The sequence below is a fragment of the Phaethon aethereus genome, assembly GCF_964289735.1.
Source record: "Phaethon aethereus genome assembly, chromosome: 11".
NCBI lineage: Eukaryota > Metazoa > Chordata > Aves > Phaethontiformes > Phaethontidae > Phaethon > Phaethon aethereus.
In genome coordinates this window covers 7464588-7752945 of record NC_138587.1, presented here as the reverse complement: position 1 = coordinate 7752945, position 288358 = coordinate 7464588, and the positions used below count along the sequence as shown (strand labels likewise).

Here is a 288358-nt window from a genome sequence, read left to right as displayed (position 1 = left end):
GAGCAGGGCGAAGCTCAGCTGCCCGCCGGGCCCGCGGGTGAGCGAGCACTGCCGCACCCGGCTGGCCCAGTGGTTCTTCTTCTGGACGACGCGCGACATGGTGCTGCGCGGCCCTCCGCGCCCGCGGAAGCGCGGTAAGCAGGTGCGCAGGGAGCGCCGACCCGCTCCTCATAGACCACGCCGCCGCCGGCCCCTCAAGCCATCGCCGCCGGCGCCGCGCGCGGCCCGCATGGCTCCGCGCCCGCGGAGGACGCGCGCCTGCCCCCCGCCGTCCACTCTCCCCTGTTATTAAAAAAAAAAAAAAAGAAAAAGAAGAAAAATTTTTTAAATTTTTAAAAGCGCTGAAAAAGCAAATCCGGCTCTTCTTCGCCCTCCCGCGCTGCTGTTGTGCCTCGCCGCCCCTCCCCGCGGAGCGCCGCGCGGGGCGCGGAGGTCGGCGCGCGGCGCCTTTAAGGCGATACAAAGACCCGTTTGTTTCCTGACGCCCCGGCCCGTCCCGCTCCGCCGCGCTCCGCTCCGCGCGCCCCGCGCAGGCGCCCTCGCACTCCCCGCCCCGCCCCGCCCGCTCCCCGCCCCCGGCGCGGCCCCCCCCCCCCCCCCGCGCTCCCCACGGGCGAGCCCCGGTCCCGCGTGTCTCCCCCCTCCGCCCGGCGGGCCCCGCTCCCACGGACAACTTTTGTTCCCCGGAGGGGGGAGTCGGTGCCCGCGTAGCGCGGGGGGACGCTGGGGCGAGAGCCTTTCGCGGAGGGAACGCGGCTCCGGGAAGGGGCTGGGGAGCGCGGGCGGCCCCGGGAGAAGTTCGGCCCCGGGCGATGCTCGTGTTTCGCGGGAAGAGGGCCGGTAATCCCGCGCTTTCCCGGGAGGATCTCCAGGACTGTCCAAGCCGCAGACCGCTGGAAGCGCGGCTCACCTGCGCTCCCGCGCTGCCTCCTTACGGGAGAGGATGCGGCGGGGTCCCCGGGAGAAACTTGCACAAGCTGCTGTTAAAATGGTATCAAGGCTGAGTTAAAAAATCCGTGCTCGTACCCTTAGCTCTCCATTTTTTGACTGAGTGCTCGAATCATGCTCTCTCATTTTATTTTCCCTGTGTAATTGTTCTGGAGCGGGACAGACCTACAGCGAGGTCTCTGCAGGGGAAAGGGACCCACTTCCGTGCGTTTGCCCTTGGCCACAACTTTTCAAAGTTATCCAGAAACTTGGAGCGCAAAACTCAAAAGGGGAAAATAAGTAAGCGTGCATGCACCAGCTGTCCCTTCCAGGTCATGCTCCACGCTTCCAAACCTGAAAGCCAGGCCTCATTTTGAGCAGTCTTATGCATGACCGAACCCCTTCCAGCAAGGAATTCGGTTGTCAGATGCGTGCGTGCCCTATTTTGCTGCTGATCGGGACTGAGAAGTGACACAGGGAGACAAAGAGCCCGGTCTCGCTCCCTGCACAGCGCTAACGCTCTGCCGTACAGCCCGCAGACTTGTGCCGCTGTCCACGTCGCTCTCGCATCACACATCTTTCAAGCCATGCGTGTACCGAAATGATCTGCGACAGGCGAGCCGGCGGGCTCAGGGAGCCCATGTGTGCCATAGCTGGGGATGGAGCTCAGCCTAATGGCCTCCGGTGCTGGCTGAGCTGATCAGCCAGGCTTAGCTCACAGACCTCAGAAGAGGGGTGAGAGGGGTACCTTCCCTGCCCGTAGACCTGTCCTAGGCGAAGTAGAGAAACCCGTCCTTCCCCACACGCTGCATCCCCATCACTCCTTTCCCCCAGCCGAGATCTCTCATACGGCTACGTCGTAACATCCCCATCGCTGCAGGCGCTGCTCTGCAGCCGCAGAAGCCGCGGTCGCTGGCCCGAGTGGCACGGCCACCTCCAGGCAAGGGAATGGAACGCTTTGTCCACTGTCACGTAGCACAGCAGCGAGCCAGCTCCATCCCCGGCGCCTCAGGCACCTCTGCCCAGGTCTCCACAGGAAGCAGATGGGATTGCCAGTGCTTGGAAAGTTGGAGTAAGTACTTGAGCCCCTTCCAAGGCGCGGGGCAGAGCCGGCCTTCCTGGGAATGAGGGGCAAATGCAGAAGTGGACTCATGAAATTCAAATTACCTGCTGTGTCTAGCCCTTGTTTTCTTCCACCTCTCTAAGAGGGTTCTTTCCATTTGGAACTTTAATACTTAATTTTCACGCTTAAAGCTGTGCTGATCCCCTATGTTTGAGCAGCAGTAACTGCCTCACGCCTGCTCTCGCTGGCTCTGTGACCGGCTACCCAATTTGTCACTTTTAGGATCACAGCACACTTTTTACTGTACCTTGACCAGTAAAAACTGGATCAGTGATGAGACTAAATCCTCCAAGGAATAAATGCTCCGGAGGCCCACAAAGCCTGAGGAGCGGCAGCATGGCTAGAGGGGAAGGGTTTCTATCTCATCTGCATGCCAGCTGATAGTGGTGTCGCACGTGTGAGCGCACAGCGCAAGGATACTCTTGTTCACAGCTGAGAGCTGGGTGTGACGTATTTTCATCACCATCATTTTGCGGGACGTGTTATGTGACAGCCCTGCTAAGCTAAAATTCATCTGGGATCCATGTGAGTATCACATGAGCTGTGGCTGCCCTGAATAGATCTTACAGAGCTACTCACGCCTCATGGAAAAAAAGTTTGAAAAACACTATTTAGAAAAACAATTTTGCTGGTAAGATTTATGAGACGACAGATTTCCAAGGGCCATTTTCTGTTTACTTACAAACGCTGCAACACTAATGCAAGTGTGAGCTGTTCCCATCGTAATCCTAACGCCCTACTCGTGTCTGGGCCACTGTGTTCCCAAAATTGTTCTCGCTTGTAATTAACAAAACCTGCAAACCTCACCCAGAACTTTCACTTGATTTTAAGACTTTCCTTTGAGTTTTCCTCCATGACCAACTACCTACCATTTTATCTCCTAGTCGCATCCAGTAAGGGCCAGTTGGTCAAGCCATTAGTCAGGATAGCCCTAGATCCTGGAAGCTGGCATCAGTTGTGACAGCTCAGATATAGCCCAAGATTTTTAGTTGCCCTCATTCCCAACCCTGAGACTGCCCAGCATCTTACTGCTGCCACAAGATGATTTCAGAACGTAGTTGCTCCAGCCAGCTCTAGTAAGGAAGCCCTTGGTTAGCCATTAACAGCGCTGAGCCCGTGACCTGTGGCAGGCCTGCCCCTGCCCAGAAGAGTCCCCGACACCAGCCCGATAGATCACCAGGTCATTACACCGAACAAAAACCTGTCTCTGCATTTCAGGTGCTCAGTGTGGCCTCTCTCCCAGGAGATGGTGGTCCTGCCTTTGCAGGGAACGGATGTAATGATTAACAGACTGTCTTCATCTTGAACAACTACAGTCCTAATAATAACACCCTCCTTTTTGCAAGGGTCTCTAAGTGCATTATAAACGTTAATTAATGAAGTTTCACAAGGCACCTGGGGAACAGCTGAACATTAACAAGGGGCAGGGAGAAGCTCGGGCACATCTCTCGTCGGAGTAAGGCTCGCTGCAGCCATCCTATCTCACCTGCCGCGGTGGGTCCAGCATCATCTCACGCAGGACAGCACGCTCTTACCAGCTCACGGCGCTATAAAACCTGATTCGGGCTGGCTCAGAGCTTTAAGCAGAGCCCAATTCCCTTGCTCTTTTGTCTACAGTTGCTGTGGTTTGGTGGCCCATCTGTTGGGATGAGCAGGCTGGTGCTTTCTCCCTCCTTCAGAAGGTGCTCCGCGTGCTTTGGGCCCCACTGCAAACACACAACAGCAGCTAAAATGGTTCTTTCAAATAGGCTATCGACCCGCAGTCTTGGTCTCATAAGCATCTCTGAAATTTCATGCTGTGTCCTGGATTGTAAAACGGGTGAAATCTCCCCCAAGCATCAAATCATTCTCTCAGATTTCTAAAACTAGGGAAAACCAGAGTTTTACTTGTTTTGGGATGAAAAGCCATGTCTAGTCACTGAGAATGTTGTGGGTTTATGAGAGTGCAGAGCCATCCGCTCCCACCAGAGAGCATAAAAAAAAGATGACAATGATTAAGGCTATGAACAAAAATACAGATTATTTAATAGAGCAGAATTTATTCTTAATTTCCAGACGAGCTCCCAAACCCTCAATATTTTGACATCACAGGCCTCGAGGCTTTGAAAGGCTGAGTATGTGGATCTTGGGAGTAAAAACAAGAGACTTCAAACAAGGTCCAGCCTTTCAGACATCGAGGTTTCCTGTTGGTACACCCACACTACCAGCATCTGCCAGTGGGAAAGCCATGTATTGCTGTATTTGCCAAACAGGAGTTGTTGTTCATAGTAATCCCACCTAAATTTTATCAGAGAAAAAGTGTCTGTGTGGTGTCCAGAGTTTCTGGGCAAGCTGAGGCTGCTCTCTGGTAAGAAGGGGGAGCCAGGCTGACACTGCTTTGAGTTGTGGCTCTCGCAAATATTCCAGCAGATGACCCAACTCCAGATACCAGTTGAACCCTGTAGTTGTAAAAACGCCTCGCAAGTGTCGGGACATGAGAAGTTCTGGTTAGAGCCACAGACCAGCCAGCATGGACAGAAAGTAATCTGCAGAGCTGGGCCAGCAAGCTCCATCCCCAAAAGGCAGGACCTTGTGTGGGACATCTCCAGCCTCCCACCGCAGGGTGGCTGGATCCCCATCCCACGGCTCGCTCCACAGAGTGAATCCGTGACCACGGGATCCTAAGAAGAAAAAGGCAACTCACCCCTTACTGGGATCCCCTGCGTCACCTTCCTCTACAATTTATTTCAATAATATCACACACAGTGGAATATAAAGCTGAAGATCAATCTCATAACCATATTAAGACACTCCAGGGTGTATTTTATAGGCCTATTAATATACTTCTTGGGTGGTTAAAGTCACCCACAGCATAAATTAATGGCCCCATAAAACATGCTCTGTCATATCCTATGGCTTAAATAACACGCAACAGGCTGGGTATATTGGGATGTTGTTGAGCTTATTGGATGAAACAAGGGCAGAGTGATGGCCTGGCAGCAGGTACACCCTCCGGGGGATGCCAGCCTCAGGATGTCCTACAGATAGCGTGAAACCAACAGTCATTTTAAAAAGCAAGGTTCTAAAAAAAAATTTTAAAACCCAAAAACCAAACCTATACAATTAAAAATTGTAGATCTCATTAACATTCATTAGCATTTGTGCTCCTGAGTTTATTAGTCTTTTTTCAGGCATGTCTTGCAGAAGCCATTGCTGTTCCAGGATATGATGGCTGTGGGTGCGGCTTTTTGGCAAGGAGGGAGTCAGGCTGCTCCCAGCCTTGGAAAGCTCCCGAGAAGTCCAGAGCAGAGGGGAGAGGGCACGGGCTGTTGGTTAGAGCCAGGATCAGATTGGCTTTGTAAGGGAAGCTGAGCCTCCCACATGTTTAAACTTTCTAAAAGAAACCTGACATGTGAATACCACAAGATCCATTTCAGGCAGATTTCATTGGAGTGGAGGTCTCTGGTACACACAGGAGCATTTCCAACTACAATTTCCAAAATGAAAAGAAAAAAAAAAAAGTCTTTCCTTACTTTTCTTAGTCCTTCTTGACTATGAGCTAGTTACAGAAGGAGCAAGTTCCTCCCCCTAGTCTGCTAGATATTAAGTCTTACTAAGTCACATTCTTCCCTAGGAATTTTTCTTTTGCTATTTTAATGGCTCCACATGAGTTACCAGAGACTTTTCAGTAGACAATAGCTCTGCCCTGCTAAGACAAGCTATCCCAATTCATCTGTCTCGGCTGATAAACCTCACCATTTCTGCTTCTGCTGCTCAAAAAGGAGGAGGGCTCACCTCTGCTTTGTGGTGCAAGAGCTCAACGCAAGTGCCCAAGGCACCAACACTCGCCCAAACTACCTTCAGACGCCGAGACTCTCATTCTCTCCTCCTCCATTACCCTTCTTCTTCCCTCTGCAGGTACACGGAGAGCCGCGTCACGACCTTGAACTCCACCACCAGCTCTGCTGAGGCTAATGGAGATGCCATCCCCCGCTTCCTACACAGTACCCCTTCTCCATCCCATGCTCTGTATCTCCTCTTTATTTTCCTCTGTGTATCTTCAACGCATAAAGCTTCCTATTCATTCCTCCTAAAAATCGTGAAAACTAGCAGGAGACAACTAAATCAGGAAAGACTTCTGCTATAAGTCTTTATGATGCCATAAAGAAGAGGCAAAGTCTGAACCCTTCAAAGATGCTGCATGTTAAGTTGTTAGTCCCTTGTGATGGATGTGTATTTGAGTCCAACCGCTTAAATGTGGGAAAAAAAGCAGGAAGAAAAAGCTCAGAATAACCCACCACTCCCCATAGCACAGCCTGGTTCAAACAGCTTGCGTGGAGCTAATTAAAGGTGTCAATCTCATGATTTGGTTTGAAAATAAAACTAGCCACAGAGGCTCAGCTTCCCAAAACTGGCACATGGGATTGAGAATCAGTGCAGTATCTTGACCACCAGTTCCACTGTGCTGGGTTTTTTCCTCAAAAAGTGAAGAATCGAAGCACAGAATATTAATAGCAATTCTGTATACAGAATAAACCACAGAAATCCCTTTTCCCTCATAGAAACTCTGAATGGGGAAAGGATTTATGTAATAGAGAATTGATTTCATCCTTACAAAAAGTCTGCCCAAGTACCCTCGGCAGGGTTAGAAAAAATTAAGTAAAAAAGTAGCAATAAGGCATGACAATGGGACAAGCTGTGGGTTGGGGAGGGAGTTCCTCCAGAGCAGTATCGATGTGCTCTCCCTTCAACAGTGAGGAGTAGCTGGGAGGTCCTTCTCTGGGTCATAATTACAATTCTGGCAAAAGCCACGACAGACAAGGCAGCAACACACAACATGGCCCTGATCCTGCAGCCATCTGGGGACTGGCTTTACTTTGCTCATGAGAGTAATTTACAGGCATCAGACAAGCCACATGTGTAAGGCTGAGCACACACATAAACGTTCTCAGAAGCAGAGCCAATTAACACACCACAAGATATCACTCAGTGATTTGGAAGATATACAAACCCTGTCTTGCTTTTTGAAGCACTGAAGCAGAAGAATTCATGGTGGCGTCTGATGCAGTATCTTCACAGAAACATCCCCCATCAGCTTACCGCTTGCTGGTCCCGCAAGAGCAGCTTTATGCTAAAGCAGCATCTCCTGCACATACGAGCTTGGTCCAACAAAAGCAGCATCTCGGATACGAGGCGCTACCCCTGCAATGCCATACCCCCTATGGAAAGATTATGATCAGTGTTACTATTTATGTATAGTAACAGCCAGAAGCCTTGGCTGGGATAAACAGCTCCCAGGGCTAACTTGGCCAAACATGAAGAGAGATGCTCCTTTTCTCCAAGCGGCTCCAAAGAGGGATTCTGGGGCCTGGGAGCAGGTCAGTGGCAGTCGGGATTAGGATTCCTGACTCCCTGCCTGGCGTCCTAATATTAGCTCGCATTGTCTCCCAGACCGTCGCGTCATTCTTTCGCATGAACCGCAGGCCCGAATTAGCATGTCTCGCTGCGTAATCTGCCAGCCCGTCCTGTGTGCTAAATTAGTCGGGGACTGAGCAAACATCATGGGAACAGCTCTTGTATAGCTTATGTGGGCTAAGTTATTCCTACTGCGTTGTTTGCCCTATATCTTCCTAGCATCATCACAAAAGTATGACGGGCCAGATCCTGGAGCTGCCGGCGATACGCTCCTTCCCACTCCAGCCTGGCGTTGCTCCCCAGCGCGGCGCGGAGACGAAAGCCGGCTCAGCGGTGGCTCTGCTGGGAGCCAGCGTTGGGAAGAAGTGTTAACAAATAAACTCCAGTTGGGTGGCAGATGAGCAGATCAAGAAGCGAGCGGCAGCGCTGGGGCTTGTACGACCGCCAGCCCGTCCTCTCGGCACACGCCGGCCTCCTTGGTGTGGTATTTACAAGCTTCCGTCCTCGTTTTGCGTTCAGCGGCGCGATGGGCTGATCGGTTTTCGTCTGCCACGCGGGCTTCTTATCTCGTCGTGCCCTCCAGCTGCGCGCTCGGGGCTGTCCGTAAAGAGACAGGGCACCCAGCACAACGGGCTGTGGGCCGGCGGCGTTTCGAGCCAGTGCCCACAGCGGGTTTCACTTGGCTTCGAGTCAGGCTCCTCCTGCTAACAGGGGCCGATGGCTTTAATCTTAACCGGGCTCGTTAGCCTCTCGTGCAGCAACCCCACCTCTGTGGGGCGAGGCTTTAATCAGAAGCAGAGAGATGCGGGGGAAGCACGACAAATCCTGTCTCGACTCCGGATCGCTCGGCAAATAGCCACCACCTCCTCCCAGGTAAGGCACGGCTTGCAGGGCGCGAGGGCGAAGCAGAGCAGTGGGGAAAATGGGGAGGGCACGGGAGAGCCCGGGCCCCCAGGCAACCAGCCGGCCGAGTCACAGGACTGGCTTTGTAAGGTGCGTGCAGGGTCTTGGACAGCAGCAACCGAAAGACAAGCGACTCGGTGAACATTATCCCTTTCTGGCAGAAAGATCAGTGCAGTCAATTAGCTGTGAAATCTGAATCATGTTGCTGGCAGGCAAGCTTGAAGAGGAAGCGGCTCCACCTTCCTGCTCTGCCCAGCGGAGGTCGGGGCGTCCACTGCACGGTCCTGCCGACAGCAGCTTGCCAGACCCGTCATGGGCAGCCACCACGGCAGGGATAAATCAGAGTATTGCTCCCATCACCCAGCAGGGACAGCTCAACTCAGCATGAGGTCATGGAGGCTTTCCGCAATCCAGTCTCAGCAAAACCCTGTGCAAGAAATCCATCCATACAGCATGACATATGGATGGACATCATATCTCCCACACATCCCTCAACACCATTTTACTGCTAGGCTCATTTCTTTTATTGCTGTAGAATTAAGTCTTAGCACTCCTGACTTGCATCAAACGAGCTCTTAGTTGAAGATCCAGATCCACGGAAACAGAATTGCGTCGTACAACAACAGACACAGCCCACTGCCCAGCAGTGGAACAAAACTGGGAGAAAGGAGCCCATCAGAGGATAACCTGCAGGGAATTACTTGTGCCTGCTCTTGCTCCCTGACGACCTTTTGGAGACAACATCTGAAGCAACCGAGTTGTCTTCGCATTTCAAATACGTTGGCTTAATGCTGCTCCTGGCATATATGTTCCCAGTTTCCATCTCCTGTGTGTCACTAGGCCCTACGTCCAGCCTTAGCGATGGAGATGAATCGTCTTCATCCTCCACAACACAACCGGGATTAGACTCAAGGCATATTAGTAAAGTAGGCGGCTTGCTTTGGACAAGGGCCAATTTCAGCGTGTCGATAATTTATAAAAACACATTGCTCTCCAGCCAGGCAAGTTTCAGTTCCTAGATGATTCAGCAGCAGCGCTACAAGGAAATATGGATGTGAAAAGTACCCGTAGGAATTCCCGTAAAATTCCACATTAAAATAAAATGCCTTGAGCCCAGTAGTGGGATGGAAATTGGAAATTAAGGATCATTCCCTCTGTGTCTTCAGGGGCTCCTAAAAGCTGGGAAATTTTTAGTTTCACGGTAGGAGGGGGAGAAAGAGCGAAAGCAGAAACTGGGGAGGGGGAAGACCCTGGGGCAGAGAAGGAAGGGAAATACAGCTCCAGGTTTTGTTTTGGCCACTTTGTAAGGGCTGCAACTCTGTTGTCACTAGAAACATGAAAATCCTCTGTGCAGGTAAGGGAAAAATTGGAGCAAGAAACCTGTAAAAACACATTTTCAGAGAGCAGCCTGGGAAATGTGAAGTATAAAGACCCAAGGACGGCTCCAAAGCCCATCTGAGCACTTTGGGTTTTGGATGTGATCCGTGTCTATTTTCAAAAAGGATGAGAACAGGAAATATAAAGGGAAAAGTACCACGCAACTGCCCAATGCCAATTAATTTCTGAAAGGGCATGGCAAGCCAAAGATGAAATATTCATCTCTTCTGACCTCTTCCAATTCATTATCCTAATGTGAGCTTCAGAACCGCAGTTAGCTTTTGCCTGCATGCAAAGTCAGCAGAGACGGACAGCACTTGCACAAGGTGTAACAGCTCTTCTGAACAGATTTCAACAGGAGATGGAGTTAAGGGGACTAAGAGCTATAAAACCACTGCAATAGCATTACATTACTTCAAATGTAGTTACTGGGCAAATTCCTGTTTGCTCAGGAACACTTTCCAAGAGGGAGCACGTTCCCCCACTCCCCCCTTTCATCGTTTGACTCTAACACCCACCTGCCCTGCGATGCCCAGGAGCACTTTGCAAGGTCAACTGGCCGCTTCTGAGCGACGCGACGCTGGACTCGCGCCTCATGGCGCGGATCAGCCCCTTCCCTTCAAGTGACATTTTCCAGCCCGTGTCTGGCAGACACTCACCCGCACGCGTCTTGGCAGCCACCCCACAGTTCAGAGGTGCTCAGCACCCTGCAGCACGCAGCCCTTGCACGAACCCAACCCTGCCTGCCTGCCCCCCAACCTGCTGCGTGCCTGCCTTTGCCGCCATCAGTTCTCTAGTCAAGCAGCAATTTCATCCTTCTTTTCACAAGGAAAGTCCATTCACATTTTCCTGTGCAGCACAGACCTGATCCTCTATCCTTACGTCCACGGGAATCCCACCATGGGCTCCCTGGCAGCCAGGGCTGGCTGTTGTACTCAGCCTATTGAAATTCCCTGTGTTTTGAGTCATCCTGGTTTTAATTGTTGCTCAGCACTGACATTTCAAAAGGATGCTTCTCTGCTCCTTCTTCTGTGTAGAGCCTGTTTGTGTTTTTTGCTCACTGCCGTCTCTTCCCTGGAGCCCTTGCTAATGAATGCAGCATGCTGATGACCTCTCCATTATAAATAGTTTAATATTTTTAAATAAATATGGGATGGTGCCACGATTGTGTGGGTATTTCATCTAGCCTGCAGCACAAGGAGCTGGAGCTGACAGAGGCAACCACAGCTTTATTTGTCATTCTGTTGCTTGTTTGTCATAGAAAGCAAGGGAAGGGGCCAGGACCTTGTACTGCAACGTACAGCAGCAGATGTGTTATTCTAAGGGTATCCCAAGGAGCTGCTCCTCATCCTAGTGCAGCAGATGGATGCAATAAAGAGAAAACTTTTGGGTTGTTACTCAGTTACTTGAAATCTGCAGGGCTGCAGAACTATTAGCTGAGCCACAGAGTGAATCGGACGAAGGTACATGGGGGGGGGGGGCAGTTCTGCAATATGATTTTTCTGCTGCATTGCAAGAGAATTAATACAATAGCCTGACATTTAGCCAATATAATTTATTCCTAATTTGGGAGCAAAATTCATCCTGAGCAGTAATGTTAAAAGAATCAACACTCAAAGCAATAATGACAAAAGAGAGGATAAAGGGAAAGAGCCTGATTTCAGGTCAGATTTTGCAACATGTTAATTAAGTTTTCAGCCCATCAACTTCTGGTGTCCTAATTTCCTTTCTTGCCTTCTAGGTGTATCTGTATTTTTGCTAAACGTGGATCATGTGGGCTAGATCCAAATTCACCTGTCCCTCACAACCAGCTTCTCATGCAGTAAAAAGCTCCTAGAAAGTTCACCCAAGTGGTACCCAAGGATTGCCTTCACACAGGCAACTCCCAGGTGGCATAAAGCCAGGACTGATGCTCCACCATCCTCCATTCCCAGCCCACGATTTTACTGAGGCATGGGGTGTGAACAGGGACCGCTGCCAAGGCAGTAATTTACAGCAATGCAATCCATCCCCACGGACAAGGAGGAGCAGCAATAGCCGATACCAGCTGTTCCCCAAATGTTTCCACTGAGAAGTCTGCTTCTGGGCTTAAAAACCCAGCTTCCAGATTTAAGAAACCCACTTTTGTGGTTGCAAGCTTCCTCCTGCAGCTGAGCATCCATCAGGCTCGTGCTGCCGCCTGCTCGCTGGGCACCTCTCCCTTACACCCTCTTTCCTCAAGCAAGACAGCGTGCACAGCTGGCCCCAAGGATGTGCCCTCCTGCCTTTTGCAAGCCACCCAACTCAGATAAGTGCCTTTTCCCACTCCAAGTAGTCATCTGAATTCCAAAGTGCCAAGCCTAAGCCCCATGAGCCTTTCTCCCTTTGAGCCTGGCTCGCTGGAGGACCACTCAGCCCATGCACGCTGTGGTCCTTTTCCATGGAACAGCAACAATTAAACAGCCTCACACAAATGGATGGGGAACGAAGGTCACAGTTATTTTTAAGTGACTTTGCTCCAAGACTAATGAGGAAGCAGTCTGAAGCTATACACAGCCTCTTGGTTGCTATTTCTGACCTCTTCGCAGCTTCCTTCGATGGTGTTTGGGGAAAGGAAGGGTGCCTCTTCACACGCACCAAGCCTCACCACCACACGTGCATTTACCCCCGAGATGGGCTGTGCTGTGCATTGAAACTCCGTGCTTGCGCGACATGGGCTGCAGCGGTCGATATTAGGCACGGCAGAGTGAATGGGTGCCCTCAGGAGAAGATGGCTAGCGGCTCTCCTGGCCCTGGCCTCAGGGCCAAGAAGCAAAACCACGTGGTGGAAGAGACCCTTTCGAAAAAAGAGCTTTGCGAGATCAATGCCACACCTGCCTCAGCCCGAGAGCTTGGAGTGTGACCTGAACTCAGGAGCACAGAGAGGTACAATTACATAATTGCCTCTAAATAGTGTCATTTATTAAGTGTTTTGCACAGTGCCGTGGCCTTGGGAGGGGACGGTTCCCCAGGGTCTGTGGCCCCTGCACCGCCTGCCTTCACCCTCTCCTCCGCTCCCAGTCAGCCAAACACCCGCATTAGTTCTGGTTCACTAACCGCCTGAATGAATACATATATATAAAAAAATAATCAGTAGATTCAAACTTCCCCTGTGAGACAGGGTAGGCATAAGCACTACGTTATTAACCACTGGAAAAAAAAAAACACCCGAGAGCATTGATTAAGAAAGTGGGGAGGTGGGAAATAATTTTTTCCCATAGTTTCTGAACTGCAGTTCACAAAACATTAAATTTCTAATTATAAGCCCAGGAAGTTTTAATGTAAAAAGTGACTTGTGAGACAAAGTATAGGTTTTTCTGCTCATTAAAATATCCCCCGAGTATAATTTTCTTGCCCTTAATCCTGAACCTTAAGGTTTTCACAGGTAAGATGGCAATTAACACAACTCTCTCTATTACAGAGCTCGTGCGGCGTTGCAGGCCTGGCTGTACGGCAGCTGGATGCTGAGCTCTCCCAGACCTCTTTGGGTAACGGGGTCCGGGTACCCTGCGGTGTCCCTGGGTCCCAGACCGCAGCACGCTGGGAAGCTGCATCCTTGCTCAGCTACGTTCAAGGAAGGATTTCTAACCAAAATACGTGGGCAAACCTTGAGGGTGATAGAGGGAATCAGAGAGCCAAATCTTTGAGGACATCTCTTCCCCAGTGAGAAACAGCAGCATTTGCACTGCTGCAGATCTGCCCTACACATTACTCTTCCCCCAAGCAGCCAAGCGATACCAACTCCTCTGCATCCTCACGGATACCAGTGCCATGCGGTGGAAAGCCTTCCTGGCAGGCTGGGGTAATGGGAAGTACACAGCTCTGTTGGCTCGAAGCAATTCTCCACTCTGCGGCGCATGTCAGGGCTGGGTTTTGTGAAGCCAGCTACATGGTGGGCAGGATTGAGGCTGTCGAGCTGGTTTAGATCTGTGGGGAAAACAAGTACGCATGCTGCCGGGCCCCAGGTGAAGCGTCTTTGCTTCTGCAATGCAGGGTTCAGACTGGACCCTCTCAAGCTCTGGGAATCTCAATCCTGGAAATAAGTCAGCCAACCTTCAAGTAGCCTCAGGAGAGCAGACATAGGTCCATTACATCAACGTAAGTCCTATTTATAGCACCTTGCACTCAGAGGTGCTGCTCAAGACATGTTTCATTTAAAGAGTAAAGACTTTCTGTGAGTTATTTCCAATATAAGTGAGAAGGAACAGAGTTATTTGCCCAGATTTATACACCTGCCCAAGGCCAAGCAAGACTTAATACTTGGATCATCTGCCTTCCAGCCCTGCTTGGCTGACTGACATCCTCCTTTCCCTCTGTTTGAAATGTGAATACATTAAGTCCAGGGTTTTCTTCATTTATCACAACAGATGCAGTCATATGTGCAATCTCAAGTAGTGCAAGGCTGGAAGTAGCTTTCCTCTTCATGTGGAAAGCAAATTTCTCATGAACGCCCTACAGCTTCTGACCCTCAGGCTCAGAAACCAGCGCACCAGGAGCAGGAAGCATGGCAGGTGAAATCCTTCTGCAGCCCTAACACCAAGACCAAAGCCACAGCTTCAGAGGAGCTGAGCCCTTCTCTCCAGCACCCAAGGATGAGACAAGCATCCCCTTGCAAAGCCAGCCTTCTTCTCTGCCAACCAGTCCGTGACACAGTCCAACGGTGGGACCTTCTTGCAGCAAGGGAGAGCCCCACGTCCCACAGGGCAGCAAGGGCTGCAGCACCCACGGCCACGCACCGCCACTGCCTGCCCCAGTGGCGAGGGACCCCGGCGCGTCTCTCCCACCACAGAGGCTGCTCACATGCAGGGTCTCCCTTCTCACTCCAGGCCAGAGCGGGGCACTTTTCTCAGGGGGCTTCATGGTGTTTTCTCCAGCCCACCTCAAGTGGAGGTAAGCAGCCGGTCCCGAGGAAGCTCCATCATGCCAAGCTGCGCGTGAGCAATCATGGAGTACGTAAGAGCAGCTTTCCTGCACGTCACTGCCAGTAACTAACTCATTTCCCTCTGAAGTTGAGGATGAAAAATAAGACGTAAAACCAAATTATACTCTGTTTACGTACCTAATTCCCTGGGCATCTGGATAAGAGCATGCCCGTGACCTATATTATGCTGCATCTGACTCATTAGGTGCTCGTGATTCCTTCTTGATAGGGTTTTATTGCTCTCCGTGACACAGAGCTATAGCCGGGCTGTTTAGTCTCTGTGACTGCCCTGGCGTGGCCATCGACTGCCCTGGCCGCCACAACCCGCTCTGAGCCGCTCCATGCCGCCGGTTCTCCAAGGGCAACCTTGTTGGCTGATACCTGCAAATAAAGCCAAAGTGAATTTTGTAAATTGGCTGCTGGGGCTTTATTTACAGTAGCTGGGGCTGGAGCACAGGACAAACAGAAGGCAGAGCCCCCAGGCAACGCAACAGCGGAGCAACCCTCCTTTGCCCCGGCCGAGGCTCTGGATCCAGTCAGTAGCTGGAGATTTCTTTAAGAGTTAAACTTTATATGATTATGAATATGTTGTTTGACTCTGTGGGCAGCTTCCCAAGACAAGATATTTTGCACATATATTTTCCTTTCTGTGAATTACACCAGTCCCCGCTCTCCTACACATTATAGCCTCACCTATATACAAAAGCGTGTTACAGCATGTTGCCGGGTAAGGAGACACAAAGGGAATTTGGCTGATTGGGCCTTAAACCTCATCTTAAACAATTTTAATATTTTGTTCTTCAGGATCTTGATCTGACAACAAAAAAAAATGTTCTAGGATGTGCAAAGAAGCAGAGCAAGTTCTTTCCTATATTCATTGGCACCTCCAGTTGAGGGAACCATTATCAGATATAGCCCTTGATGCATATCAGAAACATCTACGTAGATGGTATTCCTGCTTGTAAAATGCAGATTTACCTTGCAGTAAAAATCCTTGCGGTAATCTGCAAGAGAAAGATGTAATATACTTACAGATTTCTTCTGCTGGCAAAGGAACAGGAGAGCTACAGATTTACCCTAAAACTGAACTTATTTAATCTCTCTTCAGAGAGTGGCAGAGATATTCTCATACAGAATCAAAACCTTAACCTGCCACTGTTAAAAAAACAACCAAATACACAGGCTTAAGTAGATAAGACAAACCCAAAACCAACAGGTTTTGATGCACAACTGAGATATTTTAGCAGCCTTGATGTTCTGGTAGTTTCTAAGTAACCAGCCCTTGCAAACAAAGGAGTAGGTAAAAAAAAAAAAAAAAAAAAAAAAAAGATAGTTTCTTGTCACCTTCATGGTTTGTGGAAGCAAAAAGGCTCTTCAGGATCACCACTGCACCTACCAGACCCCACAGACTCACTGGGGATGCAGCAAATTCTTGGAAGATCAGCTGGGCTGAGCAGCTTACTGCTCAGGAGCCACTTACATGAGGTGCTGCTCCTCACCCTCTTCCCTGGCTCCATCCCAGTGCCAAGAGGTTCTGGAACCCCAGGCTGCCTTTATAGCCCTTATGTGCAACCAGCCCAGCACCCAGTGGTCAGCATTAATCCCATTAAATTTATAAAGCAACTAGAACTGGGTGAACAATGCCAAAAATTCTCACTGAAAGCCCTCTCAGCTTTTTAAACAAATTCATTCCAGCTGGGTTCATGCTCCCAGTGCATCAGCTTCCCACACGGGTGCCAGCATGGGAGGTCAGAGACAAAAAATGGTTTTGGAAGGGGTGAATTTTAAGTGAGAATTGGAAGCTGTATGCAAATCCTGAGCTTAAGTGAGGGTCTGTGCAAACAGGAAACACTCACAGGCCACGTGAGTTAAATGGCTAATTAAATCAGCACAAGCATTGGGTCTATGAATGAGCTATGGGTCAGGGATTATGGGAAAAAAGCATTCATGGAACTGATTAATTGAAGGGAGTTGTGATTAGTCTACAAATAATTTAATTGAGCAATTAGAACTGGGCAAGGAAATGTTTTTGTACTTGGAAGATTTTGAAATATTTCTCTGCTTTAACTCGAGACAAAAGAAATGATGACTAGATGACCTTTAAAGGTCCCTTCCAACCCAAACTATTCTATGATGATTCTACGATTCTATGAAGTGCAAACTGAAAAGGGAAAGAAAATTCAGACAAGTTCCATCCTGAATCTGTTTAGATTAGTTTGAAATGTGTCATTTTCTCTTTGGCCTTATAATTTTGGTTTATAATAATTTTACGTTTGAATATGAAGACGATGGTTCAGACTGGATATCTGCAAAGCAAATTAACTTTAAACATTGAAAGCATTTGAAAGTATTAAAAAAGCTTTATTGAAATGTATCTTTTCAAGGTGAAAAAGACATTTTCAACAAGTCAGCATTATTTTTTGGGGGAAAAAAATCTTCCAGTTAAAAACCCATGACCCTCTCAGTCCTTTATCCTTTGCATATTACTGAGCTCTAAGGGCAAAGCCTCAGAGGGGTCAAGTTTTCTTAGTTACCTTGAATGAGACAACCCATCAAACAGCACCTATTAATTATCCAGACGTTGGAAACAGAATCTGACCAAGGGAAGTGGGACAGGAGGGTCACAGTCCACATCTCCAGCATCTCCTCAATCCACTGCTTTTCTTCTTTTAATTATCTTAGTTCTCTTAAATGAGATAACAGTCAAAACCCTAGCCTTTCTCCAAGGGGAAGACTGGGGAGATAAGATTTCAGCTGACTCTCAAAATCATGATGGGGTGACTCAGTCTCCCCTGACAAAGGGCTGTAACATGAGCAGGGCACAAAGGCAATAAGGTTTCCCAGTCTCTGAAGACTAAAAGTGAGTTAGTGTGCAGTTGGCCCTGGAGGAAATGCCATGTGAGTAAGGACCTGGTCTGACCCCAAAGCTCCGTTTAAAGTCCCCCGAGGGAGGGCCTTAAAGGGTCTCTTTTATGTGTAAGCATAAAGTAGGCATTGATTAGGGTTTATTAAGATTTAAGATAACTTTGGCATACAAAGGCAAGAAGAGTGAATTGTTCAATTTTGATAATTTTGAAAGTTTCTCTGCCACATTGGAATGATATTTAATCAAAACTTCCATTTGATGGTGGGAAATGTTTGATTTGGTTGATTGAGTCTGGAGATATAAACTTTATCTGAATAACAATGGTGTGCAGCAGTGCCGTTGGTAACAGCAGCCTGTTCAAGTGGCAGAGTATGAGACACCCTGTTAATTATCTGGGCATTGGGAGGAAAAAAGACCGTAGGAAGAGGGACATGAGGGTTGCAGTCCAGGTCTCCCACATCTCCTCGGTCCAGCACTTTTATTCTTTTTGAACAAATGTTATTTGCTTCCTGACTGTGTACATGATTGCCACATATTTCACCCTGACATAAGTGCTTTCATAAAGGTGATTAGCAATTTTTGATTGCTTCTTTGATTAAGGTGAGTGAGAGAAAGCTTCAACCAACATTGCCAAAGCCTGAGAAAGGATGACTCATCCTTCGCTTCTGGTTGCTAAAATTAGTCTAACACGAAAGGTTGTCGGAGCAAAAGATCCCTACTTTTTAATAAATGATTGCTCTTAAAAGGCCTCCCACCCCAGGATCTCAAATCAATTTAATTAGAAATTGTAAACTTAATTAGACCTCGGAACAACCCCGCCACTGAGGCAAATCTCTGATTAATGGATAAGTGTCTATCAGGGGCCAAATTCAGTCCTGGACAGGCTGGCAAAGGCATCAGAAAGGCAAGAAAAACAGCTGAAAAAAGGCTGAAGCAGAAACCCTCCTGAAAAAACACTGGATAGACACAACCTCCACCACTGATCAAAGTGTTTTGGAAAGCATTCCTTGGAGGAAGAAGCCCAAAGTGGCGCCTTGGACACCCCGTGCTGCTGCCGGGCTTCCTGGGTTGCTTGTGGCAGGATGAGATGGAGCCTGGAGCGTTCCTGGGTCTAGGAGGAGCGGAACAAGCAAACCAAGGTGTTCTCAAGCCCAAGGGCTTCTTCACATCCCCTGCAGAGAAAAGCAGTCTCACACACTCTAAACGTGTTCATCCTTGGTCTGGTCCCAGCAGCATCACTTGGGCAAAGGAAATAACATTGCAGATAACACTGAAATAGCAACACGTCTCAATAGTTGGCAAACTGTTGGAAAGGTGATTTTATTTTGCTCTATGCCCAGGGACAAAGGACTGGCAATTTAATGACAGACAACTGTTTGATTCCTGACTGGCAATAGAAAAACTGGCAGAAGCACCACCTGGCTTTTTGCAGCAAAGAAACAAGGTCAAGGACTTAGCTCATCCCATCTGTGATATTTTTACACTGCAATTTATATTACAGTGGGAACAAGACGCCTTGTCAGAAATCAAGACCCCCATCGTCCAGGAAGATCACAAGGGGAGAGGCGCAGATCTCAAAGCCTCAAAGCTCCAGCTCCAGCTCCCCTGAGTCCTCTTCAGGAAGGGTCACTCAGTCGGTGGGATGCCGGGGGACGGTGGACCTTGGTGGACCTGCAAAGTCCTCACGGCTCTGCTGAGGAACCGCCGGCGTGGCTGGAGCTCACCAGACAAGGGCTGGGGGAGAAGGGGGATGCAGACGCCTCTGATGGGAGAAGGGGGTCCAGCCCGCAGGGGAGGAAATGAGATCCAGCTCTGCCCCGGCTCACTGTGCCGGTATTTTACAGGAGTTTACTCCTTTTTCCCTAGGCACCTTTGTACTTCGCTGACAGTATCGTAACGCTAGCCTAGAGCCTTTTGGATGCTGTAAGCATCCTCCTGCATGAATTATGCCCTCAGTAAAAAACCAATTTGCACTCCCAGTTACATCAATATAAGTCCTCAAGCAATGAGTTCAGCTTTGCATCAGTGCTTTTGACAGACACGGGCCCCTGGGGTCCGGCTTGGCGGCGGCTCACACATTTTCCATGGAGCTGCACTGGGAACATGGATTTCCTCCCATCCTTCGGTGTCCTAAAACCTCAGCTTTGGGGAAAGTTGGTGTTGAAGACGCAAAGAGTGGGGTTTGCAGCAGGAGCAGTGCCCTGCGGCATCCCCCTCGGGGAGGGGGCTGGGGAGCCGGGGCGTGGGGCTGGCATCCCCGCGAGGGAGGGACAGGCTTGGAGGGGGAACGGAGCACATTTTGTGCTGAAACCTCATGCCAGCTCTCCATAACTCTGTTGGTCCCCTTCATTCGCCCTCCTGCTTAGGCCACTGTCCTTCAAAAAGGTCTATCCCTCCCCCAAAATTAGTTTGCCCACAACCACTGCACTGCAACGAAGACCTACTCAAATTTGAAAATAAATCATTAACCAGAAAACACTCAGTGGGAAAGCACTTCTTGCCCAGTATAAGAGGTTTCACAGCCATCACGGCTCTAGCCTGCCATTTGTCCATTGATTTTCAAATGAGGGATTATGAGCACTGACAGTGTGACAAGGAAGGACTCTCCTGCTCTAAGGAGGCATTTCCTGCAGTGGAGACCCAGATATTTTCCCTGGATATAGCATTTATGCTCCTTAAATTGCATCCTGAAGAGAAGGAAAAAAAAAAAGTTGGGGAGGTAAAGGCAAAGATGTCAACTACAAGCAGAATGAAGGAAGATTTTGGCTTATGATTTTCCCAGGCTGGTTTATGAAGCCTGGTCACTCTGAGATGGATCGTGAGAGATGTGTGTTACTAATGAGATATTTGATGTAGTGAGTTTAGTAACACCAGACTTCCTCTGAAATGAAAGGGAGTTTTGCCTGGGCAACAAGGGTGTTCAATTGGCCACGGAAACTCAGAATATTTGTGATGGATAGTTAAAAATAAAAAAGGAAAAAAAAAGAAAACGGAAAACCCCCTCTGGATTTAATGTATAGTCGTTAACAAAGTTTCCCGCAGGTAGAACACGATTTATTGAAAACTAAAGAGACTGTCCTGGTTTTGCTAGAATGGAGGTTTTTGTTCTACTCGGGGCACTTTATATGAAACAGATGCACAGTCGATAAATTAGGCTGTCCTGCAGGAAGGACAGACTGCATTTTCTGTATAAATTATCATTTTTTTTTGTAGGTAAATGCTATGGATAAAAACAGGGGTATACTTGCTTCTTAAAAAAAAATCGATTATTACTGTTGGAGCAAAGATATTCTTTGGCCTGTAGGATGTAGCAGTGGAGAGAACAGCCAAGGCAAAACTCCCTACCAAAATCACTTCCAGAGTAAGAATTTGATTAAAAGTTGAGACAATGGGAATACTTGAAATCTGTGATCGGCAGGACGTTCTGCTTTCTCAAGTTTCCTCTGGATTTTTTTAAATGGCTGCCCCCCAAAAGCAAACACGTTCAAATACTTCTTCGAGCTGACAGGAGCAGCAAATCCATTCGCAAACCCTTTTTGTTTCGGCAAGGACATTAAGCAGGGCTCGGGCAGCCTGCAACGCGCCATGAGCTTTCCAGTGATGCTGTGAGGAGACGCAGCAGAGACAGCAGCAGGACCCAGCAGTCGAAGGGGGAACAGTCTTTGTTTGAGAACTGCTAAAATATGTATATAAAAAGCCGTAATGTGGGTGGCTTTTAGACAGAATTTAGAATGCAAAAGGATATTATGTTTTTTCAGTAAGACTGGTGAGGAGTGATGCCATGGGAGAGGATTTCCTGGAGTTTGGTGCTTATGAATGACAAATATGTAAGGCACAAAGCAGACATTCACCAACTGCCATTCCTATGCGGCTGCATTTTTAAATGCAACGTTGCCTTGCCTTGTTCTCACAGAATCATTAATGTTGGAAAAGACCTTCAAGATCATCACGTCCAACCGTTAACCTAACGCCACCATGTCCCCTAAACCATGTCCTGAAGCGCCACATCCACACGTTTTTTGAACACGTCCAGAGATGGCGACTCCACCACCTCCCTGGGCAGCTTGTTCCAATGCCTGACCACCCTCTCAGTGAAGAAATTTTTCCTCATATCCAATCTAAACCTCCTCTGGTGCAACTTGAGGCCATTTCCTCTCGTCCTATCGCTGGTTACTTGGGAGAAGAGACCAACACCCACCTCACCACAACCCCCTTTCAGGTAGTTGTAGAGAGCGATAAGGTCTCCCCTCAGCCTCCTCTTCTCCAAACTGAACACCCCCAGTTCCCTCAGGCGCTCCTCATCAGACTTGTGCTCCAGACCCCTCACCAGCTCTGTTGCCCTTCTCTGGACACGCTCCAGCACCTCAACGTCCTTCTTGTAGTGAGGGGCCCAAAACTGAACACAGGATTCGAGGTGCGGCCTCACCAGTGCCGAGTACAGGGGCACGATCCCTGTCCTGCTCCTGCTGGCCACACCGTTGCTGATACAGGCCAGGACGCTCTCCACTGCATTAAATGGTTTGCTGAAAATAGGTGTTGTTTTATTGAAAATGTCAACCACCTAAGCCGAGGCTTAGGCGAAGGCAGCGTTTTCCTGCGTGGAGGCATTGAGGAATTCTCTGAATGGAGCAGAGCCGAGGATGCATCCCCCCCGCCCTGGCTCCGTCCCGGCTCTTTCCTTTCTTTTCTTCATTTAAACTGCATAAGCTGCAGATGAAAAAAATATAAATAGTAATTCTATATATAGTCCCAGGATAAAACTGCAGTTCATTTATGACAGCTGACAAATCTAAAACGGGCAATGTAAGTGCATTACAAAATGATTAAACCTTAAGTTCTCTCCCCCCCGGCTACAAGGCCGCATTAACATTACATTACCCACTGAATAATGCAATCTGCTGCAGTTTTCTGCCAATTCAAAAATATAGCCAAAATAGCCCTTTCCCTTCTATTTACAGATTGTGTCTCAAAAGCCATCTTCCTTGTGGCAGTTACAGCTTCCGCTCACTCGCGTTTGCTCAGAGTCAATAAAATACGAATCCTACAGAGTTAAAGTTGGTTAGAGACATATTCTTGGGTTTAAGCCATGCAAATGGCATGTGCGCCAGGCTTAGGCCCCTGCTCACTGGCTTTCAGAGGTATCAGACTACATATCCCTGGGGTTGAGACTGAAATCAATGCCGGGTACTTGTGAGAGATGTTATGGATTCAATCTGACCAAAACTTAAATTACATTTTTCATTATGATACTGATTTTTCTATCTCTGGATCTCCTTGCCCTTAGAAAGAGTATTTCAGAGCATTACATTAGGAGTTGTTGAATATTCCCAGCGATTCGTCTCTCGTTGAGGAAACAGTTCCCTTGCAGCAGGCAGGTCACAGGCAGACCAAGCGGGTGGAAATCGAGTGTCTCGAGTGGCCACTGTGTCCAACCACCCACCCTTTCCAAACTGCAGGTTGCAGAGGTGACACAGCCATGCTGCCTTCATGATTTACCATCGTAATGTGATTTCAGGACTCATTGACAGCAGCTCTTTCCTCGATGCGTCTCATTGTGGCATGACATGAATGGCAGGATGTGAAAAAAAAAAGTATGATGAAGAAAAAAGAGCCTGGCAGAGAAATTTAGGGTTGTCAGTTTGTTTTCTCCCAGCATAAAGAATTTCCTCTGTCCAGGGGACAGTAACCTGGTATTTAGGAAGCAGATTTTGAGAGCCCGGGAAGGGAAAATGGTCCCTTTGGTCCTGCCGTTGCACTCGTGAAGGGCTGCTTCATCCCCTTGCAGGTCAAATTCTGCTTTATGGCACAGACACCACTTAATACCCCACGGTCCCCTTCAGCTCAAGAGGATGGGTAATGAGAACCACATTAAAAACGCAACAACTTTCATCCTTCCTCGCCTGGGACCCTCAGGGTTTAGCCAGGACCTGCCCAGGGCACATGTTTCATCCAGCCTCCCCGAGAAGGCACCTGAGCAGTGACTCCAAGGGGAACCCCCCTAAAATGGTGTCTGCTCAGATCCTATAACTAATACCTATTTTTCCAGAAAACTCAAAGGCGTGAGCGTAATGAAGCCAGCTATCAGCTTTCTTTTTAAGCAGCCTTAGTTCAGAAGGAAAAGAAACAGCATCATCCCATTACACACGGAGTCTATTTTCTCTGGGGAGAAAAAAAAATTGCTTTTCTTTCAAAAAGTACCATTCTGTCAATACTGCTCCTGTTCTCAAAGAGGAACTGTCAGATAATTCAAGCTAAAACTGGCATTGTACTAAAATCTCAGTGTCAGGACTTGAATGAAACCGAGCTGGAAGCACTCACAGTATTACACTTTCGCCCAAACTTTTCCAGCTGCTGGTTTGATCTGCACGGCATCGATCCTCGCTCCTTCCGAGAGGCTTGATGACTTTTTCTACTGCAGCAGCACGCATAGAAATGAAGAGCAAATGAAGAGCAGGGGGGTTTCTGGGCTCCCCGAGTCTCCCTCCCCAGGCAGTCGCCCAAAGTTGGTGCCTGCAGGGGAACCGGCACACGTCTCGGCGTGCGCTGGGACTCAGCCCCTCTGCAAAGCATCTCCACCCATTAGCACCCCGCGGAGAGGGAACGGAGATGCCCAAATTCCCTAAATGAAGCAGCTGCTCTGGGAGAGAAGGATTCAGGAGGGGAACTTCCCTTCTGTTTGGGGTTACCTGACTTCGTGGAGGAATTGAAATTTTTTCCATATTGGGCCTTAATTATAAAGCTCCAATGAAAACTGCGTATTTGTGCTGCCTTTGTAGGGTGCTGTCAGCAGCAGACTACATTTAGGGGATAGCGTGTACCCCAAACTCCTGCGGAACCAATGTCTCCCATTTTGCTCCTTGCTGCCCGCGACCAGGGGCCGGTTCCTCGGGAGCTGCACACACTGCACAACGTTTGCCCACAGGGATGCTGACCCCAGTGTAATTCTTCCTGTGTGATCAAACCGGGAGCGAAATGTAACCCGCCTCTGCCCCTGCCACACTCAGACTGCTCCAGGATGCTCCTCTCTTCCCTCTGCTGTCTCCGGGATCTCCCCGTAGGTTGCCACTCTCCTTCCACGCTGCCACCGCCGTGGGTCTCCTCGCTTCCCCCCATCCCGCTGCGGTCCCTCGTGCGTGGTGGGATGCGCAGCCACACAAAATCTACCATCACCATTAGCACCCTGCGGCCCTCTCAGGGACACGTGGGTTTTTTCACGTCTGCTCTGTCTTGGGTTCACAAAACTCAGCTGCTGCATTGTGGCAAAGCTAAGTAAGCTGTGACCCCTGCTCCCCAGATCCCTCGTTACCCACCCTTTGCAACACCTAATTTGCTTGCTAGCAGCTTGGGATGTTACTGCTATCTTTAACACCGTTCACTGGTACGTAAAAGCAACTGTTTATTTATCAAATACAAGTAACAGCTTTAGGACTGAAAAAAATCCTGGGATTTTCTCTAATCCGGCCAGGCTGTGTGCTGCGGGAACGCCCCGCTTTGCGTAGATCAGGGCTGGGCTGCGAATGCGTTGTCACACATCGATGCTATTCCTTTTCCATGAGGTTTGAGGATTGCTTGTTGCTGCTCTTTTGTACTTGCAAATAGAAAGGAAGCAATACAGCCACTGAGGGAGCTTTAAAAGATAGAGGGAGCAGGATTTGATAGCCCCATTCAAATAATTCCCCCATCAAAATCCTGTTTTCTGCCTCAGACATAGTCAACGTCCAGCCCATCAGATGCAGGTGAATATGCCGGGGGTTGAGGACGGCTGTGTAATAGAGTGTGCGTTGGAAAGGGGGGAAAATTCCTCCCAGAAGTGTGCCGACACTGGTTATACCCAGAGCACCACGTTTGAGTAGCCTATGTTTTTGTACTGGTTGCAGATCTAGATATGTGCAAAGACACGCCACCAGTCTCCTTCTAATTATGACTTTTGGAAAAGATTTACAGTAAATCTATCAGGATAAAATAAGCAGTGATAGTTATGTCAGGTCTTTAATCCAGCTATAGTAACCAACTCAAGAAACCCCCCCTTAAATACCACTGCCTCGCTGCAGGCAGCTGGTGTGATGCACAGCTCTGACGGGGAGAGCAGGACAGCCAGACCAGGCACAGCAAACTGGTGCAGTGCTGGTGTTAATGCAATTTAAAGTGAATAAACACAAAAAATAGGTGCATGGATGGGTGAGAAAGAGTAAATCACCAGGATTCAAAGCACGTTTAAAGAACAGAATTTGTAAACATCTTCTCCTGTCTGAAGGATTGCATTTAAGTGTGTGCTAAGCCATCTAATAAAGCTCACAATAGCAGAGATCGTTTACTAGACCATTGCAGGAAAGGAGACTGGGAGAAACGAGTCAAACCTAAATTCCCCTTCACCTTCCCTCAAAGAATAAATATTAAAAACCAGCCAATTTGCTCTGTTATTACCAATAACCCAGTGCTCTGTCCCTTCTGCGTGCTGCGACGGTAGGAACGCGCGCTGCAGGTGGGCACCCCTTACAGACTCGCCCCTCCCAGGCTGCCGTTGCGCTAATTACCCAGAGCAGTTCCGCGCCGCAGAGCCTCGACCCCCGGGGGGGCTGCACCATGCAGCGTGGGAGCACCTGAGAGCATCTTCGGACTCGTGGAGGACCTTAGATACTCAGTTCTGCTCCATGGCTTACTGCAGTACCAGACTGTACCGGAACATTAATATGCCCGTGCGTGTGCCCAACTAGGAGTCTCTTAATGGAAACTTCTTGCCTTTAGCATGATAATGATGTTAAGTATAATTTATAATAGTATAAATCCTGTAAGACGTAGAGCTGCAGGAAAGGTGTCCGAGAAAGCTCAGATGCGCAAGTGCTGGGGAAAAAAACCCTAAAATACCTTCAATATGGTACTGACTGCCTGACTGGTGATTTTTATATCTAAGGGCAGTGGTGTATTTGCTGTACCATATTCTAAGAAATCGCATCTCTCCTGAGCTCCTGTTCAGCGTAAGGAGCCTGTCTGCTCTCCCACTGCCTTTTATTATATTTGTATTGACTATAACAACAGGACCTTGTAGGCAACTTCACTGTGCTGAACTTTGCGAGAGGTTCTCTGAGGATAAGAAGAATGGCTGGTAATAGATACAGGACTTGCTCAAACCCAGACAACCACTGAAACAGCACTGTAAAGCTAATCAATTTAGTGGAAAGCAGAAATCTGTCAATGCAAGCGCTGCCCAGACAGCCCAGCGTGGATTAAGGGCTCAATTCCCCACCGCCTCGCATCGAGGGGGTTGGTAGTGTTTTGTACCTCACCGCCTTTGAACTTCACTCTCACACAAATAACTACACGAGGGGTCTGGCAGTGAAGCATCTATCTTCGTATTGACCAAGGATTTTGGCTTTTGGGCCGCAATCTGTTTTCTTCCCCTGCAAAGGCAGGCATGCAGCCTCGGTGCCGGAATGTTGGGGGTGGAAAGGAGAAGAAAAAGAGGTTGGAAAAGCGTTTAATTGTGTTTAAACGCTCCGACAAGCGTTAGTAGGCGTGTGGCGACGGATGCTGCGTGCGACCCTGAACACGCCTGCGCCAGCGGTGAGGGCACGAGCTGCCTCTTTATCTGCGGGGTTGTGCTGCTTAGCAAAATGTATTACCTGTAATAATGTGTCTCGTATATACAGCTGCCTTTCTGGATATATTTTGAAATGTTTAATGATGTGTGGCTGAAATGTAATGATATCTTCCTAATGGAATGCAATAGAAGGAGAGCTCACGCACATTAAGACATCTTATCTGTATTGGCAATTAATAACCTAGGAATTAAAACAAAGTATAAAACCAAAGAGTTTTAGCTAAAGCCACGGGATACAAGCCTGCAATTGCAATCCAGTCAGGTTTCCACACCGCTCCGCTGTAGTGAAATCCAGATGTCCGGGGAACTCCACCTATTAGCTATTCATTTCTTGTAGACTGTGGGGCTTCTCGGTGTTTCTTGTGTCCCTCAGCTGTCTTGAAGTTCATATATTCATATAATTATATTGCTATAGATTTTTCTCTCAAGTCTGTGGTCCTGTTTTAAATTAAAATAGTCAAGGGCCAACTGCTTGAGTTACCAAATGTTACGATGAAGGCTAGCCTGGACACACCGCAAACGCTTGTTCCAGGACCCTAGCCTCAGCAGTTCACCTACATTGTGACTCAAATCTTCATGGAGCCTCTAAATCAAATTCACTAACGCTTATAATCAATTTGACAGTCAATGAATGAGTTAAACCACTGTCACCATGCTTTTCCATAAAGAAATCCATTGCTTTAGGTGACAAGTGACAAAAGACTGAACATTTTCCAAAAGTCTAAACCTAACTTGTCTGGCTATGATAAATTTGTTTGAGCAAAAGAAATCAGCAGAAAATCTGGATTGGATTAGATTATCCAACCTGCCAGACATGAAGAATACTGAAAATGCTGCGCTCTGATTTCACAAAATTATTTTAGTGGATTCCCCTCACTGTAGAAACCCCCCCTCCCAACAACAGAGGCCAAAAGTAATTTAGTCTCATCAGTTCCTTTTTAAACATAGAGATCTTCTCCTGATAACCCTTGGCATATTGCTCTTACATGATCATTCTAAGTGAAAAGAGAGACTTCCATCTTCCAGCAAAGTTAAACTTCTTCCACTGCTCTTGAATACAATGATAAATCACTTTTCAGTAAGAAGTTCGCAGCATGCCTTCACTAGGCAGAAATATTATTTGCATTCTTCCATAAAGAACTTTAAATTAAAATCATTAGCCACCTTACATAATTCAAGACACAAAGAAACCGATATATGATTAAAAGTAGGTCGCAGGAAAGTGACTATGAAATTGAAATATAAATGCGTGATTTCAGACTATCTTCATCTCACCATGCCTTGCGGTATGTATTTCACCCTCCCTAAAGTTTTAATAAAATTATTACACTGTCAGCACTTAGTAAATATTAAAATAATAATATATGCCATAATTACTTTCCAGACATTACTAACGTGTTCCGATCTGCATAGAGCTTGACTCTCAAATTACACCAAAACTTTCAAGAGAAGGGAAACGGTTTCCTGTTCGTACACCATTTACAGGAGGGGCCAGGTTAGAGAAAAGTTTCATACCGACGTGGGTCTTTGTCCCCATCCTGGGAGGCAGAGACCTGAACGCAGCGCACGCTTCGCTTCAGCTGGTTTCTGCTTCCCGGGCCTGGCGGGCATCCCACCCCAGCCCATAACGAGCAGCTACACCTATAGATCTATGGGGGGGTGGTTTGCTTAGGCACAAAAATGCGCGTTATAGCGTGAGAACGGCCCATCGTCTCAGCAGAGGAACCTCTGGAGAGAAGTGAAGGCTGTGTCCTTGAGCCGGTGGCCGCAGTGCCGCGGGGAGAGCTGTGCCGCGCCGGGGAGGAGAGGGGCTGAGCCACCGGAGAGGGGGTCTGGGAGGAGATAGGCTGTCAGAAGGGGAAGGGGTGGTGGCCCCGCCGTTTATCAGCGCCCATCACCACAGGCACATGGACCAGTGATTAACTGGTCAGCTGGGGCGTATCAGGCGGTTTCCTGATTTCACATTTGTGTCCTGTTACACGCAGAAGCTTTTGGAGAAGGAAACTAAAGGTAATGGAAGAGACGACGAGGCCCTTCGTCAACAGGAAAAGGTTCCAGTGTTGTGGCTGCTGTGGACTCCCGGGTCAGCATCCTCTGGGTGAGCGCGTGCCGCGCTGCCGCACGCACCCGCGACAACGGTGCGGCTGTGTTCAGCCGAGCCCGCAGCCGCTTCGCCTCTGATGAATCCCAAGCCCCTGGTATACACTTGGGGAATGACACCAAAAAGCCCTTCCTGTGCAACTTCTGCAGGAAAGCGCTAGCGGAATAATGTTCTGTAATACCCAAGAGGTCAAGAAAAGTATTTCTTCTGCTTTCTTTTTTAAGCTACATATTATTTCCACACCATTGCCTTGGACATTTGCGATAGAAATTGAAGCACACTTAGATTTAGGATTTTAGTCTAAGAACAGAGGTAAGTGAAAAGATTCTCCTTACACAGCTCAGTTCCCCTGCACGCCTGCAGACGGGGCCGCCGCGTCCACCGAGGCCGGGTGGGCAAGGGAAGGGGAGGGAGGTGTTTCCCGGCCCCACCGAGCAGCACGTCGGGCGGTGGGAGACAGAAACCAAGCTGGAACACTAATGCAAACTCACCCAAGGATGAGAAGGCACCAAAAAGGCCTTTTTGCCTGTGGGACAGCATAAAACGGTGAGCACTGATATCCCTTTGCAACCAGGATCCTTGACTGGAGACAGCGAGCTCTCACCGCGATGAGCTCGCGGGACTGGCCTGCAGACTCCCACGCTAGACAGCTTTGTGCTAATTACGGATTTGCACCCTGGTGACGGTCTGGGGCGGGCTGAGGAGAGGGGACAGTGTACGGGACAGTTGGAGCTGTCTCTCCGAGGCAGAATTACCCCTCCGGGTAGTCCCAGAAGTACGGAGGTGTTATTCTTCGGTGCGTCACTCTTGCTTGTGTCTGGGACGTGCACTTACACAGCCACAGGAAGGAATTGCTCGCCTTTGCAAAACTGTCTCAGCAGTCTGCTCTTTAATTTTGCTAACTTTAGCTTATGTTTGGTACCGAGTGTAGGATGGTTTCGTTTTTAAAAAGATTTTTTTTTAAAAGTGTGTGCGTGTGTGTATGGCAATTGTAATAAAACAATCACAGAACCACAGAATCACTAAGGGTGGAAAGGACCTTCAAGATCATCAAGTCCAACCATTAACCCAACGCCACTGTGTCCCCTAAACCATGTCCTGAAGCGCCACATCCACATGTTTTTTGAATACTTCCAGAGATGGCGACTCCACCACCTCCCTGGGCAGCCTGTTCCAATGCCTGACCACCCTCTCAGTGAAGAAATTTTTCCTAATATCCAATCTAAACCTCTCCTGGTGCAACTTGAGGCCATTTCCTCTCATCCTATCACTAGTTACTTGGGAGAAGAGACCAACACCCACCTCACTACAACCCCCTTTCAGGTAGTTGTAGAGAGCGATAAGGTCTCCCCTCAGCCTCCTCTTCTCCAAACTGAACACCCCCAGTTCCCTCAGGCGCTCCTCATAAGACTTGTGCTCCAGACCCATCACCAGCTTCGTTGCCCTTCTCTGGACACGCTCCAGCACCTCAACATCCTTCTTGTAGTGAGGGGCCCAAAACTGAACACAGTATTCGAGGTGCGGCCTCACCAGTGCCGAGTACAGGGGCATGATCACTTCCCTACTCCTGCTGGCCACACCATTGCTGATACAGGCCAGGACGCTGTTGGCCTTCTTGGCCACCTGGGCACACTGCCGGCTCATGTTCAGCCGGCTGTCAACCAGCACCCCCAGGTCCCTTTCCGCCGGGCAGCTCTCCAGCCACTCCTCCCCAAGCCTGTAGCGTTGCATGGGGTTGTTGTGGCCGAAGTGCAGGACCCGGCACTTGGCCTTATTAAACCTCATACGGTTGATCTCAGCCCACTGATCCAGCCTGTCCAGATCCCTCTGCAGAGCCCTCCTACCCTCCAGCAGATCAACACTCCCACCCAGCTTGGTGTCATCTGCAAACTTACTGAGGGAGCACTCAATTCCCTCATCCAGGTCATCAATAAAGATGTTGAACAAGACCGGCCCCAGAACCGAGCCCTGGGGAACACCGCTTGTGACCGGCCGCCAGCCGGATTTAACGCCGTTCACCACAACTCTCTGGGCTCGGCCATCCAGCCAGTTCCTCACCCAGCGAAGAGTAAACCTGTCTAAGCCACGAGCCGCCAGTTTCTCCAGGAGAATGCTGTGGGAGACGCTGTCAAAGGCTTTACTAAAGTCCAGGTAGACAACATCCACAGCCTTTCCCTCATCCACTAGGCGGGTCACCTGGTCGTAGAAGGAGATCAGGTTGGTCAAGCAGGACCTGCCTTTCATGAACCCATGCTGACTGGGCCTGATCCCTTGGTTGTCCTGCACATGCCCTGTGAGCACTCTCAAGATGAGATGATCTTCGCCAGGATGGAGGTCAGGCTGACAGGCCTGTAGTTCCCAGGATCCTCTTTCCGGCCTTTCTTGTAGATGGGCATCACATTGGCAAGCCTCCAGTCTTCTGGCACCTCCTCTGTTAACCAGGACTGCTGATAAATGATGGAGAGTGGCTTGGCAAGCTCCTCCGCCAGCTTCCTCAGTACTCTCAGGTGGATCCTATCAGGCCCCATAGACTTGTGGGTGTCCACGTGGTTTAACAGGTCCTTAACTGTTTCATCCTGGATTATGGAGGGGTTATTGTGCTCTCCATCCCCATCTTCCAGCTCAGGGAGCTGAATACCCTGCGGATACCTGGACTGGCTATTAAAGACTGAGGCAAAGAAGGCATTAAGTACCTCAACCTTGTCCTCGTCCTTGGAGACAATGTTCCCCGCCATATCCAGTAGGGGATGGAGATTCTCCTTGCCTCTCTTTTTGTTGTTAATATATTTGTAAAAACATTTTTTATTATCCTTTACAACTGTGGCCAGACTGAGCTCTATCTGGGCTTTTGCCTTTCTAATTTTGTCCCTGCTTGACCTAACGAGATCCTTGTACTCTTCTTGAGTTGCCTGCCCCTTCTTCCAGAGGTGATAAACTCTCCTCTTTTCCCTGAGTCCCAGCAAAATCTCCCTGTTCAGCCAGGCTGGTCGCCTTCCCCGCCAGCTCTTCTTATGGTACATGGGGACCGCCTGCTCCTGCGCCTTTAAGATTTCCTTCTTGAAGGCTGTCCAGCCTTCCTGGACCCCTCTGTCCTTCAGGACTGTCTCCCAAGGGACTCTCTCAACCAGTGACCTGAACAGGCCAAAGTCTGCCCTCCGGAAGTCCATGATAGCAGTTTTGCTGACCCCTCTCCTTACTTCACTGACAACTGAGAATTCTATCATGTCATGGTCGCTAAGCCCGAGATGGGCTCTGACCACCACATCTCCCACCAGTCCTTCTCTGGTTGTAAACAGCAGGTCCAGCAAGGCACCTCCCTTGGTGGGCTCACTCACCAGCTGTGTCAGGAAGTTATCCTCCACACACTCCAGGAACCTCCCAGATTCTTTCCTCTCTGCCGTGTTATACTTCCAGCAGATGTCCGGTAGACTGAAGTCCCCCACAAGAACAAGGGCCAGAGAATGTGAGACTACTGCCAGTCGCTTATAGAATGTCTCATCTGTCTCTTCGTCCTGGTTGAGTGGTCTGTAACAGACTCCCAGCAAGATATCTGCCTTCCCCCTCATCCTTACCCATAAGCACTCTACTTGGTCTTCACAATCATTGATTTCTATACAATCAAAACACTCCCTAACATACAGAGCCACCCCGCCACCTCTCCTTCCCTGCCTATCCCTTTGGAAGAGCTTATAGCCATCCATTGCAGCACTCCAGTCATGAGAAGCATCCCACCATGTTTCTGTGATGGCAACTACATCATAGCTGTCCCTCTGCACAATGGCTTCCAGCTCCTCCTGTTGGCTGCCCATGCTGCGTGCATTGGTGTAGAGGCACTTGCGCTGGGCTATTGATTTCAACTCCAGCATGCCACCCCTAGGCTCATCTCTAGTGAGCCCGGTTTGATTCCCTTCCCCCTTCAAATCTAGTTTAAAGCCCTCTCGATGAGCCCTGTCAGCTCATAAGCAAGAATCCTTTTGCCCCTTGGAGACAGTACTCCATCTGCTGCGAGGAGGCCCGGTGCCGTGTAAACCGCCCCGTGGTCAAAAACCCCAAAATTCTGACGATGGCACCAGCCCCTGAAACATGTGTTGATCAGGTGTGCTTTGCTGTTCCTTTCAGCGTTCTTCCCTGTCACTGAAGGGATTGATGAAAACACTACGCTCCATCGACCAGTCGCCCCAGTGCTCTCAAGTCCTTTTTAAATGCCTTTGGGCTTCTTAGTGCAACCTCATCGTTGCCAACCTGAGCTGGCATAATAGTTCTAATGGGAAGAAAAGCCGACACATTTGCCATTTCCTTTCCCATAACATGCAGTAATTCAGCAATCCCATCATGAGATAAGAGTTACTTTGAGAATAATTTTCTTTTAATAGCTCTGTCTAAAATGGAGCAAATTACTTCCCTAGTCCAGCTTGTGGCCTGCAGTAAATGGCTGGAGACTGAGTAAGAATTGAAAGGCAGCAGCCTTCCATCAGCCACACAAACAATGCACACCATGAGCATTGCTTCAGCAGATTTTAAAAAGCATTTCACATCCTTGGCTGTGACGTTACTCATCCACTACCTGTTTAAATGAGGGCATTAAAAGACTAGGAAGCATTAGTGCACTCAGAGAATCATTAATTAATTTTGCTGATTTATGCGTTACACTGAGCATGGGAGCATGGGGTTGGAGCAAATGATACTCATTTTATAGTGATAACAAAACCATTTACTTGCAGGAGGCACAGACAAAAGATAACACATATGGCCAATAGAGCTAAGGATTTATGACTGCAGCACCAGAAGGGTGAAACTGGGTATCTGGTGTGACATCTGATGCATATCTTAATGTGAATTAATGCTGGAAAAGCAGCGTGGACAATCCCACCCAAAGCCAATCCCATGTTAATATTTGGGGCTGCAATGATGAATCTCTGCTGATGGTAGGAACCTGTTGAATCACCCAGCGAGGCTCTGAGCAGCAACTCGTTGCTTGAAGTGTGGATCCTGAATGAGATGCGTGATTTCACTAGCTTTGTTTGACCTTAGGGCTTCCAGCAGCAGCTTCTTCAGCTTCGAGTTTCTGTACGTGTCACACCTAACATAAGCTTTCATTCTTTAAGTGTCTTACAGCTCCTTAGCCCTTTTCAGTGCACGAGATTGCTTTGGAAATGCTTATCAAGCTGCTGGGTGAGAAGTTTGGCTCAGCAGCTTTTCCAAAATCCAGGAGTTATTTAGTCCTTATCCACACGGCTAGCTGGGACCATCGTTGTCCTTGGGCACGACCCAGCCAGCCACGCACGCCGTGGCTCTCTGTCCTCCCCGTGGCCACCCAGCCAGTCTCCACGAGTTTCGAACTGCGTCCTTGGCACAGGATGTCCACCACCACAGAGCTGCCCGTTCCTGATTCCCCTCTCCCAGCACACCCCAATGAATGTAAATCACATGCAAAGCATGACAACCAGGCGGTGTACCTGTACATCTCTTAAGGTCCCTGGCAGCCAAAGCACATTCAATCCAAACGAGTCTAGAAGTGTTCTAGCTCCACGGAATACGATGCATGGATTTTGCAGTCCTGGTTCTGAAAAGAAAAGGCTGCAAAATCGAGCTGAGTGCCAAAGTTCACTATGTTATCCCACAGCTCTGTGACCACGCACAGATCTTAATGCACACCCAGGTATGGAGTTGGTTAAAGTGGCATTTTACACATGCAGTTAATCGTACTTAATGTTTAGCAGAAACAGCACAGCGGTCTCAGCAGACATCTTATCCAATTGTTGCTTATCAAGTTCCTCTCTTTCTTCTGCTCCTCAGTGAAAATTGGTTTCATTACATCTTCTAAATGTGATGGATATTTTTAGGTTAATAATTTATCATATGGAGTTAATGAGGCCACTTTTACTCTACTCAATACGACAGAAGAACAAGAGCATCAAACTTTCCCAGACACCACGGGGACAGCAGGCAAGACCACAGGACTCCTTCCCTATGGAAATGCCTAATTTTAAATCAGTTCTTTTTGCTTAGTACAAAGATTTACAGCTTTTACTTTGGCATTCAACAGACTTTCATAATCCAGTTTTCAGCCATGATCTCCAAATAAACTAGATTACAGCCTGAAACTGTTTCTCCCATTTGAAGACAGAAGGAGCGCCATCCTTCTGCGTTAAGTACTTTTGATCCTAATCTTTGAAAACATCAAGCAAAAAATACCATCTTATCATCCTAGCCAAGGCATAGTAAATATTTACAACAGCAAAAATAATGTAAATAGGCTTGCCAATGTGACGCTCATCTACAAGAAAGGCCAGAAGGAGGATCCTGGGAACTACAGGCCTGTCAGCCTGACCTCTGTACCAGGGAAGATTATGGAGCGGTTGGTCTTGAGAGTGCTCACAGGGCACCTGCAGGACAACCAAGGGATCAGGCCCAGCCAGCATGTGTTCATGAAAGGCAGGTCCTGCTTGACCAACCTGATCTCCTTCTATGACCAGGTGACCCGCCTAGTGGATGAGGGAAAGACTGTGGATGTTGTCTACCTGGACTTTAGTAAAGCCTTTGACAGCGTCTCCCACAGCATTCTCCTGGAGAAACTGGCGGCTCGTGGCTTAGACAGGTTTACTCTTCACTGGATGAGGAACTGGCTGGATGGCCGAGCCCAAAGAGTTGTGGTGAACGGCGTTAAATCCGGCTGGTGGCCGGTCACAAGCGGTGTTCCCCAGGGCTCGGTTCTGGGGCCGGTCTTGTTCAACATCTTTACTGATGATCTGGATGAGGGAATCGAGTGCTCCCTCAGTAAGTTTGCAGATGACACCAAGTTGGGTGGGAGTGTTGATCTGCTGGAGCGTAGAAGGGCTCCGCAGAGGGATCTGGACAGGCTGGATCGATGGGCCGAGGTCAACTGTATGAGGTTTAATAAGGCCAAGTGCCGGGTCCTGCACTTCGGCCACAACAACCCCATGCAACGCTACAGGCTTGGGGAGGAGTGGCTGGAGAGCTGCCCGGCGGAAAGGGACCTGGGGGTGCTGGTTGACAGCCGGCTGAACATGAGCCGGCAGTGTGCCCAGGTGGCCAAGAAGGCCAACAGCGTCCTGGCCTGTATCAGGAATAGTGTGGCCAGCAGGAGCAGGGCAGGGATCATGCCCCTGTACTCGGCACTGGTGAGGCCGCACCTCGAATACTGTGTTCAGTTTTGGGCCCCTCACTACAAGAAGGATGTTGAGGTGCTGGAGCGTGTCCAGAGAAGGGCAACAAAGCTGGTGATGGGTCTGGAGCACAAGTCTTATGAGGAGCGCCTGAGGGAACTGGGGGTGTTCAGTTTGGAGAAGAGGAGGCTGAGGGGAGACCTTATCGCTCTCTACAACTACCTGAAAGAGGGTTGTAGTGAGGTGGGTGTTGGTCTCTTCTCCCAAGTAACTAGTGATAGGATGAGAGGAAATGGCCTCAAGTTGCGCCAGGGGAGGTTTAGATTGGATATTAGGAAAAATTTCTTCACTGAGAGGGTGGTCAGGCATTGGAACAGGCTGCCCAGGGAGGTGGTGGAGTCGCCATCTCTGGAAGTGTTCAAAAAACATTCAAAAAGCTTCAGGACATGGTTTAGGGGACATGGTGGTGCTGGATTAATGGTTGGACTTGATGATCTTGAAGGTCCTTTCCAACCTAGTGATTCTGTGATTCTGTGATTCTGTGAAATAAGCAATATATCTTGATCTAAGACTACCTGACTTCCTTAGTGCTTGTGATAAAAGGAAAAAAAGTGAGAGCACATAAAATTCTCTCTAATTTAGGAGCCCAGGCCAGCTCCAGCTCTGCGGGACGCCAGTCTCCAGGAGACACAGGTGTAACCAGCCTTTTTTCAGGGCATTGGGTTTGGAAGCAAGGTGCCTGACTGCACAGCCCGTATGATGGTTTCTTTTCTCAGAGTGTTAAAGCAGATTATCATGTCTTCTGTGGTCTAATAAGGAAGAACAAAAGTGGCATTTTCAAAGTAAAGCTGATGCCCATGCTGGCAGAAAGCAGTTTATTACCCATGAGCAGCCTTTAGAAGCAAAAATCCTTACAGAAGACAAAATATCTGCAACATTTGAAGTTTGGCTGAGGCCCAGAAAATAAAAGGAGCTCTCAAGAAAGGCTCAGCTTTTTTGGAGGGAGCATAATGCCTTTCCAATGCCTAACATCTCACTCCAGACCAGTCCAAACCAGAACCCAGACCATAGTGTATCAAACCTAGGAGTTGCATCTCATCCAAAACGCGTCCCAGCTCTGCAACCTCTCCTGAACTGGACCAAAGGCTTACAAATGGGACAAAAATGTCTCTGACCCGGGTGGGAGGGCAGGGAACAAGACCTGAAAGGAGAAATATGCACCTTGGGCTCCCCTAGCTGAGCCAGGGCTCTCACCCACACCCAGCCCGGGGCTCCCACAGCTTCCCTGGCTGCATCTTAGCTGGGGAGCAGGGATTGCCACCCCAGCACCGTCGCTGAGGCTGCTGGCAGCCCCCCAAAGCCCTAGCAGCCTCCAAGACCCCCTGATGTCTCCCCAGAGCTCAGACTAAGGCTGAGCCAAAAGGAGAAGCGCCGAGAGGGTGACCTAAAACCAGTTTAACCACTCTGCTCTCAGAGTTGTGCTAAGAGCAGCGAGGTTAGACCAGAGAACTTGACCCGTCATGTTTAACCGTGCAATCCAACATGGGATGAGAAAGCAGCTAGCTCCGTTCCCACCTGCAGGAGAGAGAAAAGAGGACACAGCTTAACCCCTTGAAGACGTAACTCCTTATCACCCACCTGCTGTGAAAAACCAGCCTGACAAACACAGAGCTGCTTGACATGGCAGAGGAAGGCAGGCACATGGCAAGGACACGCTATGGGAGAGGAGAAACAAGAAAATCCTGAAGTTCAGAAAGAGGAGCCATGCTCAGCTAAGCCTGTCATGGGCTGAGCGGTGACAGAATGGCATATGTTAAGATGCAAGGTGGCTGTTCTCATGGTGGCAAGTGGCCGATGGCATCTGTTTGTCTCCTCCGCATCCCTGAGCTTGTTCCACTGGGAAGTGCTCATTGTTCACAGCCAAAGCAAAGCAATCCATTAAAAAATAAAAGCAGGCCAAACACTGTACAAAATTTAATAGCCATGGTAGCCCCAAGATACTCTTGGGCATGGACTTCATTGATCCAAGAATTTAAGGATCAATGGATTAATTTACTAATGAGTCAATAAAATGAATTCATACGATATTTCCGAAAAGAGAAGAACCTCTTCATTTAAATTAGGCATATTCATTTTCTGAGGACCATGGGAAGGGTGTTTTAGAAGTGCGGAACACCCACAACATCTGTTATCTCTAACTAGGACTGCGGTTACTCAGTGGTCCTACAAACCAGAGTATACATTTCTTTCTCGCTTTAATTGCTGTTTAGTTTCTGCGTTATAAATGACCAACATAAAGTGTCCAAATATGCCTCCAGAAAAAATACCACCTTTAGCTGAAGAACCGAGAAGTTCATGTGAGCAATGATTTACGTCTGCTGAGTAATGTGCTAGATTAGCAGCTTCAATAACAAGGTGTTCAACCTGCCCATTCAGAAAAGTGTTTGTAACGTTAAAAGGGTACCACTGATTATTATCTTAGTTGAAATAAATACACATTTTTATGGCTAAACTTGAATCGACATCCTGGTCTATTAAAACTTCCTGACAATCGATAGCAATTAGCAGAATTGCAGCTGTCACAACTGATACAGTACAAATTCTCTCTTGATCTGCTAACCACCCCCGCTTGCCCGAACGGCTTTCTCGCGGCGCAGCGTGCAGCGCGATGCGCACCGTTTGGTGACTCGGCATGACCTAAGCGATCCATCAGCTTTGCTAACAGTAAATGACCATGCCCTCTTCACCACAGGAGCGCCCCAGCTCTGGATTCACGGTGCTGACACGGGGGCTCGGGGGGCCCATTGCGGTGCCGCAGCAGGTCTCTGCCAGGATCGCGTCCCGGAGCTCCTCCTGCTCCCACGCTTCTGGCCTGCCCGGCTCCAGCCCCCACAGGGGCTGCTGCAGCTCTCCAAAGCCATGTGCAGTAAATCACTTTGCGGGGCATTATCCACGAATATAAGCAGGGCCATTACTTTTCGATCCCAATTTCTTTTGAAAACCTTCATCTCCGGTTCTGGCCAATGCAGTAAATAACCCCAAGCACACTAAATTAAAGATCCAACCTGTTTTCTGGCTAATACTCCGGATACATCTTTCAAAGAAATCGATAAGCACACCGCTCGCTTGGTTCAGTGGCCAAGAGCTGGAGGAGGACATGGGGGCATTGCAGGCACTCAGCTCTTTGCTGAAAGGGCTTTTGCTTTCTCGAGGAGAACAAAGGCCCTGCGGAGGCAAGCTGCAAGCTCTCCCGCGGGTTCTGGCGGGTATTTCATGCGATATCTGAAGGATATCTAATAAAATGACCAAACTGTAAAACAATGCAAACAAACATCAGCCGCAAATTGATCAGAAACCTCTGCGCGTTCTCTGATCCGTTACTGACACAAACCTTCTTTCTAAAGCAGGGAAGAAGAAATGGAGGTTATTAATTTGCTTCTGACAGAAAGCAGAACCCAACTTCTTAAAGATCACTTGATTGTGGGAAAAAATAAATACAGCAAAATGCTTCCTAGACGCAAGATTTGGATTATTCTATGCTCGCTAATTGGTTTTCATATCTAGCACATACTTTCAATTTTAGAGGAGTGCTGTCAGAGATATATATAATGGGGAGAAAACTTTGCAAACTCTTTTTGGTTTCAGTGGGCCCCTCTTGTTTACCCAAAGGCTCTAATTCAGCCAGTGGATTACTGCTTTTCTTCCTTTCATGTTCACAGAACTTGGTTTCTAAAGAGAAATAGAGAGTCATGTGCACCGATACATCCATACACATGCACATAAAGTTATGCTATTTTACATTGTCTTATGCTGTACAACATAAATGGCTGATCCCACACTGCAGTGATTTTCACGACATTCACAGTGGAAGGGTCTGTGCTACACGTTAGACTGAGGTTTGTGGGAAGCTTCCTCGAAATTGGTGGCATGGCAAACTACCCTAACTCAAGATAAATATAAGAGTATTTAGCTCCTTATGGAGCTGGAACAGGAACCAGTGCCCAGATGTTACACATGAGGCAAGAAGGCAGCTGTGTGAGCAGAGGACATCTGGCAGGTATTGCTTGTCTGCATGAGAGAGCACACAGGTAATGTCTCAGTGGGGAGAAAATGAAGAGAAGGAGGGTTTGGGCAGTATCTTTACTAGGAAGAGGCTTACGACTACTAGCAGGCAGTGTTTTCTGATGTTTGAAACATGTGGGAGTTAAGGGAGGCGTAAGTTTGCATTAGTTCTTTTTTTTTTTTAATATAAGCAGGATATTTTGGCATCTACAGGGAGAGAGACACAGTTTCTTCCTCATCCAGACAGCCTAACGCCTGCAGCCTCTGTAGAGCCATGATCTCAAGAGCAGATCTGCACAGGACCCTTTGGCCATGAGCCCCCTTCATCTCACTGCTCCCACTTGGAAGCGAGGGGGCAGAGGAAAGGCAGCTTTTGGGGAGGGCTTTGTGAAATCATCGCTCAGTCCTTGGACCTGAGGGAGAGAAGTGCCCTACTTGGCCTGCAGTGGTAATGGAAACAAGGAGTCAAGTCTGTCTAATGAGAAGAAAAACACCACACAGTTTATTAATTTAGGCTTCTGGAAGTTACTTTGCTGAACATACTTAAGGTCTAAATACAGGTGTTAAGCCCAGTCATTCCCACACTAAATTACATGCTCTCACTTACATGCATAACCACTGTCTATTTAAGGTTTTCCCATACTGCCTGCTATTATGGTATCTAGGCAATGATTCCCATACTAGTAACTTGATACCTATTTTTACAGTACTGCTAAAGAACTAAGTAGTACTGCTGCAGTCTTTCCTAAAATCAATTCCTAATGTTACTGTAGGAGCAAATGTAAAACTTGATGTATTTTTCCCCAAAGGTTAATATCATATGTTTCTGATTGAGCAAGAAAAAAAAAATTGTTTCCTTGCAGGATGGATTTTGTTATGTCTCCTGTACAGGCATGGAGGAGGGGAAGACCCTCAGGGGATCAGTAACAGGACTGAGAGCCCATATTACTGCGTCAAACCCAACCTAGAGGAGTTGTTTCAGAAAGCTGCTCAAGAAACTGAGACAATGTGGTCTCTTCTGGCCATTCTCCAGGGTGCAGGTGTCCACATTGCAGATGACAGCATGGCCAGCACCAGGAAAGAAGTCAGGACCTGAGATGACAACAGAGACCAGATCGTCCAGAGGGACAGAATACCCCTTGGTGACCACCAAAGTGTGTGGTTGAAGCTTTCTCTTACTTTTTTTCCTTCTGCTTGGACAGAAGAGAGATTTTCAGTCTACATGGAGATAGGTAGATACATCCAGCAGGGACACTCTTCCAGCTTTGCAACCAAAGTGCATCCAAGTCCATCCAGCATCCAGGATATTTCACTGCGAACAAGCAGGCAAATGTGCTGCAATATTGTTACATGAATCAGCTGGTGCTTCTTTTCAGTATGCTCTAAATTGCGTGATTGAGCATGGATCTTAATAGCTAAGTGATGATTCATTTATGATGGCACCAGGTCAATCCAAGTGAGTTTTTACCTTTTATCCTAAATGTAGCGCACTCCATCTATTACAATTTCAGCAAGATCTGAGCAAATTCAATAATCAGGCCAGTATTCAGCACTCTTTATGCACAGATCTAAAACCAACTGCTACTAAAAGTTTAACGAGACCAGCCTTTTGCATTACCTTATAACGAGAAACACAAGGCTGCCTCATTTCTGTGGGTGTTTTCTCTCTACTGGACGCAAAGGGCTTTAGTCGTAGGTTATGGAGCACCGCATAATTCAGCGTGCTTTAAGAGCTGCAAGAGGAGATGAAGAGATTCAGGGGGTCTCCAGTTGTGGCTGGCAAAGCCACTGCCAGCAGCGCGCTGGAGACCAGCGAAGCTGCAACGCCCTTCTCGTCTCCAGCGGCTCAGCCCCATTAAAACAAAACTCTGATGCATTAAGTACATTCCTGACACTGCTTTTCTGTGTCAGAAAACACAGGCGGGGAGAGAGGTTATGTGATGGGGAGTGGGACGCAGGGCAATCTTTTAGCAAAGATGTTGTCTGTGATACGAAAAGAGTTAGGGAATGATTGAGTTATACAAACATTCCTGAAATAACAGGAAAACTTTAGCAGATGTTTCCTCTGTCTAATTTTCCCTCCTTCTCCTCTTTTTGTGTGTGGCTTTGCAGATCTCTCTGTTTTCTAAAACTCCTTTTGTATGAAGGGCCCGCAGTAAAATGTGAGGTTTTATTTTTCCAAAAGACAACTGCCAGAAATGAAAACCCTAAATGCTTGTTTCATAGCCAGGCAAGAATCTCTCGGGAACCACTGGGAATCCCACCCCTATTTCTGATTAGATTTTTGTCAGCAGCATAGCAGCCAAATTCTCGGTTGCCCAAAGGCTTTTCATCTCAATGAGAATCAGACTTGGAGGAGCTCTAAGGTATCAAATCGTATTTACTGTCTCTGTTAGTTATTGGCAAGACGTCTGGAAATACCTTGGGGTTAATGTTTTGATTAGAATTTGATCATAACTTTATAAAACACAGATAGAAATGATCTCATTTTTGAGCCAAGAACTCAGTAGATTTGAGGAAGGAATAACTTTTAGCAACAGTTTATAGAAAGAGCTTTGTAAAGGATCAAAATCCTCTGCTGTGCAGAGCAAGGTGATCCCTGACAATTTAGGATTAGGAAAAGCTTTTGTAAACTAATTAATCAGGATGTTCCTAGCACAATTTGCTTGAGCATCCTCTAATGCTCTTGGTCATATCTGGAGCTGGCATGCTGAGGTGGATGAATTGTAGTCCAATTTCCACACTTTTATGGCAAGTGCGTTGTCATTTGCTCCTGCTGATCTTCATGGTGGCAGTGGGTCAGCCCGGTCCTAAAAAGTTTCACCTTGAAAACTCCCCTTTCAGTGAGCAGACACAGCGATCGTGAGCTATTCATGTACAGAAGTATATTGATGGTGATTGGGGTGGGAGGATAAGCAATAAAGAGCCATAAAATGAGGGGTATTGTAAGGTGGCAGAATATGCAGCCTTCCAGTACTTAAAGGGGGCTTACAAGAAAGAAGGAGACAAACTTTTTACCAGGGCCTGCTGCAATAGGACAAAGGGTAATGGTTTTAAACTAAAAGAGGGTAGATTTAGACTAGATATAAGGAAGAAATTTTTCACAATGAGGAAGATGAAACACTGGAACAGGTTGCCCGGAGAGGTGATAGATGCCCCATCAAGGTCAGGTTGGATTGACCTCTGAGCAACCTGCTCTACTTGAAGATGTCTCTGCTTATTGCAGGGGTGTTGGACTAGATGACCTTCAAAGGTCCCTTCCAACCCAAACTATTCTATGATTCTATGGCAGAGGGGCTGAAACATACTGTTTCTCCTTGGGTGGACCTTTGGCCATGCTCTTCCCCATGCTTCTTCCCTTTACCTGCTCTACTCACAGATCATGCTCTTTCCAGCAAAAGCCATCTGTTTGCTGCTCTCACAGCAGAAAGGGTCCTTAATCTCACACTTTATGAAATGCAACACAGGGAGAAAAAGCTAATAAATGACAGATGATGAAAACACCCTGCCCAGTTACCAAGAATGCTGGCTCATCCCATCTACAAAAAGGGCCTGTTTTCCAAACATGCATTTTCCATGCACCATTCTTGGGGTCTGGGGATGTTTCATCCTGTTTTTAAGGGAAATGGCGGTGTGGAGGTAGGAAGGGGCTCCCAGACAGCCCAGGCTGCCAGCCGGTGGCTTTGCCCTCTGCTGGATAAAGCCAGACCTGCCGAAATTTTTCTGATTATGGATATTCAGAAGCCAGTGGATAAATTTGCCCAGAGGAACATTGCATTTAGAAAACAGTTCCAGCCAAACAAACATTTTTCAAGCCTACCATCTTACTCTGTCAGGTAGCTGCGAATTTGCATTCAAGATCTGAATACGCTGGGAGGGAGGGGAGCTAGTAGCACTGATGGAAGCTAAAGGTCTGGGAGATACAAACACTGCATTGCACAGTAAAAAAAGGGAAGAGAAAAGTGGTAGGTAGGTTGTGTCTGACGTCCTTCATTGTGACCGTCCTTGCTTCTTTGCAACCTAATATACTCACACCAATTTCAAGTGAGCATATCAAGATGGCAAATCCAAACTACATTTGAGAGTTATTGATTTAAATAAAGCAAATCAAATACATCTTACTTTGAAACCCATTTGCAGTAACAGGATATGCCATCTGCTTCTTGCAAGGGTAAAGGCCAGAGACTTCAGTTCCAGAGACATATAGAAAATGTGAGGTTTTTACCCATTTCTCTTGCCTGTGAAGCTTCAGAAGCAGAGACCACTGCCTTCAAAATCCCACAGAGGATGAGATGCTGGGAGCTCCTGTGTGACAGTCCTCATGGACTGGCTCCGGCCGGGCACTGGATAGTCAGTCCTGCCAGGGATGGGCATGGAGGAAAGGGTGCTGGGGTGGTCTGAAACTGCCCAGCAGTTTGGCACGGGAGCGGGAGACCACATGCAAGGGCAATGGCTGCTCGTGCTTCTGCTGGTGTTTTTTGGGGAATCTTTAGAAGACTGGGACCAGCGTTGGGGGTTTAATGTGAAGTTTTGCCTGGAAAAGGAGAAGAGCAGCTCTCCAGAGACAGAAGCATTCTCCTTCCTCTCTAATGCATCAATCAAGCCCAGCATGTGCTTTTGGCTGAATTCAGAGAGGAGGGCTGGTGCCCCTGGTCACAGCAAGCACCCCTGTGTCCTCCTCTCACACAGAGGCTCAAGTTGGCCAATCTCACTCTCAACCATGGTGCCGCTGGAGGAAAGCAAAATGCATTGACTCACTGCCTGGCAGTTTCCAGCCCATCAAAAGACCAGGTTTCTGCTTCAAATAACGTCAAGGACTAATTGCAATATATCCATAAACAATTTTTTCCCCATTTCATTTATAGTTTAAAAGCCCTTCCTTAATTTTGGGTTCAATCCAACAAGTTCCTGAAAGGTAAACAAAGTCCTAAGAGGGTAAATAATTTATCTAAGTTCACCCATAGTGGCACTCATAGAGTGAGAGATGAAACAAGGCGGCTCAGACCACCCATTTACCCCCACTGAAAGAAAACTGCAGTAACTGTTTTTTCTTACCATTCATCAGCTCAAAAAGATATAAGCACAAATGCATCTAGGGTATCATCTCCTTTTGACTGATTCCAGCCCAGTGCCATTTCAGATAGCTGCAGTGTGAAATCCAGTTATTTCATATTGGCTATGCTGCACTTGGGAAGACAATAACATTAATTTTTGTTGTAACAAACAGCCTTAATTAAACTTGCAAAATAAATACATGGTCATGCAGCCTTTTTTTTGTGTTGGAGCTTAGCATCAATCTTTATTATTGTTATTAAGTGTTAGGAGATGAGAACATTTTGATGAATAATAACAGTGCATACCCGATCAATGCATATTTAAAATACATGTTTACAAAAGGCAGTGGCATGAACATATGACTTGTGAGCTCTGAAGCTGTTATGGCCAGATAGATTAATGCCAGTAATTCATCATGTGCCATGAGGATTAGAGAGATGAATAAGAGTACTTCTCATGGCTCCCTGGCAAGCAGGCAGCAGTGATGTGCCTGGTTCATGTCCCAACCTCACTGATCTCACACTTCATCCTCAGAGTCCTGAGGTGAAGTTCAAAGATAAGTAAGCCCAAAACTTTGCCGTCTGCTTATGGTCACTTACAATAATTGTTTCGCAGGGAATAAAACCCGGAATAAATTCTACATTCTTTTGCCTCGTTCTCAAAATAGATAAAGTCTTAGAGAGTTTCATCTTTCTTTCCTTTTTCAGTGATTTACAACTGGAAAAATGGGAGTTTATATCCATTTAGTTCAAATTACTGTCAGCAACAGCCTTGAACTGAAGTAAAAGATCTTTAAAAGGGAAGTTCAGACAGCCCATGGTTGGGGTCTTGCTCAGGGCTCAGAAGGTCCCCCAGGTTCATACATCTGGAAGCTGTGAGGTACCATCACTGTCACTTAGCTCAAGCTCTTGCCTAGCAAAGACCTCCACAATGTACCCAGCACTTCCCAGCTTTAACCCAGGGATTTGTGGATGATGCAGACATGTCTAAGAGAAAGAAATCCAACCTTAACTCAGAGATTACAACGAACACACAGTTTACCACATCCCTTCATAAGATGTTACAGAGCTTAATAAACTGTTAATTTACCACATCTGTTGAAAATTGTTTGGATGATTGGCGAAATTTGTTGTAAAAAATGAGACTATTTTAGGCTAAGCTCAGTTGAACAATCTTGCTGTCCTTAAGATATGATTTCAGTCCCCAGCTCTGCCACAGACCTCCTCCGAACCTCCAGTCCCATCTGCCCCGACAATGCATCCTTTGTCCATCTTGTCTAGTTTGATTACGACCCTCTTCCAGCTAGGGATTTTCCTGCAGATACGCAGCACTAGCATGCTAGCTATCTGCTATCAACTGTGGCTTCTAGTTGCTATACAAATATTTAATAACAATTAAAATGCTGGACTTGATGCTGAACTTAATCTCCTCAATAGACTGGATGAAATCCACCCAGCTGTGAGATAATTCAAATCTGATATGTTAGTTCAGACTCACTTCTTTATCTTTTACAAATAAAAAAAATATATCAATTACAATATAGTTGCATTCAAAATTATTCTCATTTCAGTTAACCAATTCAAGAGTCAGCCCTCTGAGTTTTATTGCACACCATTTGAAAGGGCTAGGAGATGGTTGTATGCCCTATTAGCTCTACAAAAATATTCACTGGCACTTCCCCAGCAGGCAATGGTAAGAGCAGGAGTCGTATAAGGACTTTAACTATGCAAGCCCAGCACTTCTAAATTTCCATGCCCACAGCTTACACCAAATTTACACAACCACAGCATGAGAAAGTAAATATGCAGCCTCTCAGTGTATTTTATGTATATACACTTGCCAGCACCCAGGACCCTGACGAGGGCTTCACCTGCCCTGGCACTGCTGGTGGCACATTGCAGCTGGGCTCTCACACAACTCCAATTTCAAAGCACCGGCAGGAAGCACCTGTGATGAGTGGTGGCACGGAGAGTAGGTGTCCTGCAGGCCTGTCCAAACGAGACACCCATTGCACAGCTGCTTCTGTGTGTGCGGAGAATTTCCCTTAATTTTACGGGGATTGCTTGGAGGTCAGTGCACGTGTGACTCAGCTGGAGGTGAAGAGCAAGTACAGGCTGCAGAGATGTCCTCATGCCGCCCTTCTGAACCCTCATGCACAACTGCAGCATGCTGGCTGATGAGAGCATCTCTTTTTTTAGGCTCTCTGCCCTTCCTGCTCAGCAGTGAACTTTCCACACATGTGTAGCTCTATTTAAGGTACAAATAGGATGTTATCCTCTCTCCTCTCTTCCCTCTATCATAGCCTATTTGGCGTTGCAGTATCGTCATTCAAAGACTCGTACAGTTGGGTCAAGCTATGAGCGTGCTTATACACATGAACCCAAGAAACCCCCCTGCAGCTGCAGCATATGGTAGTCATACCATTGCCTGCCCTTTTGAAAAGGGACTAAATCCCCTCATACAAAGGATAGCTTGACCTGGCCAACATTTTCCTAAAAAAAAGGATAAATGCACTCCTAATGCAGGACACATCTCTCAGCGAGAAGCCCTACTGCCTGAAAACAGTGATTCACAGTCAAGTTAAAGTCACTGTGCATTTTATCCTCCCTCATACCAGTTAATATGAAGCGGTTACACTGATGAATTTCACAAAGAGTCTCCTAGCCGTGATATAAATCAGCGTAGCTCCACTGAAGTGATGGAACTGCACATATTTATATCAGCTGTGGAGCCAGCCCTATATATTTTCCGGAAAAATGGCAGGACTTAAGACAACGAAGTGGGATCTAAATGACTGAACCAGAATCAAACCCCAAAATGTAGGGGATGCAGAAAGCGTGAACCAAAAAAATGCAGGTGGTTCTGATACCTGATCATGTCTTTTGACATGGACAGGTCATTTCCACTAATTTATAACAACGACACTCTACACTCACTGATATGTACAGGAATTTTGCCACAGACATCACTGTGGTCAACCCAGTATGATTGAGTCTCAGTAGGAAATAAGAAAACCAACTAAATTACACCTACAATTTTCTTATGGGATCTATGTATGTATTTTACCCACCACAGGCATCCTCCCCCAGAAATACACAGTTTACATTTTTTTCATGGTTCATTACTCAAGGTAATTTATGACAAGTTTATGCTGCTACAGTACATCATTTTGTGATTTTCTGCAATAAAAGCATTGCACTGACTAGTCCTGGTTCTTTATTACATTTGAGGTCACTTGAAAGGGTAATTTCATCTACTGAACATTAAATCCTGCAATAATTCAATATTTTCAAGATATTTGAAAGCAGTATTCTCCTTCTTTTCTGCAGGATCATGTGGCTAGCACTGAGCATAGCCATGGCCAGGTATGACACATAGTTTTGCCTAGAAGAAACTACTATCACGGTTGTAAAACACACCTTAGTGGCCATCTCTGAAATGCTAAAGATGGTTAAGTAGCTTGTATGGATAAGTTGAATGCCTGATCTTTTATTAACAGACATAGATGCACAAGGCCACCACAGTGGACAGACTCACATTTATAGAAGGGCCGTTGGGACTGTGGGCCAATCTCAATGGAATTTCCGTCCCAACTTTGGTGGGAGTTAACCAAGCTGTTAAGTATTTTCTCCATCACTGTTTGCACAGCCAAACCATTGGGATCCCTCAAGATTCTCTAAACTTGATGAATTTACCACTAAAGTGCTCAAGGAAGTGTAGCTGCACAGGAACTGGTTAAGTAATAACACTAAAATAGCTTTAATATAGCACCATATCCTAGAGCTTTACCTCAGACCTCCAAGGACTCCAAGTTTTGCCCAAACTAGTGAAGAGCAACACTTTGCATTCAGGGTGGTCAGCATGGAGTAACAACTGTTGTGGTGAAGAAAGTGATCCTGAAGATCAGGATACCAATATTTTTTCTCTACAGAAGCCAGAAGCAAGTCCTCCCATCGCTGCCAAGAGATCAGAGCCTTCAATGCCATTTTTAAATTGTGTCACCATAAACCTTTAAAAACAACGCTTAAATCATCCCTCGCCTTGGGAGAACTTGAGAGAGAATGGGGAAAAAAAATCAATAACCTCTGAGAGGTCTGAGCTACAGACAAGTCAAGCAGGAAAAGGGGTCTCCTGAGCAACCCAGTGCCAAGGGCAGCGATGCTGTTTGCTGGAGCCACTGTTGAGTGATGTCCGATGTCCCACTGAAGCAAGGCCATGAAAGCCACCGCTGCCAAACACACCACTAATGTAACACCTACCTTGGGCATCAGGGCTGCTCGGGAACTGGCACTGCTGCAAGGACTGCCATGCTCTGGGTGCTAAAAACACTTGCCGTGAGCAGGTGACGGATCAGAGCTGGCCATCAGTAGATATGGAGGCTGAAATTCTTCCCAGAGAGAAAGCGGCTGCAGCCACAACTGCAAGAGTGAACAAGGCAGGGACAGGCAGGGGCTGCCTGATCCAGGGTGGCTGATGAGGCGCAGGAAAATATGAACTACCCAGCTGAAATATGCAGACTGCCAGATTATATCTCTCTCTCCTTCTAAGGCAAAATATAAGTTGTAAGACTTGGCTACCTGTCCATCTTCTTCAAAGGGGTCCCTGTCAATGAGACCCTGCACTAACAGCCCAGCTCCGCACTGCCTTCCTACAGCCGTTGCTCTTCGGGGACCTTCTAGGATACAGGGCTCTTCCTACGTCTTCAGCTGTCACCTGTCCCACCCAGACCTCTCCTATTCTCTTCCACATCACGTAGGTGGTACATGGAAACGTACCCTGAGGACAAGGTGGTTCAGTGCTACTGCTGACAGAGTAATCTTTGCTTATATGTGCATTTGTGCAGTGCTGCTACAGCTGAGAGGGGACTAGAAAGAAGGAAAAACTCTTCTGTCCCTCTACTTTGCAGGTGTACTGCTTCATCAAGCCCCTCTGGATAGGAAAACTTCCTTTTCCCCCCCACTGTCTTGAACAAATGCAGTAAAAACTGGCATCAGCCTTGTTTAAAGTGAAGTGAGCCTGGTCCAGTTATTACAGTAAATGCCTTCCTTACTGACAGCCTTTATTTTGGGGGTGCTTAACGGCAGCAAGGCATGGAACAGCGGTGAGGAAATCACTGTCAGATCCTTTTTCGTTAAAGGAGTGAAAGAGCTGTAGCTGTCCCACTTCTTTTCTGGCTGGATAAAAATTCTTTAGCAGTCACTGCAAGGACAGGTCACCTTCACAGGACCTCCTAAAATCAGTGGGGCCATGCCTGGCCTGAGGTGGATGGTGGAAGCAGTGCTGCAGGCTGGCATGCAGCTGGAAAGAGGAGGAGGCTCCAGCAGAGAGTCCCTATCCTTGACTGTGCACATCCTAAACAAAAGCCCGTGAGAGATTTCTGCCTACCTCTACCTGTTGGCATGATTTCTCAACGCTCTGTGCTGAGAAGCCCAAGCTACCTTATTTCAGAGTTCAGCCACCTCCAGTTCAGAGAGGAAAATGATAATGAGCAGAAAGTTGGAACATCTCCAGTGACTTGAAGAAGATGCTGTAATACACAGAAATGTGCTGATCACACGGGTTGATGTCTGGGACATGCTGAGACTGGAAGCTGTGTGCCTCTGCCTTATTAAGGAGGTATTTTTCCCTGGTTATGCCCCAGAAGCAGTCTCTCCTCATGTCCTCCTCTTGTGCCCTCTAGGATTTTCCACTACCTGCACTTCTCATCACTGCTCCTCTTCTTTCTCTGCAGTTAACTCTTTTGTTTTCTTACTAACACCTGTATTGCGCTCTTGCCTCTTCTCCAGCCTTTCTTTAGCACAGAAGGGGAGAAGAGAGGGTACAGGTTGTTCGCAGGGAACATTTTTGTAGTTCACCTTTGCCATCTGGGGTAGGGGTAATTGCAGGAGTATTTGGACAGCAAAGGGGTTGGAATAAACAGATGACTTGCATGCTCTGGAGAAATGACAGGCATGACCTCAGCTCTGTGGTTTTACCATCCCAGTGCTTTGCTCTTTCACCCCTGCACTTGCCCTTACTGTAAGCCTGTGGCTGAAGAAATTGTGAGTGCTTGCACAGGAGAACTTGGATGCGAGATTTCATGGGGGATCTTCACTTCTCACTTACAGCTCCTCACTTAAGGGGGGCGGGGAAATAGCCTGAACATGGACTTTTGATTCATGAAAGAAAGAATCCAAACACACTCTACTTGTTTCAGTTAGCCATCAAAATAATTTGTGCTCAGTCTCCTTGTGATTCTCAGCTTTTGCTGTAAAAGCCTGCATTGCTGTTTCCTTCTGAATTTCAATCAGGTGTCATTACTGTGCACTGCCCACCTTTTGCTCAGGATAGATGCTTCTCATAACATACTGGAATTGCTCAATGCAGTGAACTTATTCTCTTTAAGAACCTGAATCACACTAAGTGGCTTTACTTACCATCTGCTTTTTTGATTTGCTTACTCTTCTGCTTCTACTGTCTGCAAGAGCCATTTGTTTCCTTGCCTATAAATTAGTGGTCCAGAAGAAACTGCCATGTTGTCAACAGATTACTGAAATACAGTTCTGAGAATGGACCTACAAAGGAGGTTGGAAGCAAAACTTAGCACAGAGCCAGACTATCTGTAATTGGATTTTAAGACCAAAACATTATAATGAAGAGAGCGAAAGAAATAAACGGGATCATTTATTTTATTTGATCATTAACAAAACTCCTTGGTTACATATGATAATTACTGGCAAAGATTTACATGCAGAAAGTGTGCCTGAAAATGTTTAAACCAATTTCTTTAGAACAGATCCACTACCAGCATACCAAATACATGACATAAAATGCATCGAGCTTGGAGAAATCCCACAAGGCTTTCAACAGCATAACCTGCTAGCCTTTCCCTGCTCTGTGCTTGGGATTGCTTGCCGGATGTACTGATTTAAGCAATGAATACACATTCTCAGCAATCTGTCATGTATGTTTACAAAATTATCTCTAGAGAAGCTTATAGGTTAGCCTGGAAATGAGAAGTGACACAAGATCAAGATCTTCAGTCCTCACTTTGGTAATATACTAATGGATCATAATGGGTGATTTTGTGTAAGCAAGGTATGCGGGTACATCTCCATTAAGAACCTTTCTTATCGTCCTGTGTTTTAAAAAAGCAAAGTTTAGAAATTTGCTAGAGTTTACGTCCATTAAAATAAAGAATGAAGCTCCAACTTGTTTCTCTGAGACTGTACCATCCTAGGGGTTGATTCGAAGGTCACTGGTAGACATTTACGGACTTCAGAATTGGACTCCAGCGGGTGAAAGGCCGAAATGCATAAAGGTAGATGCAGGGAGGGAGGGAAGGACACTGCCATGCCCAGGAGTAGATAGAGATTCACCTTTGGAGGAAGGATCTGCAAATGAGAAAGGTGTCTGGTGGCTTATTTGGTAGGCTGGGTTTTGATATAAAGGGGGCTAGAAATAAGAAAATACACATGCCTTGCACAGCTGCCACCTGTTTGTAGGCTGGCCTGCCTATCTTGTGTAGAAAAAAGCATCAAGACTTTGTCTGTGTAGCCTTTGCCAAAAAATGCCTTCCTCATTTGAGCACCCCTGGTTCTCCTGCAGTGCAGGGAAATGGAGCGGCAAGAGGAGGAGGCACATGACAGATGTCCAAACTTGAGCCAGTCAACTCAGCTTTTGCACGAAGTATCTGGGTTAGAGAGCCTGTTGCCCAGTTTGCAGCTCTGGATGTCACTTCAGCTCCTGAGGCAGTTTCCAGTGACCCAGAAAAGGAATGTGTTAAGGACACCAGTGCATCTCCTTTCCTCCAGGCAGGCACGGTGGGAGCGGTGCCCACCCAGCAGTACTTCGAATGCCAATGGGGCAAGTCTAGGGCTGGTGTTGGGTAGAGACAGGGTGGGCAACGCTGCAGTTTAAGGGTAGCTGGGAAGTACCTCTTCCTGGAGTGGCAGATGGCAACACAAGCCATAAATCGCCCAGTATTTACAGTACAACAGATAGCAAAAGGAGGTGGCCAGATGAGCAAATCAAAGGAAAGTCTTGTTCAATTTTCCTAGGACTTCCTCCCTGAATTCAGTGGACTTTCACCAGCTGAGGAGGCAGCACAAGGCAGAAGGCAGCAGGGGAGCAGGATCAACAGCCACTGTCCCCAGAGCTGGGGGTCTTTTGATCTCCAGGGCTAAAGATCCCAACCCAGTCACAGAAGAACATCTGGGCTGAATTTGGATCTGATGCTGTAGTTTAGGGATGCCCACACATGAATTTCTCAGCCATGCTTATCTCTACCTCAGAAACTGTATATTGCAATGCAATGGCGTTTTTTCCCTACAAATTTAGTGTAATGATCTATTATTTGACAGCAACATTATTCCCTCATTACTATTTATAAAAGCAGCAGGAGAGAGACACGGATACTGCAGTGTGACTGACTGAACGGGCAGAAATGCCTTCAGAGGGAAGTGAGTCTCTTACTGTTTAGGGTGTTAGAGTCCATAACTTAACTCTTCCTGGGCTGCAGGAGGGGGACCTAAGATCTCCTGGATCACATATCTTTGGATATGAGCCCTAAAGCTTAAAAAAATCTCTTCTTCAAAAGTTTATAGTCCCCCTATTTATTATAATCAACTTTGTATGTATTTAGAGGAATGTTTTAGAAGTGACCCGTGAGATCAGAAAGAACTGGGTACCATCAAGAAGCTAATGCGACAGGCTGGTAACAGCCGGATGACATTTTATAGCTCCGAGACTCTTTGCTGCAGACTTCACAGGGAGAGGGTGTGCTGGCAATGGTTGACACGTCCTGCTCTGCCTGAGCCTCATCCCAGCCCCTGCTGACAGCCAGTCCTAGTCAGCCTGCTGAACACGTGTCTGACCTTTCTAGAGGAGGCATGAAGGCAGATGGACGTGACGCTTGCTGAGGACACGGTGAGGTAGCTTTTGTCTACTTCATCCATGTGCCTTAAGCACACCAGGTTGGTGCAGCACATAACTAGAGCTGCTGGCTGAAAATGGTTCCTCACTGGAAGAGACAGAAATGAGAAAACATAGATAACCTTGCTAAACATGACATAGAAGGTCCCTGGTGGAAAGGGGGAAGGAAGGACACAATCTGTAGTCACACATCCTTCAAACACTGCCATGAGGCATTGCGCAGCCGTGCTAGATCCTCCAGCCCCACTGAGTCACAGGCATACCTGCTTAGATGCATTAGCCTGGGTCTATTTTCAGCATTTACAGCACAGTTGTACCCCGGGTGCAGCCTGGATTGCCCCATCGTGCTGGACATGGTATACGAACCACAGAGGCAAGACTTCAAAGGAGGGACCCAAACGGCAGGGCTACAAGTGAACACAGCATGGTACAGATTGCTTGGATTTTACCTCCCAGACAAACTTTGCTTCATTTTGAGTAATTTCATTCCCTCATGCTGCTATCTTTGTTCACTGGAGAGGCACATCTTGTGCCATTTCCCCCGTTCCACTTTAGTCCTAATCTTGCCAGTGGAATGGATTAATGGCATCCTATTTTCTAGTCTAGTAATCTTTGTCACAAAAGTGACTGAAAGCACACAGTGAAAATGAAGATCTATCAGCACTGCCGTCTGACCGATGGCTCACTCTGATAGCCAGTGCTGAGACAAGAACAGAAGATGAAAAAAAACATCACAGCATCTGTATTCGTCTTTTTGACAAAGGCTGTAATGAAAATGGCAGCATGCCGGAATGTCATCGTACCTCCACGATGGGCTGTAACTTCACACCCCTCCGTGGGCACCGCAGACAGCCAACACTCTGTCTGCAGGTACTCGGGTTAAAAAGGCCTGTCGCTCACTCCGGGTACTGCGTCTCGGCATCACCTAGATGGTATGTCAAGCCCCTCATGCCACACAAGCTATCACACATCCTATTTTCTACTAGTTAATTGGGCAGGGACACAAAGTGCAGCGTGCTTTCTTTTCTCAGAGTCAGCAACTAGCCACAGTTGATGCGTATATTTTTTATACCCAACGCTAGCTAGAAAACAATGTACTGAGATGAAATTCATTGCACGCATCTTCAGCCTTCACGCTGCAGGCATGTTCTTCACTGACCTTTTCCTCTGTTCCACCTTTTAGGCACACCACAAGCCTTCCTGAATCTTCACAGGAGCAAAAAGAAGAGTGTACTTGTTTTCTGTATCCCCTGGCAAAATCTCGTCTTACTATTTCCTTTCTTCAAGCCAAAGGCACAGCTGGATACTGCACAGTTAAGATGTTGTTATCCTAGGAACAACCTAGGAAAACCGGGTTGAGACTTTAGCTCTGCAGGTTCACCTGTTTGTGAATCTTGAAGACATTGCTTGTGTCCAGATCCATCCTGGGAGCAGGAACAGCCTTCATCTGGAAGAGAAGCTGTGTGACTAATGAGATAAACAAACAAGGCTGCGTGACGCTGGAGCAAAGGATAAGGTGTTTTGCTGCCTTCCCTCCAATATACCAGCTTTGCTCACCAGTGGGAGCCCTTCCTTTGATGGGTTTTCAGGCCAAGCTTCAGGAGCTGAGCACTTTTGCTTTCCACCAGTATGTGGAAGAGGACCATATTCCCTTTCTTTCCAGGGGAACGACATGGTTACTCCTTGGGGATGGGCCTTGCCAAAGGGCTGGATACAGGCAGGAGAAGAGGAGGTTTTGTCAGGGATTGCCTTCCTGACTTCTAAACTCAGCAGTTGCAACAAGGGACGAGGCTGGCCCAGGACACCTTCTCCTCCAGCTTTGCCAAAGGCAGTATGAGCCCATCAAGGGTCTAGCACTGATGGGAAGTGACAGGTATGCAGGACACACACTTTCCAATACGATGGGGCATTTGGCAGCAGTTCAGGTTCCTTTTAAGGGGTCTGTCCTAACCTTTCAAAAGCCCTGGGTTCACTAATCCTCACTTGATTGTTTCCTGCTTTGAGCAATTCACATAGTTATTAGGCCCAGCTCTCATTCTCTTCTCTAAAACATGCAGAGGACAGGGCTGAATGAGGGGGAAGTTTGCTTAGTATTTTGCCTGCCTGTTACCATCGGTAGGAAGCAGATACACAGCCTGGCAACAGTCTGCAAAGAGCCTGAAATGCTTCAAAATTAAAAAGACCCAGATTCACACTTCTCCTGACTCCTTACTCTCACAGGCCAAAAAGAAAAAAGGGAAAGAAAGACAGAAAGGAAGAAAAAAGGAGAGAATTTGTTTGCAGAATAGTTCTGTACATGTATATTTTGCAGCAGGTTAGTTGGAAAGGGTGTTTCTATGCCAACGAGGGCTGCAAACAGACGGCTGAACTTGGAGAAGCATCTGCTCCCCGAGCAGACGTTTTGGATGCACGGATGATGTGGACCAGTGGCTAGCACATGGAGCAGGCCAGCAGGAGATGGGACTTCTGGACCACAAGTCTCCCTGTGAGGCTGGAGGAATTACTTGACTCGTCCCCTGCCATAACTCAGCCTGCCAGATCCAGCGAGAGGGTGGTCTGACTGCTTCTCTGGTGGGCTTCAGTTCTTGGTTTTTGGCCTTTCCCCTTACAAGCCGTGGCAGAAGTTGGCAGCACTGGGCTGAACTGGGCACCTGCAGAGGGCAAGGAAGGTCCTTGCCAGCCTACGCAGACCTAGTGCCTCCTTGGGAGGGGTGAGCAGGAGAAGTTGCAGAGCAGCTGGACAGCCAAGACAGGGGCTGCTGGCTCCTGCTCTCCAGCCAGGGGAAGGCACCCGGGGATGGAAGCGGTTGCTCAGTCGTGTAGCTCTCAGGGACTGGTGTGATGGTGCCTTGGATAGTGGAGCCCTGGTTTTGACTGCAGGCTTCAGACGCAAATGCCACATAAAGATACCAAGTCAATACAAATTTGTTAACCTGTGAGGTATTCAGATCACCGTTATCTGCTCCAGCCTTCTCCCCTCAAATGTATTTAAAATCTGGGGATGAGCACAAATGGCATTTTAAAGGGAAATAATTTTAATAAGTATCAAATCTCCAGATCAAGTTAAACAAAACACTATGAAAACTTGGCTTAGAAGTACTCAGAGAAGGCAGAGTGTCTTGTGGTTCTTAGTGACTCATTTTTCACACAAGGACCATAATTTTAAGATGGCTTTCAGGACTGTCTTGGGAGGAAGATCCTGCTCCAGATACTTTTGCATTCTGAGACAATTGAAGTACAGATGGGGAAGGAGGTGGCTTAGGCATGCCTCCGGATGAGAAGCTACAAATAGGCTCTAAATGGAAGCGTAAATTGTTTCTCCTGGGTTTCTGGGGTGAGTTACATAATCTGGTGGTCGATGGCTCTCTAGGACATTCAGATCATTCTCTCCTGGCTGAGTTCAGCACCTTTGCACAGGTCTTCAAAGCTAAAAAAGAAGTGCCCTCTAAGACCAGCTGACGTCTTGCAGCTGGACTGACCAATATCCCTTGGATCAACATACATCTCCGAACTGTAAGTGGTATATTAATGGAAAAAAGATGACCTTCCTCATTGTAGATTCAGGTGGTGAAAACAGCTTTGAAACACGCATCGAGTGTGTCCTATTATAATGCCAGAAAGAAAATCAAACCTTTAGAGTAGCTGAGTCACACGTATCCCAGCTAACTACAACCTCACTGCAGCACCACATCTTGCCGTTTTGTAGCTGAATTTCCTTGAATCATCGGATGAACAGATTTTCATATACTTTGCTCATCCAGGCTTTCCACGTGACCACGCTGTGGCTCCAGAGCCCGCTGGGGATGAGGGACTATAGCGAGCGCACGCGTGCCAGCCAGGCACCCTGTGCACGAGCTGCCACAGATCTGTGTGCAAGAGACAATTGGCAAGAGAGCAACACGTACAACGCAGAAGCAACAAGCTGTCTTGGTGATAACGTCTCGGGCACCTTCGTCCCATTGAGAACCACAGGAATATTTCCCCTGAACACAGTGGGTAGGATCAGGCCATCCCAAACCTGCAGCCAGCCCCTACCTTATGCCCATACCCCTTAGGCTGCTTTTGGAGTTTGACAGCACCGTGCCTTCGCTCAAAGCCAGTTCTGTCTTAGGTCATGTTTGCAGGGGCTACATCAATTGTTTATTCTCCCCAAGTTAATATCGAAAGAACCAATGTCACTTCAATAAGCTATTTATTTAAACCAGCCTTGGAAAGAATTACCAAGAGACTGGAGAACTACAACTCCATACCCTGTTTAATGGCTGAGCCACTTTCCATACGGGGCAATGCAGCGCTTCGCTGCGTGCCATGGTCAGTAATGAAAGCCACTGAACAGCTCTGCTCCTTCCCTTGATCCACGGCATTTGCCGAGGTACCTGCCCGGGAGCAGGGTCAGCGCACTTCGCAGCTCTAACGCTCGCCAGCGGTGAGTTAATCAGCATTCTTAGCGTTCATCACAAAAATACCTTTCTAACGCTTGTGTTGTGTGCCCGTGTATCTGCTCTTAATTAACACATAGGTCCTGTCCGCACTGAAAAGCTTTGCCAAGGTATGATGGTTTTGTTTATTCAAAGAAATGACATAAGCTACACCAGCAAAAACACACTGACTCTAGTTACAGTCACAAATTATCTCCAGGACTGAGTTATAGATAAAAGTTTTGCCAGCACAGCAACACTCCTTAGGGATACCATTTTTTCATGACATTTCTACGCCAGCAAAAGTTATGTGAATGCAGCTATGCCAGCATAAAATTTCTTTTGCCAGGAAAGAAGTGTTGGCCAAAAAATTTAAACTCTTAACTCTTACTGCTTTCCCAGGAAGTTTCCAGTGTAAACTCAGCTGTAATTTGACCACTGGGGACAGAGTAATCTACTACTTTTGAGACCACTTCTCTCAGCAAGGTAGGCAAGGCACCTCCAAGAGCTTTTATTCTGTGCAAGTCCATGCTATTTACAGTGCCCTGACATCACGTAACTTTCTTGCTTGCTTATACAGCCAGATCCTCTCCACCGGAGCTCTGCACCGAAGAAAATGTTCCAAACAAATAATTTAGGAGATGAGCAACTTAATCTGTGCCTGAGGAAACAACTTGTCAGAGAGACGTGAGGCAGCCAATGCTAGAGCTCTGCTAATGCAGAGCCTCGCCAGGCTCCTTCCCTGCAGCAGGACGGTGCTTGGGGAGGTTCCTACACGGTGCTCTGTGCCCGAGCCCAGGAGCTGCAGTAGCTACAGCTGATTCTGCTACAGCAGAGAGGAATATAAGCGACAACCTGCCCTACTGCCAGAACCTGGACCCTAAGCAAGCGCCATAGGAATTTCCAAAAAATATCTAAACTATGGGATCACACCACTCAAGACTGCCGATGCTTCATCACTTTTTAACTCCAGCTTACGCTGTGAGCTCTGCCAGGCAGGTCCTGCTCACCTCCATCAGCTCTAGAGCAGCCGACCAGGGAGGGAGGGAGGAGGCAGCACTTGTGTCCTGTTTGAAATTCTTCAGGACCACACTCGGACGTGGTGTCTGTGCTTTTGGCCGTGATATCTTGATTGTAATGTTTGTGTTTCTGCTATACTCTAGATGCAGGGCAATAAAATTAGCATTCACATTCAGATTTATAACCCAGTAAAGGCAAGTTCCCTCTAATAAAAACAAGCTCATTTATGAGACCAGATTTCAGGCATGACTTGCAAGAGGGAAAATAACATCCTGTGTAACTCTAATGGCTCACACCTCAGTGGAGAGACACGGCAGATATTTTGCCGCAGTTCTCAGGCTCCCCTCATCTGCGTAGTGTCTGTGGGTCATCTGCAACGTCCTCCAGTGCCACTCTGAGCTGCAGCCCTGGCACCAGCCCTGCGCAGTTACCCCACTCCCTTGGTCTCTGCATATACGCCCTGGGGGAAGGGGAACACTACAGACCCTCCCTTCGCTTCCCATCACACGCTGATAAACACCCTGGGCCAAGCCTCCCGGCCGAGGTACCAAACGACGGCCGCAGAGACCGGGCAGGGAGAGAAGCCCATACGCTGCGGCGTTGTTGTTAGTGCCCTCACGGTCATGTAACAGCGGCGGGTGGCACTCCCGGACTGCGTGTGATGCACACTTGCTGTGGTACATTGTGCCGGGGTACATCCCCATGCAGCGAGGCATCTTCTTCTCCCCTGTGGGTAAACGCAGTGGAAAGACCGAGCCCTCACCCACCCAGGTAGCAAAACAAGGCAAGACATGAGTTTAAGCCCTGCTGCTGCACGTGCCCTCTCTAGAGGCACTCGGGAAGGGTTCGCCTCTGCCCGTTACTGCAGCATTTCTCGTGCTCCCTCTGGCTCCCATCTAACAGACCGCTGTGCGAGACTTCACCAATTTCATGTGCTTCACGGTTTCGGTTGCAGCCCTTCTGCCCTCACAACCCCCCGTCCCTCAGCCACCTGCCCTGAAGCAGGAGACCCGGGAAGCAGGTGGGAGGGAAGCACCTACGGGTGGTTTTGGTCTGGCCAAGCGGGGGGAACAAGGGGACACCTCAGAGCATACACCGGGATAGATTTTAGCCTCTGACACAAAGGGCTGTGAATTATGGGGCAGGAAAGCACAAGCAACCAGAAGGCTAAAAGCCACCATTCCTCTCTCTGTATTTACTATACCAATAAAATGCCTTCCTACCAGCTGGCTGTAATGTAAATCCTCTTTAAGAACTAACTGCTGTGTAGGGGACCATTAAAAAAACAGCTCCATCATTAAGGCTTTTGCTTGGGAGACTGCCCGTACCGTTACTCTGCGGGGAGGGCGGCTCTGCAAGGCAGAGCTGCGCGGAGACTGCCCTGCTCTGGGGAGCAAACTGGCTCCCTGGCCCACGCACCGGGCAACGGCTGGATTTCAGCGGGGATTTCTCTCTGCAAATCAGCGCTACTCACTAGAACATCAGCTAGCTAAACCAGCTCCGCTTTCCCGCACGTACCTACCCTGCCCGCCGGCCACACGCCGCTCTGCTGGCCATGGAGCGCTGGTCTGCCACTAAGTATGACCCACCCCGCGCTGGGACGAAGCTTGGGGCGCGCAGATGGGTCTGAGCACCGCTCTGAGCTCCAAGCCCTTCTGGTGCTGCAGCGCGGGGCCGGCGCCGACCACAGCCGCACAGTGCCCTGCTGCACTTCTGCGCAGTGGTTGTGATACGCCGCTCGCCCGCAAGCCCACCCTGGGCAGCCTTTTCCGCTGCCAGCTTGTGGACCCTGGATATATTTTCAGGGCCTTTGCAATGTAGCACTTTCGTGGGTACATAAAAAAAAGTAAAAATCAGCTATCACCTGGAAAACAGTTAATTAGTTGCAGAATCAGCTCCTTTTGAAGTAGTAATATAACCGTTCACCCCGGTAACCCTCAGCCCCCCATCTTTCAACCTCCAGTGGGTCGGGCTGGGGCGGCCGCACCAGCTGTGACGTGCTCCCTGCCCGGCCGGCAGCCTGTCCTCGTTTGCCCAAGCCAAATTAAGCAGATAATTGCTGGCCTCCTGCTGTGGTCGCTCCTGTGGCGGTAATCTGGGTCACTCTGCTCTGCTTAAGACCTAAATGCTTTCACACATCTGAGGTCTCCTCACTGCTCTTCAATTGGGCTGATGCTGGCCGGCGGGTTCAGCAGGTGCTGGGGAGGGGCCAGGGAGGGACAGACAGACAGTACAGTCCCCTCAATCTTGATTTCTACCTTCACCAGCTGCGGATGAGGCTCCCACCGTGAGGTTATGGGTGCTGCGGAGCCATGGGCTGCCAGCCTTTGCAATACCATGGGCTGCACTAGCAACAATCTGTTATTTTGGGGGCGATGGCGCAGATGGTGAGCCCTGTGACTGCAACCGCTCCCAGCAGCTGGAGCCAAACCCCACGGAATGGGCTAAATCTATCAGAGAGCTGTGGGTTCAGATTTATGCCTCACAACCTGCTTTCAAGCAGAGAAGTTGGCACGAGGAGCATCCTCTTGCAGGATTCCGGCTGGCAGCTGCCTGGCAGGACTTAATCAGTTATGTTCACAAAATCTGACCCAACCTGCACCTGGTGACCTTGGCCCCAAGGCTTGCAACGTGTCAAACAAATGCAGGCTTGCAGATCCTTCACTGCCTTTTTCTAAGAGCCGGTATATCATCCACCCAGTGCGCCTTGCTGACCTTCCTGTAATCAGCACACAGATTCCCGTTCGTGTTTCTCAGATATCCGTAGACAAAAAAAGTGCTGTGTCAAAAAAGAGAAAAGATCATCCATGGAAGTGCAAATGAAAAATAGCTGCATCTTTGCACAAAAGCTTCCCTCCGCTCTCTGTCTGGCCACGTACACGGGTAATTACCGCATAGTTTATATCGCCCTGTTCCTCCATAGGTGTCGTGGAGAAGAGGAAAGCCTGGGTTGCTCATTATGAACCAACAAGCCCTGGTTCCTTCTTCTGAAGCCTGGGTGGTCTCACTTCTTCAAGGCCAAATCATCTCAGTGACCACCTCAAAAGAAGGAATCACAAGGATGAGCTTAGCCCCGGTGAGAAGATGCAGTGAGAGCAAGCATTTTGAATGGAGCTCTTTGTAAAAAAACCACATCTGCTCTGAGTTGGCACAGGTGACAAGGAAAATATCCTTTATGAGGAAAAAGTAAAGAAAACATTGCCTTTTAAAACAGGAGCATGAAAGTAGCCACCCAAAGAGGTTTCACTGAGTTTTAATTAGATGAAGAGTCTGACGGGCTCATATTATTCTGTTACCGAGATATCTGAGATAAATAAAATGAGCCAGCAAAGTGTGGGTGGTCACATAAAGGACCTGCTCCAAATGAAAATTCGTTTACTCTTATATGTAAATATTAGCAGAAAGCACATGGCACGCTCCAGGACTCTGCAGGCTTATTCGGAGGAGGAGGGTTTTCACACTAACGTCAGGGGTTCTTCCTTTCCAAAACTCATCAGATCTTCACTACAGAGCTTTGTTTGGTGCATCCACAAATAATAATGTCTCCCGGCTGAATGTCCCACCTTGGTTATCAGTTCAGGTTTGTTCATGATACGACTGAACTCAGTGGTAATTCCAGCATATATTATCTCACGTTGACTACGCTTAAAGTATTTACTGCAGGGAGATTGGATGTTGTAATTCTATATTTTTACAGCCCACCAAAGTTTTCACCTTGATCATTAGAAACCACAGTGCACAACAGACGGCTGATTGATGCCATACAATTTGGCTTTATCACAGCATTTCTTCTGACTTCCTTTTTTTTGGGGGGTGTGTGAATCTTTTAGCATTTCAAATGTAAACTTCATTATAAACCATGTAGTAATTTTGAGACTGAAGATCCACAACCGCATCATCAGGAACTGACCTTGGATTAAATGTTTTCCTCTGAAGTTCTGACTTGATAAAATGTTCCCGCATTTCCGTGCTTGGTGAAACTCATCATGTGAGTAGGCAGCTGTGAGATTTTCTGGGTCTGCTTTCCAAGCCTGACTAATCGCACAATTTTAATAGCAATAAATCACTATTTCAACAAAGGGCTGTCTCTTTGGCAGAGACATGCAACTTTTACTCACAAAGGTATGGATTTATCATTTTTCTTAATAGACGTGCTCTACAACTTTGTCTTGCTCTGTGTACTGCAAGTGGTGACTCAGCCCCATGCCATAGGCAGGCAAACAGTATTAGTAAAGCCTTATTCTGCCACATTCAGACAGATTATGGACAAATGATAAGTAGGGATTTGCATACGAGCAACCCCATCTGAAGTATGTGAGAGAGGATCATATTTTCTGGTAAATTAGATATGCCAGTTCCTCTGGGAAACAAAGCTAAAATTCAGGTGGTCTGGCAGAAAGTGTATTATACCCTCAAATGGGGTAAACGCTCGCTGCTAGTATTCACCGTGGTACTTCACTTTGTCAATAACACGCCAAGGTACTTCCAGAGGAGGATTTGCAGGGCTGCGTCAGGGCGAGCAGGGCCATCCTCCGCAGGAGCTGTGCTCCATCTAGCCCCGGTGCACTCTGCAGGATTAGGAAAGCGGGGATTTGCTCACCGGTTTTGCTGTGAAAACATGTGCAACTGCAGCTATTAATTACAGGCATCAGATTACCCGTCGGAATTAACCCGCAATCAGTCACAAGTATGCCCTGACCTCCTAAGGGATCAGGTTTTTCTAGGAGACCCACTGCTACCCCGCTCTTCCCGGGGCACTGCTGTAAGAGCAGCCGCGGGGACGAACCATTGCACGGCGAAGCGATTCACTTCGAAGCTTTCGTCTGCGCTTCGTGGGAACAGGACACCCCTCATCACCCCCCAAATCTGCTGCTGGCGTGGGAACCCTGTGTGAAGACATCGGGCTCCACCGATGTTTCTGTATAGCAGGGCTCTGCCGCAAAAGGGAAACCAGCCGGCAGCGCTGATGGTTGTCAGGTCCTCAAAACATCTCCGTGTCGGGGTGCTCTCAGTACCTGCCTCCTTGCAAGGCTGAGAAGCACCACCCGCATAAGAAAACCTACAAAATACTAGTAAAAAAGGCTTCCCGGGAGGGAGACAGACTCTCCTCCTTTTCCCTCCTAGTCTCTCTCTGCGTGCAGGCAAATTTAGCAGTGAGACAAGATTTACAGCTTTAATTATGAACTTTAGCCCAAGCAGACATTCTGGAGATATCCTTGCCGGGGAAATGGAGAGTGGGACCTGGGCATGCGCAGCGAGGTGTACAGCTGTGCCTCCAGTTAATTGTACTGGTTCTGGTCCTTCATTAAGATGATTTCATGTGAAGGGATTTTATCTCCTCCCCGCTACGGCGGGTGACAAGGAAAAGAAAATGGGGGAAAAGGAGTCTCAATCTGTCTTTTACTCTATTATCTAATAAACCAGCAAAAATTATCCTCAGCAGGAAAGATTAGCCTCCTTCAAGCTCACACACCTTAATTAAACATGCTGAGCTCCAGCTGGCAGCAAACTCAAATGTTTTACACTGTTAAAAACTGTTCATTTGTTCCACTGTCCAGTCATCCTAATTTTTACACCCAAAGCCTATCAGGACCCCTGCAACAACCTGACCGCGAGACGGCGGGCCTCGGTGGAGAAAAGCCCTTCCTCGTTTCAGAGAGGAGATTTCAGGTGAGAAGGCAGGGAGATTTTTGTAAAGAAAGCATTTGTGAACCATTTTGCAGAGAAGCAGTGCAGACCACTGCCACAGTGACTGGTGGTCTTTGTATTGAAATATAATCTGTTTCGGATACACATCCCCAACAAACAGCATAGCTAGTGCAGGGTCATCGGTGCTGAACTAGGTCTAACTCCATACTGAAAGTGTAGCTACATAACGACGTGCTCCCTCGTACAGCCCATAACTCACCGTGGCCAGGGCTGTATGGGAACCGTGGTTCTGCAGAGGAGTCAAAGCTGGAGCTCAAGCCATGTAAAAGATATTTGTGGCATTGCCCATGTAGGTTTTTTAACAAAATAAGCTTTCTGTGTAAGCCTAGTATGATTCCATAAAAGCATTATGGTATCAGGAGCTTTGCAGGAGCTTATTACACAATTAATGGCAATACGTTGTAATTGCCTTCTGCAAAAGGTTGGCGATATCTTGAAAAGCCAAGTACAGGGAAGGAGGAGCAGCTCAGAGGCACAAAAATCAGCATCCCACCTGCCCGAGGCAGAGAGCATCAGAGAACACCTTGCTGACCGTCAAACAAACAGGTACAACAGCTGAACCTGGCCTCTGGGCTGGCCACCCCGAAGTGCAGAGCATGGTCACGATCAATTTTTGAAACACAGTTTTCATCATATCTATTATTCATTAGACACTACAGAAAGGGGACTTGCGGTTCCCTGCAGAGTCGACATTGGCCAACACCATCTCTGAGTCCCCACCAGGAGCAGCGTCCCACACCACCGCCTGTCTGATCCCCGGCACAGACGCAGAGAGGAGCATGTGGCTGTAAAAAGATGACATGCTGGGAGGTTCCATTATGTCACATTTGACATTCCCGGCTTTCCTAACAGATTGTTCCTGTCATCGGGGCCTAACAAAATGCATTACCTTGCTGGCATTTGCTGCTCAGCAGCAAGTACAAATCTTAGCTCCACTAGCTTCATTTGGGGGTCCAACGCTCTGATTTAGAAAGTAACTTCACAGGCTAAAAAGCTTATTTCTTTCTTGTGAAAAGATTAAATTTTACATCTCTTTGTAAGAAGACATTTACAGCTGAGCAGTCCTTTTAAACCACATTTCTTTCTTGATAGGAAAGAAATTGAAGTGCATTAGAAAATGTTCAACCAAATCAGTATTCTTAAATATTGCTGTGCAGGAGACAGAAGAAGTGCCTTTTCTTCTCTCTGCATTCCAAGAAAGGCCCTCCAAGGACTTCTGAAGCCCTTGCTCTGCACCTATTGTACTCTGTCTCATCTCAAATGTCTTCTTCATTATTCTTTGAAGACTCTCAGTTTTATGTTTTAATTTTCAATTCTGTACCATAGCTAGCTCTTAGCTGGTGTTTGTGGCCTGTCTCACCAAAGTTCAGTGGTCAGCAAGAGAGGCCATTTTTTCAACGACGTACTTTAAGTATTATATCACTTCTTGATGTCCCATTTGATAGCAGTTTAATTACACTGAAGATAGCTGTGAATAAGGTTACTAATCTTGAACTAATTCTGTTTTCTGAAGGTCACACAATGCTGTCCTTCTCTCAGCCTATCCTAAACTCTGATAGACATAAGATCATCATCATAGTTTCACCCTGTGGTGGTTACGTTTCAGAAAAGAGCATATGAGCACCACTACCACTGACATTGATGGAGAATTTGGCCCAATTATACAGCCATGGTTTTTAATCCATTGGTCCTTGACCATGTGCAAGCAGAGGAATCGCTGGGGGAATGCCTCTAAAGGCTCTGCAAATATTCACCTTCACCTCCTTCATAGATAAATATATACACGCACTTTCACTCTCAGTCCCTCTTTCAAGAGCTAGCATGAAATTGCATAAAAATGCTGTATTTCCTTTACTAGGAAAATTATCAGGAAGATATATTGTATCAACTGGACTTCACAATGCACAGCCAAAAGCTGTCATTAAGTGATACATCATGCATTAAAGATAAAGTTATGGGCTCTAAAACAGATTTGGTAAAGGAAAATTAAACTTACACTAAATTACCTATGGAAATAACTCACCTAAACACTGACTTAATTCATTATGATAGGTGCCTTTATAATAAATATCAGATATATTCATAATTGCATGGCATTTATCTTCAGTTAATGACCTGTAGGAAGGTTATTACACACATTTCATCTTTTGGTTACTGTAAATGGAAGTATTCACTGAGCTGGCTTGCAGGCTCACTCTTCATCCTGAAGAACAGGTACTGCTGAGCCCTCCTGCAGCGCGACTAAGGTGTGGACCAGCTGGTAGCTCAGCGTTCACTGAGTGCTGACATACCCCGCCCAAGGGAAGAAGCAGCAGCTCATTTTTGGTTGCTCTGGCCAGGAGCTACAAGGAGAGGCTATGACTCTACCCCAGCCCACCCACCTTGTATTGCTGACGTTGGTCCTTTCAGCGTGGTCTACTTGTGAAGAGCAGGCCAGCAACAAGATTTATCTCAGATTCATTCATATAGCCCAAAACTTTGGTGGAATCTGTGGAAAACATGGGACAAACACATCTTACCGCTAATTAATGGATGGATACAAGTCTACTGCTGCTTCCAGAAACTGGAATTAATGCTGACCCTGGTGGCAAATGAACCCATGCAGGATCAGAGCAGGGAATAATCAGCTCCCTTCCGTGTTTCCAGGCTGGGCAAACTAATAATAAATTAGTAGATGACAGCATTAGGTTTGACATGCAAGTCACTAGTCTGGTGCTCCTCAGCCATGTGGCTTGTATTGGAAGAAGCTGCATTGCCAAATCCTAGAAGGGAAGCATGAGCTTATCTCACGGCCAGGTTTTGTGAATCATGGTCCAAGAAGCTGCTTGGCTGAGTGTAGTGCAAAACAGTTCATCTTCCATAGACATGTCTTTAACCTTAACTGTAAGTTTTCTTGGTTTTCTTAAATCTTATCAAAGCAGTAGATGGCCTAGCAGGTTGAAAGACCTTTTGCTATTAATTCACCTCCAGGTCTTTTGGACCTCCTGGGATCTCAGTTCAAGGATGGTGGTTCACCTTAATCCAACACCTTAATCCAACTCTTCCTGTCTCTGACCACAGTTAACGCTTGCAGTGCAGAGAAAGCAGCCGCCTGTCCTGGCAATTAACGGCTCTTCCTTGGCTGGTGTTTTATCTATCAGTCTTTCCTCTCTGGATTAATTTTAGAAGTGGATTCAGTGCCAGCTTCACAGATGATCTTTTCATTTTGTAAAGGTGTTTGGCTTTGTTCACCAATAACTTAATTAGAGGCACTCTCCAAATTCCCTTTTTGCTTACACAGTCTTTGCATTTTTTCTTTTCCTCATTTGCTCTTTCCATCAGACAGGTACGTCAGAGCTCAGGGGACCCAGGGTGATGGAAGGTAGGAACACTGACGAGTCCATGGGAGGAACAAGGGCTGCAGCATCTGAGAAATGAGGGGGTTTGGGAGCTTAAGGGAAAAGAGGGGACAGGCGTTTCACAGGCAATACAAAACTGGGAGAAGTAGTGATATGCCACATGGTTGTGCTGCCCTTCAGAGGGACCTTGGCAGGGTGGAGCAATGGGTCAACAAATGCAAAGTCCCGTGGCTGGGGAGGAATAACCCCAGGCACCAGGACAGGCTGACTGGCTGGAAAGCAGCTCTGCAGAGAAGGTCTTGGAGGTCCTAGTGGACACCAAGTTGAACAAGAGCCAGCGGTGTGCCTCGTGGGCAAATAAGGCCACCCCCATCCTGGCTGCTTTAGGCAGAGCTTGCCAGCAGGTACGGGAGGTGATCCTTCCTCTCTGTTCACACTGGTGAGACACATCTGGAGGGCTGGGTCCAGTACTGGGCTCCCCAGTACAAGAGAGACATGGACATGCTGGAGTGAGTCCAGTAAAGGGCCACAAAGCTGATGAAGGGACCAGAGTACCTGATACGTGGGGAGAGGCTAAGAGAGTTGGGGCTACTCAGCCTGGAGAAGAGGAGGCTCGGGGAGATCCTGTCAGTGTGTATAAACACCGGATGGAGGAAGTAAAGACACAACCAGACTCTTTTCAGCGGTGCCCAAGAGGCAATGGGCACAAACTTGAAACACAGGAAATCCCACGAAAACATAAGCAGCAACTTACTGTGAAGGTGACTGAAGACTGAAACAGGTTGCCCAGAGAGGTTGTGGTGTCTCCATCCTTGCAGATGTTTAAAGCCCAATGGGACAGAGTCCTGGGCAACCTGCTGGTGGTGACCCTGCTTTGAGCTGGGTCAAGGCAATCTCCAGAGTTGCCTCCCAGCCTCAGCCTCTCTCCGATTCTGTGATTTTTTCTATTGCTAAGGCAAAACTTCTATTACTTTCAGCAGGGTAAATTTTATCTGCAAATGTTTCTGCCATTAGCTGAATTTCTACCAGAAACTGGTGTTCCTTCTTTCCTTTTAGAAGCAATAACCATCTGTCCCAATTCCCTGAATGAAAGCTTTTACCTCCTATCAGCAGGCATGATAGGAAAGAAACAGCAAAGACTGAAAGCAGCTTATTGTTTATTAATGTTTGACTGAGTTTATATCCTTTCTGGAAGTCTGCAGTCTTGTGTATGCTGACTGTTCTCCTGGATATCCTTCCTATGGGTATAAATGTCTCTTTTTTTAAACACCTTAATAAATTCTTGGCCTCCACAAGAATTCCTGGGGGCAAGAAGTCCCTGAAAATGTGTTATATTAATACCAAATATATTCCTTACAAAAAGTCTGAGTCCAGGTGTGATGGATTGTGCAAAGATTTCCTCGGATTTTTCCAAAAATGTGACCCGAGGCCTTGGGATGGAGGAGGGTGGTGATTTGACCGGCATGGTTACCTGACCCTTGACAGACGAGTGCGATCCAGGGAGGCTGACAGCAGCAGCCTTTCGTTCCAGCATTGCTGTTGTTCTGGTTTTATTTAAATTGGAAAGGCGAGAAGGCTTGGGAAGCTGCCAATGTTAATGCTATAGTCACTGACAAGTGCCTTGAAAAGATACCCTTTCACAGCCGCGTTTGCTTTAAAGTTGGAGCTAAACCTCTCCACAGCGCAGGTATGGGGAGTGTAGATGCATTGATTCCTGGCCCCAGGAAGTTGGGAGATATTCGGCACCTAACACCAGGCCAAGCCCTGCCGCAGGAGGGGGTGGCGAAGGGATTGACTGCTTTGCATGGTTTAATTGCCCCCAGCACTGCAATCCACAGCAGTTTCCTAAATTATGGCTAATGTTCAGCTTTATTTCTTTGTGAGAAATGGCAGCCAGTAATGAAGTAGAGCATTTAGTCAATGATAATAAATAAAAATAATTTCTTTCTTAACCAGAAAAACAGGGGGAAAAAAGGAGCCATAGCTAGGTGATCAGGCTCTTCTTTACTTAGAAAACATGACCAGCAAAAAAAATCAAACAAGGAGTTTTAAGGAGTCAAATGCCACCAAGTTTATTGGTGTGACGGAGCAGGTTCTTCACTGACATGACTATAAGAGAGAGAGCCAATTCTCCATCAGGCATGCATTATAAACGAGATTTTAGTTCTCTGCCCACATAACACTTTCTTCCCTCTTGCTTGAGCCTCCTGCTCTTGGCAAGAGCGGAGTCTCCTACAGAAACAGATGTTTCCCTCTTGCCTATCAAGGACACACCGCTCTTGGGCTGAGGCTTTCTGCTTGCCGGTACTTCCAGGCCCCACGGGCAATCCCTGCTCCCCACCAGAGCTCCCTCCTTTCCCTTGGGAAACCCCTGCCGCTCCTGAGCAACCCTGGGAAAAGGGGCTGAAGTGAGCAGAAGTTTCCCAGAGTATTTCAAGGCTTTTGCTATATGCATGCTCTCAAAAGCAAGTGGGGTTTCCTGGGATGTGTTAATCCCCCTGCATCGGTGACTGATTTGGCTCCCTTTGAATGCTTTGGCCATTTGCACTGTCCTTAATATTTCTACAAACAAAGGGACCTGCTGACAGCCCTTGGCAGGGCCAAGGAAAGGTTGAGAAGAAAAGCAGCCAGGCTGACAGCAGAAACCTGCTCATGGCCCCACCAGCAGCTGTCTTTGGGACCGGGGACCCTCAAGGTCTAATCTTTGATTGTTCAGAAAACCTTATGTTTTATGTAAAAATTAAAACAGGTGACTGAGATGCCATGTAAGCTCTTACTGACTGTACAACAGCAATTTGTAGGGTCTGTTAAGAATAGACCAAGTGTCGAGGGCTGCTGCTGGCTCTGCCTGGCTCCTGTGTATTTACTCATTAGTTCTTTGTGTGCTCTTCCCTGCAAGTGACTGCTATCAGTGTTTGGGAAGATGGTACGTACCAGTTACTATACTTGGCTTCCTCTGTTCTGTGCCTCATTAGTTGTAGCTCTTGGCATGTTGATAAAATGTTATCTCCCAGATAAGCTGAACACACTGTGTGGCTGTCTTGACTTGTGCAGTAACACTTGGCCTCTGTTTCTGTGGGAAATAATGGAGTGGAAAGGGTACGTTCTGAGACACGATAAAATTACCTCCTTGGAGGTATTGCCTGTGTATTACCACCGCAAGCAATGGTGTCTGAGAGGGGATCTGAAGATGAACACCTGGCAGGCGTCCCCTTCCCAGCCGGGCACCATCGGCACGTGGCCATCTGAGGCAGGAGCACGCGTGCGGTGTCCTGGACTGAGAGCTGAGCGGTGGCAGGGACAGCGCGAGACCCAATCGAATGACCAGGTGTGCTGCGCAAGGCTGGGAAAGGCGAGGACCACCTGGGGAGGGCGTTGCTGCAACGTGTTGTAAGAGACTGGGCACGAAACAAAGGATCTCCCCATGCCAGAGACACACTTTATATTCTTGTGACTTGGGGAATTCGGTACTCTCTGGGGCCATCCAACCACTCTGCCTTGCTGCAACACTTAGCCACTGCCCGCTTTGCATTTGAGAGGGTGCCCAGGACTACATTTGGGCTTCTCCAGCATCCGAACGAGGGAGTACCTGGGGTTTCGGTGAGGGCCAGGGCACTTCATGGGGTAAGCTGAGGCTCACCACCGAGCTTGGAAACTATGTTCTTGGTACCTGTGTGTATATGTGTGCCAGTAAAGCAGCACAAACCCATTACCTACAAGCCCTTCATCTGCTTACTCTGCTGTTCCTGCACTGGCTCCCCAGTGCAAACACGCAACACATGGGATCTTTTCTGCAAGCCTCCCGGTGATACATGACTGTCAGCATTAATACAGCAGAAGAAGCAGCATAACCATCTGCAGCACTGACAGGAACCAGGCTTGATCCGTGAGAGCACTGTGTATTTTCAACAAGGAGCAGAAAACCAGCTTTCCAAGGAGTAAAACAAAAAAAATCATCATTTAATACCCTTGTCTTTTCACCTCCTCCCCAGGATATGAATCTGGACCCTATGACGTTCTGGCTTTTATTTTATTCAGCTCTCTAGAGGATGAAATGACTGGGATCCCCACTCCAACAAGATAAACATGGCTAATATGCAGGAATTGCCACCACCAGCAAAGGGCCCAACCTGCTCTAAGGCCTCCGAGCAATCTCTGTTTGGTGATCTCTGCAGACGGTTGACGTGGCTCATCTCCTCTCTAGCAGAAGTGTTTTATGTTCTCCACAGGGGAAAAAAAGGAGAATAACTGCATAAATTACCAGTGGAAGCAATCTCTTCCCTGACAGTCTTCCCTGCCTGCTCTGCTCCTAAAGGACCAGTATATACTGACTCTAATCAGGCTTGTCTGCTCGTGTCGGGAATTTCAACAAGAGGAGGGAGAGGAGAAACTCTGCCTTCCAACCGGCAGAAAATCTCCCGCAGCAGAGATTGCTCCCGGGGGGCTCAGGCCCTTTACCCTCATTGATCAGAGGAAAAAGTTGCTCCTAGGCATTACCTAGTTACCTTGGCCTTCATTTTCAGGGTAACAAGACTGCAACTGCCTCCCGCTGAGCATCCGGCTTACATTTTAACAAGGCTGATTTCCAGCGGGGAGGTGGTTGGTGCTGCCCGGATGTCGCCCTGCTCTGCCCTTGCCCGGGCAGGGCTGAGGGCGACCGTCTTCGGATCACACGGGCCAGCGCAACCACACCAAAGCAGCACAGATTCACTCTCTATTTTCAGTGCAGGGAAACAGGATCATGAACGAGCCCTTTCCAGGTTTCCTGTCCTAAAGCAGAGAGAAACCGCTCTCATTTTTTACTGAAGTTAAGGAATTGCAGGGGTTTGTCAATTCCTTTCAAGAGCTTGCAAGCCCTGCAGAGGCAGTGCCTGTGTTCTGTGTTTTAGCACCTGCAAAAACCACTCAGATCAGCAACTTGCCAGAGCTACAGAATACATAAACCTGATATTTTTGCATCTGCTTAGTATGTGCTGTTAGTGAGAACCAGCTGAGCTGGTTCACGTCTCTTTTGCAGGAGAAAGCGGATGACACAAAATCTCTTCCCTTGTATTTTTAAAAGGATTCCAAGAGAAGCCACTTCTCTCTCCTGCATAAAACATTCAACAGGGCCCAAGCTCATTATTTTCCATGTTTTTGGTATAAATCTCTAGAAGTAGTGGCTGCAGCTGTGAAAAACTGAAACCTACCAACCATGAGACACTCACTTGGGCTGACCTGTCCCCTCCTTGCAGTTTCAGCTGAGGAGGGACCAAGCAGCCCCTTTGGACTGGGTGTGCACACAGAGCTGATTTCCTTGGTATCAACTGGTATTTCACAACCAATATTGAGTTGTTAAATGTTGTCTGAATGGCTGGAGCATGACACGAGCCGGGAACAAACCGCCACTACACAACTGCACATCGGGTGAGAACAGTGTATTAAAGTGGTTCCTTTTTCTACTTGGGCACCACCTGCTGGTACATAATTAAATTAGCATCACCAGCCAGATCCTAAACTCTCTGCAGTCCCTGAGAATACGCCAGGTTTTTTTCCAGATTATTAAGCAAGGTAGAGAGGAGAATTTTTCTAATCATCTTGTGCACTCCCTGTACCAGCGCTTTGACACTGTATCTCCTTGAACACCCCTCGTGTTTTTAAGGTTGCGGTGGAGAGCTCATACGGAGAACGTTTTTCTGGGCATTACTTGCTCCTGGCGGCAGGCAAAGCCAGGCGTGTGCGTGGCACAGGCACCCGGCCACGGTGCTCAGCCTGGCTGCTCAGCGCGTCCCATCCTGCCTGCAGAGCCCCCCTGGACCAGCCAAAACACAGCCAGGACAAACACGGGACTGGAAGGACACTCCTGGGAGCCAGGAGTACTTAACTTGCTATAACCCCAAAATATAAAATCACACGGCTGAGAAATACTGGTGCAGCTCACTTGGGCATCCCAGAAGTTGCTGCACTAAGAGCACAGCCCGGGAGCCCGGGAGCCGCTCCCAGCAGGGCAGGGCTGCAAGGGGGATACCAGGAGAGGGCTGTGGCCATGTCCTAAGAGCTGTAAATAGGTTTCTGGGAGTTTTGACTTTGTGTCTGACATGGATTCAGCTTTCTTTGCGATGTTTCATGCAGGAATAGGAATAACCCCCATGCTCAGCAGGGTAAACTCATTCAAGATAGATTGGCACCGTACAGCTCATCTGCCATCTTCACCAATGGTTCACCTCGGGTTCTCCTCTGCCCTTGGTGAAACACCCCTGCAGCCAGGGCTGGTGTTGCACAGGTACAAGTGCCTTCTGACCAGCTTCTTCCAGCTGCAAAATACGTAGCGTGCAGGCAGGTGCCAGGAGAGAAAGGAGATGGGGTGGAAGGAAGGACAAGGGAGAACACAGTTAGGCAGCGGAGTGAATAACCATGCCATGGTTTCGGACTGGCCAGCTACAAAGCCCAGTAATCCACTGCATGAAAGGGAACACAGCACTAGCCCACACAAGAAGACAGGGATGTATCCACACCGTGGCGGTCAGCAAGCCTTCCTCTTCCTCACATGGTCAAGTTTTAGGAACAAAGGGGAGCGTCCTGCTCTGCTCCGTGGCTCTGGAGGAGGTGGCTCACGCAGCGAGAGGCCGTGGCAATGTGCCATCGCGGGACAGCACGACCGGGGCTGAAGATGCTGCCTGCTTTGAGCACCAGGGAACTCATGGTGCATGGGAAGTCATGCATGCTGCTCCTTCTCCCTCCTAAAAAAGGGAGGGTTGAGTTTGCTGGCTGGTGGCGCTTCCCAGGAGTGCAGCAAAAAGGGAAAGGGCAGCTAACACAGCTGGCTTCTTTTCCCCAGGCACCCAAAATCTGCTGCTGGTGCATATGCTGGCAACAGGGTAAGAGACGGCACATGGTACTCACTGTTCATCCCAAGATATTTCCTACTCAGCTTTTGGCTGAGAGCTTCACAGCTGGTCCCAAACATGCTGTTCTGTTTCTGCACATTGAGGGGAAAAAGGATAACCAGGACTTGGATCGGGAAGCCTGAGGGGAAATGAGAAGTGACATCCAAATTCCTCGTTGCTTGCAAGATGTGTGTACACCACAGGAGAAAACAAGCCAAGAAGAAATCAAATTAAAAACTATGCTGGTGAGAAATTGTGCTGAGAGTGAAAAACCTCCAAACTATCATTTTTGCTGCAATCTGCTGTTGAAGGCTTGTGGTCTCGCTGGACCCCCAGTGCTGTGGGAGAGCTGTGTCAGGTGGCTCTGCAAGGGCCTGTCAGACATATGGGAGCATTTATACAATATCTGCCTTTAGCTCGCTGCAGAAACATCTGACTTTATAGGGGTGCTTTGGGGAGCCCTAGTCCTTCTGTAGGGCAGATCTCTGTCCATTTTCCTGGCTATGGCATCAGGGAGGCACAAGAATAACTCCCTGAACCCAACATGCGTGGGAAGCTCCCCAGGACCCCAGGGACAGGCTCCCACGGGCTGGGGCAAACTCAGCACCTTATCCCAGGGTAACAAACCAGACTGCCTGACTGCTGGCTCCCGCATCCCCTGCATCGGACTCGTATACAGAGCATTAAAAAAAATGACACTGAGAAGGATGTACAGCCAAGCGCACCCCTGCCACATGCCAGCCCCATGGCATGCAAACCATCTGCAGGGCCTCTGGGCCAAACGCAGCCCCTTCCCCAGGGAAGCACCTGGGAGAGCTGCAGTGGGTGGAAAAGCAGCTTTTTCAACTCAGGTGTCTCATGCTGCTGGGCTGGCCATGGAGAGAAAGGCCATCCTGGACATGAACTTTTCAACGCCAACACTCCAGCTGGCTTATTCGTTCAGCAGGACTTATGGTCCTTTACTCATTAGCTCATTGATAAAGAGCTTGAACAAAAGCCTTGCTTTCAGATATCATCACAGTGCTTATCAGTCTCCCCAGAGGAGACAGAAAAATGGCAGTCAGCTCCCCAAATGGAGAAGTGTCGCTCCAGGGCTGGGTTATCGTGGGTGTGCTTCAAAAGGAGGATGGCTTGAGCTGAGCAGCTTCCCTTCCCTTGTCCTATACCACTCCCCAGAGCAGTGGCTGCCCAGGGACATGATCTGCTCCCCAGGAAAGGCTTCTCCTTGCACCAGGTGCTGGGAGATGAAGCATGGTGAAAAGTGATGGAAAAGGAAGGTGGCCAAGAGACAGTAGTTCAACGACTCACTTGCTTTTTCCTCTGCCAATATGTCTGTTGCTCTGCCTGTAGGGCTCTGTATGTCTGTAGGGCTCATTACAAGGCCCCAAATCTGGGTAAGGAAACAGGCAGGTTAACATTATGCCCATTTTAGTGATGGCAAACATAGGCACAGTGGTGGCATCTACCACGCCAGGCACCGGGCCAGGTCCACAGCTCATCCATGCTACCCATTTCAGCAGCATCCTTCCCAGGAGCCTTCTAAGAAGGCAGAGAGCATGATCTGAAGAAAAGAAATGAAGATGCTCAGTTTTGATAGAATTTCTATTATTAAAGAATAAAATTCACTCAGAAAGTAGCTTTGCAAAAAATACCATTTCCTACAGAATTCTTTGCAACAAGTGGAAGCTTAAGGCAATCCAAGTAGAAGTATTTCCTCCTTACCAGGCCTGGGAAGTGAAAACCAGGCATTTAAAAACAGCTTCTGGGAAGACCCCTGCAATGCGCAGGATATGTAGAGCTGCAGGTGGGATTTGTACAGAAGGGACAGAGGAGTGATCTGAAGTTGATGAAAGGATTTCCTTACGGTCATGCACCTCTGCTCGTGCACAGTGATGGGGCTTTTACTTGGCAGCCTTATGCCGGCTCTCTGTCACTCAAAGCTGTTTCAGATGCCCATATAGATAGAATTTCTCAAAATGGTCAGGAAAAAGGGATTGTTCAAACACAAACCTGAAAGATTTCCTAGACTTCTTCAGCATGCAGAGAAATACATGTCTTTGTGTCCTCCCTGCATTAACAACAGGCCTCCAGCTCTTACAGAGACAAAACAACCCCCCAAAATGGAGCCATACCAGCAATTGCATTTAGGATGACAACTGCACTCATATCCAGAGGAACATGGACTTCTCCTGGTCACCGTAACATCCCGTGGTTCTGAAGGAGATGGTTAAAGTGCAGACAGAAGCACCAAGATGCAGTACCTGGTAGAGCTGCAATTTCTCTGCTGCATTCAGCTGAGGGGGAGCGGTGCAGCTCCCTGCAGGCACCAGGCAGAGCTCAGCACTGCCTGACCCACGGTGGGAGCATGACCACTGCCAGTCCTCCTTGCTTTGCCCGGGAACTGAACATGCCTCCAAGGCAGCACATGAAAAAAAAAAAAATAGTGAAAAGGATCTTATAATGTAGTTTGTGAGCAATAAGGCTTTCCCCATGTTGGCTCAGTCTGACAATCTCTCCTCATACGAATTTCAAAGAGGGGTTTGCCCTAGTGAAAATACAGTCAAAGGCTCTCTTTTATATGTTTTTTAAAGCCTATGCAATCAAAAAGCTCTTTGAAGCTCCAGGAGCCCTAGACATTGTCTAAAAACATCTGCTTCTATTTTTCTGATGTATTTTTCCTTGATGGGAAATGAAACCAATCAAACTCTTGCTAGGGAGGAGAGCACTGTGCCAACAGCCTGGGTGCTGGGCTGGGACCCAGCTCTGCCCGGAGGGACCAGAGGCACCTGCACAAACCAGCACTGCTGGATTCCCAAAAGCCAGGCTCTGCTTCCCATACTGCGATGGACAGGGTTTGATCCAGCATGCTCAGGATGACCGATAGGGCTGCAGCCACTTCCCCAGTTACTTGCTGTCCCCAGCCCTGAAGCTCAGCTCCCCAAAAGCTGGCAGCATTTCTGCTGACCCTCCCTTTTTGCAGGTCTGGATGGAGAAGTCTCTCCAGACAAGTAATGCTGGAGGACACGTTTGCCCTCTCCTTCCCAATGATGATACAAAACTGGGAGGAGTGGCTGATACACCAGGAGGCTGTGCTGCCATTGAACAGGATCTGGACAGACTGGAGAGTTGGGTGGAAGGGAAGCTCATGAAATGGAACAAGGACAAGTGTAGAGTGCTGCACCCGGGGAGGAACAACCCCACAGCACCAGTACAGGGTAGGGATTGACCTGCTGGAAAGCAGCTCCATGGAGAAGGGCCTTGGAGACCTGGTAGACAGTAAGTTATCCGTGGGACAGCAATGTGCCCTGGTGGCCAAGAGGGCCAATGGTATCCTGGGGTGCATTAAGAAGAGTGTGACCAGCAGGCCAAGAGAGGTTATCTTCCCCCTCTATTCTGTGCTGATAAGGCCTCATCTGCAGGATTGTGTCCAGTTCTGGGCTCCCCAGTTCAAGAGAGACAGGGAACTTCTGGAGAGAGACCGATGGAGGGTTACAAAGATGATTAAGGGACGAAAACATCTCTTGTATGAGGAAAGGCTGAGAGACCTGGGGCTGTTTAGTCTGGAGAAGAAGAAGCTGAGAGGGGAACCTTATCAATGTCTATAAATATCTGAAGGGCGGCTGTCAGGAGAGTGGAGCCGGTCTCTTTTCAGTAGTGCCCAGTGACAGGATGATGGGCGATGGGCATAAACTGCAGCACAGGAAGTTCCACCTCAACATGAGGAAAAACTTCTTCACTGTGAGGGTGTCGGAGCCCTGGCACAGGCTGCCCAGAGAGGCTGTGGAGTCTCCTTCTCTGGAGACCTTCAAAACCTGACTGGACACATTCCTGTGCAACCTGCCCTGGGTGACCCTGCCTTGGCAGGGGGGTTGGACCAGATGATCTTCAGAGGTGCCCTCCAACCCCTACCATTCTGTGATTCCCAAAGCTCAGCCTCAGGAAGCTTTTCCCTTGGTTCAGCCCCACCTGTGATAGAAAGGAGAGATTGATGGATGGCAACACTGGCCTGAGAGAGGCCCCAAGGAGCTGCCCACACCATCCCCATGCTCCTAGCAAGGGAGGAAGATGCTGGCCAGCCCACAGCCATCAATCTGAGTTTACCATGTTCAAACAAGCTGGAAAGAACATCTGTGGATTTGTCATTTAAAAGCATTTTAATGGAAGTAAGCCCATTTTTCAGTGCAAAAGCAGAAGCTCAGAGAAATATTACAGACTGTGAGCATTACTTTCTGCTTCTTTCACAGCAGGTGTGAGCCATCTCATCTGGCACATTATGAAGAAATTATTTTAGATTTCCTAAAAAAAAAAAAAAAAAATCAAACCAACATGCCAGGAGCAATAGCGCAGCTACCTTGTTGCTTTTCCCAGGAGGTAATTGCTTAATATGAACATCTCACTGCCTTCAAAGAAAAATAAAATCACCAGGCCTGTAGGTCTTCCTCCCCGACTGTTATCTGCAAGTGACCACAGTCACTGCTGGCCATTTCTAGCACCCTGTCTGCTTACATGTCCCAGGTACAGAAATATCATTGCGAACAACCTCATTGTGTAAGAAAATAGCATTTATTACATGGGAATTGATCCCAAGTGACAGCCAGGGAAGCATGTCCGGCATCCCAGGACAGTCAGAGCTGATCTAGCCTCCACAGTGGCCAGGGCTGGCACCTACCCATCACCTGGGGGGTGATGGGGTGTCTTACATGCAGGTACTCTGCAGCTAAAAACCCAGCAAGCAAAGTGAGTTGGGCTCAAATGTGCAAGGGGAAAGAGCACAGAGTTCCTCGGGCTGTTGTTTCTCCTCTCACACCTCTGGGCTGAGCAGAAGCTGAAGTGGAAGGAATGAGCATCCAGACCGAGAGGGCACAGGGAAGACACAAAGAACAACCTCAAGAAACACATTTAAGCAGAGGATAATAGGGAGCATTTTATGGAATTCTGTAAAACCTGCTCAGAGGCAGTGCTAGAGCAGGTGAGGGGGGAATGACCCTCCTCCCTCACCACAGTCCCTATGTTCCCACAGAAACCAGCACTGGTGAAGCTGGCGTTTCATAGCCTCAGACAGCCTTTCACCAGCACCGCTACCCCTGCACCACACATGAATCCTGAGCTTAGGAGCCATTGGAAGGGAAGGGACCACTGCAGCTTCACTCCTTTGGTTCCTTTCTGACATCCAGCCCCAGCTTTCAGTGATGTCGATTTTTGCGATTGCAGCCTGATTTCTGCTCTCTTCCAGCTCTTCTCAGGCAACTTCAAGCATCCTTTAATCACAGCTCAGACTGCTGCAGACTCCCTGTTTCTCTGAGGACACTTGCTCTCATCCTGGTGTGTTAGGCAGGGTGGGACTTAAAACAAGAGGAGAGCTCTTAGTCCTTCCCCATCCCATGCTCCCGGGCCCTACGCTGAGGTTCTCCCTCCCTTTGGAGGTGAGTGCTGGAGGCTCCTTCCCCTGGACATCTGTTGACTCAGAGGCAGCACTGACATGCAACACCTGTAGTAGTAATGTACCATAGTAGCAATGTAGATACTTGGGAAAATGAAACTGCAGGGAGTTGAAAGCTCAGTGTAAAATTTTGTACTCAGCTTGAGGTTGAAAATCCATGTGTTTCCCATTCACTCACCTGATTTCTTCCCTCCCCATTAGCTCTGAGAGGACCATCAAAGAATTGTAGCTGAATATATTTCTGTATGGAGACAGAAGGAGTGATGATTTGGCATTCAGGATGGATACAGTTTATGCAGCAGGGAAGAAATTTGGGGGAGAGACTTGGCAGTGAAACAGGGAATTTATAAGATAAGGATTCAACCCCCCCAATCAAACACACAGAAACACAAGGGAAATAATTTTTAAGAGCAAAGCCCAGCAAAAGAACCAGAATGCTGCCAAGCCAGACTGCAACGCAGCGTGAGCTGCATCTAGTGGCCAAGAGAAGTAGTGTTTGTCGTTGGAGGAATTCAGCTTGGTAGGAAAAGTAATGATCAAGTCCAGGACTGGAACTAGTGCTTCTCCTTGCTGCTCAAGTTTAGACCCAACCTGCAGTCGTCCTGCTTTAGGAAAAACAGCAGCTCCCATTAAAGTCACAAGTCTCAGCATTTCAAACAGCTCTTATTTGGGAGGTGCCATAGGTGCCCTCCTGATCCAGGTTTGCTGCAGCCCCTGGGGCCACCTCTTTGGGGTCAGCCATGGTACAAGAGGCAGCTGCTGCCTGCACTGCTCGCAAACAAGGCAGTGTGGGCAGAGGATTTGGGGCAGACAGGCAACAAATACAGAGCAGGGCAGGTACATGCGTTAGCCAAGATGCCCAAAAGGCTGACAGCACAGACTAAGTGAGCCTCTGCCGCTTCATATTCTGCTCAGGGCTACATAATCCCTGGCTGCACATTATTAGGATCCTCAGCATTTCCTCCTCCAAATCTTGACAGTATACTGACAACTCAATTTGAAAGCCAAGGCGTTTCCTTGATGCAGGACTTTTTCTAAACAGGAGGCAGAGTACATCAACCCACGGCACGATTCATTACCCTCAACTAAGAATATATGGCATGTAAGGGATAAAGCCGTGAAGCTTTGATTTACACAGGCTAATCAAGGAGAAAGCTATTAACCGAGGGGCAATGGATTATTAAATAAAATGACAGAAGAAACATAATGTCAAAACACTCTTGGAATATATAATTGCTCTTCTTATGTAACCCAAGTCTTCGCTATGAAAGTTAAAGCAATCCCTCCGGCTCAGATTCTCACACAATTTAAAACACATTGAGGACATGATCCAGCTCCCATTTAAGCATTTAGAGCATGGCAAAGTGCTTGAAACTCTGAATAATGTCACTGAAGGGCTTTCTCAAGAGTAGTCAGTAATAGTGAGCTCAAAGATCAAGACCAGGGCGCTACCTGCTGCAAATCTTTCGGTAAGTTGCCCTTGACTGTCAGCAGAGTTAGTTTTGGGGGGCACAGGCTGGAGGGATGTGCCACAGCATGTTGACAGAGTGCGAGAGCAATATCCAATATCCTAAACATTACACTTCTGGCATATCTGTCCAAACAAAACCAGCCTGTCTGAAAGCTGTGCCTCATTGTAAAGAGAAGAAAATCAAGGGGAGACGAAACTGTAAGAGCAAAGGAGAAATTCACAGCAGCATAGAAAGCCATCAAGAGTCATATATAGATCCAGTATATCAATTATATTCCTGCTATAGTACAGATGGAGCAAACGCAGAAGAAACCCAACCCATGGACAACTTCCATCCCCATGCCCCATAGCAGGGCTAGCTTTAGGGTATCCCTCTCTCTAGTGCCACCTAACACCTTTCACTACTGCCTGGCTTGCTCTCAGCCCTCATCCCTGATAGAAAGATGTCCTCCCTGTGCCACTCCTGCTCCATCCCTGAAGCTCCTTCCCACTCTGGTCACATCCTGCACAGCACCACTGAAGCCTCTATGCCTCCTCCTGTCACATGTGCCTGGTTCCTCCCCACTGCTCAAGACAGCAGGTGCTGCCATTTAATTTTGCTATCCTGCTACATTTGGGGCAGGAACTTTCTGAATGGGGCCGTCAGCTGCCTGCCTAAGCCCTGTTACTCAGCAGGGATCCCCTTAAGAGCAAGAGGATGAGGACTCAAGCAGAGTTCAGTGTTCTCCTATAGCAGCTTTTAGAAACCTGGCATTGGCACATGGCAGGTCTTCTCTCAATCCTAATAAACACGGTTTGCTATAGCTCTCTGTCCAGGGCTTTTTTCCCCCCTCCTCTTCTCTGGTTCTGTGCTTAGCTTACCTGTTGTGCTTTTCCGTATCTGTTCCTCCTACGTGAGGCTCAGAGAAAGCAGAGCCCGAGAGACTGCAGAGCATTCACCATCAAAAGAGTGAATGCAAAGACACAGCCCAGACATGCACACAGAGGTTCAACTTTAATGCCAGCCCTCTAGCTGCAAATGCACAGAAAGGCATTTCTGAATCGCACTTGGCAACTTAAAAAAACCACTCGCAAGTCAATCAACACAGGTGGCTTGTTCTGAACCATATTTGCAGCCTGGTGAGCAACCGTACATGGAGCGGAAATGGCAATATCATCCTGCCTGCCCTTCCCAGCGCTTTGGGTTTCTCTGCTCATGCAGCACATGAGGCCAGGGACTCCAGACTGTCCTGACCCCAGCCCAGGGCTGCCTGCCTTGCTCTAAGCCTTCATCCTCTTGGGTTATTTCAGGCTGCAACAGCTCCTGTGGCTCTGCTTAGGGACCTGTGTCTCTGAACTGCCCACACCATCAGTACCTTAATTTTTGGCAGAACTTGCAGACCATATTACAGTTCCTCCTCTCACCTCTGTGTCATCAGCTCTGCCAGTCATTGTCCAACTGGCCACACATCAAATAAGCACTCAAAGTCCAAACAGATGGACTTCAGTACTCTTCTTGCCTAGACTAGGTGCTAACTTACCAGGGATTACATGTGCTAGGACTCCCTAGAGCCAGCCTACTTCACTTAAGGTCCTTCTAGCTATGCAATGCCCTATAGCATTTCTTAAGCAAGATACATAACAAATTTAACTATAAAGCAGAGAAACTTCCTACCTTGCTACTATATCCCTTCATCCTTTTTTCTTATATGGCCCTCTCTAGCTTTCCTTTTCCTTCAGCCTTGATCATATTGCTTGTCTAACCAGCTGACATTTGAGTAGCTTTCTTCCCTCCTGCCCTGTTCCCCTTTCAGAAAACCAGAAGGCACAGTCCTGCCTTTTTAAGGGATTGTCTCTCGCAGCCAAGTCAGTGATTGACTTTGATTCCTGGATGATTGGGATCAGCTGAGGAAGTGAGGGATCAGTGATCCATCACAGATAAAGCTGTGCCCAGTTACCTAGGAAGGGTTTACCAGCCTGAGTTACAGTAGTTTCTGCTCCAAAGCAAAAGCTTTCTGAGTTGAGCTGCTGGTACTGTAGTATGTGGCTTTACACAGCAATGGAATAAGCTGGAAATAAATAGGTGAACTTTTGCTTTATTTTTGCTTTCTAAGCTCAAGATACAGTAAGGCTCTGTTTCTTGTGGTGATTAGCCTTCAGGATGAAGGAGCTGGGTGCTGCTTTGCTCACAGCATTGATTTTTCTTGTTGCGCAGTAAGTTTTTTCTGAGTATTTTTTTTAGTTGAAAGGCCTAGTAGGCTGCTAGCAACCAGGTCTGTAACTTATGTTCTGGGTTGTGCTTGGTTGCTCACATAAGACAACTCTGTTTCCTAATTTTCATGGATGCCTAAACATACAGAGATGAACACAAATACTGGTCCTAGGGACCCTGAAACATGAACGTTGGTCATCCCAGACTTCATTCATGGTCTTCAAGGCTCTGAAAAATACTCTAGCGCATATTCCTATGTGCAGGGCAGTAGTTGCCACTGAGTACAGCAAATGCACGCTTGCTTTCTTTGTGCCACGGAGGGATGCTGCTCTCACAGGTGCATGAGTGCTCTGCTTCCTTTGTATCAATTTTCTGAAATTATCAGCCTGAGATTTCCTGTTGGTTTTAAGCTTTGAACTAATCTCCTGGCATGCCTAACCCAGGCAGCTGTGTGGCTTCTGGGGGCCCTGGGAACTGCAGGAGTGGGTCTCGTTTGGGTCTGTGTAACAAGGGCACTAGCAGGTGGAAGGAAGGAGAGAGAAAGGACAGGAAAAAAGTCTGCTGATCTCAACGTCGGGCTGGTGGAAACAGTCTGTGAATGGCCCCTCAGGTTCCTCTGCTGGATATCTGTGACAGGGGAAAATGTTGGTGGTAAATCTGTCAAAGTTTTCTCTTAAATCAATAAAACTACTTTCCTCTAAAAGGGATTTCTTGACTGCTGCTGTACAACTAGCATCGAGAGAGAAAAGAGCCAGCAGGTTTAGATGTCAAAAGTGTCAGTTTAATGTTAGAGAGAAGGACTTGCCTACATGTCAGTCCTGAGCCATTTCTCTCTGTTGTCACATTTCTGGCCAGACCAGAAGTGAGAGGGGCCATTGCTTCTGTACCTCCTTGCTTTGAAAAGTCTCTTCAGCGTTGGTTGACCAGAGAGTTTTGCTGCTCCCTGTTACTGCGTTCTTGGCTGGCTGTTGGTTTCCTCAGGCCCACAATGAGATCTGGGCAAACTGGAGATCTGCCCCAATTTCCTGCATATATGCCTGCCCTGGGTCCAGCACAGGGAACAGGCAGCGGGTTTCTACTGTGGATGATCTCTATCCTGCCCCTCACTGCAAAGGAGCAGAGGGCTCTGCAATCCATCAACTTGTCCCTTTGCTCTACCCCTACACCTTCACAGCGGGAAAGGTTCAGCTCTCATCCTGGGGTAGCAAAATTCACTTTGGCCCATATTACTGAGTAGTTTTATTTTCAAATGGCTTTATCAGTCTGAGAAAGATGATTAGGTGTGCTGAGGATTACAGCTAGGATGTCTGAGCTGCAAGAGAAATTAGAGATTTGTTCACAAGTCCACTGGAGAGCATATTTTATGTATGCTGAAAATGAAAGGCAAGCACTCTAAAAAAGGTTCAAGAGCATTGACACCTGCAGCCTAAGTCCAGACCCCTTACAACATTGTGAAAGTGTGATGATAATCTCAAGAAACAAGATACTGTTATGGCTTCAGCATCAAAAGCAAGGTAATGGCTCTTCTTTGCTGTCAGCAGGTTAAAGGCTTTCTCTGAACTACAGTGTTTTCAGTGGAAGAGGTATATAATGAGCCTGACATGGTGCAGTCTGTTGCAGCTCATTCAATATCTGCAATAAAGCAGAGCTTCCTCAATGGTCCCTAATGCAATATTTTTCTAGTTGAATATGCTGTTACAGCACACTGAGACTGTAAGTGGGGCAATGGGATAGTTTTAAGGCAACTTCACTTGTGAAAGGCACAAGAGTTTCTGTAGGTCAAAGGGAACCTTCTCATTATGTGTTCTGGTTTTGAAATTATTTTGGAAAATACCATAAAAAGTGAAGGGTAATTCAATAAATAAAAAGCTGGAAAAGACATTCAATTTTTTAAAGCATTCAGTGTTTCAGTGGCTTCCCCTGCATTTTCCAGTCTTCCCTGCAGCAACCTGAACAGAATGCAGAGTCCTTGTCCCCTTCAGGCAGCCTTGTAGGGCTTGAGGATCACTTGATATCCCTTTGGACTCGATTTTGCAGGGTGGGCACAGCAGGCAGAGACTGTCACTTTATTAGGTTAATATTGCTGAAGTCACCTGCTCCTTGCTGAAGCACCCAAGCAGTGGAGCTGGGGGTCTATGAAGGCTCTTGATTTGGGAGACCCATCTTAGAGGAAAACTAACTCTTCTGGGCATCCTGGAGAAGTTCTAAACATGCTCATCAACCCCACACCAGGAAGTGTAGAAGTGTCTTGAAGCGTGGCTGGTCCAGCAGAGCTGTGTCATGAGCTTCTCCAAGGAGAGTTTAAGATGTTCTCAAGCCCCAAGGAAACAAGGATACCCTGTGAAGCACTGAGATTCCATGCGTGATCTGTGCCAGTTCTGTTGGATAGCCCAGGTGTACTAGTAAGAGCATTAATGTGTTATCAATTTTACTGGACATTTGGAGGAAAAATATGGAAACCAAACATATCACTTAGGCTTCCTGTGAGAGCTATTATTAAACCAGTTCAGAGCTTTTATTCCAAGATCATAAGCCTAGTTGACTTTTCTATGCTAATTCAAGTGGGACAGTAAGATGGCGTTATGTAGCCTTCGGTCTCTCTCCTATTTGTACATGTGTCTCAGGTGATGAATTATTTATGATAATGTAATTATAGAAGTGAACAAACAAGTGCATTGTACTCCCCCCCGCCCCCGCGTAGCAGTCTGTCATCAGGACACTAGATGGTAGTCTCAGTCCAGAAACGTTTCAATGGCTGATTGCCATGGCAATGATAGTAACTCGAGGCTGTTTCAGCGGGGTTTGCTCCTTGTAACACAAGATTTAGGGTGAATCAGTTGTGATGTGAAAATGTTATTCAAAGCTGAACTCTTTGCAGTTAGATTTGATATCTGGTAACCAATTCCCAGCTCATTTCCAGAAAAGGAGATTTCAAGTCTGGTAATTTTGCAGTTAACCATTACAGATCTATCTGAAAACCAGTGAAATCTCTATTTCTGAGGGTATGAGCACAAATTCTGATCAAGAGAGAAACCCAGTCCCTAGATATCTCAATGACTGGAGTCAATGGGATGTGGAAAACATGCTAGTCTCCTTTTTTTTGTTTTCTTAGTTTGGAGCAGATGTATGAGCAAGTGTCACCTGAGACCAATGAAGTGTCCTACCTTGTACACTATTATGTGAAGCCGTCCTATTTCCCATTTGGAATGGGTAAACTATGACCCATGAAGCCATAGTAATTTTATCATATATGATTAAGTTGGTATCTTCTACTTTGCATAAATCATGAAGTATTCACTGACTTGCATTCTTTGTTGTTAGGGCTCCACTATGCTTTCCTTTCAAGACTATTCTTTGAAGGAGGTGGGATAGAGACTTTAATTTGTATCTTCTATAGCCAAGCTCCAACACGCTGTAAGACATTCCCTTTCATCTGCTTCTCTTCCCCTGAAAAGTCAGAATTTTTAAGGCTTATTTTACAGTTACTGCATGTATATTTATAAAAAATAAAATCCACGTATGCCATTAAACTTTCAAGAACGGAAGAATTCAATACCAGCACTGAATCAGAAGAGAGCTGGCCTCATTCCCCACTGGCCAATATTCAGGCTATTTTAGATGTGCTGGTTGGGGAGGGAGCTTCTCCCAGCTTTCCCTGAATCAAAGAAAGGATTCCCTTTGACATCAGTAATAGTAAGACAGACTCACAGCCATATTCCTGCTTGCTTTGTTCAGTTATGTTTCAGTGTGAGGTTAAAAAATGCTTGTGGGATGTGGAAATAACTGGTTTTAATTACTAGATATCGCGGATTGACTGAGAAATGAATTCAATTCTCACTCTGCTGAGGGACTGGGAATAGAATGCAAGGAGAAATCTGGCATATGTTACTCCTAATGTGCCCATTTCGCTTTTAACAAATTGCAAACTAGTATTGATTTCTATACATAAGCTATGAACAAAAAAGAATTACAAAACTTCTCAGCAGCCTGAAAAGCCAATATCGACCAAACTAGAATGGCATTTAGGAGAGCGATGCTTAGCTGATGAAAATAAATACCAGTAAAATAGTTTCTCACTTGTAATTTTTATCTAATTTTGTATCAGGTCTGTAATCCTTTGCAAGTGTCATCTAATGCATCACTGGTGACTGCAGAAATGTGCAGAATTAATAAAGAAGGTGCCTGTATGTGTAATAGCTACCCACCTCCAATCTTCCTGAAAGGTTTCAGTTTGATGTATGATATTCCTCTGATGAAAGTATAAAATCTATTAGTTCACAAAGTGAGTCTTATTCTTGAGTTCCAGCAAAAGAAGCCCTTTTCTTGAGGCCTCAGTTTCACACCATCAATTTGTCTTTATCCCAACATGCATCTTCAGCTGTGAAACTGTGTGGTCATGCTATAGCACTTCTAACAGGAGCAGCTATGGGGTTGCAAACATGTGGATTAGAGTCAAATACTTTGCTACCTTTAAATACCTGAAGCGGAGGAAGGGAGTAACTGATAGTAGATGGGGGTGAGTTGGCAGGCTGTCAATTGAAGGGAACCCTAGCAGGAAGGGGAGTAGAGCATGGATGTGGGTGACTGGGATGATGTGAAATAAATGGGCCTGTCAAAAAGCCAAAAATATGACAAACATTCCCCAGAAGAGTGTCAGATTCATTCCTTGGGAGATCCCTTCCCCTTGTTGTCTTGCCCCTAGAATGTTACTGTCCCAGCATGAGACAAGCATCAACAGTTTTTAAGAAACAGAAGGAGAAAGTCTTCCTTGCTGATGAGGTCTAATCATCATTTTGCATTTAACAACCTTCCTTGACTATATTTTGGTTTCTCTTCTGTTTTAGAGCAGGGGAGTCAGGGTGGGTGGATGGGGGAGTCCAGGGGAGTAGACATCAGCAGAGCACAGCACTGGGATCAGTCCATTCAAATGTGCAGGTGCGAAGACAACTTCCCACTATCATCCCAGTGCCAAAAGAAAAGAGCCCGTGGAGCAGGTATTAGGTGTCTGAATGCATCTGCCCAACATTTAACACCTCTTTAACATCTTCTGGTTAAAACTGGGACTCCTGGTTCCTTCTGCCTTCGACATCTACTAGGTCTCCCTCAGGTTTAGCAGAAAGTGAGACTCAGTAGGATGTTCCTTGCCTCCCTAGAGCACTCCTCAAAAGCCTGGACTCTCTTTTTTCCAAGGGAATTTAGAGCAATCCTTAGTTCCTTCAGTAACCTAGTCTACTGGGATGAGAAATCCCTACTAGGCAAGTGCCACTGTAATTTTTAGGTTCAATAGGAATAAAACAGTTTGTTGTGCTGGTTCTGCAAGGATGTAAACTCTTGCTAGTTATGGAAGGTCATTGCTTGCAGTAGTGTCTCAAGTTCAACACATGCTTTGCCAGCCTGGAGCTTGAATCTTTCTCTGCTTGTGGCCAATTGCAAGCAAAAGCAGCTCCATCACTTAGGTTAGAAATATTACTGCTTGTCTGGTATCACAGTTTGAAATGAAATTAAACTGAGAAGCAGGTGCTGCATATGACCAAAGAAAAAGTTCAGGGAGCCGCTCTCTGTATCTTCAGATCAAGATGAACTTTGATAAACTTGGTTATTAAAAAAACAAGCAACATTTTTTCCTCTTTTGACTTGCAAATTAAGCTAAACTTGCATAATCAAATCTGATTGGAATTTATTTTCACCTGAAGAGTTCTGTTCACCAAAGACTTAAAAGACTAAAGCCAAGATCATGATTGCATATTGTGGGCTGCCCCTACTGCAAAAGTTTTCCTGATTTCAGAGCAAAGCCTACTTAGTGAAAGGGGTTTTTGTACTAAATGAACAGTTAGAAATGCAGAAATTGATGTTTCTCATTCAAATGCAGGAAGGATTTTGATTTAGATGCCGCCTCCCTCCCTTTGAAATTCTGTTTACCTACATCAGTGTCTAATATGGTTAATGTGTTAGATGTTCCCCAGTGTAAACTGTATCAGTGGGAAGAATAGTGCCTGAATAGAATCCTCCAGCTCTATTCATTTGCTTTCAATGTGTCAAATTAATTTTGCCACATGGGTAATAAAAGCTGTGCTTCTGTGTATTTTTGTAAACATTGTATGATTTAGAAAGTGTTTATGATTTCTTTCAACAATGAAACTTAAACTGTGTGCAGTCCAATATCGGCAAGTAATTTCAGAAGTGACTGAGGCATGTAATTGAGTTTGTCAGTGTAATTGTATTTTGGAATATATAGTGGTATGTTTTTTTTAGTTGTTAGCGAGTCTCGCATTTAGTGTGCTGATTAATTCTATTAGAGGAGTTAATTAGACTGAGAAGGTGGGGGTGAGAATGGATACAAATCACTTTAAAGCATTACATTTAACTCAGAGTTGATTATTCTGTGCACAGAGAAATGCCGCATCTCCCTGTTTTGGACTCACGTGTGTGATTAGAACTCATCAGTGCAGCCCCATGCCTGCCGACAAGGAGAGACGATGAGTATGGATGCAATTCTCTCTCCTTTCAAGTGTGAACTTCCATCTGAGGCACTGCAGGGTACAGAGCTGACCTGACTTAAATAATAAGCTCCTGTGCATACTCCATAATAATAAAAATAATAATTACAGTATCTGTATTTCCGGCACAGCCTCCCCATGCTGTTTCCTGCAAAGAATAAAAGGTAGTAAGGAATAAACAGGCACCACTTAAGGGCACTCTCTGTCTTTGCAGATTTCAGAAGAGCTTGTGCTCGGGTCTTGGCATGGGTGATTCAGATTTTCCCCTGCAAAAAGAAAAAGAGACTTGATGCTGGAGGTCTGGCAGCTGCAATATCTGCCCTGGAGGCACTTGAGTCGGGAGCTGAATGCAGAGCTCTGTTGGCATCTTCAAGCAGGAGCTGGCACATCTTGCCTGCAGGCAGCTGCATGGGCCCTGCCTGTACCATAAGGGTGGATACTCTGCAGAGGAGTTGGCTTGTCTAGAAGAAGGAGCTAAACTTCCAGCTGTATTAAAAAAGATTTGTAGATCTGACCCAGAGCCTGGGCTGGTGGTAGACATGAACCATTTTTGGAGAGCATCACTAGCCCTGGGATGGCAAATGGAGGAGGATGGACAGACATTAATTGTCCCTACCTGTTGGCCGGGTGCTGCGCACAAAAAAGTACAGCCTTAGAAGTGGCCACGGAGGAGCTGACGTGGCTCTCAGTCTTCTGCATCTGACCTAGCATGGACCAAACCAGCTCAAAGTGGGGGCAGGCTGAGCTCAACCTCTTCTACACCTCTCCAGTCCCACCATGTGCCCCAAAGCACTTTGAGGTGTGAGATGGGAGGGACTGAGGAAAGGGGGGATGGAGAATTGAAACAGCCTCCTCTAAAGCCAAAATAGGTGAAATAAATATATACAGAATAGATTTTTAAGCATCTGTGTGTAATTTTTTAATTACCTGGAATATTTCCAACTAGACAAACACAAGACATTGTCAGAGGAGCATTAAAACATTCCTTGAGGCATCATCTGAGCCAGACAGATGAAATAAACCCAACATACATACTGGGAGCTGGTGTAATTTTCTGGAAAACAGACTCGGTCTGAATAGAAGCAAAGGAAGGATACTGTCAAATGAAGCAGTGGTCAGGACTACTCAAAACCCAAGTCAGCAGCCTGTGCATTTTCAAGAAATTGTGACACCATGTCAGGGAATTGCTCCCAGGCTGCCTGGTCAGGCCATTACAGTGCTGTCAGTGAAAATGCCTCTTATCTTCCAACTCCTTCCATGTACAGATAAAGTAGCCGTGGTCAGTGCAGGGCATATTTTAATAAGATTCGGAGTGGTAACATCTGGCAAATTCACATGTCATATGCTTCTCCTTCCCTATGTACAACAGCCTGTGTTCCCATGCTTTAGAGTTTCCCTTAGATAATGGCTTTTCTGCAACAGAATACGAATGATAGGTTATCGGCTGGGAATGGCAGTGCGTCTCACGACGGCATGATACAAAGAAATGATACGAAACTTTCACTGTTGGGAAAGTTCATATAGGAAGTCAGCTCTGATAATCCTACTGAAAGGAGAAGAGCCAGCAAGTCTCTCTCACTGCTAAACAGGAGGAAAGGGAAGAGGGCCCTGGAAAGTCACAGGAGGGTGAACAAGAATTTCTTGTCATCAGACTCCTTCCACTCCTGGGAAAGATCTCCCATCTGCCTCTCACTGAAGGGTTGTGCTCCACAATGTCAAAGAAAACATGGAAGATATCTCACAGCTAGGAAGATGAAACTGAAGTATCTCAGTAAAGATTTAGAGGTGCATGGAGGGAGAAGGCAGCGAGAGCCTCAAGCAGAAGAGCAGCAGCGTGGCTGCCCAGGGGTGTCATATGCTACTGGGATAAAACAACACCTTTTCGCAATGGCAAATCACCTCCTGACTATCAGGCTTGGGCTTGGCCGCTGGATTCAGTGGCTATTATAGCAATGGTCCAGGGCTTTGGGGGTCTAGAGATGCACATAGATGCCTCTAGGGATAACCTAAAATGCCCAAGAAGGTTAAGTCTCTGCAGTCGACAGGATTTATGAACCTGAAAATATTTAGGCAGTACTCAGACTCCCAGGATCCTGTATTATCTCACTTTTGCATCACTGTAATCCCAGCCTCATTTGACTGTTAACATTTCAGCCCAACATTTAATCCCACAATTACTTTAGTCACCTCCTGTGCTTGATTATAATTGAAATATCAAGCATTGCATACAGATGGGGTTTGCACTTGTCCAGATTGAGTTATAATCTGTGCTGGACTGATGTTGCTCTAATGTAAGAGTTCAGCTGAGCATCCAACAGCACCACAGGACACCGAGTCCCTCAACACATTTATGCAGAGCTTTCCAACCCCTTTCAGTGCATGGACCTCTGCGGCTTTTCCAGATCTTGTGTTTTCAAACCTGCTATCCATAACCCTGTTTGTCTTAGTTTCTTCTGACAGACCACTCAAGTGCTGGTTTCTGCTGGCTGAAAACCTCACACAATTGCAGCCCTGCAAAATACCCAGTCCCTGAGTGGCACAGCTACTTTTGTCTCTTTGTCAGGAACAGCAGCATTGACAGCTAAAGTGATGAGTCACAGCACAGCAGTGAGGAGGAGAGCTGGGTCTGCAGGGCGCTGATAGCTCGGCCGGGCAACGCCAGCCCATGGGTCCTCAGCCAGTGGAATTGCTACACGTGTCTCCTTAGAGACCTTGGCTTATTGGTGACACGATGTGTCTTCTGGAAAGAGACAGTGGAGCTACCAAGCTGTCAAAGCCACTCACCCATACAAATAATGCTGCGTAGTTTGGGTTTTGTGAGCAGACCACTGCAGCGTATGGACAACCTGACGAATGGAGCTGAGTGCGGGCAAAGCCCCATTCCCTGCTCTTCTGGAGCTGCTGTTTCATTTCCCTCAGGGGCATCACTGTGGGTTTGACTCGCAATTGGTGACTCAGTTACTAGAAAATGGAAAAGGAAGACTGAGGTTAGGCAGCCTTCCTCCCTCACTGCTGACCTCCTCCTTAGGTACAGGGCAGCACATACACCCTTGTCTCTGTTTTGGATTTAGGGATGGGACTCACCATGGAGCAGTCACTTCCATCCACTCCACTGCTGTCCCTGGCCCTGCAGACAGGGAAAATGAAGCAGGACTTCATCTGGTCTTACATGACATAGGCGGCAGTGTGGAGTGGTGGCAAAAAGGGATGTGTAGGAATTTTGGGGCAGGAAAAATGTGCTCCATTAGCTAGTCTTTATGAGAGCCTGTACTCCCTTCAGCTCCCTGTCCCTCCGCTGTCATCCATGTACTTTGGTTTCTTTGTCCTTCTCTGAGTAGCCAAAACAGATTGAGAAAGATTCTTCTTTCAATTAAATGATACTAAAAATGAATTATATCAAGTACACAGTGCCAAACACACAGCACATTTTTTTAAAGCAAACTGTATTATTTTTACAGTTTACATTTAAAAAATAGCTGTCGTTTACACGCCAAAGTTCATCTGTTCAAATAAACCCCTAAGCTCCTTTCTTCAGCAGCATGTCCCAGTAGGTGGATCATTTCGGCTGCAGTGGCTGCTCTATATGTCATTGCAAGCACTTCCCGTCAGCCGTGCTCCCTGGGAGACAGAGAAGAAATGTAGCTGATAAAAACTCTAAGCTGAGTAAACAGCTGGCAATGAACTAATTTTCTAAAATATTGCTCCTTGTCTGTACAGAAACAATTGCAATTTATTTCTGACAGGAGGCTGATGGAGCTGAGCAGTGGAGGTGAGGGTCAGCCTGAGCCACACACCTCCCCTAGCAGCCAGGGCCACCATCGCTGCAGGGCACTGCTGGGCCACAGCATTGGGGTGGAGGATCCATCCATCCCCATGGAACAGGGAGGGGTCAATGTCCAGCTCTCCAAAAACATGAAATTCAAGGAAATCCAATTTTAATTGAGTCTTTCCTTACAGAGGTCCAGCAAAATAGCCTGAGGGGTCATGCTGGGCCTCCATCAGGATGCCCTTGGTCTCCTGCTGTTCCATAATGGTTGGAAGGGGAGAGACAGTGGGTCTAGCACTAATGTTGTACCCACTCCTTCTCTTAGGAGGGGACAACCCACCCTGTGTTTCATTAACACTGGCTGCAGCCCTTGGAAGAGACCAGGTCTGTTAATCCTCTTTTTTAAAGAGAGGAAGGCACTAAATCACCAGAATGACTCAAGCAATGTGGTGGCTGAAGGAACCCAGTGTCCCTGTTCCAGCCACTCTGCGGAAATATCAGGGATGCTCCTCTGAGATCATTTGGAAACACACAACTGCCTGGGCAGCTTAGGGCCATCCTGTTGCAACCTTCTTTTAATTCTGCTTCCTGAGTCAACTAAGTCATTGCATCAGCCCACAAAATGAGCTGAGAAGAGATGTGAGTGATTCTAGTGTCAGGGGTTTGGACTATAACCACAAATGCAGGCATAATTAAGATTTTCCTCCATTTCTCTTATGTGCTAAATGGAAATATTAGATTAACTCAGCTGTGCTGTAAGATTAACTGCAGAGAGTTTCTGGAAGATGTGCTCACGTGGAAAAGGTCACTACATTGCCACTGGATCATTATTTCACTTACTTTACCCAGTAGTTAAAATGCACATTTTCTGTCTTTCCCAGACCATTCATCTTCAATTGTCCAGACAGCCAATAACGCAGAATAAATGAGGATCATCAGAAAGTTTTACAGTTTAAGGCTTTCTATCATTATGCAAATTCTATATCTTCATTAATCACTTTTTTTCTTAATGAATTTGGGACTAGTGTTTCTGCTGCTAAGTACTCAAAGGAGTTATTAAATTTCTGGCTGTCTGGTTCCCCCATCTGTTTCCATAAACATTTACTGCAATTAGCATTTCAGCAAAAAGTCTAAAAAACTGCCAGATTTCTTAAGAACAGGGAACGCTACTGTAAGCGTGAGGGGGAACTTATGGTGTCTGAGTGGCAAAAAATGATCTAAAATCCACATTAAACCAGCCTTCCCTGTAGTTTGCAGGAGGGTTAAGGCAGCAAAAGGGAGACTGACAAAATGAGGAGAGGCTGGAAAAACTGCTGCCCTTCCAGGTCCAGCTGTCCACTGCTGGCTAGATATCAGGATATTTAATTCATTTTCATTGTTCTGAAGAAGGCAGCTCCAGAAGCATGTGCAACAGCCAGAGAAGTGGGCAGAGGTCTGCAGCACAGCTACTGAGCGTGCAGAGGGGCTATGGGCACCAGGCAACGGGGTGGCTGCTGAAGGTTAAGTACCAGTCCTGGGCGTAAGCATGGAGCTCTGCTTCCTTGCATGAGAGCCCCTGGCCACTTGGTGTCAGGGAGCCTCTCAGATTTTACTATGTTGAAGCTGTGGCCAAGAGCATTGCTGCCCTGTCCCTGGCAGAAATAATCTGCAGAATATAAGCCTGTGCTTCTGCAGAAGTATGGCAGGAGCCCTTAATGTGTGCACCTCAGGTGTTTAAGGCAGCTGGAGACAGCGCTGTCTCCTGGAGAAGGACTAGGGTCACACCTTCCTGGTGCATGGAGCCACACCACTCTCCTATGCGCTGATGCCGTCTGAGGGAAGGCCCTTTGCTCCGCACTCCTTTCACAGTTCTGCGGTTGTTTGTGATAAAATGGGACAAACAAGATTTTGATGGCCAAAGGGTTGTGTTTTGTTCCTAGCCTTTCAATTAACTGGCCCCCTCTGCCAGCTTGTGCTCCATCACAGCCTCTTGGGTGCCATATGTGGCTGTATCATTGAAATTCCCGCTTCAGATGCCCTCCCTGTCCCCATTATGTACCAGCTTAGTACCAAATTAAAGGGATCCCCAAGTCTTTATTTTCACTATATTTATGCCAGGATAAGTTTTTGCGGCTGATACATTTCCATCTGCTTTCAAGAACAGTGGGACAAGCCTCGTTTCTCAGGAAGGAAGAGTTGCAGGGTGTTGTCCAAGTTGAAGCAAAAATGACAATCCTAGAAAGACTGACTGACTGGAAGGGGCTGGCTCTGACATGCCTGAATTGCCCAGGAGAAAGTTAATAAGTAGAATGAAGAGAGCAATTGCTTTAATAAATATACTGGAACATGTGTGTGACTGATACCACCGGGGGGTGATATATGCCAAAAAGTCTGTTTTTAACACCTGCTCTTCAGCAGCCTTAATATGTTATGACCAGATCAATATATCTTCTGCTGCTGGTGTCAGACATCCTACAGCAGCTAGAGACTGGGGAGGGAAATACACGTGAACAAGCATATAGACATGCGTACGCATACACAGACACAAACATAGAGGCATTTTTGTACATGTGCACTGTTGTACTAGTGGAAGGACTAAGAATGTGAAATGGATTCAAAATGGTGCTTAAGTAACCCTGGCAAAGAGGACCCACCAGTGACTGATATTCGTTCCCTATGATCTCTCTTTTTTGCAGAATGTAAGCTAGAGGATTGCTATGCTGTTGGCAGCTCATCTCCCACTCAGTGCATCCATAGATGCAATATGTTCTTTATCATACTGTAATTAAAAGGCTTTTCATCTCTTGCCAAGGCTTTCATGTGCTGCAAAGGCTCAGTGAAACAGGTATGGTGCTGTAGGCATAATGGTCATTTTTAAAAGCACTCTTACCAGCCTGCAGCCATGGGCAGGGAAGGGCAGAGAAAGAGAGGAGCAAGGAATGAAAAAGGAGATGAAAGGAGGGGCTGAGCAAAAACCCGGCAGACACCAAGCTACTTCAGTGTTGGCAGAGTCAGCAGTGGCAGCAGCACAGACACTGTCTATTCTCTCCTCTGCTGCAGGGTATTGCACCTGCAGTGCTGGGGAAAAGCACCATGTGGCTGTTCCTCAGCCTCCCCAATTTGCCCTCTAGCTCCTGATCTTCACCCACAGCTGGAAGTGGGTTTGGAATAAGGTACAGAACCATGAACTAGCTGAAAACAGGGTTGAGAGAAGGTATGGGACTATGAACATCTGTTGTTCAGGCACAATCAGGCATTTCCTTTGCCTGTGCTAAGTTTTTCTGCTCAGCTCATCTTCTTCGCTTGCAGCAGAGATGCTGGGCAGCACCCATGGTGTTTTCTCACAAGAAAGAAAATGGAACTCTTTCTTCACTCAACTTGCTCCGCAAGCTTGGGGGCAGTCGATTGAAGGACTTAGCAGAAAGATTAATGTTTGGCCTGCAGCATTAAGCAGAACTTGTTCATTTAAGACAAGACAGTGGCTTGGAAGAATAGGAGGCTGTGACCTCTCCGATGCAGCAGCAGCAGTTCTTCTAACATAAGGTGATAGATAAAAAGAGTCATTGCCATTGAGTGTACCTGAAAGCTTTGCACTGAACAATGTGAAAAATGCTTGCTATGACCCCAAGAACCTTTACATCAAGAGGCCTCCTGGGCACACGTGGGAAATAAGGTCTCGTTTTAAGTGTTGCCATCAGTGGGTTGTATGGGGATAGCAGTAACTCTAAAAGCATGCTTCATTTACTGCAGATGTCTGATTTTTCCCTCAATATCACTCAAAAGTACCTAATTTAATGACAGATGTGGACTTGGAAACTGAGGAACTTTCAGCTTTTGTGTTTATTTAGCCACTTACCAGAACACCAGCTGGAAACAGTAGATTTCAGCTGATTTTGATTTCTGTCTAAATAGCAGGGTTCTTTCAGAAAGCCAGGTACTCTGCTGGGTGTTACTATATAACTGCTCACAGTCCAGTCTTCGCTACATTGCAGCTACAATATGTAACTGTGGCTTCTGCTTCTTCCAGGAATCAGAACCAAGATTCTCAGGAATTCATTCCTATGACAGCAAACTGGTCTGCCTTAGGCTTCGCACATCTCGCAGGCGTTGGAGGAAAGGAGGTCAGGCAGCCATACCAGGAACAGGTGTGCTAGTAATATTAAAGAAGTCCACTTGTTTGATCATGTCCTGATATGAAACCAAGAAGTGATCCTCAATAAACACAGCAAAGCCTAAATTAAAATAAAGTACTGATAACCCACCAGATTATCATAAAAATTGTAAGTTAGGACCAGAAAACCCAAGGAGCTCCCTTAAAAATTAAAGGAGGTTGAGAAATATCATACATTCAGGTTGTTTCTATTTTTGCCTACAGAGCTTTGAGCTTTTCACTCAAATGAAAATGAAGACTGCTCTAACATCACCTGTCCCTGGGGACTGAGGCAGTTCAGGAAAAAAATCAGAGCATTGCGAGACAGCTGTAATAAATTTGCTGGACTTGGCAACTCCACTTTGATGTCAATCACTATGCTGCTGCGGGCAGAAGTTACAGGACCGGGCAGCATAGTCCTTCCCACCTGCAAACACCCTTAGCACTTTGATGAAGAGGAGCTGAGCTACCCGAAGGTCGTTACTGATGCTGAGAAAGTGAGGCATCATCACACCCTCGGCTGCTATGTCCAAAAGTCATCCCAAGTTGATGTGGCTGCAGCCAAGGAAATCTTGAATTGCAGCCTGCTGATTTTCTGGTTCTGCATGCACTACAGTGCTCTCCAGAATCTACCCCTTCCCTCTTCCCTAGAATTGTATTTCCTGTAATTTCAAGTGTGGTTTCCTGCTGGGTGAGGGTTATGTGAAGACTCTGTGCCAAAATCCTCTTTGCAACATTTGAAACCACCGCTGATTTGAATGTCCTTTGCGGAGAGGGACAGAGACCTGAGACACAAATACAAAATATAAAAACGTTTCTGATAGAATTGGAGCGCAAAATGGCATTTTCCCTGCCAAGGAGAGCTAACACACCTCCTGGGAACAGGAAGGAGAGATGACCTGGCCAGGACGATTTACTAGTTTCCCTGTGCATTGCTCTGACCTGCTGTTCACAGGAACAGCCCTGTTTGTGCTGCAGTCATGAATGAGGAAAAACCCCATGTGACTTCAGAAATGTTTTCCCCTCAAAATGCCTTTTTTTCCCCATGAGCTTAGGTTGTTCTGCTGAGCAGATCCCAGCCGCAGGTGGAAGCACCCACCAGCGCCTCAGGGCCACCCGGGCCCAGCCGTACCTCAGGAGCAGCAGAGGCAGGAAGTGCCTCACCCCCCCTTTTCTGGAGCAGCACGGCTGCTCGCGCACAGCAAATCACCACTAAGTAATAACTAATTAACACCTAGTGATAACTGACAGGTGCTTTCGCCCTTGCAGCGCTAACACTTCAGTGCGAGGCTCCAGGCCCAGCGCTCTGCCCGCGCAGCGCTGCTCTCCCCACGCTGGGGGCAAACGGAAGGGCGAGACTGCGGTCAGTGGCGTCGTTGCCCACTCTGCGCATGTGCGGCGCTCTTGCACAGGCGCAGTGACGGCACGCTCCCGCCTGACCGCGGGCCAGGGACAGCAACATGGCTGCGCCCGTGTGTACGCCCGGGTCGCGGCTAGAGCGGACGGTCTAGTCTCGCCCTGTGGTGGGGGGAGCCGGTCTGTGCTGCGCCGTGTCGCCACCCCGTATCGCCACCTCTGTATGGAGCCGCGGGAGTCCTGGGCGGCCTTGGCGGTGAGTGAGGCGGGCCCGGGCCTGCCTGTTGCCAAGGCGACGCGGCCGTCTCAGCCGCAGGCCCGAGGTGGGCGCCGCGCTGAGGGGCGGCGGGAGCGCGCCTTAGTGCATCTTCTCTTGGCTTCAACAGCCGCCCCCGGGCGGGGGGTGTCGGGGCCGCGGCGGGGCCCGGGTCCAGCCTTTGCTGCTGGGTGTGTGTGCGCGCGCAGGGAGGCGCGCGCTTCGCGCTCTGTTTCCCGCCCTCACGGCCGCTTTCAGCGGGCACGCCCAGCAGTGTCGCGTGCAAGCGGGTAGAGCCTCCAGTCTCCATAACCAGGGACCATCTGGGAAATACCCGGCACTCGCTGTCGGTTCTGTGCGGAGAATCACGGCCATGGCGCCCGGGGCTAGCGTGAGGAGAGCTGTGGCCTGGGCCTGCTGGGAGAGTTCGGCTCCCTGCCCCAGATACTCCAGGGGTACTCGTCTGCCATCTGCGAGATCATGGGTCAAGGCAGTTGGGTTCGGTCCTGGTTTTATTGAATCGTTTTGCTGGAGTTAAGTTTAAATGTCTATGTCCAACTCTCAGTAAAGGTTTTTCAGCTGTTCGACTTCTGATAATGCTGCTGTTACTGAAGGGTGGAGGAGAAGGTGCATTTTAGTTGTTTTACTACCTAAAAATCATTAGTTTTGCTGCAGATGGCATAAGCACACAGGTATTGTCGCCTTCTGGCAGGCTCTATTAGCCGCTTCATGAATTTAAATGACATTTAAGAGGCAGAACTTTGAAAACTGAAGAAGCAGTTGGTATCTTTTGATTCATGTTTTAGCAGATGGCTAGATTAAATCTGAGCAATGCTATTTCGAGCAGATAAGGATTTTGATGAAAAAGAGTGAAGAAAAATCAATTCATGCAAAATAGCAAAGAGATTAAAAGAGTAATTAATTTATCGATTAAAACTTTAGTAGTAGATAGTGAACACCTCTCTAAGTTCTCTGTTGGCCCTGAAAAAAAAACCAGAGTAGCATACATGTGACTTGTTTTCAGGCAGAGTTAAAAATCTGTGCCGCTGTTTCTTGTCTGCTGCTCTATGAGGTAGACTTCAAACTATGTTTTCTGTTCTGAATAACAGTTCATCTAAATAATCTCTCATAATGAATTAATGCTAGCTAATGATATTTTTCTTTTTTTTTTAATGAGTTTTTCAGTTTTTTTCAATCTCCTCTTCCTGTTTTGACAAGTAGTTCTTTTCTACAGATCAGTCATGTCCTGGGGAAACTTAAAAATCATCTATAAACACAGACAATGGAAAAAGATTGATCTTTAGTTGAGACTATTTTTTAGGGTTTGGTTTTAAGAACTACTGTGAATAAAAACCTTCTCCTTTTCCTTATGACTTTGAAAACATCTTTATCTAATACAATTTTTTCCCTATAGGCTTTTGTCAGGAAAAGAAAATAAACCAGTTTTACTTTAGGTTTTGTTCAACAAAGGAAATGGGGGGGGGGGAAACACTTAAAGTGTTAAAGATTTAAAATCAAGAGGTTTGCTGCAAAAATGTGGATGTGCTTTCTAGAGATGCTTATGGGGAAGCAGAATTGCTTCTGGCTTTACCTTCCTAGAGGTGTTGGTCATTCTGCACTGTGTCATTTCGCTTAGTGGCATTCAGTATCTTGCCTTTATGCAGGGGGTCAGTGTTGCACTGCTGTGCCTGTACTATTCAAAACACTGAGATTGTTTTGAAAATAACCTTAAAAAGGGTTTAAAAGTTATAATATTTATTACTTTCTTTTGTTGAAGCTTCCTTGTTATAGCTATAGAAGCTATTGAGGTCTGTGTAAGAATATCAGTTTATAATTTGACCTCAGAAGGGGTACAGCTTTGGTTTAGGCATGCCTCAGTTGTTCACATAAGCACCACAGATTAACTCCTATGAATATTGATGCACTTTACTCCATGGTTTTGTCTTGAAGGCTGGTGGAGTTGCTGGTGTCTGTGTTGACTTGATCCTTTTTCCCCTGGATACTGTGAAAACAAGACTGCAGAGTCCTCAAGGATTTAGGAAGGCTGGTGGTTTTCGTGGCATCTATGCTGGTGTTCCTTCCACTGCTATAGGATCCTTTCCAAATGGTAAATTTTCTTTGGATTATGCTTTGTCACCTTTAAGTGTGAATTTATGTAGTGTAGGACATTCATGTCTGTGGCTTCCTCTCCTGTTTGGATTCTGTGGGTCCATGTCCAGCTGTGAAGTGCAGTTTCTAGAATTGTACAATATTGAACAAACTTTGAACAAGCCTGGAATGAAGGCTGCTGCATGTTTACTCTGAAAAGCAACCCTTACTCCTTGGAAGCATTCCTGGATGTGTCTTATAAGCGTGTCCTACTTACAGGGGAACCCTGAAGCATTTCCAGGTGCCAAAGAGGGCTTGAGTCTTGCTTGCCCTGGACCCACTCTTTCACGGCATTGGAAACGAATCAAAATTCAAAGTGCCTGAGCACTGGAGGTCTTTGAGCCAATTGCCCTGGGGATGCTATGCCCACTGTTTTCTCCCTCGAAACAACTACAACACAAAATGAGAAGACATCAGGAATAATTTTGAAACTGAAGTTTTGAAAAAGTAAATGCTCGTAGTCCTTGCAGAGAAAAGGTATCTAAAATTCCTGATGCCTTTGTCCATTTTGTCTTTGTAGGGAGGGATAAAAAAGCAGCAAGCTATGCTGTCAGTAGTAAATGTTAGAAGAACGTTGCTGACAAATCCACTGACACCTTCAGATGTTTGATGTCCTTCATAAGATGATATAAAAAAATTCAGTTCTTTATCTTGTCTGCTCTGTTATCTCCTTTTGAGGTGATAAACATCTTTTGATTAGCAGAAGGCAATTCACATAGCCCTTCTTTACAATTAAAATCTGTTCCCCCTCAAGACATGTCAGTTTTTTCAGGAGTTACATCTTCAAAATCTGAACTGTGGTTTTATCTTTCTAACGTATGACTAAGAACTGAAATTATCTTTAGGAGAAGGAGTAACCCTTAAGGTGCAAGTGCCTTTGTAGTTGACTGTTGCAGTAAGTAAACACAGTTCATGTTGCTATGCTCAGTTTAGTTTTATATGTTTCTTGTTCACTGGACAGAGCTTTTATGAGTTCTTCAGAACTTTGGAATAATTTTTTTATGGAGCTAAAGTGCAAAATACTAAACTGATGGTAGCTAGAAGAAGCTACAAATAACTGCTAATGGAACAGTTTTGCACATTGCAGGGCAGCAGACTTGTATCAAGTAACTTGATAATTTTTGGGTTGGTTTCATTAGTTTTTTTTTCTTTTCAAGTAATCAGCTGATTTGGCTGTTGGTGTGTGTTGTGTTGTGTCGTCCCGTCCCCGTGTCATCGCCTCCCTCCCCACCCCCCCCACCCCCCCCCAAAAAAAAAATAAAGACCATCTATCCAGCTCAACCAAACAACTTCCTCTCTACTCTTCCTATCTCTGACTATGGAAGATACCATTTTTTCAAAACCTGCTGGGCATTCTTGACTGACTAACACATCTTTCCATATCTCAGTACTAAATATGGTCTTAAGTCCTGACACCTTTGGTATTAATGGGAATTTTGCCAGTGATAGCCAGGAGCATGAACTGAAGGAATTATCCCACTGGTTGTGTTGATTCTGTTGTACTATTTTGGGACAGAAATATCCTGGTTTCAACTACAGTTGTGGAATAATAGGTGACAAAATCCACCTCTAAATGTTTTTGTGCTAGTTCTGTGATGGAGGAGCAGTTAAATGACTGCATGTATTCTTGAATTTCAGCTGCTGCATTTTTTATCACCTATGAGAATGTGAAATCCATGCTGCATCATGGCTCTACGTCTTACTTGACTCCTGCAACACACATGGTGGCTGCATCCCTTGGGGAGGTGGTAAGAAAGAAGTTCAAATATTGTGTGTCTGTGGGAGGAGAGGAAACTATTCAATTATGAAAACTCAAGTTTGGTGTCATACTTTTTTTTTTTTTTGAGTGGTGTCCATCTTTGTACTTGTGACAATTCTTACAAAAATATTACTTCTTTTTAATGAAGTGTTGGTGCTTGTAAGGATTGTTTCAAAGTAGATGAACGAGTTTTTAACAATTCTTAGTAGGCCTATTGGCTGATCTTGCTAAGTCAGTAGATAGTGGAGGTGTGGATTGTTCCAAAGCTTGTATACACCTTCACATTGTAGCAGTTGTGCGTCAGTGATAACATTCAAGAAAGGCTTTTACAGCCTTTCAGCTTCATGTGGGGTAGTCATGGAAAGGAGTTTTATTTTTAAAATAGCCTTACGACAATGATGTTATATGTAAAGTAGGTAGGTGCCATCATCTGAAACCCATGCACCTTGACACGTAAGAACCAGTATTAACTAATTAATATTATCTCCCTCTCCTTCCCTACATGCATTCGTATTCAGCCAACATAATTTACTAAAGTACTTTACTGTGTTCATAAACAGACTGTTCTAGTGGATGTACAAAGTGATGTGACAGGATAGGGCAACTGGCAGCTGTGTAACTTCACTTACCAAAAGATGTGTAATGCTTACCTGATGAAGCCTGTCTCACTGGAAAGTGTTGTGGGCAATCTAATTAAGCTTTTTGCCTTGGGATAGATGTCTGTATATTTTTAGTGACAGCTTTTCACGTGTTCTCTCTCTGATCGCTGTAGTCCTTAGTTTAGTGTATTGCAGGATAAAGATACATGTGAATAATGAAAATAAACTCAACATACAAACTTTTTGAAAACTCTTTCCTCCCATTTTTTAGAAAAGTTGCTGTGTTTCTTAGCCATTAAATCCATTACTTTGTTTATAGCAGGTTCTAGAGCTGCAATTAATGGCTGGCTTTGCCTAGGTTCGTACAATACCCAGAATAACTGGGACCAAATTCTATTGAATGCTTTAGGTGGTCGTTAAGGAAGATCACAAGAGAAGCATCTTGTTCTGATGCCTAGGTTGCTGTTGCCTTGTTAACGGCATGGACTTTGCAGAAATTAATTGTGTGTTTGGGTGGCTGTTTGGTTTATATTGCATGTTACAAATTATTAACCTGTTGAATTTAAGTAACAAAATACATCTTGCTCTCATGACTTTCCAATCTATATCTGGGCTGTTCCCTAGCTTATACTGACCGCTCCTTAGAATCTTTTTTTTTGGGGAGAAGGAAAAGTTTTCAGTGCTAAGGAAATGTCAAGGCTGTATTTGAAAGTGACTTTATATTATAGTTCAAGTTCATAAAACTAATTTCATTGCCAATGTGCAGTGCCAGGATGACTGGACAACCCGTAGATCCACAGAGTTAAAAGTTTAGCTCTGGCAAGAGCTAGTACGTGACGCTCTGTAGTAGGAACTTCCTGTGCAAATAGCCTGTAGCAAGTGTTGAAAGAGAACCCTTCTTGATGTGACCAAATGATGACCATGCCTGTCTGATTCAGACGCAAACTTGTCTATAGGTAAATACTGAAGATGCTTTATCTACATGCTTTATCCCAGAAGCTTGAATATTGTGTTATCAAAAATGGTTTCTGAGGTTATTTGCAAACAAAAAGAGCAAGGTTGCTTTGGGTTAACTGAATCAAATATATTCCAGGTTCAGTAAAATCCTTCTTTTCCTGAGATACTCCTCTCATTTTTAACTGCGGTTTGGCACAGTGCCTTGGCTGGGGTTTGGGGCTGGGTGTTCAGCTGTAAACAGTCCGCTGCTCGTCTGCCAGTGCTGTCCACCTCCATTCCCCAGGTGTTTCCTGGCACTGCAGTGATGAAATGGGGTGCAAATTTCTGTGTCTTCACAAATTTGGGGGAGGGAAATGGGCTGTATGAAACAAGCTTTTCTGGCTCTTTTGCAACTTAAACTTAGCCCGTGGTGTGGGGCAGAAAAATGTATTGTGTCTGCGGTTCCATATTATGCTTTTATTAACTGAGGTTTTTTCATCTTCTGTGGCACTGGCTTCTTTCTCTCCATTACAGGTAGCTGTGTATTTATACTGCCTGTGGTGGCTTAGCTTGCTTGTAGGTTGGTCCCAAGCTACCAGGAGTGTAGAGGGATCTCTGCCATTTTAGCTTGGCACTAGGTGCCTTGCCATTATAGCAGCATGGCCTAGCTACTTCCCATGGGAAGCAGTTCAGCTCTCCCTGCTCTCTGTGGTTTCAGCTTTGATTCCCAAGTAATTTTTATTCTTCTGTGGAAATAATGCTGATTAGATTGCGTGGGACTCAGCCAGGGTAATTTAACATACCAAGCACATGAAGATAGATGAATCCAGCACTTACTAACCATTCTGGTAGTGGTTACAGGCAGGCGGAGATAGTAAGTGATGGATTTAGGGCTGGGTGGGATATGTTTGTGTTGCTGCCTCAGGTGGATTCTTTTTGATCTTGATTAGAGCCTGTGCTGTTAGGGTATGATTTCTAACTTAAGGCCATGCACAGAACTTATTTCCATGGAAATTCTATAAAGGCTGTTAAATCAGCAAGAGGTTCTTCACCACTATGGCAATGCATAGTCCTTTTTTTGTGTGAGCACAAGGCATTCCTTGTCTGCCTGATAGCTCATGGAACAGCACATCCAAGAGGAGTTTTAAGCTTCTCAAGTGCTGTTTCAGAATCAAGCAAAATGACGACTGGGCTCATAAAGATGTGCCAGTGCTCTGTGATAAAATCCACTGAAAAAAGGTCTCTTCTTTCATGGGTAGGTTATTTATAGTATACATCCTCTGCCTGTGAGGATTCTGTGAGAAAACTCTGATTGGATAATGTAATCGGCAGCACCCAAAGAACAGCTGGCTACAGATGACTCCTTGCATGATTACAGAGCCTGTTGCCAGTATTTTCCAAGGTGGGCTGTGTCTCATGACCCTTACAACTCAGGTACTTACTGCTTTCATTTTCAGGCTGACAATGGAGATGCAACATAGTTAAACGAGTTGCTCAGGGCTGTCTCATGTGCTTGGCTCTTGCTGCTCTGAGGCCAGAGAAATATATAGTGATAACCATTGAAATGGCAATCTGACATTATGGTGTGGAAACTGATATTTTAACAGCCATTTTTTAGCTAGTAAGATACTTCTTTTTGCTAGCTTTTCTTCTCTGCTTGGTGTGATGGGAGAACCGAATTGTAAAATAAATGAGATGGGGATTTAGAGATTTTCTACAATAAACCTGTAATAAAAATAGCACAAAGCAAGATCTTCTCACTTTTTTTTTATGTAAAGTCTTAGCCAATCGATGGAAATATATATACTATGCCAAATTGCATCAGCGTGAAAATTATAATTGTAGTTTTATAGATTAGTCATTAAGTTTTAAACATGGCATAACCACTGGGACTATTATTTTGTCGATTAGTTTTTTTAATACATACTTTTCCTCCTTTGTACACTTTAATTACTATGATATAAATTGCTTTTAAATGTGAAATAATAAGCCAAAGAATCTTGTTATGTTAGGATTCCCAAGGCACTTCTTTGTATTTCCAAATGGTTTTTTTACAAAATGGAGAAATTAAGATTTAGAGCAAGAAACTGATGTTGGGTTTCTAGGCTTGCTGCTCCTTCACTGGTGAACGTAAATGAGTCAGCTACATTCTTGTGCATCAATAAAATGTGAGTATGTGCTAAGCTTAAAGGTATGTTAATGCTGACTAATCTGTGTTTTGAATGTGACCCAGTAAAAATAATAAAATAGGTGAAGAGGAAAAAATGCAAAGGCTCTGTCAAGATATGTTAAAATATATGGGAGAAATTAATCAAATGGGAGCTCTTGTTTTTTATAACAGCCACTCTTCTGTATTCTTTACAGCCTGTGTAAATTCATGGGAAACACAGTCCTCTGGACCTGGCTTGGTCCAGTTTCCCAGTTCCAGGCTAGGAGGCACAAAATCAAGCAGTAAAAAGGCAGTGGCTGTAGCACGGAGGTGTTTTTGTTTTTCCTTTTAGGCAGGAGGAATATAGAAGGCTAATCTCCTCTCCCAGAGTAAGATAAAGAAAAGTACGTACAAAATCTGACCCTGTTAAACATAGCTATTTTTTCCTATAACTCAGTCTTGCTGTATAGGGTCTCTGAATATCCCATAATACATGAAATATTACTTAAAGACACAGGCAAAACTCTAGAGGGCCAGTATATGGTATGTCATCTCATCAAGAAGGTTGGGGAACACATGAGTTACCGAGTTTGGGGGGGACACCTTATTATACCGCTTGTGTAACTGTGAAATTTGGAGATAGGAAACACATTTACTGCATCCAGGGCTTTGGAATTTTTCATCTTTATTCTACATTGCCCTGTATGTTTAGTCTGTCCGTATCTTTACGGTGAGCTGCCAAATGTGCTTGGAAAACATGATATCATAGGGAGTGGAAAGGAAAACCAGATGTTCGAAAACTTTACTTCTAAAATTCTAAGGCTATGTAAGCAACTCTGAGAAGGAGCAGTATTTTTAACCTCCTAATACCCATTTTAAATAGTAACCAGGTGCATCTTGCAGATCCAGAGTTTATTGTACAGTTCCAGATTGATTTGTACAGAATTTTTTTAGGTCAGTTTAATATGACAGTGTATACGATTAATTATGAGAAACTTTGATAAAGAGAAGTCCCCCTCTGAGTGTCCTCCACCAGCCTCCTGAAAACATGATTTTATGGGACAATTTGAAGGTTGTCCCAGTTTGACCGATGAGATTTCCTTCGTGAGTGCCAAAGTGGCTGGATTTGGCACAATTTATTTTACATCCTGCTGGCTTTTCCGTGGAGGTGAGAATAAAGTCGTTTGGATCATGTTCTAGAGAAGCTAGCTGACAACAGCCTTTTCCATCTAATATTTAGATATTGTTATGGTTACAATCTGAGCTTTGCAAGATATTTAGTGGAAGTTTTGGGCTCTTGCTTGTAAATATCAGCTTCACTCTTATAATCTTTTTGGCCTTTTATTTTATTTTTGATTGGCTATTTTCGGTGACATTGTCTCCTTCCACTCTGTAGGAGAGCAAGCTACCTGACTTCCAGCTCACTTGTGAGAGAAAGTGTGGGGGAGGACTAAGGACCAGGATGGGAGATACATGTCCTGTTCTTTTGGCAGCTAGTGGTAATGACCATGCTCTGGAAGTAAATTAGTAGCTGAAGTTACTGAGCTGCTTTTGTCCTTGTGAAGGACAATCCTGTTTAGGATTCCAGCGCTGGAGATGTGTTGATGCTGTGCAGTGCATACCCAAGGCTGCCAGATCCCAGGTTACTTGTAATGAAATGGTGTGTCTACAGAGTATGCCATAGCACCAGACAGAGTAACTCAGATCCTGACAGCTGCCTAGTCACGTTAGCGAAACTGTGCCTGCATTTCTTTGTCCTGTTAAATTTTGAGTCTGATGTAGCCATGATACTTTGTTCCTCATCTGGCTTGTTTTCATTCTGCTTCAGTGGCTCTGCACTGTGGTCCCTTGAGTTGTATAAATGCTCAACAAGCTCATGCGTCTAGAAGGGTGTTTCTGGTCTGGCTGCAAGAATCCTAGGACTCGGGCTACCTATGAGGCTTTGGTAGAGCATGAACCTCATAGGAAAAAATGGAAACCTCGGCTGTGTTCTGAGACAGCTCAGAATGGTTAGGTAGGGACTGCTCCCTTTGAAAATAATAAGCTTGGCGGTCTTCACCAAGAAGGATTTTGGCATAGTCTCACACTTAACTTTTTCCCAAAATTTGAGAAAGGAGGAATGTTGAATCGATTTGAATTGAAATGTCCAAAAGTTTGTCACTTCACTGCGGGGAGAGGATCATGTGGCTCCACAGGGCAAGGTGAGGACAGGTATTTCAAGGTGAAATTCCAGGCTTACTTGTGTATTCCAGTGTGTTGCCACTTAAGATAGTTCTGTGATAAGAGCAAAGTGTGTGGTTCATCTGTGATTAGCATCTGACCCTCAGTATTAATAACTTGGGAATTTTTTTATCTGCTGTTGGGATGTGTCAAATAAGAAAGCTTCTTTAATGCAGGAATTATCTTTCTGGGGAATTCAGTTAGCTTTCTCTACTAGTCCTATCTTGTTTCTTTGAAGAAGCAAGCACAAATGCAAGCAAGTTTACAGTTTACAAGTCATTCTGTAGAATGTCATTTTGAATGTGCTTTTAATTCAAATAAAGAAGGAAATTGCATGTTTTATATTATTTTAGGCTTGGGTTTTTTGGGGGGGCTGTGCATTTTAGACATCATGTTGTCTCTCCCTTTCTGTCCATGTATCTCTCCCTTTTTCCCCTCTGCCCTGGCAGTATCTTTTGAAACAGTTAACTATTTTCAGTTTAATAGAAGAGCAGGAACCTCCAAAAGTGTATTGGTAAGAATTCCATGAGAGTAACTGGCTAGGTCAGAGAAGAAAGTTGCTATTAATGCCTGTTCTGAGGAAAAGGGAGAAGCACGAGTCAGACAAATCCACAGAATAATATCATGAAAGAATCTCCAGCAGGATAATTGGTCAGGGTTTTACAGCGTTGTAAGCCCTAGAAGATCATCTTGCAGGAGCCTAATCTAACAGAGATAAAACAGCTGCTCACATCAGACATGGAGTTAAGATTTTTAGCAATTTGAAACTCCAAGACTTGAATGTTTGAAGATGTGGCTTTTCAGTTCAACAGGCAAGTTGGTCACTCTAGGGAGAATTGCTTCTAAATCAACAATCGTCTGCTGCAACAAAGAAGTGATTTAGTACTTATTGTGTCTAGACTTTGGGCTATGGCTCTGAATTTTTAACTATCCCTTTTCTAAAAACTGAACTAATAAATGGACAAAACTTTTTAAAAATAAAAAGCTGCATTTTCCTCTTTGCATACTATCTCTTCTCGAGCAGTGTAGTATGGGCTGGCAGACCATAGTATTCAAAGTAGTATCTCAAAGTCTGACAGCAGTCAAAGTTTGATGGGACCTCTTCCACAGTACTTAAGCTTTTTTTGCTATTTGCATTGATCAGTGCCTGTCATTTTAGGTGTGACTGTGTCTTTTGTGCTGTGTGTATCTGGATGCATATAGGCATTGAGGAGGGGAATGTGCCGACCCTGGTAAGATGAGCAGTGGTGGAGAGTGCAGCAACGTAGGTGGTCTTTTGAATTAATCATGGTGGATTTTGAAATATTCATAAATTAATCTAGGTGAGGTCAGGTCTGCAATACAGATGCTGCAGGATTTTTGCTAAATCCTTATGCAGAAGCGTAACTAAGCAGTGGTTGGAAGATGCCTGTGAAGGTGAGACTACTGCCATTAAGCGCTAGTGAAGAAGGAGAATAGTTAGAGCGGATGGAAACTCAAATTAGAGCTGCAGCTGAAAATTGGTTGTAAATAAAGATGAATGGAGGCATAAATCCACAAATGCTGCCAACAAATTCATCATACAATTAAAGGCTGAAACAGCAAATTAAGAACTGTCAAACACCTAACCAGCTACCCGTGCCAGCATTCTCTTGTATGCTCCATGTTAACGGCATGTATTGCTGCCTCTTCATCATATGCCTTTCCTAGATTGCTTTGTGTTACCTACTCAATTCAGGGCTTAGAGGACATGCTACTTGCAGTAAAGGGTAGAAGCTTGATGGTTGTGATCTCTTTTCTTTCAATCGTAGGGCTGATATTTAGCTGATTTAGAAATATTTGCAGCTCAAAATGTCTATGGAGGAAAGCTAATTTGGGTTACAGAGTATAAGTGAGAAATAAATAATTTAAAAGTATTTCCTGATGTATTTCCTGGCTTGCAACATATTTTGCTGGAGTCAGCTTTGGAAGTGTTTGAGATAGTTTAAGGTAAGTTTATTCCAAAATAAGATTCTGTACAGGGTTTGTCAGGAATAACTCTTTCTGAATAGCTCCATATGTGGACAAGCCTGTAATTCTTTAGGTGAAAAGGCTGTAGGAAAGAGTAAGGGATCAATTAAAGGAAAATACTTAATAAAATACGATGTAGCTGAAATTTCCGTGTTCTGGGCCAATATAACCCCAAGAGACTGAGCAAACTGTAAAATACTAGTCATCTTTCAACAGGAGACTTAATGTGTTTTCAGAAAATATTGCCTGTGTTCTCTTGCCTGGAATCTCATTAACATTTGTCCTCCTGTAACACAGCCTGACCCCACTTGGCTCCTTGGAAAGAGTTTTCTGCTGGATGGGATGCACCATGCTACTTTTGCTAAAAGAACAGTTGGCTGGTAGATGTGATTAGTTTCTTAAGCCTTATAAAATAAGTTTAACAGACTCTCAGTGGTGGAAGAGTTGCTGGGTTAGATTGGATCATGCAGACAATTCTGTAGGTTGAATTAAGGGTCTACTCTTCTTTGGCTTTAAGGCTTTCTGTGTTTAAATGTGGTAGTAGTTTATTATTCAAGCATCAACCAGGTTAAGGAAGATTTTTTTTTTTTTAAGCTATTCAGCTGACTGATTTTTGCCACTCGAATTTAAACCAATTGTTGGTACTGAGGAACTTCAAAATCTGAGGGACATTTAGCTTGTGCTGGAGTATAAAAGAGATGTGTGTAACAGGAGGCCACTTTCGGTAAGTTTTAGGTTTAGTTTTAGAAAGGAAACAAAACTCTACATTGATTAAACTTTGGAAGACCAATTTAGTTATGCAAAGCACACAAACTTTCAAAACATCTGCAGTGAGAAATAAAGAAGTATTTAGTGTCAGCCTTGTCAGCTTCACAAACTTTCCCTCTTCTTTGCCTGTTAACTGATATAATTGGGGTATGAGTTTCTCCTTGCTGTGAAGAGAGCTCAGCACAAATTTCCACTGTTTGAGGAAAAAAAACATTTTCCAAGGTGTATCTGACAGGGCTGATGGAGAGTGAGGCAGGGAACCCACAAGCAAGAATTGTAGGGCATGTAGCTGGGCAATTGAAGAGCCACGCATGGGGAAGGAATTCTGAGAGAGGGGCAGAAGCCCATGTTGAGAGAGCTACTGAAGTGATGTGCAGGGAGCCAGCTGAGGACTTCAGGCAGCTGCAGTGAAAATGCTCAGCCAAGATGGTCATTGTGAAGGGAGAAGTATGTGGTGGTGCAGATGATGCTCTGGAGCAAGGAGGTGGGAGCTCTGGAAAGCAATAATGAGCTAATTTAGGATTGACAATGACAGGATCAAATAATGGTCTGCGAAACAGCTCTGCAGATTCAGTTGAAGTCATCTAAGGTGGAAACTTGGAGGACATTGAAAACGTTTATGCAGAAGCTTTGGTTTTCCACATGCTTGTGACATTCAGTCCCTGTGAATGGTGTCATTTCTGAAATAGTATGTTTTTACACTCTGGGTAGTGCTGAGATCTGAGGGATCGTGCTGGGTGAGATTGCTCTTTGAAGAAATGTTTCCTGCCAGCATACAGGGGAGCTGCAGTTAAATTAATGAAGGCCTTATTGTGTCAGTCAGGAAGAGATGGGACAAAGAGCTTGGCATTGTCTAAGCTTTCCCATCCAGAGCCCATTAGTCAAAACTTGTTCTCTCCATGGGGTTTAAATTAGGGGTGGAGTCACCTGTTCATGACCCCAGCAGCTTTGCACAGCACTGAATTTAACTGTGCTGGAAGGGCACATCCATGCCGTGCATGAGTGTGGGAGGGGGAAAATAAGATTAGCATATTCTGAGGTTTTTACTTTGAAGATGAACAGTTTTTCTCTAGGGCTGTCACTTAAAGCAGAAACTGGTAGTGGACAGTACATATATTGGGCAGTTTTTCTCATCCCTGGAGACAATTTCCTCATTAAAATAGGTGTTAATGCTTCAATTCTCAACTTCAGTTGTGCTTTAGCAGGTAGCACAGCCTGCTGATAAGCACATGTGGAAGGGCTTGTTCATTACTTGAGTTGTGACCCACAGCAAATTACAGACTGTAAAAACTTAAATTTTTGTTCTGTCGTGGTCAAAAGGGCAGCAATTATTTAGATGAAGGTTTATTGGTGTTTTAAGTGTTATGGGTCTATGATTGCAGCAGCTCAGGCTTCTCTGTTCAAAGAAAATATGAAACCAAATACCAAAAGCATATTTCAAGTTTTCTCCACTTTTCTGTTAATTTTCCTGGCCATGGAAAGGGTGAGACATTTTATCTTTGGTCTACAGATACATCTTATACTCCTCACCTCCCCTGCTATCTAACATTCTCAATCAAAAAGTTGTGACCAGAGTTTAGAAACAATTATTTGGAGGATGAAACCCTTTACTAATCTTATAATACTGCATTGAAAAAGTTCATTTTTTTTCTCTGTCAGAGAGGGGAATCCCAGTGAGATCTGAAGAGCCAAACATAAGCTTAGAGAGTTTGGAGAGGCATGGAAAGCTGCAGTGCTGAATTCAAGGTTTTTTTGAGACCCTCTGGCTTGAACCAAGAGGGAAATTTCCTCTTCTTTTTCAGGATACAAAGGAAATCAGTGCAATTTAAGATCTCTTCATTTTAGACTCTCCTATTTAGTCATTCAGTTCTCTGAGCAATGGAAAAGGACATTTTCCATGTTTCAGATTAAAAATAGTAACATCCTACTTAGAAGGGAGCATCTGGCATAGAAATTGAGATGCTTATGTTATATTTATTAATGTATTTTGGGAAGCAACATTTTTTTATATTAAAAAAAAAAACACCAACCACAAACAAAACAGCAACAAACCAAACCTGAGCTATAAGGTAGCTTTTGTCTGCAGGAGTATGGCCAGGGTTAATGCAGAGGGCACTTAAAACACCATACACTAAAACCAGAAAAAAACACAAACACCCCAAAACACCAAAAAGATCTTTATTGCTGCTTCTCTTTGAATGGGGTTTTAGAGTTGCTGTTTTTCTTGCTCTTTCTACATTATGTTGGAGCAGGCAATCCTTCTGACCTTCAAGAATGGGATGAGAGATTAGGATTTCGTTACCAGATTGACTGCAGCCTAAACATACATCCCTTGGTAAGTCGTAGCCTCTTTGTTGTCATTTTTGTGCAGCAGCTTTTTCTCCCGAATGGGTTAGTAATTATCTTGCACAGGTATTGTGAGGTTTAGTTTAAAGTCTCTGCTCTCTGGATACAAAGTTGTATAGTGTCATAAATTAGATTCTTTTTTGGTTAAGAATAAACTTATGCAAATGATATTTAAGAATAACTCTCCCCAGGTATGTTCCTTTAGTTTTGTGTTAAGTATTAAATTATATTTAGATGGTGAACATCAATTAAAGCTTCTTAGCCTACTCAGATAAAGTCATTAAGACAAACCTTCTGCTTGGGAAATTTAAAATGAAAATCCTTTATAAAGCGTTCTAAAGCATTTAAAGCTACAACACAGAAATGTTTTCTGGAGCTTATGGCATGTTTCTGTACCCAGTTTTCAAAGCAGGCTTAGCTATGCAAGCCAGACGTTTGTTTGCAGTCACTGAGTGCAGGTTCCTAAATCACCAGCTGCTAATGTATTCCAGAACAGTTCTCTGTCCTCGGGCTACTCTTCTCCTGCCTTGTAGCAGAATGGCTGGCTAATTACTAAGTGGAAAAAAAATTGGTCTTGATCCTCACCCAAGCCCCAGTTAGTGCAGAGAATAGATCAGCTTGTTATCCAGGAGGAAGCACATCAGGTGCCAGCATCTTAACTGAATGGGCTCTTAGTCTTTGCACTTCAGTAGTCTGTCTTAAGAGCATGGGTAATATCTGTCTCTTATTGAAGATAAGTGCTCAGACCATATGGTTGTGGGAGCTAGAGTGAGTCGGATAGTTAGCTGTAAAATGTGCATGCCAGGCTGCATGAGAAAATGCTTTCTCAAGCTGTTCTCCTTAGAGGTACAAAGCTGCTAATAGTGTTGTACCAGCTGTGTCCCCAGTTCTGAGAAAAACCTGCCATGCATCAACCCAGTTTAAACACCTGGCATAAAGTCCTTAATACCAAATCTAACACCTGCTCTGTCCTCTTTCAAATGTTTCTGGATACATCTCATGCACAAATCATGCTTGCAAAGTGAGTGGTCAAACTGTAGTATAGGTGCCTAAAACCAAATGCACATGTTATCTTTTGTTCTCTGCTAAATCCTACAAAACCAGTCATATAGAAAACAGTTAGCCTGGAGCACAAAGGATGGAAGCAAAAGGCTGTCAATCGAAATGGGATATGTTAATGTAGCTCTGACAACCAGAAGGAGTTGTGCTCTTTTTCTAAAGATGTTGTCATTGTCTTATGTTTGGCTTTGCCTAAAGAGCAGAACATACTGGATAGAGGAGCAAGGACCTGCTAGTAGACTAGAAGTGGTGTCATGGTGCTTTGTAAGATAAATGCTTACTCCAGAATTTGCAGTGGCAATGCCATAGGTTCTTTCTAGTCCAACCAGCTACTTCAGATTCTTTGTCACATTAACGACAAAATCATTTAAAAAAAAAAAAACCAGCAAAAAACTCCTTTTGGTTGGAAGTTGTTGTCAGCCATTTTCATAGTAGGCTGTGTTTGCTGGTTTCCCTGAATGAGCAGTGAGCTGTGTATATCTTGCAGCTTTTGCAGTTCCCTGGCTATTGAATCATCAAGGCCTGGGTGACCTACTTGCACCAAACCCCCTTGTAAGCAGGGCTATCCCCTCTTCATTCTTTTTTATTATGTCTTGCATTAATTGACTAGAGAAAAATGCTTGGTAGCCTTCTGCTGATGAATTAGATGAGTACTGCCTAACTCTGAACAGATGCTCCAGCTTTAAGTAGGATTGGCCCCTATGCAGAAGTTAGTGCTTTAAGATAACGTGTTTCCAATCAACTTAGGTGAGTCCATGCAAAATGCTTTGTGCAGGTTCCTGGTGCTATTTGCAGCAGATCTTATTTTCTGTTACCTACATAGGCCACATAGGAACAGCTTTCAGATGTACTTAAAACAAACTATTTAAAATGGTATATATAAAGAGTCTTTGTGTGGACTTCAAGGCACTTTTGAGACTTTAATTGCACAGGTCATTTTTCGTGATCTGTCCACGGGTCAGACCAACCAGGAAAGTCTGGTTCCAACCTGAATCCGACCAGGAGATGGCAGCATTGACGCATGCAAGTAGTATCCAAAAGTTAAAACACTTCCTTGAACTGACAGAGGAAAAAAAAATTACCTTCATCTAATTGGAAGATATACTGTCTTAGCAATACATAGATAAATGTTAGCAAAATAGTCCTATTTTTAGCTTTTGTCGCTATCTGGCTAATGCAAGTCAGTAAATTAAAAATGCACTTAGGTTTGCGTCTAAACTCTGGAGTCACCCTTTGACCTTGTAATGATTTTAGAGAAGGATTTTGAAATTCAGTATTCTTTTTGTTCAGAAGTGGTTATAGTATTAAAAGGCTAGAAAGACAATAGATACGAATATTGTCATTTCTGCTCACGTACTCTGTAAACTACGAATAGCTTTGCTTGTAGCTGTAAAATTGGGGTTGTTCGAAGCTTAAATCTAAAAATCCTTGAGCCTTGTTTCAGTGTTACTGTCTTCCTGCCTATGGTATGTATACACATGCATTGATATGCGGGAGATAGTCTGAAAACTGGAGAAATGTATTACCTGACCGGGTAAATAAGGAAGGAGCTTATAGGGCAACACCCATTTTTTTCCTCTGAACTTGGTCTCTAGGATCTTGATTCTGTCTTTTATGCTCCCATCAAAAGACGGGAATAACTCCTCGCTCCAGAGCTTGCTTAGAAAAATGAGCGTGGTTCCTATCAACAGGGTGCTGTTGTCTGATGCCCTAATGTCGGCTGAGGTAGCTGAGGACCCCCTGCTCTACTCTGTCCATGTCTGGCTATGCAGATATTCGGCAGAGAGCTCATTTGTCACAGGGTCATCCCCAGAACCTGTAGGATGTGCCAGGAATGGCCTGAGTTTGGCAGGCTGTATGGTGTTCTTCTGTGGCAAGCAACAGGTACATCTCTGTGAGCAACTAAGAGATTAAAAAGCAATTTCTTTCTGGGATTTTGGTGATTAGGGAGGTGAATGGGGTCCCACCATGTGAGGTGATGGTAGTGTCTGTTTTCCATGTTTATCTAGTAGTCAATGCAGGTAAAAGCATATATGTGGACAGTTACTGTGGAGCAGCCACACAATTATATCTTTCACCCTTGCTCATGCAGTTTGCTTGCAGCTTTCAGATGTCTGAAAACTTAACACTGCACTAAGAGAATTCATACTTATCATACTGGTGCTGCTTGAACATATCTAGCTAACAAAGCAAACTGTGGAGATGTGCATCATGTTCTTTTAGCTTTGGCAGCGTTACCCGGAAGGTGCTGCAGTGATTGAGATCTGAGCATAACAGATTTGAGATTTTTACTGCACCCATCTGTCCCAGGTTGTTACTTTTTTAACCTTGTGGGCTAATAAGGTACGTGAACTTAATCTTGCATACTTCCCTTTAGAGACCCATGTTTGACATCAAAAGACTGCTCAGATTGTTATTCATAGTAAGGTACACATGTAGGAACAAATAAGGTAACAGATTGTAAGTTCAGGTGCACAGTGAAAATGTCACTCTTCAGTCTGATGTTGGCAGTTGCAGCTTATGGCTTTTTTGGTACCAGAAGTGCCCTATGGAGCTAATCTGACAGCGCAGCCCGGGTGACACGAGCCTTTATTTCCTTTCATAACAGCACAATGTAATCACTGTCTTTGTTCTTGTGCAGCCACAGATTCCCTTGTAAGCGCAAATTCAAATGGGAGAAACATCAAAGTTAATTTGAAATGAAATGCACCCCAAGTAGTCTGGGGGAAATGGAGACATTACTTTGTAGCCACCCTTCTCCTGCCAAAACTGCAGCACCCCAGATGTCAGGAAGCCACGCTGCGCTCTTTGTCTGGTCTTGATTGACTAGATTGTTTTCATCCGAGCCTTTTTTAAGCTTTCCTCCTGCCTCCATATTTTTAAGGAATAAAAAGATAATATAAGGACATGGAGTGTTATGAAGCATGAAGTTCTATAAATATTTATGCTGAACTATCAAAAAACTTGACAGTTCTTATTTTCTTGACAGATTGGGGTCACTTGTTATTTTTGACCCCAAGAATTGAAAAGCATATGGAGTTAGATCTGTTTGTAATGACTTTTGGATATTGTTGTCTGGTAAACTTGTAGGAATGTAACAGGACAACAGGCTTTTTCTTGGTCTCTGTGAAAATGGAACTTAAACCTTGTGCCATGTTACCCACAAATGACCACTCAAGTTACTGTCTCTGTGCAATCCGTCAGTGAATTCCTGAACTGTCTTTGGCAGATGTGATTTTCTGAGTTGCCAGCTTGGTTTGCCACTTCAGATGGACAGCTTTCACCTAGGTTCCTCTTGACTTGAAGTACTCGGTTGATCGTCTTTATGTCTAGGAACCACAGTGTGTTCCTGAGCCCGGCACAGGCTGGGGTTGAGGAAGGCTGAAAATCTGGCAATCTCCAATGTTTTGTCACCAGTCCCAGCACTGCTTTAAGTATCCCTGGGGCCAACTGAAGGCAAACTCTCTTAAAAGTTTAATTGCTGACAAACAGGCATTTTCTAGAGAGATGAGAGGCTTCTAACTCCCAATGCTTCAGGATCCTCATTCCTCAAAATTATGTGCACGCAAGCTTAACTCCCACCTGAAGCTGAAGTGAGAGGTGAAACCAGGTCTGGCTTTTTCAGAAAAACTGGAGCTTTGTGGTGGCAGACACGTTATTACATTCAACTGCAGGGGCCTTTCTTGCCTAGTAAATTCATTGTGTAGGAAAGAATCAATCCAACGCTTCACCTTGAATGAAATCCAGTGTGCGTTTTAAGGTAAACCTTGAATATATTGTGTGCATCTAAAGCTAACAGGAGTGTTTCTTGCTGTCAGTCACTAGAGGGCAGAAAGGAACTACCTAGAAAAGAAGTTTGTTGTTCTTCAAGTACTGAATCTTCAGTTTAGATCTGTGAAAGTGGGGGGGAAAAATTCCTTTGACTGCCAAAAGACAGGATGTCTTCAAAATTCTGGTTTCATTGGTGATTTTCCCCACCCAAATCTACTTCTATGTTGGAAGTTAAAAATTTCAAGGGTACTTCCATTTTTCTGCTAGTGCAATTTTGTGTTCAGAAAGTACATGGCTCTCAAAGCAAATACATAAGCTGCTCATAAACAGCTTTTAAGTTCAGCTTGTTTAATTACAAAAATTATTTCCTCGTTTCTCAGGTTTCTGTACGTGGAACAATCTCCAGATGTGTCTGCTACATGAAGAGTAAGGCAGCAAAAGGAATTGCTCTCTGAACATATGGTTCTTTTGCAGGTTGCATGCCTCATACGGGTTCCATCTGAGGTTGTCAAGCAAAGGGCCCAGGTTTCTCCTTCCTCAAGTACCATCCGGATTCTCTCCCACACCTTGTATCATGAGGTGAGTTCAGAGCAAAAATGAAAGAAGTTGCTTCATTCTTCCCACTTAGTGCCATACATGTCCAGAAGCATTCCTACAACTTTATTCTAGTTCTGTGGTCTCCCAGCAATTCCCCATCTATTCTTCCATTATTAAAAAACGATTGACATGTTATGTTTACGGAAACCAAACCCTCACCTCCCCATGTGCATGCAGTTACATGCACACTCTAAACAACTCTTTCCTCCTCTTTTTTTTTTTAATGTAGGTACCTCGTATAAAAAGTGGGTTGGGGGCGGATTTAGCTTTCCAGTTTCCAAAGCTCTGCTTGTATGCAAACAGTCCTTGTCTGGGACAACAGAACATCAAGTCTCTGTATCTAGAGTTTGCTGAATGGCTTCCAGTTTTTGAGGCATGCTTTGGAGGGCTGTCCTAAAGGTACCATTTAAGAGTGCCTCTGTAAGGAGCTCTGGAAATGAGTGCTCATCCAATGTTGATAACTTTTGAAAAAGAAGGGCTTTTTGTCATGTTTTCAGTAGTTACACTGTTCCTTCCTGGAAAAACCTGTTCACTACTGTTTTTACTCTCACAAGGGGTGTTTTTCAAGTTCTATTCCAGAAGAGAAAGTGGCTCCTGAAAACACTGGCAGGGGGAATTATACACATTTCTCTGTGTAAAAGCCAGGAAAAGGAGGACATAAATACAACCTTTAAATGATCCACTTGATTTTTATTAGCTTGTAAATGAAAACTATTATGATAACCCTGCACAAGAGGGTCACTGGAACTTCTTTATGTGACTTGGTCATTCTGCTCTAAAAACTGGTGCTCTCAAAACCGTATGTTTTTTCCCCTTCTTTGTAGCTGGCCAGAGAACCAGAAGACTTGCCAAACAGTGGAATAAACTGTCCTATAAGACATTAAACATAATTTTATATACACTTATAAAATAAAATTTTAATTGTTCTAAATGTTGTCAGCTGGTTAAAAATACAAAATATTTGTCTTGATAAGCTCTGAATCAAGGCTAAGAAGGTGGACATAGGAAGCTGTCATCGTATGGGTTCATTTTGCATGGGCTATTTAAACAGAAGACTAGTAGTTTCAAAATATTTATGGGATAGTGGATACTTCTAGTGTTATTTGTATTATAAATACGTAAATATATTTATATTAATATAGAAATATCGGACAAGTAGAGTTTGAAGTAATGTGGTTTTATGCCTTCTTGCCCTTTTAATTTTAACTGTAAGGTATACTTCTCTATAACTGATTATTCTGAACAGTGGTTTAATGATCTTTGAACATAAAATGGCACTCTAAATCATGGAATACAGTATACAAGGTTGTAATCAATATAGTCAATTTGCAAGAAGTTCAGGTCTGACACTCAGTAAGGCTGTAATGCTTGCCTCCTAATCACTGATAAATTGTGGTCTTTGGCAAACTAATTCCCTGTAGTTGATGCTTTCTTTTGTTGGTTTACAGGGTATTCAAGGACTTTATCGGGGTTATAAAAGCACAGTATTAAGAGAGGTAAAACACTTGTCTTTCTGTCTTTTTTGTCTTTTAAATTGATTCCTTTGCCTCACTTTGTTTTCTAACAAGAGGTAGTAGTACAATTGAGATCAATTGCTCTAACCATAGACTCTAGATCCTAACATATTTCATTGTAGATAAGTTACTAGTCTGTAATTTAAATAGAATACTGATAATGTGCACTAAGAAAACCTGTGATACATGCAGAAAATCATCTACCATCCTGTCTCTCAGTTCTGTTGCTGTTAAATCATAAAAGGATGGAAATGTATATATTCGTATGATGAAAACCATAAAATAAAGTACTGGAAACTTCCTCAAGTCTTGTGATTGCATCATGTGAAGTATGTACGCCAACAATGGTGAACTGGTGGCATCAGGCCAAGTTTGGCACAGACGGATTTAGGCTTTCTTTAAATATATTTGTCAGCAGATGCCAAGAGATTTATCTGTCATCTGTATATAGGGTGGATTGTGCTTGCTTGCTCTTTTTTTTTTTTTTTAAATGTGTGAAAGAAATGCATTTAGTCATCTAGTCTGTAGATGTGATATGGCATTACTTAACTCTAAATCAGAAGTACTTCACTGTTGGAAGAAAACTGGAGCTAAAAATATTTTGGCCTGCTTGGCAGAAAATAGTTCCTAAATGAAAATCTCTTCATAAACGTTCTGTGAATTGCAGGATTAGTGTCATGGAACTGCTTGATATGCTGTGTGAACTGAAGGCAGATTGTAAAAGTAGAAAAACATACTGATGAACTCCCAGTCTAAAACTGTTTCAGAATCAGGTGCCAGGAGGTCGTCTTTTGACAAAGCAGAAGTTGCACCATGAGTACCTCAGAGAGATGAGGTTCGCTTGCTATGAAAGCATAACAGCTATTGTCCAGGAAGGGTTCTTTACTTACTGTGTTCAATTTTGTATGTGTGGGTTTGTCTTCTCCTTATATAACTCAACTGAGTAAACTAGGTTTGGATCTTTGCTGCTTTTGTTTGATGTTTTGTTTTTTGTTTTGAATAAGCCTTCATTCAACAGTTCTGCTTTTAAAAGTCTTTCTGCATGCTGAAAACTGTTTTTAGAACAGTTATGTTAGCCAGCTTTTGTTACAATTATGGAATAAAGATGGATATTACCTAAAATAATAAATACTAAATTTAGTGTTCCTTAGAGTGCTGACAAATGATAATGCGCTGCAGTCTATTTTAGCAGTTTTGAGTGTTAAAAAAATTAGTTACTTGTGCAGAGATGACACCTGCTTTTCTGAAACATAACCCCCACTGTAGCTTCCTCCTGTACTTATTTTCTGGCTCACTAAACACATGTCATTCACTCAGATTTCATTTGGAGATGGGCAAAAAAGGCCAACGAATCATTTTTATTTCTCTGAGGGGTTCTGAATAAATGAATAAATTTAGATCCCATTGAATACAGATTTTGCATACTAACAGGTAGATAAAACACATGGTTACTACTGGGTGCTATTCTCCTTAAAATTTGTTTTGACATATGTCAGGGTGGTAATTAATTTGCAGACCATATTCATGGCATAGTGTGTGACCCTGCTGAGATAACTTTGTTTACTCAAAATGGCAGCACTTTGTTGGAAATGTAATGGGGGTCCTCTCCATTATGTATATTCATAAAAAAACCTTCAGAACTGATTTCAGTTGAAGTATTGCTTTTTGGGAGAATCTGTCCAATAGAATGAGAAATAAATGACTACCAAATGAAATGTGCTTTCTCTTCAAAATGAAACAAATCATAGGTGATGTTTAGGAAAAATAAATCTTTGAATTTAACAGTGTTAAGACCACTGCATTTTTCTGACAATGAATATTGTAAAGCAATTGTCCACTTGAGTAAGAACAGCATATTGAACCTTCAGCTGGAATAGTTCTAGGCCTGACATTTAATCTTGGTATTTTTCCTTCTCTTTAAGTACACTTTGTCCTTTAGGTTTTTATTTTCAGATAAAAGGCTGTATTGTTTCATTATTGGACACATCTGATATTGAATATTGATGCTTCTCAGATGATGATATTCTTGCACTGGCAAAATTCTTGAGCCAAAATTTGAGAAAGGTTAACTTTAGTTGTTGCATCAGGATAAAATTTTGTGTATTATATAAAGCAGATTTCAATGCCGGGGCAAGAATCTGCTTGCCAATTACTTGGACTTAAATGAAAATGAGTCTGATTGTTTATAAAAGGAGTGCAATGTTAAAACCTCGTCTTTTTACTATAGCATAATAGGTCTTTTCAAGACAGCCTTATTCTATTCCATGGAATTTGCATTAGCTGCTGTGCTGCTTCTGTTGTGGTGCAAGGCAGTTGTTTCATCCTTCATTTTTTTTATTCTTACTCTTTCACTATCCCCTTTATCTTCTCATCAGAATACTTTCTGTACAGATGAATATTAGAAGATGGCTAAATATGTAATGCTTTTGGAAATAACTTTGAGTGAACCTCAATGCTTGGAAGTTTTGGCTATGACTTTTTCACCTTTTTCACTCCTTTTTGGTCCCTCTTCTCTTGCATCTTCATTACATTTTGGACTTTACATCTTCCTTTGATGTAGTTATACTGAACTAATCCTAAAATTGAAAGGGAGGTGAGATACAGTTCATCATTCTGTTGGCAGTAGTAGCCAGAAAGAGGCATCCATCCTCCAAGAGGAAAGCTTTTGTGATAAGGTACAAAGTGGGAGTATGGTTATTAGGTTGCTGAATGAGACTTTGAATAAATGGCAGAAACCGGGGGCTGTGAAACAATGTGGAATTCCCATGATGTAATTTCCAAAGCAAAGTGAGAACCGTCCTTTCCTATGGTTGTAGTGTACCAGTGTGCATTGGTGTGGAAACGGGATCATGCTAGTAAGAACAGTCAATGAACAGGTAAATTTATTCATGTTTTCCACAACAGAGACAAATTCATTTGTAAGATATCCAGCCATCTTATAACAAGGCAGGAGCAGACTATAAATCCACTGTAAATCCTCTAGAATTTCTTAATGGGAATGTAGTTCTGCTGCTGAGATCATATATAAGCAAATGGAGCCAGATTTTTAATTCCTGCATAATTCATTTTATTAACTATGACCAAGTAGAACATCTGTTAAAATTCCATAATGTTCAGTTCATGGGAAAAAGAGAGAAACCCCCGAGTTCCCATTGGAGCTTTTCCATTTCCACTAATGTTACAGCACTCTAGCAGATGTCTTGAAGGACATTATTATGAATAAGAGGACAACGCAAGGAAAGGAAGTGCCTTGTCCAGTTTCCCTGTGTACAGTAGCTGGCTGTACAATGAATTAACTTCTGCCTGTCTGTGTGCAGGTTGCAGCTTTGCACAAGCAGTGCCACAGTTAACTGTAGTGTCCCTTCTGTCATGAGTTACCATAGTTTGGAAGAACTGAGTGAGTCCTGAGTGGGTGTTCTGTGTGTTTTTAATCTAATTTGTCACTTCAAAAAACATTGCAGATGGACTGGGCCCTAGCCCAGAAGTAGATTCAAAAGGAGCTAAAATTAATATCAAACCCTTCCTTAAAGGGGATGGAGGGTGACTGTCTCTTTATAATTCACAGATGTCTTGAAAGGAGACTGAGAATCGCTTTCAACTGTCAGTCTTTGCTGTGCAGGTAGCTCTGAGTAACTTTGTTCTGTGTTGCCTCGATAGACTATCTGTGACACTTCAGGTGCTCTGCTTGTGGTGGCCTCCATTCAGGTAGAGGTGGTAATGATGCTTTTACTTGACAGTGTTGTTTCAGAACTCATCTCGGAGCTCTGAATTTGAAAGAAAACTACTGATAAATCTGAACCCACTCTTGTAAAGCATGCTATTGATCTTACTTCCAGTGAGATAGCCTAGTCATGACTTTTGGGAGTCCTAGTTTAAGTTAGTACAGTTGTGGGATGGTTTGGGTTTTTTTTGTTTGTTTTATTCCCTTCAGTGAATGGAAGTCAGAGCCCTAAGCCCATAAAGGCAGCTGCTGCTGTCTTGAGGGAGAGAGAGTACTCCATGCTATATTTATTTTGGGGAGGAGAAGGACAGCTAGTTCAAAGTATGCTGTTGCATTAATGAGTGGCAGCAGTGTGACAAACGGGCAACAATTCAGGCTCTTCCCAATCTCAGAAAGCCAAGAAGTAATAATGTCTCCTGAGGAGGAGGTACTGTTGTATGTATGCCACAGAATGAGTGTCCTGTTATAATCCGTGTATCAAAAGGGAGGTGGAGGATACACAGGGCAGCCTTATGAAGACAAAGAAGGAACTAGCAGAAAAAACACCACCAAAAAAAAACCCTTAAATGACTTACTACCTGGGAGGGGGAATCTAAATCAACCAGCAGCAAAATAGGCCTTAAAGGCACACCTGCTGCATTTTCTTAAATTTAAAAGGTCTGTGAACAAAGGATGCTGAGAAGGGTTTATAGAAAAATGTGAAACCCAGCTGATATATGTTGACCCTGTTGACTGACTGAGCAAGGGAGGGGATCTCTGAGGGCTGAGCTTGGTAGGAAGCAGTCTGCAAACAGGGAGCCTAGTTTGTTTATCCAGTAGAGGTAGTTTTGCATGCTTTTCTTTTGTTAGGACATCTTTATATAAATATCCTGTTCTCCTAGCTGTTAGAGGGTTTTTTTTGAGTTTATCTCTGTTGCTGTAGGACAGAAAGAATGTTATTAACACATTCTTTTACTTGCACAATTAAAACTTTGATCTTCTATCATTGTGTATTACAGAGCAGATGTCGGTAGAAATAGGCAAACAGGACACTATCTTAATACAATATTTGGAAAAATAAACATCCTTCTTAATGAAATATGTGCAGTATCTGTCTTTTGTTACCTTCTAGAAAACTGAGCTGGTTTTATTTTAATTTGTGATTCTAGATACATTAGGTTTAACCAGGAATTTGCCAGGCAGGATCTGTAACACTGGGTTTTTGACGACTACTGAGCAACCAGTGTTTCTTTGGCTTGGGTGTTTCCATATAGAACAACAACCATCTCATGAAAGGGATAGGAACTGTAAAATGGATTAACTAGCTAGACCCTGCCATGTGGAAAATTGTGCAGAAGTTATGTGACATGATTAATGGGGGGAAAATTGAAAAATAAGTCCCTGCTTCCCCCTTTTAACACTACCTTGTCTTGGAAAGCCTCTCACTGCAGTTGTATCCGCTCTTGTATCACTTGTACACTTGTATCCTTCTACATATATATATTCAAGGGTTTTTAATTTTGAAAGGTGTATAAAGGTTAAAGGTAATTCTCCTGGGGTAAGAGCAGGAGACATGTCCATGGTCTGGGATAAAGGCTCAGGCACATCCTAGCTCGTGACCTGGAACACTGATAAATGGACAAAAGGAATAACTGTCCTTTGCAGTTGTAGGTTATGCTCATTACCTTCTCCCTGCAAATGCTGGAATAGTACTTGGAAACGAAAATGGAGATCTCAAAGAACTTACAAATTACTTTTACAGACCACAAAATAACCCTGCTTTTTCTAATTTACCAGTTGTGCGAAATAGGTTTTGTGACATGCCTGAATGGCAAATAAACTGGCCAGGGTGGACAGAGGCCTAAAGCAAATTCCTGTTGAAGTTTGGGGGTGGGGTGGGGGGTGTGTGTGTGTCTCGTTTTGTTTTCTCCAAGCATGTGCAATGATCTCAGATTTTCCAGTCGAATGCTCTCTCTTTCTTAGGCTAGGTGCAGTATCCTTATATACTGGTTAGAATCAGAATGCAGCCATCCTTGCTGCCATCAATTCGCAGTTTACCAATGGAGCATACAGTTACTGCATCTGTTCGACATCAGTGGATATCTTCAGATGAAAAGAATTTCATATATGCAGTTTGTTTCTGTATTTTGAAAACTACAGCCTTGCATCTAGGGTCTTTGAACAGAAAAAACACTTTGAAAACTATATGCGCTAAGAACAGCTTATATGATTTGATAATGCAGGATCTTTTCAAATTAATGTGTATGCAAGCAGAGTCTTGCAGGAAGCTTATTCCACTGCATGCTTGAAATAGGGAAACTATTTCCATACATTCTCTAAGCAGCTTACTAAAGCATTTTTGCAAGTGATGTTTTCTGCAGCATTCATGGTGTAGGAATGTGTTTTGTGGGTCAGTAACAACACCCTGGGAAAGAACAAGTTGGGAAGAAGCAAAGGCCTAACTTTGTTCTGGTTTTCTTCTTGCTATGATATGTTTTTGGGTTTTTGTTGGGCTTTTTGTGTTTTTTTTTTTTTTAATTTTAAATAGCCTAAGAACTATATTCTTTACATTGGTTACTTTTGATTTTTACATGTTTTTGTAATGGTTTGAAGAGCACACTCCATATGCTATCTCTAGTGGAGAACACAAATTTCCCCACCAAAATAAAATTATCTGTGACAAAGCATCAGGAAGTGGTTGCAAAACCTTGATGGAGAACACACAAAAAGCATCCCTTTCCCTTATGAGAAGGCAGGACTGTCACAAGAGAGAGGACAGGCACTAAGAGATAGTCCTCATTGTAAAAGGAGAAAAGGCTTAAAGTAGTAAGTAGCAAATAAGTGATTGTTAGGGGTATTTAAAAAAAAAAAAAAGGCTATCTCATGGTGTCATTGGATGAATAACATCTTTAAAGCTTTCTGGGGCAAACCATATTAGAGTTAATGGAATAACTTTGAATATTCAGTCATTGTAGCCTGAGAGCATAGCACTGAAGTTAGGAGAAGCCACTACCTGTCTAATGCAATTAGACAGTTGCGCCTACCACTATAAAATTTGGCTGGCCTTAAGACTTGTGACAGTTTAAAAGCAAAAAAAACGAAGAACCAAACAAAAATTTGTGGAGTTTTTGGCTGAGTGGTGACTTTTAGTTTTAATTCCACAGCTACATTCCACTATGGGCAACTGTATTTGTCTGTCTAAATTCCTTCTGTAGTTCTCAGTGGGAGACAAGATTTCCCATTTCACCAAGCTGTAGAGTAATCCTGCCGATGGCTGAAGACTGTTTCATTAATGCTTGAAGCAATTTCTGTACGTCTGTGCAGAAGCGAGTAATTATCTAACCCTAAGAAGTTATGTGCATGTGGTGTATCTGTCTATATAAAATCTGGACAAAGAGGCAGATGGATGCATGTACATATAAAATATGGTATTATTTTTAATAATACCTTGTCAAGGGTCTTGCACTCTGAAACAACTAGTCCTATAAATGCGTGTGATCGGTCTGGAACAACAAGCAATTTAGCAATTTTCTAAAAGTACAGGACTGTCTTTCAAGGATGAAATTCTTGCCTGAAGTGGACCAAAACATGGTTTTTACAGTGGAAGACTTCCACTGGCAGAATTACACTGCTATCAGTATTAATAGCAATTATCTAGTTTTCATACTTGGGCTGCTATTACCTAGTTTCTCTACATCTGCTAAAACCCAGAAGCACAGTTAAAAGAATCAGCAATCCCAGATCAAAAGCTTTTCCCCAAAACTCCTTGTATGATGTTATGTCAACCAGCAGTTCTGCTTTAACACAAAGACCTGAGCGTCTGCTCTGGTCAAGAGATGATGCGCTTCAGGACCTGAGGGCATAGTGAGAGTTCTGGGGAGCAGGGCTGGTGTGGGACCAGAAGCCTGGGCTGTCTTATTTCTGCTTGCCCTTGAGCTTGACAGGGGACTGAGAACCCTGAGAGAGCTCTCTTAACTGAGAGGCTTTAGCACTTGCGAGTCTCCAGCCACATGAGTGGTGGCCATCATCTTGCTTTCTCTTTTATCCACAAAGACGATGTTGTCGTATTCTGTAGCTTATTAGAAGTAGTTCAGCAAGAGGGAGATCTGAGGGCATTAACATGTTAGCTCTAGTGATTTGTTTGGGAGAGTCTCCTTTCTGCTCTGAGTTTAGCACCTCTATAGTTTAAATCAAAATAGCATGAAGTGGTGGGCTTTGGGCTGGAGTTGAATGGAGGGCCTGGAATACACTAGCTTCTGCTGGTTCTGGTACAGGGTAAGAAAGAGACCTTTGGCAGTGGGGTGAGGCAGGCAGTTGGGGAAAATCTGCTCTTAAATTGACCCAGCATTGATTCTAGGAATCTGTCATTCATATCCTTAATACAAAAATTTAGGTCTGCATGTATCCAGACTAACGTGCCTGTCAGCAGTGCTGGTTTCGGTGGGAACCTCAGCACTTGAATTACCATTTGTGCAGATTTTCAAAGTCAGTAGTGATTGTGATCTTTCATCTGTAGGTACAACATCAGAATTGGAGGGATGTAGCTAAAGCATGTAGAAGAGAGGAAACTGATTTTAATCTAGACTGCTGCTTCTGAAACCATGCCTTCATTTGACAATAAATAATTCCACCCAATCCTGACATGTCACTAGATTTTTTTTTTAAATATATATAGATATATATGGATATAATACTTGTTCTGTTACTTGTTTACTTTACATATAATATGTACACATAAGTAAGTATTAGGCATCTACTGAGGAATATGAAAGTGAAAACTTGAATCTGAAACCCAAAGATTATGGATGAAGGTGTGAAAAAGAAACCAGATCTGTGGCAGAAAGCTTATGTAATTTATCACAGTTATGATAATGTTTGGGAGCATGGCTAGAAGCACTTGTGAGAGTCTGCTACAAGAACATTTCTTCCAAGTGCTTAATACAGATCATAATTCAATTTTTTAGAAAGACTAGCTGTTTATATTACAGGAAATGAGAGTTGTTTCCACTCTTTTGAGTGTAGGAGAAGTGACCACCCAAAAAAGAAAAGACTGAAAGTCATATCTAGCTTCAGAATATTTTTAAGAGTCAGATTTGGCTGGTTTTAACGGAATAGATAAAACAACTTTCCTAGCTTGTTTAAAGGGGAATCTTGGGAGTGCACTAGCAATCAATCCTTATAGTAAACATTTCGTCCAGTTAAGTGAAAAGAAGTTAATTTTGGGCATGGGAACTTTTCCTTTTATTAAAGGAAAAAAAAAAAAAGCAGTGACCTTTCTTCTGTTTATCCCTTGCTATGGGCATGTTGACTTCAGTGCTACAAGCCTTCACACACTAGAGGGCACGCAGTGCCTGCGCTTGCTGCAATGCCAGCCCAAGGAAATGCTTATCGCAAGGCATATAATTTTAGGATGACCTGTGGATCTAGGGATTGATTTTGCTTTAATCCTGCCTCAATCCAGTTGCAAAGGAAACATAACATTTGAAAATTAATTTGAAATTTATTTGAAATTTTGACTCTGGGGACTAGTCCCATTGAATTTCCTGGGACTAACTTGTGTGAGTAAATGGAGTGAGATTTAGTCTGGGAATGATTTTATGGATTCCTATTTTTTAACTTTGACTAGGTTTTCATTTGATATTAATTGATTGAATAAGGTCTATAGGTCTGTAGCATTCCCTGTATATTCTTGCCCAGTGGAATTATGCCTATGTGATCATAAAGAAGAGAAAGGAGGTTGTATGATCGTAACACATTACAGTGTCCATGCTGAGACTTCACAGGTTATGTAGTAAGCTATTTTAAATTTGATTTTTAGCATCAGTTTTTGCCAGGATTCTGCATTTCTTTATCTGATTTTAAGAAAAATACAATAAGCTTTAAAACTTTTGGGATAATCCTCATGTGGTGTGTACCTTAATTTGAGAATCCCTTGTCACTTTGTATATAGTTGGAAGTGCATATCGGGGATGGAACAAGAGAGACAGGTGGTAATGTGATTTTCCTTATTTTTATAGAAATGTAAGGCAAAGCAGGCCTGGTGTGTATACTGCAGATGGAAATAGTGTTATTAAACCGACTCTTATCTCACTTTTATTTTTCTGTTAATTTTATAGACTCCAATAAAGCGTAAGCTCTGCAAATTTTCTTTTTTATGCTGGTTGAATATGTGAAAATTGAGTTCTTGCTTTTCAAAGCCAGCAGGTCTAGCTACAATAAAGTAGAGCTTGGCCTGAATGTTTTGGCATCACGCTGCAAGTACAGCAATTCTCGGGTCACTCTGCCAGATCTGTCTATCCCAGGCTTGAATCTTTCACAGTTAAAGGCTGCTAGTGATGCACAATATGTAACATAGATGAATTTCTTTCAAAAGTAAACTGAGGCCTCTCAGTGCTCTTCCAGGCAGAACAAACCCCCCAAAAAGAAAGAGAAACATAAGCCAGGGTACTACTCCTGCTCTCCCGTAGGAGAACAGCTAGTACATGGTATTCTGTGTATGCATTTGACGTTGCATGGTCTCTTAACTTAAAAAGAGACAAGCAAGTAAAGAAGTATCCCTGTATATCAGAATAAATAATATGCTCGTACCTCAGTGGGAGGTTATCTGCTCCATTCTTGCTTTTGCTGATATGAAATCCTGAAGTGCAAGAAAACATTTTAGGAGTCTCATGAAACATAAGACCAGGAGGCACTTAGCTGAACCTTGTTTTGCTGACTTTAATGTACTGAATGCCAATTAAAGCAAAATTTGGCCCAGTATAATTTTGCCACTGGCTACATACCTCACAAGTTTTGGGTTTTTTTTTTTTCTTTTTCTCCTTTTTCTTCAACCTTCCCAGCATTTTGCCTTCTGGCCTGTACAGCTGTGCTGCTAGTATACTTTCTATTTCTGGAAATGACCCATGCGGTTAGGTCAGTTTGTTTTAGCCTCGCTCCTTGTTGCTGAAGTAGAATAGCACATTTCCCCGAACTGCATGAAAGCCAGGGTAGACAATCTTGATAAATATGATTAATGGGCCCCTCTGCTTTGCTCTGCAGCTGAAGGTTTCCTGAGCTTTGTGTCAGCTGGGTTGCAGCTCCCCAAACCAGCCTTTACATAGAAAGTATGCCTTAGGTTCAATTATGTTGTTAAATATATTTTTATTCACAGCTTTTGCTATAGGAAAGTTTTTGCAATTGAAATATGGTAATAAGAGTCTAAAGAGGTAGTATTGGCAGGAAAAGCAATTCATAAATATGGGTGAGTTTTGATTCTCCTCCCCTCCGCCCCGGTCTTGTTACCTAGATGTTTGTTGGTTACGTTTCCTGTGACCAAACTAAAGTCTGGGGTTAGTTGAGGTGTTTAATTCCTTGCCCTGATCAGCAGGGTAGTAACTATGATGGGAGATAGTAGCAAGTGATGGTAGCTTTGAGTTGATTATAACTTGTCACTACATGGAATATATTTGTAAGTTACTTTTATGTTTATTTCCAGTACTGTGACTTAAACATCTTCTGTGTTGTCACTTTTGTCAGAAAGAAAAACAAATGAAGTATCATGTTATGTTGATGAAAAATGTATCTACAGACTCCAGCAGTTATGTGACTGCTCCTTCAGAAATAGAATTAAATAATATAGCGGAAAAAATCCCCACAATGATGTGAGTGATAATAAAATAAAATGTGTGATTGGCATCAAGGAAGATTCAGCTTGTACCTCTATTAATTAGCGAACACTGACATTTATGAGGGTACTCTGCAAATTGTTCTTAAAATTCAGAGGCCAGACTTCTGCCCTGTGTGGGAATAGCTGGCTGCAGCACAGGCTGAATCCATCTAGCTTTCCTGGTGGCTGCTATGCAATTGTAATTGCAGGAACACATCAGCATTCCCAATAATTGAGTACAAGTCTTAATAGCAAATAAGCCTCTTGAAGTTGTTCCCCCCTCCACTGCAATCAAAGGAGAGCTTTGTTAAGGCATTAACTAACAAATTAGCTGCTAAATACTGGTAATAACCTATTTCCCACAGATTGTTTTTTAATTATAGCCTGAGCTGTGTGATTCCTGAAATGACTTCTTCGGCAAACTAATGTTTGTGGTCACTTCCAACCACTGTAACTAATTGGCAAAAAAGTAATTTTTAAAGTCTTTACTGATACCAGAACACGCTTTGCTTATATATTCTTGCCTGCAGAAGTATTTTCTCAGTGTTTCTTTTAACTGTTATTAGTATTTTAATTTCAGTGTATTGGGCTGTGCTGGGAAGTTGTTGTTTCGATTTTCCTTCCATGTACAGTATATGTCCTCATTAGATTTTTAGATAGCATAGGTATCTTCCACTTAATTGTTACAAGAAACTTTTCCAATGGGGGAGGAGGAATTAACCACTTCATTTTTTTTATGTATTGGTTAATGCAAACTATTTATTTTGCTAATCTGTGTCTCAGCAACCATTTAGAAAACTAAATGATGTTTGGTTTTTGGAGGGAGAGGTATTTTTTTTTTGTATATTCATTGTTTTTCCTCCCCAGATTTCAATTAAAGGCCGCACGTCTTCCAATATATCATTCTGCTTCCCTTCAAAACTGACTCTTTTACAAGGGAGCACAGCCATCAAAATTGGCAAGCATTAAGCTTGGTAATTAGTTCAATATAGTGACCAATTCCATGAATTACGAGTTCAAAGCAACACATGGACATGGATGAAATCAGATTTTGGCATTTCTCACTTAGATTGTTTCAGGACACTGCTGGAGCTTCTTTGATCTGTAAATAACAACTGCAGTTCAGTGCCTTACTTAAAATACATCAAACGCATTCATGACTTCTGCTTTTACATATAGACCTCACTTCTAGTTACAGTTTTGAATCAGATTAATAAAGCTATTCATGTTTTGAGATTTCATAGAGAGAGCTACCAAAGATAGTGCTTTTCATTCTTCATGTTTGAAAAGGAGCAGCAAACATTTCTCTGAGTGTGCACCCCTCAGGTGCTTTATGAAGTCAAAAGTGACCATCTCCTGTATTGCAGATCCTCTGCAACCTGATGGCAACGGGTGTCTTGCTTTACCCTTTCACCAGTATAAAACAAGTGAGCTAAAGGTTTTTTTTCACTGCACCATGCAGTAACTTACTTCAGTAACTCCTTTCCCTGCTGTAGATTGCACATAACAGCCTTTTTCCTAGTTCTGAATTTTGCGGTGGTTTGAATTGTGATGTCCCATCAGACAGTAGCTGGAGGTAACCAGCCAGGCTGTATTTGTTACTATTTAAGGATGTACACAGGTGCTGACCTAGTTCAATAAGCAACATTGCTTTTCAATAGTTTGTTAAATGCACTACCTCTGGGTTTATCAGTTATGAAAGGGCTGTATGATTTCTTAGTAGAAAAGGAATGTGGGGAATTACAACTTCTCAGTGTTTTGCCATCAGCTTTCCAGCTGGGTAACTCTATTGCTTTTAATTTAACTCCCAGTGTTTTGGTTAGAAAAGTTCGGCATTCGGCAGTAGTGCAATGGGGTGTTTTTTGTGCTGCAAAGTTAGTGTAATTACCCGAGTTCTACACAAACGCTTAAGAGTTGTTTTCATAGTGCTTTGGAGTCTACTGAGATAAAGTTCCTGTCCTTTACAAGCCCTAATATACAACTTTGTATGCAGTGAAAGTTCACTGCAATCCTTCATTCCCCCCCCGCCCCCCGCCAAAAAAAGCTTGAAACTTAGCTGAAAGGCAAGTTTATTTTCTAAGCAACCCTGTCCCTTTTCTGTTTATAGTCCCTTGATAAAACACCAGATACCTCACACTTGGAGCATTTATTTCTGTGGGTAGCAGATGAGAAAACCTGAGCAGGCAAGTTAGACTTTGCCTGGCCAGATTAGACTCATGTTTGGTCCAGTATCTTGTAGATACTTCTCCCTTTTGAGGGAAAAAGTTGACATGAAAATTCATCTGAAGCTATCATGAAAAAGAAAACAACAGCAGAGGACAAGAAAAACGTGAGTGACAACAGTGAGAACACTGAGGTGCAGTGAAAGGAGTTAGTGCTCTTAGTGTTATATAAGCTCTTGTGTTTAATTCCAGACTTCATAAAAACCTGACAATGGGAGGAAGAGCTTTCAACTGATTTTGTGCTTTCTTGTCTCCATTGATCTCCCTCTGGGAGCAATACAGTGGGTTATGGCCACTGGAGATTTCTTGTCACGTGCGCTGGCTGGCTACAGGGACTTGTGTTTTGCAACGGGAACACCCTGCAGAAAGGAAATGTGTTCCACATAATTTTCAAGGTGAGAATTTGTGGATGCTTTCAGTGTGATGGGGTTTTTTTGCCAGTTCTAGAGACCTTTGGTTTCTGTACTGGCTTTTAAAAATGTGTAGAGAATACCACTGTAGGAACCATCTTTTGTGTTTTAATTCTTTCGGAAGTTTTGATAGATTTTTCTAAAAGAAATGATTCAGTGAAATTGTACTCTTTAACTTCAGTTTGAGTAGTTTGTATCACTGAGCTACTTCATTTTTATTTTGCTCAGCTGGTTGTTTAAGCTGAAGATTCTGGCTTGACCAGTTGTGAAGAGACAGGCTCACTGGGCTTTGAACTGTCCGAGAGGGTGTGATGAAGTTCAAAAGCACCGTGGAGGGCTGCTGTGAGGAGGTAAAAGGAGTGCCTCTGTGAGGGTTTTGGGATTAAATCTCAGCAGGATTTGTTTTGTAAATTAATATGTGAAGCTTCTGTGATTTGGTAGAATTAGATTCTAAAGAATGTTATTCCGCTTTTGCTTGTTTCTAGTGTTTGCATCAAAACTGTATACAAGGCTATATTTTACGCATTTTTTAGTTATTCTTTTGTTTTCAGGTTTACTACCCTTTTTGGTGCTCTGAAATACATGCGTGTTTTCTATGAGTGATAACACTTCACCTTAAAGTAATGAATAGGGATTTTGTTTTGGATTCATATCTCTGTTACCCATGATCTCTATTGTTTTTTCACTTTGGTTGTAAGTCTGGGTGTGTGTTTATCTGTTCATCTTGAATATTATATAGATGAGAGATGCTTATTCTGCATATTTAATGGTACTAACTGTTATTTTCAGAACATGCAGTTTCTGAAAGTATGAATTTAGAAACTAAATCCAGGAATTTCTGTGGCAGGTCAGGCACTTCTGGCCTCAACTGTCATTGACTGGAAGAAGAATAAAGCTCACGGTGCATCTACAAATCACTGAAGCATTCCCTTCCTTGATGTTATGATAAGTGTCATACGCTCTGTTGAGAGAGAATATGAATGTGCCTGGTGGATAAATGTTCTCTGGATAAACTTGGATGGTACCATGTCTTCTCACTCTGCCTTTTATGATCCACATCTCTCAGACTGATGTGAATATGTAAAATATGAGCTGCTTTTAAAAAACAGAAGTGTGTGTTTACATCTAATGCCCATGAAAAAAATGTGAGAAGTGAAGTAGATGCTATGGTGAAGTTTCAAAAACCAGCCACCAAAAGAGCCCTGATGGGTTTGTTTTCATTCCTATACTTTTTAGAGCCTATTTCATGATTGTTGATGCTTGATTCAGAATTTTAGGAGGGCATTTGAAGAAGGCAGTGTAGTTGTATGATTTAAGGGACTGGTGAACTGATGTGGCCTCCATGCATGATTACTGAGAGCAAACTCACTCCGTCTAGATATTCCAAATGCCTGTGAGATAAAATAAATGAGGGTAAACAACAACAGTTTGAGCGAGGAAGAAATAATTAAAAATAAATGTTTGGGGTTGGCAAAGCATGGGGAAAGAATTCTGCGAGAGATCCTACAGGGCCATGGCCTTTTCAGTGTGGTGAAAGGCAAGATGCAAAACTTTGTTTCACTCTAATATCTGTGTCAATATGTTGCACAGATCCACGGGTCAGGTGAACATAAATTGTGCTGTTGGAATTTATCCGGCCAGTAACTTAACCTCTGACTCACCCCAGTGATGGTACAGCATTACAAATGTAGTCTTCAAGGAAGGATGAACAAATTTCTTAAGCCATTGGGCACAAACAAAACCTTCAAAATCAGTCAAGAATACCTCCTTGTTCCACTGCTCTGTCACCCCTCGTGCCCTGGGATGTATTTATTGTGGCCCATGGTAGGAAAATTCAATCTGCCTATTTGTGTTCTGTGCTCAGAGTGACTAAAAGTACCTTTCCTTGTTTTGTCCAGCTCATGTTTAGTTCTGCGTCCTTTTAAAAATTTCCAGACCACCAAGTGTGATGACTGTCAGCTAAACAGATGAATATCCGTGGTTTGACAAACTAACCTCTTTTGTTAATTTACTTCAACAGAAGGGGACATAAAGAAGGGAATGCAAAAGCATGGTTTTCTTGACAGTCCCAGCAGTTTAGGAATTAACTAATTCAGGCCACAGGAATCCTGTGTACTACTAAGGGACCTAAAAAGAATCATAGATTATCTCAAGTTGGAAGGGACCCATAAGTATCAGCAAGTCCAAGTCCCTGCTCCTCACAGGACTATCTAAAACTTAATCATATGACTTAAGAGCATCGTCCAGACACTCTTTGAAGTCTGACAGGCTTGGGGCTGCTACCACTTCCCTGGGGAGCCTGCTCCAGCGTTCTCTCACCTGTGATTTCATTTTACCTTCATGTTCACCCAAAACCCACCAGACCTGCGGAGCTCCCACCAGACCAGAAGGAGCTTAGTGCTTCAAGAAACAAACAAGGCTGTTTAAGTGCTTAAATCTGTTTTAGCTCTTTAACTATTAAGTATATGAGCTGGAAATGTCTCTCGTGTGTGTGAGGGACCTATTCCCATTGCTAAATTTCCTTTCTCTGGAATTTCCTCTCATTTTTAATTAAAAAAGGGAGCAGAGCTGGGTAATATTGGTAGGAAGAAGCCAGCTCAAGGACCCACTATGAATTTTGTGCTAAGTAGGTAGCTGGAAGATTCTGCCTGGGTTATGGGACAGACACTGAAACGTGGGACCACTTGCTTGATTGATGGGATGGCTTTGAACAGCTTAAAGTATTTATTTGCCCATGAATTGCCAACACAGGGAGTACTTTTACTGTAACAAAATACTGTGTATTTAAAGAAAATTCCATCTTTCTCAGGACAAATGTGACCTTGATTAAATTATTTCTATTTTTAATCAACTTTAAGGTCTGTGGAACTTCTGAAGTTCTTAGCAGCTGTTCCTCAGATGTCTGCTGGCCTGTTGGCCTCACGGATTTCCCCATCTCCTCAGGAGGACTAAGAACTCTGATCATACCCTAAACAGCCAGCGATAATATTTTGTGGCCAAGAAAGACTAAGTGGTGCCCTGAGCTTGGGAAAGGGCTCTGTAAATGGTCTCCAGAGCTTCCCCACAGAGGCTATATGTTGGGGAACCTTGTTAAAGAGCACTTCAGCTTTAATAGTATGCTGATCCCCAAACACTGTATCTTCTTCCCGCTGCCAGTCTTTCTTTTGTGCATTGTGTTTCCAGTGAGAGCAGAACACAGGCAGAATATTTTAGGCATTTGCTTTACTCTTTAATCCAGCACCACAAACCAGAAATGCTTGGGGTTAAGCAGCTTCACCATTTATTTACACAGGTCTGCAGTGGCTTTTTGTTTTCTTTGTTATTTTGTCTGTGGTTTCCCCCACCGCTGTGTTTTGGATGGTTCTGTTTTCTGTAGGAAATTCTGAAAGCCTGTTTAGCTGCGTGCATACTACCTTCCCCATACATTCACCTAGTCATCTCTGCACATGGTGCAATATATGGCCAGCATGCTGTTCTCAAGGCTAGAGTACCTTTTCTTTACTGAAGTATTTCTATAAACAGCAGAAACACATTTTCCTGTGGACCTGTAATCCACAGTGCCTCTGCTTTCCCTATTGCACTGACTTGAGCTTTGCTTTCTCAGCCCCAAAACTCCCTCCTTGCAGCCCTGAGTGGTTGATTGAGCAGGTGGTAACACAGGCTGGGATGCTTCCCGTGCTGGCTGCCTGCCTGTGTGTACCCACTGATTGCCTGGCTGGCAACCACGGATAACTATTAAACTTCTTGTGTAGCCTTTCCTGCAAAGTGGGGTTGCCAGATTGAGTCTCTCAGCTCAACCGAGATGCTTACAGATGTGTTTGAAGTGTTCGTTTGATGTTCACAGAAGTTTTAGGAACTTTGTCCCTAGCTCTGTCTTTTGCCTAAAATCAGATGGTGAGTTCAAAAGCTAAGGAGAGGGGAAAAGGACAAAAATTTCATGCACGGTTTCAATAGCAAACCAGTCTGAAAATGCACGTCTATACAGTCAGAGACAAGATGTCAGTAAATATCCTACTGAATGGCTCGTGTTCCAGCAGTGAAATAATTTTTTTTTTGAGCCAGATTATAAGTATATGATGGAGGTGGAAATCTTAGTAGTGATTAAGTATTATTACACAAGTGATTAACTAAAATTTTACCATCCAGACATTGCGTAGTTGAAGCTGGTAGAAGGCAAAATGCAACAATACCAGTGAAATTTGCATCAGGACTACATTATGGTATTAATAATTTGCAAAGGCACTGAATTTTACTGTACTAACTAAATATCGTCATTCATCATGTCTTAGGTACCCATCGAAAATACGTGGGCTACAGTTCAAATACTTATGGAGATTAACAAGCTGAAGGTTTAGTTCAGGGCACTCCTGAAACCGCTCAGGTATTTAAAATGAGGAATACTACTTGGGACAAAATGTCCTCAAACTTCATCAGTGCAGATATCCTTTCAGTAGTTGTTATCGATAGTCTGCGAGTAACCAAACCATGGTGCAGGTCTGAGGTACCACTTTCCTTTTCCTGGTAGATATAAGACTGTTTAATTGAAGATTTAGTAATGGAATTTTCTCTCTGAGCAGAATTCCATAGTTTATTATAGTGAAATTCCTGAAATAGCCAAAAAAAAAAAAAAAGCCTTTAAAGTAGGATCAGGGTGTTCAAAGCCAAGATATTAGAATTGCATAGTGTTGTATGTGTGTTGGGTTGTAATGGCCCTTACCCATCATGAATCAGACTTGCAAATACTGTATGTTTGCAGAGGTAGCGTTTTGCCGTTGTTGGATTATTTTCGATTAATTGTATCTGATACCAGATAACTGTTACAGGTACTTGAATGGGCTTAGAATTTTTTTTCTTTTGAGATGACGATGCTTTCCTGCTTTTAATCTTTAGCACTGGTAGTCAGGTTTTATGTAAAATCTATCAATGTTATTTCTATCATTGATGACCTTATTTCTGACTGTAAGTACTACTATTTAATTCTGTTAGAGGTGTTTCCGTAATTAAATTTATCGTGCAGCTTGGTAACAGCTCAGAGAGCATAAAGCTCCCAATGTGTTCTAGTTCTATTTGAAAATGGATACCCAGGCTACAGTTCAGGTCAGAGACAGTAAAATTGGATAGCATTTTGTGACCCTAAAGCTTTTCTGTTCAGCCACATCTTAACATTCCACGTTACTGGAATGGAAAAACAATGTGTTTTGAAGTATTTTAGTACAATAAACAAAAATCACAATACAATAGATCCATTGGCATTTCTCTGTGTTAAGAGCTGTTCTACTCTTCAGGCTCCTGTTAACCTAAGTGTGAACTGCATGAACGAGATGTTTGCAGGGTCAGGCTGCTTCCAGGCATCTAGATGGAAGATATGCTGGTTTCTTTACTTGATGAAGCATGTTGAATTAACAGGAAATTACTAGTACCTTGTCTCTCTCCTTCTTGTATTTTTCCATGAGAAAAATCAGGAGATAAAAGAAGTTTGTTGCCTAACAGAGAAATGATCAAATGGTCCTTTGACAGTAAAGAAATGACAATGCTAGAAAATCCTATTGACCAAAAGTATTTTGCAGGTTTTAGAAACTGAAGTATCATGAATATGGGCAGTGCAGATGCCACAGCTTGAATAAACTTTCTGATCAAGGGTACAGGTGTACCTTTGGATGAAAGAATGCAGAGTTGAGCATTGCTCTCTTTTTAGCATGAGCTTTACCCCAGTGTATCCTTTAATGCCTGTGCTTACAGTGACAGAAAACCTTCTGATTACCAGCGCTTATAAAAAGCAGATGGTATCTTCTGAATGTGTTTTAATATGAGAAGGTATTGAGTATAGATTGACACTGTGCATATTTTAAACCAACTGTGTCTATAAATTCCATTTCAGTGTTACCTGTGCTTTGAAGAACTTAATGATATTTAATATGCCTACAGACATCCCATAAATTCTTATTCACCCCACCTGCCACCCTGTGCTAAGTTCCTGCTGTTAGAAGTAGAGCTTTGATGAATATTTAGATTGCACTATAAAGCTCTTTCCTTCAAAGATATGGATTTTCCTCATGGAAAAAGCTTTGTGTTCAGAAACACACAGGAGAAAAGGATTGTCTTATGTCCACAGTTCACCAGTGTTGCAAGTGGGGTGGGAATGAATAGTTCTTCCTAGAGCAGTACAGAGTAGCAAAAGCTTGGTCCAAAAAACAAACAAAAAAAATTAGTATATACTTAGGGGTTTTAGTACTAAAACCATGTCTTTCCCTAGTTCTGAAATGACTGCAATAGTCATCATCTTGATTGATATTGTTCTGTGTTTGTTATGTGCTTGTTAATCTTGTGACCTTCCCTCCCTCCTCTCCTCCACGTTTCCAACCAGCCATCAGAAATATCAGCAGTCGAAGTCATAGGAACCTGGCTGGGTTTTGTTTGTTTTTCCGCTTCAGGAATCGGCTGTTTAGTATGAGATAGAGTTTTACGTATGCAACTGTCTGAAATTACAGCTCCCTTTTCTGAAAGGGGATGTTTACTACCTGATTAATACCAGTTAAAAGTTCTACTTTATAGCATTACATTAATAGGAACAAGGTGGAAACATCAGTGGAAGGCTGAGGTCTGAGATTTTCATTAGTGCTTTTGAGTGTTGTTCCTGTTGTTGTAAAGCTACAGGTAAGCCAGTGCTCTTGTGAGAAATGTGTGCCCCTTCTCTGGCCAGGTGGTTTATAGAGCTTTAGATTTATCATCTTCCCTGCCTTTCTTCACAAATGACCTCTTTGTGAAGCTTTCTAGTAGGCAGTTTTTTGGTCAGAGTTGACTTTCAGAGGTGTCCCCTAGAACTTTCTGGAAGGCTTTATCATTTAATAGTTTAATTTTATCTTGAAGCATTTGGATTCCATGGAAAATCTCTTCTATGTGTGTACATATACCCCTGCAAGAGGAGAGTTGAGATCTTGCAGCTACTAGAAACGTTCGTGTTACAATGTGAGGATCTGACCTTTTACAATCCTGATAGAGGGCTCAACAAGAAACCTGGATCATGTACATGCTGCTTTAGGCTTCAAAGCAAAATTGGAGGTCTGCGGACATGATATGAATGTCCCTTGTGTTGCTGGAGAATAAGATCCATAGGTGAGATGTATTCTTATAGAAGATGCTTATCCAAAAGTTTTTCCCTTCAGGAAATGTATGCTTCTGAATGCAACAGTAAATGGAAAGAGCTGGTGTTCCAGTGAACGACATGTGTGTTATCATTGCACATCCAAGCTGGCCCATTATGTTTGGGTCCTTCAGCCACTGCTGTAATATGAATAATCCATATAAACCCAACCAAAAGCAAAGCCTTACTGTTTTACTGAGTGTCCTCACAGCAAAAGGTCATCTTTGAGCTGATGACCTTATAGTCCAATGGACAAGATGAAGGGCTACCATTTTTTCCAGATGTCAGATCCAGAAAGATTGAGTGCTTTGCCTGAGGTTATGCTCCTAACTTCCTATGCAGTTGGGGAATTGTCCTCATTGCCAGATGAGTTTCAGAAATGAAAGACTATCCTACTGCCTCACTTAAGGGTTTTTGTTGTGAACTAGCGATTGAGCACACACGTGGCATTTTGCAAGGCACTGTGGTGAAAGCGTCACACTGGCTGACTTTGCTAAAGATCTACTCAGAAATTCAGTGTACGTACATGGTGACTTCTCTTCATTTTTGAGCCTTAGAATAACAGAGTCCTGTAGCTCAAGCTTCTATACCACTGCATGCCTCAGACTACACAGGCTTTCATGGACTCTTAGGGTTATACTTGTTTCCCATAATTTTCTGCGTGTTTGTCTCTAAATGAACCATGAAATGATTCAGTACCCACATGTGGTTTTAATAACAAACGTATGTGGGCAAATGAGAAAACACAGAATGTTCGACTGGAAGTTTCTAGTATACAACATGGGTTAAAATCGAAGTAGGTTTGTAGTACAGTGTTTGTCTGAGTTGGTTAATTACTTTTGGGTTATACAACATTTCAGATGAGACTTCCCTCTATAACCTTGTAACAACTGTTGAGTGGTGGAAGGCTCCATACTTAATCAAGGGCAGATTTGGAGCAATGAGCTCCAGTTTGATCTTCATTGGGATCTGATTGTTTTTTCTGGGAAGTTTCTGTGTTGTTGTTGGGTTTTGGGTTTTGCTGCTGCTGTTGTTGGCTGTTGGGTTTTTTGGTGGGTTTTTTTGAGAGAGAGAGAGGAAAAAAAAAAAAGTGCAGCAAGTAGCTTTCTGATCGTTTTTTAGCTGAGAGTTCTGTCAGGGGCTTATATTTGTTTAATAGAAAGTCACACTAGGCATCCAGATCTTGAAAACTACAACTGCTGTGGATACATTCTGGTTTCAGGTGGTCTTTTCAGAGTCCAGAGCAATCCTTCCCTTTGCCATGTATCCTCAGCTTTGCAAAATGCTTCTGAAAAGACTTTGTGTCTTTCATTATTATTCTGGTAGAGTGTAATAAGTTCTCAGATTTTCAAAATCTGGTTTTCTGTTCTTTTTTCGCACCTCAGAAGTGTTCAGCTCTGATGTTCCTTCTCCTGTGCATACAGAACGGAGATTGTGACATCCCACTAGCCCAAAATCAGAAGAAGAAATTTATTGCTGTCAGATGAGAGAATCTCTCTTAGACTATTCTGACTCTACATTTTCTTTTACCTCTCAAACTTGAAGGGTTAAGGTTGGTTTAGACTTAACCAGCTTTTGCTAACAGTCTGGCATAGGCTTGCTGATGAAATTCACAGTGAGAATTGCCTTTGGCAGTCCTTGAGAATGATGTCCTTGTGCGTGAAAGGGAGGAAAAGTATTGGAAAAGCCACAGGGAGGAAAAAATGATAAATAAAGACAAGTACTTGAAAATTTGCTGTGAAAGAGAAAAGAAAAATCTGTTCCTATTCTGTGATGAGAAGGTGAAGAAGTAATGACTTAAATTGCTCTGGGGAACTATCCAACAAAGCAGCACCTGAGCTGATCATCTGTGCAGTCCATCCATCATGAAAGGCCATTAAAATAGGTTAGACAAACATGTTGGGAACAGGCCCTGCCCTTGGTCAACAGCATTTGGATCTCGTTTTCTCCATAATACTGTAATTCCCGGGAAAGGCAAGTGTAGATGTAAGAGAAGGCGAACAAGAAATGCAAAGGAGAAGTGCTTTTGGTATCATGTAGAGTAAGAGACTTCAGTAAGACAGATGGATAAAACCTATAGAATTTGTTAAACTCTGCGTTTCTCCACTTACGTTACTGGAAGAGTTGTTTTTCTATGGCGACTTTTTCAGTATCTAAGTGATGTGTCAAGGTGACCGTGTTGTGTAGAGGTGCCTGAACTTGGTACATAGGCACATATATGAGACGTGCTGGGCTGCGCTGGTTTCTTTTCACTACAATCTTTGGGCACCTAACCTCATTGCAAGGAGGAGTAACATTCCACAGGTGTAGGTCTCTGCACTGTGAAGAGCACAGGTCTGCTGGAAGCTCTGGTCAGTGTAGAGGTCTGAAGTGACAGCAAGGAAACTGCAGTAAAATTTGCTATAAATCCTGTCATCTCTGTAACTGACATACATAAAACTTACAAAAAGTATTTTTGGCCCAGAAATTTCAAACCAGTTCTGTGTCATCCAGGCATGTAAGCTGGAGAAAGCAGAGTGGTTTGTGTTCTGAGAGTGCAAAAGACATCAGGAGTATGCTGAGGTTGAGGGAAGAGTAGTTCCCCACGGCTGTTCTTGCTTTCTGCCTCGCTGTGGAAGTGGACCCAACCCCAGGCAGTTTCTGGGACTTCTCACAAAGCAAGAGCTATAGCGTTGAGGCAAATATTTGTGTGTTCTAGAGGGGAAATGCACTTCTCTGAAGCACAAACATCCCAAGGTGCTATAGATGATAACACCTGTATGCAGTTATTTTATCTCTGGGCTCATCAGGCTTTAGGAGTGGAGCCATATCTTAAAGGAGCTGTCACAGCAATCCTTCTTTGCCTCCCAGGTGTCTCCTGAAGTGCTCCTGCAGGTAATTAATCACCTAATAAAATACATTCTTTGACAGTAGGTGGAATTTGGAAATTAATTTGCACCCCTTAAATGAGGCTTCTAAAACTATAATTATCATGAAAGGAAGAAACGAGCTATGTCAGGTGTATAAATGATTTATTTGTCAAGAATAAACTGTCACCAAAGTGGCACTTAAGCTTGCAGCGTCTGTGCTGCATTTCTTTTAAGTGAATTGAGCAGTGACACTTGCCTTCCCTCCCATATTTGCAGGTCCTGGGGCAAATCTTCAGTTGTTTGTGAAGTGTTTGGTACAAAAGGGACCTGCAACAAAATTATATCTGCCTTTTCCACGTTCTCTTTCTCTAATGTGCAATTACTCCTTGTTGCCCCATCCCCCTGTTCTCAATGCCTTATCCCCAGAAGAGCCTCTGGCCTCCCCAGAGGACACCACAGACCTTGTACTGCCCAGTCATCCATTAGGATTTCTCATTATCTCTCCAAATGGTGGATCTTGTGAACTGGGTGTTGGTAGCATCAGAAAATAGAGATGGGGAGGAAGTTTTAACTAGTTGGCTGGACTGTGTGTAGTATAAGTTATCTGGAATAAGAGTAAATCCAAGATATCTTATTCTCTCTTTTTTCTTTTTTTTTTTCCCTCTTATATTTTTTAATTATATGGGTTTAAAGATGCCAGAGAGATTTGTTTTTGAGAGTTGTGCAAGGGTAATTTTTTTTTTTTAAATCTAGAGAAATGTGAGAATAGCAACATTTTAAAAGCAAATCATTTACAAAAATATTAATCTTCAAAATCAAGCAAATACCCTTTTAAAAATGTGTCACTGTGGTGTCTGATCTGTGCACCAGAGCATATGAAGACTTATTTCAGCTGTGTGAGTAAAGGCAATATGGTCTTCACTGCAGATTTTGCTGTGAAATTGCCACTAATGACTGTTCTAGTATCTACATCTGAAATGTATTTGTTGCTGACAGTGTAATTTGCTGGCTTCAAAGTGTGTGTGGTGTGCCGATACACTAGATGTAGTTTGTATGTCATGGAAGAAAATTGTCTCGTTATTACATATTAATCTTGCACTATTGGTGCATTAATTGCTGAGAAGGCCGAAGAGGTTTTGTATTCATTTGTGTCAGACTGAGTCCTCTAATGCACAGCTTCTGGGAGGGGCCATGCCTGATTATTTCCCCCATAACTTGTTTGCCTGAAGTTAAGTTGACTTGAAAAAGGGATGCGGGTGCAAGACAGCACCACTGTCTTGATTCAAAAGTTGTTTGCACATGATGAGAAGACTTGAGTTAAAGCCTCTTGAGAAAAAATGGAGTAAGAGTGAAATCAATACCTTTCTATTTACATTTTAGTAATGTTGTTTTCTACACCAGAAGTAGCTTTTGCTGGAGTGCATCACAAATACAAAGAAAATAGGCTGCCGTTCAAAATAACCCATGTGATGCTCTTAGATTGGAAATGCCATATTTTAGTTATGGGAACTGAGAGATTGCAAACAACTTGTGTGAGCAAAAAATACTTGTGATTCTTACTTTTTGCTCAGGAGTGTAGGTGGGAATAATACTATGTGAAATCCTTTCAATATAAACTAATACCTTTCTTCTCCTTCTTTTTACCACAAAGTATTTTTACTGAGTTGCAGAATTTTTTGGAAGTGTACTGGAACTACTTTTTATGAAAACCGAGTGGCAAAAATTAAATGCTCTGGAATGCAGCTGAAGGGGCAGTCCAACTACCCCGAGCATGTCCTGGTTTGCTTGAAATATGGTTGCCCTTTACAGGCACTCAATTCATCTTGAGGCCAATTTTAACATTGCACAGTGCAGAAATGACTAACTGTTATGACATGCCCTGAACCGGCTCCAGTTCAGCTTGTGTAAATTCTACATGTGGGGTGCTTTTGGAGCTGACAGGTGGAATTTTATTGTGATTGTATTTAACTATTCTGCCACAGTAAAGTCTCTTGTCATTTATCTTACTGAGTTGCTACGTGTTGCAAAGCAAAGGCACAAGTTCTTTGCCTTCCAATCAGCACATCTTGTAACGTCTATTGCTCAGGGTCTGGAAATGTGGATAGGATCTTTCCAGTGTTCAGCTCCGTTTTTCAAATAGGTACAGGGCATCATTGTTGGACTGTCTCTCTGGGATGGCTGCTGCTGGGCGCACAGTGGTGGTGGTGGAAATAGCTCATCCTTGGTTTAAGCCTGGGAGTGATGTCAGGCTTAGGCCATGCTCAGAGATCCTTTTCTGGCTGAGCAACGAGCTGGAGAAGTTACAACCCCCTGTTGCCACTTGCCATCTTTATCCCATCTTATTTGTCAAGAAATGGGGATGGAGCAGTTATGTGAGGAGCTAGAGCAGTGCTTGGGAGGGCCGGGAATGGTAACGCGTGGCAGGGGTTGTGATAAGCACTTGGGAGCGGGGTTGTAACCAACCCCTCTATCCCCATGGCTGCAGCTGGAAGGGGAAGTGCAAGCAGGCCGTAGAGGTAGAGCTCATTCTGTCTCAGATTCTCTTTCTTGGTCTGCTGGAAATTCCCCTCCAGTGTAACAGGCTGTTTTCACCATGTCTATCAGCATTTCAGCATGAATTTGGGAACCTCCTTTCCACCCGAGATTAGTCCTAAGACACTGATAATATTCACTGCAGGACTTCCAAATGAAGTCGGGTCATTTATTGGCATCATGTCAGCTGAGCTTTTAAAATTGTATGTGTGAATGCAGAATCAGCACACTGTTCTGCAGATTTCTCCACTCTTTCCTTGATCCCAAAGACCACTGCCAGCATTTGGTGATACTATTTAAGGCGAGGTGTTAATGATATTCTATCTTTTGATTGAAAGCCACAGTTGATTTTTGCTCTTCTATGAATTCTGCAGGTTTTAGTTGTTTTGTCTGAAGTGGTCTATTAGTACTTGGGCTGAGGTAAAAATTGTGTTTTAAGTGAAGAAAGCATTCTGGCACGAATTAGAAAATCCCAGGGAAGATAAATGAAGAATGTAATTAAAATGCCTTGAGGTTGAAACATTTTGGGAATTGTAATGTATAGCTTGCTAGTCTCATTAGAAGAAATCCTGTTTTAAGTTACCTGGATGTATTATATGCTGCTAATACCAGATAGTTCCCTTTCAGCCTAAAATGTTACAAACGTTACACTGGAAAAGGGATTTGCTTTGAGATCAGCTCATTGTATTAGGCAATAGCATTGTTTGCTTTCTTTTTGGTCCTTAACTTGCTTGTAAATTTTTCTTTACCACCTGTTGCTTGGTTCTTTTAGTCCAGGTACATGCAATGCAACCTCAGGGACATCATGTCTTTAATCAAGGTCAGTATCCTTTTTCTTCAGCTGCTGCCTCACAATTTTGTTGAACAAATTTGGACAGAAACATCTCAGTCTCAGGGTGAAAGGAGTTACGGTATGCATGTGTTATGGGGTCTGTGAATGGCACCCAGAATAAGGCATCCAGATGCCGCAGGAACAGAAACAGTTCTGGAGACCTACTTAAGGGCAGGTTTCTCAAGAAAATACTCAAATACCACTAAAATGGTAACATTTCTGGAGATTCTTCATGGTTAGGGAATTCCCCAACCAATATTTTTGTGTTTCAGTTTCTTTCAAGTAGTGCCTGTTAGCATGAAAATTATTTAATTGCTGATTTTCTGTTTCCCAGCTGGAAAATAAATGGTTCAAATAAAATGTATATGTAAGTCCCATCTACTGCCGTGTATCACAGACAGCAGCCCATACCAGGCAACACAACTTAAGCCATTGCATGGTGACTTTTATGAATCTACCTATGAAAGCAGGGAATTGGCAAATCTGCTGCTTGGCTGTGATGGGCATTTGACATGGCTGCAAAACCAATGAGGAAAAGAAATCATCTCAGTGGAACCTTCTGGATGTGAAATGGCGTTTAAATGAATTAAAGCTGTGAGCACAGCATTTCCCATCCCTTTCCCTCTAGAGGCCACGCTGCAGTGGGCGTGCAATTTGGCTTTCTCCTTTTGGTGTCAATGTTTTCCACAGAAGTACATTTCTTAAAGGGACCATCAGTGCAACAGATGCTGCACTCAGACCTGGTGCGTGAGAGAGGAGCGTGCTGGAAATAGTGGGATCTGATCCCATCATGGGGCCCTGGCAGTTCCATTGACTGCTTGGATTTTTCTGCTGCTAGTTGTAATGCTAAAACCTCTTGGTGGAGCTACAGTTGTGTTGTTACCTTGGCTTATCCTCTGCTCGATGTTTGAGGTTACTTTGAGTTCTTTATTGTATGTCTAAAGTAACCTACAGAAAAGTTTAGACTATTTTCTTTGGCTTTTCTCTTCATTCACCATGTTGGTTGCAGCACCAAATTAGCAGAAAACTTTGTTTAGGCGTCAGTTCAACAAAACACTTTGGCCCAGCTCCAACTCTGGAAGAGCTTTTAGATTAATGGGAAGTTGGGAAGGTATAGAAGAGTATGGAGTCTAAAAACTTGTTTGGGTCTGGTCTTTAATGTTTTTAAAGTGTAATCTTGTTCCTATTCAGCAACACTGAAAGTTAAGCATGTGCTTAAGTGCTTTGCCAAGCATGGAAGGGATGATTTATACTGGTAAAGTGGAGACTTAATAGCGTCTACTTTGCTGATCACAGCTATAACCAGGATTTCTTAGAACAAGAGTTAGCTGCTGTCATGCTCTGTAGTTCAGTTCCCATCAGGCTCTGAAGACAGCCCAAACCTATAGCTGGGATGTGTGAACAGCCCTGCAGGGTGAGCAAATGAAGAAGATAATGGTTTGTGTGTGTCTGGGATGTTCCAGTACTTTAGTTCTCGCCCACCAAAGCACCCTTGTTCTTCCGGATCCTGTTCCCATGCTTGTGTAGTCTGGCACACTTGCCTCATGTCCAAGCCGGGTAACTGAGTGTAAGAAATTGTTTTGGTTTAGTTTTATGGTTTAATATTGTGGTTATGATAGATCCTCAAGGCAGACGGAAATGAGGTGGCTGTATAAAGACATGCAAATGAATTCAAAGGCTTATGGTGAAAGAATCTTCTCCATAAGTGAATTAAAACAGATCATTGAGAGTGATGGCTTTTATTTCCACGGGCCTTCTAACAGTGGTGCTGTTGTGCAAGCAGGGTTAGACTCCTTTGAGGAAGCCTGCAAGAGGTTCTTGAAAGCAAACGCTCCCTGCTCGCTGCACGCTGGATTTGCGTACGCAGCCAGCCTCCTCTGAAGTTTTTTCCCAGCTTGCTGACAGGCAGGAAGTCGGGGGATACAGCAGCGGGACGGCTTTCCCAGGGGCTCGATTGCTGTGGAGAAGTCTGCAAGCCCACACCTGGGAGGGCAGCGAGTCCCAGGTGGCCCCGCAGTGTCTGACCCGATGGCGTGCAGCTGCTACCTTTGGGTGGGGGTGGAAGAAATGCTCTGTTAGGAGCGGAGTAGCTCTCCAGCTGCATAGGCAGGGAGGTCTGCCGGGTCCAGGGGGCTTCCTGTTTAAGTAGTTACAGAATCTGCAGAATTGGTTAAACTGTCAAAAAAAAAAAAAAATATAGAGGGTAAAAAAAAAAAATAAGTAAAGGAGCCATCCTTCCTGTATCTATACGTGCATTGTCTAACTGTTCATTTGGGTTCAACCAAATGCCTGTTGCGATATTTCAGTTCACTTTAATGGGTTTTAGATTACGTGTTTTGTAATGTATAATCGGATTAAAGTTTGTGGAACTGTAGCTACAGTTCAGGAAAGCTCATGCTTTCATACATAAATCTAGGAGAGATCATTGTCATAAGCTAGTAGGTCCCCTGATGTAACGTAGGCAAGTAATTTCACTCAGTGACTTCTGCAAGACTGTGTCTTGCAGTTGGGCTAAAGCAATGCAACTGTTCATTAAAAAATAAAAAAGGTGGGTGAGGGAGAGAGAATAGTCCAGTCTTATTTCAGACACATAGGATAGTCAGACTATTCAGTACAGGGCTTACGGACATGTTTAACTGCTTCTCTATAAAGAGGTGGGAAATTAGGCATGTGTTTTAGTGCTTTGCAGAACCAATTCCTATTCAGCCAGCACCAGCAGAGATCACACATGGTGAACTGTTTCAAGGAGTCTGTGAAGATCAGTCCTTTAACTCCACCTGTGCTGACTTGCCATTTGGGCTGCTGTATGAGGGACCTCTTGCCCTGGCCTGCTCAAGCTTGCCCCTGTGTTTCCCCTGAGCATCATTTCATTGGCACCCACTGAAGCACTGCCCGGGAGGCTGTGAGCACCTTGCAGGACAAGGCTATTTCTTCTCTTACCTGTGGCGTGCCATACAGATGTGACTCTTTCTAAATAGTTGAAAATAGCACTCACAGAAGGAAGCTTAGCAATGCCCCATTTTGTGGGGTACTCACAAAATTTTGAGTATGTCTATACGTAAGTGTGTATAGGATAAATAAGATATCTTTACATGAACAGCGCTTCCTAGATTTGACATTAATCTGCATTTTTTCTCTCTACCACATGATGGAGATAATGGTGTAAGATACATAAACAGTGCTGCATGGGTCATGCACTTCAAAGAATGAAGTTTCACCTTGGTGGTTTATAGTGGTTCTGTTAATGTTGGTTTTGCTCAGGCCTTGATGGAGTAATTTTCTTATATCTGTGGGGAGTTTTGTGTAAAGGAACATTTGGTTACTTGTCTTGTGTTTTGGGTTGGTTTTTTATTTTTTGTTTTCACAAAAGGCAGATATGCAGGAATACCCTTACCAAACAATCAGGGCTATCGATGCAGTAAAACACCAAAGTTCGTATTTGGTAAAACATTCAAAAGAATTTGCTTAGCTTGCATTAACTTTATGGGGACTTTACACTGTACTTAAATGTACACGGTTTGGGCTCAGCTATAGCTACTAATAGGACTGTTGTGTCTGCTTCTGTAAACGCAGGGAATTTGCAGCGGTTCCTGCTTAAGAAGTTAAAAAGAGCACATCCTAGATCCTGCTCTTACCATGATTCTGAGTCTGTGCATCTGGGGAAGGACACAGTAGAATCCGAATTAGTTGATCCTTGTCTTGTATGCTAGAACCCTTGCATCCACTCTATCCTCTCTTCTCTGTCGTGGGCATGGGTCCTGATTCAAAAGCTGTGGAAGCCACATGTGCAAAATTCCCAGCAATTTCAATGAACTTTGGATCAGGCATGTATGCAAAGGCAGAGATGGATTTTCCCATGGAAATTTTTTTAGTGACATTCAGAAATCTCCTGGTGAGAGCTGTATTTAATTTTTATGGTGAGAGCTGCTGTGTTGTGTTTGTAATCATAATGTAGTAACAAGACATTTGTAACAAAACTGCTATAGGTTGAGATACATCCAGGAAGCGAGAAACACATGTTTCTTTCCAGTCTGTCATTTTTTTGTGGCTGTTACTCTGAGGACACGAGTTCCTATGCTGATGTCAGTGCAATTACCGCTGCACTGTTGTCAAGTTTCTTTGATTGAATATTTGCTGGATGAAGCAATACTCTCACCCCTCTCCATAGATCCACCTGCCTTGTGAATCAAACATGCTGCTTGTTTAATTCCTTGTACTCGGGTCCTTGTATCTTGTGCAAAATTCTCAGTTGAGGAACTGTTTGATTTCTGTGATACTGCAAATCTGTCAGTCTAGTGTCTGCCTATAATTATTTTTTTCTTCTATTGGGTTTTTATACGTTTGTACTTGGAGGGTCTCCCTTGATAGTTGCCTTTTATAAGGCATTTTTGTAATACATTAAAAATGTTACATGTAGGTAAAATGTACCTTATAAATGCCTTAAAAGTTAGAGAACTGACGTGCTGCCTGGACAGCCGCACATAACCTTGCGTGTGTGTGTGCACCCACGTATTGATATAATAGTTTCTCCAAATGTTAGGGTTTTTTCGTCAGAAGACTTTTTCCAGAAATGCTGTGCTCCATGCTCTAGGGTTCTGCTCCTATGTTTTTTTCATGAGAACAAAGATTAGTCCTTCATGGTCCTAAACTCAATGCATGTGCATGACTTAAAGGCATTACCTACCAATAAATAGGAGATTAGCTGTGGCTTGTGTATTTCCTGATCAGTTCAGTTTTTTTCAGATGGCTCGTTGTTATCCCCTTTCCTTTAACGATGGGACACTTTAATGAGTTTGCCATCTGACATACATCTGCTTCCTGTTAAACAATACCTTCATTCTTCTAGAGCTGTTAAACTCATCTTTTATCCTACAAGATTTTTATCTGTGCCTTGAGAACAGCATGTCCAATGTCAGCATATTCATTTTCTTGCTGAGGATTTTTTTGATATGTTGTTTTCGGGAAGAAACAGCAAAATGGCCATCTCCTTTAGTGCTTGTTTGTTGGAGAATGGGAAAACATGGGTATTATTTGTCTAATTAGAGGCTGATCAGTCCAGCTCCTGTTTGAAGTCCGATAAGATCAACTTCTGTGGCTAACATCATACAATTTCTAATAGTTATTCTGTCCTGCCAGCAAAGTAAGGGGCTGGTGCACAAGACGGGGGGATTTTGAAGGCTGTTAATATTGTTTCTTTGAGGAAAGAGCCTTCAATAGCTCGATCATGGTCTGTCTCACGCCTATGCGAAGTTAGTGTTCTGTGATCACCAGGCTCTCTTAAATCAATCCAGCCTGCATTGAGTTTGTGCATCTACCTCAGTGCTTCTTTTTCCCATGTTTTGGGAACATGCAGTCATGCCAGATCTCTGACTGTGTCTTTCCCCTTCGCTGGTCAACATTGCCCCTCCAGAAAAATTTTTTTCTTTTTTTTTTTAATCAGAAAACCTTTTTCTAGTGGAGGGAAAACTGGAAAGAATTTTCCTTGTATTTATCTGTCTCTACATAATGTCCTTTATGTGTTGCTTTTATAATGAGTGCAGTGCTGTTTAAAAGAAAATTCTGTTGTATGTGAAGTTCTGCCACACAGGTCCAAAGGACATCTGTGAGAATGGCTTGTAACCAAATTAAGCAACCCTGTGGGGCACATAATGTTTTGTCTCAGAAAGGAATTTACTTCCAAACATGCACATATGCCAGTTGACGAGTGGAAATACTTTGGGTTTAGAGCTGAGGAAACAGAGGAAGCAAGGTGCAGATATTTATTTGAGGGTTAGTGGATGCTTGAATCAGAATAATGAGTATAATTCAGGAATTTTGTATTTCTTCCCATTTATAGCTTGCAGTTGTCTCCCAGCTCGCACAGGGTTAATGTTATTTATTTGAAATTGAGGGAATTGCTGATTACCTCAGGTGGCTGCTGGTGCATGATCTGAACCTTTGTTTTAATGATACCCTTGGCACTCTTGAGACTGGTGTTTCTACCATCCTAAATGCCATTCCTTTGCCTTAGGCAGTGCTGCAAAGCCATGCGTTCAACTCCGAAGAGCTGTGAAAAGTTGTTTGTTGCAAATGCAGCTTGATAGTTTTACCCAACCCTGGATAGCCCATCTTCCCATAAGGTTCCACCTCTCTTTGGCTTTGTGTAGTCTTCTAGAAGATGCTCTATATGAACTTGGTCTTTCACTGTGTCTCTTGAGGAATGGAGCCAAGAGATGATCTTCTTTGGTTATTGCTCTACCAGCATTGTCATACTTGCCTGAAGAGTCTTGTTTCTAATTGCATCAGTGTTTATTAACAAAGACTTCCATCATTTATTTAACATACAAACTTTTCCATTCTTTCCCCACGCTCACACCTTTTATCTCTTGGAGCTGCAGGAACACAGTTGATGGCTTTGACAGTCTTTCATTCATGTTAAGATTACAAATTATCTTCATTAGGTTCCTTGTGGAGTCTGTAATTTATCAAGGAGGATGTAGGAGGCAGTATTAATTGAAGCTTTGCAAGAAAAGAAGTCAACTTTGTCAGCTTCGGGATACTATCGATGATGACTCTGCTGACCTCCTCTACGCCTTCGCCTTTAGTCAGTCCTGTGGAAAGCTATGGTTCTTACATATATACCATACAATATATAATGGTGTCTATTGCTATGACCTCTGACATGACCAGGGAAGAGGCTTACCTCATTTCATGCTGTCTTTTCAAATCCCATCATGGGGAAGATATATTTACAGCTGGAATATCAGTTTATCATAATCCAGATGTATTGGGCAAGCACATGAAGATTTCTTAGGAAGACAAGGCACTGAACCAGATTTACTATTATTATTATTGGAAATATTTTCATGTTAACTCCAGTGGGCACACAGGGTTGTTTTATTCTACTGTAACTTGAACCTATTTGAAAAGAACCATCTTTTATAAAGAAGCTGATTTAAAAAAAAAAAAGGAATGTAAAAGGGACTTATGTAAAGGGAAGATTGTTCTCCTTAAATTTGTGATTTATGTATCCTTGGAAAACAGTATATTTTTTGATACTCAGAAGAGGCTTATTAGACTTTTCTTTGTAATTACGACGGAGAAGGCATAGTTTGGCACCTGCAGCACAGACACTGTGGTGGAATACTCCCTGTAAATACAGGCTTCAACAGTGACAGCACCTCTGTGAGCCTTGTCGGAGTGCGTGTAAGTGCCAGGTTAGGTGCAAGTTTGAGAACTACTCTGTGATGACTACAGGATGTTCTCCCTGAAGGGAACAAGTGTTCTTGCTGTTGGCCTTTGTGATACTCGTAACTGTCAAAATCCTCTTCGTAACTGTTGCCTTTTCTCCCATTGCTGTTAACGTAGGGATCAGTGGAGCTATGGGTGAGAGCAGTTTCTGAGATGGAGGTACAGTTTCAGGGGCTTTGAAAAAGCTCTTACAAGGTGAGCCTGTTTCCTCCTCTGGCTGTTTTATGCCAATCTCTCCTTCAATATTTACTCTTTAACATTTGTAAAAACAGATAGCGCTTCATGAGAGCAAAGCCCACTGAACTGGAGACAGAGAAAACCTGAATAAACAAACATGTGCCACAGATTAGGAAGAACATCTGTAGGTTTTATATTGTTTTGAGGACACATACCACATAGTTTTTCATTTCTTAAGCTTTTCTAGTTTCTGTCTTTCTGCCTCTGTGTTTTCTTCTTCTTTTTAAATATATTGCTAATAAAGGTTGGAGGTAGAAAGCACAGCTGGACTCTGCATGACATGCCACTGTTTAATTTCTAGCTCAGAGGATGAGAAGAAGAGTAGTTTTATTGTATCCTAGAAGAGAATAAAGCCACATGCGAATTCCAGCCATGGACATCTGTTTCCTCTTTGTGTGAAAGAATTCTCATATTTGGAAGGGAATCCCAGTTCTAAAGGGGATGATGAGGATTTCTTTTTTTTTTTTTCTTCCCCCCCCCCCCCCCCCCCCCCCCCCTTGCCACTCCTTCAGCATGCTCTCCTTGCTCCCTGGCTGCTGCATTTCCTTTGGGATAATGTCAGCTTGCAATTTAGCATCAGATACTGAATGGGTAAATTTTGAAATTTTGACTTACTTTGAAATGTTGTGTTGTAGTTACAAAGAGTATTATTAAGCTCCTCCTTAAATTTCTTTTATTTAATTAAACAGTATTTAGTGGGAGGGCTTTTTTTTCTGACATCAATCTTCAGTACTTGCAGGTTGGTTGGTTTTTTTTTTAGAAGTGGAGATGTGTGTATCTGCTCTGTCTGTGAACTCTAACTATTTCTAGAAGTAACTTACTAAAAATAATCTTTTAAAATCCTTCTGTATCAGAGGAATTAAGTAGATCTGTAGAAATAAGAATATGCAACGTTCGTTACATTAAGTTAGGCATCAGGTGCTAAGGACTACAGGGACCAGAGTAAATGATAATTTCACTAACCTATAAAACATTTTAGAATAATGATTTACAGCTCTCTGGGGGCTTTAAACTTTTTTTTTGTGTAAGAGTTGACTCTGTTGAACAAACGGCACAGTTATATAACATTAGGCCAGACATGAGAACTGGTACTCTCTGTCTATTTTCTATTAACGTTGAATGAGAGGTTGGTGGAGCTCGCCGGGGTTTCATATTTGCTGGCAGAAAGTTACCCACATGTGTGGACCACATTTTTATTGTTGCCTTAGCCTATTTCAGGCACAAATATCGCTGCCTGGCAGGGTGTGATTCTGCTTATTGCTGAAGAGCTTTTCTTTTTAAAAAGAAAAATATGAAAAGGAATGAAATGCTGTAAAAGTTCAAATTAAGAAGTGTCACCAGACTGCAAGATTTTGTCACGTCTATCGTGTTAGAGGAATAAAGGGCAATAAGTCATCTAAAGGCTTTTTCATTGTTGGATGAGTTACCCTTGCAGAGCTATTTCTTTTTGCATATATTAATCCTACTTTTGAGTGTGGGCTGTGTCTGCTTTCTTAGGGAAATAAGGCTTATGCAAACAGGGTGTATGCACACATGAACGCAGAGCAGCCTGCACAGCCCATGGACATGTTGGCCACAGAAATGTGGCAGAAAGGTAGGGGCTGCAAAGATAACCAGAAGTTCCTATAAGTTTCTTGAAAATATGTGTGAGAAGGGAGAATAAAAGTGATAAAAGGATCTGAGGGAAGGCTTGCAATAGGAACTGAACTTACAACAGCCGCTGTGGAAGAGGTGTCGAGAGGAAATGTGATGGAGGTCCCTGTTGTGGGAAGATCGCTGAACCTGGCTCAGAAGTTATTTGGGTTCAGAGAATCTGGTGACAAAAAACAAATCTGCAGGAAGCCAGACTCCCTTTCATTCCACTACCCATGAAATTGCTTGTGTGGGTTCTGTTTTTAAATCAGGATATTGATTAAAATTGATTAAACAGACTCCAGTGAATGACTGTAAGAAATAGAGAACATCTCTTCATTAGGACCTTGGTGCAGGCAAAGGTGCTCTTCTGCTTGTTTTGGTGGTGGTGCTTCCTAGCTTGTTTGGTTTTTGCAAGTTTTCAAATTCAGTTCAAGTATGACTTAGAAATGTTTAGGCCTTTATCCTGCCGGCATCTTGGAGAGGAGGGAGCCCAGCAGCTGTGCAGATCCCACCGACATACATCCAAAGCCTTTCCAGGCATTTCGGGAGCCTGCGTGTCGCAGCATCTCGTGGGGTGCACAGGGAAAAGTGAAACCAATAATCCCCATCCAATTCTGGTCTCCGCTGAGCGGGATGAGAAAAGCAAACCTCACTAACACTGAAAATCAAACGGCAGTTGTGAACAAATTTCCTCTTTGGTTGTAATGCTTCTGAGTAGGACATAAAAAGGGGCTTATGTCAAAAGCTTCCCTTGTTGTCTTATTAACAGCTGCATAATTTTACCACTCATTCATGAGCATAAAAAAGCAAAACTTGGGAGACTGTATTTGAAAGCTTGTTTTGTTTGGTGTACAGCTGGATCCAGAGCGTTTCCTTTTCTCTCTTTTAACAAATTTGAAGCAAATGTAATGGGTATTGTTTCTTTTTTTTTTCCCCCTATTTTTTGGCCTAGATATAATAGAAGATTATGTTGCTTTTCATTTTACGTTGCAAAGAAATCATGCCATTTAACTCCAATTCAACAATGATGCAGCAGCATGTGGAGATATATGTATCTTCTCCTAAATATATTACCACAGATTACTGTCAAATAACTGGACTTTTTCACCTAGTATTAAAAACAAAATTTAATTGCTACACTAGAGTTTCAGGGCCCTGATAAATAAGAGCCATGTCTGACCTTTATTGTGGGGCTCTGAGATGCCACCAGGGATATTGTTCATTGTTCAAGATGACAAACTTCCTCTGAGATTTCAGTTTGTCAGCTCAATGTACAGCAATGACATTGATTTCTTCTCACTGCCATTTCCTGCATGAATAGAGAACAAATTTTCTGTGGCAGGTGTCTGTCAAGCTTAGTTTTGCCTGGTAGATTAACTTAATAGACTCATTTATTAATCATTAGTTGCAACACAGTGAAGCAGACAATACTCTTAATTCTTGTGGTGGTGAATGGATATACCATTTCAGATTCCTTTGTGTAGCTTGAATTTGGGTTTAATAAGCTGTTTATGTGTCTGCAGTGAATAGTTTTAACATGACATTACTCACATTAAAAAGAGCAAAGATTTATGTTTAGTTAAGTGTGACCCATTTTGAGTATCTACCACTTTTCATGGAAAAAGGTGCGTAAGTGCTTTCTGAGACTAATAAAATTATGCATGGACTGCAAAATCAGCCTAAATAAGAGGGAAAACTAACCTGACATGCATCGTGTTTGGGAAAGGAAGATAAGAGTAGGAGAAGAAAATAGTTACTTGGAAGAAGATTTGAAACTGGGGCTGACTGGCTGTCGGAAGTGGAGGAGATAACTGCAGAAGCATTTAGGAAGGGGCAAAGCAGACCTGCAGATACAGCTGCAGGGCAATTATAGCACAGGCTAGACCCCTTTTTCATAGGGGACCCTTTCGCTGAGATGTCTTGAGACGGATATCTGGCTGGAGATAGCAAAGGCAGAGTCGGTACCAGAGGTGGGTATTGGACAGGGCTTGTCAGAGTGGCGAAGGAGGTGGAAGAGCCAGAGAACTTAGTGGAGAGATCAGAAGAAGCAGCAGCTATAAGGGAAGGCATAACTTGTCTCTTGTTGCAAAGAATCACTCTGTTCATGTTGAACACCGATTTATTACACATTTTAGGCCTGCACAGCCTACAGAGCTGACAGAGGTGTATGTTTGCATTTTCCCCCTGTGTATTAAGAGAGTTGGTCACGAGGCATTTATCAGGGCAAAATCTGTAAAGGAGCTGGAAATGCACAGGCACTGCTTGCAGACACATGGCAGCAGGGATGAGCCTAGGCAGAGACACAAGCTGTTGCTGGACAGAAGAACCTCTTGTTATAGGTGATGAGAAGAGAACCACCAAGCTTCTCCCTTGGGTTTTAGTTGGGTTGTGGTAGCTCTTCACAACCTGCTTCTAATTCTCAAGGGGGCTTGTTAATGTGAGATGACTGGGAGGCATTCAGGAAAGTTTTTGCAGCTGATGCCCAGCTGCAAAGCCCTGGTTGGAGCACAACTGTTCTCAGCTCAGCATTTATGAGAGTGCATATTGGTGAAGATGTCTTTTTTTTTTTCCTAGCTGTGTTCCTGGCCTTGGGTACGTGTTTCCTGAACCATCCTTATGGCTTTCTTGGCTGAATGTCAAACCAAGAATGTTCCTGCACTAGATCATACTGCTTATTACTCTTCTAGGCCACCCTGGTAACAATACATTAACCTCTCAGCAGGGAATGTGATAAACAAAGTAAAACTGCTTTAGTGAAACCAGTCATTTAATGGCAGCGTACATAAAGTGTCCTTAAAGATTTGTAAATGTAATAAGCTGCAGTTCACTGAGTGAACAATAACTGTTCCTAATTTAGCCAGTTGAGGAACATGCCAACCTAATTTGCTTTTGTAACATTGTCAGTTTTTTTTTCTTTTCCCACCTCTCCAGATTCCTTTCTCTCTGGTACAGTTTCCTCTCTGGGAGTCCTTAAAGGTAAGTCCTCTTTAATGATGGAAATATGTTACACATTTTGAAAAGGCTTTCCATGGTAACTTATCTAACTTGATTATCACAATTATGGGCATGTCCAAGAATCAGTAAGTATATACCAACCTACCTGTGCATGTAAAGATCATTTCCCTGAATATCTGACAAATAACCAGGAATATCTAACCACTGATATGTGGCTAAATATTACTCTAAATTTTACTCTCCAACATGCCAGAAATCTTATCTTCTGCTCTGGCTTTTTTTTACTGATTAAAGAAGAGTGGGAACCATCTTGTGGTGTGTGATATACTTAATTTTATTTTAACTTTTTTAGAGTTGCAAATGATACTGAGAAAACTGATGGAGCCTGATTTTTGTAGACAGGGAGAGACTCTTGGTGCATCACTGACAACCTATTTTTATTGGCTGCATATACTTTATTTAAAGGTCATTTAAAGAAGGTGTCAATGGATGATGTTTTAACAGTGCAGTCTTTCAGAATGATGTGCTGTTCTCCCACCAGCTGCTTGCTTTGTTTATCATGGACAGAGTCAGGGTCTAGATTTTTGAGCACAGAGTTGGATTCGAAGACATGTAATTTCTCCATCCCTCTGTTTTTCCTTTAACTCACTGCAGAAGATGAAGGCAAGGGTTTTTCAGGTGCTTTGAGATCCTGGAAAATTATTGCAGATTGTTAAAAGTGTCATAGCAAAATGTAATATGTATAAGAGGAGCTGGAGAGAGAGTAACATTCTTCTTATTAAGGGTGCTGGACTTCTGAGCAAGCTTGGCATGGAGACCCACACTGGGCAGAGGTACTGGAAGGGTGGGAAATGGTGATGATCTTCCTTGCCCCCTGCTACTTCTATTTAGGGAGGAGTTGTATTCTCCTTGGTCCTTGTATGCTGGGTTGGAACAATAGCTTGTCCTCTTGCTGTCTGTCAGTAGCTTGGATTGTTCTGGGGGGACAAGCCCACAGTGTGAATGTTTGCATCTAGAGGCTGCAGGGAGTCAAATACAAAGGGGAGTCCACAGGCAGGAGGAGCATGAAACACATCAAGAGCTTTCACAGAACTGAGCTGCGTTTCTAGAGGGTTCTGTAGGTACTTCATGAACTCAGCCTGATGTGGTAATTGGGTATTGTCCCATTGCACAGGGAAGCTTTGGCTGCCTTATTAGGAATCTGTTTCCCTGCCAGTGTCTTGGAATGGCTTTCTGTAAATTCTTCGGCAGCAGTGCTGGCCTGACCTGCTAATTGTTAGTGCAGCAGCCGTGTGCGGGAGCGAGAGGTGGCGGTGCTTAAAGAGGAAAAAGTGCAGTGTTCTTGCCAAAACCATATAAAACAGGAATGTCGTGTAGCTGTTTTCAGAATGTAAGTTGTTTTAACTGATGTCCACATAGCTGTGACAATAAAATGCATTGTTTAGATTGCAGGCTTTAAAGAAGACAGTTTGAATCCAGCTAGCTACTAGTGAGTGACTAGTGAGTCACTTGGGATGAGACATCATGTTTAATCTAAAAAGGCAGTGCAGATCTGAAGAGAAACAAAACTGGGTTAGTTTGTTCCACAAACCCATCGCAATATATTCTTATGACTGTGGAACCAGGAGTAAAAAACTGCAAAAATCAGTCTTGCATGCTCCAGTCACTTTGGCTCAGCACCTGGAGAGAGCTCAAGGTGTGTCACATCAAAGCCAGGCAGTGAAAGCAGAATATGTTTTGTTTATCTGAATGAAGCTCTTTAAAAAAAAAAAAAATAAAAAAAAAAATAAAAAAAAAATTGCCCTGACAGTACAGCAGAGGACAAAAACCATTATGGTCCCATCAACAGACTGGCCAGTAGCATCAGCTGGAGTGTGATGCAGGGTAGGATGCTTCTCACAGGTGCATGAAGAGACAGTAATTAAGAAGAGGTAGGAGTGCAAAGGACAACGGACAAACAGCAACGAAGCCCGAACATAGAAGAGTTACTGAGATAGTGTCTGAGGGACTATTCTGCACTGTATTAATGGAATTACTTGAGAAAGTAAATGCAGGAGCAGTTGTGTATGATGTGCATGGGTCATCTTACAGAGAACAGAGCAAGTGCTGTGGCTGTGTCATTTTTAAAACCATTAGTACAAAGTTGCATAAGCTGATGGAAGATACACCCAGTCTTGTAATTCCCCAAACAAGATAATCACCACAAAAATGAGGAAAAAATATTTTTCCACTGAAAAGGACAGTTAGTGAGGCACATGGAAGAAGAGTTTCCTTTTCCTTCACATATGTGCTGGCTGCAGTCAGCAGCAAGGTATTAAGCTTAAAGAAGCCTAATAAAGGCTTGTCATAGGAAGCAAATCAGGTGTTTCTATATCCCATTTTCTCTACCTGCTTTGTTCCAAGCTGCTCTGGTGATTCTTTATGCTTCCAGTGGGCTTTAGCCACAGAGTTTATATGCACGGTTTTCTTCTCTGTGTGAATGTAGACCAGCTATCCTATGTGAGAGTAAACTTGTGTATCATGCACTAAACTAAGTTAGAAGAAGAGAGAGCATTGTATAGGTTACTAAACTGTAAGGTTACTTATGCTATAGGTGCTGGCAAAGGGGGTACTGCAGTAATTAGAAAGAGACACATACCGCTTCAACTACAAGCCTTACTGCCAGTTACTCAGGTGAACACACAATTTAGAAACAGTTAATAGATTCCTGTCTTAGTTCACAATGACTCAAGAAACAACAGTAAATAAATTACTTTTAATAAAAAAACCCCAACTCCTCTTTTTTTGGATGTAGGTAGCATCCACTACTATAATGTATGCTTAATGTCATTTCTCTTCCCAATTCTTAATTTCTCCATGTTTTGTTTTAGGCACAGATTATTGATATAAACCAAAGGGGAGAAGGAGACTGTGCTATGGTGTATGAGATTTCAGGACAGACAAGGTAATTCTCTACTAGGGTGAGTTAGTGTAGTGCTTCCTTGTCTTTTTAGCTTAAGCCTTACAGCTAAGACAATTTTGAATTCTTGTCAAAGTTCAGCAAAAGAAGGGGTATTCCAAATCCCATTCACTCTCTGCTACAGCAATCCTCAGAGCAGCACTGTGGCTGATTACCACAGTAGTGGTTTGATCAGATTTGGGTTTTTTTAGACGGGGCTAATGCTTCTGATCCCATCTCAAAGCCTGCTGGCCACAAAGAAAAGCAGCAGAACATAGATGTGGTGGGCTTCCCAAATGTCAGCCAAGCACACTGCCTTCCATATTAGTTCAAGTTTTAGAACAACGTTGTAAGATACAGTCCCCTTGTATGCTGCCCTGGAATTTCCAGGGTGCCTCTGTAACTTGCTTTGGAAATACTATATGTGTGTTCTTCATTGTGCAAATTTCAAATACAGGGCTGTGTATTTGGCATGAAATTGTTGTGGGTTACGGGGAGCCTAGCGCAGCTCTCTTGCTTTCACCCTGCTGCCAGGGCTGTGTAGCCTCCACACCCATCAGACTATAGCACTGTGGAGCTCATGCCTTCTGTATTATCTTCTGTCCTCTTCAGGCATTTTGTTCAGCACTTGTAATCACCATATCTGAGTGCCCACCAACAGCACCTAGGTGATTTATCATTTGTTTCATGTTGTGTTTTAATCCATATTTTTTCTCTTTTAGTCTTAACTGAGAAAAAAGACAACTTTAATTCCTTCTGTGGCGGTATTGCAGAAATACAGGGCATCAGGGTTTTTTTTCAACAAAATAAGAGTTTAAAAAAACCCCACAAAATCAAGAGCCTCTGGTTAGGTTTGAGTCCAGAAACATCTTGTCAAAAATGCTTGCTTCTTACGGCTGAGTGGAAATGGTCAGCTCCCTCAGAGAACAGTGCTGTGTGTAAGATAAACCCATCTCAGGTGAAACAAGACTCTGTCCACTTGGGTTTTGTCTTTCTGCATGTTGGCTGTGCCTCAGAGCCTCTGAGAGTTACTCCAACACAGCTGTATGTGGAGGATGCTCTCTTTATAGATCAAATGTATTGTATGTCTGAGAAAAGACTCTGGTAGCCAGTGAGGAGAGAAGGAATAGGAGGGACAGGAGGACACAGGTCTCAAATGAATAGACTTGAAAAACAAGGGATTTTTTGTTTGTTTGGTTGTTTCTTTTTAAGGAAAACAAACCTACTATCCTGGGAACCTTTTGTCTTTTTCATGTTCAATTCTGAGATGAGACACTTGGACATTGCTAAGACTATGTAACATCAGGGTCAGGCTGACTTCACCCTGCAGACTGTCTGCCAGCAAGTCCTGGGCTTGCACACGCAGCCTTTCTGGGAGGGCCAGCGCAGACTGTGCTGCTTTGCTGGCCCAGGACCTGGAAGGAAAGATAAAAATCTTGGACTGACCATGCTCAAGGTGATGTTCTGGCTCTTCTGCCACTCAGTGGGGCCAGGATTTCCCTCTTCGTCTCAGTGCTGGGAAAAACCTAAAGCTCTTGGACTTTCTGCAGCTATAGTGAGCCCATGTGGGTTTTTTGTCACTGGCTTTAGCAGTAAGATAATTTTCTCAAATCTGTACATCTTGCAAATTAAGAGGTGTTTTACAAAGAGGAATATGTGGTTGGAACTTCAGAGGCGATAGCTAGAGATGGGCAGCTGAGATACATGGGCAGGGCTCTCTTGTGGGATTTTGTAATGACTATGGTGGCATGCTATAGTGCTGTAAGATGCTGAACAAGCAGAGGAATGCTTTGATGGCTTCAGGAGAAGAGAGTGGTCTGAAGAGTACACACAGGCATGGTTCCACCCTGTGAAGTAAGCAGGGCACTGTAGTAAAGAGAATAGGGAGAGTCAAACTATGTCCCTGTGAGGCTGAGCAGTATCAGAAGGTTGGTTGGGTCAGAACAGATGTTGCCCATGTTATTCCTAAACTGGTTTCTGCCCACATATTGGAGGGCAGGCTTGGGGTTGGGCTTATGTTTCCTTAGGTCCCTTGTTTTCTGTCCAAGTTCAGCTGCCACCCCAGGCACAAGGCACTTGAGAGAAACAGAGCTTGGGAAATCTGCTGGTGGACTGATCTATAGATCTACATGAAGGCACTGGCATGCGTACTTGTTTGGTTCTCTTCTTTTCCCCTCCAGAGACCTCAACTTCTGGGGGCTGATATAGGCAGTATAGGCTGTGAACAGGTCTGGTTCAAGGGTGGGCTCAGCCTTGCTTGTAGTTGTCGGGGCAGATACACCTTTGAGACGTACCTTGAAGCATGCTGTGCGAAGACTGCCTGATGGGTTTCCGTGAAGAGTGAGGACTCTAATCTTGGTTAGAGCTCATTGCACCTGATTTTTAAAGTTAATAAGAATGAAAAGTTTACGGAATGCTGCTGCCCAGGCAGCTGGGTTGTCGGCAGTAATATGCGTTTATAACTCCATCATTGAAACAATAAACCGCATGCTATTTCCCTCCTAAAATTTACAATCAAATCTGTTGCTCTTTAACAGGGTAAGTAGAAAATAGAGGAATGTAGCCAAACTGGGCCTAAAATGGCTCTTTCCCTCCTCCATAGGTAGGTGGTGGCTTTCCTTTTTTCCTGGAGAAGCAGACTACTATTTCTTTTCTGCTGTGCTCAGCTGCATATAAGTCAAGAGTAAATGAAACCCAGGTCCGGCTTTAAACCCATTTCCTTGCAGGCAGTGTAGTAAGTGTTCTACCATACCTCGTTCCCTCTTTGAGTAACGATCAGGCTGATTTAGGGATTAAGTCCTAATCGTTAAAGAACGTTAACGTGTCTGCTATTTGCTTAGGTGCTGTATCAGGAAAACAGATTTCCACGGCGGCGTTTTGAGGCGTGATGTAACTTGTGGCCAATGCAGCGTGTGCATGCCATTAGCATAACGGCTGCATTTTTCTCACAAAAGAACAATGTACCCAACAGCTGTTCAGCAAACAGCCCTCGCTTTATTAGTATCACAATAAGTGTCGTTCACACAGTCTTGAAGTACAGTCGAAGGAATGCTATACACCATCTGCACCAAAGAGAAAGAAACAAATGCAATTCTTACTTACAGCACTGCAGACACATTTGAGAAAGTCAGATGGTCTTGGATCATCAATGCAGCATTTAAAATGGCAGAAGTAAAACAGAATCGCACAGTCTGTAGATACAGAGCCAAATTGTGATGCTCTGGTCATGCTTAGACCATAAGCAGGTCTCTAGAAGTTGCTGAGCTTGCCAGTGACACCTGGCGTCGTTTGGTAGAATATAGAAGTAATCAATGTGAAGGGCTCACCATTTGATTCGGACACTTGCTTCTTGCCGAAGAACCTTAAAAGACCCATGTAATTCTTCCACGTAACTTATTCACACAAGCCTGCACGAAGCACAGATTTATTAGCAGGTAGTAGCAGTGCAGATGCTCAAGGAAAGCTGTCCTAATTTCAAAGTGATTTTTCAGAAGTGCGTTTTCCTCCTCTTACATATATATGGCCCCTTGTGCCATGGAAACTGAGTGTAGGGGGCATATTATGTTCTGCCTTGCTATGGGAACGCTGTTTCGAACACATTTTCTTTAACTGGGCTTTTAGCACATCCATTTTGATTTACATCCAAATGGGTTACAAGCATCAATGCAGTATTATATGGGGAAAAAAAGGGAATGAATGCATTTAACATGAAAAATATGCTGTTGCATGTAGGCCAACTTTTATTCTCTTTCTCTCAATTTATTTAGGATTTGGGTGGGTTTAATTCTAGGTCCAAATTCGGTACTGGCATAAGTGAGCACAACTCCATTTAGTGCAAATGGAGTCTCAACATTTATGTCAACAGTGAAATTAGATCATTGAATTTTTCCCATGTTTGGGCTTGCATATTTCCTGCAAGATAATATACACATATGCTGCACATATGCACATAAAAATTCACTGAGGAAGACGTTTGGCTTTATGCTCTATGTTTGACTTTACCTATAGAAACTGCAATCAGCTTATGAATTTTTTGCTTCTGCTGTAGCTAATGTGCCATGCATCTGTAAGGATCAGCCATGCAGAATGCCACATTACAAGTGAAATACCTAGTAGCAAAGAGAAACATGAAAATTGCTTTTCTTTCCTCAGTCTTCAGGACTGCACATGCACGCAAATCCATGTGATTAATTAGGAGAGATTTTTCTCCCTTCTGTTATCATGAAGTTGAACACTGCCTTGAACAGAGAGGTACGTAGAAATACGACAGATACTTATCATTGGAGTGAATTGTAATATTTACTTAGCTGCAGGCCTCAAGTTTAGTGTATGCCATGGGGTCTGCTTGCCTCTTAGTGCCTGAAGAATACCAAGGCCAAGGCAGAGATATTTCATTCTCTGCGATGCTTCCTGCAGCGTTTGAGAGAAATGCGAGTGTTGCACCTTCCCAGGATCGCCATACCTTAGGTGTCCTGAGTATAGACCAAGACCCAACTGTGTTGGGAGCACAAAGCTGGCAGATGATTTCAGCCCCAAATGTTTACCACAAATGTATGGCAGAGGTGACAGGCATGCATAACTAAGGAGTTGTATGAACTAGTCCAAGGTTATTTGCTGTCTGGAGGCCAGGTGTCCACAACATGTGAGGAGACCATGTTTGTGGGCATCCTGTGCTTCCTCCCTGTATTTAAGGGTGGTGGTAATCTTTTCTTTTTTCGTTTGGGTGTGTTTTTATTTTTTTTTTTTTTTAGATTGAAGGGTCTTTGGTATATTTTAAGACTGACTTTTTCAGTGTACCTCCTGCCCAGAAAAATGGGGTGTCCTTGTACTCTCAGTATCAAAAGAGCTAAATAACATTTGTGGTGAGAAGTAGGACACTGGCCTATGGGATAGTATGAAATGAGATCGTTAGGAAGAAAAGCAAAGGGTCTGCCCACTTACAAGACTTGACTCTTCTCTGTGAACATTATCCCTGTGAATAATTGGAAATCTGCATTCAGGCTTCCCACTGTGTCCCATCCCTTGAGGACACACCCGCTGTATTGCTTTACATGGTGCGGCAATGCACAGTGAGACTTACATATATATCACATAAAAGTGTTTACAAAAAAAATTAGCATGTGATTGAGCTGGGAAGCTGCAGAGGGCCCCAGCTGTACAAGTTTCCATGCGCTTCAGCCAGAAGATTTATTTCCAATTTGTTATTCATAAGGGAAGAGTGAGAGATTGGGATGGGGTCCTTTGAAGTGGAAAACAAAGTCTTCTATTCAGCCTTCAGCTTAATAGAATACACATGACACAGGCTTGGCATGGCGGCCTGCTTTCATGTAATGTGCTCGTTGTCATTTTGCTTTCCTAGGCTGTGCATACTAGTGGGAATGGGTATTGCCCTGGAAAAGTCATCTTGCCTTCTGCAGGAGCACAGTATTAGCAGGCAGGAGCCATGTGGTGGTAGTGAAACCAGGCTGATCCAGTTGTTGTAGTTGTGTTGCTCATAATTCCCGGTTTATGCTTCCTATTGCAAGAGCATGCGTAGAAAAAGCAATGTAGTTGCAGGGCTTCTGCAGGCATTATGTGGGCACTTCTGCCCCGTTTGGAGGCCCTGAGCAGGGAGTGGTGACCCATGGCCTCTGAGCCTGCCTCTGACACCCGTCTTCTGTGTGACCTGAGCTCTCGCAGTTATCCCCCCGAGTGGAAGGCTCTTCGCCAGCATCGAGGATGGCAGAGCGTGATCTAGGCGCTGTGTCACTGCCACCAATTCTGTCCAAAGTGGGTGTTTTGGGGAGATATGTATATGAATCCTATATTTCTTTCCAGCAACAGGGCCCCGGTTTTACAGTGATCTACAAGCTTCTAATAGCTCCTCTGCTTTGCTCTGTGTTAGTAGTATTAAAACCATGCTCAGTGCCGCACAGAAGGTGAGTGTTTTTGAAGAACTTACAAGCCCAACTTAACACAAAGCCCTGTCAATTAGCAGGTCGATGGGCTATGAGAAAAAAACGTGTGTGACCTTCAGCATGTCAGCTTGGCCTGCAGCACAAGCGTGGTTAGAATTTGGACCAGAGTCCTGCCAGTCCTCTTGGCCCTGTGACACTTGTTTCTCCTGGCTTCCTCTGGGATGATGTCCTCACACCCTGCTTCTCTTTCACTCTTCTACTTATTCAGGTTTGGAGCTCTGGGTGAATCACCGAAATTGGAGATGGAAAGACACGCATGAAGTCATCTCATCCTGCCCATGCCAATGCAGGGTTATTCCCCACAGTACAATCTTGAGTGCCTTCTCCACTCTATTTTTAAAAGACTCAAAGGAGAGGGCTTTCCTCTCCTCCCTGGGGAGGCTGGCTTTGCTGTTCAGTAGACCTCACTGCTGGGGAATCTTCTTCCTGTTCTCCAGCCTCAATTCTCTTTTTCCCTAATTTAATTGAACTGTTCCTGGCTCCACCCTTCTAAACAATTTTCTGTATTGCATGATTGTTGCAAATACCTGTTGTCAATTTGCAGGCATAACAGATGGGAATTCATCACCGTTTGCCTTGCTTGGCAAAAGGCTCTTTGTGCAGAATTGTACTGGGAAGCCAGGCTTTATCAGAAACTAGATTTCAGCGCTAGATGCCAAGAAATAAGAATGACTTTTTCCTACTTCTTTGGACAATGCCACTAACATAAAACCCCATCATGACTGAGAATAGGCTGGGCTTCTGGCAACGCCATGAATGCCTATATTAATGTACTGCTTTTCCTCTTAGTCCTCTAGCAGATCTTTTATAATGCTTTTTTGCATGACAGGAGTAACTGTTCTGAGTTCTTGGGTTTAGTTGTAGATGTATAGACATTTGGAGAACATTTAATAAAAAAATACAGTTTTTATCAAGTGGCTCCAGCAGTTAAATTTCTAAACTCTGACTTTCAAGTTGAGGTTTCTTAAGCACCTGAAGTGTTTTGAAGGTGGGATTTATGCTTTGACAATACTTAGATACTTTGGAAGGTAGTGACTTTTGTCTTAGTGGGCGTGTGTGCTTCATCCAGCAGGACTGAGTTGCAAGAAAGCTGTATGTCCAAAGAGTGTAAGTTATTCCAGAAAAGTATCTTATGGGTTTGAAGAATTATGAATCCTTATTTATTCATTTATGAGATGAAAATTAGTTTCTGCTGTGGGTGACAGCAGAATAGAAGCCCATACTGAAAACACCAGGAAAAGAATGGCTAGCATTAAAGAGACTGAAATCCCTTTAGTGCTTTCGTACAGCAGAGCCGCAGCTATTTAGCTATGGCAGGATACCAAACAACATTGTGGCTGGCCATTGTTGCTTGAACAGTTTGATTTTTAAAACATTCAACTGAAATATAACCACCAGCCAAGTTGGAAGAAGCGAGTCATGAGGACAGCGTGTTAAATGAAGAGTCAGCAAATGAGGGAAACGAGTTCTTCTGCCCCAGTGGAAAGTGGCTGTATTGCAGACCAGGAGCTCGAGAGCAATATCTCAGCCTAGCACAGCTATCGGGTTGCTTTTAAGAAAATTTTATAGTATAGAAGCAATACAGCTTTAAAAAGAATGAGATAGTGCCACAGCTATAAAATGAAATTACTAATTTCTCTGTGGTAGGCCTCAGAAGGGCCATGGTTCCCGTCCCTTTTTGCAGCACCGATCCTCACATCATAAACCAGAAACCTCTTCTCCAGAGAACTTCCAAAGTTAAGCATTTCAGGAGGTGGGGAAGGGGTGATGGAGCGGAGTGGAGGAGGACAGAACAAAGTGATCGTAGCTGGCCTATAAAAACCATCCCAGCACGTACTGGCCTTTGTTACTGAGACCAGTCGCACTCATCAAACTGTTTGATGTGACTGTTGATAGGAGTTTTTTAGAAGGCACTGTTCTTGTTGATGTTTTTAAAATGTGCATGTTTAAATGATGCTGTGAGTTAATGGATTGGAGCATGGTGTGTGGGAGCAGGGGAGAGAAGGGTGTGTGGTCCCTAATGACGCCAAGTGAAAAACAGAGACACACCTGCTTTGGGATATAATGGGAGTGATAAGAGTAATTTCTTAATGATGGGGGTTTTTTGGGAGTGTGAGGGGAAGGGTTGGTTTCAGAAGTGTAGGGGGGCAAACAGGACTTCTATCTCGCTGTGCTGGGGACTGTTCGTTTTAAATGGGAGTGTTCAGTACGTCTGGGCTGAACTGATACTGGCTCTTGTGTGCCGCCCCCCTGTTCAGTGTTTTGCTTTGCACTGTTTTATCTGCCAAAAAGAAAATAAATTCACAAAATATTTGCAAAGTTGCATGGCCACAGGCTTAAATACATACATATGAAATCCCTGAAAGCAATTTGCTTCAAGCCCTCCTCAGTTCCAGACATCTTTCTCACTCCATCTGCTCGTTCAAGTACACAAGTTCCTTGGGAAAAATCACTTATTACATCACTGAAAAATGCCACAAAAATAGCTTTTCACTTAAGTTCCCATCCTCGGAGTTAACTCACATGGGGATCAGATAGATTCAAACATTTAATAACTTTTTATTTTCCTTTCTCTTTAAACACAGGATCTCTGGTCATGGAAGCAGGGTCACGTGGTGGATTCTTGGCAGTCAGCAGTCTGTGGAGCTTTTGCAGGTGCAAAGGATTATATGTTATACTGGGAAAGACTAAAGAAGAAAGGGAAAAATGTGCAAATCTATTAAGTATAGCAGAACAGCATTCCTTTGTAATTCAAGTTTGTTTAGAAGAAAACGGATCCAGTTGTTTGGAAGTAGGAAAGTCAGCAAAGGAAAGGGAAAAAAAAAAAGACGACTCAAACAGGGTGTCTGTTTGAAAGACAACCAATTTGTTTTTGACAAATTTCTGTTATTTAAAAACCAGGGGCCTGTCAGTCAGGCTTTGCGATTATTTCAAAGTTGATTTGTAAAATCCTCATCCAGGAGAATCTTCGCTTGGGTGGGGGTTTGTGCAGCTGTCTGCTCTGAGCACTTCCCCAGGGGTTGAAGTGATTGCAGCGAGAGGCCATGATTCACCATTCATGTGACAGCTCTGACAGCCGTGTAGATTAACTAGAGTCAGGAGAGCAGAGGCTAGGACTGCACAGCCCGGAGGCAAAAGCCTTCTGCAGAAAAAAAAAACAGAACCAAAAACCAAAAAAACAAAACAAAACCAAAAAACAACCAAAACCAGAGGACGAAACATCTGGGCAATCTCTAGACACTAGAACAAGAATAAAGAGTGGCAGAATACAATACTGCACTATTTATTACCAAACAAGCCAGAAGTTAATTGAATTCTTCAGTAGGCTTCTTGCTTGATTTTAGCCTACTGTAGTTGGGGGGGGGGGGGGGCGGAGAGAAAAAAATCAATTAATGACTCATCAGTATAGCTGACAAGTTTGAGGGAGGAGAGACTCAACTGTCTTAATAGAAAAAACAGATTAGTAGTTAAGAGATGGATAGCCACAGCTTTTCCCCAAGGAGCTAAAATACAATTTGAGATTCCAAACCAATAACAGAATATGTGGAAAAAATAAATCCTGTTTAAAGAGAAATTATAGCGTTTCTTGAAATAGAGATTATCAAAAGCAAAGCTTGTTCTTTGATGACTTACAAAATCAGAGCCATTACATCATATGTAATTTTTTGAAAATAAGCTCTGTTAGGGGAATTGAAGTATTAATAGCAGCAGAATTCCAGCAGAGACTGAGGCTTCATTTTGATGGGCGCAGTTTAGTAGATCAGGCATGTGAGCTGTGAGGGAATCGTTTAGGCAGAATCGATTCCATTTTGGGGCAGAGGGGATATTTTAGATGATCTCTGTGGTCTTGTCCAGCTGTGTTTTCTATGTTTTATGTGATGGGAAGAGAGTTCTATTCTACTTAAAATTCAGTCTACTGTTGGATTTTACACTGACTTAATCAAATCAGTGCAAACAAAATCAGAGCAATTGAAGCAGATTGTTCATTTTTGTTTTGAAACAAAACAAGCTATCCAACTAAAAATGCCTTAAAATGCAATCTGTAGGTCTGCAGGTGTGATATGGGATCATTAACTTAGCTCTGTTGATTTCTTTACAGTTCAGATTGATACAAAAACTGTGTTTGGGCATGTTCAGAGAGCTGGAAAGGTTATCTGATTTACCCAAGGCCTTGCAGGGTAATTTCCTGATGTCCAATTTGGTGCCTCAGTTCGAAATCTAGCCCAGTGCCTCCACTTCCTTCTCTGTATGTCTTGATTCTGACCAGCTGTGCTTGGAATTGCTACTATTTGATGGATGTTTAGTAGTGTTTGCTCACTGTCTATCAGAAATACTGCAGAAGGAGCTTCCAGAGCCATGGTTGTGCATGAACACTTTGCTGCCCTTTGGCAGATGCTGGGAAGACCTAACGCTTTGTGCTGGAGGAGACACCAGGTTCTGGAGCAGCACAGAGACTTCCAGGTCCATGGTGGTGGTAGATGAGACAATTCAGCCTTGCTGTCTTCTTAGACTATAATCCCCAAACACAAATCTTTGCAGAGCTGGAGTCCTATTTTGTAGATTGTGTTGTAATTGGCAATGATAAATAGTCTCTGGATTATCCTTCCAGCTTCACTTCCTCTAGTCTGGTTTTCCTTCTCCGTTCTTTGTTTCCTTATTCTTTCCTTTCCACCAGCAGTATTTCAAACTTCTTCTCTCATGTGTCCTTTGAGGACCTGCTTCAAAACTCAGAAGGTTCAACTCTTTTTCAATCAGAACCTTCCCCTTCCTTTCCCCTTGCCTCCCTCTGCAGACATGTAACAGGCAGGCCCTGTATTGATCTAATCTGGTACCACATCCATTCTATTTTGCTGAAAATATTTAGCCGCCTTGCTGAATGGAGGCAGTGGAAAAATAATTTCCTGCTTTCTGAAGAATGGATTCCATGGTTAAAAATCATTAACTACCTACATATAACTTCAAACGAGGAAAGAAAGAACAGACTGAATTCTTTATCCCTTTCTTTCCACCCCAAGACAAAAAAATCAAAACCTCACCAGTACCTTCTGAATAAAGTAAGATGGATGTGTGCATCCCAGTGATTTAAAATAGTAATGTTAAATCTTAAAAGGACAAGATTATCCAAAAAACAACCTTTAAAAACAGATGCTGTCAAATGCTACCAATGGTAGTAGTGAGATGGCAAAATCATGCAGACATGCGTTTCTCCTGTGTTCTTTGCTTGAATTCAATACTCTAAAAATGTGTTAGAAGTCCTGAGAGGCAGGGTAATGAGCTGAAACAAACTGAAAGAGAAGTCTTGTTTGGCTTCCCTTTATGGCACACACACACATATATGTGTTGGTTAGTTCCTAGCTAAATCGTAATTGATTATTTGGCGAAGACAGAACAAAGAGCAACAATATATTGAATTCCATCCCCAGTGCCTGTGAAATGGCAGTGATTTCAGCCAAAGTGCTGCGAGAGGCCCCGCTCTTCCTTGTTGAGTGCACATGTGTAAGATGTATGTATTCAATCCATGGGCTTTTTATAGAAATGTAATAGGCACGAGCATAAATATCAGAGATTTGGAATCTTCTCTGCTTCATCTGTTAATAATTTAATCCCTGGAGGCCTTGTCCAGTATTATCATCATCTCTGGTGTCTGATGTAGGGGAAATGTTTGTAGCAGTCAGGGAGTAAGAGAAAGTGACATCTGAGCAGCTGGTGGGGGGGAACCCAAGGGTAGATCTACATGGCATTTTAAGCCTGAGGTTGCATTTGCACCAAACCTTGCCTCATGTCTGTGCTGTTTGGGCACCACCAGGCTTTGTCAGGCTGGAGGCAGAGGAGGGAAGCATGTCCCCATGCTGCGAGCAGTCCAGGCATGATTGTGGTTGCGCTTCGTGCTCAAGTGTTCTCCGGGCTTTGGCTGCCTGACTGGACCAGTGCACCCCAGCCCTGCACCGTACCAGTGCAGGCTGTCCCAGAAGACCTTCTGGGTGGGTCTCGTGTGTCCTCCATGGAAATGGGCTGGTGGCAAGGAAATCCTGCCATCGGGTGTTAGCTGCTGGGAAAGCAAAGTACTGCCCTGGAGCAGCAAGGCGATCTCCAGCCTGTCAAAGAACCTGAGAGGCCATTTAATGTGACTGAAAATTGCCTCTGTTAAAGACCCCTCCTTTCTCCCTACTGTAAAAAAGTGTGGCTTAATATTAATAATTAATGCTTTGTGGTGACAAAGTCACCAAGAATGGAGGTACAAGTCTACTGAATAATAAAGCACTAATGAGAGCTTTTTGCACATTAATAAGGAAGACTTCCCATCACTTTTGTTTTGATCTAATCAGCTCTGGCAAGATTACACACTGTGTCTAAAAGCCTCTTTAACGCTATAGCTCTGAATAAATTTTTGAGTACTCAAGACTTCCCTGCAGTGTCTGCTTGGACCATGCTTCTAACCCCAAATTGGTTAAAACTCTGGAGGAGTGGTGCTTTGCTCTTGGCATTTCTGCTGAAATCCAAAGAGGTTCTTGGGTCACTTTGCTCCTTGGGTCACTTTGCTCTACCATTGACAGGTGGTGTTCTCACAGTGATAAAGGGCCAGAATAAGTTTCCTCTTAAAAAAACTTAACATAATATCAATAAAATAAAAGTTGAAATAAGAACTGATTGATTGAAGAGTTTTGAAAAAACCCACACGTTTGTGAACTTGGAAATCAGTCAGTGCAAGAGGATGCTGTGAGGTTTAGTGTTGGACCTGTGCAACTCAGTTTTTCAACACTGATTTGGGATTCAATCCTGAATCAGTCCTGGGTAACCTTCAGATGTCAGTATAGAAAACAGTAACAAAGGCAATAATACATCTCGACCTGGATTTTTTCCTTTTCCTGAGGTGGGCTAATTCAAACAAGGATATTAGTTAAGCGCAAGTTCCCATCTCTTGAAATGAGCTTGACCTACTAAAATGGGCTGGTGTTGCAGAAGAGAGTACCAGGGGTCTAGCGCCAGATGACAAAACCACAGGGTCAGGAGGAGCCCCTGTGATGGCCAGAAGGGTTCCGTGGACCTTCTAGAAAGGGTTAGGAGAAGTTAAAATGGTACAGAAAAAAAAGATATGGGGACTGAAGAAGAACTTGTCTTCATCCCTTCATAGGATCTTACTTGAGGAGTGTGTCAAAGAACCCGTGAAACGTTTATTTTCCTATAGCAGCAGCAGCAGATTCTGCAGGCAGCCATCTTACTGCGAGGACCTAGGGTTATGTATTGCTCAGGTGAAGTATTTCACGCTGTTCTGATGCTTCTCAGTTTTTATTTGCATATGACAGCTGAAGAGGGGAGGAAATGCCAGCTGGAACCTAGGGGATTATCTTAAGTCTTGAAGACTTTTTATTCTTATTGCCAAATAAAGGTAAATCATTCTCCGCAGATGTCTGTCACTAGCACTTCCATCAAGAACTGGTCACTGAGAAAATGTGAGTAGCAGAGGAATTTTCTATTTAACACCCTGAGCTTGGTAGAGTTTAGCTGCTCAGCTGGTGTGTGAATATGCAGTGTCCATTGTAACTTTTTCGGGGACAGGTGAAGAATTTTCCACTACTGCGTGACGTTTTCTTTTCCCAGTAGAGGAGTTTGTCACTCTGCTAGAGGATTAATAAGCCAAGAGCCTTCTCCCATGTGAAAATCCATCTTTATGCCTACTCGCTGAGCCCAAGCCATCACCAGATCCTTCTAGGGCAGGGGAAAAAGGAGCCTTCTCCAGGAGTCAGCTGGTGAGTCTGGGTGCAGACTGCCTGCAAAGGCGCCTTTTTCGCTCTCAGCTCTATAGAAAAGCCAGGATGATTAGGAGTGTAAGGCTGGATGTGTCTGGGCCTTTCTTGCCCACCTGATACTTTGATACCTGCTTTTCCTGGTTGCTGACTAGCTGAGCAGACTCCAGCCTTACGTAGCAGCTCTTGGAGAATTCGGTGACAGCAGGAATAGACTAAAAGAGTGATTTAGAGATCTGTTGGGCCTTACTGTGTATTGGAGAGTGCACTGCACAGCCCTCCTATTTTGGATGAGTAGACCGGCTGTACTAGTTTGTATCTGTTTTATTAATCTGATGATTGGAAACAGTCATGTTTTAAGTTCCTTTACCCAGATGGAGTAGGTGGGACTGAGCAGTACCTTGCTAGTGCTGTAGCCTGTGCTTGGATACCTGTGTACTAATGTTGAAGAGGTCACTCTAAATTTAACTTGGACATTTAGGGTTAAGGCTGGGGCAAATTCATTTTATCAGAGTCATTGCTTTCAATAAGATGGAGCTCTCAACAAATGCTAGCTTTAATCTTGTACAAACTTGCATTTAATTTAGCTGCTATCCTGCTGCTTGTTGTGCTTATGAAGCATTTCATTGTTGCTGTTGTCATTCTAAATTGATTGGTAAATCTGTACCAAATACTTCCCAGTGATGGAAAAGGAAATGTTGAAATGTTAATAACAAAAGACTTTGAAAGATCCAGATGTTAGCTGGGGAAAAAATGAAAACCAATCAGCCTTGATTAAACCTTTCAGATAAGAATTTGGGAACATTGTATCAGCATAAATTATGTTTGTTCTAATCACTCTATCAGTCAAGATTGAAGCTTCTGCCAATGAGAAACTGTTAGGAGCAAAGGCATAAAAAAATTGCTGGGGTCTGATAAGGGAAATAAGGTAGTCTGACTAAAGTGTTACCGTCAGCTGTATAGCTGAGTGATGCATTGAGATTTTTTTGCTTGATACAGGCCTGGCAGCCATGTGGTTCACTGTTTAATTTTATCTTGGTCTGTGGGCAAAGGACTTCTCTTCCACATCCAGGCTTGTAAAGCCACTATTTTCCATGGAGATTATTTTTACTGTTCTAAAAATACATCACTGACATAAGTACCAAAGTTTCTATCCAGACCATTCTCTCGAAGCCTTTGGGTCACTTACTCAAAACCTGGCTCACAATGAAAAGATTTTTGACCTTAAAGAAGGTCCAGGAATGGGCTGGAATTTGGTTTAACTTGCTCATAGTTTCTGCTTTGGCTTCTTGAATACAACCCATTTTTCTGCTTTTTAGTGAGGTACCACTGCTAGAAAGCTTCCGGCAGAGCGAACCGGATGGGCTGACCTTACGTGAGCAGAAGCTGCTCCTAGACCAAGCGTTTTGGGCTGTTCACTGACTCTGCTTGCCTGCTATTCTTGTTTGAGATCCAGGGGACTGCACATGTGCCTTACTGCATCTCCTGAATTGTCGTGGGACATTCCTTAATTAACTGTAAGGAGTCAACGAAGGGTGCCAGCTGGCCCAGCCTCCCATCTGACATAAAGCAGGTTTTCATACGTTAAAACTAAGGTGGTTGAGAGCGAGAGATGCAGGTAAAAACACGAGCCAGCAGGGAAGATGGAATTTTTTACTACTTTACAGATTTTAGAATAAATGCTTTTCCCCTCTCCCATCCCAAGAAAAGAGAGATCAATTTTTCTACATTCCATAAAACTTGGAACAGAAAATAGATTCTTTTTAGCTTATTCCCTGGGTACTGTGTAGGCTTCAGTCTTTGGAGTCACTTTGTTCCCTGCTGTCGCCAATACAGGATTTTTACAAGCTCCAGATTTAAAAACAGGAGGAAAAAGATGTCCAAACAAATCTCCCCCCCACCCCCCACCCCTTTCTTTCTTCACTTATTGCTGGGCTGTCCCTGCATTTTAAGTTTCCTTCACTTTGGCTCTTCCTCAGCATGAATTACTTGCTTGAAATCTTGTGAACAGAGGAGAGAGAGAGAGATTAGAGTTAATTTTAGGATGGGGAAATAAGGCAAAGGGAATAAGATCCTGGGAGAAAAAGCAGCAAAGCTGGTCCCTAGATAGCACAAGAGGCCAGGCTGTAGCCACAGGGTTAAAATATGGAGACACACACACGTTTGTGGGTGAGACGTGCAGATGGATAAGCTGAAGATTTCTGGCTTTCAGGAGGAAAGCCACAGCTGAGCTGGCTGCTCCAAGTGAAAGTAATGAGCTCCAAGGGTGAAGTTTGGGAGTGATTAGAGAGAATAAAAATGCCCCTGAGGGGAAGATGGCACTTGTGGCAGCAGACTTCTGACAATTTCCAAAGACCCTTGGGCAGCCTCATATTGTTGTTACCCAAAATGGAGCCAATTCCATTCGCTGGAGATGAGCTCCATCCCAAGTACTGGCTTGTCTTTTTGCCTTGAAACAGAGTCCCAGGTCTAACAGTTGAAGTCCAGATCCAGTCTGGCTGTATTTTGTGGATAGCTTTGCCCCTGAAGCATGTGTGTTTCAGATGCAGAGCATCTTTCCTCTTTCTAGCATTTGAATGGTCAGACTTTAATTCTCAAGGTAGAACACAGTGTGACAAGCTTCTTTTCTGATCTCTGCAAATGAGTAAGCAGGTTCTTCCTTTCAAACTTGTCCGTAGGTTTTGGAAGTGGAATCCATCATCCTTATGACCTTCATATATGTACAGAGTCCAAAACAAAAAGACGGTAACCTCAATAGGGATGTTTGGATTTACAGTTAATGAGTATAGAGCTGTTTTCCTTAAGTCAACACACAGGAATAAAACACTCTGTGTACAGACCTTCAACAAACGTACCTGGACTCTGACGTGAGGAAACTTGCTGTAGGCATTAATAATGGAGCAGTGTTGACCACAGCCATGGGAATTATAGGCAGTGTGGCATTCATATTCAACCAACAATGTCTCACTTGTGTTTGGTATTTTAATTTACTCAGGTGGATTTGCAGCTGCAGTCACCACACCACTTGATGTAGCGAAGACGAGAATTATGTTGGCAAAGGTAAGGAGGAAGGAGGCCAGCAGACACGCAGGTGAATGGCTTGGGTAGTTCCAGAGTTTCTGTATGGTCATTACAGAATGAAGTCCAGCACCTATGAATTACGATTTCTGCTCTTGTCCTTGAAGGCAGGATTAGATGTGGACGACAGGTACTGCATCCAGAACTAATGAAATTGTTGTGTTCCTTTCCTCGTACTGCTCTTCTGGTCCTTTCCCAAAGGAGACGAGAAGGGCCTGTGCTTGTGCTAGACTTTCAGAGTCTCATGCAGTGTCTTTAGGAGAAAATCCTCACAGAGTCAGATGCCCAAAGTTGAACTTCCCATCAGGGATTTATTCCTCTGTTTTTTTGATAATGGTTGGGCTTGAGTGTGTGTATCTTTTCTGAGGAGGGATTGGCACTGGATCTTCTGTCCTCAAATTTTAAGGCACAGAGATCATGATGGCTTACGTCTGCCAACCAGGGCAGAAGGAAGATTGCTTATAAGATCGGTAAGTTTAGTAAGTAGTTAAATTACTAGTAAGTCTAGTGTTCCTGTCGTCATTTTGCTGACCCCAGAGCAGAACTAAGCAGCCACATAGCTAAAAGCCCTCAGCCTTACCCTGCCCTGAAAAGAGCTGTTGTGTTGGCAGAGGTCAGGCATCCTTGAGTTTCTGTGGATGGTGTTCACCCTATTGCTCATGTCCCTCAGTATAGGGATGTTTCTTGTTGATGATGTGCACCTCCCCAGCCGAGTCACGCACATCTGCACTCACCATGTTGCTTTGTTGGGTATCTCTCATTGCTGGGTGTTGTACCTGCTGCGGCTTCTTTGCCTTTGGATAGTGTGGGTGATAAAACTGTAAGAACTGGGTTTCAGTTCTGTCTGCCGCTGCACTGAACAACCAGGTCAGCGTTGGTAAGGGAACAATGGTGCTGTAGGATGTTCTGAGACCATTCAGACAGCATTGTTATATTAGTCATCTCTCACTAACTAGATCACACATGTAATTTAATTGTCTGTAGTCCTGCTGTCCTCTGTTTTGCTCTCAAGGCAATTTTCCTATGCAATACACTCCTTGTTTTTTTTAAGTAAATCTCAAGTAAATCCTCTTGCAGTGAGCAGCAAAGTCACTTGTTGGTGCTTTGAGAGTGTGTTTTTGTTAAATTATTACTCCAGTGTCAGCTGCTGAGTGTAGTGCAGAAAGGACTGGATACCCAGTTCTGAACTAACCAGCTCTGTGACTCTGGAGTGATTGTTTTGTCCTTCTGTGCCTTGGTTTCCCTTTCTGCCCTTTGCCTTATTCCTGGAGACAAGGAGCTTTTGCCTGTGCCTGGGGTAAAGAAGTCATTAGGATGTTTGTAATTGCTTTAAAGTAGCACTAACCAGGGACAGGGAGCTCGGTGAATAACTAAACCTCTCTGCCAACAGTTTCCAATCTCTCCCTTTCTGTGGTGCAGGCTGGTTCCAGCAATGCTAGTGGGAATGTTCTGGCCACCCTTGGTGGCATCTGGAGGACACAAGGCCTGTCGGGGTAAGGACGTGCTGCAGAAGCACATCTCGTGTTGTGTCTCTGTGTGTGTTGGGGGATGGGAGAGGATGGGATGGTCTGCTTACATTTAAATCCTGTCATACAGAAAAGACTTTTAATCGCGGTACACGTGGCCAGGAAGCAGCTCTCAGGTGCTTTAGCACTGGCTGTGAGCAATGTCCTGGGAAGACCACAGAAATGAGGTTATGATTACCATGATTTATCCAGGGTACAATCTCTAAGCTTAGCTCCAGGCTTTAGAGGAGAGTGGGGCTTTGTTTAATGGACTTTTCTACATGAATGTGTGCATTTGTGTTTTGTATTCATTTAAACTTTAGCCATGCTCATTGTCTTGTGGCAGTGAGTGCCACAGATTCATCTGGAGGATGTGTGAATCACTCCTCAGATGTCAGGGAAAGGCCATCATAGGACCCACGTGTCCCTTATGGACAGTCTTTTCCTCTTCCTGGCAATTTTCTACTGATTTGAAAACACCAGCAAGGTCTCCTTTGTTCCATTTGCTGTTCTCACTGTGAAGCGTGATGGCAGCAGGCAATGCCAGTGTGGTGGCAGCAGTAGGGACAAGCTGAAGCGGAAAGAAGGGAGCCGTGTGCTTCCTGACTTGTCCTTTGAGCCTCTCATCAGGTCTGGGCTTGAGCACATGCCCACTTGTATTTCTCCAGTGAGGCACTTGTTGCAAAAATGTAAGTTTTCTGAGACGGGCTTGTGTGCAAAGAGTAAGTCTGAGCAGCCGCAGAGCAGCTTTCTGGCTGCTTTCCTCCCGTGTCTGGCGTGTAGACATGTTCAGGGCTTTCTGCTGACTGGTCGGGGAAGTCTGAGGTGATGTTGATCCAGTCTGACTGCCTCGCTTTACCCATTCCTGAGATGGAGAATTGTTGTTCTGACATTGGAGTGGTGTTGTGAACAAAAAGTCCTCTGCTAGCGTTTGCAGAACGCTTTGAGGTGTTATGGGCTTATAAATTATTATTGATTTTTAGACACCTGCTTCATTTACACCACCTTGCTCTCTTTGAGTGTGTGAGTCATACCAGCTACTGGCTGCTCATAGTGAATATATGTCTTAACTCCCCCATTCCATGAGGTTCAGCCTGCCCTTCCTTCAGTAGGGCTTGGGTTCCACCTGCCCTTGGTCTGGAAGAGAAATGGAGGTTTTTTTGGAAGCTTTACTTGGGGCTTTTCACTGTAATTTCTCACAGGTTTTTAATCCGCTTGATGTGGCTGATACTTTCAGGGTGCTGTTTTAACATTTGTAAACTGTTGCTCAAAGCAGCATGCACATCTCAGCTTTGCGGGAGACGGTTTTCTCTTAACATCTGATCTTTACTCGCCCAGCTAATAAAAGTTCAATTCTCTTTCTACACATGTGGGAAATAATTCAAAACAAATTGCAGGAAGTTCCTGAACACCGATTCCAGGAAGACGTCCAGCTGTGCCCTCCGGCAGCACTCAGAGATGGGTTGTCTCAGGTTTGCTCTTTGAGGTGACGAGGTGATGTGCAGTGGATGAGTTTTGGGTCCTAGATCGCTGGGTGGACTCCAGGGCATGTTTTGAAAGGGAGTGGGAGAGGTGAGGCCGCATCTGCTACTGATGGCAGTTGAGCTCTGAAGGGTGTGAAGAGGCATGGATTTGGCTGGGGAAGCCTCCCCCTTTCCCCATGCAGCAATAGAAAATAAAAATGTGTATTTGTGTTCTTTTCAGGGTGTTTCAGCAGTGTCCCTTTCTAAACAACCCAAAGTTAAACTCTGCCTAAAGATAGTACCCGTGGACTAGGACCAAAGGGAGCATAATTCGATTGAAACCAAAACAATAAGCGATCTGGAGAAAAAGTAACATGTGAAGGAGGCCAAGCTGCGTCAGCTGCAAAGAAAAGGAAGAAAGTCTTGGGAAAAATAAACGCAGAGGCTGCCATGCCTGCTGCCAATTATAAATCTATTAATCAAAACCAATAAAAATGTCGGGCTTTTTTGGCCAGTTGCAACGTGAAATGATTTATGGCTCTTCTAATAAATCTCGTACTTGAAGAGGAGGAATTCTGAGGGCAGAAAGACGCATTGCTTATTGCCACCTTATTAAAACCAGAGTGCAGGGCTCAGCTTCCTGGTCTGCACCTAGTAAATCCCTCTGCTTCATGCCAAGAAATTTCACATCCCTTTCTGTCCAGGGAGAGCCAGGCCTGCAGCAGGAGGTAGGTTAGGGATGGGGTGAGCGGATCCGTGCACCTCTTCGCCTTTGCCAGCAGGGTAGCCATTCACGCAAAAGCAAGTTTACATCTTGTCCGACTGCTTTTCACGCAAGGAGGTGGTGAAAGCCGTGGATGAAGCTTCACAACTCATTGGTGAGAAAGACGAGGGTTATTTGATGGATAAATCTGGTGAGATGGCTCCTCCCAGCTTGTGTGTAGCTGGGGAGGGAACTGGCGGTTTGCACCAGGTGTCCCGTTCATCGGACGAGCTTCCTGGTCAGAGTGGATGTGGCACAGCAGGCGCAAACCACACCACTCTCCGGCACTGGATCGCGCTGATGCGAGTGGCGAGAGCAGCTCCTGTGCCCAGATCTTGCTGCGTTGTGAAACACAAGGTGCCCGCAGGAGTGAGCTCAGCACAAAGCTGTACTCATATAAAAGTGGTGGTTTTTTCAGCATGGCCACCTCTTTGGTCCAGAGCGCAATATGGAGGTTTTGTGGCCGAGCTGTGTCCAGGTCCTGCAGTGCCTTTTCCAAACGGTAACTTCTGAGGTCCTGGTTAGTCTCTATTGAGAAAAGAACTTGCTTTGGGTTGCCAGGTTGTCTCTCAAAAATGTCACCTTTGCTGCTGGAACTGTGGGACTGGGTGTATTGCTGGGCTGGGAACCCTGAAACGAAGAGCTGCACCTCGGAGAGCACGCACATGGCTGGGGAGTGCACATGGCGCGGCCTCGCCCTGGGATTTAAATGTGATTCCCGGATTTGTGACTCCTGCCCAGCCGTTCCTCGCATGGCTGGGGAGACTTCCATGTGTCTGTGCCCAAAAGCCTGCGTTTGGTCTTTGCCAGTCGCTGTCGTGCTGTGCGTTTACTACAGCTGTCAGTGACGAGAAGGCAGGGGCGAAGCCCTTGGGGCTGGACCCCATCAACGACTGGGAGAGTTGCTTAAGCAAAAGGGAAAACCCAGGCAGGGAGAGTGGAGTGGCAGGGTGCCGGGTGAAACCTGTGCAAACAGACAGCAAGTACAAAGAGGCAGCAGACCTGTGCCCACCAGATGGGATTCTGATGGGGCCAGCAGAAAAAACCCCGGTTGATCTCATCTGCTGATGAGGGCAGGGTGGCCCAGCACGGACCAGTCTGGAGCAGGCCTGTGGCAGAGCTCAGCTCTCCATATTCGGGACAGCCCCAGGGCTGTTCAGCTCTGCCCTCCTGCAGAAGTGAGCCCGTGGGGGAAGCGTGGGTCAGAGAGGCCACAGGGGGAAGGTGGGAAAGGGAGACTGCAGGGAGCAGGGCCAGGAATCTCGGAGGTGATGGTTAGTAATAGAGGCTGCCAGGGATGCAGCTTCTGGGTAACTCAGTTATCTGCCCCTGTTTGTGTAATAGCTGTGTCTCGAGTGGGCTGTTCTGTAAATGAATGTCTGCCCTGCTCCTGTAATGAGGGCTGCCTAATTTGGCAGGAGAAGGGTGGTATGTGTTTCGAGAGTGATGCTGCACCGTAGGATTTACCCTTTCAGCGCTCTGTCCATACATGCCTTGTACAAATTACTCTTGTTTTAAAGCTGTCATTATGGTAATAGGCCCAATTGCTGTCTAGTAAAGCCATAAAATGTTTCCATCTGCCTGTGTGCTCCAGGCTCCTTCGCAAAGCTCATTACAACGAAAACCAGTCGTTGCAGCCAGAGGTTTCCCCAGCGCAGCGTGAGTAGCCGGGCGCAGGCAGGGAGTAGAGAGCCCCTGCGCAACCCAGGGGTGCGCGCATCTCCTGCGCACATCCTGCGCAGCCAGGTCTCGCTGGTGGCCACACCTTGTCCCACTGGGGACATGCTCCTAAGCAGGGACCGTGCGGTGTTCGGGAAAAGCTGAGGACAGTGTCCCCGCGGAGCTCGGCCAGGTTGTGCTGCGAAGGGCTCCCGCCATGCGGGCGATAGATCAGCGGGGGGATGCCAAACGGATTCGAGCCTAATGTTTAATCCTTGCTTGCAATGAAGGAAGCCTGTAATAGTCTGGGAGGATACACTGGCTTATCCTGAAGTTGTTAAACCAACTATGAGCTTAGATGTGTCGAGCAATTGGCTTTGTACGAGTTTCCTGTTAACTTCCAAGAACTATTAGGATCAGGCACCTAAAAATCATGACGGCTGAACATGCAGCCGTTCCTGCTCCCTCCCTGCTGGGCCCTGTTGTATGTTACTGGGCATGAGCTTGCTGTGGTGAGCAGGACTGTCTCTGTGGTGGGGGAGCCCTTGGCAGAGAGGATGGATGCTTCCCATCTGTCTGCAGCCCGTCATGAGGATGTGTCTGAGCCCCTCTCTCCACAATGTGGCCCATAGCCTCCTGCACCTTTGCTTCTGCGCCTGAGGAGTGTGGAGAGGGGTTAAAAGTCACAAGGCTTGGGAGTACTCTGTTAGGGAAGTCCAGACAGGTTCCTTCAGTGAGCACCGGGGTGGGATTTAAGGAAACAGCAAGATAGAGTTTTTCTTGGCTTTGTTTGCCGGAGCCCCTGCAGCATCCGTTCTCTGCTCATCCTCTGAAACCGCCTTTTCTTTGCCTTCAGCTTGTTTGCAGGTGTCGTCCCGCGGATGGCAGCCATCAGCCTGGGAGGCTTCATCTTCCTGGGGACATACGAGAAGACTCGCCAGCTGCTGCTCTGACCCAGCCCGGCTGGTCCTGCCGGCGGCCGCCGAAGAGCTGGAGAAGCCGCAGAGTTGGAGGAGGAGTCCGCCCGCGAACACAGCCTTCCTCCGGCCGCCCGTGCACTGTGCCGCAGCAGCTGTTCGGCAGGCTGAGCGCCACTTTCCCTGTTCAAGAAAAGTAAATCCTCCAATAATCCAATTTCCCCAAACATGAAATTTTCCTGCATGGAAAGTGAGTGAGATCATTGTGAGAGTCGTGCCAAAAAAGTCATGTTTGGGGGGTAAACAGCTAATTACAGTGGCTGAGAAAGGCGTTATTAGAACTCCTGCAGAGGAAATGTTTTGCAAACCTCCAGATCGTGAGCTGAGCAGGGAGGCTGAAATAAAGCGAGTTTTCATAATTCAGTGGCACCTGCCTCATAACGCGGGGAGTGTTTTACTGGTCGGGGAAGGGGCCGATAGAGTTACAGCCTGCTGCCCTCCAACAGCACTGAAAGTATTCCAGGGTGGGAGAGCTCTTTGTAAAAGACAATAATCCATTTGTTTCTGATTTGAGCTGTATTTGTAGAAGTTTATATTCCTGTTTATACCTACAGGTGCTCAGCAAGCATTCCTGTGTGGTAGCTGGTGCAGCTTTGTTAATTAGACTCACATTTCTCTAGTAAAAGTACGGGCTTGTATTATTTTACAGCTGTGCTTGTGCAAAGATGTGCAGCTCTGCCTTCATTTGGTCTTCCTCCTTCTGCAGCTGAAGGAGCAGGAGGTGTGAAATGCTGAAGCCCAGGAGGGAGGCTGGGAAAACGCACAAGTACGGACCCATCCTGAAGGCTCTTGGGGGCTGCCGGCAGGCAGAGCAAGCCTCTGCTGTTGCGCTCATGTTAGGACACAGTGGCCACACAGTAGTGGCCAAAATGGTGCAGGGACGAGCTTGCTGAAAAGGCTGTATTGAAATTACTTAAAATTATCACCAAGGTCTGGGGTGGGGGCCCCAAGTTTACACCAGCAACTTGGCCAAGTGGTGCTTGAAAATGTGTAGGGGTGGGGGGCGTTTGTGCGGGGATGCCTGGGCAGGCAAAGCCAAGCTGCTGCGGCGAGCGCCTTCGGCACACGCCCAAGAGACCCTCCTGCGGCCGGGGCAGGCGGTTCGCATGTCTTTCCCCCCCACCTGGGGTGGGGCTTGGTGCTGGGGGGCTGAGGGGCTCCTCATGCCTGGGGGAGAGGAGGTGGGTGCTGGCTGCTGCAGGGGCCGGTGGACTGGGCCGCCCCGGGGCTCCGTGCACTGCCCGCAGCCTGGCAGAGCCCGGCTTGTGCAGCCGCAGCGGCTTCGACCTGGCGGCACCGCACGCGTGCGCCCGAGCTAACCGAAGCTGCGCCTGTGATGACGTGCTCCCCACTTTAACTTCTAGGTTGTTCCCTACATTGGGAAGGCATTTAGGGGTGCAGGGAGTCAGGGGTGAGGGACAGCAGGTGCTCTCGGGGTTGGTGCATGAACGGGGGGCACGCGCAAAGCCTGAGCCCCCGCCCAGAGAACAGGCTCCTGCTTGGGCACGAACAGAGGCCGGGCTTACGAAGGCTGGATGTTTTATTACACTCCTGTCCCATGACATAGCAGTAAGACTTTTTTTTTGAGGCTAAAACTCTAGAAAATAATGGGCAAACAAGTAAAACGTAAAGAACAAAGGATATAATAATTCTTAAAAATAATCTTCAATTAAAATGGGGATTTTGGCCAAGTCTTGTCGTAGCTGGTTCATTCTACCTATTTCCAGGGCACAGTGTAGCAGTGCTTCCTGCTGCTTTTAAGGTTGTCTCTTTTGTGAAGTTTATATATGGCAGACCCAATTTTAGGAGCAATGTGGGGGGAGGGGGAGATTTATTACTGTGTCTTAAAAGCTAGCTTCTATTTTCTATTAAAGCCCTTTAAACACCATGAGAGGGTTAGCACTGTAGTTGGTGCATTTAATTACTTGAGCTGAAAATAATCAGGGCTCATAGTCTTTGGGCCCAAATGTTGGATTTCTGTTGTTTTTTACTTGATTATTTGCATCATCAGTTTTTGTCATCACTGCTTTTATGTAAAAATGGTGGGGCCCCCGAGTGCTTCCTTCCCTGGCCTGTGTGCTGGGGAACAGGCCCGGCTCCCTGGGCAGCGGCAGGAAGGACATGGTGACTGGGGCACGGCACCAGGTAAGTGAAAGCCCTGGTGGGCGGCCCCGGGCTGCGCTGCACACACTGACCTGCCTAGTCCTGTGGGACGTGATGCTTGGAGTTAATGGGGCTGCAGGGGGAAAAAGAGCTAAAAATTTCCCCTGATGCCTGTTGGCCTTGAGTTTCAGTGCTGTTTTATTTCAAGTTTAATCGAAACTTGCAAAATTAATTTTATTCTGTTACTGGGGTAATGTGGAATAACAGAACTTGACTCTCAGCCCAGGCACCAGCCTCTTAAAGGCTTGGTCTTTACCATTTTAAAGTATTTTAACTCAACTCCTACATGTGTTAAGGGATTTATCAGGGTAGTCTCAGAAAATCTGCTTTATACCATTACAATTTAGAGGAAGAAATACTTTTAAAATTTTTTTTTAACTACACAGAAATGGAATTAAGATTTTAAGTTAAAGCAGGAATTCAAGCTTATCTCCAAAGCTCCATCTGGAATTTCCATACAGGGTGGAGTTTGGTTTGAGAAAGCCCGAGGTGCTCACAGCTGCATCCCAGCCTGGTGCTGTCCTGGCCCCATTTCATGATGTATGGGCCTGCCCATGCACACGCCCTGTCCGTTCCCTTTTCACTGCCAAGATAAGGGCACTTGCCGGATACTTAAGCAGGTTGATACATCAGACACTTACTTCTTAACAAGTTCTGTATTTATTAGTACAGCCCCAAAATTCCACCCCATCCCCAAGTCAGGCTGCCAGAGTCTCATGTGGGTCTACAGTATCTAAAAGTTGTGGGTCAGCTACTTTGATGTTTCCATCAGAGAGAGACAGGAAAGAGTAAAACACTGGATTAGAATTTTATTTAATTTTCAACTGAAACTCCCAAAAGCTCACTCTCAACAAAACAGCTGTAATATTATAAATGAACCTTTATTAAAGACACTTCAATGCCATTTGTTAGACACTTCAATATCTTACATGTTTTTCAATGTACAACATTGTACCAAATTTTCTAATAAATAAATAACTTTGTACACAAAAGTAATACTTCCTCTTTCACATTGCCTCTTAGAAGCAGCAAATTCACATATTTAGTGGAAGTCATAACATTAGGCAGTTAACTTTATTCAGAAACATTATTTTCAAATGTTAATGTGGCAAATATGCTTTGTATCTGCAATGGTGATGACATTTCCGCCAGCAAAATGAGTCAATTAAATCATTCCCATCTTCCCCCTGTCCCTGGTGCCGCTGTTTTCACCTTGCTTTTTCCCTTGAGTAAAGGGAAAATAATGCTTGGTTTATGATTTTTCTAACATCCCTTTCCTTTGCGTTGAATAAACTTGGCACTCAACATAATTAGCCACCTGTCTCAAAGTGCAAACATGTCAACAGTCAGGAACGGATACAGACAGGTACCTGGCTGAATTATGCCTTGCTGCGTCAGCAGGCCAGTCTACGCCGAAACCCGCCCTCAGCCAGCGGGCACTAGCGGGCCCTTCCCTCAGGGCGGCTGCTGGCTCCCCAGGTAGAGCTGGGCAGGACCAGCTTGTCGCCCCTCGCGTCCCAACGCCTGGCAGCTCACTGGAACCCCCAGGCAGAGCCCTGGGCAACAGACCTGAACAGAAAATTAAATGCTTCTGCCCTTGTTTCTGATGCTTGTTCTGAGCCACAGCACTTGCAAAGGTGGAGTTCCACCAGACTCGGCTTCAGTGGAACGGGCATTTAAGTTGCTCCTAAGGAAAAAAGTAACAAAACCCCCTAATAAACCTTCCCCCAAAGTAGTCATCACCGGAGTTAGCAACTTCATGTTAGCAGAACTCAAATTACAAGTAACTGGAAGGGACTCCTCCATCCACAGGTACCAACAGAAAGCAGCCTTTCCATAAATAAAAAGCATCGTAGTGAAGTTAGAAGTGACGAAAGAGCTGTCTGACCAACGTGGGCATTTCTTTTTCCCCCCATTCATGGATGAACTTAAAAGACCACATAAACATACTTGGGACATTTCCATTTAACAGAGTCCTTTCAACGACAAATATAGTTTCCCTTCTAAGTGAGTGCGTTCCTGACTAGCCCAGAGTTGCTACACAAAGTAGCATAATTCATCTGAGGCGACAGGAAAGCGTAATATCATGTGGCAGGAAAAGAAGTATCAGATGAATTAAGGGTACAGCTGTCACCTCAGGAGTGCGATTTAATTGTGTTGTCAAAAGAGCTCCATGGTTTCAAACCTGCTCCATTTGATGTATTTTTTGGGGTGTGAAAATGCATTATACTGGCACAGGAGATCCCTTCTATACAGGGCTAGGCTGGATCATCCTACGCACCTTACGCAGATAAAGCTGCAGTCAGCTCTGTAGGTCAGCAGTGCTGTACCACATGGGCAGATGACAGCACCTGCTATGATGCTTCTTGACTGGTGCAGTATGTGAGACCACCCCATGGTTTACCACGTGAATTATTTATTTTGGTAATGGCTGCTCAACTAATGGCCACAGCCGTTTTGGGGCTCTGCACTGTTGCTGAATTATTTAGTGCCTCGTGTGTGGTCCACTCTAACACAGCACAGTCACAATTCAGATCCTAATTTTTATGCAGTTTTGAAAAGTAATGGAATTTAAGTTCTTCCACCAACAGGAAAAAATGAGGTTGCCATGTAATTTCTCACTGTACTTTTTTTTTTCCCCTATAAACTTCATTTAAAATAGTTGAAGATCTCTGTTTAAATGTGTTAAGTGCAATAACTTTCAAAGGGGAAGGAAATTTGTGCTAAGTAACCCAATTGATATTTGATTTAAAGGAACTTCCATTGAAAAGAGGACAATCCCTTTGGAACAGTCTGGCTTTTTAAAGTTCTGCTTATGCATTTAAGGCACCAGAATTATTTTTCTCAAAAAGTTTAACAGCAACCTGATACTGAAAACAATATTGCCAAAATTGTAAAATTTCACTCAGTTTTCCATGCACTAAAGATTAAAATAGCCTCTGTAAAAGATATATATATTTTTATATATATATTTATATATGAAAACTCTTATGTACAATTGTATCAAATACTTTTCTCTTTACACAATAATCCCTTGCATTTATGTGCTTCATATGCAAGTCAACTTTTGAACGCTTCATACTTCTCAGGGAAGTTTTAAACTATATACAAACAGATGACGCTCGAACAGGAGTTTGTTCCCCATACAAGCTTGTTTCTCATACCTCAGTTGTTTGCCTTTGACAGGTCATCAGTTCAAGATTTGAGGTAGAAGTAAGTAGCCTATATACTCTGTGCAAAAAAAAAAAAAAATAATAGTGTGTTTGTTAATTTGCACACGGCAGTCTGTCCTCTCAGTCCAGCGATCTGTTCGGTGGCTTCAACTCACGAAGGGAGGTGCACGGCTTGGGCGCGTAGCCGTTGGACAGGAGAGCCTGTTTCACTTCTGCTTCGCTCTGCAAATCCAGTAGTGTTGGGGAAGTTTCAGGAAGCACGTTCAGTTGCTTTAATGACCCTCCTGCTGGTGAAGCTCGCACCAAATTAAGGTTGTTAAGCTCTGATGGCTTTGCTACTGCTTGTGAAGAGCCTGCAAAAAAACAAACCAGGGCGGTGAGTTGATGCTCAGCCTGCCAGCGCTCCACATAAAACCAACCCCTGCCACTGCTGTTCATGCCCTTGAGCCAGTTAAAAAAGCTGATGGGAGAAAACAGGGCTCTGACGTAACCTGGAGGGTGTTACATCGCATCTGGGGAGAAAAAGACATCCCCAAGGAGAGGCATACCGTGCTGGTCTGCAAGCAGCGGGCTGATCGTGCTCCCAGGTCTTATTCTGTCGTGGTTGCTGGGGTAGAGGGTCCCATCTGTTTCCATCCTCTTGCCGCCGGCAATCCCGTTGCACGGCTGAGGATGGAGAAGGCTGGTGCCTGCACCCCTCTTCCTGTTTTGTTCCTTGCTGCTCAGTGCGTTGGGGTAGGTATTATCCATAGTCTTAAGGCTCTCGGAGTAGTACTCCGACTCCTTGGGGTAAATGTGGACGTTCATGCTGTCCGTGCTGCCGCTGCAGTCCGTGCACACAACTGGCAGGCCATAGCCTGTAGGGGAGGAAGGCAAAATGGCAACAGATGAAGATGAACCAGCTGGAAGCTGTCGGCACTGAAGCATGCCACTTGCATAAAGAAAAGGCAGCTCTGTTTAGCTCACCTGTCCCTCGGCAGTGTGGGAATCTCTCACTAAATAATATGGACATTTCTTGGGTTTACACAGGGCTAGCAAATAAATACCTGTTAGCTTTCAGAACTCTCTAAAGGGAGTGCCAATTAACAGGTTTAGTTGATTGGGGTTTTTTTACAAGTTGTCACTTTTTTTCTTTTTTAATATAATCTGTGCATGTACTTCCTTTTCCAGACTTTCTAGTTGGGTAGAGACAGAAAGCGCAACTTTCCTGTACCTGCTTTAAAATACCAAGTTACCTTTCTTATTTTTGTGCTGCTGCTGTACAGGGATCACTGTCAACTCATATTGTTATCTCAAGATACGTTATTACTGTTAGTGGTAATAACAGATGAGCACAAATCAAAGCAGCAAGCAGGAAGGAGTTTCTAAATGCTGAAAGTTAATGTCCTTAGTGCACTCGACAACTCAACTTCACAGTTTGTCCTGGAGAGAAAATTTGTTTCACTGGCTTTTTTTCTGTGGATGTTACAATACGCATGAGAACAGAAAACACACCCAAAAAATAGAAAAGTATGAGTGCAACACCCAAGAAATTGGCAAAGAGCAGAGGCAAGTGTAGTGCCCAAAACAACCTTTAGATTTTGAAAATTTGAAAATAATAAAAAAAAAAAGCTGAGCTTTGAAGTTGACAGCCCCTTTAAAGAGCATGAAAAATTTTAACACCTTCAGTTTGAAAGTGCTCTCACATTTTAGGAATAGCTCAAATCAAAATACCCATCAGCCAGCTGCAAGGACTGGCAATTGTGAGCCTCTGAGGGTTCCTCGAATTCAAACTATCCAAGCTTGATAGAGGATCAAAGCACACCTGAGAATCATTCTGGGCTTTTTTTCCTGAAGGTAACCATTTCTTGTCTTAATGCTGTCTGACTTGGAGGGCTTTCTGATCTGTACAAACACAAAATGCCTTTCCAGATTAATGGGTTTTGTACCTGTCTTATCTGGAACAAGCATTCCATCAGCCACGTCTTCAGTTTTCCAAGCATCTTTATTATAGCCGATACACAGCTTTGGCTGTCTACAACCTACAGTGGGAGCTTCAACATCTGGACACCTTCCAGCATCAGTCTGACACATACCTGTAACAAACGAACCATCTGGCTAAAGATTACAACCATCTGCTCTCAGTTAAATGACTTGTCTTATTTCTACTGTAAAAGCTGCAAAAGGGAGAAAAAATTGCAATGGAGATAGGTAATTTTTAGCTAACGTTTAACAGAATAAATGCTGTATGATCTCAGGAGAATCTTAGTTCAGAATGCTTAACTTTTCCTTCCTAACGCCTTGTGTTTAAATACTGTAAAAACCCAACATTTAATTTCTAAGCCTGAAGGCAGGGACAGGCAATGCTAATGTATTTTCTAGTAGAGCTTAACTATGGGTAACTCTGGTGCCAAAAAACTAATCCAAAATTAGCAAAAAAATAGTCCTTAGGGCCTGACTGAGCATTTTCTGAAGGAGTCTGCTTATATGAACACTGTTATTACCGGGAGAGGATAGCTTTGTGAAGTGAAAGACAGATCCTTTTTCTGCATAAATGCAGTAGCTAGAGAATTACATTATGAAGATCTTTCAGATAACTCGTAACAAGCACAGAAGTACTTTGTACTGGGATTTCTACCTCCTCATATCAAGTTCAGATAGAGCATTACAGAAAAAATAATTAAACCAGTTGTCACCGTTGCTCTCTATGTGCCCGTTAGGCTGCGGGTTTTCTACTCTGACGGCTGCTTCCTGCCGGTCAGAAAGTGTCCCTTGTGAAGACAAGTAGCTTGGCACGTCGGGTGGCACAATAGTCTCATCTAGAGCAATGGGAGCAGAGAAATGTCAGTTCCTAGCAAGGCATAATGGCTTCTGTTTTCAAAGGCATGTAAAAATCACATTTTCAAAAGGGATCCGGAACCACATCTGTAACTGGTATTTTCTGTAGATGCAATGGAAACCAAACTGCCTAAATGCTCCACTCCCCTTGGATGCCCCACTCCTGATTTTTTCAAAGCTTAACACTATGAGATACAGTGCTGAGAAAGACATTTTGAGTGTTCACATTTGGCACGGTCAGTACAAGGTAGGTGGAGGTGGAACTGTCTCTTCAGAACAAGTAAAACCTTCCTTTTCCCCTGAAATTGAGTACTTCATTTGACTCAAGTCCTCTGTCTCCCAAAGTCACGAGTAAAAGACTTGTGGAGAAGAGGGTCTTCTATTCACTTAAGCAGGCAAGTACATCTAAGCTCCTTAGCTATCCCCTTGGCTTTCTTCATTTTGTATCGGGCAATTTCAGTTTCCCTTGTCACACAAAACCAAGTAAAACTCAATGATGCTAGGCCTGAAGCCCTAGATTTTCAGGACTGAAAAAAAAGAGGGGGGAAATCCCACTGACACATCACACTGGTCATATGGTACCCAAGACTTCCTACCTAGCCCTATCTTTAAAATGCTACATCGTACTCTATCTAAAGCTAAGTGTAACGTAGGAAGGCTGCAAATCCCAGTAGGGTGGGGAAGTCTTAGGCTGGTTCTTCCATACTTCTGTTCAGAGGCTGCATAATGTTGAGGGGGCAGGAGAGTTTATTCGCACTTGAATGCTTATTTCAGCACCAAATTATCCCCTTTGAATATCAGGAGGAAGAAATAAACACTACTACTTCCCCCAAAAAGTGAGGGATATGCCTCATCAGCAGGGCTACAACAGCTCTTACAGGCAACATGGAAAAAGGGATTCCAGCTTCAAAGCCTAATTTTTCAAGTTCTGAATACGAAGTTTTTGAAAATACAGATTCCCAAGAAGTAAGACAGGTTCCCAGTGCCATGGACATAACCCAGACTGTCTCAAGAGTTATCACTTATGGTCATGGAAAAGCAATGGCTGAAATTACTGCCAAGTGGAAAAGACCTTTCTGAAGAGCAAGCCAAGGGGAGAAATGCAGTTCTGAACATGCTTCAACAGCAAGTGAAAGCTGGTTCCAGCTTTGTGAGCCAAGAGAACCACTGAGATAAGCCAACTGCTTTTCCAGTGTGATTGTGCGGCCACCCGACAAGCTGATTCAGCCTCAGTGGGACGTTTGACAGCACAAAAGGTTAGAGAAAGCAGGAGGCTGGAGCTACCTGTGTTGGTGACGCTGTATTCTTCACTCTTCTTCCTCGTTTGGTAGATGATGCAGACCCAGACTAGAGATGTCAGCACGATGCTACACACCACAGCAATGGTGATGATCCCCACAGTGGTACGGTCCTTCCTGCAGCCAAGAGACTGTAAGATGCTCACGTGGCTGTGTGCGCGCTCTGTCCCCAGGGTGTTGGACATTTCACAGGTATATTTCCCAGCATCCTCCAAGACAACATTCCTAACGATCAGCAGCTGGTTGCCAGAGGTAAAGTGATGCCTTTCTGTCACGATCAGGGGCTGGTCACCTTTCAGCCAGGTAATGCGGGGAGGTGGGCTCCCTGTGGCTTTGCACTGAAGAGCCACAGTCTCACCTACAGACACTACATGGTCTTCCAGTGGATGAATCAAAGATGGCGTCTCTGCAAGAGAATAAACACAGAAGTTAATTCTTGGGGACAGTGGAACAACGGATTTCTTTTAACAGTATTGAACATAACTGATGTTCCTGCAGACAAATATACAGCAATGCACTGCGCAGCCATGTGCCCAGGAGCATGGCAGCTGCAAACCACAGCAGATCTAACAACTACAACCAAGGCCTTCCCATGACCAGTTGGTGTTAGTCTTCCCAACAAAGAAACCCCTGAGGACAAGGGGGGCAATGGCTGACACACGTGAATTATTTCATAGGGCAAGAGAGATGGAGCACAATTTCCTTTTGAAGTCATTTTCCCAGACAGCAAACAGGGTGGCTGGAGGGGCTTCCTTAGCCAAGAGGAAATGAGACTCATGGTGCCTTCTCTTAATTAGCAGGGTATTTTTTCATTAGTTAACTATGGTGTAAAAGAACAAGACAAGACTAATGCAGAGTGCTGTCTCTGTCCCTTTTCTGTATTTGCAACTGCTGAAGAGCTTGAACAGCAATCCCTTCCAGTTCCTGCTTCCAGACCACTTGGTCTCTTGTGGCCCTAATGCATCTTACCCAGTACAGTCAGGGTGGCATTCGCAAGCACAGACCCTGCGGAGTTCTGTGCCGTGCAGCTGTAGACACCCATGTCTTCTATCTTCACATCCGTAATGAAGAAGACATCGTCATCAGGCATGACGTGCATGCGGCGTTCCCGGGCCGCAGGGAAGTCCGTGCCCCCATCTTTCTGCCAGGCGATTTGTGGGGTGGGGTGTCCTTCAGCGGCACACTCCAGCCGTGCTGTTGTCCCTGTCCGGCTGGTGATGTCATGGGGAGTTTTGATAAATGAGGGCAACACTGATAAAAACAATAAAAAGGGATGAGCAATTCCATGGGGAAAACACCATCTTCTGGGAAGTTCTAACTATTTTCCTTCCTAGGCAGATCATCAGTATGATCATTACCCATAGGCAAAAGGACAGCAAGCTGCTTCCTGCAGGATATATCTAAACTGCTGGGGACTAACCCTGTGTTTCTACAGCACGTACCTGTCTGCGGTGTCCAAGACCCGCTCCCCACTCAAGATCGTTAGAGCTGGGACCAAAGCTGATTTTCTTCTGTGATTAACCTGGAAAGAAACCCTGTTCTCTCTCCTACAAAGAGCTTTCAATCCCTACAGTCCCTCTTCTTGGTATCCTTTTGTGTTTTCGTTCTCTTTTGCCCATTTCACTGGGCAAAGACTCTATTGGAAGAGCCAAAGAGAGGCAGGTAAAGCCGTTAAGAACATGCTGAAGTGCTTGGCTGGATGGCAGCTATCACAAGCCCGGCACGTGCTCTTCACATGGCATTTCTCAGCACCCACTGAGGCACAAGCAGCTGGTGTGAGGAGGTTAAGAGCTCCTCACTGTCAGGAAAGGACCCTCAGGAGTAACTGCCTGCCAAAAGCGGGGCTCAGAGAATTGTACCAGCTCAGGCTGAGGAAAGGAATGAGAAAGCATCTTCCCACTCACCGTTAACAGTGAGTCGGGCCTTGTTGGAGTAGGTAGAGCCAAAGTGGTTGGTGATGATACACTGGTAACGCCCTTCGTTGGCAAAGGTGACATGCCGGAGGTGCAGAATGGTGGTGTACTCCATCACCTCACCATCCTTTGCCCGTACATGGGCAAAGTTCTCGATCTCAGCATTGTAGAGCATCTCATTGTCTTTCTTCCATGCAAACATCATGGGGGAGCTGCTACTGCTGGCAGCCGAGCACGTGAAACGGATGTCCTTCCCAAGGACGGCCACTGTTGTCTCAGGCTGGATGATGATCTGTGGTTTGGGGAAATCGTCTAAGAGAAAACAGCAGGCATAGTTAGGTCTGGACTATGAGGAAAGACTGAAGCAAAGAGATGCAATGAGAAAAGAGTAGTGCATAAGTGAAAGACATTATTGCACATCTGCTTTTACATCCCCTGTTGTCTACACCAGAAAGCAGCTCTCACTAGAGAGACTGGCTCTACAGGGCAGATGTGCCATGCACAACTCCACCGAGTGGCTGGTCTAAGCTAGGACTCTCGTTCCTCTGGTTCCTTCAGTAATCAGTGGACTGAGATGGTCACTTAGTGACCTCAAACACCTACAAGATGCCTAGCTCTCTTCACCAATGTAGCTGAACTTCAGAAAGGTATTATGGTCTAAAGAAAATATCCTTCCTTGTACAGCACAGAAGAACAATACTGAACTTAAAACATCACCTCCAGGCTTGCATTAGCGTGAAGCAGGAGGACACTTAAAGGGCTGCAAATGCCACCTCTAGGGCTAAATGCTCATAAGCAAGGCAACTGCAGCATGCACTGTCAAAGCAGAAGCAGCTGTATTTGCCTGTCACCCGCCTGGGGTGGAAAGCTTTGCACACCCTCTCTGCCCTGAAGATTGTTGGTTTTAGCAAGGTTCCAAGCAGATTCATTTATTAGATTTCTACAAATGGTGTAATTTAATATTTGACTAAGGTTTAATTAAACAGCCAGGCCTCTGGAACCAGGAGTACTAGTGCCTGGAGGACTTGGCAGGCACCAGAGAAGCAAAGCTGTCTTCACTTTGTGATGTTGCTGTGGGGATGGAGCCTTCATGATCGCTTCTTCCAGATGAACGCAGCAAGCCTCCCAGACTCGCTCAGAGGCCACCTAGGCAGAGCCCTACCACTCTGGGATTGAGAGGGACATGGGACAGCAGCTGGAACAAAGCTTTTGCTTTATGTTCAATGCAAGTCATGCATTCAACTTAGTTAACTAGTGTTTTCAAAAGCTCATTTTTCCTTCATCAAATAGCCATGTGCAGCTCCACCCAGGATCCACACTGGTTGGCTCCACACCACAGGGTTTGGCTCACCAAACCAAGCCTTTATTTTGCCCAAAAGATAGATGCATGAGCAGCATCACTGTGGCCTCCTCTAATCATTTACATTTCTTTTCTGTATGAGAGAGGTAGTAGATGTTTCTGTGTGCTAGATATTAACTGAAGCTCCTCTGCAACCACAGCTCAGGTGCAGAGTCAACTGCAGTGTTTGGGTGGGAGAACAGTAGTAGGTGCTGTTTAGAAGAAAAAACAACCATAGGAGAAAAGAAAATGATTATAATGCAACTGTTAGCCATTGGCTGGTTTATGTGTAATGCCTTACTAGCCCAAAAAAAGGAGCTGTGATGGAGAGATTCTCCTTTGCCTTTTTTTTTTTTGTTAAGCCTTCGTTATTGCCGAAACGGGAAAAGATGAGTGAAAAACACCGCAGAGTGAAAAAAATTATAGCTGCAGTCCTGGTAGTATCAAACCGAAAGGACTGGGAAGTCTCCATGCAGCCCCATCTGGAACTGGAACAAGCATTAGTCCCTTTTGATTTAATACTTGGGGAGCCCTGTAAGGAATACACTAGATGCAAGCAATGCGCTGTGTGGTTTTGGTGGGAAATAAATTGTAGCCAATGACAAATTTTTAAAATGCAGGCTTGGGCTTCCTTTGATCCCACTGAATAACAAAACAAAACAGAAATCCTCTCATAATAACATGCTAGTAGTCAAAGAAAATGTTTCCCAAGCGAGTCCTACCCTTCATACAACCTCAAAACACACAGGCAAGACTTACCACACACAAAACTTTCTGGCAGGATGGCAAAAATGCTCTTGCTTTTTAGCGACTCAGGATGGGCGCAGGTGGCCACCACAAAGGATTGCAGTTCTTTCTCAACTAACCACTGGGGCAACCATTTCAGCTGGCAATCGCATAGGAAGCTGTCGCTGTTTATGTGGCTGCAGGGAAACAAAACCAACACGAGCCTGCTGTGAGTCCCGCATGGAGAGAAGCCTGGAAAGCTCACAGCCCTTTCATGTTAGGCACATTTCTCCCTCCCCCCTCAGCATGGGTGGAAGGAAAAAAAGGACTGCAGGCTTGTCCTCGAGGCACTAATGATGTTAAATACATAACACATTTAAGCAGCATTTAATCTCCACATAGAGCAACCCACTGCTGTACTCCAGTGACAACTCCTGGCACCTTACATTTGTTAACCAACTTTCAGAGTGATCCCAGGAACAGATGAGCCATGTGAGGGCTTAAGTGAGGGCAACCAAGGCAGATCATCTACAAGAGAGACACGCAGCAGAGGCACAAGTCAGCAGTACAACCCGTCCTGCTTCCATTTCTCACATCTAATTACCATGCCTGCTCCTCCTCTGCCTCTCTCCTTTAAGCATCTTTGGTGGGGACAGAATTCAGGACTTAATTACTGAACAGTGAGAGGATGCCAAGTTCCTGCTGTAAGAGCTTTAGTTCCCTCAGTGGCCAACACCAGTGGACTAAATGGAAAGGCCCCCGTCTGCCTTCTCCAAGGTATGTGTTCGCACACCAGCATCACCAGGGATAAGAGGGGTAGCTGGTCTTGTGTTCACTGAACAACAGAATCAGTGAAAGAGACATGACTGACGACATTTGTGTAAACCCGATACAAACAGCGACTCGTTTGAAAAGCAAAACACAAAAGCATCCTAACAGTAATTTCACATCTGCTGTTAAGAGAACTGTGAAAAGGGGGCAAATAAAAGTGGAGCCTCTAGCTCAGCATAGCTCTGAGGCTAGTGGAGAACTGGAGGTTTACACCAACAGGGAATTCAGTCTTTGATCTGGTTTGGTCCAAGATCCTAACAAAACCCAGTCTGATCCCTCAAATCAAATGTGGGGATGCCTCAGAGACTGGGAAAATGGCCCCGCACAGAGAAGTCCTGTAAGACTGTGCAAGAGCAAGGATATCAAGAGCACAGCAGAAGCCCAACTCCAGAACTGCGTTGTAGGAAGATGTGAATATCCTCTCATTTTTCCACCTGATAACCTTGGGAAATCCTGAAGTCTGAAACTAGTCAGAAAGGGGGAAAGAAAGAATTGGACTGGAGAGGGATGGGATGAGGGAGCATAAGGATCCGATTTTTCCAAAGTTGTCTACTTTGCTGTCCTACAAAGATGCATAGCCCCTAATACACATGACGGCACACACTGCTGGCTAGCTGGGACAGGTGAGAGAGACCCTTAGTATTTAAGACTTCAGTACAATGCATTCTGCATGGATATGTTCCGTATCTGAAAGCCGCCTTCTCCATGGTATAAAGGTTCCTTCACAATATCTGGGATTCCACAAGCTATTCTCTAATGAAATCAATCTTTCACCTCAATTTTGTTTCAAGAGTCAGTGCAACATATCAGATGCTTAAACAACAATGGACATGCATCGTTTATCTTATTCATTCCTCAGTAGCTGGTACTAAATGTCATTGGTAACATCAACCATCCAATCCCATTTTCAAAGTCAGGAAGAAGAACCCAAACCTGCCCAAATACCACATAAATGATTTCTTGTTCCACAGACATTGCACTATTCCAGAGTGTAGCAATGCACTGGCAGTGGATTAAATATTTATGGAGAAGAGGAGAAAAAGAAACCAGGCAAGTCTGGAAACAGTGTCTGATAACAGTGCAGAGCCCCAGCCTGGAGCACAAGCTGCAGCTCTGATAACACATCCGTATTTTTACACCAGAAGGCTGGATGACAAGTGGATCCAGTTCAAATGGTGCTTATTGCTCAAATATCAGTACTGTACGCGAACCCTAAACATAGGTACAGCAAAGGAGCAGATGGGCCACTAGGAATTAAATCAGCGGCAGTGTGAGAAGGAGAGATGGCTAACAGGAGCAGGGCTGGACTTCCTGAGTGGAGATGAATAATTGCACAGATGCGAACCTGCTGGAAGAACCTGTTATGATGATCTAATTTCAGTCACTATTAAATGCAAGATGTTCCCGTGACATCTACTCATGTGTAAAAATACCCTGCAGAGGAGGACAGAGGGGAGGAGGGAATAAATGAGTGGTAATGTGAATAACACCCCACTGGAAACAACGTGCTACTTCTCACGTCCAGGGCAAGAAGGATCCCTGCCTTCTTAATGGTGTGTACAGTCCAATTACTTACAGCTGCTGCAGGCTCTTCATCTTAGCAAAAGCATCTGCTTGAATGGAGCGGATGGCGTTATCCCCAAGGTTCCTGCAGAAGACAACCAAAGGCAATGTGAACAAAAGGTATCCTGTGGCCAGTGACAAAGTCTCTCCATATTTAAGCAATGACTCCAGTAGCAGACGATTTAGTAGCTCTTTGTTAAGGCCATATCCTCTTGCAGCTCACAGAAATGGTTCTCCACAAAACACTTCAATATTGAGTAAGTACGGCCAAACAATAGTCAACCAAAAAATTTATGGGAATAAATCACTACGTCATTCCATACACTGTCTTCTCACTACACTTTCTCAGTCTCAGCTACCTCCATTGTCCATGGCTCAGAAATTCCTCAGCCCCCTCGATAACCAAAGATAGTCAGGAATGTTGTATCCCAGGCTAGACCTTCAGCAAACATAAAGAAAGCAAATACTTGCACTAAACAGCATCTGAGAAGTTATTTGAAAGCCACTTTGAGAGGATACTATAGCATTTGAAAAACACTGTGATGTTTGCAAAAGAAGGTATTCTTAACAGCTTCCCTCACAACTATTGCTAATTAAAAAATTCACTCTGAAAAAGGATAGTGTCAGATTTAGGGCTTAAGTTTACTAAGTGAACGTAGGACAGACAGGCATTGCTTGCAGAGGAAAGTCTCAGTAGAGCATTAATAAGGGAACCTTTATCTGGGAACATACCCCTGCAGTCAGGCAGCCCTAACCCTTCAGTATGCTCTCAATGGTCATAACATTTCATACAATCAACAGCCAATAAAACATCTAGAGCAAAATCACATATACTTTAACTTGTCTTAATTCAGAAAGGAAGTTATTCATGAATCACTGCTGGAGTCATCAGCCTTGGGACACAGAAAAAAAATTAAATAGCGGCAGCCAAAATTTACTTGCAAATCGCTCTAAGGCAGTTGTGCTGAATGGGGATGTTCAGTGCCTGCGTCGTAAGCAGTCATTTGCAACATGTGTCACTGCCAGAGCCTAGATTTAGGAGGAAGTTGAGGCAAGGGAAGAGGAGAGAGGGCTACATCTGAAATAGCGTATTTTCATTGCTAACAGCCTGCAAAGAAGCAATGTGCAACTCAAGGTGATATTTATCCAAGAACAAATCAAAGAATTAAGAGCATGCAGATTTGCCATATGTTCTATAACTTTGTTCCTGGCACAAAAAAAGGCCAAAGTTGAGGCAGACTTATAATGAGAAGGAAGCAGGTGGCCCCCACAAATGGACTGGCTTCTCAGTTTACAAAGACGCTATTAAATTGCTAGCAGATCTCTCAAGCAGCTACTTTTGGCAGACCCCCCCCTCCCTTCCCAAACTCTGAGGCATGGTGGGTTACTCACAGGTGCTCCAGGGCCTCCAACCCTGAGAACGCTTTCTTGGCCACCGATTTGATCTTGTTTCCAAACAGAGTTCTGCAGTTTCCAAACATCCAGTGCCAGATAAACAGAAAGAAAATGGGGAGAGGGAGGCAGAAAGAGAGGGAACACAATTAGTGTGGCTTTATCTGATATATGCACTCAGTGTAAGTCCTGGGAAATCTGAACTGCACGGAGATTAAGAGGGCTGAAGTACACTCGCTTTCCCGCTCCTGAAATTAAATCCTTTTTATCTGTATTCGAATTTAATAGTGATGACAGCACAAAAGGGAATGTGCCATATCACATAAAAAGACAGGTTTGCTCCAGTGCTTGGAAACCAGCTTGCTGAGTAACAGGAGGTCCCCTCTATTCTTTGCAGGCTGGCTGTGGACAGGATTAAGTGCAATGACAATTTAACAAGATTTTCGTCTCTCCCTGCAACACTTTTCATTTCTGACTTCTTCCCAGATAGACAAAGAGTGGTAATTTATTCACTGCTGCTTGGCCTGAACGGACATCCACACACAAGGGCTGAGAGCTGTCTCTTGGCTGCACCTTTATACAGCAGCTAACTGAAGTGACTGCTGACTTCCTTCCTTAGCTTATTATAAATACAACAGCAAAGTAATATAATGCAGTAAGTAATGGCCAAGTGGTAATTTCAAGGGGTAAAAGGAAGAAGAGAAAAGGTAGTGTACAGAGCCGAGAAGCATGCTTGCTTGCATCTGTGACCAGAACGCATTCCTCCGAATCAGCAGACAGTGCTACGCAGCAGCAAGAGGGGGACTATCAGCAGGCAACAGCCAGCCAGAGCGATCACAGCCCAGCTGCTATCTGCAGAGTAACAGTTCTCTATAAATATTGACCAGTGGCGATTAGTCAGGGCAGGGCTCATGCAAAATGGATAGCCTCCTCAACTGTTTTAATAAAATATCAACCAGTGTCATTAATTAGGAAACGCTTTCCTTCCCCAGGTTCTCTTTGTCTAAGGTTTATCTTCCAGGTGCATCTTTTATCACTGCCTGCTTTGCATGGTGTCCAGTGCAAGTCAATCACCCTGATGGTGGTATTGCTGGATGAGCCACCACTCTAATCCTTGAGTAGACAGGAAAGACCAGTTACTCCTAGTTCCATACAAAAGGTCTGTATCCCCAGAACCATAAATTTTACCATTCCAGAGCAAAACACAACCAAACCTTTTGGTTTCAGGCAAAGCCACCTCCCAGCCTCCATAGTGAGACAGATGCTCAAAACCCTTTCTTATGGGCAGAGTTAACTTGGTACAAAAGCACAGATGAATTTTCAGAGGTGTGTCCCTTTGTAAATTATTTGATTTGAGGCGAGAATAAAGACAGCTATTGTAGGCATGCTGGTGGCTGATTAAAGGCTCCAGATAGCTGCAACCTGCTTTATCGACAGTATCGTTCTAAACATCTACAGTGAGCTTTACTGAGTGCCTGGCTACAGCACTAAAACCAAGGTATCAGGGGTCCTATTTATTGCATGACAGCATGTGTGGCTTTTTGCTTTGGGTGAAATGCCCCAAGCACTGAAGGATGTGTGCAATCATGTATACCATCATTTGGTAAAAGGGATGTTGTATTAATGAAGGCTTTGAAAAATCCATTAGAATGATTAATATAGTAAATAATTTACTATATGCAAACTCTGGTCATATGGCTGCATCCATACACACTAATTTCTGAAGCCATATTCCTAAATGAAGTGTTATGCTGAGCTTGGGTTTGGTAACTGGTGATTTCTATTTATTGTTTACAGTGGATCTTGGACTTACCTGTTTACTTATCTGTGCAGAGAAAAGCAGTACATCTGGGGATGTGAATACACATGTATACACCAGTTGTATAGATGCATACAATTTTATGGCTATATAGGTGAGAAATATGTAACACACTGGTAATAGGGCCATGCCCCAGCAAACTCATTAAAATCGTTATGCCTTTCAAATCTCAACTAACCACTTCTCCAATTCCGAAATGGTTGGATCCCAGCGGCCCCCTTCAAAGGGCTGTGGCATGCTGGAATGCAAACGTGGCGGCATGCAGCTCCACAATTAGCCTGCCTGCTGCAGTCCAGGAACGCTCCTCCACTGTCGGCAGAGCTAGGCGCAAGCATGCTCTCCCGGTGATTGCATAAGTGTAATTACACGCTAGGCACGCAATTCATTAGAAAGCAGCATTTTCTCCTCCAGCCAGTTTTGCACCTGCAGGAAGATCTCAGTCACTGAGTGAGCCATCAAAAAACCAGTTACATTTAGCAGCTTGAATAATTAGGAAACTCGTTGCTCCCCAGCGATTCCACTGATGCTTTTTATGCTTGGTTGCTTCTTGACTCCCTCTTTCTTGAAGCAACATTTTAATTTAGGCCTGTGCTCTCCATCCTGGAGAGCTTCATATATAATTCAGAGAAGGCTGAAGTGACTGGCCTCCCCACCTCTCAGTTTAACACCTTCATTTCAGTGAACAACCCTCTCTGTGCGAAATCCTTTCAGAGGCTAATCTGTGCCAGATCAAAGGGGAATGGCTTTTAAGGCAATCTCCACAGAGCTGAGGTGATTATTAATTCATCGGAAGGTCTCCTCTGAAGTGCCCATTTATTTTTTGTATGCTAATGCATTTAAAGCTGGTTGACGGTTTAAACACAGGCCCTAAATCATGCAGTGAAATGTTTGCTGTAAAGGCTGATATTCCATTTTATTTACAAAAAAATCCTGCCAGCAGGATTCAGCCACTTCAGCCTTAGAGGAAATTACAAATTTGGGGTTTACATGCTGATGAGCTAAAACAGACCTGAGCAGATCCCTTTAAAACTGACCACTCCCAAGTGTCCCCAAAATGCCTCAAGAAATGCAATGAAATAATCTTACATTCTGAGGGTTTTTCTAGCCTTACCCTCTGGCTGACAATGAATGATCCCAGCAACCTGTCTGCGCAACAGCAGGTTCACTGTTAGGTAATCAAACCACTCATGTCTGCCCAAGACCAACCTGACCCACATGCTCTTCCAGGCTACGGAATTCACTGCAATTCCACCCCGCCCCACCCCCAAACCATGGGCACATGTTCTTCTCTGCGTTCAACAAGACCCAGAACTGGCCCAAGTCCATGTGCAATGAAAGACAAAGGTCAACAAAAAAAGATGCAAACCCAGCTTCTTCAGACTTGCACAAGCCCCTGCTGCATCCTTTGCTAATGGCAGACAGAACCGGACACCTTTCGAAGCAGTTCCTTCTGCTGGATGATAAATGGCAGATCAGGCCATGGCTATTTCACAAGGGAGCGATAGCTGCTCTGCCCAGAGTTCCACACACACAACCTGCACAGCCCTGCAGGCTGCCTCCCTTCCTTCCTCCTCCTGCTCCCTGCAGTACCTCCTGGCCTCTGCCTGACCCCCGCAACTCATCAGTGCTCATTTCTCCTGGTTGCTGAGTCAAACCTTTTGCTGAACTCTTCCCCTCAATGCTGTCTCCTCTGGCTTTTTCACCTCTCTCCTGTTATCTGCACTCAGCATTTCTAACATATCCCAATCACTTGAGACCGCCACTTTTGCTCCCATGCCAGTGGCCATGTTGGAGGGACGGACTATGGTGGATGTCCAACCAGGACAGCTCGCTCTCTCCGCTCCTTTCCTCCACCTTCTCTCCCTTGTCAAAGCAGCACTACAGTCTCACAATCCTACAGCCTGCAAATCCCTCTGACAAAGCCTCTGTTCCTGCTACCCTTCTAGCTGCTCACATGGTTTCACTGGTTTCTTCAGACAAATAAAAAAACTCAGCAACAGCAGCCAAGGACTCTCCCACCCACATCTACTCCTCTGCCTTTTCTCTAGCCACTCGTGGGAAGATTTCCCGACTCCACATGCACAGTGATTCCTACTGGCCCCTCTCTCTCTCACACTACTTCTACCTCCCTGCATGACTCCCCCAGTCCTTAAGCCCTTCTCTGCCTTCTGCCTTACTTTACTCACAGCTACAACTTGGTTCCCCTCTTCTTGGATAGAGCGACTCCCCTCAACAATGATCAAATGCCTTCTACGTCTCTAACTTCAAAATTTTTCTTCTCCTTCTAAGCATTACATCCCCACAAATCCTGCCATGGCTCTTCCCACTCCCCAAGGAGTCTCTAATGAGATCGTGACAATATACCGCCTGCCAGGATTCATTCTAGCCATCTGCTATCCATCGAGGTACTTTTACTGCACCTCTGGCTGTGCCATCTCAGCATCAGAGACAGCGTGATGGGGGGTGCTGAGAACTTAAACAAAGGCAAGAGGTAATGATTAGAAAGACTCTTGATTTGTCACAAGCCATCAGAGACTTCTCTGACAGGGCTGATTTATATAGCTGATTTCAAATAAAATACGAACAAGCACGGAGCAATGTGAAAATACTTGCAAAGGCCAAGCAAGCTATAAACATTTGCAAGGCGCATGCTTGCCTCAGGTTTCTTTTTATCTCTTTAAGAGCCTATGCCCCATGGTGCCTTTTATTGTCGCTGCACATGGAAGCGAGCCCGAAAGATCATTCTCAGACAGAGTATCCCACAGAAACAAATCCTGTTTCAATCCTCTGTTGTAACAGGAAATGGGGTGATTCTTCTCTTCTGTTTATTGTTATTTGCTGCATCAATCAGTGCTTCGCTGAAGATTGCAAGGAGTCTTTTTTGTTGCTGTTTGCTTCTGGAAGCAAAGAACAGTTGTGCTGAATCTTACAGATTACAACAAGTTTCCCTCTCCTGTATCTCTGAACTACAGTATGTGGCACTGTCTGTTCATCACTTTAAAAGGACTGCAATTGCCTCATATCTGCTTAGAAACACAAGTGCTCGATAACCACATTTGCACTCTTGCAGTGAGCCTGCAAAACTACTACATCTCAGATTTTCAGTTGATTTTTATCTTGTTCCAAAGGGAGGAAGGCTGTGTCGGAGACACCCACCCCAACACAGGCACACAACACAACTGCTTTGCAGAACTTCAAACCCAGGGATACTCACAGCTTGCTTAAGTTTTCTAGGCCCGTAAAGGCTCCACTGGTATCTTCTATTGTGCCTGAGATGTCGTTGTGGTCCAGTTCCCTAGGGAGAGGACAAGAGAGCTCATCATCAGTGTCTTAGTCCTAGGCTCATCATTAAAAACAAACAGAAGAAAGTTTGAGAATGCCACAAGAACAGCTTCCCATTTTCTCCTGTCAGTTATCAGAAAAAGCCAAGTCCCACAGCAGAGCAGCACTAATCACTTTTCCTGCACTGGCTCATGCTGAGATGATGCACTCCAAAAAGAGCCCTGGCTTTTTAGTAGCTGAAACCCTCCATTTCCGAGATAAACAGGTTAGTTTCAGTCCTTTTCTAATTCTGTGCCTCCAAACAAAAGGAGGATAAAGTCCCAAAACTAAACTGTAAGAAACAGCTGTCCTTAAATGCTACTATCATGAATTAAGAGAACTTTGGCTATTCCAGTGCATACATCTATTTTTCTATAGCTATATCTTCAGAAGATGGTTTGGTGTAATTTCTATGAAGCTGCATTTTTTTCTGGCAATGAACTTGAAAGCTCAACAAAGGAAAGTATTATCATCACTACACAAGCCTAACTCTCTGTATAACCACTTTAAAAAAAAAAAAAAAAGAATAAGAATTCCTTTTTCAGAGTTAACTTCTTTTGGCTTTCAAATTGACCATCAATTACAAAAGTCAAAGAGGTCTGAAGAAAAATAAGCACACAGAACAAACAGAGAGATCCACAAAAGCTGTTTAAACAGTCTGTTTAAAAAACCTTCCCTCCTAGCTTTAATTCCAGCTAGCAATGAATACCCACCAACACAGACAGAAATTCATCATTTCTAATGTTAAATAAAAAGAAAGAAAAAAATAAATAGGCTTTGTTAGTTTTGTTACATCACTCTGATTTAAAACCTAGCAAAAACCAACAAAAAAGCAAACTAAACCATCCAGATAACCCCCCTAACCCTCAGGTACTCCTTTCGCACCTCTTGAAGATTGTTATCAGAACATTTACAGTTTAAATATGTAAAGACAAAAAAAGAAAAGTATTTCCAAAACAAAGCCCCCTGCATTTTGCAACATGCCAGACACAGGCATCACAGTGTGGCTTCTGGGCTATGCGGCACAAATACACAATAACCCAAAAGAACAGAAATGTAAAAAAAACGCAGTTCCAATATTGGCATGGTTTTCCTCAGCCAAGATGGGGCTGAGGCTTTTGCTCTCAGTACGTAAGCTGGCTGCAGTCTTCAGTTGTTTCTTGGCTTTGGTGTGTGAACTAAAGATGGTCAAAAGCCACAAGTCCTGTTCCTTGCTGGCTTCAGCATGAGACCTGAATCTCATGTCCCTGGGGAGCCCTGGCCAGCATCATTGTGGATGTCACAGTGATCTGTGGGTAGGTCCATGCCAAAGGGATGCATAAAAACTCAACATCCCCGTGGGGCGTGGGCACACATAATGCTGTCGTGGCATAAGAGATGAGTCCAGGAGAGATGCTTTGATGTGCTGACATATTCAGCACTATCTGAGGGGAGCAGGAGCAAATATATCCTCCTGGAGCTACATTTCCCCTATGGTTGCCAAGCCAATGTCCATTGTTCTGTTTGTTTTTTAAGGGCAAATCCCTTCTCAGACACTTCTCCTCTTCAGTTCCACCACAGGCTACCAGTCTTTGGACCAGCAAACCCTTTCCCATGGCAGAGACAGACAAGTGGGAACAGCCTGTAGGAGCTCTGTGACACACACTTTTATTAATTGACTGCCACACATTGTGTTTTCTTGAAAAAGGAAAAGAAAATGGTATGCCTTGTTCACCCAGAGGCAACTCAAAGGTTTAGTGTTAGAAAGGAGGAATAAAAACCTTTTTAACAAATGAGTGAAAATAGAGAGGGGAAAAAAGAGTGGGGTATTTCGGCCTAGCTCTTTTTGTATTCAAACTCCTCTCCCAGCCCCTGTTGCCAATTTCCTATTCTTTCTGGCTGGCTGAGCTTGAATGCTCGCAGCCTTGTTAATCATTGTGCTCAGAGGTCTCTGGGCCTGACCTCTATTTGAATAGCTCCACATTTCAGCAGTTTCACACCCACCAAAGGCTCCCCAACAATAGGCCATAATTAAAGCATGCTCGGGTCTTTTTCACCAGGTGCAGGACCCAATAGGCCTTTCTCTTTATTAAATTAGAGCTTGCTCACACACTCCCTCTCCTCCCCCCTGCCTCGGCCCTAGACATAAAAGAGGCTCCACATTCGCTACAGAGCAAAGAGAACTACCAGCTCCCCTTCCTCTCCATTTTTCTTTGGAAACCTTTAGTTCCGGTCTTGACAGCTGCCTCAGAGAGGTCCCCTTCTGAATGCCCAGTGGCTGAAAGACTTTGGCTTAAGTTTAAAAAAAAGGAAAAAAGGCAAACAAAACCCAAACTTGCTTTCCAGTCACCTCTTTCACAGTGAACTTCAACAAAGGAAAAAGTAAGATGCAAAAAGTACTGTAAGGAGGGAAGACCTTTCTGTTCCCATTTCCTTTTAATTACTCAGGCCACAATGGGCTTCTGAAGAGGAATAAAAGTATCAAAGTGTGTTTTTTTTCTTTTGAAGGAAGACTTAAATCAGCCTGCTGAACTCAACCAGCCTGGGAGCTTGGAAGGTGCTGTAACACAGGCTGTGGGAACTTTGTGGTGTGCCAGATGAAGGTGCCGAGCCTCTGGAAAAAGAGAGCAGCCAGCAGCTCTGCAGGTACAAGTAACGGAGACAGAGGCAACACAGCTGCAGGAATGGACAATTAAAAGAACTGGATTCCCCATCTTCTGATGTTTCTACAGGCAAGCCTAGATGTACCTCAATCTAATGCAGCTCTTGGGCTTAACAGTATATAGTGGTGCAATTCTACTGCTAGCATCCCAGAGGAGGTCAAATTGATGTGTCCAATGGTCTCTATTAGCTCTAAAATCTAGAGGTTGCTATCTTCTAGATGGCAAGCTCATTCCCAGTGTGACATTTCCAGATTGTGTCAGTGCCTTTAAAAAAAAAAAAGTCTCTGGTAAACGGCCATAGCCACCACTGGATGGATCACTTTGCAATTCAGTATTAGGGCACATGAAACTTCTCTCTTGATAGCATGGCAACTTTTTTGTCGTTCAGAGGTTACCACGAAATTCAGAGCAACAGAACATTTCATGATCCAAGTGAGCCCAATTCTGTATTAAAGAGAAAGACTTCTGGTTACCCTCATGATAACTGTTAGCAGCTTCCTGCTCCCATGGTTGGACCCAAGACGGGTGAAGCTTTGTGTGTTGTTATACTTGTGGTATAATCAGATCCCAAGCCCAGCCTCTGAATTTCTTTGTTTTGCCATTGTTATTTTCTTCTCAACACCATCTTATCCCAGGATTTTATATTTATTATTCAGTTAAAAACAAACAAAAACAAAAGTAGCAGCATGCAAAAATGCTCGATAGCACATTTAAAAGCATATTCAAATTTCTAGTGTTGTCACTGGACGGAACCATTTCCTATTCCTCCTGAGTGCAGAATGACCCAACAGAAACTGTCCTTTTGTAAGAATTTCAATTAAAGTCCATACAATGGCAAGGGAAATTCTGCTATTAGCTGAAGGACTGAAACCTCAAGGACTTTTGCTCAGATGGGCTAGATTGAGGATCCTGTCCTATGTTCCTGTGATTTTATTCTGGAGCCTTCTACTCTGAAAGCACCCTGCAACACTGAGCAGTCCAACTGCAATTCTCCTAACTACTCTTAAAAATACAAGTTCACTGAAGTTGAATAGTGCGGTAAACACACCAGCTGCTGAAGACAACTGAGCAACATGTAGGAGAGTTTGACGCTGAGGACACAGGCACCCAAAGCAACTGCAAAGCAGAACAGTTTGACAGAACACAAACTGTGGAGGGAAGGACAGGTGTTAGCTGACAAAAGCTGGGGGCAACTTACAGGACACGTAGGTTTTTGAGTCCCTTGAAGGCACCTTCTGCAATATGATTGATGGAATTGTGGCTCAGTCGTAGTACATGCAGCCCCCCAAGGTCTGCCAAGCTTCCCTCATCCAGCCTGGTTAGGTTGTTGTAAGAGAGTATTCTGAGGGGAAAAAAAAAACAACCAACAACAGCCCTTGTCAATCCAACCAGTATTTTCCAAACTCTTCTGTGCCAACCAGTGCCTGCCTCCCACAACCACCTTATGAGAGGTGATGTGTACTGGGTGGATACATAACAGCTTGATTAGGAAATAAGACTGCAGTCTGCAAATATTCCCACAAGATACCCACAGGGCAGCCTGGATGACCATAAGGGAGCAGGAGGCATTTGGTACTCAGTTACAGGGAATTCTTATGTACAGGCAACAGAGAGAGGCTCCTCCAGAAGTCAGTGAGAGCCATAAACTAATATACACGCTGTCATTTATGGTGGAAGAAGCTATTCTTTCTCCATGGCCTGTATGGCTAGGTTAGGGCCTGGGAGCACCACCCTTCCTCAGTCTGCAGATATATAGGTAACACTCAGGTATCAGTCCTGGTTGTGTTCAACCCTCACTCCCATTTGGACTCCCTCTGCAGCTTACAGGAAAAAGCAGTCCCCTCCCTCCCCACGCCCTGCGAGGTGGAGAGTGACGTCGAAGAGACAGATTTTGAAGTTCACACACGCTCTTGGCAGGGTCCAGAATTCTGTATTCAGGAGGTGCCTTATCGTTCTGCACTTGTGCACAGCAAGCCCCAGGCGTCTGGGTGTGGGTGTCTTCACAGCCTGCTCCACCCCAGTTGAGAGCCAAAAGCATTTCACCACAAGGCAATTGAATGCTTCCTTTCATGCACAGGAAGGAGGTATCTGTTGTAAACCAGCCGCCTTCCCTCCCGCTCCCCTTTGTCAAGGAGTGTACAGTATGCTTGAAATCTTCTCCACTTACAAGTAAGTAACTAATGCTGGAGGACTATTTTTTCCCTAGTTTTCCATCTCTTCCCCTTGCCTGTATTATCTCTGGTTTTGAAGATTTTTTTTAAGTGCTACTCCTGTTGCAGTTTGGAAGCTGGGAGGAGAAAGCTGTTTTTCTCTCCCAGCCAAGGTGCAGATGAGGCTTCTGAGATTTGACACTGAGGGCAGGACATAGTGAGCTACAAAGCACTGCAACACCTCACACAACATGCAACCACGCACAGCTCCCCACTGCAAGTATATTCCTCCAGATCTCTGGCTGTCACTGCAGCTGGGTAAGCCCTGCAGGTATACCCCACTGACATGTACAGGTACATGCCGCTACTCACATTTTCTCAAGATAGTCTCTTACAAAGGGAAGTTGCATAGGATTTTCAAAAATACCTTAGTGATTTGGGAACACAAGTCACTTCAAAAGATGTGAGGGTTTGGGCTGCTAAACTTTTCAAAGAGAAGTGGAGTTATGCAGCTTTGAACAAGCACCAAAATCCTTCATTTACAGACAATGAGAAATCTCACTGAGTTCCAAACCTCCAAATTCCTCTTCTAGTACTGCCCGTTAATGAGTCTGCTTAAAAATGTGTCTAGGGCTTGCATGAAAGTCACTGCAAAGCCAAAATCTAAATCAAAACAGACACATACTCTGAAATACTGAGAGTGTCATTTACTTGGCAAACGAGTTGTCTATCTTTTAGCTGTGTGAGTGGGCAGAGGGCAAGCTTTGGAAAAAATTCAGCAAAGATTAATGAGTTTGAAGAAGGTATGGGACAACATACTTTCATTCCTAAAGAAGTTGTAGTGTTAGTTATGAAGAATTGGCATCCGGTCAAAATTATGTCCTCACCTGCGATTAAAGAATTTGGCTTTAAAAAAAAAGTTCAGAAGTAATCCTAAACCTGTCTGAGAAAAAAAAATAGTTCCTTTTGATTCTACACAGAATTGTTCCTGCCACAACTAGTGAAGGCATGTTCCCCTCCGTTCGTCCTGACATCACCTCAAGATGGACGGACCACAGCAGTCCCTCAGTAGCTGCAACCAGATGGAAGGTTTCAGGAGCTAAGGCACCTGGCAGTGGCTTTCTTCAACATGTAAGGGCTCTGATTCCTGCCAATGGGACAGGCAATTTGAAAAGCGTGTTCCCCTCCTCAGCAATTTGGGTTATCTGAGTTAAGTCAGCAGGTCGCTGCTGCTTCCCCTACCTTCTCATCTCTCTCTACCAGTGAGAAATCACTGGAATGAACAAGCAGAAATGTTTTGTCTTCACAGCCCTTTTGGCCTGGCAAGAAATGCGTGAGCAGCACGCAGAGCAGCACGCCAGAAGTGATACATAAAGGGTTAACCAGAAACCTGTTGTGCAGCTGGGGCTCCTGCTGCCAGCCAGTTCTGGACCAGGTACATCTAACACATTTCACTCCCACTGACCAAACTATAGGTAAAAAGCAAAAAGGAAGACCCAGCAGCTAAGTCACCATTTACTTCTGATGAAATCCTGTGCTGCCACTGTGGATTTTTCCATGATGCTGATGCTCTAGCACCTGACTGGTGAACACAATCAGCCCTTTCTCATGCCCATAACAAGGCAAGAGCTCTCTTTCTTTGTTAGCTTTTACATCAGACCAGAGCCCTGGGGTCACATTTTCTCCCAGCAACTGAAGGAGAGAAAACTCATCCTTCAGATGACCACATATATAAGCAGGGGTCTGGGCACATCTTTCTTGAGTCAAGGACTTTCACATTCATTCCCTGTATAACCAGAGACAGTGTTTTCTGACAACAGAAACCCAGTAGATTTAGCAACAGGGGAGGTGATCACGGATCTTTAATAAGGAATGAAACGTACACATTCAAAGAAGGGCATAGAGGCAGTCTAGATGTATTTAGTGCTTCCTTTCCTCACCCTTCAGTTTCAGAGCAGACCTCTCCTACAAGTACTCTTTGGGAGTTTCAGTTAGGAGTATCTGATAGCTCCCTGCAGCAGCCTTACCCTAAAGGCAACACCTGCAAGAGCTTGTAATATTTTGCCGAGATGTGTGCTAACACCCACACAATCATCTTTCGAATCTCAGCTAATGTCGTCTCTGGCCTCTCACTCCAGCACAATCCTGTTTCTCAGGCCAAGCACACCACAGTGGCTCCTACCACCTCACACGACCAGGCTTTTTCCAAATCTACCCCATTCTGCACCAGAGTCCTGCATTGGGTTTCTGCAGTTACTGCACAGAATTGCCTCTAAGCCAGGACAGCTCACCACTAGCACTACTTGTTGGCAAGATATCCCAATCCATACCTGACAAATAAAGGACTCGGCATGACATGTAAACTCCCATCTAAGCCTTCGGGGTTTGCAAAGACAGTGTCAGGTAGAAAAGACAAGGATAGCTCTCCCTAAAAGAGTTCTGACATTAGCTCTGCAAGATGCAGATGGGGCTTACCCATCCCATCTGAACCCAGGCTGCAATAAAGCTTCAACACAGGCATCAGACACTGTGTCCCTGAGAGGAGAAAGCTCCCAGAGCTGTACTACTAACACAGTGTAATTATCTGAATTTGGCTATTCCAGGGATCCAGCTGTGAGTGCCCTAGGAAGGCAGACTCCCCTTTCTTGACACTTCAGATTTAAGCAGCTCACAGTGCCGATTCTGGTCTTTTGCCTTGAAGATTTCTCCATTGACACTGCCTTCATCTAGTAAAATATCACTTGAGGATCTGCACGTGAAGGAACCGTAGCTGCCTACAGCACTGTACCAAGCAAAGGAGCCCTTCAGGCATGGGCAGTTTCATAGCGATTTGAAAAATTAGGTAATTAAACAATCAGACATATTTAACTAAAACCAAAAATAAAATATTTACTTGTGCTCCCAAAAAATAATCCACATCTGAATAAACTGGGTTCAACAGAAGATCACAGCTGGTCACTGGGCTAACATGTTAATTCTACAGCTTCTAAGCTTAACAGAATGACATGTGTCACGTTCACCTATCTCTGAGTCCACATCCCAAAAAACTAGGGACTCACAGTTGGGTAGGCAGACACCAACCTCTAATCTGAGTGCAGAGTAGAGGCTCCTGAAAGGAAGAAGATGCTTTACCATACTGCTTTTTTGGTGGATAGGAAAATCTCTAACTATGTTTAACAAGAGATTTCTGAGCACCAAGCAGGATGAATTACAGTTCCGCTAACCACATGTATCAAGTTCTCCAAAGAAAAAAGTGAATCCCTCCACAGTCCCACCGAGGGGATGACAGCTACTTCTGTAAATACTGCAAGCATCCATGTGTGTCTCTTCAAAAAGGCATTAAGCAGTGCCACAGACCCAAAAGACACCCTTGTGGGGCTGCCCTCAGCAGCAAGGCTTTCTTTCATTTATCAAAGAGACTGTATTCACAGCTGGAAATCTCAGGAGAACGAAGTCGATCTATTTACTTTTAAACAAGAGAGCCCTACAGGAAGGGTAAAGCGTAAACAGGAGAAACACGGAGAACTGCCTTTAAAGGGCCAAATCTCTGCTGGTTAAAAACATGATTGTTCTTTGTAAATACAAAGGATAAAGCAAAGCTTCCTTCAGGCTGTACAGTCATCATATGGCAAGCCATGCACGTCTTGTAACTAGCTAGCTAAAAAGTGTTGGCAAGCCACAGATCACAAACTCTCCAGGTCTTTTGGCACTGTATACTTTTAGTGGGTTCTAGTCTTTGTTTCTGGTGCAAACGTGTTTTAATCAAGTGCTCTGAAGGTCATAACCATCATGAATAACAAGAGAGGCTGCAGCTCCTGCATCTCTACAGGTTGATACAGAGTTGTAAGCCATGCAATTGGGAAAAATCCTTACTCCCCTTTCCTGCCGATGTTACATTAGCATCAAACCCTGCCCAACCATCCACAATAGAAACCAACTTACAGCTCATGCAGCTTCTGACAGAAGCTCCAGCCGTCGGGGTTGATGCGGGATATGGAGTTGTTGCTGAGGTGAAGCTGGTGCAGAGATGAAAGGCCATAGAGAGAGCCACTGTTTACTTCTGTCAGGCTGTTATACTCCAGGTGGCTGTGGAGAAAAATCAGAAGGAATTGACAGATAAGCAGCACTGGTCAAGTGCTGAAGAATTTCCAACAAGGATTGGGATTTTAGCCATTCCAACACACCCTTCTACATACCCATGCGGATACGTGCATGTGTGGGCATTTCTTGTGCAAGTGAAGGATAGAAATTCAAGGACAGCACAAAGGAAATGCCCAGAATGAGCTGTGACTGCAGAGGTACACTCTACTGCAAGTAAACTGGGCTCAAAGCATCCCATTCAAGTTTGTATTTGCGGAGGTGACAGCAGCACCCAGAAACATGCTGCCTTAATCACTTGTGACCTTGCAAACACACTTGAAAGCCAATCATGTTGGAAGTTTCACACATTTCTCTGCAATGACTATTCAATGTGTTCTCTCCTATGGAAAGAGCGCATCACTGAGATAGGCCAGCTTGGTTTCTAGGTATCCCAAGAGGCAGAATAATCAGGTCTGCATCACAGAGTTTCCATGTATCAGTCAAAACAAATTTGCAAAAGCCAGATGAACTTTTGTTTAACGACCAGTTGAGATCTTACTAAATGTTCAAATTGTCAAACTTTCAAAGGAATATTGCCACAGCTTGAAAAACAGGATTTTTTTATTGAATACCTGGTAAAGCAATGAGCTTTAGTAAACTGTGGGTCGACTAAACAGAAGCTGCTGTAGCATGGCAGAGCTTTGTGCATGCAGGACATAGAAAGAAGCATGAGGACTGGCACAGGTGCCCAGAGGTCTCTGACACGAGTCCTTGCTAAAATACAGGGAAGGACGTGATAGCGGGTGAAGTCTAGGCTGTTTAAGTGAAACGAGCCCATGTCTCCAACTTACAGAACTTGCATCTTGGCCAGACCCCAGAAAGCCCCATCAGTCAATTTGCTTATGTTGTTGCGCTGGAGTTTCAGAACTTCCAAGCTGTCCAGTCCCTGGAACGTCAGGCCTTCAATCAGGCGGATGCGATTCCGGTTCAGCTCCCTAAAATCACCAAGGCCATACAAGTTTATTAAATCCCAGTCCTTTCTCATGAAATCATCTGTGCAGCATACAATGGGGACAGCAATGCCAACAACTCCTCTGTCAACGGTTCCCAGGAGAGAGCAGAAGCGCACCGGAAACTTTCAAACCCAGAGTTAGCCAGGGAAGTCAGCTGGGTGTGATGGCTTAAACAAACTCACCCTGGGACAGACCTTCACTACAGAGAAATAAGACACAGTGCAGCAATTCCTCTTCATCCCTCGTCTCTCTGCATTTCTTGTAAGCCATTTATCCTTTTCATCAATTCTCAAACGTCATCTTCTCTCAAGCAAAGACACCATTTGAACCAATACAATTAAACATCAGCACTATTTCCCCTACAATCCATTGTTTTTACAGGAATTGTAACAGGCCAGTAAAACTGTGCTCTGAAACAAGCTGGTGCCGTAAGAACTGTGAGCCCAAGAGGAAAATTTATGGCTAGGTTTGAAAGGAAAGCTTTCAGTTCCCCTGACAAATTTCACATTTTTTCCTATTAAAAGAAACTAATAAAAAGTTAAACAAATTGCTTCCAATAACAAGGCAGTCTTAGTATTTTGTGTATACAAAGATCTCCAACCTGGTTCATTAAATGTCTTTTTTTTTTTTTCCTCCCCCTGGGTGTGGAGGGACCCCTAAATTTTGGAAAAACCTTTTTATCTGAATAGCAACATGAACATCATCACAGCACGCTTTATCAACCCATCTCAAACAGTCTTATGGATTGCTAGACCCAGACATACCAGGTGAAAACACAGTTTCATGAAGTCAGTGGAAAATTTCATCAATGCAATGCACTATAGCTGAAGAAAGAGCTTTTAACGTGGATACCTTTCTGCACACACAAGACTAATTTAAGGGTAGTTCCCTATTCAGCATCTGTGTTGAAGAAAACGGTCGAGGTTACAACATCAGAACGTGTTTTGGAAAAGATGAGGAAGCCATAGAAACTTTAAATTACATTTAACTGCCTAAAAAAACAATGTTGAACTTGCACTAAAGTTGAGTGAAAATAAAGTCAAGTAAGCCATTAAAAAATTTGCAGGCCTGAAGACTCTTGTCTTACTGCACTTCCTAGGCTATTAGTGAACTATGCTTTGCCAGAAAAAGAACTGTACACAAATTCTACAACATCAATCCTGTGTCACTTGCAATTCATTCATGTTTATCTATAGGGTTAAACAACCAGCTGTGAGACTCTCTTTCAGAGTACCAATTATACCAACTTTCAGTGAAAACTCGTTAGGTCAAGGATCTAACTCGTTAGGTGAAGGATCTTGTTAGGTCAAGCAGGGACAAAATTAGAAAGGCAAAAGCCCAGCTAGAGCTCAGTCTGGCCACAGTCGTAAAGGATAATAAAAAACGTTTTTACAAATATATTAACAACAAAAAGAGAGGCAAGGAGAATCTCCATCCCCTACTGGATATGGTGGGGAACATTGTCTCCAAGGACGAGGACAAGGCTGAGGTACTTAATGCCTTCTTTGCCTCAGTCTTTAATAGCCAGTCCAGGTATCCACAGGGTATTCAGCTCCCTGAGCTGGAAGACGGGGATGGAGAGCACAATGTACTCCTCGTAATCCAGGAGGAAGCAGTCAAGGACATGCTAAACCACCTGGACACCCACAAGTCTATGGGGCCTGATGGGATCCACCCGAGAGTACTGAGAGAGCTGGTGGAGGAGCTTGCCAAGCCACTCTCCATCGTTTATCAGCAGTCCTGGTTAACAGGGGAGGTCCCAGAAGACTGGAGGCTTGCCAATGTGATGCCCATCTACAAGAAAGGCCGGAAGGAGGATCCTGGGAACTACAGGCCTGTCAGCCTGACCTCAGTATCGGGGAATATTATGGAGCGGTTGGTCTTGAGGGTGCTCACAGGGCACCTGCAGGACAACCAAGGGATCAGGCCCAGCCAGCATGGGTTCATGAAAGGCAGGTCCTGCTTGACCAACCTGATCTCCTTCTATGACCCGCCTAGTGGATGAGGGAAAGACTGTGGACGTTGTCTACCTGGACTTCAGTAAAGCCTTTGACAGCGTCTCCCACAGCATTCTCCTGGAGAAACTGGCGGCTCATGGCTTAGACAGGTTTACTCTTCGCTGGGTGAGGAACTGGCTGGATGGCCGAGCCCAGAGAGTTGTGGTGAATGGCGTTAAATCCGGCTGGCGGCCGGTCACAAGCGGTGTTCCCCAGGGCTCGGTTCTGGGGCCGGTCTTGTTCAATATCTTTATTGATGATCTGGATGAGGGAATCAAGTGCTCCCTCAGTAAGTTTGCAGATGACACCAAGTTGGGTGGGAGTGTTGATCTGCTGGAGGGTAGGAGGGCTCTGCAGAGGGATCTGGACAGGCTGGATCGATGAGGGGCAGAGGCCAACTGTATGAGGTTTAATAAGGCCAAGTGCAGGGTCCTGCACTTTGGCCACAACAACCCCATGCAACACTACAGGCTTGGGGAGGAGTGGCTAGAGAGCAGCCTGGCGGAAAGGGACCTGGGGGTGCTGGTTGACAGCCGGCTGAACATGAGTCAGCAGTGTGCCCAGGTGGCCAAGAAGGCCAACAGCGTCCTGGCCTGTATCAGGAATAGTGTGGCCAGCAGGAGTAGGGAAGTGATTGTGCCCCTGTACTCGGCACTGGTGAGGCCGCACCTTGAATACTGTGTTCAGTTTTGGGCCCCTCACTACAAGAAGGACGTTGAGGTGCTGGAGCGTGTCCAGAGAAGGGCAACGAAGCTGGTGAGGGATCTGGAGCACAAGTCTTATGAGGAGCGCCTGAGGGAACTGGGGTTGTTTAGTCTGAAGAAGAGGAGGCTGAGGGGAGACCTTATCGCTCTCTACAACTACCTGAAAGGGGGTTGTGGCGATGAGGGTGTTGGTCTCTTCTCCCAAGTAACTAGTGATGGGATGAGAGGAAATGGCCTCAAGTTGCGCCAGGGGAGGTTTAGATTGGATATTAGGAAAAACTTCTTCACTGAGAGAGTGGTCAGGCATTGGAACAGGCTGCCCAGGGAGGTGGTGGAGTCGCCATCACTGGAAGTGTTCAAAAAACGTGTGGATGTGGCACTTCAGGACATGGTTGAGGGGACATGGTGGCACTGGATTAATGGTTGGACTTGATGATCTTGAAGGTCCTTTCCAACCTAGTGATTCTGTGATTCTGTGAACTGTGCTCCTAACAGACTGAGTTGACCCTCGTTTTTATCACAGTTTTGCACATGATGCAGATGAACACACGGGATTACAAGCTCTCGGTCAATGGACAGTAACTTCCAGCTGAGAGGAAACAGACTTTTAAGATGCATATGCTATTGTGTCACACTGTTCAATCCCAAATTGGCTACAAATCTTACATGTATGCAAGCACAAATGCACACGCATTCCTTAGACACATCCTGGCTTTAGGATTTGTCTCTCAGTCAAGAGGCTGTCATTTAGAGGTGTGAGTTCCAACAGCTTTTGTGGACTTTATGTTAACAGACAGAGGTCGATCTTTTGCCTATCAAATTTGATGGAAAGACTGCAACAGGCCTCAGGCTAGGCCCACTTCTCCAACAGCAGCAGAAAGGAAAAGCTAAACCATTAGTGCTACTACTTCACACATAAAGCATATTTATAGCTGATGTCTATGTGTCCTGCATATAGACACACACAGCTCCTGCCATACAGACTGCAGGCATGATAACATTGTGTGTGTTAACCCATCTAGAGTGCTGTTTTCTCTGCCCAAGTATCACTGCACAGTTTAACAACTTTCCGTCATAACTTTTTTATTGCCCCATAAAGATACCTGTGTGGTCTACTAAACTAACATGGAGGCTGTGCTGTCACATGCAATAGAAGTATCTTCCAAACCTCTCTTGCGCCACAAATACCAGCAGCTTTTCAGGGAATGGATTTGTCTTACGCTGTCAAGTACACAAGATGCTGACGTCTACTGCAGCATCCCTCCCTTCCCGCCTGATAAAAGAATGGCCTGAAAAGCCAATAACTAGTAGGTGCTGGCAGGGGACTACTGCATAGTGTATTCCAAGTTTTATAGACAGCAGGTGAGGAAGGGTCACATTTGGTGTGTTTATCCTCAGGGACATTTTGTCTCCATAAAGTGTAGCTGAGCTTAATTAAAGTGCACATTTCTACTCACAGTTGTGTTAGCCTGGGTAGCCTGAACGCCTTGACAGGAAGCTGAGTGATTCTGTTTTTACTCAGACGAAGTGTTAGCAGGGACCGTGACACACTATCAAAAGCACCAGGCTCCAGAGTGCTGATTCTGTTGCTCCCCAGGTAGCTGCAATAAATCACAGCAGAAATATGAACAGTTCTGTCAGAAATCTTCTTTTAGCAGCATTTGGTTGGTCTCCAGACAGGCTGGTGAAATTACAGAAGTGGCTTCAGATCAATTGGATCTCTGGCTGCACAAAGAGAACAGTGCCCTTCCCAGAGCCATGCGACAAACGTGGAGAAGTGCCGTGTGCTTCCCAAGAGCTCCTTGATACCCTCCTACTTCAGCAAGGCAATCAGGAGTGGAAGCCAGAAACTGGAGAACATTCCAGTGCAGGATGACTCTATTAATTCCCCATTTTTCCCTCAGAGCATCTGTCCCAGGGCTCTTTCTTACCCAGACCCTAGTATTAGCCACAGAGGCTGTTTTTACAGGGTAACAAGCAAATGTCAGTCACACCACCCCCCTCTTATATCCTCTTAGAACCAGGGGCAAAGACTTTGGTGCAAACTTTAATGCAAGCAGATTATCTGTGTGCATCTATTCAAAGGTACCTAAAACATAGAATATTTATGTTTCCCTGAATAGGAAAACATCTCTGTTGGGAGGGTGTTACTCTGCTTAACCTCCGGTTTTCTTCAAACAACCAATTAGAGATTTCTGTTCTTAACATTCAGTAGCCATTTTAATGATTAAATAGTCATTCCCCCTTCCCTCTCCCAGATGGACATGGGCTGATCTGAGGAACAGCATATACACTTCCCACCGGGCAACAGACACACAGTGTTCTTCTGGCTGCTAGGTCTCCAGCTGTAAAGACACCCATACCTGAAGGATGCAGGATACCTTTTCTCTGTTGCAACATTCCCATGCAACACAATTAGTAATAATCTGTGCTCTTTACATCAGAAACCAAAAAGACAAAACTCAAAAAATAACTTGACAGTAGGGACAACGTGCTGCCTTCTAATTTTCCTGTAGACTTAAAATCCTGCTGAATAATCCCATACTTTGTATGTTAATTCCCCCTCCTTTCTTTAAAGAAGGTTTGGGGCCCTTTTCTCTGCTGTGGCAACTCAACAAAAGCTGTTCCCAACAAGAAAAACTCACAGCTCCTTTATGTGAAGTCCCTGCGGAAAGCAGCCGTTTCGGATTTCCGTGATGTCATTGAAACTCAGGTCCAACGTTTCCAGGGTAACGTAGGGCTTCAGTTGACTTGCTTCAATGCTGCGGATCCTGTTGTGATGCCTGAAACAGTCAGGAGGAGAAACAGAGACAATTTAGTTCTCAAAAAAAACCAGAAAGAATATCTGAGGCTGCAGCAGGCCCACAGGCTGGCCCCTGAGTTCACACACTCAGACTTACGGTGTTTCTTCAACAGCTGCCTGCGGAGAAACCCACACCAGAATCCCTAATCCCCATGCTGTGCCTATGGCTAAAGAGACTAACTCACAGATATTTGCAAGCTTTCAGATGCTTTTTCTGGTTTTTCCCTTCTACAGAACTATTGACTCCATTCATCAGTCTTTCCTCCAGTAATTTGGGCTCAGTCTCCTACAAGCCTGCGCTCCCAGAATGCAAGGGCTGCAGGGCTGGATTTTAATCCTGTAGGCAGGGAGTGCTGATCAATGGTTTAAGCAACCTGCCAAAGTTTTACACAGAGGATGGGATTTTCAGAGCAGGAAACAGGTAAATAAATATGATCTCAGCAAAAGTTACAAAACATTATTTCCTTAATTCCTAGGGATTCTTCTGAAAACTCCCAGCTTTGGATTGCGTTACAATGATTTGTAATGCACAGAAATACTGTAAGAGGGCTTGCAAACATTTCCTCATCTTTGCTACCTTTGTCCCACTGTGCAATTAGGACAACTCTGCAGTGCCAGTGCTCTGCCCAAGCAGCGCCTGCAGGGTCAGAGGCTGTAACGATCACCTGCGTTTGCTGCCTTACCAGTACCAGCCTGAAGGATTCAATGTAATGTTTTTCTTTAGAGAAGGTACTACAAGCTGTGCTCAGGGTTTCTGCAGCAATCAAACAGTTAAATACCTCTAGATCTCATCTGTACTCAACAAGGTCTAACTAAAAATCCCCTGAGTCCTTTCCTCTGACTCCTTTCTGGCCTGAATCAGTAGAGAGAACAGTAACCAATTAAAAAAATTCATTGCGCATTAGTCACAAGAAGTAGAGCACATGCCTGATGTGAATTTAGACCAGTCACTGCTATTACTGGCAAGGGTGCAAGTGACGCGCTCCAAACAGAGATGCTCACCAGATACTTGAGAACTTGCTGAATAATAAGAGATAGCAGAGAGGGTTCAGACAAGTACTGTGCCTTAATCCAGCCAGCTACCCACTGAGTAACCAGTAGAGGAGACAGCAGCCAGTGGAAGCACTCTTGAAGGCAAACCAGGACGTCCCAGCTCTCCTGACAAAGCATCAGCTCTTTGAAACAAAAAACTGACGGATGAGCCAACCACAGCCTTTCAGGCACTGAAGCTGCTGGGTGCTTAGGAGCCCGTCTTCTCCAGCCTCGCCCCCATTTCAGGCTCTCCCACGGGTTCAGACAAGCCCCTTTCAAAAAAAAGCCTCTCCCCCCAAAAGAAAATACCAATAGCACGTGGAAGGAACTTGCTCCCTGCACTGCGATCTGCTCGTTTACCCTTCCTGTTATTAAAACCAGATTGTTTCACCACCACATTTGCTGGTGTCTGTAACAGGAAGAGGGTAAAAACTGCATCCGTGGAACAATTTGCTTTCTGGAGACTCACCCTTTAAACAGCCAGCACACAATCCTCACTTACACTGGGGAAACATTTGCTGAAATGATCCTTTGACTAAAGAGTTTAAATGCTACTTAATTAATTCAGTGCAGGCTCACAAATCATTAAGGACAAATTTTACACCACTATAGCAATGCACTGCTAACGTGGCACAAAAAGGCGTCAGGAAAATCAAAGGAAAGTCATTAACTTATGTCCCTGAACTGGTTATTCCATGGGTTACAGGCACATAGGTCTCTGCAACCACAAACTGTATAAAAGGCAATAATATGGCTACTATCCAAATGACCAATATTCATTTACAGCTAGGAATAAAGACTAAATTTTCACATCCATGGTACATAGGGGAACAGCGCTCCAGTGAATTTATACTATAGTGAGGCTAAAATACAGGAAAACTCACTTTAACCCAGAATTTTGAGACCTCCATAAATTAAACACATGGGCAAGGGGGATTTCTTTTCCCCCAGGACCAGTTTCTGTTGCAAGGACTCCATTCATAGAGTCAGCAAGATCAAAAATTTCAATCTTTTTCTTCTACAAAAATAAGAGAGTCCCTTAAACATGTGTGTGACCCTGACTGAGGAACAACCTCAACACGGACATAAGTGAAAGCAAAGCCCAAGCCTGTTTTTCGTAGCTCTGATGAAGCAGAGGCTGTGAGTTCAACTCTGATCTCATCTAGGCTGTGACGGCCGAGATGAATCTGCCCGTAAATTAACAGGAAATGAAGGCTTGTACAAACGAACCTGAAGAATCTATAAATTACCTGACAATCCCTGTGCAGGGCAGCTAGGTCTGCAAGGGACTGAGAGCACAGAAAGAGTTTGGACATTAAGTGCTCTTCAGAAGCCAATGTTATTTTTCTGGAGGATGAATATTTCTGTGCTTTAGTTGCTCAACGTATATCCAATATGCCCGCCTGCCAGATCTCCCAGCCTGTCCCAGAAGACAGACATGGATAATGGAAGAAAAGGACAGAAAAGAACTATTTTGTTTGAGCCATGCTCACAGTTTCCAGGTGACTTCCATCCTCTTGCTTTTCATGTGCTACAGCTGGCAGATTAGATGGATTCATTATTTCACACAGAAGAAAAAAAAAACCCCACAAAAAAACCAGGCTGCTTTCTCTCCCTCAAACATGTCTCCTTCAAACATGGGCTGACTCCAAATGCAACTCTCAGCTCCAAACACCATCCCCAGCCAGTCCCAGCTGGGGAATGTCAGACAGTTGCTGCAAAGCACTGCACCCTCTCAAAGCACTGCACTTCAAACAAAACCAGCCCGGCTGACTTTTCCTATACACAGCATATGATATGAATGCAACATCGTCCAAACCTTTTACTAGCTTGCTTACATTTTATCTTTCATTCTTTCAGTAAGAGCTGAAATGGGATTTAACCCTTCCTGTTAATACTTGGATCCTTTCAGCTTGCGTGCCTTTGCTCCCAATCTCATTGTACGGGTGTTTACAGAAAAAAAAAGAACAGTGACATTATGACTTTGCCTCTCCTCTTTAGCAGTGACTGGAAAAGGGCTGGATTTCTCCCAACTAGCTCCTTAGTTTACACTTCCTTGGCTTCGAAGGTGACAGATCAGATTTTAGTACCAATTGCCGAAACCAGGCTTTAAAGCACAAATTATTCGTGCTTCCACAACCAATTTGCCTGCAGGTGTCTTTTCCTCTCCCCAACTCCTTAGGTATCACAGCCTGGAAACAGGCTCACTTCAGCCACTGTTACCTCAAGAGTATATAATGACAGGGCTTCAATGCGAGATTGAGCAATTAGAGCCTGGAGCAGGAGCCAAGTCTCTTAGTTTCTATTCCCAGCTCTGGCACTGACTCATCTGCCTTGGGCAAGTTTCTTAACCCCTCTCTACCTTTGTTTTACTCATCTGTACTGGAACATACTACTGGACTAAGATGCTGCAGGACTGCCTTCACTGAGGGCTAAGGATTTGGAGTGAAAGCAGCTCAAGTGAAAAAGAAATCATAAGAACTTAAGGAGCCCATCCAAGTTCATTTGGGTTTGCTCACAAATATGGGAAGATTTGGCTGAAACAGTTGAACTTCCCAGCTCATACCCAACTTCATTTCTAGAGCCACCTTATTTGCAGCTAACACAGATCTTGAACTGTAGCATCTTAGTGCCAAACTAAGCTAACTCAAAGTCAGCAACGGATTACTTTCACACAGTGAGCTGCATAAACGCAGCACTTGTTCAGGAACTGCTTTGCCCTCAGGTCAGCATCAACTACAGCTGCAGAAGCCACCCTCCAGCCGCCACCACCGCTTTAACCCGCCTGCACCTCGGGTCAACACCCCGAGGTAGCGCAACCTCTTAGTCCTCGCACTTTGCACCACTCTTGAACAGACCCCTCAGGATTACAGAAGATTTAGATTAACCACAGCCAGCTCTTTGCTGAACCAAGCCCATGAGGACCATGTCGGGAAGCGAAGGCACTCTCTGCACTCCAGGCTGCTGCGAGACAGAAAAACAAGGAAAATGTTCCAGCAAAGCCAAAGCGTGTTTGGGTTTGCTCTAAGTCGGGAGGGAGCCGAAGGGGGTGGCAGGAAAACAACAGGTGGCACAAAGTCAAAAGCTTGCAGCATTTCCAGGAATCTCAGCTTGTATTTTAGAGGTAAAGTTACACTTTAATCCCGGTGGGTTTCCTCGTTTGAAGCGTCTTTGTGAATATTTATTTGATAAACAGGCTGTGAAACATTTTCCACTAGACCTAATAGGAGAAGAATTCACCTTCCCCTTTGCAGCAAGCCTGTCCTTTGGAGAACACTAATCAGTTTAATTTAGACTGTGGCTTCAAACTACTTGTGTGAAATCGATGCAGAGAGCAGCGCAAACGCACTCCTTTGTTGTTGGAGCCACATTCACTTCCCCTCAGCAGCTGCCCATTAGAAAGCTGACAGGGGAAAATCAAAGCAAGCAGACCCTCAGATGGGAATGTATGAGGGGCTTTGGTTGGACTGATTTAAATACAATCAGCACAAAAACTTCTGGTTTAGACAAAGCTTGAATTAAAGCTGCCTTGGCTGCTGGGAGTCTGCAGCACAAATGTTTGGTGTGAAGCGAGGCTAAAGGCAGGGAGAAGGCACATGCTCGGCCTTCATGTCGTGTCAGCTTACAGAGCTGGCTAGGCTCACGAAAAAAAATACAGCAAACCCCTTAAACCAGCACCTGTTATAGGCATCAAAAATAAAATCAAGCTTCAAAAGAGAGGCTCCACACCTCGGGTAGGGTTTTATTAATATGCCAGCACATTTTCAAAATTAGCATATGAGGGAGAGATCACAAGGCTAGAAACAGAGAGATTAAGAAGTTCAGGGTTTGTTTAATATTTCCATACTGTGAAAGTATTGAAGAAACCAAGAAGACCCAGAAAGAGTTACGGGGTTCGCTACTGAAGGAGAGGCAAGGTTTGGTATCGGAGGCAGGCAATGCAGAGAGAGACAGAGATGAAAGGCACCGTAAGAGCAGATGGATCACATATACTGTGACTAGCCAATGCCTGGAATTAACCTGCCCTCCTCCTCCTCAATTCAGAGAGGATGGAGATCTAGTATTGATCCTCCTAGAAACACTAAAGAAGAATCAAGACATGCATTCCTGAACTCTCACCTTACATTATCTGCCATCCGATTTTAGCCCATTACTCGCTACACATAAAAAAAAACTTTAAAAATCATAGTTTCAGAACGGAATGCAATACCTGAACAATTTTCCTGACAAGGATGAAGGGGAACTGATAATATGGAAGATGTGTTTGTGTTTACAGCATCACCGGAAATGTTTGTTTGTTCTGGTCACATTATTACAATCAATAACTGAAGATTTGTCCCAAGTGCTTCTTATTAACATATAGAAAGAAGGAAAGAGAAGGTCATTATGACCTGGACATCAGCTTTGACTCAAAGTTTGTACAATTTATCAACGCACAACTTCTTGCATGATTTTAACATTTTACTCAAAATTTTTTTCTTACTTCCAAAGGCTTTTATTCCAGAAAGATTTCTCTACTGTACTAGAACTTGTGAAATGTCTGCTTTGGCGTAGTAAAGCCATCCCTGCAGCAGAAGATGAGGTGAACGTGCAGGTGATATGCTGGAAATCTGGAGCACACCATCCCTATGCATAAGGCGTTCCCTGAGAAGTGCCCAAAATGCACAAGCCCCCATGCTTCCCAACTGCTCTGGAAGGTCCCACTAGCTGTCTGACACTTTGCACTATCACGTCAGCCTTGCCAGGATAATCCACAAGGCTCAAGATTTTGTACCATTACAAGAATGTACATTTTTTTAACCGAACACAACAAGTGCTATATTTGCTTATGGGAACTGCCCCACTGTCCTTTCAGAGTAAGGCTGCATGGGTTATTGTCCGGGCAGGAAGCAAAGATGCATGGAAGCAGCCCCCACTTTTCTCAGATGCTCTGAATCACTCCTTCCCTGAGGAATCCTGGCAGATTCCCAGGCTGCCGCAGATACAGCTCTGTTTGTTCAGGTGCTGGCTGCACACACAAGAGCAGAGCAGTGGCAGGCCAAGTAGCCACCACATTTTAGGGTCAGCCATGAAAAAAAAACCCCTAACCCAAACCAACAAAACCGCAAAAAAACCCAACAGAAAACACCTACCAAAGCCACTTGTGTAATTTTTACAAGTACCCTACCTTCTCCTTAAAGGTTTACGTGCTCTGCCTGAGTCTGTATGTGAGCATCTTCCCTCTCCCTAGTAATTCAGAAGAAAGCCTTTCTAAGACAGAGCAAACAAAATCTGTGACCACTTTATGCTGGTTTAATTTAAAACTGTCATGTAAGTGTAAAGCAAGAACAGGCTGAGGGAGCTATTCCAACTATACCAATCTATGGTATAAAGTCTAAAGACATTTCTCTGTCTGCTGTACATCAGCTTCAAAACTGATACATTTCAGGGGGCTTTCATTCATCAGGTTATGTTCTTGTCCTATCTTGGTGGTTTCAGATGGACAAATATGAAGCAAACTACCCACATCTATACACAGGGGTTAAAAAAAAAAAAGTGATGTGCTTTGTTTGTTTGTGGGCTTTTCTTGTTTGTGTTGGTTTGTTTTTGTGTTTTGTTTTGGGGGTTTTTTTATTTGTTTTGTTTTTTTTAAGGAGGGGGGATAACCTTCCATGGTAAAGTGATTGTATCTCTGTTCCAGGTCATGGACTTTTAGAATCAGAAAGTGGTCTGGGAGATGGGATTTGCTCATTCATCCCTTTGGATCTGGGAGCAGCAGCCACCTGCAAGTTAAGTCAGTGACATTGCAAAGGGCTGGGTTATGAACTTCTTATTCCCACAAGCAAACTATTACTCACACAAATAGTTCCACTGCAGTCAACAGGACTATTCATGTGAGCCTCGTGTGACTCAAAGGCTATGTTTTCCCTATCTATTAAGGGCTACTCTGTGGCCACCCACAGGACCAAACTCATCTGCCTCTCACATTGATGGGCTGCAACCATTGACCTTGGTGCAGTCCAAGGACAGCCTCAGAGCATCCTTGGGCCCTGAGTACTTGAACATGGGCAGATGTTATCCTCCTGCCAGGGACACTCCAATAGCTCTTTCATGAGGCAGCCACATGGATGAGAGTTAGGCAGAGATCAAGCACACTGCTTATAAGCTGGCTTTCAGAGCAGCTGGACATAACCAAGGGCCTGGATTTGACGAACATTAAGGGCTTTTGTTGGGTTCAGTATGAAATGCACAAAGGAAAGCCCTTCTGGCATAACCAAAAATGCCACATCCAGTGAGATACATATTCTCTCAGGATATTTCTGCACTAGCAAAGTTTATGTAAACTTTGCAACTTGCTAGAGGACCTTATGCTGCATGTTAGATCCACTGAGGGAAGTGATGCATTTTTAAAAGCTCTCTCCCTCACTTTGATCTGCATTTATTCTCACTAGACTTCCTCGACTTGCCATCATATGATTTTGGATTTTTTTGTACTATGCAACTTCCTCACCCTTTGGCTTTCAATCCCATTAGCAGAGTAAAATGTGTGGGACAGGATTAAAAGTTAGTCATCTTTAAAAGAGAGGCTGCCTTATCTCCTTGGCAGATTACACAACCTGTTACAGCAAAGCAAATTAAGATTCCTGAAGACAAGACCGTTTGTTACAGACACAGTCCCCCCTCCCCCAGCAGCAACAGGATGGTTCTAAAAGGACCAGAGTTTCTGCTCTCTGGTTACACTGGATGTTTCATGAAGATTGTACTCCACAGAGGCTTTTTAAATTATGTATTCACAAAGGGCACAGATCCATTGAAAAGGCTGTACAAAGCATCCCTCACTGTGTCACGGCTCTGTAAGGGGCTTTCCTGAACTTTTATGAACTCAATACCAGATCATTACCTCACCTGCCTGGGTGCAGGTCTACCTCAAAACACCTCAGCAATTATTTTAAGAGTCACTGTGTGCATCCCTCACTGGGATGATGCACCTCCTCGGGTTGAGGCCAGGGACCTTCCACAGGGGCTGTCCAACCTGTAATGCAGTTCAGGCAGTTCTCTGGCACGAGGGAGAGCACCTCTAAGCCACTGAGCATAATCAATGCTGGTTTTGAAACAGACCATTTGTGAACACTCATAGCTGTGCTGATCTTTCACCACCTTCTCCTCCAGCTCTCAGTCCAAACCACTGCTTGTCACCCTCCATCTTCTCACATTCCCTGACCTCAGTGTGGAACAAGCGCTGAGAAAGGCTGCAAAGGAGAGGAGAGGCCCTGATGAGCGCTGAACTCTGATAAGGAGGAGAATAGTCCTATGGGGATAGAAGGAGGAGAGTCATGTGAGGTAAATGGCAGTTTTCATACAAGAATGCAAGAAACCACATGGCTCTGCACCAGCTGTCTGAATGGGGTCATGGGGCTCAGCAGAGCCTCTTTGAAGAAAAGGCTGCATCAGTATTTGAAAGAGGTCATTCAGTTGCTGGCAGATGACAGGTCAGTGTTTCTGTGTTCTACATATGCCTTTGGTCTGGTACTGTCTTGCTCCACCATTGGCTTTTCCTCTTGCATTTTACCTCAAGGACTTTCTTCTGCTGCTGATACATGCCAGTCAAACTCAATTTTCTACCACAAATTAAATGCATAAGCCAGTCCCTGCAGCCAAGAAAGAGCTCAGCTTCACCCCCACCAGCTTGCTGCTCTGATGAATTCCTGCCCTCCACAGCCCCACGCCTGCACAAGCACCCAGCCCAAGCAGCCACTCCATGCCAGGGCTGTTGCCTAGCCCCGCCACATCCTTAGCGCTGGCCTCCAAGATGAGTCGGTTTGTGACAGACACTAAGAATCAGATCCAGCCCAGTTGCCAATTTAACTAGCCCAGAGCAGAGGCTGGGGCAGCTACCCTGTCCCACTCTCAAGCAGAGACAGCAGCCTCTTTTCATTTTCATCACAGGCAAATTTTGTGCTTCTAATCAACAAGGGCAGCATTTTCATTTGAAAGCCAATAGGGTCCAGGATAACAGGACACATAGGCACTTTCATCCTTAAATACTGATGCTGATTTTAGTTTCTCTGTGTAATAAATGATCAAAGTAAGGAAGATCCACCACAGCCTAGTGAGTGCATGTGTTTTGTGGGTGGCTTTGTTTTGCTTTTGTCTCTCCACAGGAGCAAGGAGGGGAAAATACACAAGTGGAGAAGCAATTTAAGTGCAAACCAAATGTAATGACTCTGCCCATGATGCTGCGACATTAATCCAAACTGTAATTGCAAGCAGACTTCTTGATAGTGTGCACTGTTTGTGCCTGAAAGCCAGGATGTGACACAGGGGCTTTTCCTCACCTTTCACAGGAGCACAATAAAAACAGGTGGATTTAACTACACAAGAGCTCTGTGACCCTGATGCTAAGGCAGGTAGATAAAGGACGACGCACTTGAATGTGTCTACTCTGCAGCCCAAACTCTAAGTCTCATGGAACTTGCAGCAGAAGTTGGTAAAAAAGACTTGCCTCTTGAAGAAGGCAGCAGTTGGAGAAATACATTTTTGACTGGCCAGTCAAACTCCTGTTAACACTTTAGAGATGTAGATAGGCTGGCTGGTTAGTCTGTTCCAACATGACACACACTTGTGCTCTGCTGAAAGGGCTTATCTGTCTTGTCAGCAAGGTCACCAGAACAGGGATAGCCTCTGGGCAGACTTCACTGTGAGCTCTGCTCTGCTGAGACTATTCAGCCTGCAAGAAGAAATAGCTTCTACGTGGAAAAGCAATGGTCAAGTTAGCAAAGAAAATAGCTCTTCTTAACAAGTCTAGGCACCTTGTTATTAATAAAGCATGCCAAGTAGGAAGGATGGCTTTGGAAAACTGCAGAACAAGGTGTCAAAAGATGTAGGGAACAGAAAATCTGAGCTCTGAAGTAGAACTGCTATTGTGCTAAACCAGGCTGGTGTAAAACGCTATCTGTTCAAGCTTCCTTACAGCAGATCCTGGGAAATCAGTGGTAAGCATTTACCCCCACTTAGCCAGCAAGTTCTTCAAGCTCCTTTAATAAGGCCATTTACTTTTTCCTCTTATTTTGAAAAAGGCAACAGCTGTCTCAAGAGCATAACCTGGAGGAGCAGTGGGGAAAAGTCTTCAGTAAGACAACCAAAAGGTGTTCCTTTTCCAGGGCACCTGAAAAATTAAGAGCCCAATCCCTTTCCCTGGTTGTTTATGCTAATCACAAGTTCAGGAACTGCTTCCACGCAGTCTGTGACCTGCAGTATATGGACTGGACAGTAGAAGCTATTTTAAGTCTAAAAAACAATGAGCCATTTCCAGATTCTTTTGCCATCAGCTCTTAATTCTTCCCTTCTCCACAACTTACTTTTCTCTGCTCAGATCTCTGACCACTACAACAGTTGTCTCTTCACGCATACACCCTTGCACTCCTGTTTCATTTTCCAGCTGCCTTTGCTATTTTCCCTGATGTGCAATTGAACATTAAATGGTTTGACAGGCAGAACATGTACTCAACCCAACCACTTATTCCCAATCAATAGTTACGTGGAATTCCTGTTAACAAGCAAGAGTTATGCACACACTTGAAAGGGAGGGTGACCTCTTAAGTGATCACTTCATCTAAAGGTATGACTGATCACTTTCTCATCTACCTTAATAACCAGCAATCAGATTTTCCACCCTGCATACTCCCAAACAGGACTGTTTTTGCAAAAGTAAGATCATAACTTTTATCGTGATCTCTATTGTTCATGTCTGCAATTCATCAAAGAATTCAATATGGGTTAAAAATAACAGAAAATCCAGCACATAGCCAGATCTTATTCAGTTAAAAATGAGCTTTTTTAGAGATTTTTTGCTAATCTTTTCCAACCTAGACAAGGCAGGATCACATTTTAATGAACACTGTTTACACTACTGTTTCTTTACCCTGAATTACGCACTATTCCAAATGGTGCCAGTGAAAGCAATGACGGAAGGGCTAAGCATCGTACAGAGCAGAAGGTAAATGGCAAAACTGATGTTTTAGTCATTGGGCTTTGAACCACATGGGCAGATTCATTTTTTAACACCTCTGCTGAAACAGTTTTAGCCTTGTTATATGCAGAGGAACTGAAAGAGGCCTGTTCTCAATCCTTCCAGGACACTTGAAGGTAAACAGAATGGAGAGATCTTGAAAGTTCTTATGGCACCATGAGTTAAAAAAAAAAAAAAAAAAAAATCACAATTCTACCTCCACTCTTGTTCTTCGTCCTCGCTAGGCATCTATTTCTAGCCACTGCTGGGAAGGGCATAGCAGGCTAGGTGAGCCACACTCTGAGCAAGCACCACTGGTCTAATCACAAGGATAAACTAAAGACTGCTAAGGAGGACTAAATGGACAATCTCGGTAGCAAGAAAAACACGGAAACAGTAATAAATTATTAATGTATTAATGTACATTAATTACAACAGTAATACAATATCAGTTTCCTGATTTTGTGCAATTTTGTTACAAAATTGAATCAGCATTTCAAACTTTCAGAGAGAAAAGTGAGTAGAGAATTCTACCCAGAAATAATTTAACTTGCTTTTATGGCAGCTGCAACTCTTCTTTTACTCACCCCTGAGCAAACTAAATTGCCATTACTAGCAGTTTTTAGGCAGGAAACTCCAATATGCTAAAAAAAAACCCAAACACTTTCAACTCAGCAAGTTATTTATGTCTGAAATCTGCTCAGCCTGTGAAGACTAACAAAGGAACAGCTTTTGTAGACGTGCTTTATTTGCCATATGCCATTAAATGAGACAGTCAATCTACCATAGATATTAATAGTAGCAAGTTTGGGCTATTCTAAGGCTCAAATATGAAGCTATTTTTCATATTGACCTTAACAAAAGATCATGGTCGCAAATGACCCTAACAACTAATCTAGGCTTGATCTGCAGAGGCACAGAACTTGGAAGCCATCTTGTGCATTGTACATGACAAACACCTGCCCTAGGACAATGCACCAGAAGATGCTTTACAGTTACATCTGCCCTGGGGCAATACTGGCTCTTCAGCATGGAGGAAGCAGACCTACCAAAACACCAATTTACTTGGTCTTGGGGTGCAACGAATACATGGAACACACACAAGATACTGCTCCAGTATTCAGCTCCTAATCTCGTGCTCTGTCCCAAAAGACCACTTGTGTCCTCTCCTTCCTCCAGAACAAATACTGAACTAGCATGGCCTACTAAGCAGCACACAGAAGTCAGAGCAGACCTAGTCCAGCTCAAAGCAATCCCCTACTCGTGGAAGCAGCTGCCACAGCTGCACAAAACTGTTATCCTCACCAGTAAAGACATAAAAAAGTAGCCTCAAGGGGTAACTGGTATTCCATGAGCTACCACCAACTTTCACTATCTTTTTCCTCTGGATTATTTTACACTGCTCTATACATGCTCAGATTGCTTTCTAATGCTCTTTTAGTTGAGTCTGAGGACTATGCGCTTCACTGCTGCTGATTTTCTAGAATAAATGCTTACTCATTTCGCTGGAATAGCCTCAGATCCTTTGCCACTTCCATGTGCTCACATTGTATTTGAAAGCTCGAAGAGGACATGCAAATGATTAGAAGAGTTCCAACAGCCCAAACAAGAAGTCAAAACAGCGTCTCTTCTGGTGCTTGGGAGCACATGATTAATGAGAATTTCCTCCACTGGGAAAGGCTCTTGCAGTCTTTGGCCTCAAAAACGAGCAGACTTTATGCACCAGAGCCTTACTATGAACTCTGAGCAAAACAAAGAGAAGAGGTGGGTTTCAGAATATCTTATGCCTGTACACTGCTTGCATACTGAACAGCCCGACTGCCAGCATTCTTTCTATCCACCTTTCCACATCGATATATTCACATTCAAAAATAGAAGCTCAGTAGTGTAGCCTGTAGTGTGGACTAAATCCTCAGAAAGCAACTCTCTCTCCTGTCTCTGAGCAGAATTGCCTGAGTAAACACTGGAGAATTGGTCCCTGTAGACATTACACCACGTAAGAACTGATGCAAGCAGGGGCTGGGGGTGAATCTGCTCCCACTGATGGATCTACACCTGCATACACCACTTTGCCTTACTTACCAGAGAAAATTTTCTTTATGCAAGTAATTACGCAGCATGGCAGGCAGTGCGGTTTTCCAAGCTGCCCAAGACACGTCCTGCACACAAGCAGAGCCTGCTGACTTCAACTGGACTCCGGTTGAATCATCTGGATTTTGTGCTTATGAGTACAAAACCGCTTGCTGTGACCCAGATGGAATTAACAGAGTATTCTCCTTATTTCTAATTGTTAGATCATCCTTTTTAACTCCGGCAAAGATGACTTGACCCCCAAGAGACTTAGTCTGCAAGGCAGTTATTTTGTTTGTACAGCAATCAGCACAGCAGGATCCCAGGCCACAGATGGCTTCCAAGGCTACATCTATACCATCATGTTAGCTCAAACCTCAATTATTCATTTAAGCCCAAACTTCCCAAATATCAACACCACCTACACAGAGGTTTATATTCTGGCCTAGTCAGGAACATGAAGTGAGCTCACACCTCACGTACAGACCAGCTCAGGCTTGAGCTGTGCTCTATGAACAGCACAGACACAGCAGTTTTGAGTTCATTCTTCTAACAGGGATCACCCAGAGAGGCTGCCACAGGCAGGAACTGAAGCTGCAGTTCTCCTGCTATTCAGCAGACCATCTTAACTTGAAAAGCAAAGACAAGCTGGAGTCACACATCTCAACACCACCACCTCAGGTCCTGGGAAAAGCTTGCGGAAACAAAGACATATTTGCTAGTTGAAACAGCAGAGTACAGTGACTGCTAGTATTGTTTCAGCTATCATAGCAAAGCACATTTGTCTTGGGTGAAAGCAAAACAGCAGCTCTAAGAATCTAATGGAACACATGGGTCTTTAGAAAGAGGCTTTGCAAACCCCATTTGACAACACTAGTGAAGCAGTGCAAACAGCACTAAAGTAACGGTTGCTTGCCCAAGCCTTCACTAAGAAAGCATGAGACAACAGCTCCAGGAGGAGGATCAATAGTGTGATCCCAATTCTGCCGCATTAGACATCTCTAAGACCAGTCCAGTCTAATCCAGTACAAAGGTCTAATCACAGAATCACAGAATCACAGAATCACTAGGTTGGAAAGGACCTTTAAGATCATCAAGTCCAACCATTAATCCAGAACCACCATGTCCCCTAAACCATGTCCTGAATGAGATACAATGAAAATTAAAGCCAAAGTCAGACAAGAAACAAGGGTCACGTTACTAACAATGTGACTAATCTAACCAGAATTATAATGAAATCTCCAACACTTAGAAGAACAGTTCTCCAAGAAACCATGCAATTCAAATGGAAACATTACTCCTGATGCAGAAGTTACTGGCCGCAGTCTTGTAAGTTGGCCTTACCCCCAACATCTGGATGGAATACCATAGAGTACCTTACTTTTCATGAGGGCCATGCTGCCCCAATCGGCATCTGAGCTCACCAGTCCTTGCAAGCAGACCTAGCATGTACCCTGCCACCCCCAGTTTCCAATTCTACCATGTATTTACTTTTCAAATTTTACATGATATATTTTGCCTGTGGCACAGTAGATCACTTACCCTCCTCCTATTAGCTCTCTGTGTTTAATTACAGTTTAATGTGAATTGATCTTTACATTAGTGAGCCTGTAAAAAAGATTGATTTCTTCAAGAGGCTTTTATGCTCAGTTTGGCAGCAGAGTAGTCCTATTGATTTTGCTTTCCCCAGTAAATACGCTGCAGAGTGTCATTGCATCGTCTGTGAATCAGCTAATCCTATTTCACACTCTTTTGCTCCAAAAATCCCCATTATGATTTCCTTGTTATCTGTGTTTATTCAGAGCAAGATCACGGAGCCAAAGCACCTCAGCCAGCTTTGACGGTCGCTAACATACAGCTGACTGCTGTGCATCACTATCCCCTTTGTTCTAAATGGTTGGGGGCTTAAAAGACCTACAGGGAAAGAAACAAAAGTTATTTTTAATGTCTAATCTGTTAACTTCCTTAATTCCTAGCCAGCTAAGGACGTGGCACAGAGTGTGCTCTGTTTACTATGCTTGCTTCAGCGGTCTGGTTAGCAGGCTCTCCATTGCGCTCTACAGCTGTGTAACAGCCTGTGCTGGTGTGCCTGCAACAGTGGATACTGACTGAATCAGGCTGGCGACCTTGGAGCCAGCACAGAGGACAAGGATCCACCTCTATCATCCCGTGTGGACATCCCAAAGGCACTCCAGGATGCATTTACCCAGATGCAGATAGACGAAGCAGTGGCAGACAGGCCCCTGAGTAAGGGCTGAGCTTGCACCTGCAAAGGGGTTTGTGGGAAACCCACAGTAACAGACCAATGCAGCGCTGATCACAGCTCAGGTCCTCCTCTTACCTGGCAGGCTAGCAAGGCTAAGAGACTCTCCATGCAAATTAATGAGGAAGTTGGATATGAACAGACTTGAGTTCTGCTGCAAATAAATGGTTTCTTCTATCCTCCCTTTCGCCACAAGATCAGGTAACAGTGTTCTCAAGAGCCTACAGAGTTAACACACTTGAGTTGCAGCAGAACATTGGGAAGGGAAATCCTCAGCCAAGAGCATGTCAGTGAAAACATCCTGCCATCAACTCCCAAATGTCCAAGTCTAGGAACTGTGGCTAAATTACAAACGCGGTGGGAATTTCAGGCAAGATTCTCCTCTCAGCTACTCCGATGTAATTTCGGAATGAATCCAGATTCAGTCTCTCCCCCTCCCAGCTGAATTTCCTGGCTTTTGTTTGCACTAACAGATGTTTGCATTTAATGTCTGTCTTTATTTGGTAACCCGTACATAGAATATTTTTCCCTTCTGTTCTATTAAAAGCCTTATCAAGTCCCTTATGTTTGCTCTTGTTGAGATGAACGACTTTGGCAGTATTTTCAACGTGCAAGGCAAACAAACTGACTCTTCAAGGAATAATTAAAATTGAACTAAACTTCATATATATTAGGGCATAGCATGTTTGATACATATGTTATGCCTGCATCCCTCTGCAGCCTGAAACATCCAAAGATTTGCAGAAAGCCTTGAGAATTCTTTCTCCAACAGATTCTCACACGCTTACATATATACACAACTGGCTGACAGTCCATGCGCATATGGGGTCAAGCAAGTTTTGGGTGATGGGGACAGGTATGGGAAACCCAAAAACAGGGAATACAAAAACCTTTATGGACAATTTGAGTTTGGCAGTATTGCAGATTTCTTTCTCCCAGCACCAGAAGGAAAAAAAGTCTCTTCCCCAGTTTAGGAAGAATAGGAGATGAAGTAACTCATTTAAAAGGGCTGCTTTGAGTGACAAATGTACAACCCTTGCTTTTACAATACATTCACAGCCCTTTGGAAATACTTAACCACATGCAATATACAAAACCTACTTCAGAGGTTTGTGAGGTAAACACACTTCACACATTTCTAAACACTGGGAAAAAAAAGGAAATGTATTTATTTTTCTTCAGCAGTAAGAATACACTGTAACACTGCATACTTAAACATAAACCAGTTTCTCAGTACACAGTCTTCATTATGACTCTTCACCCTGGGTTTGGTTTGGCAGCCTCCCCAATTATTACTTCACAGATTTGAAGGCCAGAAGAAACCAGTATGACCATATAATCTGATTCCGTACATCACACAAGGCCAAAGAACTTTACCCAACAATTTGCGTATCAAGCCCATTAACCTAAAGTTGAACTAAAGGACCATCTTTTAGGAAGCCATCCAATTGATTTAAAGACTCCCAAGGATGGAGAAAGCTTCACTTCCTCAGCAAATCATTCCAATGCAAGATAGTCAGCAACATCAATTAAAGCAGGTACTTTAAAACATCTTTCAGATTATTTTTACCTCTGATAACAATTAAAAGGAAATGCAAGGGGAAAAAAGCGGCATTCTCCAAAACAAGCTAAACAAAGAGAACCTTCTTGCAGAGGTATGACAACAGCATTACAAATCCTACTATCAGAGTTATTTATGTGTAGCAGCTGAAGAAAGCAATACAGATTTCTGGAAAGTGATACTAAGCAGGTCTGTTTAGAATACCGTCCTTTTATCATCTGGCTTTGTACCTTCCCCTTCCTTCTGCACCACTCTGAAATTTCAGAGGAGCTGTAAATCCACTGCCTTCCACCAGTCATTATTCCTCCTTTCCAAACTGCTTATTTCAGCTCAGGAATAAAAAACCCCAACGCTACAGCAATTTGGTCCTTCGCCAACAGCTAAATTAATAGCAAAAATAACAACAGGGGCTTGTGAAACTCAGATCATTTATAGACTTCGTAAGAAAGAAAAGACGATTTGGGGGGCCTAAAACTATATCCTGGATGGTAAATTGTATGCAAGCTTTCCACACATAAATCAGATTTCTGAAGTTTTTTGAATCCCAGTGCATAACTGGGTTATGTGGCAGTCTGGTAAGCTCAGTTCAAGTGACAGACAGATGGCCTCATGTCAGGGGATCGTGCCTTCAACAAGGGACCCTGCTCGGAGGGAGATACCACCCTGTTTTGTGGCCAGCAGCCCCCAGATCACGCATTCAGACTTGACGTGTGGTCACGGAAGTAGGGAGAAGCTGCGGCAAGAGGCAGAAAACAAACAAGATGGTTTCACACTAACTGCATGTGACACATTTGACAGCTCTGATAAGTGCTGAGATACAAGCCACCCCTGCACCCAGGAGGTGAAGTGGTTACTTGTGCATTTAACAGAGATATTTGCTAGATCCAGCACTGACGATAGCAGAGGTTCATTTTGGCTCTTCATAAGCTCTGCAGGAACACGGTACACGCAAGAACCAGATCAAAGACACCGTATCTCAAACAAAAGCTAAACTCACTTCACAGCAGGAATGAGATATGGACACCAATTTGAAGCTAAGATTCTTAAACTGAATTAAAACAGTGAGGGAGTTGTTCTGCTTTGCATATTTTAACACTGCCTAATGGAAGAGCAGGAACAGTGCCAGTTCATTTCACTCAATTCTGTCCTTGATTTAAGTAATAGGAATGTACTTTTAGTCAACAGATCAAGGTTGTCTCAGAGTAAGTCAGAGCTTTTTGAGCATGAGAGGCCAATCACCTCATTGTATGGATATGGGTATTTTCCACTCCAAGGATAATCAAACCCATGGCAAATATGGCCACCTGCCTGCGGGTGTATGCTGCAAGGCCATGCACGTCAGAACCCATCGCTTGAACTGCTCAAGCACTTTGCTGGAGTCCGTATTAGCTATAACCACTTCCCCTTCCCAGGAACTTGGGAGGTATCATACATACCTCAGCAAAATTCCTTCTCAGTGTGCATTACAAGCAGACACATGCAAAAATGATTTTAGAAATCCACACCACAAGGTATTAAGAAGTTTGATATTACAATGTCTTTATTCCCTTCAGCATCGTCCTCAACCCGAGAGCTTTGGTGGCAGATACACAAGGGCTCTCAGGTATCTAATACCTCTGCAGGCACCTAAACTACCGACGTTAGGAACTTCAAAGCTTCTGCAGATCTAGCCTTACAATCACCAACTGCTCTCTCAAATGACAAAAAAGGAAAAAATAAACTTGAAAGAGACCATAAAAACAGGTCTGGAATGAGTTCCCTGAAAGATTAAGATGTGAAGAGTCTCTGGCTTGAACAGAAAAGAAGAAATGATCAGAACAGGGCCAGGGAAAAAAAAGAACAATAAAGAAGAGGTAAAATTATATACTCCTCTCATAGCACAAGTATGACATAATGGTTGAAACACAAAGGCAGGTGAGAAAAAAATTTACTCAATATGCAACTAACCTGTGGAGTTTACTGACATAAGTTACCATAAGCACAAATTAATCGAGCCCAACGTTGTGCAAATCACAGGACGCTAGAAGATTTTTCTTAACTAAGGTGCCAAACAAGCCCAATAATGAAATCTTAAGAGTCAGCAGAAGTGGGTGTGACACACGAAACTCTCAGTCAGTAGCAGCTAAACCTACCCCACAAACAGCCCAAAGTCAAAAGCCGAAAGAGGCAGCAATGACTTACAGGTGGAGGGAGCGGACACTGGAAGCAGCAGGTCCCAGGGAGGGAATGGCAGTCAGTTCGTTGTTGTTCAATTGCCTGCAACAAACAAAAATTAGCCGTTGAAGCAAGCATGCGGGAGCAGGGGATGGCTGTGGCAGTTCTTTATCCAGCTCCCCCCCTGCCCCCCCACCCCTGACTCCCCAGAAACACTGACATTTTGGCAGAGGCCTCCATGTCAAGTGGTTTGTCTGGGCCTCTCTGACAGTCCCACCTTATCCTTCCAACCCAACCCTTTAATAAATGACTGGTCTCACAGTATCTTTAGAAAAGCAAGGCTTTTTCCCCCCCTTTCCACCCATTCCCTTAAGTGAAGTGCCACTGAGGAAGGTACCGTGCCACAACATGCCACCAGCCTGAGTTTCTGCAGTAATCATGGAGCCGAGCCCGAGATGGGTGACTGTTTGCCCCCACAGCCATGAGGCCGATGGGTCCCCCTGCCTCAGGACAATGAATTTAACTCCCTCCCCAAGTGGCAGCCCCCACTCGCCCCTCCATGCCAGGCCAGGGTGCCATGGTGGTGGGGAATGGCAGCCTCAGGCCTCCTCCGTACACCAGGCCAAGCTCTGGAAAACCCCCAAGGGCAGCCCCATGAAGCCAGCGACACACAGACAAAAAACCCTGGTGCTGGGCACAGTAATGCCACCAAAAACAGGTGACCTGCTCCAGCCAGCTGGCTGGGGAGCACCATGCAGCCCCCCAGGGCTAATAGCATTTGCAGATGGGGCCCTGCTCCTGGAAAGGCTGGTACAAAAATGTCCCCCTCAACCACCTAATGTTTGAAGTGTTTTTCTGACTGAAAACAGATCCTCGCCATGTGACCGGCTCTTCCTCAGTTTAAAGAGCCCTTATTTGTATGGCGAATTAGTCAATTAATTACTGTAACAGTCACTTGTCTGGCTGCTTGAGAATTACCTAATTTCTCAGCCATCTTGCCCGCTCCCCCACCCCCCACCGCCACATGCTGAAGCGATTAAAGCCGAGCCCCTGCCAGGCCAAGCCGGCAGCCCAGGGCGGCTGCCCGGGACCCCCAGCCGCCCCCGACCAGCTCTTGCTTGAGGCAGAGCCTCGCAGGGTCTCTCCGCTGCCTGCCTTTGGGATGCTCCCCTTCTGCAGGGGCTCTCGAAAGATCTGGGTGCCAGAAGCAGCACATCCTGTAGCGGGGATGGGAGCACGGCGCAGCCGAGGCACGTTAAGCTGTGGGCACGCGTTGGGGTAATCCTAAATTATACTGTTGTTTGGTGTGTTGGTTTTTTTCCCTTTCCTTTAAAACTATTTTTCGCAGGTGGGAGAGAGCAGCAATACATCCATTCCAGAACTTCCTTCTGACTCCTCCGAGAGCAGGCAAGATATTTGATTTCATGAGGAGTTCCAGGCACTGCTGGGATAAAAAGCTTGCCTCAGCCTCAGCTCTGCCTCCGACATTATACCTGTACCTTCAAATGCAAGGCAAAAGCCAGATGCATTGCAATTCAGCAAGGAGCTCCACTTAACAACTAAAAGCTCATTGTTGCTCATATGATAGCAAGGTCCAGTGCTTTCAAAGCTACAATGCAAGCTGGAAAGAGCATTAAAATGCTTATTTGTGCCATGTTTTCATTAACATCCAACTGAGCATCTTTTTGAAAGGGGTGGGAGAAGAATGAGAATTAGGCCCACCCTCCGCTAGCCTGGGCCAGCTCTGGTTAAGTGGCTCCAACACAACACCGATCAGCACCTAACAACTGGTCAAACCCCCTGACATAAATGTGATTTTCATAGATCAGCCTCCTGCCAGGTCAGGAGTCAGTCACAAGTGGTTCTCCCACCTCATTTTCTCTCTTGGCTCGCAGGCACCAGTTGCCGACGCAGAGGAGACAGCCAAGTTCAGTACTTGTCTGGGATTTCCCTCTCATCTTCCCCTTCCCTCATGTAAAGGAACAAAAAAAACCCCAAAACAGAACAGGCAGGCTCAACAAATTTAAACTTTAAGTCTCTTTTCTCCTCCCCAGCCCTCACCTTTGACAACAGAAACCTGCTGCCTCTGGATGCTCAGGCAGGGGAGGAGGGGGGCCACCCATATAAAATATTTACGGTCCAGTTGCCAGGCTGGTGTCAAGCTGAAATGGAGCCTGCTCAAAAATAGCACAGCTCTCCAGAGCCTTCAGTGAAAGGCACTTTAGAAAATAAAAAGGTGAGTTGTTTGGAGAGGCATTTTAGCACAGTTACTACTTCTTTGTTACAAATGAGCCTGGAAAACCTGAGCGCCGTGCAACCATCACTTTCATGGATCCCATGATACATATGACCTGAGGAAACCACAGAAAGGACCACAGGGTCTATCCCACAGCAGCACCCCTCATCCCACCCTTTCAACCCTTTCATTCAAGGTATGAGAATGACACCCCACCAAGGTCTGTCCATTGGAGGGAGCCACGAAAGGGGGTGAGACAAAGCATTGCTTTCCTCCTTCAGAACAGCTATGTCAAGCCCCTTCCACCTGAGCCTCCACCAGCACAAAGCTACTGATTTCAGAGCACGTGGGATCATGGCATTTCATATTGCTTTCAGCCACTAAATTTCATCCCACACAGACTTAAACTTTTAAGGAAAAGGTGCTTCTTAAAAAAAAAAAAACAAACCCAAAACCAAGAAACAACACGAACAACTGCCTAAACCCAGAGAAAGGGAAAAAGTGTCAGGTAAGCACAGCTATTACTTTATTACAATCTCAGTAAAGCAAAAGAGGGCATCCAAGCTATGAAGTTTAAATCTTTCGGTTTGCAGACAATTTCTTAAAATCAAGGGAAAAAGAAAGGTTTTCACAATATATCGCACCAATTATTTACATACAGACACACACACACAGAGCTCTGAGCCTCATAGGTAATGCTCGGGAACCACAGGCACCGCATTTGAAGCATCATGGGAGGTTTCAGGTCTTATCAATGCATCTATTATTTGGGGCAATCTCTTTCCCTGAGGCTGACTTGGTATGCCCAGCACAGCACGCACAGCAAAACACTGACTTGCTCTCAAGACATGCCACAGCATGATGCTTATTTCATGAATGTTTGTAAAGTGCTTAAAAAAAACCTCAGAAAGGAGATGCTCTGGCAGTACAGATGTGGTTCTCTTTGTGAAATGCAGTTTATTTCAGTGGTCTGCGGTTTAGCTGTTGTTCAAAAGCAACCAAGATTGGTAGATAGGGCTTTTAATAGACCTTCTCCCTCACACTTTCCAGAGCCTGCCTTCCAGGCTCCACTCCAGACCTCTGCGTCCCTCCCAGTCCCCCACTTCTAACTGCTCCCTTTCCCTCCTACTCGCTCCTCAGCTCTCTTTTCCCTAACACTGCCTTTCTGACACAGCAAGCGGCTCTTATCTGCACCACTGCTTTGTGGGCTGCACTACTTACCTCCCCTGAACATTGACATCTTTCTTTAGTGGCTGACTGTTCAGTGCAGGGCCTGTCCTGCTCTTGACACATGCAGCACCGTGCACAAGGGAGCTCCCTACCTAAGGAATCCGAAGCCATACACATTTCCTAGCCCCACGCTCCCTGAAGTCACATGCCTTCAGGCACTTCCACAAATGTGGCTACTGCTAAGCCACAATGATGTTAGGATAATTCTCAAGTCTCATGGGATCACAGCTGTGATTCTCCTCTTTAAGCACAGAGCAATTTAAGGCTTCCACGGTTTAAAGAGAAGTTGAGAAAACAAATCCTGTAGGCAGCGTTTTGCTCACCTGCATCACTTTCTCTCACCTCCCTTACTGCTCTCTGGGACGATGGTGATGAACTGATTGCAGAGGACTGCAGTCACTCCTGATGCACATTCCTCACTTCACCATGATCCCTAGCAAGTCCCTACTATTAGGGTAAGCAGGAGAGCTGGGGTGATCAGGCAGGGGGAGAGAGGCTACGTTCATCCCCACAGTCCAATCCTGCAGGCATTAGTCAGGCAGAACTCACCCTGTAGCAAACCCTTTTCCCTATTTAAGAATCACAGGATCTGGCCCCTCCACGAGCCCCAGCGCCAACACTTAATGAAAACAGACAGAGGACAAGAGAAAATGCACGATATACACAGAGCACACTATTGTTTCGGAAAGGAAATGTTTTTTCAGTTTCCCATGAGGCATCAGTAGCTCTTCAAACAGAGCCCAAACCTCAAGTATGCCAGCGATTCAACAGTCAAACACAAGCTCATTACCTCAACCCACCACTTTCATTTTTCAGAACCCAAAATCGGAGCTCCAGGAATCACTGTGAATAGCTGACAAGCACAGCTCCTCCACGAGTGTAACTGCTGAGCATTTACACAGATCAAGAGCTAGGAAATCCTGTGATTCCCCAAACAAGGTTTCTTTTACCAGCGGGGGGTGGGGGAGTCTGGCACAGCCACTCAGACCTTCACCAGCTCCTCTTCCCCCACCAAGGCAGAAGACAGCTCTGCTGTTTTAGTCTCTCCTAGCAGGCTGCAAACAAATTTTGCTCTGGTTCCAAAAGGAGCACAAATGTCTGCGAGGAGGAGACACAGTTAAGTGCTTTGTTATCCACTACACTACACCTTTGTTTCCCGGGAGATTTGTGTTAGGTTGGCATCAGGTATCACAGGATCCAGGCTATTCTGCCTTGCTTCAGGGTTATCCTTTCAGCAAGGAGCTTTCTGTGTACGTTCAGGTGTGCTAGCTGTACTGCTCCCTCAGAGCATTGCACAAGACAGAGGGAGGTAAACTCCAATGATTTCCACTAACAGCCATGCTGTTTTAATTGGGATGTTGTGTTCTGCTAATTGATTAGTTTTTAAAAAAACAGCACAGGTACAATATGGTGAAAAACAACCCCTCCACAACAAATCAGATCTGCTTATTCAAGTTAGCTAAAAGGAAGGTACTGTCTTAGGAAACTACATACAATTTCTTCCTGGCCCTGACAAAATGCAATTAAAACCTTTGAAAGAATACTTACACTTCCTGCAGGTTCAACAGCCCTGCAAAGGCAGAAGGATCAATCTCCGTCAACTTGTTGTAGCTCAGGTTTCTGTTAAAATAAAAGACACTGGGATCAGCAAACTGCAGTTACTGTGCTCAGCAAAACACAGTCATCTAAATTATTCCAGATTGCACTGGGAGGGTGGGTTTGTTTTTAAACAAGAGCACTTAAACATGGTAGAGCGGCACTTTTCTGCTGAATACATGAGTTACTTTAGTTTTAGTTACTTTAGTGATCAAAACGTTATCTAGCTCTCCCTGAGTTCTCCTCTTTCGCATTAGTGTGGTTTTAATTTGTCTTTATATTACACAATTGCATTTGTTATTCTTCTATTGGTTATTCACAACCACAAAACTAATCACAGATGAATAGGATATTTCCTGACAAATTAAGGTCTGAACTGAAACAATCAACAAACCTTCTGCTAAACACTTTATAGCTATATTCACATGGGGTATTTTTTTTTATATACCATTGTGTATTACCTAAAAGCAAAAACACACATACACTTACTATGTGTAAACAAAGTATGTCCTATGTTTTCTAACAAGATGATATTATTAGTATATCACTAAATGTTGTTGTTTTTTTTTAATCAGTGTCATTACAGCTTTCAGCTGGTCACACAGTAGTACATGCTTTGTTTTTCAAACTCAACCAACACTTTCCAGCTACCTGACAGTCCAAATCTAGATAATAAATATTACAGCACTTCACTGATGGAGAGGATGGCAAGTAAGTTGTGCTGTATTATCTGAAAGCAGCCTGCTGGGAGAGCAGACCTGCCTCGCAGGACACCGCTGTCTGGAAATCCAGACAGAGCATTGTGGAAGGAACACACTGCCAGGATTGCTAGGGACAGCACACAAACAAAATAATGCAAATAGAAGTACCGACTCTGAAAACCACAAGCAAGACCTTTGCCATGCTCTGCTGTAGCATCGCACGGCACAACGGCAAAATTTCCACTCCCAGATTTGCACTATCAGCACGCTACACATGACAGGTCAAACCTGCAGCTAGGGACTTACCAGGAGAGCACAGATCAATTAAGACCAAATGACTAATGATGCGGAAATTAACAAATGGCCTAATTAGCATGATGTATGCAGTGTTGGCATGTTCCTGTGAGTGTGTAATCTGAAGAGGGAGGAGGCAAATTGATGGGTGGTAGCAAGAAAAGCAACCACAAGAAGCTGTACGGAAATTGTGAGGGGGACCTGCTTTAATTTCACCCTGCTCCACACCCTGCTCTAGGATATTATCCTGGGTAAAATTCAACGCTCCTGTCTCCTCTGCAGGGAGGTTACACCCTCTTACTGCACCTCTGAACATGACCCAAAAGATTCATGGCCCGATTTTAGATAAGCCCTCAAACATTCAGCTGCTGCTTCAAACCACCAAGCCAGTCTGACTAGAAAACTGGCCAATCTTGCCTGTTTTGTATATTTTCTTTGTTTTAAAGGTGTGCCCACAGACCTCAAGCAGGTCTGGAGCCCAAACAGGTAAACGGGACCTAAGTCACCAAGGTACCTACTGAACTTTTACCTGTGCTACATGACCCAAGAGCTGAGGGACACAGAAAAAAGGGCAGCTGCCAGAAGAGCACAGATGGAGACCTGCTGTTTGAATGGCTTGTGCCAACCCGCCGCACTTTGTGGTAGTGCAAACAGAAATCTAGGACCACAGCAAGACTTACAAATACCAAGATCTGAAAGACTGAAAAGCTTACCAACTTTGTACGATTAGCAGGAGGTGATAAACACCTCTTTCAAGTTAAAAAGCAGTTACTGATCACCTGCCCTCCTATAACGCATTTCTGGGAAGTCCTCAAAGCGTTCCCCTGCACACAGGAACCGTTTGATAGTTCTCACGCACACACTGTTCCCCATTGCTTAATCCTTGCATCTTGCCTGAAATGTTCAATTTTTTGCCAATACCTGCTGTGAAAGAAGGATCTACAAATCAACAACACAGGCTGGTTCTTAACAGCATCCAGACCTGAAGCTGCACAGGAGTGTAAAACCTAACCAAGCATCTAGTTTTAAAATATGCTGTCCTGTAAGCCCCTACTGTCTTTTAAAACACTCAAGAGACCTTTAAATCAATACCAGCCTACAGCAGATATCCATTTCACTATGAACTCAATGGCATTTATCTAAATAAAAGTCAAACTGCAGTTTAAACTCAGAGTGCGTTTGAAAGCCAAGTCCATATTCATAGCACAATTACGAATTAAAGTGCAATTTGCCCACAGATTACATTACTACTTTTTTTTTTTTAAAACCACACAGCAAAATCAGGTTGGAGCTTGTTCCTGCCTGATACACAGGCAAAAAGAGAAAACACAACAGGTAATGTCCTACAGACTCAACACAAGGAAGATAAAGCTGACATAGAAATACTAGTGACAAACTGTGGGGTGAAATACAACCACAGTCGTGACGGTGCATGAATCCATCTGTTTTAATGTGTTTCTATGCCTTCCATTGCTGCAAATCTTTGCATTTCTTAAGGTAATGTATTTATCCTCAAAACATTCTCCTACAATAGGCTAAGAGGCTGTTTTATGAACCGAGCACAGAGAATCACAGGCACCAAACTCATCACCCCTAAACTTGTCAACAGGAACAGATCCCTGGCTTAGACAATGCTCAAGCACTGCGTGATGCTGATGTGAACTTCAGGAGTTCAAAAGTGAAAACACAAAGGACTTAGTAAATTAAAGGATTTCATAGCCATGTTTTAACATCATGCAAAGTGACTTTCTGATTATCGTTGCTGCCATTCAAGAAGTCTGAACATCAAAGTCATTGCACAAGTAGCTTGCTCTTCAGATAGCACAGCCGTATTTTGCCTACTCCAGCAACAGAAAGACTTTCCAATGGTTGCAGATACAGGTGAACTCCACCTTCTTGTACACCAAAGTCGTCAGTCCTCCCCACGCTGTCCACTCCAACTGTCAGCTATTCTCACCAAAAACACAATATGCTGTTCAAAAGTCAGTGGGGAAATGAAAGCTAGAAACACAGAGTCAGTACAAAATAAACAGGAGACTTGAAATTAAATAGATACACCAAAATAAACAGTTTATTTAATTTCTGAGACTAGCCGCATTTTAGCTTTCATTAAAGTGCCTAGCAATTTCTAGCCTGAAGCATTAGCAATCAAAAGATGTGTTTCCCAGAACTCGGATCCCCTCACTAGACAGTATTTGGCGTGTTAGTCACAGCATGCAAATGGGAGAAAGAATTAACATGCTCCAATAGATAGATCATTGGGACTGGGAGTCAGGAAACCTCCATCTATTCCTAGCTCTCTTAATCTCCCGCTGAGTGACCGGGTCATGTCACATCACCTCTCCAGAGCTTTTGTTTCCACAGCCACTCTTTGTCTGTCTTGTCTATTTAGACTGTAAATAAAATTGAGGTAGGTATTGTCTTGGTTAGCCCAGTGCTGATGAAATGAGGCCTCAATCTTGGTTAGACTCCAGTAATGCAAATAAAGAAGGGAACTCAAAACTTGAGGTCATGGGTGCATATGACACTCCCTCACCACAAAGTATGGGTCCCAAACACACAGCAGCGCACGAAGAGCTGCAGGGGCTGTAACATCCTCACCAGCTCAGTGTCTCCAGGCCAAGCAGACTGGCAATGGAGGCTGGCTGGAGATGCCAAGCTTGGGGGCACAGCTGTCCCATTGCTGGAAACAGTCATGTTTCTGCTCTCCCATAGCACAGAATGTGTTCCTTCTCAAGGAGCCCCTTGGTCTGATACCATGCAGTAGCGCAATGGCTCACACTGAGCCAATGTTTCTGCCACCAGTATTCTAAGATATCTTCTTCAAAGAAAAGGAACCCCTAAAAACCAAAGCCTAAACCCTGTCCTTTCCCAAATCTGCACTCCCCTAAACCATCTGAGCTCTCTCAGGTGCTGGGCTATGTCTTCAAAGAGGCAGCTTATAAAGCATCACCTACAGTGATTTATACCAGTCCCAAGAGATCATGTCTTTGGTGTGCAGTCAGCCCATTCCTGGCACCCGCATATGGAGTTAGCTGTGCCTGCGCATGGCCATACCCACGCAGAAAGACTGCCCAGCGTCCTGCCTGCTTCTCTGCATGGGCACATGTTTCTGTTGAATTACTCATGGGAGGATATTTTAATCCCTCCCAAGCAACTGTGGAAAGACAACAGAATTCAACAGACAACCTACATGAATCCTGGACAAGAGCCTGAGCTGTAAATTCAGGGAAGCATCGTACAAGGGTCAGAAGCTTCTACAAACAGCAGAGAAGAGAGAGCAGAGCAACCAACTTGAGTGACCCCTAATGTTCAGATTGGTTTTTTTTCCCCTGTAAAGTAGAACCTGATCTGAGGTTTGGATTTTATTTTTTTAAACTGTATTTTGACTTAATGGCACAAGAAGTGCTCTGCACATTATTTATCCATTGCACACTTCAAGTCTTTCTTGTGTAGTGTTTTTCCCCTCCTGTCACTAAGATGCCCATGATGAGGAACTCAGAGCCTGTTAAATCAATACGGGAAGGACCCTGTTCTGTATGTTCATCCATTCCAGTATCTAAATAAAAAAAGCAGTGTTTGCCTTTAGTTAGCATTGTGAAAATGGAACTGTGGATCACTGAACATTGCAGAGACTGAAAGAAAAGCCTTGTTAACTATAACCAGGTACATAGCCTGCCTTGAAACCACCTCACAAAAGTAATAATGCTGTCACATAAACAGTCCTGCTTGCCAGCGAGAAGGGATCAGTCAGCTCTTTGAACCATGAGATGCCAATCCTGAGTCCTCAGGCAAGGTGTGGGGTAGACTGGGAGTTCACGTAGAAGTTTTGGCTCTGCTTTGGGAACTCGGCCAACGTAGAGAAAAGCCACCTCTGCTTTCAAAACAGAAATGCCTGGCTGACTCACCAAAGGAATAGACAAGCATGTGGCTCCTGTTCTCTGTTCACCATGATGATGGCTGAATTCTGTTCAGCAAGGTGAAGGTTTCCGACCCTTACATCAAAACCATTTATCTGTCAGTGCAGAAGATTATGTCAAAAGCATTTCTGCACCTTTTGATGACAGGCATTGGTGGAAAAGGAGGATGGCTCAAAGTTCTGCCACTGCCAACTGTGGCTTTCATTAAACACTTTGTCAACCATTGTCATAACACAACTTTTCATTGCTCCTGCACAAAAGGGAGCCGAGGGCCCAGAACAATCGAGCCCTGCAACAGAAATTCCTCTGGCTAATCTGTCGAAAGATAGCTGCCTAGTACGCAGCTTACTGAATAGGCACCATCCTCTTCCCACATGTTTGTAGACGGCTTTACAGTGCTGGAATGGAGGCCCCATGCACACTTGATTGGGTACGAAAGGCATAGCTGCAGCTGAACTAGCTTGGGGCTGGAGGCCAGCAGAACAAGAGAGGGAACACACTGCCCATGCTAGAAGTATGCAACTATCCAGGGAAGAAACACACTCAAATTTCTCTTTTAAACAAGCTTGCAAGCTCCCAGAGAGATAGCAGAGTCCTCATAAGCAGTGACATGCAAGGCATAACACTGAAGCACAAAGCGATGAAAAGACTGCAAGGGTTCAGGTGGTTGTATGGACTATAAGGACAGAAACCAACAGCTTCAGTCAACTTTTTTTTCTTGCGCACAAGACAGGCCCTGAATCTACTCACTTGAGGGGAGAGTGGCTAAGCAGCTACTGCAGCTAAGTGCCAGCTACCCACAGCTGCAGTGCACAGCAACACTCCCTTAAATGGGATTTTTTCAGTTCCCCCTAAAACAAATGACCACTAAGTAGAGTTGCCTAAGTCACCACAGTGATGAGAGTCAGAAGGAGCTTTCACATACTAGATGTGCAGTCCTTAATTACCTTCTGGAGGATTTCTTGCAGATTCCTTTGAAATGGTTGATGCAGTGCCAGAAGTGGAAGCCTCGACTTGGGGAACCACTCACCCAACCTACCACCACCATTCCCGGGTTCCCTTTGAATCTGCCTAATAAACTGATAGAAACCACAAATTCTTACACTCCTTGGCTCCCTCATCACCCTCACCTCTACTCCATTGCTCCCAAATGCAGCATAACAGGCCTATGGTCAGGAGGGACAAAGAACCGTAATACATCTTTGCTGAAGGATGTGGTTCAGCCAGCCTCAAGTGTGAGCTCCTACACTGCTGAGCAACAGGCAGACTGACTGGGCCACACAGGCTCTGGGATGCTCACATTTCTGGGGTGCCCACTGCTGCATTAAGCAGCCCCCATGATTTCTTTTGCAGTGTACCCCAGAGAGCTCTGTCTGCCTATGCAAGGCACCCAGCATACAAGAGAAGGGACGCCACTCCCAGTATCAGCAAGCATTACCTCCTAAAAGTAGGTAAGAGCAGCAAAACACAAGGCACCAGGAAAGGTGAATGTCCCAGATTGCTGCTGTAAGTGCTTTGGAGAGAAGAAGGGGACTCTGGAGGACACAGGAAGGACACGCAGCACCTGTGTGGATGAAGCTGTGCCCCATCACTTAGAAGTCCTGTGAGCAGCTAAGAGAATACACTCACTCAGGCTTTACTTATGCCCTAGCTCAAATTAGCAGCAGCAGCAGCATATTAGCTTGGGTTAATAGCCTGCTCATATAAGGGCCTTTATGTGCAGAAGGGAGTCAACTTAAGGGCAACCCTCAAGCCATAATATGAGCTAATTTGACAGTGAAGACAAACTTTGAGAGGTCATCCAGACACCAAGAAAACTGCACCATGAATCACTCTCAGTCATGACCAACTATACTGTCTAAAGGAAATTCCTGTAGCATGATCACCAAAGAATCAATACCATGCCAGTTCCAGCAGATACATGCAGTCATTAATGTAAAGAATAATAATTAAAACCACATCAGTGAGAAGCATTGTGCCAGACTACAATTTAATTTAGCGTATGGTTGATATGGTTCAAGGAATTAGGGAACTATCTTCTCATCTCCAAGTAACTTTCAGGGACACATTTTCAGCCCTGCCCTTCCTCCTGCTCCTCCACTCTGTGTTCACAACTGTTTTCTGCCCACAAACACCGAGACCACACAGCTGACACGCAAAGACGCCTGCGTGTACAAGCCTGGGAAGCGACCACCAGAGCCGTCTGCTCGCACGGAGCTGCACACACAAAGAGCATGATCCTCGCCGTCCCCCCGGCTCCGGCAGACAGCCTGGAGAGTGACTATGCGCTCGCTGGCCGAGCAAGGGCAGAGAAGTCCTTTGCGGGACCACTGGGTAACACCACGCTGCTGCTGGGGTTTCTAGATCTCCTAGAACAAGGAGCTCTTACAGGCTTATTTGTCTCTTTAAAAAGGGCAGTGTCAGGTTATTTTAGGCCCTGTTCAGTTTACACAAATGTATTTTGACAAAACCTAGGATCCTATTCCCTCCTATTTTAATAACCTCAGCAAAACCAAACTGGAGTTCTTTTCCACCTTTTTTCATTATTTTGTTTGGAAGACTATCTCCTCCAAACACCCCAAATGTTTGGTCATGTCCATCCCCTCCAAGACAGACAAGAGATTAGCTTCAACTTTATGTAGATAATCACACACATATGCAAGTACACTGCAATATACATGCAGAGCACTTGGGTACTCAGACACAGACCTCTTGCTATGCCTCTGCAGCATCAACAGAGACGTAAGGATACCCATTTTACCAGGGCTCAATCCCGGTCCATTCAACAAGAGGTTTTTTTTTTTCAGTAGTTGAACTGCGCCATGCTCCAAAAAAAGTAAAGTGACATTTCAAGAAGTGAAGCAATTTGAAAGTCATCCAATGGCCTCAGTGGCAGCGAGGCCTGTGAGTCCTTCTCTTTGCAGAGTGCCCCACCGGCCCCGGCAGCGCTTACGGCTGGGGACACGTACAGCCACCCCCCCTCCCGGCAGCCAGGAGGGATCCGAACCAACAGAAGACAGCAGGACAATGCAAGTGTGAAAGAGGTATGACAAGCTATTCAATAATGTTTTCTCCACTTCTGAAAAAAAATACTAGCAGCCGCCACATGGCCCGCAGTTATTGCGCTACAGATCCTCCCATTAGGATTCCATGTTCTCCCGCTCCTAATAAGACAGCCCAGTCAAAGGCAGCATTGTACGCAGGGAACCGGGGATGCTGCAAGGGTTAGAGCAGGCAGTATTTAATTGCAGCAATTTTTCACTTTATTTGCTGCTTCTATTAAGCTGCACTGCCTGAAGGAAACTGATCCTCTCCAAAACACACTGAGCCATCAGCTGCAAGGATTGCCTCAAAGTAAAAACACATTTTAAAGAGGGCATGGACATCTAAATAAAAATGCCTATATTTAATGTAACATAAAGGAATCCTGGTTTGCCACCTGTGACAGGTAAGAAGTCGGAAGGAAAAGCAGGATGTGGAAGTTTTTAGCCCACAAATAAACTCCATCCTTCATCTGCCCAGACACCCACAGGGTTTGTTCTTGGTTGTTTTAATTGAAGTGCTACCTGCTGTCATGAGAAAGACATATCCTAAAACCAAAACTCGCAAGTTATTTGCTCCACTGCATAAGAGCAAACTCACCTTTTTCTAATTGGATGGCAAATTTCTTTCTCAGCAATTCTGCCTCCAAAAGGCAAAGCACGCTGTGTCTTAAACCACTAAAGGAAGGGCTGGAGGCCTGCTCATAAACAAAACACTCGTGAAACAAATTGCTCCCTCTTCCATCACTGCTGTGTTTCTTTGGTAAATCAATGAAGGCCATGACTTCTTTACTAACAATTTCAATTAAGATTCCCTACTGTGTATTGAACATATTAAACCAATTTATTTGGTTAACAAAACAAATTAACAACTATATTAACAACTATATAATTTACTATACATGTCTACCTTAGAACAACTGCTAAGCCTCTGTTAACTGATAACAAGCGCTACACTGATAAATTAGCATTAAGTGCCATTTAGTTTCAAAAATTGCTACTTCTGCAAAGCAAATATTTTCACCCGAAAGTTGTGCAATTTTTCACAAGTACTGGCAGCAGATAAACCATGTCAAACCTTTGCCTTTTTCTGATGCTTGGAAAGACCCACAGCAATACGATCAACTGCTGGCAACCTAACCCTCCCACCACATGACTTTGCAAAATCCAGCTGTGGGTTACAGGTTGAATGCAGATGGAAAAGAGAGAATTCAGAAACTCCCTTAACACTGTTCAGAAGTTTCCACAGTTTCCAAGGTCAACAATCATTCAATAATACCCACTGAAGCTGTATTTTAAGATACATTTTCTCCGAAGACACACAATTGTAACATGCTCTGCGCTCTTGGGGGATGCAAATGGTTTCGATCGTGTCCACAAGCATTTCGGGTAAGCTCAGAGTGCTTCACTAGCTGAGAAGACATTTTTCCAGTGCTCCAACACCACGGTTTATTTATCAGAAACATTAATTCAGTAAATACATCACCAGGCACAGCTCTCGCAGTGAAACCAGCAGCACTGCGTTTGCATACACTGCACGCCAGGAAGGGAGAGCACCAAACTCCGATGCTGGAGTTTCGGCACACATCCGGCATCACCCATTTGCCACGCCTGTGGCAAGCAGGGCTGGGCTGTGCCAGGTCCAGTTGCAGCGCAGGGCTCGGCACCGCCCAGCCGCGCCAGAGCAGAGCCCAGTCAATCATTAATGGTGGGGAGAGGGCAGGCAGCCCGCTCCCGCGGTGTTTGCTCAGCGCTTCATTAACTATTAATAAGAAGAACTGGGAGAGAATCACAAAAAACTGATCTCCCCCCAAAAAAGCACACTCGCTTGGAAGCGGCCCAAAGGAATATTTGTGCACTGGTTAAAACTAGTCAGGCAAAGAGTCTTAGAAAAACAGCATGGAGGTTTCTCCTGCAGCTCAGGCTTGGGGGCTCACCAGCTTACTCCTGCTTCTCCCACACTTGACACTGCTTTTGAACACCCCAGAGAGGGGCTGCATCACCTCCATCACCATCACCGCCCTTGTACAGTGGAGCGGTGCAAAAGCAAAGAGGCATTTTCTGGAAAGAACCATTGCTCTCCATCGGCCCAGGCTGGCCACACTACACCGCTGTTTCACCGGTGGCTGCTCCTCATCAGCTACCCAGTGCATCTGCTGCGCTGTCATCTAAGAGGCAGATCTGCTGAGATTTTGACTTAAACTTTGCAGCACATCTAATAAGACACAGCTTTAACAAGCTAACTGACCAGAGCCAAAGCAGCCAACTCTGCTGTACCTGCCAGGACAGAGGCAGTGGCCATCCCTCCCAGCTCTGCTCCCCTCTTCCCACCTGGTGGCAATAACCCCAGTCTCACAAAACAGCCAGACAACTCCGCAGCTTTCCACAGTGGAAATAAATCCCTTTCTGATCCTAGCAGCAGCCCAAGTGGAATTACAACACTGGACTCCTTGCTATGCCCACCACAAACTTACCTAGTTTAAAACCCACGCAAGCAAGGGCATTCCCTGCGCTTTTCAATGCCATGGGCTGAAATCAAGAGGCTGAATGAATCCAGAGATCTGTCATGTGGAAAGGAATGATGTATATAGCCTCAAAGCATCAGCTAAAGGACTAGTTACCTATGTGGTAGTCGGCGGCAGGCAGCACTGTATGTAGCAGGACCACCTCTAATCCCCCAGAGGTGTGAAAAACGCATGGCAGACCATTTTCAGGTCTAAAATAGTTGTTCTTTGTAACAACGAACAGCATTTTAAGGGCAAAACATGCACATTTTAAGCTAAAAAAACCCCCTAAGCTGGCCATCCTGGGTAGAGGTATGTGGTTTACACAGGCATCCACCCTCTCTCCTTTCGAGTAATCAATGTCCAATCATAATGCGCCTTCCTTCCAAGCGCTGTTGTATTGCCAACAAAGCCCTGAGCAATTTAATGGATTTCTAACCCCAAATTGGAAGCTGTATTGCATCCAACTGACTCAATTTGTTCAGTCTTAGAGGAAGTCCTGGAACAAAATGCTAGAAATAAAACCACATGCACTGATAACATTACAGAAATAGATACACCAAGAAGCAAATGTTCTGTCCCTTTTATTTTATCTGACCTCCAACCTGTTTTAATTGACTTTCAAGATGGAAAGGCTGCATTTAAAAGAAGCCATTTCCACCTAGATCAAGAGAAATAAAAGCCAGGCTATATATAACGCATTTGCTGCAAAACAAGGCAAATAAATCTACCATGAAACTACCTTTCACTTGACGATGAAAAGCCAGAAGAGACTTTCAAGTTAATTTACTCCATATTTTAAGTCCAAAGCAGAGCTATTTTACCCAGAAATTTCTTTCTCTGTACATGGCCTGAAAACAGCAGAGATGGCTTCCTCCACCCTCACCTTATCACAAACTACAGCACTTGATGGCGGACAGCTGTGTTATCACCTTTGGCTAGCAAGAGGCTGAAGAAGCAGATCACAGAGGCAATGGTGTGATGCAAGAGTTTCCAAATGGTGGTCCATAGCGTACCCCCTGCCAGCCAGTAGGTCAGATACTGCTTGACATGGCAGACACTTTCCTTACATTGATTCTACATGTGAGAGACTCCTGTAATTACAGTAAGTATAACCAAGACTATAACATTCCTCCAGAAGACGCTCGTTATTTTACAATGTGCTGTAGAAAGCTATAGTCCTGCCTTGATGTTAAGAGTGGGGCCATCTATTAGAACAATACTTTTTTGGCATAGCTCCTGTACTGGCATGTACTGCTACGACAGCAGCAGGATACCTGAAAGGATTTCGAAGCAGATGAAGCTGGTGCTCGAGTCTCCACCCAAAGAATGCCACAAAGTCAAGGGGATGGTTAAATCTACTGCTGCTTTCCATTACGTGCCAGTCTTAGTGTTCCTTATACACGGAACGTCACAAATAAGCATATATTCTTGTTTAAATAACTTGCACATGTTCATGACTTTCACAGTGTGAATTTACAGACACATATACAGCTACAAACACATAAACACATACACATCTATATACAGATGAGGCAACACATCTATAGTGAAGTATACAGGTAGAAAGGCTTTATCAAGAGAGTTTGGGACAGCCGTACAGCTTATAACTGAGTTGTGAAGGGTGCTAGTAAAAATCTTTATTACACTCTGCCACAGCATATAATGCCTCATCTTTTACAGAAGCACTATTTTTAAAATATTTGAGAGCTTTACAGATTTTATTGGTGCTATTTTTCAACTCCTTTCACTTACAAAGCCAGACTTCTTTATTAGTGCAACTCAAACTGCAGAAAGACTCAGAAAGAGGGAAGTTATAGCTAACAAAATTTTAGGAAGTTCTTCAAATGAGCTTGTTCTTCCTAAGTCTGGTATCTTAGGACACTCCAGGATTAAAAGACAGCCCCTACTTCCAGCAGCTCCAGCTTTTTGCTCTTCAGGTCTCTTAACCTTTCAGGAACCCTGGAGAAATGGGGCTGTGGGCAAAGCGAGGGTGAAACAGCCAGTTAATGAGCCTATACTTGCTCCTGCTCTCCACACTCCTGGTTGGGGCATTTGAGCTACGCTCAAAGCCTGCATTAGCATCTGTCAGGCGCCAAAGCTGAGCACACATGTCACCTTCAGATCAGGAAGGTATTTTTTCATCTACTTCAAAGGGCTATGATCTACTTCGCTGGATGGACGCCTTGATTTATTATTCAATGAACTCCCTCAGATTTGTGCAATTTCTCAGCTAAAAGCATCACAGCTAATTCAGAGGCAGGGTAGGTGATATCAAGGTTGAACCAAGGAACAAACTTTCTCTTCTATAAATTTACCCTTTCCATATTGTAGAGGGATGGGAAGGGGCACATTTCCCTATTCTTTTGCTACAGGAAGCAATTAAGGACCCAACCTCTCGTAAAACTGCTGGATTCGGAAGGTATTTTGGACAAACTCATTTCACCTTCTTTTACCTATTATTACTGGAATCATACTGCTCCACTTGGCATTTGAGATCAGATTTTTTTGGCTGCAACTATCTTAGTTTCTGCCCACCAGAAGGTGTGTGTATATGCCAGTGGAGGCACCAGTCCCAGCTTCAAGCACAGGGAACCCCTTCATCTGTAAGAAGGCTGCGTCCAACAACAAATTCTGCAGGAAGACACTAAGAAGGCCAGATCCTTCCCTCTTGCTTCAAATCCATCCCACCCCAGCACAATCCAAAGTAGATGACACCTTAAAATTGCCTGATGGCCTCTAAAAATTAAAGAAGTCCTATAACTAAACTCCACGTGGGTGGCCGCCTGGCTGCACTGAAAATAGAAAAGCTAACACTACAAATAGGCCAAGAACAGAAATACCTTCTCGCTCTTCTGAGTGGTCCTTGCAAGCCCAGGCACCATGCCAAGGAGCTCACCATTCACTACTCGCACTGCGCCTCTCGTGGGGCAAAGGGCACATTGGCTTCACACCAATACCTTATGCTCCAAAAAGCAATTATTTGAAAAACCTGAATGCAGAAGGTGCTTCCAAGGTTTGTTATTGCATGGGGAGGGCCACAGGTGTGCTCACCGCTTGTGGAGAATTCAAACGATATCCTTTTCAGAGCAGAAAAATTGATCTCTATAAAAAGAATAAGGAGAAGAAATATCACCACTCCATGACAATCAGAAAAAGAAGGTTCTTAGGGCTCATGGAAAGCATTGCTGTAAGTACAGAGAGCAGCAGCAAAGTGCAGTGCTTCACATGCAAAAGATGAAGAAATCCTGAGATGAACCATGATGAAGAATCCAAGGCACCCCACAAGCAGGGTCACGGGACAGATTATGAAAAGGGTGTCCAAGGAGACCAGTGGCTAAGAGCATATCATGTAGGTGAAAAACCACAGCAAAGAAACGTCCATGCAACTCACTACGACATTTGTGAAGCCACCAAGAGGAGACACTACTTCTCCTCCAGGCAGGCCACCACCTGGCTGTTAGCTGCATGGTTTTCTCAGTCCCTCCTAAAACCGGGCATCATCAGGAGCAGACCCTGGGCTAGACAAGCCACCAACTTGCAGCAGCATGGGAGCACAGACTAATGTAGACACTGTATTCCAAGCCTGGCTTAACTACAGCAATGCCACATTAAAAAAACCCACATTTTCCTCAATTTGTCACAGCAAGCAAGGTATGAAATAAAAAACGTTCTGAATCTTCCAAACACACAGGCTCTCTCCTAAAGTCTTTTGAAAACCAATGAAAATTGTGTAAAAATAAATTGTAGTGCATTTTATAGGGGAAAATAACTCTACTGCAACTGAAAACACATAATCTAGCTTTTCTCTAAGAAAACCTACAGGAAATAGCTCTGCAAAACTTAACTAAGTGATACTGAACTTTCTCCAGAGTGTCGTATAGGAAATAACACTGCAGAAATGACTGCCTGATTTAACCTTTTGTCCAGACTATGCTACAAAACCGTATTACAGAGGTATCTGGCCGATGTTAACAATCCTCTGGTGTATTCTCTAGAACTGCAGCAGAGAAAGCAGGTTATCTCACACATGCTCAGCAAAACACCCTTGCCACAGCACAAAGCCCAGGCAGCCAACTGCTGATAGAAAACAGAATTTTACCATTTTCCCTTTCTGCGACTGGCAGTTGGTTTTTACTTTGGTTTTTTTGGGGTTTTTTTGTTTTCTTTTTCAAGATGAAGAAGTAACAGCTGTCCTGTGGTGCAAAGATTAGAGCAGATGCATGCACCCACTGCACCTGGACTGGTGCCAGATTGGCAGTGCAGACATACCAGGGTGTCCCATCTCTCTCCACCATCTGTCAGACCATCCATCCATTTGCTGGAGACTCCATAATGCAATACCAGAGTATTTCTGGGTGAAACCCCCTTTGGCATCACATTTTTCAGCTCCACCACTAACACTCACTGAGCTTCTCCCCTTTTACTCACCACCTCCACCATCCCAGGAGGGGTTGCTTCATGCAACAGCAAGCACCGGTGAAGGATCTGTTACTCCCAAGGTATCTCAGGAAGAGCACGTCTGCCAGGAAAACTGATGTCAATATTTACCTGGAGTTCTGCAATAACAATTACACAAACTGAGCCAGGCTGCCCTCCATCCTTTCTCCCCCACCATCTACATGCTCTAGTGTGGAGAAGGTGTTGCTGCAAAGACCTGAAACAAGTCTTGTTTACAGCTTTCATTTCTTTTAGTCAAAAAGGAGCTACAGCTTACATACATACTCCATCTACTGAAGCCCCAACATCTCACTCAGTCTTCGCTTTCCATGAAATATGCTGTATGGGGGGAAAAAAAGGTAAGAAAAAGAAACCAAGACTTTTCCACATTCCCACAAAGCTTGGGTTCCTACATAATTGCTTTAATCAGGGCAGAGCTTCTCAAGAGCTATGGGACACATTTACTGCTTGATCAGGTTAGCCAGCAGGAAACCATTTTTATGGGTTTTTTTTCAGCAAGTTTGACGCAACCACCAAAGTTGCTCCAAGACACAAAAAACACCCACATAGAGGCAAGAGCCAAAAATTAATCCATCTAGAACAAGGACATAACCCTCTGTTCAGGAGGCTCACAATAAAATACCCCCCATGGAATGACACTGATTTCAGTATCCCAAATTGGCCACTGGGAAGGAAGCCAATACACAGCAATATTGCAATCGGCCTTGAGAATTAGCTCTAGTAGCTTTTTTTTTCCTGCAGCCCCACACTTACGTCAAGTCACATGAATACAATTCCATAAACTGTACCTTTTCCATGAACACCTTCTCTGGGATAAAGGTTCTCATTTTGTAGCACATAAAAACACTCTCCACAGGTTTATAAGCTTTAATTGCTACGTGAAGACATAAAAGGTGCCCAAATAAGTCTATTTAATGGTTACACATTAACTATCATACACCTCCAGGCTTGTGTTATCCACCTATTTGCTAGATCAATAAACTGCTTGTAAGCGAACTTTTAAAAAACGTTGTTGCTGCTGAAAATGTTCCATTCCTGTTTACTGGTAACTTCATGAAATTAACTGGAAACTTCTACCTATATCTGAAGTTTTCTGCTAGGGAAAAGCAAGCTGGTTTTCAGCACAAAGAATCAAAACCATGTATCTCTCCCCTGCTCAAAATTGGACACCGGCCCACAAGGTAATGCAAGTGCAGTGCAACTCTGGGCTGGGAACGACTTGGGTAAAGAAAAAGGTGTGCATGTGTGTGCCTGCAGAGACAGAGTTCCTCCAAACACAAGGAGAAAAGGTCTGTAGGAAACACTGTAAGCCCGGACAGCCAGGAGCAGGGAAGCTGTCTGCATGAGGAGGACAAACAGGAAGCATTACCGAGAGATTTTAGGAAAGCATACACCCAAAATACTCTTACTGGCAATTGAAGTTAAGGGCATCATCCTCAGTGAACCCACTCCTCTGCCACTCTGCCACACAGGACCTGCTGCTGTCCTACGCTCACCCCACAGGGCTCTGACAGGCAAATCTGGCCAACAGAGCCGCAGGTAAGGAGACAGCTGCCTGCAGCCAATGTGTGCAACAGCAATGGATAGCACAGCATCAAATAAAACCTTACCACAAGGCACCCGTGCCTGTTAAGCAGTACCCAAACAAGCCCCTTGGGAAAAGCTCTGCAAGGCTGCCCAAAAATGCAAGCCCTCTGCAATGCTCCGCACCGCTCCGTGGAGGAGGGCAGGAAGAATCTCATCTACTGTCCCATACCCAAAGGGGCATCAGCAACCTGGTGCAGGCCGACTGCTTTTGTGTTATGGCAAGAGCACGCTAAACAGCTGTTAAATTTTACCTTGGGCATTCAGAGATGCCCCCACGTGCCACCAACCCACCCGACAGACACATGCAGTCGACAGCAGGGACACGAGGCCGACTCCTGCACCTCCTGTCTCCTCCGGGATGGGGGAGAGGGCGAGTGAGACTGAGCCAAGCAGCCTGAGAGTGATTAAGTGTTGATCAAATCCAACTATTTCATAAAGTTTCTGGTACGCCCAACCAGCTTCAGTGGTCTCTGCACTTCACTGTGAAATCCCTGTGATATTTATGAGAAGTCTGTGAACGGCTCCTTTGTCACCTTTTGTTCTTTTTCCTTCTTAATAAGTAAAATAGAGTCTGAAACTTCAGAGATGCACTTTGACATCCCAGAGTGCTTCTCCAAGCACCCACTGAGTGCTCTCAGTGTGGGCAAGGACACCAGAGCCCCACACCTCACGACTTGCATCCTTCTGGGGATGGGTAAGACCACTGCTTTCTCCCTACCCAGCCCCTCTTTCCCCACAGCGAGGAACCGTCTGTTCTCCCACACTGCCCTCCTGGTCGCTCGCCTCCCAGCCCATCTGCAGACCCACTTCCACGGGGGGCAGACAGACAGCAGGCACTTCGCACCTCCCCACCATAAACCTGCCCAGAGCAATTTCCCAGCCCCGCTCCAGCTGGGAACACATTGCTGCCTCATTTGTAACAGCAGAGCCACAAGGGCAGCAGGCGGCCGGCCCTGGGGCCGGGGTATGCACAGAGAGAAGCTGAAACCCCACAACAGTGGGGGGAAAACGCAAACACGGGGGGGCTTGCACTGCCCCCTCCCCCCCGCCTGCCCACCCCCTGCCTGTGTCCATTAAAAAAAATTAATCCTGATCGTAAAAGCTGGAGCACAGCCTGTATTTCAGGCCAAATAATAAGGGGAGGCCTTTATAAGTAAGGAATCACTTACTATTTGGAAGGAAGGGGGATTATAAAGGTTATTTAAATTAAAAACAAGCTGCACAAACAATAAACCCACTGCCCCCCCCCCCCCGGCCGCTGCAGCCCGAGCCCCGTATCAGCTGCCTGTTCCGCACGTTATCTGCAAACCTCGGGCGAACAGATTCCCCGCTCCGTGCCGTTTCACAATCTGCTCACTCTGAACCTTATACTACATCACGAATTAAACAAACATTTCCTCCTTCTCCTGCTTTGGGGTTTCCCTCTCGTCCAGAGGTCAGCTCCAAAGTCCAGCCAGGCAGCAGGCACAAGGGCCAAGGTGTAACTGCCAGCTCAGGGAGCTCGGCATGCTCCCCTCCACCTCCAACAGCCCCCAAAAGCATCCATGAGGGCAGCCGGCAGTGGCGACAGGGCACACTGACCCCATCACACTGGGAGAAGCCAGAGGAAAGCCGGGGCACAGGTGTCCACTGCAGCCCTCCACAAAAACCTGCCCAAAAACCTGAAGAGGGGCTCTGTGAAACCCCAAGCATCTCTCCCGCTAAGACAGGATAAATGCACCACAGCCACCAACTTTCTGTTTATCACACAAAAATGAGGAATGGGGAGGGGGGAAAACGTGTTGGTAGCCTTACTCCCAAGGAAGACAAGGCTGCAGACATGTGTCCTCATTCCAAACAGTCTAAAACTGGGATGAGACCGGACAGGTGGGAAGGGCAAGCGAGCTCCTGGCGGGCTGCAGGACCGGGGGCAGGCAGGGAAGGGAGAGCGGCCGGGGCCAACACACAGCCTTTGCCCCCAGCTCGGGGTCACCGGGGCTCATTGCTACAGGGAACGGGCAGCCCCATGCGCTCCCAAAATACACCACAGGCAGCCGGGAGGGAAGGAGGGCAATATTACATGCAGAGATAACAGGAAAACTCGGCAGAAGTCAATTAAAACTTCAGTCAGCGCTGGCGACAGAAATCCTCAGGAAACCAGACTTCATCTGCCTGTTTCCACACAGATTACTGGCAATTAGGAGTAACTGCAGCAGAAAAATCTGATGAAAAAAATCTTCTCTTAATCTCTCCGTATTTCCAAACAGGTTTATGTGACAAATTTGGGGTTTATCTGCGTTGGAAAACACTGCAAGTGCTATAGCAGGGAACCAGTAAAGTGAGAGCAAGAGATAAACCGAGGGGCTGAGCACTGGAGAACCAAGTCAGGTTGGCTGAATTTTTGTGTGGTTGCTGCAATTTAATGGCAATGCCTCGTTAACATTTGGGATAAAGGAAGCTTTTGTTAACGACCCGCTCTTTCCCTCCCTCCCATACCTTCCCTCAGGGTTTTGAGATCACATTAAAAAAATGCATCCCCAAACTCCTCAAGGGATTATTTTTTTTTTTCCAGCAAAGCCAAGACTGACAAGACTTGACATTCCTGAAATGTTTAAATGGGGGGAGAGGGAGAAACAACATTTTTTCAAACCCACTTTATGCATCAGAGACAAGCAAAAATTGGCCCAGGGCCAATTAAAAAAAAAAAAATTGCGAGATCATCTTAAATACTCCCAATGTTCATGATGGAAAAGTCCTCGGCTGCACAGCAGACACAAGCCCCCGCGCTGAATACTGCGCATTCCTGTAGGGAGCTGCGGAGAAGATAGACATAATCGAGGCAATGGACAAAACCACCGCACAATGGCTGCTGGTCCGTCCCCGACCGCCCTGTGGGGACACGCCAACACCAGCACTCGCCCACAGACGGGCTTGGGCTCTGCAGGAGGCTGGCGGGGACCAGCCTCCCCTTCCAAGAAGGCAGGGAGCCCTTAAAGACAAAAAAAAGAAACCAAAAAAACAACACATCCATGGGACTTGGTAATGAGCTCAGGATTAAGAAGCCTGGCTAATAAAGAGGCAAGAGCCAAGATATCCAATTTCTGCCAAATAACAGGAAAAGCATACCACTATTGGTAGCCATTATATTAATTCATACACCAGCTCATTTTGTAGCTTTTTCCGGGCTGGGATTTCGCTTCCCTGATGCTGCAGGACAGAACTGGGCAAGGAGAAGGATGCAGATGGAGCACTACAGCTTGCAATAAAACCCACTGAAGGTGATACAAACCAGATGTGGATGGTAATTCCATGCGCTCCGAGAGGTATTAAAGCTTCATATGCCAGCCACAGCACGCCAAGCACTTGGGAGCAAGCACCCATACCGCCAACACACACTTGAAGTGGGGAGCATTTCAAGGGGTGCAGAATGGGTTAACGGGAACCCACCGAGCTGCACAGGCCCATTATTCTTCCTCAGTTTACTAGCACAGAAATCTGGGCATCAAAAAGGACCGCAGTGTTCCACTTGTGCAATAAACTCCTTTCACCAACATCACTTCACACTTTCCAGAGTGCAAAGTTCACACTGATATTGTTGGCTTTCTCACTCACTGCTTTTTGGCACCGTCCTGCCTGCTTGGCTGTTCAATAATATGCAATCAGTACATTAAAGGCTTCGTTCCACAGTCCCAGCTAGGCTGGAACAGCCTTTTCCAGCAAGTGCTGTGTTGTTGGGGACAGAAGTGCAAATGTGTCCTAACTCCTAAATACTCAAAACTAAGAAAACCCAAACGCTATATTCCTACCAATTGGATTTTACAGAATAAGAGATTATCACTATCAATACAAACAGTGTCCAGAGAAAACTTGGAAACTATACTGAATTTACTCTCATTATGCTTTACTCCTTTATGCACCAGCTACATTACATTTTTGCACAATTTACAGACTCACTAATCATAGCTACATAGCAAAGGCTGCCGAAATGCCCTGGCCATGAGCAAGTTTCCACCATTTTCTTTTACATGATTGCTAGCTAGGATGCTGTGAACAGTCCCCCCGCAAAAAATCCATTGCCCATTTCAGCCTCTGGTCCAGCCTGTCCCCTCCTGGCCCACCCAGCATCACATCCTGCCCTGTTTTCCAAACGGGCACAGGAAACTTACCCCAGCCTCCCTTAATATGTTATTAAATCCTGTCTTATTTTTCTTCCCTGGGAGACTAAATATAGGTTGTTAGTTCAATATAAAACTAAGAACATGCTGAAAACACGGAACAGAGTTTAATTGTAAGGAGTACCGAAAAAAGCACTCTAGTTGTTTCAGGTCATTTTAAGACACATTTAAAAAAAACTGGGACAGAAACTTATTAGAGTTGCTTATGATGGAGATGAGCCCAACTGGAAAACCAAAATCAAGAATCCCTGAACTCTGAAGGAAGGTTTATCTGAGTTTGGGCCTGTATCTGCACTGAATGCAACACAGCCAAATAACATTTTTCCATTACTTTTTATCACTATTGCTTCGTGTTCTTCCCCCGTGAGCACAAGGTTGCATCAAAACCTCTCCAGGCAGCCCATGGTCCCATAAATTGTTCAAGATCTGGATTTACATCAGTGGGTTTACACGAGATCAGCCAAATGTGCACATGCTGGAAGGAGAGGGGACAACATAGCACTTTAAAACTGGAGAGTATTTTTAATTTACAAATAGTTTACATTTTTTGGATCCAGTGGAAGACAATCTGCTCAGTCTGTACTGAAACCAAAGAAATATCATGTGTGAGCACTAACCACAGCGTAACAGAGATAATAAACAACAGACAGGCAGCCATATGCAATGAGACTAGTGCTTTTGGTAGGGGAGGCAGATTAAAAGGAAAAGAAACACCAAATTCAGCAACCCTCATGCAGCTAAAGGACCTATTAAACTTCAGATGGGCCTGTTTCTCCAAGTTAGGCTACAGGAATAACCTCCACAAAGAAGCCAGCTCCCTGCACCCTGCTGTGCTGATGTTTTTAGCACCTCTCAGACCATCGCCCCACATTAAGGAGGGCCCAATCCAGGTACCTGCAGAAAGGAGGGTCAAAGTGATGTCCACACAGTCACACAAAGCCTGTGCAGAACACAGAGCATGGGGTGGCCTCCAAGCCACAGGGTTAACATGCACAGGAGCAGTTCTAGTCCAAGACAGACCTGGTGTGCTCTTCTAAATTACATATAGGAAATAACTGCAAGAAACAGGGACCTAAAATACACTGTGCATCTCACAACCATGTACCATGTTTTCACATCTACATTTGCAGATAGCTTGTGCTCAGCATCAGGTGAGTGAAGGCTGCTACATGCAGAGCATTTGAGTCTGCTGAGCTCCTCAGAAGCCTCCAGCATCATGGACTTCACCAAGAGAACTAACCAAGCTGGATTACAGACCTGCTACCCCAACCTCTGCTTTCACACCAAATAAAACCAAAATGAATGCTGACATCTATCTTATCCATGCTTTTATAAATGTTTTCAGTATTATGTCAAACAATATCCTATAATCCCCAGGAAAGAAGAGTCTTAAAGGGAAGCAGGACAACTCTGTGCTTGCCAAGCAGATGAACCTGGACCATCTCTATTGAAATCAGCCTGCCAAGATCAATTTGATGCATTTTATTACTGCAAGGAATTCCACAAATATGCTGGTAACTCTTAAGCATCAGTGTGGTTCCTAGGTAGGAAAAAACAACTCCTTAAAATACGTACTTTCCAGATTTTGCAAACATTCACCAGATGCAAGAGAATTCACAGACGATTCATCTGCCATGACAAGTGTGTAGACACCAAACCTAGCAGAAGAGGATGGGCACCCATCTCTGTTGTAAGTGAAAGCCTACAGCCAGATATGCTTTGCTGAACAAAGGTTTGTTTTCAGTTATATTTCAGATTCTTCTAACAATAACTGCGTGGCATCTGGCACCAATGCATCTGAGCCTTTGAAGTGGTTCTCGACTTCAACGGGAAGGGGGGGGGGTGGCAAAAAAGGGAATCAATCAGCAGTTTCAGTTCCAGTCAAACCTCCTCTCTGAAGAGAAAATGTTAATACCACAATCCCCCAGCACACCAGAAATGTGCTAGCAAAAACAAAACCCATATTTGGGTCAAAAGAGCCATGGCTCTGCACTGAGGTTGCTGCCTTCGCCTTCAGAAATGAGGCTGAGATACATGGGTTAGTAGTCCCAGACACAGGAGTCTTCCTGCCTCCCAACCTCCCCACGGCTGCCTTGATGTGACACTCTGCATCCCCTTCATGGTCACTCATGTTCACACCTGTAATAAAACACTCGTGGGAACAGACAACCTAATGCCTAAACCTCAACTCCTCCAACCAGCAAAAGCACAGTGAAACCGGAGCAGGAAGGCAGCGAGCAAAGCTTGCTGCCATGTTCCCCATTCAAAATGCCATTGCTGCTCACCCAGCCCTAGGGAAAAGGCAGCACTTCCACTTTCTTATTTCTGGGCAAAAGCAGTCGCTTTCTGAGCTCCTCCACAAAAGCTCATCATGAAGGTTATGTTTGCAGCACCCAAAACAGACCAGGTCAGTAACACATGGGTGCTGCAGGGTGTAGACTATGGAGTGCTGGTGACCACAAAACAATCACTTCTGGATGTGCTGAGGAGAATATCCCCAGGAGGCTTAAAGCAGGGTTTGAGCACGGGTTTGAGCACTGGTTTGCAGTGCCTACAGGTACACAAGCTGTCACACACCCTTGCTTCCCTTTCATCTAAGTCCATCCTTAGGTAAACCTCTTTTCAGACCTAGCCTTAAATGACATCGTTAGGATCACCAGGGAAGTCAGTGCAAGAGCAGGGCAACAAACCTCATATTTAAAATGCGTATCTTCTTTATCTGGTTTGTTCAAATAAGCACAGCTGTGGTTTAACAGCAACAAGGTGGCACAGCGCAACGGCTCCCACGACCAGGGATGGCGGTTTTCATTGGAATGATGTTCATTTAAAGAGGGATAAAAATGCCTTATTCACTTTCCCCAAGCCGTGCACAAGTCCTACCAACTCTTTTTGTTAGGTCAGGCAGTTTCTGGAAACATCTTCTGGCTCAAAACATTTGCAGAATCTCAAGAATCTGTTCCACAAATCTTGAGGCTGCTTTGTTCAGGAATGCTGACATGTGGGCAAAGGGAAACCAAAACGTTCCCTTGAATGCTGCAGAAAACTTTAAAGTCTGCCCAAGATGAAAAATGCAGGAGTCAAAGCTCTGAAGGAAGCATGGGGTTTCTGCTGCATTTCAAGTATTGCCCCAAACACACTCTTCCAGCATGGGAACGTGGCCGTGCCAGGACAGCCTGTGTGCCTAGCAAGGCTGGTGGCCTCCATGTGCTCCCCTCAAAGCAGGGCTGGAGTTAGGAATGAATAAATAAAACAGGCTTTCAGATCAAGTTTTCTTGGCCTTTACAGAGATGATCGTGCTTTGAAACAGCTCTGGGCAGAGTTTCTTCTCCCCAGACAGGATCCACCCATTTTCCAACACCTCCCTGTCCACAAGCACCAAAGCACAAGCATGCACTTGGTCTTCTGCTTCCACGGCTCCCAGGACAATACTTGTGTTGTCCTCTGGAAATATTCATTGCATTCCACAAAACAGAGAAAACTAGACCTCTAGCTTATCCATAAAGCCTAATTTTTATAGGCTTACATTAGACAAGACAGATCTTCACTACTTTAATTACAGAACCATTTTCAGGCTGAGGAGTCTCGCCCAAGCCAGCAGTCTGCTGGTGGCAGCAGAAACAAGGCCCAGCTCCTGCAGCAGCTATGCTGCTGCTACGTCAGCTCATCCTTTATTTCTGCCCTGCTCCCCAACAAGTCCCAGCAGACACTAGGAGATGAGCACTGGAGGGATGCTTTCCACTCCCGATTGCCAGGCTGCAGGACACCAGTGTCACAGCACCAGGACAAATGCAGACCGAGGGTGGAAAGCAGCTACTGTGGTAGGCTGGGCACAGCTCTAAGAGCCACATACTGTCCCCCCCAAGCACCAAATACTATACACAGAGCCAGAGGGATATGTTTGGTTTGCCTTGGCTCAAAACACCTCAGTGGAGGTGGCCACAGAGAACAGGGAAGGAGCCAGCAACCAAAGGCCTGGTGGAGGGAGCAGCACTGGAGGGCTCTTTCCTGGCTCGCCCTCCACCCATGCTCTCCATGGACCCAGAGCTAAACAGGAATCCCACAACCTTCTTCCTCTGCGCTACGGGAGTGCCAGGAGAAGGACCAGCTCTGCTCCTCTGGGGCAGGAACAGGCGGGTGGCTCTGAAGCCATCCAAACAAGCCAAGAGGGATTTTGCATTTCAAACAAACAAACAAAAAAAAAAAGAGCAGGAAAACCATCAAAAGGCATTTCAGCTGCAACAGACCATAACCTCCCCAAAATATTTCAAGGCACATTTTCAATCCACTCCCAATCCCACCCCAGTCCCACGAGGGCTGTTGCTGTTATTGTCTATCACACAGCAGCGTCAGGCGACAGACTTTCCTGGGGATCTGAAGTTTTCCTGCTGCCAGCTGCAAACAGCCCAGGGAGATGGTGGGCAAAGGGGAGATTCGAGGCCTGGGGCATCCTACAAAGGCAAGGCAGACTGTTTTATAACCAGCGGTCAGAATTACTCAGGAAACCATAGAGGAAGCAATTGGAAATTGTTGGACAAGGAAACTTCCCCATTTTGTTTCCGAATGTGCAGGCCTGTAATTACGTCTGTGCTGAATTTCTCTTCTTTTAGCCATGCCTCTCACTAACAAAGCAACATTAATTAGCATGCAGCCCCAAAAGTGTTCAGCTGCCACCTCCACTTCCCCAAAAGAAGGTGGATTTTTGTTGTTTTGACTTTAAAGAAGTTACAAGCCTAAATGGCTTCATCACGCACAGCCTGTTCCCCAGCAAGCCCCACACTGGCACTACACAATTTGCACACAGGGGTGCTTGAAAACCTCGCCTTCGAGCCAGCTCAAGTATTCACAGCTGGAGGGTGAAGCAAACAAAGTAAACAGCAATAACCAGAGCCCGGCCAGCAGCCTGCACGCACCGCCGGCTCATCAGCAGCACCGGGGCTGCCGAAAGGGACCATCACCCGAGGATAGGGAGGACAGAGGAGCATGCAAGGAAAGCCTTGGGAAAAAAGCTTGTGCAGTCCAAATAAGAGGAAAGCCTAGGAGCTGGAGTAAGCCTGGCAGACATGCAGAGGGATGCAGCACAGTCCCATCGCCCCTGCCAGCTGAAAGACCAGCTTGTCAGGCTCTTGTTAAGCTGACCACGAAGTGGTAGCACTTGAGACACAAGGAGGGAGAAACACTGTATAGTAAACAGCCCAGGCCACAACTTAGCATCTCCCAAGGATGCCACCTGGCTGCATGGCTCTGCCCCCTCCCCATGCCAGCTATGAAGCCCAGCCTCTGTGCGCAGCTGGCGCAGGCAGGAGCCCCAGGCAGCCATCCCTGCCCTGCCACAGTGCTGCTGGGGAGCAGGGAGGTGCTGACACCCAGGACCGCTGCTCATCCGCAGCCGATTGCTCAATGCCCATCAGGCCATGAAGGTATCTTCCTCCTGGAAACTCTGCTTCAAGAGGGGAGCAGCGAGTCACCAAAAACAATTTCCAGCTGCAACCGTCACAAGGGCTCCCACCGCACAGGTGGCACTGCTTTACACACAGCGAAACAACCATGCTGGTCCCCAAAGAGGCCAGGATTCAGGTGCTGCCTCCATGGAACGATGCATGGGGTAAGCCAGCACCACAATCCCACGCCTACCTACAGGTATTAGTCAATGCCAGCACCATCCCAGCAACGCTCGGAACGCCTTCTCCACCGACCTCCTAATGGAGGTAAGCACAGGGCTCAGCAGAGACTTGTCTCACAGCTGGGTCCCCATTACCTGCTTTTCCTGCAGGGATGGTTTAATGGCACTGCTCTCCCCCTCACAGGGATTCTTTGATGTCTCATACAGGATAATCTTACACTGCTTCCCTTCCTTCAGTGAAGATACTGGCACAGCCACTCTCCCCAGCCTGCTACCTCTAAGATGCAGAAATGTAAAATTTGAGTTTTGTCCTCAAATAGAGTTGAAGTTGGCCAATAGCATCAAAAGCTCTGGGGGAGAGAACAGACACATGCACCATCACATAGCCTCCTTTCTCAGCAAACCTGGGTAAAAGGCAGTACCTGCCTCAGATTATTAAACATGAGAAAAGCAAAGCCAACTGCTGTTTTAAGTAGACAGTATAAGCCAAACACACCCTGCAGATCTGTACAGCTTTCTGTCCAAGGAGATTAACTCAAAGACCAGTACATGTCTCTGCTGCTAAGGTCAGTAAGAATGAAACCAGAGCTCCTCGAAGGTGTTCAGCTCACCAAGAAGTCAAAAGCCAAGTAACTTCACTGGGGAGCTGGGCTCAGCCCCCCAGAGATAAAACAGATGCATTTACTAAAATTGCAGGAGCTGAAACGAGTCCTGCACACATCCCTGTAGACCAGAGAGGCAAGCTGCCAGCTCTTGTTCAACAGGCAACAAACCAAGTGACACCAGTCGAGATGAAAATGCTCAGAAACCAGGGGTGAAGCCTCACCTCTGCAGACCTCTTCCCAAACCAGAAAACTTCTCTCCCACTCACACAGCAAAAGTGGAATCTGCCTGGGCACTGTTTTATTATTTTCATTAAACTATTTTCTAACATACTATAACAGGAAAAGTTCATTCATCCGCTCTTATGAGAGGCATCCAAACCCCTGAAGTTCATTCATTTCAACACCTTTTGGGTGGTGATCACCTCAAGAACAAACAGTGGAAAGTAGGAAGGAGGATATACAAGAGGTTTACAACCATGTGAAACAATAAAGACAGTACAGTTCTCACAAATGCATCCAAATCAGAAATCTAAAATATGCACTTATTCACTGATTTAATTCAGCATGTGTCCCCTACTTCAGAAATAATTCAAAGGTGTTCAGAAGCCAAGAATTCTGAGTTAGAAGGCTTGTTTAAGGAGGAAAAAGGAGCAACAGAGTTGTTTATAGACTAACTGATAAGAACAGCACAAAAATATGCTTAGCAAAGGAAAAGTAGAAAGTATTAGGACACCTTTCAAAATAAAACATCGTATGATTTGTTTAGATCTCCTAAAACAGGAGAAGTCTCCCCATTTTGCCAAAACAAATTAAATAGAACCGTGGATCTGACTCTGCCCCGGAGTTCAGAAGTCAAAGATTTTCGGTGAGTTACATGGACAAACAGAGCACAGGATGCTCTCCTGGCTCACCAGGAAGGCCAGACCACAGCCAGCAGAGACAAGCACCAGGCAACTGTCCCATGTCAGCAGCACTCAGCATTTCAGCACTGCCCATGTCTATGCCAGACAGTGTGGGAGTAATGAAGGGTGGGGAACATCCAGGTGCAACCCAGATCATCAAGAGATACCTCCTCACCCTTTGCAAATGACAGAGAGGTCACTGCTGACATTGGCCACACACACGTCTGCCATAATCCCTGTCCCCACATCCCCTCCTGGCTGCAAAGGCTGGTGAGAAAGGAGACAAGCCCGTGGCTCCATGCACCTTCCTGCTCCAACTCAAAGCAACCACCTTCTGCTGGGGAAGAGCCAAGTTACCTGCCTAATGGACCAGGCTGCTGCAGGAACAGCCCACGCTTCCCAGACTGCTGGAGGTTATTTTTCAGGTCTATGCTAAAGGAAAGCTACTGGTGCTTTTTCACAGCTCTTGAACCTGGGTGGACTGCAGCCAGCCAGGCACTGCTAAGACCAAGTTACAGCAAAGCAAGCAAAAGCTGCTTGGGGCTGCTCCCCAGGCAGTGGCGGGGGAGTCCTCCAGCCTCCCCCCGCACATGCCGCTGAGGAAGGAGAGGCACCAGTGTTTGGACAACTGGAACACATTTAGGGGGTGATTTTTCAGAGGGCCTCCAGCCAAGCAGTTTCCTATGATAGCTGTTTTATTACCCATGTACAACCCATAGACCAGCAGCCCCCCCATCCATGAGGTCTCCCACCACCCCACCCCTATGGGGACAACACCCACAGCAAGCCCCACCAATGGGGCACCTGCACATCCAGGACACCTCCAGCATCACATCCTTAAACACAATCAGAAGACAATGCCCAGTAAATCTGCCATCTCCGAGTATCTTCCACCAAGCGCTGGGCACATCTAGTTCAACACCTTCAACCCCAGTACCCACCCGTGCTGGTGACGAGCACTAACAGCACTAGCCGAGCACTGCCGCACATGCTGCGAGCACCAGCCAGTGGCCAGCCATCACTTTTTAGAAGTATTTTCTAGATGACAGATAACATAGAAAACCTGTGTTTATATTGGCGCACAGCAGGCTAAAACAGTCTTTAAGTGTGGTTATAAAACAGCCCAGTCTACACCGGCTAGGCAAAGTGTGTTTTGAACTTGTAGGGTAGCATTTGGAGGGCTTGTTAATAGCTGGTGTTGATGGTAAACTCTCCAGGGCAGACGAATATTCACAGCACTAAAAGACAACAGGGTCCCATCCTGGCAGGTGTCTATCCCAAAAGTGCAGGCTTTGAGCAACCAAGGAGAGAGACATCGGTGGTGAGGATGGGTCCATGTGTGTGGGGAAGCAGCACAGCCCTGATTTTGCATCTCTCATTTCCTTTTTGCGCCCAAGGGCCTGTCCTGCCTTTCTGCAGTGAGCAAAAACCTGACAAATGGAAGACACGGTCTAGGAAAAAAGTGTCTTATTTCAAGATTTCACAGCCAAATTTCCACTGAACTCAATGGATGTGTTTTCTAATCTGAGATGATTCATCTAAAGAATAGGTGCTTTCAACAAAAGGGAAACATTTGTGTACAGCCTGTACAGGGGAGTAGAGTTTACAAGAAACACATTTAAGACTTGACCTCTGCAGATTTCCAAAATCAATGAGATTGCCCCAGGGGGTCCAGAAAAGACACCAAAGGAAAATTCACAAATGAAAGTGACTGCCTCCTTATGAGCAGCAATATCAAGACTACTTACGCCCCCCATGACAAATTCTCTTGTACACAAAGCTTTAGCTCCAGAACAGCCAACAAGCTCTAGCCAGCTAATGCACTTTTTAAATGCAACCTGCGCATGACACTGGAGTATACTTTTTATAAATCTGTAGCTCATTGTAAAGCTGTTCGATTGTAAAGGGTCTCTGATACTTTTCCTGCTGAAATCCATGCAAAGCCATTGCAGCAAACTACAAAACTGCCATGACAAATGCAAATACTAACCATCTTGCCTACGTGTCCAGCATGGTTAACATTAATAAAAACTATGGCTACAGTTTGAAACCTGTTCTTCAATTCTTATTCAAACTGAAAATGCAGCCACTCAGAAGTGAACTGTGCTCCTGGAATTGGATCCAACATGTCCCCAGGTCCTGAGAGGTGCCCCCAAAATAGCAGGGCCTGCTTCTAGACTTCTCGAAAATTATATGGTTGCGGCTTGAGAGACAGCGTGCTGAAAATATAATGAGGGAGCATAACGTATTACATATGTTGTGGTCCTGCTCTGAAGCTGGAAGAGGCTGAGGTTGAAGGACTCGGGCTGCATGCAGTGCAGGACTTGGTTAACCATTAATGGATGACTCAGCTACAATAATAATACGTATTTCGTGTTCTGTGCTAGCACAATGGCATCCTGGTCCTTGACTCGGGCCCCTATGCACAGCAGAAAAAAAATACTTCTTAGCACATCATTTAATAGCTGGACATACCAGGAAAGAGAAAAGATGGTTTATTCACCCTTTGTTTCTTCCTGCAGACTCACGCTCCGCTCCTTCCTTCCCGTGCCACTAAAAACCAGCACGGGACCTCAGAGGAGAGCTGCTGGCAGGCTCCCAGCCTCCCGGGCCTGCATGAAACCACAACCCAGACTGAGGGGCTACGTTTATTCACTGTTATTCACCAAAGCCATGCTCTATGCTAAATCACTCCCCTCGCCCTGAACGAGGTGCTAATTCCTGCGCAGCCCTGGTCCTGCAGAGCCGATAGCCCTAGAGCCTGGATTTTCTGCAGATAGCTCTTCCCAGCAGCATTAGCCTAAATTATCTCTACTCCGCTGATACACACAACCCCATCCAGCTCCATGTTGCAAAACAAGGGAGTCGCACTGGGTGATTAGGTTAGCAGCACAAAATGATTATGTTAAAAGCTGATGAGCTGAGCTAACTCAATCCAAGGTGTCTCATGGGGCAGCCAACAAGATCAATTAAAAGCTCTGCAGCCCTAATTGAGAGTTTCTGGGTGCGGTTAACATACAAGTCAGGGGCAATACACAAGTTCTCATCAGAGGTGGCTACGGAGGAATGAAAGCCATGAGCCAGTTTCATAGCCACTCAGGATTCAAGAAAAAACTTTAACCCCTCTTCAAGAGATCAAAGCAAGTAGAAACCAGAGGCAGGCATTGCTTGGGCCTCCTGGCACCCCAGCAATTCTCAGCCACCCTGCAGAGCCAGTGGGAACTGCGTTTATATCCATGAGCCCAGGTGTATGCACAGAGTCAGGAAGGTTTCTCCAGCACCTGGGGGACTGCCTCAACACAAAGCCACCTTGAACCTTTACAGCACGCTCTGCTGAAGCTGCGCACTAAGGACCATCCTTTCAGGTGCTTCTAGGACTTCCCTGCACCAGGCAGGGCACACACTGACTAAAGGCCCATCACAAAGCGCTGCTTCTAAGTCCCAGAGACCAGACTCCAGCACCACTTAATTCTAAGCAAGGAAGTGAAATCTCACCATGCTCATGGAAGCATTTATCTACCTGAAGTGCTTTGTTGAAGTGTCTGGACTCCGAAACATACCTGTTTACCACCTCTAGCCTCTTGATGCCAGCAAGTAAAGGGGGAATGCAATCAGCCTCACATTTGCTCCTTCATCCCTTAAACTTCAAGCAGGAACTCCTGCAAGGCTCAGCCATCCCCAAACCTTACATCCACAGAACTGTAGAGCAGTTTACACAAGAAATACTAAGCTGTATCTAACACATAATAATGGTCGATTTTCCTAGAGAACAATCGATGGTGTGTTCATTTTTTCGGCTGCCTACCGAGGTGTTCGTTCCCCTGCCCTGGGAATTTTCCCTCCACAGCTCCTCCTCCCCCGGCTCCCAGACCATCCGTTCTCCCCTTTTCAAACTGCACCTATTGTAAATGACACTGAATATTAACACAGCCCATTGAGGACTTGGTCCTTTTGTATGGGACCCCTGCGTTTCAAATTGCAGTCACTGCAGAGAGGAAAAGCCTCGAAGTGATTAAATGCCGTGAAGTTTCTCAAAAAGAGAGGAATATGCAGAGGAGGCTGAGGTCCTAGAGCCTTTCACTCGAGGCCAGGGGCTTCTACAAGGGCCAGAACAGCTTCTTGGTTGGAGGTATTTTCCTCTCATTCAGGCTTCATTGCGAATCTCACACACACTTCTAGTCATAGTCTGATTGAGATCATTCCTGCCCCAGCTGTGGCTCAGCCAGGGATTAAGATGAGAAGATCAGACAGCAGTTGCAAAGGGCTTGCTGTTAACTGCTGTTCTCCAGTAAGCGCCAATAAATACCACGGCATACTGAGGGTGGTCAGTGAATCCACCAACACATGTTCACAGGAAGGGTGGATTTATTTGCAAGCGCATGTATTTATTTGTGCATAAGCAGCAGGCCCAGAGAAGCAGTGCTTTCCAAGGAGAGGCTTTGCTGTTACCCTCCGAGGCCAAGCTCCAGAGCAGTGACTGCAACCCTGGGGAGTGCAGAGCCATGCCGCAGCCCTGGAGCTGCAGACCTTCCCCCACACAGAGCCCAAGTGAGGCCACTGATGAGGAAGAGGCTGCAGGGAGCACCAAACCAAAGCTTGTCATTACAAGCCGAGCATGGGTTCTTTTTTTGCCAGCACTGCCAACTCCCAACAGTCACACTTGAGTGGGAAACCTTCCCCCGGACCACCGCCCAGGAGGGAGCTGCTGGCTTTGCAGCATTTCTTTAGGTTTCCACCACCTTTCCCCAGGAGGAGGGAGGGGAAACCAGCCACCTGCACAGAGCCACATCCCCCTCTCCCAAGCCATCCTTCCGAGCCCGGCGGCCCCCCCGGGCAGCCAGCACACAGCAAGGGCTCTGCAGCTGCCCGGGACCAGGCAGCACAAGCCCAGGGTGACGATTACTTAATCTTTGTTCCATTATTTCAGCAGGGCTGGAAGTGGGACATGCAGGCCAGCACTGTCAGCAGGAGATTTCCACCACCACCTTCTCTTCCAGCATCTGCAGATGAGTACGAGTTACTCTGGAGCCCGTGAGCACCCGATGTCCATCTCCAGAGAGCACCATGCACGGAGAGAGCAGCACGGCAAGTTTGCTGCACAGCCCCTCTGCTCTACCAAGTAAGCAAAGCAGCTACCCCTAACATGTGAGAGCAGAGCAACAAGACCTGGCACATTAAAACCCCAGTTTAGCAAGAAATTTAAGTTAATGGGTAATTTTGAGCACAAATATTCAGTTTATTTGGCTTGAACAAAATCTCTTTGTGTGCATATGCTCAAGCACAGCCAGAGCCTGCTCCTGACTCGTAGTTCAACTGCACTTCCAGGCCCTAAAACCATTGACAGACATCCACAGGACTTTCAAAAGCATCCGGATGCTTTGCCCATCTCTCTCCAGAGAGCAGCAGCACCATGCAAACAGCCATCCATGCAGCTGATGCCTCAGGGCAACCTAACCATACAGCCAAGCCCCAGAGCCTCCCTGGGAAACAGAGAGCAGCTCTTAGCCCAGCTCTCCTGGGCACTGGCAAGGACTCTGCCTCCTTCCCAGACGTGCCAGGCACACACAGACCCAGAGGCAGAAGGGTATATGCACAGATGCCCAGCATCCCAAAAACTTCCCCTAGTCATTTGGGTCAAAAAACACACACAACACATCTGTTTAAAGTTTGTATTTTAATTTCTCCAGACCATACCAGCAATGGATTAGCTAGCCAGCTGCACTTCCACAGCCCCAAAGCTTTCTCACCATTAAAATTTGTACCCAAAATTATACTGCTCTGTCACTGAAAAGGAAGGAAAAAACCCCTCTCATACATGACGCATAGAAGAGTCTCTCTTCTACCACTCCTCAAAAATTAAGATGCATGGAGAAACAGAGCACGCAGGGGATGTGCCATGTCACCAACACTGCTAGAGCCTTGCACCTGGCTTTTCCGGGCACAAAGCATTTCAGACTTAAGCTTGGCCCTAAAGTTTATGCCACGTATTACACTCTAATGTAAAACAAACTTCGGACTCAAACATCAAGAGACATGAAGCATCTCCAGCAGCTTCGAAGTGAGATGCTGCAAAGGAGTCCTGCACAGCGACTGCTCCGCAGAGTTTGATTTTCCTGGCATCCCCCATGGACCGAGGACTTTTCACAGCTGCAGAGCTTGCAGTGGCTGGCTGCTGTGGCTCCTGTGAGGACAAGTATGGGTCACTCCGGAGTGCTGCAACGTGCCCTACGCAGGGCTGCTCAGCCAGCAAGTCTTGCACATTTATATAACTGGCACACAGTATTGAGCTGCCTGTTGCTTTTAAGAAAAAAAATAATATCTGTGCCACAACGCATTAAATGTGAGCAACTGCAGTGCACCAGCCCTTCTGCGTATCAGTTATGCCTTCTGAAAGCTAGGGAGAAAAATTACAACTCCCAGCTCTACTGCCAACAGAGAAATAACAATAGTTTCAAAAGATCCCAATGCTTTTCCTCAGTACTGATAGCCCTGTTGACAAAATACACGGCACAATTAAGTCTGTTCCAGAACCCTCCCCAGTGTGCCGAGCCACATTTCCAACCCTGCAAACAAAAGCTTTATCTCCAACACACTGAAAACCGACTCCAAGCACTGCTTCAGCTTTGTGGCATTCATTAGGAATAAAAGATAAACTACTAAAGAGGGACTTTTCAATAGCATTTTAACAAAGTTAAGGCACAGCCACCACGAGTCACTGAAAACAGGATTTATCTTGTCTCCTATTCGGGATCGAACATGCCTAAGCTCATCACCCCGGGGAAGCAGACACCGGTAGGAGATGCAGCCTGCCCAGAAGCAATGGGAAGTGAAGGGTGCACAGCTCCAACATGGCCCATCTCACCCCGGCTTACGGCTGGGAGACCTGCACCCCCAGGCTGCACTCCCGCATCTGCCCGAGGCTGCTGCGAGCCCTCACGTTCGCCTTCTGTTTCTGTAAAAGGGCACGTTAAGAAAAACCAAAAAGCAATGGAGATGGTTGCATAGAGATGACTTTTCTCCAGCACATGGTGCTTTTATAGAGGACATTAAACAACTAAAAAAATTAGTGATTCTCTGCACCAGAAATTAGCATTTATGACCCTACCAAGCATGAAAAACGTGCTTCAGCTTTATGTCCCTAAACTGAAAGAAGCAATTGATTAAAAACAAAAGTATTTGAAATAGCTGAAGTGTCTGGTTTTTATATTAGTTATGGCGAAGGAAAAAAAACTTCATTTTGCATTGTCAGATATGAAAGCCATCACAATTTTCCACTTTAGCAAATTCTAAGCTATCCAAAGAATTAACAAAATGAAAAATTGTATTCTAAGTGGTTAAAAGATCAACAGCCCACAGGTCCATAGCAGTAGATTTATACACACTATTACTTCACCAATAAAATTTAAACTGAACTCAAGACACTCAAAAATCTGTTCCATATGAAAGACACTCATGGGTATTAGCACTCACGAAAAAACACAACAATAAAATTTCTTCAGACTGGGCTATTAATGCACTTCTCTGCATGAACAAAGATACACTGTCCTATTTTAAGAGGCACATGGGAATGCTGGAATTACACTGAGAAGACTAAAAACTTGCTCTGAAAGGTGCCCAAGGCTGAAGGAAGGATCCTTCAGAGCACACAGCAACAGGTGAATGGCATGAGTCAGGGTTTTAATGCAGAGGCCACACGTACCTCTCAGCAAGACACCTGATAATTTCATGTAAAACAAAGCATTTCTACAGCCAAAAGTACATAATACCAGGAGAACCTGACAAACGTCCAATAATTCTTCTTAATAAGGAGTTGGACGAATCCCAGCAACACTTCTGTGACCGTTCTCTCTCCTGGCAGAGCTGAAGAGCATCTATTACATCCAGGGGTTTTATAGATTCAATAATCTATAAATCTGTTGAAACAGCCAAACAGCCCAGCAACGGAAGAGCCGAGGCACTTCTCCCTCTCCCTTCTAGATCTTTATTTCCTAAAGTTAGCCAATAGTCGAGGACGTTTATTTTTACGAGTGTGTGAGCATACACACACTCTCAGTCCTCCTGCGCTGTCACTGTCAAAGGACTTGAGCTGTCAAAGCCACTCACGCTTACCCCCGAATCTCCCGTGCTCCGCATGTCTGATGTTGTATTTCAGATCTTACCAGGCCAGAGCAGCAGCAGCCGCGCTCGGCGGTTACACAACCAGAGCCGACCCGCTGCACTTTACGGGAAATGGAAATCACGCCGTCCTGCACTCGGGCACGTACCTGAACGCTTTAAAACACCCGTCTAGGAGAAAACAAAAAAACAACCACCCACACAGACACTGCGCTGTACTAACTAGCAGGTGCTGGGCTACAAGCTCAGCTGCCATCCAGGACATAGGACACGCTGCAGGTTAGTAACTCCGACAGACGGACCAGAACGCAGGGCACGGCAGCCAGCCACACTGCTTTTATTGGAAACCACCAACTGTTTTTTTCTCTTGAAACACCCCAACGGCACCGCGAGAGCCCACGACTCCGCCTCGGCCCACGCTCGCTGCCTTTCGCACCTTCACGGTTGGCAGCTCGAGGCGTCGAAAGGGAAAGCACGACCCCAGCGCTGGGGTCCGTGTTTGGGGACCTGGGAGCAGGGCCGGAGCAGCAGGCCGGGGGTGGGTGTCCGAACAAGGACTGGGGAGCCCGAGGGGGCCGTTAGCTCCAGCGGATCCCAGCATCAGCGACAAACCCCACCGCGAGCTCTCCTTCCTCCCAGACACCGTGCGGAGGGGAGGGAGGGCCAGCCCAGCCAGGGACCGGGCGCCCCGAGCGCCTCTCGCCCGGGACCAGCGTCGCGCCCGCCGCCTCTTCACCGCCTCCATCCCCGCCTCGGGTGGGAGCCAGAGGAGGCACCGGAGCACGGGAGGAGTTTCGCACCGCGCAGCTCAGCGCCTGCAAGGCGGCGGCGGTCACTGGGTTTTAGAACCAAACCCACAAATCCTTCCATTTCGGGGTTCTTTTCGCTGTGTTTTTTGTTTCTTTCGCAAGCGCCCCGGCGCTGCCCCCAGCCCCGCTTCCCCCCCAGCCCCGTCCCCCGCCCGGTACTCACACGTGCCGCGGCCAGCGGGGCAGGTCCCGGGGCACAGCGGGCAGCGCCTGCCCGCCGCAGTTCAGCAGCTCCCCGCCGCAGGCACAGCCGTCGGGGCAGCCGGCGGCGGCCGAGCCCAGCAGTCCGAGCAGCAGCAGCGCCGCCGCCCCGCCGCCCGCCCGTGACGGCACCGCCATTTTGTATCCGGCACCGGAGAAGGTCCGAGGCGGCGGCAGGAGCGGCCCCGGCGCGGAGCGCAGCGGTAACGCCGCGGGGCCCCGCGAGCGCTCAGTGCCGCTCCGCCGCCCGCAGCATCGCCTCGGCCGCCGGCGGCGCGGCGCGGCCCCGCGGGTCGGTCACGGCACCGGCATCCACCCGCCGGCAGGCGGGCGGGCACCGCCGGGCGGATCGAGTCCCCGTCCCCGCGACGGGAAGCGCCTCCTCCTCCCTCAAGCCGCACGGCTCCGGCCCGGCGGCCGCTGGAGCTCCCCCTCCTCGGCACGCTCTCGCGGGGCTGAGAGCCGCTGCCACCGCCGCGCCACTCCGGCCCCGCCGCTGCCCGCCCGGCCCGCGCCCCGCTCGCCGCGGACCCACGTTGGCGACACCGTAACATGTAGCCGCGCCGCCCCCCGCGCGCCCGCCCATTGGCTGGCGGGGGTCCTCCGGCGGGCCCGCGCGCGCCTCCATTGGCCAGAAGGCCCCCCCTCGGCGCGGCGCCGCGGCGCCCCATTGATGCCGGCGGCCCGTCAATCAGGGGCGCCGGAGCCCGCCCTTCTTTCCCACTCCAGGTGTGAACGCGGGCGGCCACCGCCCCCCCGCGCTGCCCCTCTTAAAGGGGCCGCGCCCGCCGCCGCCTGTTGGAGATTTAACCGAGAGCGGTTTAAAAGCCTCCCTCCCGTAGACGTGGACAATCTGCTGCAAAACCAGGGCCCGGGGGCTCCCCTACACCCCGATGTGCCTTTCTCCAGACACCACGAAGCGGCTGTGGGGCCACACTCCAGAGGAACACACGTGTCCCACCACAAGCCCGACACAGGAGTGGATTACGTGTGTTTCAGACCAAACCTAAGTGGCAGGTTCCACTTCCCAAATTTACCCCTATTTTTGAAATCCCAACACACACCAGATGTAAGGGAGCACACAGTCCAAAACGGGTGGAAGCATGACTCTTTAGACAGCTGCAGCAAGTTCATTACGGGCAAAATTAATGAGAGCATCAATACGCTCTAAAGACTGAATTTAGAGGCTGCTCCTGAGCCTAGTGGAGAGCATCCAACTGGCTTTGGACAAGTTTGGATGTGGCCCGCGCAGCATTTAGGGGAGGAAGCTCTTGGGGGGCTCAGCGCACCCAGGGCGAGTGGGAATGCACTTTAACCCCTCATGTCGGCCCAGCCTCACACCAGGAGTGACATGGGGAGAAGGGAGTGCGATGTTTTAGGGAAAGAAACACATATCGCAG

At 45.1% G+C, this 288358-nt stretch overlaps 3 protein-coding genes across 3 annotated transcripts in view; 1 reads left to right on the top strand and 2 right to left on the bottom strand.

Annotated features, from left to right (window-relative positions):
* Window positions 1–1022, bottom strand: part of MAGI1 (membrane associated guanylate kinase, WW and PDZ domain containing 1) — a 362851-nt gene extending 361829 nt beyond the window's left edge. The window contains exon 1 of the mRNA XM_082004576.1: window positions 1–1022. This exon is cut by the window's left edge and continues 187 nt beyond it. Coding sequence (XP_081860702.1) covers window positions 1–99 — 99 coding nt within the window. The 5' untranslated portion in view covers window positions 100–1022.
* A 99510-nt stretch (window positions 1023–100532) lies between these two features.
* Window positions 100533–188146, top strand: SLC25A26 (solute carrier family 25 member 26; the record flags this gene model as incomplete). The annotated part of the gene is made up of 10 exons (XM_082004841.1): window positions 100533–100842; window positions 102793–102949; window positions 104629–104738; window positions 121061–121165; window positions 122632–122679; window positions 162062–162106; window positions 173566–173635; window positions 181721–181785; window positions 183223–183296; window positions 188050–188146. Exons 1-10 carry the CDS (start codon window positions 100810–100812, stop codon window positions 188144–188146), a joined length of 804 nt encoding a protein of 267 aa, XP_081860967.1. The 5' UTR covers window positions 100533–100809.
* Window positions 188147–193260: 5114 nt separating this feature from the next.
* LRIG1 (leucine rich repeats and immunoglobulin like domains 1) lies at window positions 193261–287117 on the bottom strand. The gene is made up of 19 exons (XM_082004854.1): window positions 286921–287117; window positions 249997–250068; window positions 245010–245084; window positions 225757–225894; window positions 224569–224712; window positions 220249–220392; window positions 219260–219403; window positions 214366–214509; window positions 210419–210499; window positions 205386–205457; window positions 204007–204078; window positions 201633–201796; window positions 199526–199846; window positions 198591–198872; window positions 197608–198027; window positions 196182–196304; window positions 195435–195599; window positions 194055–194363; window positions 193261–193859 (listed from the first exon to the last, which is right to left on the bottom strand). Exons 1-19 carry the CDS (start codon window positions 287094–287096, stop codon window positions 193627–193629), a joined length of 3279 nt encoding a protein of 1092 aa, XP_081860980.1. The 5' UTR covers window positions 287097–287117; the 3' UTR covers window positions 193261–193626.
* Window positions 287118–288358: the final 1241 nt, after the last annotated feature.

Bases quoted from the DNA above. Each gene is read 5' to 3' on its own strand.
- LRIG1 (XM_082004854.1), bottom strand. From the start codon at position 287,096: ATGGCGGTGCCGTCACGGGCGGGCGGCGGGGCGGCGGCGCTGCTGCTG. The intron at 220,393-224,568 runs GTGAGTAGAAAT...TGGTGATTTTAG, and splicing joins CTACCCAGGCTAACACAACT to GGAGCTGAACCGGAATCGCA. The intron at 193,860-194,054 runs GTATGCCTCTCC...GTTTTTTTGCAG, and splicing joins GCTGCTTGCAGACCAGCACG to GCTCTTCACAAGCAGTAGCA.